The sequence below is a fragment of the Diadema antillarum genome, unplaced genomic scaffold (assembly GCF_040938485.1).
Source record: "Diadema antillarum isolate AM-2024a unplaced genomic scaffold, OU_Dant_1.0 scf00000014, whole genome shotgun sequence".
NCBI classification, from domain to species: domain Eukaryota; kingdom Metazoa; phylum Echinodermata; class Echinoidea; order Diadematoida; family Diadematidae; genus Diadema; species Diadema antillarum.
The window spans coordinates 1,476,284-1,764,641 of NW_027270903.1; the positions used below are offsets into that span (position 1 = coordinate 1,476,284).

General features: G+C 38.3%; 4 protein-coding genes across 4 annotated transcripts; 3 read left to right on the forward strand and 1 right to left on the reverse strand.

Annotated features, from left to right (window-relative positions):
• Positions 1–13,259: 13,259 nt before the first annotated feature.
• On the reverse strand, positions 13,260–41,041 carry LOC139721723 (membrane-associated transporter protein-like). Its single transcript, XM_071633049.1, has 14 exons — positions 41,027–41,041; positions 40,260–40,305; positions 34,856–34,998; positions 32,451–32,712; positions 31,791–31,966; positions 25,150–25,243; positions 24,144–24,863; positions 20,784–20,936; positions 19,338–19,825; positions 18,297–18,471; positions 17,648–17,758; positions 15,762–15,970; positions 15,088–15,294; positions 13,260–13,295 (listed from the first exon to the last, which is right to left on the reverse strand). Exons 1-14 carry the CDS (start codon positions 41,039–41,041, stop codon positions 13,260–13,262), a joined length of 2,835 nt encoding a protein of 944 aa, XP_071489150.1.
• A 10,060-nt stretch (positions 41,042–51,101) lies between these two features.
• On the forward strand, positions 51,102–60,665 carry LOC139722736 (pyruvate dehydrogenase E1 component subunit beta, mitochondrial-like). The gene is made up of 8 exons (XM_071634025.1): positions 51,102–51,165; positions 51,271–51,330; positions 52,251–52,457; positions 53,075–53,182; positions 54,163–54,340; positions 54,947–55,149; positions 56,616–56,757; positions 57,784–60,665. The coding sequence occupies exons 1-8, from the start codon at positions 51,130–51,132 to the stop codon at positions 57,954–57,956; spliced, it is 1,107 nt and encodes a 368-aa protein (XP_071490126.1). The 5' UTR covers positions 51,102–51,129; the 3' UTR covers positions 57,957–60,665.
• Positions 60,666–65,228: 4,563 nt separating this feature from the next.
• LOC139721734 (uncharacterized) lies at positions 65,229–117,246 on the forward strand. The gene is made up of 24 exons (XM_071633058.1): positions 65,229–65,395; positions 69,254–69,385; positions 77,099–77,300; positions 80,248–80,350; positions 85,719–85,894; positions 86,155–86,339; positions 87,815–88,071; positions 88,594–88,688; positions 89,919–90,203; positions 92,698–92,815; positions 93,911–94,020; positions 96,094–96,280; positions 97,127–97,669; positions 98,372–98,469; positions 100,135–100,393; positions 100,899–101,114; positions 102,249–102,366; positions 102,930–103,141; positions 104,544–104,618; positions 107,009–108,349; positions 109,159–109,724; positions 111,480–111,703; positions 112,479–112,594; positions 114,108–117,246. Exons 3-24 carry the CDS (start codon positions 77,227–77,229, stop codon positions 114,570–114,572), a joined length of 5,823 nt encoding a protein of 1,940 aa, XP_071489159.1. The 5' UTR covers positions 65,229–65,395; positions 69,254–69,385; positions 77,099–77,226; the 3' UTR covers positions 114,573–117,246.
• A 5,423-nt stretch (positions 117,247–122,669) lies between these two features.
• LOC139723298 (calcium-dependent secretion activator 1-like) lies at positions 122,670–220,564 on the forward strand. The gene is made up of 25 exons (XM_071634561.1): positions 122,670–123,615; positions 152,816–152,896; positions 153,461–153,615; positions 169,440–169,533; positions 170,203–170,324; positions 174,257–174,368; positions 181,659–181,795; positions 182,338–182,404; positions 183,166–183,274; positions 184,374–184,577; positions 185,320–185,456; positions 186,102–186,289; positions 186,847–186,948; positions 187,476–187,539; positions 188,096–188,219; positions 189,588–189,614; positions 193,782–193,891; positions 202,699–202,855; positions 204,462–204,603; positions 205,024–205,179; positions 205,978–206,128; positions 208,385–208,543; positions 212,705–212,812; positions 215,230–215,334; positions 218,456–220,564. Exons 1-25 carry the CDS (start codon positions 122,818–122,820, stop codon positions 218,630–218,632), a joined length of 3,786 nt encoding a protein of 1,261 aa, XP_071490662.1. The 5' UTR covers positions 122,670–122,817; the 3' UTR covers positions 218,633–220,564.
• Positions 220,565–288,358: the final 67,794 nt, after the last annotated feature.

Here is a 288,358-nt window from a genome sequence, read left to right on the forward strand (position 1 = left end):
TACGGTACTGCTGTCACTTCTTGAAAACCGCCCTCTACTGTCCGGAGATGTATTCAATTGAATCCCGGCTCAAAAAGAAATGCGATTTCTTGTACAAGTACCCTCTGACTGACTTTTTTTTTTTTGTAAACAAAAACAAACAAACAAACAAACATAACAAACAAGCAACAACGACAAAATCCTTGAATTAGAAACTTCCAAACTAAATTTACGGTAGTTCCCAAAAATGTAGTATGTCAGGAGAACGTGTGAAGTAGGCCCTACACCGTGTACCATGGGAATTTTCTTGGCAAATCTGGTTAATCTCGGGTTATTCATGTTTTGTTGCGATTTTTCGTTGCATCTAGCCGAATACGATTATCCCCCTCAGAACGATGGTTGGCTTCCATCGATGGTAAGAGAAACGATGGTAAGAAAAAAGTTTTATGCAACAGGGCCCTGGAAATTTCTGTGGGTGTCAAGCAATGATATTTTCTTCTTTCTGGTCATGGCAGAGATTAGGTTGTTCAACATGTTTGTTGCTTTTCTTTTCTTTTCAGTTTTTAGATATTTAAATGATATTTCAGACACGGAAGAAGGATGCTAAGTGTCCTAGCTTTTACAGGAGGCTCTAAGAACTTAACTATTTCTCCATATCAGAACGAAAGAACATAAAACCTGATATGATTTGGAAGGTCATAATCTTTCTATACTGGGATGCATGTAACACATAGGCCCAGTGGGCCATCTCTCCAATTGTTGTTTAAGATATTGTCATTGTTGTTGTTGTTGTTAATGATGATGATGATGATGTTGTTGATTATGTTGATTTTGATGTTGTTTAGTCTCCCTGATGTTGATGCATGTGTGAATGTTGGCACCTCTGTCTTAAGCTATGGGAACCATTACACACACACACACACATACATACGAATCACAACATAATTATACTATTCATGAAAGCAGCGAAACAAACGGTACAGAGCTACCAAGTCTCACACATTCTGAGTGAGACTCAAGCATCTAGGGGTTGTCTCACGATCTCGCACGCACGACACCTTTTTTTTTCTCACGCATCGGGCAAAGTCTGCAATTTGGGCCCGTAATTAGGAGCATAGCTCAAAGGATTAAAGTGATAGTTACAATTGAAGGTATATTTTCCTTTTGTCTTTCAAAATAAGTAAACAATAGTCACTTAAGTATGCACCTGATCGCACCATTAAAGCTAAAGATTGAAAAAAGTCCCTAACATGGGAGGCCACGGTAGTGTGTGTGTGTGTGGGGGGGGGGGGGGGGGGACCCCTCCCACACCCTCGCTTGCGCGCACATTCGCTCGCCGAGATGCCGAGTCATGAAAATCTCACTCATAGAAAATTTTTGAACTTTGCATCCCTGACGGTAATGTGTTTCACGATCGCACAAACATTGTAAAAAAAGTTGTGGAGGTAGTAAAATGTACATTTTGTATTTAAAATGTCATTTAAAATTCAATACATAATAAAGCTGTACATGGCATGTTACTGCTGATGATAAGTATAAAGCAGGGACACTTTAGACCGGCAGATCAGTCTGTATTTAAAGGAGACCTCCGGATGATTTTCAGATTGTTACATTTGAACAACTATAAATTAGTTACACTGAGGACAGAGTTTCAGAATTTATAATTGGGGTGAAGAATAAAAATATTTTCGAAATTTATAACAAATTGCAATGAACAAGGATGATGACATGGGCAGGGTCACCATAAGAATGCATGAGTTAAATTTGGGGCTTAAGGAAGCAGAACAAAAGAAGGCATGCATAGATTATACACAGGTGAATTCGCAAGCAAGCGGTATTGTAATGGAATTACACAGTGTCACTGCTACATTTCTGAATTTGTGAGCCTCCTATGTCATCATCCTTGTTCAATGTAATTTGTTTAAGGTTTTTCAAAGTATTGTGTCTCTGCTCAAGAACCACAATAAATTCCACAAATCTATACATGGAGCTGTTGATTTATGTACTATGATGTGGAATTATGAAAATCGTCTGGGAGATGTTCAACGGAGACTGCGTCTGGCTTCACGGAATTCCTCTCCCGTCTACGTCTCCAAGGGAGAACCGTAAAACTAAAAGTTCAAATAAAAATTTTATAAAAATCCTGAGGACAGACGGATTTTTCTATATAGGGGCCTATGACACTATACGTAACGACGCAGACTTCATTGATTATAAAGTAATCTTGAATCCTTCCCTATATTTCTGAAATGTTCAACAAAATCTAGGTGCAAAGCGCGCAGGGGGCAGTCATGGTCGCAACTAAGACCAGGAAGGTTTATCTTGAGGTCCCTTGTACGACGACGCCACCTTTCATACATTGTACGTTGTAATTACAATTCACTGTTCGATGTTGCTCGATCTGCCGCTAATCTTGCTCTTTGATTTCACCGACTGCATTCATCGTGACGTTCGCTTTGAAGAAACTTTCTCCTTTTAACACTGACCGGCAATTACCTCCATCCACCATACAGCTTTCTCGAAAGAAAGAAAACAACAGCAACAAAAGCGTCAAGGAGAAAGAGAGAGAAGGGGGGGCAGTGAAAGAAGAGAATCTTCTTTCTTTTCCAGTCTCGGAGTTTTTTGGCACAATGGCCGGACGAACAAACAGGAATAGAATGGCAAGAAGACGCTCCTCCGCGGGACTGGGAGTGCTTGTTCTGCCGAAACAATAGCATCAAAGTCCGCATGGTCCGAGACCGCCATCGATCCGCCGTCCTATTTTGATCGACGTGCATGCCTGCTCCGCCGGACGCGCAGACGACAATTCCCGCCTTTGTTATGCGGAGCCACTTCCATGTCGAGCTTACAGACCAGTAAAGGTATAGCCCAGTCCCACCCCCTTACCTGCACAAACTCACAATAAGCATCATTATTGGTACAGGCAACATGAAGGGATTACATAGGATATAATAGGTCCTACACTGTAACGCTGACCAAAAATGTTGGCCACTGCTTGGCAGCGTATCGGATAGACGCAGATGTCATACATTGGGTTACAGATTGTATTTTATCAATATTTATTCGGGTGGCCACGCGGCATCAAACACACAGCTGTGTACAAGAATACTTTGTAAACAATGCAGTGAACACACGACACAGTGATATACTACACCATAGTAGTATACCGTATAGTACTACGGAGAAGATGCATTACAACCACATGCTATTGTAGGAACAACCTTACAATGAATACATAAGAGTGTACAAGGCAACGTCACAGAAAGAAAAAAAAATGATTATCACAATGCTAACTCTAGAACCGTCAAAGTTCAATTCGGAGAAGCCCTAAATATAACATGTGAAATCAGTGAGTGCATCAAAAATAATTATGTGTAACACATTGAAAATCTGGGGACTGTTGGACAAGCTGTTAAAAAGTTATGAATTCGTCATTTTCGGCCAAATTTACGTGCAGTTGTCGCTGGAAGGGAATGGCTGCAATTCCTGTCACATTAGTTACATCAAGAAAAGAATATTCCACAAAATGTGCAATGTTTTTTGGAATTGTAAGTAAGTTTTACTGACATTATTCCTTCATGCCTTTGAAGGAGCTTAGTCAAGTGGTATAATGCTAGAAATGAAAATCTGGATGACGACGGTTATAATGATGATGATGGTGGTGGTGGTGGTGGTGATAATGATTATCATTACTATGACTATCACTATTGATTTTTACGATCAGTCATTACCAGATCCCAAGAGAGGCACAATCCTTCTTTTTTTTTTCAATTCAATTCAATAGTTAGTTTATTTCCATTAAAAAAAAATCTTGATGCAAAGCGGTGTATGTGTTAATTCGACTTTCATCCAGTTGGGAAGGACAGTGATGATTGAACACAATCTAAAATATATGCACGAATGGTATTATAGCAGGAAAAGGAACAATGTACACTTTGCCATTGAAACTAAAAGGAAGAAGTAATCATAACGATGGAAAAGAGTGTTCCACTAAAAAGCTCAGCTTGTAGGACGTGGAACACTCAAAAAGAAAACAAATAGCAACATCAATATACCAATATAATGTATTTATGTTAAGTTCATTTATGTACCATTGTGCATTTGGTCATAGATATGGATTATGATGCTGATTATACAAGCATACTATCAGCAGTACTTGTTTTAGAATGCGAATAAAATATATTGTAACATAGCAATGTTATGGCACAGGCACTATTCAATTTGGCGATGTGATGGTAACATTTTTAAGAGGCAATTTGTGCTTTGAATATCAGAGTTTGACCATGAATCAAACAGCACATCATAAAAACTTCTCTCACTGGTCCGTGTTCTTATGAAATAAAAATTGTTTCTACAAATGCAAAAGCCTTGCTGCCATGAACTCGCAACTCTGGATGTACTTTCCTTATATCCAGACTTTTTCTACGTTGAAATCATGCTTATCGTTAATGTATTTAATAGTTTATAATCGGAGAATACACCAAATTAGAACAGAGAGAGATAGAAGGAGGAAGATGGGAAGGTAAAGGCATGCCGGTTAGTCGAGTTTCACCTTTCCCAAATAATAAGAAACCTTGCTCATAACATTTTGTATGAATGCTGTTCATCGTACAAGACGATACATTTCCTTGGTATATAAGCAAGGAGTATACAAAATGTACCTCCTCGTGATAAGCATGGAGCTCCATGGTATCTGATGGGATGTAGCTCCATGGTAAAAGATGCATTTCTCAACACAACAAATCAAGATGCGTTTTCTTGCTTTCCAACGACGTCCATACCTCCACGCGACGCGCCACCGCCCCCCCCCCCCCCCCCCCCAACCTTCCCACTTTCTGACTTAGCTGTCAATCACAGGTAAACTGCTCGCTCGTTGCTGTCAGACTTGGTCGGGCGAGCCGCTTCTACTCGCTCGCTGATTGGCCGGTGCGTTCTCCCGGCGCGTCGTAATCGACGCGATTTGCGTGAATGGAGATTAGCAGGGATGTCGGATCCATCAGAGAGGCCGCTAATACACCTTTCATGTTGCCGACACGTAGGGACAGCAGAGCCTCGGTATAAAAATTGGCACGGTCCGTTGCAGAATTCATTGACTATTTGCTCTTTGCAGAGAAAGCACCACAGACAACCTCTCTTTCCAGCCTGCTTACTTGTTTATACTTGAGGAAACACTGTATTTCAACATGGCTTCGTGCATAACTTCGAAATATCTGCAGGTAAGGAATAGGCATCCGTCCTCTGTATATATTTAGTGCTATTACTATGAACGTTGTGGACAACTAGGGACTCCCGGAGGTACATGTATCTCTTCCCACCTCCCTGGAACAACCAATTACACCGCTCTTACAACTTGCAAATATGTATATTTCGTAGTCTCTTATATGACATGGCATTGACAGGCTGAAAAATAACTCGATCAGTGTTTGTCCAATTGTGAAAGTTGATATTCTGTTTATCTAAAACCATCACTACATTTATCAGTCCAATTCTGTTTGTTTATTTATCAATGAATGTATTGCTGAATTGTGGCTGCTGTCCTCGTACCTTCTAAACATGAATGTGCAATTCTCATGGCGTCTCTCACTGTTTTCTTTTTGCACAGCTCCCAGACTGCGACACAACCAACAAGCCAAGTCCGCTTGCCTTATTGGTGGCGACTTGTCAACGGATCGGCTCGACATCCAGGCCCTCATCACCGGCTGCTGCTCAACCTCGGCCACCCAGGGAGAGGTCCCCCGCCGTGGAACCTAATGCCTCTGGGAAAGTAGCTGCTGCTCGATCACCTAGGCCGACTCTCGCTCGATCCACGTCGCCAGCTACCACCACTGCGAGCACGATGCTGCCAGCGGCGTCCCCGTCGGATGTACCATCGCCTGCGCCGAGATCGCCGAGCTACCAGCTACCACTCACTCCACCCACCACACCACCTCAAACAGATACCTGTCAAGTGACACCATCGCCCCTGCGACAAACTCCCATCCAGGTCATCACACACCGCGAGAGTTCGCCTTCTGAACTTGGTCTCGCCGAGCACTCGCAGCATCATTTCCCGTACTACCCAGTCTTGCATGCTCCGGGACTCGGTCTTTCGCCATATCCGGTTGTGGTTCCCTCAACCAGTCCCCTCTCTCCGTATCAGGGTGCATGTCTACGCCAGTGCTGCCCCCACATCTCCTCCGTACCGCCTCCGCTCTACTACCCTCACCCCCTCCTCGCGTTGCCGCCAGCGCCTCTGCCTCCACCACTACTACCATTCGGCGTGTACCATCACCATCATGATGTCGTGGACCAGGCAGCGTGTGGAAAGATCCGCTACCACCACAGCCATCACCACCACCATCATCGTCTCCACAAGACGCCTTACTCTCGCAGCATAGCTCTGAAGGAACGAGAGGAGGACATCATCGACGTTGTCACGGTGTAAAGCTCATTGGCATAGCGCCCAGGAAAGGACTTTTGAGAAAGGACTTGAATTGCTCATAATCTTACCATACATAAATTATGCTCAGCTGGTCTGAGCTGGTCTAACTTGAAATGTTAATAAACATGAAATATGAAATGAAAGTATTCAATCTCCCTTTGCATTCCTTCATACTTTCCAGATGCTTCAATAAGAGGTAGTGAGAGGATAAAGCCATGAAGAAGTGAATAGTGTGTGAAATGTTTGATATGCGTACATGTATGTGCAGTTGCTCGGCTGCTCAGCAATATGTGTGTACATGTATATATATACAAGTATAAAATCATTTATACATATATTTCAGTACAACATACATGTATATATACATAATAATTGTATATGAACATACAAATATATCCCAGGTAACAGATTACACAGACATGCAAATATATATTTGTATGTGTACACATATTCCTCTGCTATATATATATTATGGCCCATATATATATTATGGCCCATATATAGATACATAATGTATGTATATACTGTACAGTATATATATATACATACACGTCATATATGTAAATATATATATACTGTATATATATATATATACACATATGTATACACAAAATATAATACAGACACGCATATATACATGAATAATGTGCAGGTGTATGTGTGTGTGTTCACCATACTTCAGTAAGAATGTTAATTAATACCGTTGTACATGTAGAGGGACAGTTGGTTCATTACAATAAATCATTAACGGTGCCATTCATCTAGATCGGGTTTATTCACACCACACATTTTTTTCCACTACCACAGTATTATCCTGAAACCATATGTGCACGTGTCGCTATCACTGAATTGAGTTACGAGATTTCGAAAGCGACAACCAAGAAATGCTTCATGCGGATATTTTCAGTGTAAATTTTAAGTAATGAACGTGACTTAGTACACGTAGGCCTACAAGTAACTTTTGGCATTCTAATGACAAGGAACATTGTGATACAGGCACTAAATTTATTTCTCGTTTCTTGCTTGTTTTCTTGTTCTTGCGTCACTCCCTTCTCAATTCGCGGCACGTCAAAATAATCGCCACGCACTAAAGACCGTCGTTTACGGCAGGGAGCCGAGCCTGGATGGGAAGGATGGCGACGACTTGCTTTCATTGTCTGCAAAATCCACAGTCATGCTCTCTGATCTCAGCCGCCCTAAATGGACGAGTAATTTTAGGGGATTAGCGCCGCTGCCCGGGCTGCCGGGGCCTGTGTCAATCATCGCTTATTGTTCAACTACCCACACGTCCGTCACTCCGAAGACGAGGTGCTAAACGGAGGTCGCTGATTGGCCGCCCAGCTGTCAGCGCGGTCATTATTGTTAGCTCTCGCGCTTAGCAATGTTTGGCTTGAGTCTGGCCAGGGCGCTTTGGTCGGCGAACATCTGAGAAATTAATTATTTCCAGTTCCCCAGTAATGACGAAGCGGCAGTTTGGAGTGCCATCGACGAGTCGGTTTGTGGCACGGTCTTCTTCTCCAAGCTCTAGCGACCGAAATTGTCAATAACACTCGAGAGCCATTTGATTGACAAGCGAAAAATACATTTGGATTCATATCACAGACCGCCGAAGAAATGCAGCGAGGAAATACGCATTCAGAGCTGTACGACCATGCAAGAATTTTTAACCGTAGCATTGTAAAAGTGAAATAGAGAAAGAAACATAATCCCGGGTTTACGGCTTGTTGTGGATGTATGTTTCAAGCACGAAGGAAGGTTTCTGGTCCTCGGTAATATCAGGGAGGTGGAATTCCCACCTCCCTGGTAATATAATGTATCGCAAGGATCCACTGGTACCATTCAGCATAGCATAGGCCTAGCCTACTTGTTTATATCCTTCTGTATTAAATGACGAAATAATGATTATTATTGTGATATTTGATACGGAAAAAACCCGTGACGACGAGTATTTCGACCATATTTGTTTTGCGTATTATGTGTGTTTTCCTTTATTCTTTGTGTGTTTGTTTCGTTTGGTTGTTCATGTATTTTCACTTCTAGTCATTGTAACGAAATCACCGTGCAACTATGCAACCTGTCAAAGAAGAAATTGATTTAAATGGGGGAGTTATTGTGAAACATAAATTGGTTTTATCTATATCTTCGCATAGCGGACATTCAAGACTAAGTAGAACTGAACAAATAATGTGAACCGTAAAAGCAGATACTCATTTAGCACACCACCATTTTGACATCTTCATTTCACTTGCGCTGGATAGATAAATGAATACATTGTTAATTTTAGTTAATGAACAGAAAATGACTGAATCAATGAAGAAATAATGGACCCTGCCAATCTCCAAAATGGTTAGTTTGTAGTTTGCAACGCTGTTATAATCAAGTGAATATAGTCTGCACAAAAATGGGTTCTTTTTTCATTTAAATGCATTAAAAAGTCATTGAATCGACTTCTTTCATAATTACGTGCCCATGGTACGTTGTTGCATGCTGAAGCATCCAAATAATAGACGATACACTTGCTAGTTACAGCATAGTCGATTTCACTGAACTAGTAATCTTTAGATGCTTTTTTTAAATATGTATGAGAGAGAGAGAGAGAGAAGGAGGGTGAGGGGGAGATTTGAAATGGGACAAAGTAAAAATTAAAGGCAACCGCGGACAGTAAAGAACGGTTCGTCGTTGTTTTTTCCGTCGTGGACATAACTATCTCTTTAGCGTCACTGACGGTCAGACTATAGCATAGAGTTCACTCGTTCTTGATTGCCCATGTCCTTCAAGAAAGCGATAGTAAGTACCCTTTAGAAATCGGTCTAGCCTTTCATCTATAGTTGTTCCAGGTTTGTGGTCTTGCTTCTCATCTCATTGCACCAAATAGCCCAAAAGACAGCTCGTCATGGGATCCCAAGACAAAAGCAAGGATTACGAGAAAATTTCACTGGCTTTTGGATAGCCTTTCTTCAAGACGGAATTTCCAAGACAAAATACAACTCAAATTCAATCATCATTGACGAAATGTAATTACATTATATTCTACAACTGTGTTATAGAATGACATAACTGTATTTATTTCAAATGTTTTAATCATTCGTGACTTAAATTATGAATTCAACACACACACAGACACATAAAGAAAAACCGTGTCACGATTCATTGTACTTAGTTGAAAACGGAATATTTTTTCTCAATATAAGTGTGGGGTGTAGACTAGCAGATTCCACAACCCAGGTTGGATGTGTGGTTAAGGTCAATGAGAGGATTTCAATTATCGGTTAGTCGAAGATATCCTCAGATCTCTTTCAAAATCTCCGCTTTATCGATAATTTCCTAACGAGCATGGCACCTCACATTGGCTGAAACGTTGCTTCAGTTATTGTCCTCGTACTAAATTCAAATGGCGAGGCCTGACGAAAAAAGAAACAAACAAAAAACCCGACAGTAAACAATACAAGTATACGTATAAGGCTTACATGCCTTCCAAGTGTAGCGTTGCAATTGATGATTGTGGAGCTGATCATGATAGGGCACGGAGAATACCATGTGCAAAACCCCACATGACGCTAAGAGGTTGTGTGTAAGTTACAAGTCACAACCTATGTGTGAATGAATATCGAAGATGGCTGTAGCTGTGTTTTTTAAGAACATTGACCCACGCTTATAAACGCGCGTAATAAATGAGAAAAAGTCAGTACTTTCCCAAATTTTGAAACATCGGACACAGCTTAGATAGAAAGAGAGAGAGAAGGGGGGGGGGATAATCCATCCACGCGTCATGAGCAACAAAAGCAAAAACAACAACAACAACAACAACAACAACGAGAAACTGTGATCAACATTATCCTACGTACTTGACGGAAAGTAAGACAGGCTTAAAATTAATTAATCTCCTATACTAGTATTTCTTTATAACTATATCTGATGTCTCCCCTCGCTCATTGAAAGCCCATCATTGCAAGAGAGAAAATCTAGTGACATTATATTCTATTGCGTTTTGCGTTGTTTTAATGTGATGTTTAAAAGGTCACTTGATAGGTTGCATGACTTATATTCATTTAGCAATGTATTGTACAAAACGTCATTATCGACTCAAGATATTGTTCTCGTCACTTTTTCGTTTGGAAGTGAAAATGGAAAAAGAAAGGACACACTTTCTTAGGTATTGTCCGATTTTGAAGAAATATAACGAAACTAAACGTTCTGTCAACATGTGTACAGAAGATCCCTTTGCCGAAATTCTGAAGTTTATAAAATAAAATGTAAGAAGATCACGATTATTCATTCCACAGAAAGCGAAGACGCTTAACAGGGTGGCGAAATAACAGGGGGTACAGTAAAAGTCCTTTCCTTTCACTCAATTTTGAAATGAGTTTTGTATATCACTTTCCAGCCACGGTAAGTAAACCGAGTTTAATCAATCAAGGAGACCTATGAAGAGATGGAGTTCCAACTGGATATGATTATTCAAACAGTCGTCAGTTTTCTATATATACTCAAAAGAATTATGCAGGTGCTTTTTGTGCCTTTGATGATCGGATTTTGATGCCGTCATCTTTCTGAACCATCTGGGAGTTAAGATTCACGTAATATCGGGTATATTTTTCTCGTTATGCGTGTACATATATGATATGAAATGAAACTTCACCTAATGATAAATCATAATACACAATCGATTGCTTCTCACAAATAATTACATGTACATTTAAACTATGTGCAAAAGTGTAAATCTGAGCTGTATGTTGTGATAGTGTTTGAAATCCTGGAAAACAGATTTATCCATTTTCTGACAAATAAGACTGATATGACATAATTTTCAAGTATGCATGTAGTTCTTTATACATCAAAACCGATAAGTCAGGTTCATGTCGAGATGTGTCACAATTGAGTGATTTTGTTTATTTCAGCAATTTATTTGCGCAATTTCTGTTGGCTCATCCAAGCGTCTTTACTGTTTCACTGTAATGTATACTGCTCACAACATCTTTCAAGTATAGGCATGGTGAAAAGTAAGTACCATCATAAAGGCATTTTCTTTGGTAAAGAGTGGCTGGTCATTATGCAATGAGATGTGAATCCATTGTCTTCCCTTCTGTCTGTCTATTGGGCAGACCCAGTTTCTTTTACTCTGAATATTGAGTACCGGCATCGAACATGGGATCAAAGGGAATAAGACTGTTATGACTCCATCTCTTGAACCCTCTTGGTCGGATAATTCATCGACGGTATTTATTTCATAAGAATGATTAAAATGAAAGACTTTCAGACTGGGCTTCGATGTACCAATTTCTTCGCAAGATTCCTTCCGAGGGATATCTTTGTTGTGCTTTACAATCAACGTTTCTCACTTTGTACTGAGACTTCCAGTCACTGAATAATCTGGCAGACCCTATCGTTTGGCCAACGTTGATGGCGCCAACAACCCACTCCCGGCTGTGAGGTCTGACTTTGTCAGCTGACATCAAAGTCACATGCACATTTCATCAAAATTCATAGCGCATTGCTAACTATCATAATAATGACACGTATAGCAACGACTTGCATGAAACCGAAAACATCTGTGATGCTATAATAGGACACTTTTATTTCACAAGGTGTATACAGCGAAGGTGCATGGAAATCCCGAATGGAAACTACCATTGATTGTTATACAAGAAATACAAAGTGATTGCAATTACACAGCTGTGTAGGCCCAGCTAGATTCTATTGAGTCAGATGGCACTCTCTATACATAGCTCGAAGGCAGTAAATAAGGTTTCATAAGCTCACAGAGTGAAATACACGAGCCCGTGAAGTACTTACTGATATACGGCAATCAAAGTAAACCATGCTTTATGCGGACTACATGCGAGGCGTTAATTCCAGTAATCATACATTATTCTGTATTCATATTATAATGATCTTATTTCTAATTTGACAAGTTGGGATAATCTTTTTGCCATGCTCCTTGATGACTGAAACATATCATTATACCGGGGAGAGATCAGGGTATAAATATGTCATCCTGCCAATATTATGGTCAATGATCATATTACATGTATTTGTTATTCGACCTCAAAATGTTTTAATGGCTGTCTAATCTCCTCTGTCCTGTACTAGTAATACACAATAAGGTTTCGTTCAAAACTCCCTGTACACGTTTGAAAGGGTTGTTTTCTGTTGTAATGTCATTTTAGGGCTGTGCCATTGTTGAAATTTCCCGATATCATTCGGCAAGGGCCGCTTAGAGCGGACGACTGAATTGCCGCATTGACCCAGAGCTTTCTACGCGGGCTCTGCATTGACGATGAGGAACACTCCCTCTCGCGACGAGACAAATCGCAGCCTACGCCGTGATCTCGGCTTGTTACATTGCTTAGGATTATCAACAGTACTTCAAGGTAAATAATGTTATGCAAACTAATTCAATAATGTTATACCCTCGACTGGTTTTCTGATTTCTAAAGGAGGCTCTCACGTCAATATTCAGCTGGTTTCGATTTTATAGCTGAGGGAGTTATTTCTGTCTTCTTCTTCTTCTTCTTCTTCTCTCCTTCCTTTTCTCTTCCTGTATTTCTCTATCACTCACTCCTCAATCTGTGCATATTCTCTCCAATAGCAGCATACTTTCTTTCACAAAAAATAATTAAGTGGATGTTGCACGTTCATTAACGAATGTCAAAAGGGCTCCAATGAATACGACGGAACAAAATACAACATTCTGCGTGCCTCAAATCAACAACAGTATTACAACTGTTATGAAACTAAACTGGTGTCGAGCTGATTTCGCAAGACACTAAACCGGAAGTTGCGATGACACGAGATATACTTGGCTTCAGTCGGAAAGGTATACACGTGTACTGGGCTTCTGTCGAAGTCTCTGCTCAAGTCACTGGATGGAATTGTTCTCAGTTTTCTGGGAAGGCTAGAAGAGGACAAAAGATAAAAAACAAAATAAAAAAAGAGCGAGAAATAAAGGAAGGTATGGGTATTTTAAGATTTAGAAAGTATCCTGGTTTGGTCTTGTTCATTATTTGTAATTCACATCTTTTTGGAGTGTTTACCCTTTTCCTCGTTCTTGAATATGCTGCAGTTGGCATGATTTTGTTTTAAATGATTCAAATTATAACATTCTCAACATTAGTTCCAGATGTTATCATTATTGTTAGTGTTAGCAATGCTACTGGTAATATCACACGTCTTCAGTCATTAAATATACTATCTAATAATATGTGCTGAAATTGTGACTACAGTGCATCATGCAGATACTCAATTCTGTATGCAGTGCTTTTTTAATGGGAACCTTAGGGAGCTTACAGGGTATTTACTGATTTATAGTACAATGTACTTGTACTTGTATTTCAAAAGGGCATGTGCAGGCTGCGTTTTTTAATCATGATTTGGCATATTATCTCCATGTTTTTACTCTTTTATTCATTCGTATCGACGTGCTTATTAACATATGAATAAACACATACACACACACGCACACGCACACACATAAACAAAGATGATGAATATGTATTCGTGTTAACGTGCTCAGCATGAAAGGGTTTACGATGCATACATAATAAAGTTCTCTTCTGCTTTATCTTTGAGAAAAATAATAGCGTATATTTACAATGTGCACCATAAATCATCATTTCAACTGCTGTTCTTTTCTTAAAGTTTTTTTTTTTCCGAGTCAAAGGTTTAAACAGAAACAAAGTCGCCATTTTGTCTCTTACAAAGTTAGCATATTCAGGTCGTGGTCGTATAATTTTTCACGGTACCTGATTATAAAGCTTAACAGCGGCCATTTTCGTTCGTTGCTTTTCAATGTCGGGGAGATTTTTAAAGAATGAATTTGCTAGTATAGAAAACAAGTTTAAGACCCATTGTCACGTAAATGGTTTCACGCATCTGGGAAATGCGGGCAGCCGTGTATGTAAGTTTTTCGTTCAAATATCTCTAGAATATTCAAAGAGATGTTTATGAGCATGTATAGGGTGATTATTGTCTGTATAAGATTGGTGGGCTTGTCCTGAAATGAAAAGAAATCATAGACAAAACACATCACATGTGATTTTAAGGCCAGTGTTTGTAAGCGAAAATCCATGCAGATGTCTTCGCCTTTGAATCACAAAAACTCTCATGATATGAGGTATGTATATAAAGTATGTACTTATGATTTATATACATCTATAATATATATACACATACATTGTATTACTCGCGTTGTGCAAGTTGTGGAAATAAATGAAATGAAATACATGTACACGTATAATCAATACATACATGTACATATTTCTTTCTGGTATATAAATAATCAAGGTTCATGTCAGTGGCACCATACAGAAATTGAGAGGTTTACTGCTTCTAAAGAAATGAATTCTGCGTATCACACACACCCAAATAGCTAAAAGATACAAAGTTCAGGTTCCCGACTACCATAAGCCTTGTCCAACATAGCATAAAGTATTTTCCCCAAGTACTTATTGTATTGACATGTATCTGATGAGAATAGATGAATTAAGTAGCTCTTCACTCAGTTCTTAGAGGGAGAACCCCTTTGGGTACCGTATCATATCCATAAATTTAAGACATTTATCAGCTGTTGGTGCGTTTGACATTTTTGCTTCCAAAAGGGGGCGACTGTCCCTTTGAGGGTGGAAGTGATCATGTTGATTTTGACGCCCCGTCTTTAAGATCGAAAATGTCGCCCTTGCACTTCATACCTTGTAGATGACGAGCACCGCCGACGAGAGGGCGGCGAGGAAACCCATGACGGAGGCGAATATGACAACGGTGATCTGTGATCCGATGGCGGAGACCAGGGGTCCCATGACGGAAGATACGGTGATTTGGGCCAGGAAGAGCTGGCAGCAGAGGCAGGCCACGTCTGTACCGAGACCCCGACGCACTCCACCTTTCGGGTTCTTGTACTGTGTCATGACAGTGAGATTGTCGGTGAAGCGTATTGAAGAGTGAAAGTTGGAAACATAAACACCGAGTTTATTCGTCATTCAGTCATAACAACAGCTAAACAGGGAACTTGTGAACAATGTCCTTCTTTTTCTTACATGCAGACGGGAAAATATTTTGTGTAATGAATGTAACGGTTATTACTTGTGAAGATACTACAGGACTCTTTTTTATCCGAAAATGTGGTATAGGTCTCTTTTTCATGTTCGAACACTGACATGAATAGATAAAATTCATATAGCTGATACGCCACTTTGAGGTCTCGATGACCCCAGCAAAATGGTGATCTATCTAAACTGCAAAGAAGTTGGTGTCCGATTTCGCTATAAAGTATTCACAGATTCAAGTTGCCTATAATCCACCTGATTCACATTAATTTCTAACTCTTTGATTTAGGGATTGCCTTCCTCAATCAAGAACGGCTTACCGAATCACAGTCGTGGAAGCTTGCAAGAATGTTAAAGGGGACGGTGAAAAGCGTGGTAAACTGGATGCCGAACGTGAAGCAGAGGATGAGCACGGCGTACGCGTGGTCGACGAAGACGGCCATGAGACCGTTGCCGACGGCGAAGCTGAGCTGACCGAATACGTAGAGCGTGCGGTGACTGAGGATCGTGTCAACCTTCATGTAGAAAACTGGTAGAGAAATTCAGTAAAGATTGAGGTCTTGCAACTTGTTTCACTTTTTATGCTACCACAAAGAGGACTGACACCAAAGCAGTGTCCGCTATTGATGATAAAGCAAACAACCACAACAGAACACAATGTGATTACAAGAGACCCGCGGGTCTAGCGCTCGCGTGAGTATCGCAAGTTCACCTTTCACGCAGTCACTAATCTAAATTACACACAACTCTACCAAAATTTGACCAGGGCCCCGTTTTATCAAAAGATAAAATCGATTTTAAATTTCCTTACCACACAGGCTGCCATAGACTTACAGTTGAAATCAACTATATAATCAATTTTAACCTTTCATAAAACAGGGCCCAGGCCTTCTTAAGTAGAAGATGAACATGTACAAATAGGGCCCAAATTTGGACCCCCCCCCCACTCATAGTATCAATTTTAGCTTATCACTTATGGTTCTAGAGAAGAACACTTTTCTTTTAAAGATTCCTTAATTTAGGGGGATGGGGGGGGGGGGCATGGTGCCCATTTTAACAAATTGAGATCCTAACCCCCTAGGGATGCTACCTGTTAAGTTTGGTGAACATCCATCATGAGGTTTTCAAGAAGAAGATGAAAATGTACAATTTAGGCCCCAATTTGGACCTCCCCAACCCTCCCCCTGCCTGCAAAGGGGGGGGGGGGCACCCCTGGATCTGCTATGAAACAAACTTGAAACTACAGTCATTAATGTAATATTAACTCATAGTATTAACTTAGATCTATCACTTCTGATTCTAGACAAGATTTTCAAAGATTCCTTAATTTTGGGAGGTTTGGGTTCCTTGGGGCCTTCCAGGTGGGACATGATGCCCATTTGAACAAATTTAGATCTTATGCCCCTAGGGATGCTACCTGCCAAGTTTGGTGAAACTGGGTCATGGGGTTCTCAAGGAGAAGATAAAAATGTACAATTTAGGCCCTATTAGGACGCCTCCCCACCCCCCCTCCCCTGGGTCCCAAAGGGGGCACCCCAGATTTCGCCATGAACAAACTTGAAACTACATAATGATATCATGGCCAAGTCAGGCCATATTTGTGATCTCGTTCAAAGAAATAAATTTCAAAGATCAAGGTAGGTTGTACTATCAACATTACTGAAATACCAAAAAAAAAAAAGTTGTTGCCTACAAGTTATAGTTCGCACTGTACTTTGCGCATTAGCAGAGAGAGATAATTTCCACTAATATAACAGACATGTTGTTTTTTTCATTGAGATTAACATGGCTATCCTGGTTATCCCTATAACTGGCACTTGTCAGCACATTCACCTGCCAGTAACAACGTGTTCATCGAAGTGTAGTATTTGGCAATAATAACAGAAACGTTTTATCGATGCATTCAAGTCAAAATGATGGATGCTTCCCGAGTGCTAATTGACAAACCATAATATATTGGTCACATGGTCTACGCAAGTATATTCTTCGCGTGAACATGAATTTCATAAAGTCTTGCCCGAGTAAAATACTCCAAGTAGGCATCTGTAATCACGAGTGAAGTGCCTACCCAAGTGAGAAAAAAAAAGTTAATTTCATGTACAAACTGATTCTAACTATCTGATTGATATCTGATCTGATCATTTCAACTGATGAACATTCAAAACTTAATGTGTATGAATGCAATATGAGTGCGTGTCAGACTTACTCGCTGAAAGTGATGACGAGAAGGCAAATACAGCCATTCCCCAGCATCCCATCTTCACCCCCGCGTGGTAGGCTTCATAAGCTGTACTTCCCTCTGGGGCAGTGGGATCGCCTGGAATCGAGTCAAAACGAAATAACGTTAGTACAAATTAATGCTAGTTCCTCGTTAAATGTTTCATTGTAATATGATATCAAAACATTGCATATTTGAACCCAAAATACAGATCTTTTGAAAGTTTGAAAGTCGAACAAAATAAAAGCGTCATATCTGATAGGAGATGTGATCGTAGTTTCTTTTTATCATTAAACGAAATCTTCTTCTCATTCGTCCCACACATGCTAATTGTAACTGGAAATCGCTGTACAATGATGAAGATTTGAGTGTCCGTGTCGTCGATATTGAGGATTTACAAACAATGAAATGGCGTTCCAGCGTTATAATAAATAGGATACTGGCTGGCCCTACTCTGAATATTTCATCAAAATAATGTTCCTTACTTTTAGCTTGAAATATTAGCCGAATGAAAAATCACGCACAAACAAACCAACAAACAGAACCATAACTGCTTTTACATATATAATATATTCCTTACTTTTAAATTTAAATAGCTAACTAACTTATTGGCACGATTCGAGTGGAATAAACTCACCATCATACACGGCCTGGCCTACGAAGTCGGTAAAGAAGAGGAGGACAGTAACCATGCCCGCCCAGCCGAAGTAGTGATTGACGCACAGACGTCGCAGCTCCTTGGGCATGTGCAGAATGGACTTCAGGAGGGCAAGGACCGACGTCGGCTCTTCGCCATCATCGTCCTCCTCGCTCTCTGAATCGACGAGGAAGAGACCGCCATTATGATAATTCAAAAAACTTGAAATCAATAATGTTTACATCACAGCTGAGACTCATCACCCAAGTAATGATAAAAACGTTACTACTGAGGCAGCTGGAAACATTTGCAGTTGTCGTTTTTTCTCGCAAATATAGTTCCAGTGTATCATGGATATCCTTCGAACGGCATATGACTACAATAGAAAACACTGATACATTCTATGGCCCGAATTCACGAAGGTGGTACGATTGAAACCATGGTTTAAACCATGGACAATTTGTATGGAGCGCCAAGTGTCGCATGGCCTATTTCGTTACAAAATCAGTCATTTCGTAACGAATTGACAACACTTCGTTGACAAAATGATGATTTCCTTAACGAAATGGTATACGAAATGATTGATTTCGTAACAAAATAGGCCATGCGACACTTGGCGCTCCATACAGATTGTCCATGGTTTAAACCATGGTTTCAATATGTACCACCCTCGTGAATTCGGGGCGTTAGGTCTAGATTCAAAATCCGGCTCATGACAATTGACAATGAGTGAACATTTACATAATGCCGACAGAGGAAATGGTGATGAAAACGGTTTGCGTGTATGTGTGTGAATGTGCCGAGCGTTTTAAGATACATCACGTCAGTCTGAAGAAATGGAATGAATATTTTCCCACTTAATGTCGGTTGTAATACGGACCCAACAGAAAGTTCTGCAGCAGACTCTGTAGACAATATAATCAGGTGAAAAGGCGATTCTGTGACTCCTTTTTCCTTTCGCATATCTGCTAAACAGTGGCACACTTCAGTTGATAATAGGCACTACAGGGATATCGTAGCTCTAAATCTCAAATCGTAAACATGCTCACCACTAATGAGAGGGAGATCCGATGTGAGGTTTAATTCGTTCAGAGACCCGTTTCCGACACTCCTCCGTGGTGACGTCATCCCCGGGGAACTCCCCAATTCACTGGGGATCGTTGAACGCGATTCGATGGAACTCGTCTGATAGTTCCTCGTGTCTCTCCTCGACTCCGACACTTTTCTCCGATCCCGTTTCGGGTGACTGTTTTTCACGATCAGCGGAGCATTCTCGTCGATCACGTCTTCGTCGTCGCGGTGGTTGTTTTGACGATCGGTGGACACGACCAATTTCTCCGCGTCGTCGTTTCTCTCGTTGCCTCCGAGAGGCGTTTCGGGAATACTGGTCAAGTTTAGGATGAGGCATATCGTGTAAATGACGACGTTGAAGAAGAAGACGACGCGAAGTTGGCTTCCGAACGCTTTGACGAGCACGGTCGATGTCCAGTCGATGCCGTTGGTGATGTACCCAAGGCCACCACCGATTCCTTGGAACGCAGAAACATCGATCTTGTTAACATTTACGCAGGCCAAAGTGCTACAGCTAGCATGCACGACATTTAATATTGAACATAAAACTCACTAGTGACGCGCTCCCAGGTCTCACGATGAACAGCAAATCACATTGTTTCAGTTCGATTCGCCTTCATAACTTTTCGACGTATGGCCTGCCAAAATCGTGAGAAAGAATGTCACCAATCTCACTGTTCAGATCTGTGCTATTTTTGTAAGACCAAAACTTCTCAAATTGAGCTGGAGATGTAAATAAAGATGTTTTTGGTCAGTAATACGGACAATGATCATAGTATTTCTAACTATAATCATGCAGGGCCGTAAGTTTGACAATCGACTAAACTTACAATTAATGGATGACTCTTTCAAACATTCTCAAATACCAAGCACATGTTCTGCCTGTGTAATCCAAAAATGCCAAAAACATTTGCCCAAGGGTTACCTGACTTTTGCCTGACACAGCAAGCAACCTATTTAAGCGTATTGCAGCGATTTAAAGAAGAGAAGAAGACTACTGTAGCTTGCCAGTAGTATACAGATATGATGATACATAATTACATCCCCCTTCCAAGTTTGTCTATTGACACGATAGCGATCGACAGTCAAAGCGGAATGAAAACGGAAGTCAACAATGTAGAAACAAATTTGAAAGGAGCTAGATAAGACAAAATCAGTTACCTCTCATCATACAAAGTCCACGAGGCTGACCGAAACACACAAACTAACAAACAAACAAGATCTAAGAAATAAAACAACAACTACTCATTAATATGAATTTGGCTAAAAAATTATCCGTAACTTAGAAAATACATTTGCTCATCTCGTGTGACATCTAAAGACTGGACCAGATATTGAGGCTTGGTAACATGCTTGAACTCCGAGAATAACTCAGACATTGAGGCCGAGCGATCAAAGTTTGATAACGACACTTACCTCCGAGGATGGCCCGGAGGTTGAGGCCCGTGTTGACGTCTTCCAGGCCGCAGACGTCGAGGAGGTAGGAGCGAGAGGGACCGTCGGATGAATCAGCGCTTATGTCCAAGATGACCACGCCTATCAGCGTAATGATGATGCCAATTAGGTTATCTATAGGGGACAAGACAAATACGATATTATTCTATAATTGGCGAGATGCATACTGGGGCAGAGTGTAGATAAAGGATGTAACTATAGTGCAGCGAAATCTCGTGCATTTCTCGCACTTACGCTGATCTCTAAAACGCTTGAGATGAAAACTATGTCCCATATGATAAAATTCCAACACCTGATCGAAACTTGATCTACCTAAGTATTCGAGGTAACAGTCCTAGAAGGCATACACCATATAGCTCTTTCGACAATCCTAAATCAAACTAAATCGAATAAATTGAATTCCATCAAAGACAAATGTGAGCCTTAATATGCCACGTAAAAAATAGAATATTGCAGGAGCTCCCTACATAATATAGCCATGTGTGGACCCCTACTCTCGATTCTTCCCGGTCACCTCGTTCCTCTTTTTGTTCCTATAATTCACAGCAGATTAAAACTTTTCCATTGCATGAATAACATAATATTCTGTAGGCATTTTCCAGTGCACAAAGGCGCTATATAATTTCAACCTTCAATCGACTAAATGTGATCTTGTTCAATTCAAAGTTCTTTCAACTTCACTTTCCGTTTTTTTTTTTGGACAAAACATAATCATATACCCTTTACTTTGATTTTTTTTTTGTAACAGGTTGCTGTTTCTACGTCGACGTGTATACGACTCGTAGTAGCGTACGTTCGAACCTGTATTGAGAATAATGGTTTTAAACTATATCGCGCAAGCCTCTTAAGACTGATAGTACCAACCTAACTTCCGATAACCATGAGTCGGTCGGATAAAGGTCAACAAACAAGGTCGCTAGGAAAAACAAATCTTCAGTAGACGATAGGCGGGTGAGGGGATGGAACTCTATGGTGAAAAATACGCAAGGAATCTATTGAACAAACTTTGCTCCCTACTATTTATACCAAATGCCGAGAGGTCATAACGAAGTACTTAATGAAGTACATAATGATGAGCTGTATACACGCACTGCTATATAATTGTCAGATTTGTCTGTTAGTGTTGGTGTTTTTCATTTAGAGCAGAACTGGTACACGCATGTATCTGTTGATATCGAGGGTATTTAAAATGACATGAGTGTGCAGAGGTTCAAGAAGGGGGAGGACACACAATCGCTCACATGCACTCTATCAAACACATACACACACATACACACACATACACGCACACACACTCACACACACACACATACACACACACACACATACACACACACACATACACACACACACACACACACACACACACACACACACACACACACACACACACACACACACAGAGATTCGTTGATACCAGTGGAAGCGATTTATGTTTTATCGTGATTCTTTCGTCCAAAAGCGTGTTCAGAAGTCCGTGTGTTGATTCAAATACATACACGATTTTGGTCAACGGTCAGAGATCGAGCTCAAGTGCGATAGTGCTGATAAAAAATTGTATATTGCTATACGAATCGGTCATCCGAGTTGCACTCGTCAATAGTCATTCTCTATAGTTCGTTGATGGCACCCAGCTGGTTGTGTGTTAATATTAGCCGAGTACTCCTTGGAATCCTTGCATTGAACTGACTTCAAATCAATGCTGCATGATCCAAACTAATTTGAAATAAAACGCCCTTACGCAGACATGACGTCCCAAAATGTTGACGCTGAAATGTGGTATAAGAGTTACCAAGCACTGATGACGCATCCATCATTTCGTCCGATCAGAAGCTATATAGCGATCATAGGCGCAACAGGTTAATGCACACTTTCGAAACACGTCATCGTACGGATTACAATGAAAACATCAACCAACAAGCCTATTCATGGCTTTTCCCTGCATGATATACAACTTCAAACAAATTAGCTGCCCGTGATTATGCGACTTCTAAATTAAGGCTACACGATGTTGGAGATTGGGAATTTGACACCCATTTTTCTCACGCATCGGGCGAAGTCTGCAACTTGGGCCTATAATAATGAGCATAGCTCAAAAGATTAAAGTGATAGTTGCAATTGAAGGTATATTTCCCTTTGTCTTTCAAAATAAGTAAAAGATAGTCACTTAAGTATGCACCTGATCGCACCATTAAGAGCTACATTGAAAATTCAAAAAGTTCCCTACCGTGGGAGGCCACAGGGGGGAAAAACCCCTCCCACACCCTCGCTCGCGCGCACATTCGCATGCCGAGATGCTGAATCATGAAAATCTCACTCATAAAAGTTTTTTGAACTTGGCATCCCTGAATATAGTCAGGTATACCGAGGGGTTCTGCGTTGCTTCGTCGCGCATGCTGCATTGATATCTGTGCGATATGCAAATCATAACAGAATATCATAGTGCATTTTTGACGTGTTTCAAATTTTTCGAGTTTGGATGGTTGACTGGTCGTGAACCGGCCTAGGAGGGCAGTTCCGGACAAAGACGTAGCTTCATGGTACGCTAACCACGGTCTGTCAATACCACAGTCAACCATTACAGTGCAAGATGTCAATAGCATTAAAATGTGTCTCGAAGGGGTCAAAATATTGAGTTCACAGGTGCAACATAGGGAACAGCTATGATAGGAAACCATTTTCTCCGTGGGGGGGGGGGGTTCACTTTGGTCATTTAAGGTTATTTGAATGCTCGAAATGAGAGAGCGACAAAGGCAAGAATATACATGATGCAATCTTTGCTGGTATTTTAGGTCATTTCACGTGCTGACAGCTGACGGAAATGTGTAGATGCACTTTGTCTTGGCACTCCATACAGTGAAAGAAAAAGTTAATTCAAAATTTGAAATGGGAAGCAGAGAGAAAAGAAATTATTAAAATATTGCCTTGAAGCAAATGTGATGATAATGACTGAGTTCATGGCGTCACATTGCAACAATCTTCCTACCCTCTTTCCTCTGATCTCGAAATAACAATATATATTGTTGATGCTGTTGTTTATTGCGTTTTCATTTTTGTTTTGAACTGCCAGCTACGGAAAGATAAAAATCTAAAACATGCCTTCGTAGAATGCAAGAAGACACCTCAGAAACATGTTTTGTTGTTCTTGCTGTGTTTTCGTTTTGACTGAGTTAAACATGAACAAGAAAGGGAGGATGCCCAACCTTGCATCTGACTACGACTAAATTATGATTTGGCGTATCATTTTCAGTCTGTTATAGTTGAATAAGTACGATAGAGTGACACCACAGCCCTAGAAGAGGGTGTGACGATTTTTCTCACCTTGGCTGTCTTTGTCGCCGATTGCAGCACCAATGTCTCCTCCGTTGAGGTACAGAGATACGCCCAACAACGTACCGATACCGAGCGCCAAGATAAAGGGCCTCCTCCTCCCCCACGAACATCGGCACCTGTCGCTGGTGGAGCCTATCAGGGGGTTCATGAGGAAGCCGAAGATTGGCGCCACGAAGAAGGCGATGCCGTAGAGCTTGGTGGGGAGGCCGAGCTGGAGAAGGATGGGCGTGACCATGGCTGTCTCCGTGGCGTAGCAGAACTCCAGGCCCAGCTGAATGGCATTGTTGCGAGCGAGCTGCCACAGGCTCCGCTTGGGCGGAGGCCCAGCCCTCCGCGCGTGGCGCGCCCTGGAGGGCTGCACGGTGAGGCTGCTGATGCTCCACGAAGACCGTCGTGATCGCACGACCAGTGAAGGACGTCGAACGGGGCTTCCTATCGACGACGTCGAATCATTTCGATGGCGAGGGGATGCCGAGTCACCGATGCTGATTGAGAGTGAACGGCGTTTGATTACCTGGTACGGTATGCCTGCGTTTTCTGTTTCCGTGGACGGGGGAGAGGTGCCGGAGTTGTCGGGTATGCGGACAGGGTAAGACTTGAGGCGCCCCGAGCTGGTCGGAACGCTGGCTGAGTAGAAAGTGCTGCCACTGTCTCCATGATTGGAATGCATCACCTGAGAGTGTATCCTGACAACTCGTGACGTCACGACTATCAGAGCGAAGGATACAGAAACAAGCAGAATAGACAAGGACTGCTGCTAACTGCGCTCTCTTCTACGACGCACTCTGGAATGGAGGTATAGACGTACAGCCTCACTGTCGACTGTCCAATATCAAACGCGCGAGCCAACTGCGGTGTTGAAATCGGTGCCGACTCTTTTGCGGAGTTGCAATGAGGGCAAATTTGGCCCCAAATTGCAAGGCAACCGGAAAAACAGGTTATCTTGGCAAAGCTTGAAGGAGCGCTGAATACAAAGGTCACATCCTCCACTTACCTGCGGAGCACATTGATAAGTCAATGACACACGCGCAATCACGCCGTCTCGCTCTCGACTCGGGCTGAACACGTGGTTCGCAGACGGAGAGATGCTTGGAACCAACGTGGAAGACACAACACACAAACGCAAGAGGTCACGTTCAATCGACCCACACAACCACACGGTCACGGTGTGTTAACCACCGCATTTACTTCTTGTATCGTTATATCACCTGTCGCAGAAGTACAATAGTAATAGTTTCAAAACCCGTGGGTAGGCATGTCTCGGGAGTAGGAGTTCAAACATGTGTGTTTTTCTATAAATGTCAATTCCTATGCATTTTTAATAGAGAGCGCGGAAACAAGCACATTTCTTATCATAAGTAAGTGGTTTTTTTTTGGGGGGGGGGGGTGGGGGTCACGTGTATAGCTACAGCCACGATGGATTTGATCGTTTGTTATTGTAAAATCTAGATAGGCCTATTTAGATCACAATAAATTCTTGGACCAAATATCGTGCATGCAGTTTCTATAAAGAATTATAGACTTTTCCTCTGACTAAACGTGTTCTCTGTTGGATTTGCTCTTTGTTGTAACGATCTTTGATTGCTACTTACTCTGCTTGCAAGCCTCATACGTATGAGACCACATGATTTCCTACAACTTCTCATTTCAGGGGTTTGATAATTATGACTGATTTCATTCTAGGCCCCCTATTTCCACTTTGTGTTCACAAAAACAAGAAACAAACGTTTGTGACAATTCATTCCTAAATTGTCTCTGAAAATTGAAGTAGCCTAGATAATTCATTTAAACTTGTGTCAAATGAATTCTAGAGTTTAGGTCCCGTGAATCTAAACATTTTGGTAGCAGATAACATTCTATTCAAAGGTAGATGCAGTGAGTTTGACTTTGTCGGGTAATTGTGAACAGAACTAGTTTAGATAAATATTTCCGTTGATATCTTTGCAATATCATTATGATTGAATTTATACATGAGATAGCTGTAATAAATGAAAATCATAAATCATAAATTTTGAGAATTTTTATGTTGGTGAAACAAAGGATTGGTTTGTGGATAAAAGTCGATGTCAAATAATACGGAGAACCTTCTCTTTTGTTAAATAAATTATCTCAATCAAAAGTTTTATTGGGTTACCCCATACAGGACAAAAGTCCATAATGTTAATGAGGAAGAATCAAAGAAGAATAACGTTTGAAAATAACAGAACGAGGAAAATACCTTTTAGTTTATTCATAACTCCAGAATGTCTAGATATAAATATACTAGAAATTATCGAAATGTTTTTCCCAAGGTTGCAATAGCGAACCTTGAAATTTAGTGGAGTTCACTTGATCAAATACAAAATGATAATTGTCAAAACAAATTGTTATTTTCTGAAGAGTGGTAATGATGTTACATGTCATGGATTTTTCATGGACTGTTCCAGCGTCTGTGAGATGTTGAACGTATTCATCATAACATTTCTAATTACAGCTATTCTCTCTCTGTATGCATTTTCACAGAGTAGGAATGCATACGCATTGTATTCACTGCTTTTTTACTCGAGATTGACGTTACACGTATTCCCCTTGGAGGGAAGAATGCATCATATTGTTCATGTGAATACACATAGAAACAAACACTATAATGATTTTTATTCATTTATTTTTAGCGTTATTCGGCAAAGTATGCATTGTTGGTTTTATACTAATGTACACTAATTCGTAAATACATTTTGTACTACACGCAACTTAATAGCTTGTACTTTTTTATTATTTGCTTGTATGTTTTGTATCAGGGTATCATTTTCTTTTCGATGGAGATAAAGCAATTGAATTGAGAATATTCAATGTGAATTATCTCCCAACGATATGAAGCCACTGTTACTTGTCCCTCGCTCCTACGCCATCGAGCGTATATGATGGAACAAACACATACGGATATGTTTGTCGTTCGTAAGTTGTATGACACACACAGGTATTATGCATATTAGCCATATATACGAAGATTATTTCGTTCAGTTTATGAGCAGTTTTTATAATGTACATCATGCCCGTATAGTAAACCATTATACTATATACTCATATTGTATATACAAGCACTTTCATACACGCATTATGTATACATTGTAATCATGTATTTTTTTTTCTTGCACATTAGTGCACTTACGTTATAATGATACGGTGATAACGAAATTCCCGTTACAGCGATATAAAAAAGTAATGTCCCAAACTAATCATCTATAATATCTATAAATACTATACTGTTTGACTCCAACAAAATTTCGATACAGCGACAGGAAACTGCAATTTCCATAAACTTTGTCACACCGGGATTCGCCCGTATCTATATGTCATATCTAATCACTCGTGCCTATGCAAACAAGTTCACACGCTCCTTTGGCCTATATGGTGAACTGATAATTAATGACGTGAAGTAAGTTTTATTTTCAATCGCTTCAGATGTCCACGCAGGAGCCAACAATGAACATAAGCAAAAAGATGCAATGTATATCAAGAACAATTACTAGTAGTGAATATATAGGGCATCGTTTCCAGTTTAGCGTGTGATAAGACCAGCATGGCAAATTGCTAGCAGGTCAGACTCCAATGGGTAATTTGGATTGGTCTCTGAAATACTATAGTATATCAATGAATAACCTATTCGCGTCGGGATTCTGGACAGGAGGCGCAATTTTTCGGAGATTTCTTTTTCTATGGAAATTCAACGGATGGAATGAAACCAACAGAATTACGATAGTTTAATCAAGAGCAAACAAACATAAGAAAGTTTTTTTTTTATTTCTTGTCTGTGACTAAATGATTACAAAAGTGCGCAAAAATACTGCGATGATAATTTTATGCTGTTCTATTTTTCTGATGCATGCATGAACTATTATGAAATGCATTTTTAAGGCATTATTGCTTGATGACTGCATACTTCCATGTTCGATGATATAATAATATATTGATTTTTACATAATTCAATATGCAATTAGGTGAGTGTGTATAATAGTACATCGTGACTGTGTACATAAAGAGAGAGAGAGAGAGAGAGAGAGAGATATCCAAAAACTCATCGATATAACAAATATGCCTGATGACATTGAGTTTGATCGGAACTGAGTTTGATCGGAACTGTTTACATTTTTTAGGTGACATGCAACATTGGTGACTACTTTACAAACTTTGAAACAGTGTATGCACATGGACCTACTTTTACTACACATAGACATTCATGGTTTGTTGATTAATAACTGCAGCAGCTGTTTCTGTCAAAAGCGCCACAAATCTCATTTCAAACATGCTTTCCTCCTTTGATTTCATCATCTCCGTCAACAGGCGGCTTGGATAAAAAACAAAAACAAAACAAGACGTCGCTTTGAGAAATCTTGGACCCCGTTTACAGTGAGTGAAAGAGCCAATTGCGGCAGGGAGGTGTTACAGAGAAGGAGAGACAACTACTGTTCTCCTTTGAAGTCATGCGCGGCACCGCCGAGAAGTTATGCGTTCAACTACAGGTGTTACCCATGTGCTTTGACAAAAGAGAGCATCAATAATCGGGACAAGCGCTCTCACATCTACATATACTTGCCCCTACCGGAATTCGCTCTCTCTTTCAATGTGATGACATCAATGAATTTGTGTACCTTGAATTGAAGCAGCGAATCAGAATGCAGTGTGAAATTGACAGTTCTTAACAGCAAATAGTTTAAAAGCACGCTGGAACACGCTTTAGCGGAGTACTTTATTTAAAAGATCTATGCCAGATTTGTAATGATAGAAAACTAACATGCGGAAATGTACGCATTATATAGAAAAATATTAGGTTTTTAAGAGGGCCTGATTTTCATTTCATTTCGATTTGCGCATTAAGAAGAAAGTAGAAATACATGTTTATTATATTGAACTCTTTCCTAAACTATTCTAAATCAATTCGAGTATTTCGTTTAAAATTTTAGGTTGAAATAAAACTTGTAATTCAACGAAAGGTGAAATGCGCTCTTCGTCTCCGAACTTCGTCTTGCAACTAGAGCGGTGGCGAGCATGACTTCAAAGCGTAGTGGAATGCTAGACATCCCATCGTAACGCCTTGAACCCAAACATGTGTTTGCATGAATTACGAAGAGTTGCCACTTCATCTCTGTAACACCTCCCTGATTGCGGTACCAAATTGCGACCGGCGCGCTCCCAATAATAGTCGTTTGTTTACAAGCAGAGCGCCATTACCAAAATATTGAAAGGTTTGACTGAACTAAAATCCCGGGCCGAGCCCGGCACTGGAAACGGACAAAATTGCAGGGCCGAGTACCGCAAAGATTGAGGCCGGGCTCGGCTCCGGCTCGGCCCGGCCCTGCATTGATAACCCTCTTAAATCAAGGAAAATGCATGTGCAGTTGTAATGTATATCGGGAAGTCAATGCTCAAGCAATTTGATTTGAGTAATGCACGTACTTTACACGAGAAAGCAAATTTTACGGCAATTTTATTGTGATTTGTAATCCAATTTTTCCCATTTTCGCACATTGTTTCATAGCAAACATGAACAGTAACTGTAGACAACATGTGTCTCACCATTAAGCAACGTTACATGCGTGTCCGCAAGTGTCCACTTCAGTAATTATCAATTTTGAGACCTAAAATTTGTCATGTTTTCAGGTTTGCTGCCTCCATCATTGGTGTTCAAAATGAATGCAGTAGAGTCTGAATAGGCACCTCAGCCAAATAAGACCTAAATGAGGGAAACAGTTCTTCATTGAAATGCACGATTACACAATCGCCATTGTCCCAAAATATGAATGCCCTCATAAAGATGCACATAATCAGGTGGCAGTGGTGATGATTGGATCATGGACCTACTACACATATATCATATTATGGACTACATGAACGAAGGTCTTTCTTTGATCCAACTTTCACCACCGCCACTTGATTATGTGCATCTTAATGAGTACATTCAGACCTTTGGACGATGACGATTGTGTAATCGTGCATAGATAGTCACTGTCAAAAAAAAAACGTTTCCCTCATTTTGGTCCTATTTGGATGAGGTGCCTTTTAAGATTCAACTGCCTTTGAATACACACCAATGATGGGGAGTAGCAAACCTCAAACAGTAGTCTTTTAGATTTCTCAAAGCGCCGTCTTGTTTTTATCCATAGCTGGCTGTCGGTGGACAAGACTGGGTCAAAGCAGGAAAGCACGTTAAAAAATGTTTTTGTGACGCTTTTGATAGAAACAGGTGCACGAATTAATCAACGAGCCATGAATGTCCATGTGTATAGTAGGTCCATGATCCATGTGTGTAGTAGGTCCATGATGTATAGTTATAATATACGACAAACTTAAGACTATGTACATGCTACGTGTTGCTTACCGGCAAAGTCGCATTAAAGTGCAATTAGCATGATTACATGTCACAGGTTTAATGTAACAATAGTCCCACTGCATTTCTAATGCTTCGCCTTAAACTCTTCACCAATAAAAGGTTATGAAAGGCAATCATCAATTTTCTGTTGTTTCACAACTCATATTCTTCACTTCACCAGGAATATAAAGATATCATAATAAAGTTCCTAGATAGTCTCATTACAAAATCACAACTCTCCTGGTCGAATTAAACAAGAAAGTTTCTCCATATTGTTTTCATGAGGAGTGACCTTCTTAGTTAATTGCCATAAATATGAGGAGGAACACAGACTATATATCACGAAGATACATCACGCCATGATCAGCCACTTCGTATGCAATTAGCAATATTATTGTAACTTGATCATGATACCAGCCGTGCATGCTCAACGCGATTTTTACAACGCGTCACTGTTTAGCCTTGTACAGAAGAGGATATGAAAACATCAGACCAGTAAACAACATTGATACTTACTTTAACCCCAAAAATCTAATACTGTGTCTATCATTATTTTTATCATCCTAGATATGTGTCGAGCTCCCACATCTTCATCGATCCCTAAAATGATCAAATAAATATTGCACAGTTCTACAACCGAACAACAGAGGGCAGTACTCAACTACTTGAGAGGACTAGCTCTAAATCCACTCAAGATCTTTTAATAACCGACTGTCAAGCAACAATAATATTCGTAATCATTGAGAAAAAATAAAAACACTTACGAGAAAAAAAAACAGTGTAAAAAAAAACACATCTTAGAATCTCAACCGACAAAATTCGTATTTTGTTTTGTACAGGTTATAAATGAATGCACTTATACGCATAACCTTCGGTAAAGTTTTTTTTTTCTCTTTCTCATGTGCATTTGTGCTGCTGTTTTCAGTTTCGACTCATCCGGATGTATATTGGACATATCGTTAGAGCATATTCGGAGAAAACTTCCTCGAATGTTGGCCTTTTTTTCGACATTTGCTTCCGTTGCAAATCATTAAAGTGCCCGATGAACAAGACCCTTCATCTTTTCAGGTTCCAATAAAGCCATTCCCAAACCGCGAAAAAACAAAGAGCAAAAGACTGCCTTTTAAAGACAACCTAATTCAAGACTTCTCATCAATATCATGTATGGCATCAAGGATTTTGAGACATTGGTCGGCGAAAGAGATATGATAACTACACTAAACACGAGGTCTGATCTTTATCTCCGAGCCCTTCAAAGAGTATAAGAGCTCGTGCCAGGCTCTCCACACGATCCCGTCCGAGGCAACGGTGACTCCTGCTCCGTACAAGCCATTGAGGTTGACCGACTGGCAGGCGTTATACCACCACGCCCCTTTATGTGCAATTGAACACACCCAGCCAGCGAGATCGTTGTCTTGGTCCGAAGTCGAGAACTGCATTCCATTGTGGTAATCCATGCTGTTTCCTGTACACCACATATTATAATATATTATATTTATTTGTCTATTTATTTATTTATTTATTTGTTTATTTATTTATTTATTTATTTATTCATCTATCTATCTATCTATTTATTTATTCATTCATTTATTCATTTACTTACTTATCTATTTATTGGATAGAAATATTATTACAGCCTTTGTACGCCATTTCTTCTCCAATCCGTCTGTGCATGTTCTCCATAAAGGCCCCCTCCCTCCACAAAAGCGCCTTTTCATGGGTATTAAGCTTCAATTAGCCTATATTGTATCCTACGTTTTCTCGTCTTTTGCATATAAGACCCAGCAGACGATTGCCTTTAGATAATGAATAACTGTAATAATGATAAAGATATTAAAATAATAACCATGATAGTAATTAGCAGCACTCATATTTTGCGTTATTTATGTACCAGCTGTCTTACAAACTGCAGTTGCTTACAGGTGTGTGACCTATATGGTGTAGCGTACCTGCGTCTCCATAGTAACCAGATATCGTCAGACGATACTTGTCGCTCTCGTCTGCTACATCGAAAGTGGTGTAAACAGCGTATCTCGTTTCCCCAACATGGTCCTCCAGATCGAAGCGGACCTCGTAGGATTTCTCGCTGACGATGGCGTGGATGTTGTCGTTACCGAGCCAGAACTCGCCCGTAGGGTCCCCGAATCCCGCTTTATAGCTTGCCCAGTCTAGGTTGAAGTCGACACTCCCATCTTTACGACGTTGAATCACCTTTAACGGTTTGAGAAAGAAAGAAACACACACACACACACACACACACACACACACACAAGAAATATGTTGGTCAATGGTCCATAAATATGGGCTTTGGTATATATTGATGTCATAATTCTGATTGTAACCGCAACGGATAATGATGTCACACATAATTTATATTTACTTTTGGATTGAACGTGGAAAATAATGCTACAGTCTTACACGGCCGGATTTCGAACCGGGTCTATAAGAAATTAAAACCGTATCGACCCGGTTCGAGCTGTAGAGACCGGCATTGGCCCGCATCGTAACCTGTGTCAATTCCTGATGGATTCCGGGGGCTACGATACGGCTGTGAAAAAATTTTGGTCATGTTCAAAATTTTCTCACGCACGGATTTCAATTCCGTATTGATATCCGAATTGACCCGGTTCGAACCGCATTGACTCGAATTGACCCGCTGCAACTCGCAGCGTAAAACCGTATGGACCCTTGCCGTATACCACATTGCCTTCATGCAACGGATGATGATAAGGTTAACATCCGGGACGGCACGGGTCGAAGCGGATTGAAACGGGTCAATAGGGGTCGAAAAGGATTCAGTTAGAGATTTAAAGCTGATTTTTCTATGGTTCGATACGGTTCCATACGGTTTTAATTCCTTACGGACCCGGTTCGAAATCCGAACGTGTTTGACTTTAGCATTAATTACATTCCATTCCGGGACTAATCCGGTTCATTTTCACCCGGATCAAATCCGTTTTGTGACCCGGCCGTGTGTGACTGTAGCATTAGGGTCACATGCACCGTATTGGCAAATCCCTGCACAAGAATTGTGCGGGGAGGAATGTAAACCAATGTGGCCATCATTTATGGAAAAAAACAAGTAGATAACGAATTATTTTCTGGCAGGGATGTAACTGAAGTGACAGAACTCATGACTTTTTCGGTGATAGATTACGTCGCTTTTCATCGACAGGTTTTGGCTTGGTATTCAGAGACGCTGCCACGGACGATCCCAAATTGATCATGTTGATATAATTTGTTAAACCCGAATGCAGTTAACTCATTGGGGTGTTTTTTTTTTCTCTCTCTCTCTCTCTTCCTTCTTTGGATATGATCCACTCGCTCCCCTTAATTACCTTCTTTTCTTTACGTGGAATAAAAAAGGTCTTCCGAAGCTTCACGTATTTTTCAATGACCCGAGCAGTCGTTCGCATTATTATGGAGCCTCCCAATGAATATATAAACACTAAAACCACTACACAACCTCAATACTAATCACGTAAACTGGGGAGGTGCCAGGGTGGAAAGCCCATTCATGTCCGTCTAAAGTGTTAAAAAGAATAAAATGAAACAACTGAACTGTAGAACTGGAAAGGAATAGCGTTGGCGCCATGTTTTCAAGGGAAAAAAGTGCTGCTGTTTCCTTTTCATATAACAATTATTTTGTGCACTTGCTTATACATCTCGTTCATTATTTTTTAAAGTTTCTATATTTTGTATTCAATTGATGTGTTGTAAACGTATTTGAAGTAATGTTTAATATTAGGAATAAAACTTAATTTGAATTGAATTGCTGTGAATGGAATATTAAATGACAAAGAGAGAATTGGGTGAAATATGGTAATTATTGAGTGGATTCACAGGTCTCGAGATCTCTTTCGATTTTGCACGATCTTCACTATATACCGTAATAATTCTTGTCAAAAATTCGTTAAGGTGAAATAATATCCTTCATATCAAATTATTGAGGGTTTATTGATACTTGACATATTTGAAAGAAATGTTGCATTTAGTGAAGTTACTGAAAAGGAATCTGAAGAGTTATAATATAAATGTTTAGATAAATGATATGTATGTATCATATACATTTTTTAAACCCAGGAGAAAGATGAAAGGCAGTGACGTGAGCGCCTCTTCTACTTTCGATAATTTTTATATGATTGCCATCGGTATGATTGTTTCGAGAAAACAGGTTTTACTTTAAAAGGCTTAGTATATAGTTCTTTCTCATTTTCCCCATTATGGTCGTAATGCTATTATGTTTCTTTGACTGTAAGTAAGTTCTCCTATTCAAGTCAAACTGTTCACGTCAGAGTCGAGTCATCCTCTGAAAGACATTACATTGTATAACTAAAGTCTCTGGGTGTCTCACCATCCAGCCGCCCCCACCGGACGTCATATCGCAGAAGACGTCCAGGGAAGAACAGTTCACCAGGTAGATGGGAAACATACCCGACGTCTCAACTCCCTGTCCGTGGTTCCGGATTTCGCCGCAGTCCGTAAAGTTGTGGATGGCTATAAAATGACATCAATTCAATCAATGATACAGAGGCAATTAAGATTTGCAGACGGTTGCTTTCCACCCATCAAAGGCTTAATCATGTGGACAGAGTCTTAGAATTGAAGCAAGAGGGAAATTCAACGGCCTTCTCACTTCCAACTACGCCCGATTCAGCTAACTTAACGTAAAGACTTAGAAGGAGTTCATGTACTAAAGAGCTGTAATGTTACCAATATATGTCCTACTGAAAATGACACCAATATCTATTAGAATTATTATCAATTCATCGTACTTCTTTTTGATAAGCTCAAGGCGTATATTTGACCCCCATGTCACCCCCACTTTTTTCTCTCCTTGATACTTTATTGATTTTATTCAAATCATTCATGAATTAACTCATTCTGGGTGTAACATGAACAAAAAAAAAAAGCTTACAAATGCAATTCAAAACACAGACAAATCAATTTGTCAACTTATAATGCAAATCATCTCTCTTCAACATAAATAACTCGATTATAAATCAACCCTACTGAAAATTTCTTCACGAGAAAGTATTGACATGTACCAAACTCATATCACTTGAATATATTGAATCATGTAACTCACTCTCACAAGGGCATATAAAAAAGAAAAAAACAAAACAAAACAAATACATTATACAAATCTAGAATGAAAGTATTCATAAAAAAGCCCAACTAACCCCTTCCCTACCAACCAAAAACAAATTTACAGTATGTTCCCCCCCCAAAAAAAAAAACAAACAAACAAACACACAAATACAATCAAATTTTCGCATTGATAAGACCCAACATGATTAAACTGTCTAAATGCTACTCTAGGGTCTTAAGACATAATATCTTAGCTCTATTTTGCAGAAAATCACATTCAGTTTGGTTAAGCGGACACTGAGAAATGTGAAAAGTTGTAAAGCATGTCATGAGTCTGATTCTTCAAAGTTTAGCACTTCGATGTTGTTGTTGTTTTTTTTTTGTGTGTGTGAATTCAATCCTGCCAATAGACAAAACTTGGAGGGAAGAGATTCCCGACATCCTCTACAAAATTCCTCATTTCTCTTTGACCACTGAAGCAAATCGAATGGGGTTTTCTGTAAGATGTAGGCAATGGGTTATAGTTTCATACCCTGAATTTGTATTTGGATTGATTCAGTATTTTTAAAGATACCATTGCGGAATGTCCCGTTTTTATTTTTATTTTTTTGGGACATATACGGTACATCTATCCTAAATATTAAATCCTATCATTATCTTTCATACAATTTACAATTATCCTTCTTCAAATCAAATCCCCATCCCCATCAACCCCCGATAAAACCTAAACCACACCCACACCCACAACCACCAACCCGCATACACACACACAATCGCACCAAACACCAAACACTTTTTTTTCAGTGATCTTTTTATTAATTCCATTTCCTTTGAAAATATAACAGTTTCAAAAAAACACATATCATGTATATAACATTTGTCATAAATGTTCATGCATGTATGAAACATATTCCATGAAAACAAGAATAAACACACCAACACACATACGCTCGCGCGCACACACACACACACACACACACACACACACACTCACGCACACTCACACGCAAAACGAAAAAGAATCGGCTCTCGCATCATGTCGATACTCAATACAATCTGATCGAAGGGATATTAATGAATTTGACAATGATTTAAAATTCGATGTATTATCTTACTCTCGCAAAGTTCTCCGGAGTACGGGTAGGGACAGAGGCAACGAAATCCCTCGACGGTTTCCACACATGTCCCGTTGTTTTGACACGTTGAGGGGGTGCAAACTGAATTGATTGCAAGAAATTTTGCACTCTCTTTATGAATGTCTAAAACAACCAAAATCAAACGAATGGCTCTTACTGTAAAATTTGATGTGAACTACCATATAACATCTAGTATAAATAATGCTTAGCTCGTCATCAATATCTAACACTGTCTATGAAATTGTCATTCTGATTATCATTATCTATCTTTTATGATTGTCATCGTCATCATCGATGTATACATTGTCCATGTATTTGCATTTCACTTTCATCTCATTTATTTGTTTTGTAACTTTTTTATGGACACAAATTTTACAAAAAAGCACATATTCAACATCTAAAACTATTAAGGGACATTTTGATATTATGAACTATAACATTACACAGGCTTTTCAAAAATCAGTGAGCAATATAGATTGTATATTAGGATGTTTTTCTTAGTGTTTGATGGGGTTGCAGGGGTTCAATAAAAAAAGCAGAGTTTGAAAGCGTGACAACTCTTTGTTAGTTATTTGTATTTATTTGTACTTTTCAATTCCCAAGCAAACAGGAAATTGGATTTGAACGGTATATCATTTTTTTTTTTTGCTTCATATTACACTTTCTTTTGTGACTTTATGAATTCAGTGATGTCGCTTTCCGGAAAGAAAGTGACAGGTTCGATTTTATCTAATTCTTTTTTCCCCCGACATGTTTGTTAAAGGGTGTGTACAGTTCTGGTTGAGTCGAGGATTGTAGCTGATAACATTTTGCGAGATATTCAGAAACCACTCTGTGAGATGTCAAAGAGCATGCAATTCTAAGGGGTATCAAAAGTTTATTTGACGAAAATCGGTTTTGAAATGGCTCAGATATTCAAAAACAAGGTGAAACAAAGAGATCTAAAAAAGACGTGGCCTGTAACCTTTTATTACTATTACTTTTTTTTTGATATCTCAGCCATTTGAAAACCAATTTTCATGAAATAAACGTTGAGTCCTCTTTAAAATTACATGCTCTTTCATATTTCATTAGAGGTTTCTCATTATCTCACGTAGGAATGTTCAAAACATGAATCCTCACCTCAAACAGCACTGTACAGTCCCTTTAAAACATTCAGATCAGCAGTTGAAATTTTGCAAATTCATTTGCATACAGAGGGAGACAAATTCAGTGATTAAAAAAAACCAAAAAATACTTTCATAACACATTCTGTATACTCGTACTGAAGAATATCATCCCATCTGCCCTAGCTGTTATTATTCATAGTAAAACGAGACGAAACGAAACGAAGTATACTGTCATGACTATGGTGAAAGGAACCGATGTACCTGGTGCGGTGCAATGTAGCCCACGGGTAGACTCGGCAGACAGGATACCACTAGGCAGAGTTTTCTTCACCAGCCGAAGGGTGCCATGTACCCCATGGGGTATAGATGGACAAGGTTGATTTAATAAGTCTTCGCAGATGCCGTTCCCTGTGACATTTTTTTTTTCAATTACGAAAATATAATGACCATGATTCGAGACAATTCTTTGTAAGTACAGATGTATATACGATGTACTGTCAAAGTTTAGCTCTCAATTTTTTTTTTGCTCATAAATTCGTTTCTTCGTGATCTGTTTTTTTTTTATGTCAATCTGTACAATTATGTCTTTTTTTTAATTTGATCACTATCATTGAATTACTTTCTCGATTCAATCCTATCGTATATATACGCTCACTCTATACGTTTGTGATCTATTCGCTTGATACTATAGATCAAAAATTTGAACTAACACCCATATAAAATGGCTTTCAAAGAGTTACATCACGTTTACGCCCTCACTTCTTTCTTGCATAAGAAAGTTCATAATCAAATGCATTCCTTTTGTTCTTGCGGTTGTTCAATTTCAAAATCGTTTTCATCCTTATCCACCATTATCGTTGTGTTTAACATATTGTTGCAAAGCACACAGTGCTTCGACAAAGACACACACACACACGCAAAAAAATATGAACTCAATAATTGAATATACTTGAAGACACGTTCCATTTGCACGTATACTTAGGACCTATACATCTGTATCCATCATAAGCATATCGTCAACACAACATTTGCTTCCCGAAATGCTTTGGCCTCATTTTCTCCAAGGACTTAGGGTTAAGGATTAGGGTTATGATAGGGTTTTCGGGTTAGTTTGATATGAGGATTAGGGTTAGGGTTATGTTGGAGGGTAGAATTGATGTTTGACTCAGCGTGCAGATATTCATGGGAGCAATATCCATAGTCGCATGAGCAAATGCCATAGAACCTATATTACATTGTATATCACATCGTATGTCCTTTCCAGAATAAACCAAATTGTGAATAGTAACAGACGGATTGATTGGGTGCATCATCAATAATTCATTATAGATAGCGAGCATACGACCCTACAGAATTTGAGAGAAAGCCATGCCATTGTGTCCGAGTCAGACTACATTGTAATTAGTTCGTACATGCTAATCTCGTCAATTCGACCTTGTCAGAGTGACATTGACGATACACACAAACATGTTGCAAGAAATAATGAGGGTTTAAAAAATATGAATGATATCACTGGGTACTATCATGATGATATGACAGTATTATACAGACAGATATTATATGGGCTGTGGTACGAGTCTCCAAATCTCTTGACGTTTTAGAAAAAGAGCACTTTCCAAACCAGCCGAACGGAGAGAAACTCGCCCCCCCCCCCAAAAAAAAAAAAAACAACAAACAAACAAAATAAAAAAAACCGGAATAATTTTAATACTGATAAAGATACCACGCATTGTATTCGTGCAAGTTCGTGATTTCACTATGAAAAGCAATTATGAATCATTCTATACAATGTCGAGTGTAATGTTTGGGTCTTCAGTGTATACAATATCAATTATTGATCAACGCATCAGAATGGCAGTATCACAGTGAGGCCTTACTTATAGTGAGTATCGTGCATGGAGCTTGTAGAATAAAAGGGTCCGGCATGGATTATTCCATTCTTCATTCAGATCATTATTCTTGATCCTGACTCAAATGTGTAAATATGTCAAGATGCTTCAACACGAACACTCCTCTTGGCCGAAGTGTATACACATAGAGAGATATCTATTATAAGCCTATATCTGACAATGCTCGGGCAATATCATGGCATGTTGGGAAGGTTTGTGTGGATGTTTGTGTGTATGTGTGTGTGTGTGTGTGTGTGCGTGTGTGCGTGTGTGTGTGTGTAAAACAACAATAACAAGGACAACAGCAGCAGTAATGATAATATAGTGATAATAATGTAATAATGAAAATGCTAATAATAATAGCAACGATAAGAGTAATATTAACAATGATGATAATGATAATAATGATGATACTATCAACAACTAAAATAAAAACAACAGCAGCAACAAATACTAGTACAGAACTGCCAACGCTGAAGAGCCAAACACCGTAACTATTGTAATACCAATGAAAGATTCGATTTATAACTTACCGTGAACGTTCACAAGGATGCAGGAGAGCAAAATAGTCGCCACTGTCTGTGTGAAAATACAAAAGGGAAAAATGCGCAAAAGTTATAATATGGAGGACACTGTATAATAATGTTCTGACAACCCCGTTTCATATGCTATGTACAGATGAGCTCAAAAGTGTTAAAACGGGGATGAAAATAATGAATTTGATTTTTTTTTTTCTCTCCATTATTGCGGCCGATCTTTATAACGCACATTGTTTATGGTATCCTATAAAATCGCTACATACCTTGTTGAATTTTTCGGCCAGGAAAGCGAATCAACCATATATTGTCCTCACTTTTTTTTCATTAACCAGAAACTTCTTTTATCATTCACATAGATAAAGCAACACCGATGGACCACGAAAGACCTGCATTACTAGAGTCTGATACTTCGTTTGATTACTATACAAAGTTTAACTGAAAAAAAAAACAAAAAAAAAACAACAACAATCAAACTAATTTCTATCGAGGCGAACATTTCGACGGAAGAGAACGAGCATTCAACAACAGTCAATCCAGGCATGACTGCTCACGAGATTGTTGAAAAATTTCTGAATGTTCGTCAGTTAATCATTTTTTCACCGTTTTGAATATCCGCCCTGCTATTAATCCGCATGGTACTGCACTTTGATATCAATGTGAATTAATTCACTAACAATATCACGTTTCCTCAGATTATAGAGATTTTGAGCCGCATCAGGATATAGAAATAAAGCAGCCTAATCGCACTAAGGATACTATACCTGTGTAGTTGCCATCGTGTAGAATAAAGGAACGCTGATCTCCTACGCAGAGTACGGCATGTGTGACAGAGTGAGAGGAGTGAACCGACTATTATGCACCGGATTACTTTTAAGAGGAGCAAAATGCACTCAATACAATATAGTAGTGTTTGGGGTAACTTCAGAGCGCGCATCGCTATGGTAGATGCCCATTAGTTTGATAATTATCTCGCGCTGAATGAACTTCAGATAAAATTGAAAAGAGTAAAGACAGGAATTAATCCTCTGCCCGTGGGCGACCATGCATTCTTATCATACGCATTGGGACGTGGCCACCTTTGTTGTAATCCCATCTGTAGATTAATTAGATTTTTTTTTTTCTAATCGACAAACGGATGTATAGGGGAGAGATAGCTTTTTGTTGTTGATTGATAAGGGCTGACGCGCATCAAATATTTTGAAAAATAGTTCTTGGCGCCATCAATGCACGCTTTTCTTTGGTCTCCATGCGGACAACGGCCTTCGAAACGTTTGATTAAGGCAATTTAACACGCATCAGAGAACACCGAATACACGTACACTTTGTTCACGTGTGTGCAAGGGGATAGGGTCAACTAATTCTCAAAATATATCTGAATCGATGCCTTTGAGTCCATGTACTTCGATAACACATTCGTTGACTTATCCTCAGCGAATTTAAAAATTAAAAAATTAAGAAAAAAATTAATAAATTTAATAAATTTAATTTAATTGGATTTTTTGTTTTGTTTGTTTTAATCGGTTTCCCCAGATATTTGGTCTTAAAAAACATCCGTACTTTAAACTTCTCCTAATCTGATTACTCACGGGACCTGCGGCTGTACAAGCTAATGCTTTTACGCAGGCCTCATCATATTTTTTCGCATTATGACCACAGTGTAATTCGCATGCATACAGACCTCGTGTTTATACCAAATCAAACTTCTGTACATTCTGATGAAGTCTCATCTGAATTATATGTTTTGTATAATTTTCGTATTTATATACTTTATTGTGATATATGTGAGAAATATGAAAATAAATTGAAATGAAATGAAAATGAAATAAATGATTACAAGGGGCCTTACTAAGTGTCAGAGCAACTTCACACACACACACACACACACACACACTCTCTCTCTCTCTCTCTCTCTCTCCCCCTCCTCTATATCTGCCGTCCTTGTGCGTGTGATTAAAATGATATGTATGAGGATGGTCTTTAAGTTTTGACGGCTTCAGAGACATCGAATTTATTTGATTGATATTTCTGATACCGATCATAAGAGTATCAATAATGAGAGCGTAACGGTGAAGACGTTATAATGTCAATGATGGTGATAAATCTTTGTATCAATGACGACATCAATAAGAATTTTTTTCCATTTAAACTCATCATACACAAACTAATACATTCCAGGCAAACCGCTCTTTAATATGTTATGTCGTTCAGTGATCAGTATTATTGGGATATAATGTATCCTTTTAAAAGTTAAACCATATGTATTCACTATGTTCCAATATTATACAAGCATGCAGTCATATATCTATATTTTTACAGTGAACTTTGTTTGTTGTGCATGCCGATGTAGTTTTGTTTTATCTTATCGATAGGAATTTGATGTCCATGACCGAATTATTGTATGTTCATGAGGATTCAAGTATTTAAGACTGAAATACCCTTGAATCATCATTTCCACATGGCACTTAGCGTGATCCTCTACGCATGGAGATTTGAAAAGGAAAAGCATTGTATGTAGTCAAAACATAAGATTCATATTTGAATAAATCCACACAGATTTAAAAATGATATATACATATAATGAAATAATAAAATTGTTTTATCACATTCTCCATCATGTTTTCGCATTATGACTTTAGCTCAACTTTGATTTATACAGGCCTTTGTGTTTATACTGAGACATCAACACATCCCGGTGAAGTTTCATCTTATTTTATATTTTGTATATATTTTTTATTGTATATACTTTTTCTATGTTCTTCTTCTTCGGGTTACTCCTCAACCAAACGAGGAGGAAATGGGGAGTGCGCGATATTGCTCTGTTAGTCCTTGTAGCTGTTATTATTTTGTGAGAACTATAAAACTGAACTGAAATTGAAATTGAGAAAAATGAGTGGCTCTTAGCACATCAAAGTTACATATACATGTATGGACATCCAGTTGCAATGTTAACATTGCTTTGGAACTTCACCTCGAGACTATAATGTAGACACAGTGGCGGAGGGGGGGGGGGCGAGCCCCCCTTTATTATTATTTTTTTGTTAAAACAACAGAAATAAAAAAAAAATGGAGGGGGCGCGTGTACCCCCACCCCACCCATTTACGGAATTCCTGGATCCGCCCCTGAGACACTTTGAAGTAGCACTTTCTCGAGGCCTTTTTAAAGTTCAGTGCAAAAAGCATGCAAACTAGTAAAGTAATGCACACAATACAATTAGATGCGTATGAGCAATCTTGCAGGCAAATGAAATGTGCTCATCAGTGACCTTTTCATGTAAATTAGCAAAATGGACGGTCCCATTGCCCGATCAATAAAACTATAACTTAATTCTATTAGCGTGGGTGGTATCAATGACAAAAGGTCAATATCGTTGATTAATATGAAGATAATTAATACCGAGGCTATGGTGTCTACGTACTGATGAAGTACAAACACTTAAAAAATAAAGGAAAACCCATCCTTGCATTGAAAAGTGGTGACAAAAACAACCAACGAGTTAGTGCACTATTATAATGGGACGAAGACTTTGCGCGCTAAGTGCTAATTAAGTTAAACAACTTGGCCGTTTTTGTCATCTGACAATTAAAATTAATGCACGTGTATAAGGGAACAAAGGAATAGACCTTACGTGTTCCTAACGGATTTTATGGAGATACAAAAGACACCCAACAACCAGGGAGAGAGGGGGAGCGCGTTCACTTAACCAACCTTGTTCCAGTCAAATTTGTATCTTCCTTTCTCATGTTATTCTCATACACAAAGTGTATGAGAGCTCATTGTATTACAGCAGTCAATTTACATATTAATGATGATTATATATATATGTATATATATTTGTATGTATATATATATATATATATATATATATATATACATATATATATATATATATATATATATATATATATATATATACGCAAACAGAAGAAAACTGACCAGAAATGAATACAAATTATTAGTGGAAAAATGAGCAAAGAAAATGGGATTCCATCGGGATTTGAACCCGAGACCTCCGGATTGCTAGCCCGGTGTTCTACCGACTGAGCTACAGAAAGCCCTAGTTCTGTGTCAAGAAACTTTTCGAGAACATTTGAATGTGCCAAATGCTCCATCGAAAAATGTTTTCGCGGGAGGGAGTAGGTTTGACTGTCACACGCTTGACACATTATGCATATCATAACAAATGCGATTGTCACTTTACCTATAATAGAAAGTCCTGCATCTTGTGGCATTGCACGTGAGAATGCACACTCTGTCCAGAATCTTATTTTCCGTGAGATAAAAATGTGTTTATATCTTACTAAGATATCGTAAAGTTATTACTCTATACTCCCTTTGAAAGAGTATTGACAAAAATTTGGGAGTTTCATGCATTCCTGTGAATATAATATTATCTAGTATGAACGTACTCTGAAATTTATTCAAAAGTTTCCTCTTTTCCTTCCTAAAAGCCTTAAATACTAGTTTTGGTGTTTTGGGCACGTGCGGATGAGTTTGCTTTGTTTCTGTTTTCATTTCTAAAGACTCCGTGCTCTTCAAGTGCACATTCGTCTGCTTGGCAAGTGCAACTCTTTGTCAAATGAAATTACACTGATAAAGAATGTCTTTTTCTAGAGTATTGCACACAAATACACACTCAAGCACACTCATGCACACACACACACACATACACACACACATGCACTCTCATGGAATTACATGACGTATACGACACCCTCCTGTCACATATCTTTAGAGAGAGATTTCGTCATGGAATTGTGGTACAGGGTCGTCACCATAAAAAAGGAACTTTTATAGGTCTTGAGTTCAATTAAGTCCATGCACCTGATTTATAGTGCATCCTGAGATTACACAATATGTTTTACTTATTCCCCCTTCTGCTAGGATTTTGAAATTGATAGAGTGACTGGCAGTGCTATATGGTAAAAGCAGTGCCATCACTGAACAGTGTGCTCAGCAACCTCATCGTCGCCACTAGCATCCGACTTAGCCAGAGTCCATAATTATCTTTTGTTCGGCAGCAATTTTCCATTTCGCGTTAAATATTACATCAGGTTATATCAGGAGGATGGGAGTTATCAACTTCGAGGGGCGCGGGTGGGTCTCCATGGCGACTGGAAATGAGGATGCAATGTATACTGTTTGAGCGGAGCCGTGGTCAACAATCCAGTATGGCTGGTCTCTAAGGAGAGTATCAAGGATGAATAAACATTAAACGCAAGGAGAGAAAAGGATTTAATGACTTCCACAAGCATCACAAGACAAAAGAGAAACTCCGGTTACCACAAAAAAAAAAAGAAAAAGAAAAAAAGAACTTGTGTAATGTTCAAAACAGTGTATACCCTGTTCAAAGCATACTGAGGTGTATATCCATTGGCAATCTCAGTCATGGTCATGAACGGTCATATCACATTTAACTTATTTATTGCACACAGGAAATGCGGGAAGGTTACCCCATAATTTATATGCTTTCAAGAAATGAAAAATTAAAAGAAAAGGGTGTTGATGGCTTTTATGCCGTCGGAACGATTATGTACAAACGTGCAGAACATGTGTCGGTTTGAATGACAAAGAATTAAAATTTAAAGGCGCGAATCGAATTGCCATAATGCATTTTCCTCGACGTCTCACGATCTGCATAATGCCAACTGGATCCATACACAGCAACATAAAAACAATGCCGGCAAAATAAATGGTGAATGTGTTCGTAATGATTTAATCATCTGCATTATACCATCCCTCTATCGGCTATTGTTAGAACTCAAGGTTAATGTTGGTAGATTTATCATCACGTGTTTTACCAGCCTCCTTTGAAGACTTTATTTCCCATCTGCCCTCGCAGGTCTTTCAAGAAACTAATCGACAATTCTTGATTCTACTCTTTACGGCACGAAGTGACATTGCTTTACAGAATCAGTATTGAACTGGTATATAAAACCAAGGGCAACATCATGGAAGAGATTATCAGAACACTATACAATGTAGCTTAAGCATAAAACAAACACATACTCATCCATTCCTAGAATGAAGTCATAGATCAACGCGCATTAGTTTCTGTATATATATATATATATATATATATATATATATATATACATATATGTAGCCTATATATATGTTATGTTTATATACTTTTTTTTTCAATATTCAGTTGGTTAACTGTACTAACAAGAGTGGCCTTGCTCACAATATGTACGGATAGAAATGACATACAATACAAATCAACCACAACTACTCCAATACAAAAAATAAAGTACTGCACTTCATTTACCCCCCCCCCTCCCCAACACACACACACACACACACACACACACACACACACACACACACACACACACACACACACACACACACACACACACATACACACACACAACATATCATTGTTAGTATACGATGCCTTCAGACTTCGGACTTCACTATCAGTCTTTCATTAAAAAAAAAGATAATGAATTCATATGGACTTAATGACATACACTACATGTACAAAACAAAATAATGTAAACACACAAATCAATTGAGTTTAACATATTTTCTATACGGATACCTCTACGCATGCCTCTTTAACCTATAGAGTATCAATCATGCTGAGTATCCTGCATGATTTCTTGAAAACAAACAATTTCACTGCGCATTTCGAAAAATATACATGTAATTATGTTATATCATAATATACAGAGTTACAATGGAAAACATACTATATAATCATTCATCTGTATCATTTTAAGATGTTTAAATCAAACCTGCCGAAAAAAAAAATAAGTAGCAAAAATATGATCATGTGAAAATTTTGATTTAAACATCTTCAAAACTATTTTTTGTTTTGTAAGGAGTGCAGCATCTTTGAAAAGATTTTATTTTTCTCTGTATATTTGATAATGCATGACCTCACTTACAAAAAGTTGAAAATGGTGTTTATCTGTCTTTACATTCAAACTCTTGATATATGAAATGAGACCATTTTCATTATAACATCAAAAGTTATCTTGCCGCGTATTTGTAATTATTTCCATATACAAAATGTCATACTCCAGTAGTTGTAAGTCAGTTATTCAACCAATATCAACTAAACAAATGTAATTTCAGCTCTTCTATATGGGAAAATTCATCTAAGGCAAACTATTAAGAGAAAGGTATAATGGCACGAATTAATAATTTTGAAACAAGGATAATATTCCCTGCAACCGGTAGCCCGCACCTTTTTATAACGAAAAGCTCGTGCGGCTAGTTGGCTACATGCATGTCTCCTCCATTTTCGCAACTTTAGTTTCAATTCCATTTCATTTGCTTTTGTGATGCGTAGTATTGTTAAGTTCACGTATTTTTCTTTGTTACTACATTGTATTGATGTTGTGTTATTTTGTGTATGAAAATATTGTTGGAAATGAAATAAATGAAATGAAATGAAAGAAGCATTATACAGATCTATATCTATATAAATAAATAGAAGCAAACAAAAGAAAAAGAAAAAAAAAACATATGTCGGGGGATCTGTGTGAAAGGTAATATTCTCATCGATGTGTATTACAGAGAACCAGTGGAACTCACGTTGATATTTTGAGTAGGAGACATTGTGTTGACGTGTGTGTGATCATGATTTTATGCGCTGGAAGTCTACAATGTTTGATTCACTCTTTTCCTCGAGCAAATCTGGCAGATGGAACGTGCGTCCCTCAGACGTTGAATTTTTTATACATCACCCCATGTTCTGTAATCTTTTTTTTTTTTCGAACTCACACTGCCTAGCTGGCAGACTATTGTGTGTTCATATTGAGTGCAATTCACGAGTGCGAGACGCAGTTCGTATAAAAGGGAAGGCATAGTTTCAGTTGCGATGGGGATTCAGTTTTTAGATTTTTATATAAGGAAACAACTTACTAAATATTTTTAAGAGCATACAATTTTAAGAAGAATTTACAATATATCTGATGAAAATCGGGTTTGAATTTTTTTTAATTCATGTTCCATATTCCACATTTCATACAGGCTTTATATTCCATTTGATTTGAAGCAGAAATGTTTTTCACACAATGGTCAGTTTGAACCAATAATGCACAAATGTATAAGGACATTAATAATTGACGTGTAATATGAAGAACCCGCTAAAAAGCAAAGCTTGTAGGATGTGGGCTCCAAAAATATAACGTAGGGTTTTAGTACAGTTAATCAATGTCAGAAGTGACGTAACATGCAAAATACAAGATATCGAGAATATTACAAAGTTTACGGGATGTACAAAGTATAGTATGATTAACTTATGGTATAAATGCTAAAAAAAATAGCAAGTTGATCAAACTAATGAAGTCATCCGACCGAGGCATCGTTTCAGTATACACATTTTTTTTTTCAAGTGATTACGGCAAAATAATTAAACATAGAATTTTAGAAAATTGGCTTTGAGATTTTTCTTAAAGGAGCTTAAAGAACTTGAGTGCAACCGAACCGAATCTAACTCATTCCAGAAAGAAGAATTGGCCGAGATAGCCCAAAGCAAAGAAGTCCGAATAAAATGTGGGACCCATGCCCCTTTTATCAGAGCCACTTTGTTTTGACTTTGTTTTTTGATATCTCAGTCACTTCAAAACCAATTTTTATCAAAAACTTTGAATCCTTGTAGAATTGTATATGCTCTTATGTATTTCATGAGTGGTTTCTAATTATCCCTCAAAATAAAAGCTAAAATCTGAATCCTGGCATCTTAGATCCAAAACTATTACCATCCCTTTGCATCTTCTGGTTTATTATGGTATATACCCCTTGTGTGCGTACTCTCTAAACAAATCGAGTGAAAATATTCACTCTTAAAAGAGTGAATACAAAAAAAGAGTGGATTTAGAGTGAAATTGGAGTGAATTTTGAGTGAAAATGTTCATTTTCACTCGTTTTAGAGTGACCTCAGGGATCACTCCAAAATCTTCGAGTGATCCTAGAGGTCACTTCAAAATGAGTGAAATTGAACATTTCACTCAAAATTCACTCCAATTTCACTCTAAATCCACTCTTTTTTGTATTCACTCTTTTAAGAGTGAATATTTTCACTCGATTTTTTTTAGAGAGATTATAGAGTTCAATGGACACATAAAATCCCGATAACGTTATTCAAATTGCACAAATTTCCTGGCACAGAAAGGGTTGACGATTGCCATCAATCAGACAGAACGAAACAAGGGCAAACGCAACACTAATAGTAATGTAGAATTTATAGACCTGTAAGCAATTTGAGATAGTTGATACCGCGTTTTTACTTGTCGGATGCTGATAACGACAAAGCAGATTATGCATGGTCGACAGAAATTTACTATCCGCGGGGAAAAGTGAGCGGGCTCTGAGTCGATTTACCATTTCAATCGCTTCATGAATTAAGGGAATGAAGGGCCCTTGGAGGGGGGGGGGGGGGAGAATTTTCGCTTCTAAATCCTCTCCATTCCTATGCGTTATGGCATGATTTTTATTTTCTTATTGTGATTAGCAAAGCCAATTGCTTCAGTTCTGCGTTTTCAAATTTACGGGCTGTTTTGTTACTGCTTTTATTATCTATTTACTACTTTTAATCTTCTTTTCGGTACAGGTTTATTTCAGTAAAGCGGACTGGAGTTGGCCAGCACTATCATGTACCCATCAACACGGTCACGAGACTCTTTCGGCACTTTCATCCTTAAAAAGAAAAGAAAAAAAATAGCAAAACAAAATCAACAATACGCAACAACATGTGGGGCCTATTTCACGATTTAATCGCATACTCGTGAAATAGGCCCCAAATAACAAACACTCAGATGGACAAATTCTCAGCCACAATCTAAAGGCCCGGTCCCACTGGCCGATGGACACAAAACGTATGCAGAAAGGACACAGCGGACGAGCAAAATTTCGGGGGTGGCTCCATCCGCTTTCATCCGCTCCAGAAATTGACAAAATTTGCGAAAATTGGCGAAAACAGAACGGAAAAAGAACGGACGTGGGTAGTATGTAACGGGGATGTTAAACGGATGTTCATCGGAAGCCTAGCGGATGAAAACGGATGGAAGTGGATGACAGCTCCGAGGGGGCTACCGGGAATAATTGCGAAACGGACGCATAGCGGAAAGAGTGGATGCAGAGCGGATGAAGCGGATGCATTACGTACGCCTAACGGAAACAAACGCTTTGTCCGTTCTGAATACTTTATATACGAGATGCATACGCTTACATCCTTTCTATTTCCGTGCTATTAACGATGTAGAGACGTTCCATCTTTCCTCCCTCTTTCCGTTTTCAGCTGCAGCGGATGTGAGTTGCGAGGATGCCCAGAGGATGCAGAGAGGATACAGCGGACGTTTAACGGATGAAAACGGACATACAACGTTTGTTGCTCGTATATGTCGCGGATTTACATCGTATATGGCGGAAAGTTCATCCGTTCTAAAAGTTTTAAGCAGCGTAAAACTTTTTGCGCGGATGAAATCATGATGGACGGATGCTCGATGGATAGAGCGTATGAAACACGTATGCGATGAGTACACAGCGGATGCGTAGCGTTTTCCAACGGATGGCAAGATCTTTTTTACGTTTTACATCATCTTTGCATCCGTAAGTGCAGTGGGACCGGGCCTTTATATTTGATGCATGTATTATTGTTCCATTGGTTATAGTAAGATGAAAAAGAACAGGTGCCAAACGATCACTAGGCCTATCTACTATTACTGCGGTGACTTGAAACCAAAGAGATTTTCCCCAGTGGTGGGGAGGAGAAAAATCTCTTTGCTTGAAACAAACTTGAAACGCAGAGGGCGCAGCGTATCACACATGATCCATGTACGATTGCCCAACTACTATTGGATGCGATGTACCGTACTCTACGGTACATGTACGTCCGTCAGAAAAATCAAGATGGCTCTCACTGGTAGTGCCCGACTGCTTCGGAAGGTGAGGAAAATGCCTTCGTTCATTTTACTATGACAGGTTATGAAATAACTATTGTTGAAGTGAATTGTTCCTCGATCTTTTTTTTTGTTTCTTTCACCTTTTCAGGTCGCAAGTGGCTCTTTCGCGAGGAAGTTTTTCGGCACCTCGTCTCGGGCTTCAGCTGAGGTAAATTTACGTATGTTGCAGCGAAGTTACGAGTAGCCTTGTAACAATGTACGGAATAACCCATATGAAACCTGCAAGACTTGTTATCCCGTACCGTAGTCCACAATCCACACGCATTACGTAACGTCTTTCTTTCTAAATTTTACTAGACATGTTCATATAATGGGCAAATGTATGGTAGCACCCCCCCCCCCCCCGTTTTATGTCCCAATGTCAGATAAGAAGCCCACTGCACTGTGAAGAGACAGATGCCATCGTTTGAGAATGCCATAATATTAAAAATAAAGGGAACAAAAAGTGTGTTCTAAACACTAACGTAAAAGATATGTCTGTCGCTGTATAAAATCCAGACAGGCTGCGCTTTGCACTTCGTCTGCGGGTCTGGTTGGGCTAATATTTAGTATATTCAATAAAAGTGTAACAGTTAGACCCTAATGTTAGTTACTGGTACTCGTACATAGTGGTATAGTGGTAGACAAATGAAACGATGTGATATCCTAGGGCTAGACTTTGTATTTTAGCCATTTGTATACTCAATGGTTTCTAGCTTATTTCGTCTAGTCTATGCTTGCTACTTTTGTAGAAGTATAATTTATATTTAATGTTTTGTCTGTGCATATTGTCCTAAACTGTATAGGCCTACAGATAACATATGCATCATATTTGTAGGATGGTGTTGGTATGTTGTACATAGCTACCTGCCACAAAAGTGGAAGGAAATTCATTGATAGGATAGATTGTGCAATCCATGCCAAAGTTCCAGGTCCCATTGCATAAAAGACATTCCCATTAATTAGAATTACAAGTTGGATTTTGTCTTTACCATGACATTTGTCACTCCAGCAAGAGTTGTTAATCATAGCAAAGCATGTTTTATGAAATGCAGCCCAGGATGTTAACCTCCCACCTACCCTGCACAGATAACAGTCCGAGATGCGCTCAATGCTGCCCTGGATGAGGAAATCGCCAGGGATGAGAGGGTGCTTCTGATGGGGGAGGAGGTGGCCCTCTACGATGGAGCTTACAAGGTCTCCAAGGGTCTCCATGCCAAGTGGGGGGACAAGAGAGTGATCGACACGCCCATCACAGAGATGGGCTTTGCTGGAATTGCTACAGGTGCCGCCATGGTAAGCTGCCCCCTTTTAAAGCTCCTCTGCCTCTCTTATTTCAGTACATCTGATTTTTTTTTCTTCATGAAGTGAATCCTGTGCATTCAACTTTAGGGACAGTGTAGCACTCTTGGTAGGAAAATTTTCTGACATGCTCTGTACTCCAATGTAAATCAGTCATGTTATGATATCATTAGATTATTGCAAGGACTTACAGTGTAGTATAGCCCTTTGCATTACTACCTGCAATTTGTATTCCTTCTAGAGGATTGCCCCAGCATGACCAAATTGATTGCATTGTTATTTGTACTTATGTGTACTGTTTGCTGGAAGCGAATGTCATTGAACTGAACTGAACTTAGTAAGGAATTTTTCTATTCTATTTTCAGTTTTCTCAGTTCAGCTTTATTCATACAAGAGTTGGTCTTTATTTTGTCAATAATGTAATTGCTGTAATCAACAAGACAATAAGCCTTTCATGGTGTATTCTAGATGGGTTTGAAACAACTAAATGTACTCTGAATCTGTCTGAATGATGATATTAATTGATCAAGAACTCAGCAGCTCAAAGAATGATTTCATTAAAGTTATAACTGTGATTAGATGTTTGCTAGCCATATTCCTTTCTTACATAGGCTGGCCTGAGACCTGTATGTGAGTTTATGACGTTCAACTTTGCAATGCAAGCCATCGATCAGGTTATAAACTCGGCTGGCAAGACCTTCTACATGTCGGCAGGAGCAGTGAGTATGCTTTTCAAATGCTCCTCAGTCTGTGTAGTTGCATTACACAGAGTTTCGATCCCATGCTTCCATTCGTATCACATTGAAAACATCATGCAGAAAGACACTTTACTTTCCTTCTTTTTCACACACCTTCCTGTCATATACATACTAGTACTTGTATATAATTTTCTGAAATGGTATATTGTGCTACAGAAAAGTATAGAAATGAATGAATGTGAGAGGTGAAGTATTATAAGAGTGTTTTTTTTTTTTCAAAGACAACAGAATGAGATAGCATCCTTGTAGTTTTGTGTGTTTCTGTTTGTTTGGTTGGTTCTTGCAATGATCATATTATGTATGTTACAATATGGACTAGTAAATCCTTCCCAATTGTCTTTGTTACATATATTGCAGAGCTACCAAGTCTCACGCATTGTGAGTGAGACTCAATCATTTAGGGTCTGTCTCTCGATCTCACGCATGACACCCATTTTTCTCACGCATTGGGAGCATAGTTTAAAGGATTAAAGTGAGAGTTGCAATTGAAGGCATATTTCCCTTTTGTCTTTCAAAATAAGTAAAAAATAGTCATTTAAGTATGCACCAGCTTGCACCATTAAGAGCTAAAAATTGAAAAAGCTCCCTACCGTGGGAGGGCGGACACCCCCTTCCCACACCTTCCCCTTGCTCAGTTGCTTCCGCTCCCTTGCTCACGCGAATGCGCGCGCCCCAAGATGCTGAGTCATGAAAATCTCACTCATAAACATTTTTTGAACTTGGCATCTATGATATTGACAAAAAGTGTAGGCCCCACACCAGACCACATGCAATGAGTAGAAAGAGGAGGAGGTTTTGGCTTTGGATTCTTCAGTTGGTGATAAAGAAAACATAGAGGCACAATTTTTGTTTGTACATGTACGTGTGGATGTGTTTTCTTGCTTGTTTCATCCTAATATTTGTCGAAATTGATGCACAATGTGCCTGCCATCGTCACACAGGTGCCAGTACCCATTGTATTCAGAGGGCCAAACGGTGCAGCAGCCGGTGTAGCAGCCCAGCACTCCCAGTGTTTTGCCGCCTGGTATGGCCATGTGCCAGGCCTCAAGGTCATCAGCCCTTTTTCGTCCGAAGACTGCAAGGGGCTCCTCAAGGCAGCCATTAGAGATGATAATCCAGGTATAATGAAATTCTTTAGTACTTTCTTTCTTTCTTTTTTTTTTGTGGAAACAACTGCATTTTCATGGCAATGTTTTCCTGGTAATAAGTTGATTTATTTGGTGCTACTATAGGGTTTCTGGTAATTGTAGCCTTGATGTGAATATTATTGTTCCTTTTGGTTATACATATCATTCCATTGTTCTCCTTCATCACAGGAAATTTTGAGTAAATCAATGACTGCTATGGTTTGACTTTATTCAGTGACTAAGACAGCTATATTCTGACAAGTGATGACTGTGACCAACAAAGGATAGAATGGGGTGTCTTCATCAATCATCATAGTGCTGCAAGAGAACATATTCATATATACCAAAAACACTTGTGTGTAAGGCACACCTTGATGTCAGATATCCAATGGAAAAAACAAAACAAAAACAAAACAAAGCAGAGACCCAGGTGCTTGCATTTGTGTATACAAAAAGGTAAGGTGCACCCCAACTCTCAATATTTTTCTGGACAAAAAGAGTGTTTATGGTATTTCCCACAGATAGGCTTGTAGAAAGGGAATGCAATCTAGTCCTGTTCTTATATATATAATATATATATTTATAATTCCCCTCTCAGTTGTATTCTTGGAGAATGAGCTGCTGTACGGCAGGCCGTTTGAGATGTCGGAGGAGGCCATGCGAGACGACTTTGTGCTCCCCATCGGGAAGGCCAAGATAGAGAGAGAAGGAACCCATGTGACACTAGTAGCCCACAGCATGGGAGTGCTGCGCTCCCTGGAGGCTGCCGATGTTTTGGCTGAAGAAGGAATCTTGTGTGAGGTGCGTATTTGCCTATAGTAAATAGTTGTATTTGGCTTGGTCTTGTATCGGGCCCTGTAGCTATTTTTTACCATCTTTGCAGTTCATTAAGTACTGGTACTACTGACTCCTCATGTGCAGGCAATGCAGACAGATGTACAATTATAAGAAAAGTAATTTCTACACGCCGTGTATCAGCTAGTGTGTCCAATATAAGTCACTCCTTTGTCTTTTTTTAGTTTGTTTTTGCAAATGTTTGTCTGGCATATCATCTACAATAGTGCAACATGCAATAGAGATAAAAAACAATTTCAAAGAGTGCAGAGCTTGTAATTCGTCACATTCAGATTATTTTCATCACAAGCATTAGTCATAATAGTCCCAAACACCCATTCTTACGTCTGTTCTTACTTATACAGGGCTTTACACTATTTTTTTTTTTTTTTTTTGCTGATGGCCCGTTAGGGCTACTGAAATCTATTAATCTGAAATGTTGGTGGCCCAAAAAGATATGTGGTGGTCCAAAACAGAAGCAAATATAGCAATCCATTTTGAATTTTAATTGCCCAATCATGCTACCAAAAGATAACCTATTTTATAATTTGATGGCCCAGCATAAACTTTTAGTGGCTCTGGGCTTAGTTTCAGCCCTGTTATAGTTTGTATAGTCAAGTTCTGTATTGTGTTATTGTTTCTTAATTGTATTGTAATTTACGGTAACCTGTCCATGTGATGAAGTTTCCATAGAAAGTTGCATAATAACAGCAACTCAGAACCCAATTTCCAGCTAATTTGTCTCAAATTAAACACAGATTATCTAACTCTATAGTGGGGCTTTAAGTTATTGCCCTGAATAGGGCCATCCTCTGTTTATCTATGTCTGGAAAATTAGACTTTGACCCCTGGCTAAATGTTGCTGAGTGATAATAGAGCTATCTGTGAAGAACCTTTGTGTGGTGTGTGCAGTGTTTGTCATGTTATGAATTATTTCTGTGGAATAGACGTGGTATCTTGTCTCCTTAGTTCAAAAATTCATCATAGATTAATTTTGCTGTCCTGAGAAGTAAAAATGGATACAGTTTGTGACATATGGCTGTACAATTTTGTATCGGTCTTCAGTGTCAAATCTCAAGATGAAATACACCAAGTAACAAATGAATATTTAAATTTCATCTTAATGCTCTTAGACTGATTAATGCATTAGCAAATAAAGTAGTTCTTTTTCTTCTCTCATACTGTTGGATTGTTTTTGAAAATTGCTGTACAGATGAAGCAAATACTGTTATGTGCATATCACGCTCCAAAGTACTAAGCACAAAACTAATAATGTATTAAGGATTGTTGTTGTAAAGAACAATTTAGAACCTTTTTTTTTTAATTTCATGTCACTTTTTGTGTGTCAGCACAGTGAATTTTGTTCGCAATGACATGGAAGTCTGTAATAATTTAAGTTTATGTGTCTTTGGCTGTGTTTCTCTGTTGTCCAGGTGATCAACATGAGGACCATTCGGCCAATGGATGAAGTGACCATCCTGAATTCAGTAAAGAAAACCAACCATCTTGTCACTGTTGAGGGCGGCTGGCCGCAGTTTGGTGTGGGTGCAGAAATCATTGCCAAGGTTATGGAGAGTGAGTATGACACTACACCAATTTCTGATTTACATAAGTTGACTACAGGTAGTATATAATTTGCATTTTCCACTTTCTTGCATATCAGACTAGAGTGAAGAAAAGAAATTGAGAAAGCACAGTCCTATAAAATGTAAATTTTGTAGTAATATCTAAATTTGAAAAGAATGCAGGAAAAGAAACTACCTTATATGATCTTCTTTGGGTAAATTGTTGGAAAAAACTGACCTTGTACTTCTTGTACTGTAAAAGCTGTTATTTTTGCATACAGATATTTTTGTGAATGAAGTCACCGACTCTTGCAATTTGACACTGAGTCTATTGTATTAAAGTGCACTATAATACCTGTCGGTTCAATGTGCTAGTGCATTAGGTGGCAATATTTTCGGATGTTGTTAAAGGGTCTGTACAGTACTGGTTGAGGTGGGGATTCATGTTTTGAACATGCCTAAGTGAGATAATGAGAAACCTCTTATTAAATATGAAAGAGCATGTAATTTTAAGAAGGATTAAACGTTTATTTGATGAAATTGGTTTCCAAATGGCTGAGACATCCAAAAAAAGTGATAATAATAAAAGGCGACAGGCCACGCCTTTTATTAGAATCTCTTTGTTTCACCTTGTTTTTGGATATCTCAGCCATTTCAAAACCGATTTTCATCAAATAAACTTTTGATACCCCTTAGGATTGCATGCTCTTTGACATCTCATAGAGTGGTTTCTGAATATCTCGCAAAACGCTAAAAGCTAAATCCTCACCTCAACCAGAACTGTACACACCCTTTAAATTCGTAGCTCAACAGTGATTTGCGAAATTTGTGTAAATACAAATGATACATGTACAAACAAAATAGCAGCTTTCACAGTAATGTACAATTTTTATATGAAATATAAATTGTACGCTGTGCTTCTCAAAGTCATCTGTAATCATCCTAACCAATAACTTTATTCATTAGAGCAGAAGCTCATCTGTATTGCAAATTCATGTGAAATTGATGTTGAACTTTATTTACGCTTTTCATGCAGGCGATGCTTTTGACTATCTGGATGCACCTGTTGTTCGAGTCACTGGCTCTGATGTGCCCATGCCCTATGCAGCATCACTGGAGCAGGCTAGTCTTCCTCAAGTCAACAATATTGTAAACTCTGTCAAGAGAATTCTAAACGTAGGAGCTGCACAGGGTCAGATGAAAAGTTAACACATTTTCTCTAGCACATGAATATCTTTTCTTAGAGCATTTAAACTAAACAACCAGAATAAAACTGATCCATTTCTGGGATTTTGTGAGTCGGTTGCGGTACAGTTACACCTTTTCTGTGCTTATTTTCACTTCTTTGCTATGGTACATATAGGCAATATTGGTATGTGAGAACATGGTATTTTATATGCCAGTATTCCTATTTCATCATGGTGGCAAATTGTACGGCATGCACAAAACAGCTGGTGGAATATCATTTTTATTTATTTCTGTGTTTGGCTACAATTGTACAATTAATTATACAAAATGTTATACATTGTAGTTGGTCATCTCAGCGTAACATTGTACCACAAATTACTTTGAGCATAATCTGTCGTGTGAAAGGGGTGATAGGAACAGTGTTAGCAACATTGTCATGCAGAAATGTGATGGTGTTGTTTTCTGATGGAGGCAAACACATTTACATGTACTGTATGGTTGTGGGAAACAGACATGCAATTTGCAAACTTATTAAAAACAAAATCTCCATCTGAAAAACGGGCCAAGAAATGGAAATAAGTGTTAATGAGGTCATGTAGAATGCAGAACGTAAATTTCTCTGTATGAGGTATCCCACATTATGTTTCATGATAGTTGTATAGATATCATGGGCCCATAATGGTGTGCTACGCCGACCTGTCATGACAATTCTTAAACTGCCTGTGTGTATTCATTGCAGTTAGAAAAGCATGAGTTGTCAGAGGTACTAAGATACCGGTAGTTTAATCTAAACTACATGTATTGTCATGACTACCCTCTTGTTAAAGTTTCCCTGGTACATTCTGCCAATGCCGAACCACTGACTCTAATCAAACCACATCCTCAAGTCTTAAAGGGATCGTATAGTTTTGGTTGAGACCTAATTCAGGTTTCTAACATTTTTTGGTGAGATAATGAGAAACCTCTTATGAAATATGAAAGAGCCTGTAATTCCATGAGGAATTCAACATTTGATGAAAATTGGTTTTGAACTGAATGGTTGAGATATCCAAAACAGAGCGATTCTAATAAAGTGTGGGACCCACCTTTTATTACGATCGCTTTGTTTTACTTTGTTTTTGGATGTTTCAGTCATTCCAAACCCGATTTTCATCAAATAAACTTTGAATTCCTCTTAAAATGGTATTTCATAAGTGTTTGCTTGGTATCGCACAAAAAGTTAAAAGCCAAATTTTCATCTCCACCAATACTGTACCATCCCTTTAAGCAAAAGGTAAATCCTATGTGAAGATACAGATATAAACTGCAGTAAATTTTATGCCTCTTTATTTTGATAAAGTGTGATAACAGGCTTTAATAACAGGGCATTTGTTACATGATGTCTCTCTATTTGCTTTCACATGAGTATTTTACCGGGTATTGTTTGATGAGTACTTTGAACTGCATTATATGTCTCACTTTGTTTTTAGGTAATGCATTGCTTTTGAAAATATTGTATTGCCAAACTTATACACTTGTATTTCTTCTTTTTTTTCATTGTTGTCGTTGTATATTTGTGGTACAAGATTACCCTTAAAGTGTGAAAAAAAATAGATATATTATAGATGCTACTACTAATTACCTGCTGATCCACTGAATGAAGCGAATTTTGCAATGGTGTCCAGTGTTTCTCCCAGGCATGCTGACAAGTAATATGCTGGAATATAAGAGTTTGAATAAAAATTTATGATGCAGTACAGTGGCACGTGAATTGTCGCCCTCAGTGCTGCCTCAATTTTATCTCTCTGTAGAGGAACTGAATCGGGATATTGCTGTTTTTCTTGTACACAATATTTGAGTACCGGTATACTTAGGTAAAGACTAAATGAAAGCTTCTAGGCTTATGATGTAGGGTTTATTCTTCATATCTTGATTAGGTACACACTGATGTAGTACAGTATTTACACTGCCTTTGTCACAAATAATTATATTTGTTGTAAAAAAGGCAATATTTACTGTATTCGCCATACTTTTAGCGAGTCTAAATTTTTGCAAATCTGGACTTCCCGACGATTTCACGTCTGATTAAATTTGCGATCGTGGAGTACAGTACTGAATGGAGAAATGTATGCGTACATGTCACATTCATGTCGGGATCAGAGTCAATATTTTTGTGTGTCTTTAAATTCACGAATAGCACCTGACTTACGAAATTCGCGAAAATAAAAACCTCGCAAAATATTCAATGTATACGGTATGTGAATACATTAGATTTTGTACGTACATGTATTTCAAGAGATTAAATATAGTTAAAATACATTTGTACGTATTTCAAGACAGATTTTTTATATTCCTTGTCCTTGTGACCACACTCATGATGAAACAAATTGGAGTACAGAGTGAGGTGGAAATCTCAGTCAGAGGAACAGTTCCAGCAGGATTGAGTTCAGTCATAGAAAATTGAGTACCCAAGTATTGTACTATACCATGGTCTTCAAGTCAGCAGTATGGACTCCACATGATGGATGCTGTTTATTTTGTTTGTTTGTTTGTTTGTTTGTTTGTTTGTTTGTTTTTGTGTTTCTGTTTTTTTTCTTTTAATCCAGCTCATACTGTGGAAAGTACAATGTATTTGTACAGAAAGATGCCAACATATGGGATTGGTGAATGAGGTTTTAGTAGTGCTGTACAACATCTATTGAGCTTAACAAGCTCAGTTGTAGGCTGGTGCTACAGACGAAAAGAACTTGATTGATGAACCATTTTCCTGTTGTGGCAAGAGTGATTATTTGTGTTGTCAAAGACCCCTATCTTCCTTTTTATTAATTTTCATGTTCTTCCCATCTTCTATCTCTTTCTCTGTGTGGCTCTCCTTTTGCATATCTGTTCATTAAACTGACGTCAGATGACCTTTGAATTGAGTGCATCGCTACATAAAAATTCGTCGGAAATTATCACTTGAAAGTCACACATTGATTCTTATCTCACGAGCTTTATAATATTGCAAGTAGGCCCTACATTATTATGTTCTTTACATTTTTGCTCATGAGAAAATACGGAAAAGCCATTATCACTCATTGTAGTAATTCCTCATAAGATTCAGCACAATATAGCAATAACGGGGTAGCAATATTGACGCTAATGACAGGTAGGCGTAATAACGATGATTTGTTTAAATCCAACATAAACAACGGCGACATTCTGCCGGCGCGGCCTAGGTTTCGAGCCACGAGAGAGAGCGCCAACGCCGTCTCGTTTCTGTGAGTGGTTGTACCGTAGATGGCGCTATCGAAACACACTGCACAGTGCCGTATATTAAGAGAGTCTGGCCAACTCGGTTTTTGGCTTACGTGTTTTGAAACCTGTGATTGGTCAAAAGCTGGTCCCGTGATCTACAGGCGCCATGTCGTTACTGAAGTGCGCTCATACGCAATGCCCATTGTTAACTGCCCCTTATTTGGCTTGGTTATTTTGTTACGTCTGAGCGTACACGCTAATCCTGTGACGCGTAATACGCGCGGTAACGACATGGCGTCCAAATTAGCAGTTGGCCAGACTCTCTTAAATACGGCACTGACACTGCACAGTGCCATCCGATGAACGGTCAAAACACAGAATGATCTTGATATACTCTCCACTGTAAAAGTGAATATTAAGTGATAGTAAGGGTGTTTCACTTGCTTTTATTCCGTGGAATATCGACATCAACTACTGGAACATAAGGCAAGCAAAAATATTTGCATGCTTTTTTCGCACTAGTTTCTGGTTGCGTGAATGCGCGAAAATTTCACACAGCGAAAATTTCCACTTTTGCAGTTACACTTGTAGTAGGTTAGGTTTCTTACATATTGAAAAAGACATTCGATATATATATATATATATATATATATATATATATATATATATATATATATATATACATATATACATACATACATACTTTATTTGTTTTTTGTTTTTTCAGGTAGAGATCAGTGGATGATACCAAACGGATTTGGAGACCAGGCCACTCAGGCCTGCACCAATCAGTGACTACCGTTCAAACGGGAGAAAGACTTCCCATTGAACCCACGTTCGATGCCGTTCGATATTTGAAGTATGAACCAAACTGGTTCTGTCTCAGATAGGAAGACAATCGAGTCGATTATCTCATTGCATAATGACCAGCCATCTCTGTATTATAGGAGAAAAGTAGGCACTAATTACTTTTAGACCATATACTTAATGATACAGAAAAAAGGGATACGCGTATAGGCCCGAAATATAGCGCAAACACTAAATTTCAAAGCAAAATCAAATTTACGACTGCGTGGGCATGATAATATGGGCACTTTATATCTGGCGTGATAATCCAGAACTCAAACGACATTATACCGTACTCAAATAGGCCTACGATCACAGGTTTATCGAAATCCGGAAAAGTGATAAAATCTGCTTTCCATGCAGAGGGCCAACCTACACAGTTCAGGCCTACGGGCTCTAGGCCTATATGATAAAACTCTATATGCATTGATTCTAGACGGGATCAATTGACTAGGCGTATTAAACGTTTTATCGTACCGGTAAGGGGATTTCCACTTTATTCAATGAATAAACAAGGCCATGATAGACCAATGTTACAATCGAGGGCATAGATGTCAAGTTAAAAAAAAAAAATTATGAGTGAGATTTTCATGACTCAGCATCTCGGCGCGCGCGCATGTGCGTGAGCGAGGGAGCGAAAGCGATTGAGCGAGGGGAGGGTGTGTCCGCCCTCCCACAGTAGGGAGCTTTTTCACAAGCTGGTGCATACTTAAAGTGACTTATTTTTACTTATTTTGAAAGACAAAAGGGAAATATGCCTTCAATTGCAACTCTCACTTTAATCCTTTAAACTATGCTCCCAATGCGTGAGAAAAATGGGTGTCATGCGTGAGATCGTGAGACAGACTCTAAATGCTTGAGTCTCACTCACAATGCGTGAGACTTGGCAGCTCTGCGAGGGCCTAGGCTTCCAATCTTCAGATTGATGACAACTGAAATCGAACATCAAAGGCACTCTGAATCAGTGCATCCATAGGAACGTGTAAGAAATGACTGCAAAGTGACATCAAAAACTGCTGATACACATAGGCCTATACCCTTATTTGAGTGTTTCGAATGCATGTTTTGGGCTTTGACGATTAATTTCTTGGAAAATAAAATGTCTTCTCTTATTAGTGTTAATTATAATGTAGGCCTATACCATTTTATAGAATGCTGTCCATCAATGTCACGAACCCTTTCCGTTTACTGAACATAATCGATCTCTCCATCTATAGGTTCAACTTCTATTAGCTACATTTGAGGTCTAGACCTATAATAAAAGTTGATCGACCCCATGGCTGTGACCGAAAATATGCCTACTTGAAATAGTGAAACCCGAGAAACACCGGGCGTTCACTATACAGACATCGGGGCCCTATACTTCGGCAAACAATTTTGACAAAGAAAAATGTGAAGGATGAGCTGAGATGAACAATACACGTAGTACAGGACCTACAGTCTAAATCTGACCAAGGCGGTATACCTCCTTGATCTGACCCTCTCGATCTGTCGATCCGGGGGCCGAGGATCTAGAAAATATGAATGAACAATTAAAACCTGCTAGCTAGTTGGGGTCTATACAAAGTCGGCCGCAGGGCGGATACAAGAATTCCGTAAATAAAGGGGAGGCGCCTTTACTTTACAAAAGTATAAAAAAAAAGGGGGGGGGGGAGCGCACGCGCTCCCCTCCCCCACTTTTTTTTTTACCTCCGCCAAGGGAGGAGGTTATGTTTTCGTTACCGTTGGTTCGTTGGTTTATTTGTTTGTCCGTGTGCAAAATAACTCAAAATTAAAGTATTTGGATGAAACTTACAGGAAAGGTTGAGAATGACACAAGTTATATATGATTACATTTTGGTAGTGATCCGAGAATTTTTGGGGACTGTATGAAGGATTTTTGATATTTTGACAGGTAGGGTCAATGAACTTGGGAGTTCAAGCAGCACATCAGTTTGAGGTTTTCAAACTGCCAGCCAAATAACTAGGCCTATCTTTGGTTTCTGCTGGGGCGAGGCGCGCCGCGCGCAGCTGAGGGTTTATGACGTAACAAAGGCTTCTATTATTGGGAAATCGGGCGATTTTTCAGCATCACTGATCTCTATCTATGGAAGAGCCCAATGAGCTTTTCCCCAGTGGTGAAGAGGAGAAAAATCTTTTTATTTGGAAAGAGCAAGATCATTCGATGGAGAGTATTGGGCTGCTTGGCGGAGGTCTGCGCTCTCAGAGTGCTTTTCTAGTTTCTTTATTTCTTTTGTTTTAACAAAAAAATCAAACAGGGGGCGCGCGCCAGGTGCGCCCCCCCCCCCCCTGGATCCGCCACTGCTAATTATTTAATACATACCGGCAATTGATATTTCTTACACTGGCAATTCGGTTCATTCCGCAGCATAATTTCACCAGTTTTAGATTAGATTCTCTCATTGGAATACTATATTAACTCAGTGTATGACGTTATCCAAACGTTGGCCCAGGTTACACAGACCGCTTTACCATACACCTGCGGTATGGCCAAGATGAAAATAACTCGGACTCGTCGGGCATGCGAGATAAAATTGCGAATATTCACAGTAAACACTGGACTACTTAATTTCTCAAACAGATCAAACGGTTTGACCTCACTCAGCTTAATACATTTATTAAACGTCTATCACCTATTTCCACTATAGTTATCAAACTGCAGATTTCCCTAATCACGCAAACCACTTCATAGCTACTCAGCACCGAACACCTTCCGAAATTGTGTGATCAGTAGACAGTAATGAACATGGAGGTCTATTAAAGTTAATTCGATTACACCAGGGGCGAGAACAATGAGACAAAATGTCACGCTAATACTGATCTCGTGTTGAGCAAGTTTATTCAAAACTCCATTCAATTTCTTCTCTGCAGGCATTTCCGCAATAGATAAACGTTTTCTCGACGAGCGTTTAATAGTAGAAGCAAAGGCAGATATATATACGCGATATACTTAGAGTACACACAACCAGTAGTATTGTTCAATGGCGCAAACTACCGAATTGCTGTTTAAATGCAATCCATTTTATGTACACGTACAACTATATGGCGTGGCGTATTGAGCTGTGCGTGTACTTGTTGTATGGATGGAGACTGTATTGTGCGCAGGCATCTGTACTGTGATGTAGCGCATACTACATGTACACCACCGACCGACGACGACGACGTATGTATCCGGCCTGTCCCTCTGCGACAGATACGGCGACCCGTCACTCATATCTCAATGGCCGCCATCATGAGCAAGAGAGCTATGGCTACACAGTTCGTGCGAACGGAATTTGCCGATTGTAAACACCGATACCGAAAACTTTGGCGTTGATAATTGAGCCGTATGCGACTTCTCTTATATTGTGATTACACGGAAATTTATCTGAAGACATCGTACTTGTTTTCTGTTTGAGGTAAATTGCTGGAATTTCATGTAGTTTTGATTAAATGAGCATTGTTTCAGTACGTATCGGAGACTCTTGTGAGCGTGTGTGGGTCTACGGGATTCGTGTGTGTCTGTAGTCCCGTAGAAGAGTGGGTGCTCCTGAATGCGGAATTATGAATGTGTATAATGAACGTATGGGTCTAAGGCGGCAACAGCATAGGGAGCGGTGCAGTGCATTTCATGATCACTTTGATGGATATCGCACAGCCCAGGTGTTTCTCGTTTTTACATTATTATACCAGAACGAGACCTGTGATTCCAATTTTTTTATTAGTGCCTCATTCTAAATGCTTTATATTTTGGATCAAGATACACAGAAGTGAGCACATAAATCTCTATTTTTGTTAGCTTTTCTCCTGCTGATGCTCCATTTTCATCAATCATGTTTAGGCAAACTGCACAGCCCCCTGTCGCTATACACAACTTCAAGTGTTGCTTCATGGCGTCTCGTCGGCTCCAGGCTGGTTTCTTCAAAGTGTGTTGGCTTGCTCTTCTTCCTTGAATGTCTCTGATTTAAAAAAAAAAAAAAGTTAAGATAAAGCCGGTTGAATTCTTTTCTCAAAGAATTTTAATGCATCGACATAGGTCTAGACCCACTCTATATGGACCATGGTATATCTCCAATCCAGGCAATTAGGTTGACCGAAAGATCGGTCTGTATCTGTCCGTCTAGAATGTTCCGCGGAGACTGCGTCTGGCTTCACGGATCCCCTCCGTACATTATTGTATACAGACCGAAGTCAATGATTCCGGCTCCTGTGTGGAGCAGTCGCGCACAGATCAAACGTTACGATTTAAAAAACCAAATTTCAGACAGCTTTTTTACATTCAAACAAGTTTGACATGACATGACACATTATGCAGCAATATTTGGGGTAAATTTCTCACATTGTGCAGTCGAAATACAGTAACGCGGTTATAACGCAGAAATTTTATCCATATCGCAACATCGCCGTTCGCTAGCTGTAAGTCGCCATTTTGAATCTGTAAGCCAATCACATGCGAGGTTTTTCAGAGTTTTAGTAGAAAAAACACGTAGAAACTACCTCGCATGTGATTGGCTAATAGATTCATACTGTATGTTTCTGCACTTTGAACGTGAAGACGCTGGTTGATGTGTGTTTTACGTTGAAAATTCTACCAAAATGTTAGACTATTCATTAATCTGGTGAGTGTAGTGTATTCTTGAAAAGTTGATTTCACTATACAAGCTTAAAGGGAATGTAATTCCAAAGAACAATGTGAATTGAGTGAAAGCAGCAACATTAGTAGAACACATTATCAGTGAAAGTTTGAGGAAAATCGGACATTCAATGCAAAAGTTATGAATTGTTAAAGTTTTGGTGTTGGAACCGCTGGATGAGGAGACTACTAGAGGTTATGACGTATGAGTGGACAACAATATAAAGGAAATATAAAGAAAATTCATCAAAAATTCATTTTTCATGAAGATTACAAATTCCATCAATTTGATACTAACATATGTTAACGGTGGAAATTATCCCCATTGCTTTCTGAAAGCGGTTTATCAAGTGCTCTTCCATAATGCTGGAAAAGTGAATTTTTGTTGAATTTTCTTTACATTTTCTTTGTATTGTTGTCCTCTCATACGTCATAACCTCTAGTCTCCTCATCCAGCGGTTCCAACACCAAAACTTTCATAACTTTTGCATCGATTGTCCTATTTTCCCCAAACTTTCACTGATGTGTTTTTCTAATGTTGTTGCTTTCACTCAATCCACATTGCTCTTTGGGTTTACGTTCCCTTTAAATTTGTCGACCTAGGGCCGTGAATTAGACGCAATCGAGAAGGGTGAGGTACCTCACCCAATTTTCCATAGAGACAGTGGTTAAGAACATCCGCACAGCTCAGCAATGGGTACTAATACCTTCCGTCTGTCTACGGAGGAGAGCGTTAATGGCAAAAAATAAAAGACTCCTCCGGACAGACGGATCTTTCTGTCTAGGCAATAGGGAGCCTATCTGTGTCGTTATGACATAGGAATAGGTATGGCAACAACCCTGTTTTTCTATCAATAGATAAGTATATTTAAAATATCTCACAATTTGCCTGAAATTTTACTCGAAATTCTACTCCGAGTCTGAATTCCCAGGCCCGCAATGCGATTTGCGGTACACACTCCGAGATAATTGCTTTGAACGTGTGGGTTGTTATTTTGATGCACTCGGTTGCGCCGTAATTTTGAAACCAACACCCCTACCCTCCATTGACAATACGTGTGAAATGAATGTAAAACCGCTTTTCCTATAGGGCCTACACTATTGACTCACGCTGTACCACGTATAATGCATTCATAATCTACGGTATCATTGTTTTGCTGTTGATCTTGTTTATTATCGGGTTTTTCAGTAATATTTTGACATCTTCAAATCCTTAGTGAAGAATGCAAAACCACTGCGCATAGTCTCATGCGTGAAAGTTCATTTTTTACGCGCAATGCTATATAGAGGGGTGGTGGTTCCAATACATGGACAGTGTCGATGTGTTGGACACCTACTATATAATGTTGAGTGTAAAGTTTGCTACTCATCAACCATTAGATTGACCACCGTCGCGCAATGGCTTTCTCGCATTAATGAAATGGAAAGTATGTGTGTGGAACGGGGCGCAATATGCTTGAGCACTGGAACATAAACACAAATCATGAGAAAATAGGAGGGTACAGGCAGATCTAAATAACCTGAGCTTGAGAAAACGGGAGGGAAAAGAATTGAAGAAAATCCTCATTAAGTTAGTAAAATACACTATACACTGTAGGCCCTACATGTACAACATGTACATTGTAGACCGTTTACAGCATGTAATTGATGTTAACACTTATTTGTCATTCACTACATGGTGTAGATTTACATGCTTTTTCAATGGAGAACAGGCAATCAATTCAGATGATGAGCTTACAGCGGCGCACAGTAAAAATGTCACTTGCGTTTGTCGCTGAGAATTCTGCGCATATTATGAAGAAGCCATGCACACACCCAAAAAAAAATAAAGTAAAGAAAGAAAGATGACAAAATCACAAGCAATCTCAGGATGAAAAAAGAATTTCAGATGTTCTGTTCATCAACAAACTGGATGGCAAAATTTGATGTAATTATGGCTTGTGCTTTTCTGAACAGAATGTCTCCACGAATATTTTTGACACTGAGAGTGCCTGGAAAAAAGGGTTGTGTGTTGGAAGTGGGTTAAAAAAAGTTTATTCTGTGTAAGCCCAAGTACTTGTAACCTTTATATTATGGTGCTTGTTTTTGTATTATTCATCATACATGTTACGGACCAGCAGAAATGAAATAGAATTAGCCAAAAGAATTGCCTAAGCCTGTACTCTACGTAGCATAGACTTTGGTGTGAGAAAATGTCATCAATATTTCAGGAGGGAGAAAGACTTCAGTAAATATCTACTGGTTGGACCTAATTTAGCAAAATGTGACTTGTACTCATACATTGTAAATTGCATGTACAATGTTCATATTCTACGACATCTTTGGTCATTTCGTAATAACAGAAAAGTGATGTTTCAGATTTTTGTTTTTCTTTGTGCATACATGTATTATATACAATGTATATAAGGTACATAGTTTGCCAAGCAGTATTCTTATAATCTGTTATCTCAATAAGAAGTGCAGATGTGATGTTTTTTGTGTGCATAAATTAAAGAGAAGTCATTATTTTGTAGATCTACATTCACTTCCATCTTGAACCACTCTGTGAATTGTAAATGTCAAATATGCATAATGTATTTTCCAGAAACGAGATATTCATGCTTTCACTTGTTTTCTTCAATTATTCTCTTTTTTTATTATGCAGGATTATTCCTCATCCTTATGCCATTGCCCATTACTGCTGACAACTCGATTCAAATGATTTGGCATAAGCTGTCTTGGGTGTCTCATTACAACAACACTTGAATTTAATGAAACTGCATTACATTCTGATTGGGTGAGTGCCTACAGTAGCAAAAACATGCTTATTGTGTCTTGCAAGACAGATGGATGTTGATGTCATGCAATGCTAGTTCAAGTCATTTACAATGTAGTCTGTCAGATTCTGCTGTGAAATACAAATTGTAGCTACTGTATATGCCATGCACCTACAGGTATGTTGCGAGGTTTTAATTTTCACGAATTTTGTGAGTTGGGTGCTATTCAAAGATTTAAAAACGATACATGCAAAAAAAATATATCGATTCATCTCTGATCTTGACATGAATGTGATGTACACGCATACATTTTACAGATTCCCAGTATGTGACACATTCAACTTAGTGATAGACATATTAAAGATAGTACAAAGTACACATAGACTAGTAAAACAATTTACAAATTACGTTTTCTCCCACTCTTCTTCCCTCAAGATTTATTCAGAAAGTACAGCATACATGTTCATGCATATCGTAGAGTGATCTTGTGCTGTAATGGTGTTTATTGAATTTCAATAGAGAGCTATTGTTAGCTGTGCATGTTTTCTCCTGACTATTTTCAGGTACATGCATGGTGATTTATATTTCAATGTAATATAAAATGTTTATGTAATTGCTACTTCTCAGAGATGGAATATATCTAGGATTATTGGACTTTTGGTGTTTGAGTTTACTACAAGTAATTCTGCATAAATTAGATCTGTTGAGACCACAAAAAAGAATAGTTTGAATTACAAAATTCGACTTAAGAGGTAGCAAATGTAGGTACTGTAGTACATGTTTGCACGATTTGGTCTTTAAAAAAATGATTCTACAGTGGGAAAGTTAGACTTACAAAAACTAGTACATTTCCACTTAAATGCAGATTTAACTGCATCATGAAATGCCATGGAGCTACACTGTACAGTGTACACAAATTGTTGAAGAAGTGTTCACAAATTTATTCGACAAGGTTTGTTTTCCCCAAGGTTTCATAAGTTTGTAAAGTCTCAAGTTGTGATATTCATAGTAAGAGACTGTTTGCTCAGCAACCATTTGAAAGGATTTGGTTGCAGTGATTCACTCCTAAGGGCCAAGAGGCAAATGGCTGGATAGCTGCCACAGTCTACATGTACATGTACATACAATTGTACAGTGTACTTTCCATTGATTTCCTCCTTTGCATGATCAATAGGTTGTGCATCTCTTTTATGTATTTGCCTGCTTTATACTTTTATTGTTATTATTTTTTTTTAACATTAAAAAATGATTGTCCTTTTTTTTTAATTCCACGTTAGACTTCTCTGCACATGCTTGCTGGCATGTACACAGTACAAACTATGTACATGTACGTTAAAGTGTATGCACCTGTACAAAGTACTTTTGTGTGCTGTCACAATATTATGTGTACAGTATACTGTACCTGCCAAATGGAAAAAGCTGCTCATCTGAGCAGAGCCATTCACAAGGCATGAATTTTCGAAAGCTAATGCATTAGTGCTTTTTTTGTATCCCTCACCAAGGTGACAGACACAGTAGGTACAATGTAGTTGCCACACACTGAAGAGTATTCAAAGATGAATGCTGTGCTTGCTTTCAACTGTGCGAAAGAAAGATCGAATCTGTATTGTATTGTGTACTCTCTTTGTAAGCCTCAATAGGTACATGTACAAGAGTTTATGAAATTGAAGGTGACACTATCGCAAATAAAGTTGTTTGAATGAAAGGAATTAAAGGTTGGAGATACGGGGTCAGTGAGAATGTGCATTTTGTGTCTGTCTGTGTGTGTGTGGGTGGGTGTGTTTACATTTAAATACTCCTGTATGTAAAATAAGTTTGTGTGAAGGTGAAGTGCTTGTACTGGTTTATTACTGGTATTATAATGAAACTCTTTCATAGCCTCCCTTGCCGTAGAGAGGTAGTTGTACATGTAGTGTATAGCCACACCCTATAACAGGCTTCTATCTTAAAGCTTAATTTTTCAAATATGTTATCTGATGTAATTTAGATCACATCAAATTTATTTATTTGTGTGTTTATTTTCACTTCGACAGGTCCGAGGGATTTTGATTTAATCATATGAACAAGTAACATCAAACATAGCTGTACAAACGTACATGTACACAGTAGTAGCTGAATGCCAATAGAAAACTCGCATGCCAGAATTGCCCAATAGTTATTATAGTTCCAGTTGCTACATACAAGATATCAGATTTTAGTGCACATTATCCAACACTTGCCTTTTTTTTATCATGTTGCACATGTTAAGATGATGGACAAATTGCTAATAGAAGCAACATTTGGATTCGGAATGTAAATAATGAACATTATATTTTGGATAAAAAATTTATCCTCTAGTGATTGGTTAAAAGAGCTTCACGTGATTATGGGTACACTGTATTTTCAGCAATGTCAGAATGTTGCCATGTTTGATACTACATGAAGTACTATTTGCAAAATTATGTCACAAAGCGATCCTGAAATTGTGCACAGCTTTGTACCATCACACTGTGAAATGTAACTTCTCTTTTTTTTCCACAAAACAATTGTGACATCGCACACTGCGTTGTACCGTCCGTCTGTGAAATGTAACAATTTCTAACAAAACAATTGTGATGTCACAAAGCAAGTTTGACATTGTACACTGCTTCATACTGTCACTCTGTAAAATGTAACAATTTGTAACAAAACATATGTGACATCACAAGGCAATTCTGACATTGCTCACTGCTTCGTATTGTCACTCTGTGAAATGCAACATTTTTAAAGAACGAAACAATTGTACCATCACAAGGCAGTTCGGACATCTTGTGTTACTTCTTCAGGTCACCGTAGAGCCCCTCACAACATCGTATCCACGACTTCTCGCCTCACATTTTTTTCCATTTCCCCCCTTCTTTTATTTAAATTTTTGATCCAGAATATTAAACAAATATACTTTGCCTAATTTTGAGTTCCTAGTTAGAACTACAAGCTGTATAGGCCTCGGTGCCCCCAAAAGAGCTACTGAGTAATCACTTCGGGGCTGTGCTCCTCAGTAAATAGTTTTTTTGGAGTCACCTCTGCCTCTAGTTTTAATCAGAAACTCTCATGGCAAAGTATATTATGTATTCTATGGGACAGTTAGGTGAGTACTATTTACTACTAACATGCTCAATGCACACTAGCACGAAGATATTCTGCAAATTGTACATGGAAAGTCTTTTTCAAATTACCTTCACTATTTGGCTTGAAGTAAACTGGCATTGCCATTGAGTAATCCAAGGTGTACATGTATACAGATGAGCCCCCAAAAGAATGAAGAGCACACATATTCATCCTCCCCATTATGAGTACCATTATTTTTTCTTTATTTTTTTTTAAATGTAATACCATGGCATTCCATGTTTAAGTTGGAGCTATTACAGTGAGAGCATAAAGAAATAAACAGAGAAGTTCTGTTTTAAGAATGAGAGTTATGGGATTTCCAGCTTCACGTTTTCACCAAACTGATATTGGTAGCCACCACATACCAAGTATTTGATGAGGCATTGGTGTCATCACCCTATCTCTCATTGATTTATTAATATTGTATTTACGGAAATCATGTTTATAAGCAATATGGTGATTTGTATGAACTATGATCTCCCCTCCCCCCTTGACAATCACCAGTCATTACTGCAAGACAATTGAAGCAGAGAATACAATTTGTCATTTTTAGTACATTTCAAAATTAGAATTTAGTGAAGATTTATGCAGGACAGGAGACTGGCAGCAAAACCATATTGTTATTATTATTATTATTATTATTATTATTATTATTATTATTATTATTATACAACGCCAAAAAAGGTCCAGATGAGAGTGATCTCGATATCAAATGCAATCCAATGGTACCATTTTTGGAATATGTTGATGAGTATAAACCCCTGTACAAGATGATAATCTTGAAGAGCCTGAGACACACGCCTGCCCCCATGAAGCATACATACATGTATTATTATTATTATTATCATTATTGTTGTTGTTATTGTTGTTATTATTATTATTATCATTATCATTATTATTGTTATATTATTAATGTATTATTATTATTGTTATCACCATCATCATCATCATTAAAGTTTCATAGAGACATACACATAAAATAAAACAAAAATTGCTAACTTTGTATTATACATGCAATTTTATGACCCTTTCACTGTTGTTTGCTTTATTCTGCTCTTTTTATTATAGCCAAGTAGACATTCAGTGAAAATGCATGTACACTAATACAACCAAAGTTAAAGATAATAAAAAGTTTTGGTACCTCAAAAGCTTCCCTGAATTTCCTTGTCTTGGTTTGTGTTTCAGGTTAAAGTACGTTGTCTGTGAGAATTACTTGCCCCAAAGTGCTCTCATGTCTTAGTAATCATGCAATAATGGTTTCGTACCAGAGCCGACGCTGTACAGTGTCGATAAATATTGTACGAAACCACTGACTGCGACCAGCAGCGTGCAGCCCATTGTACGCATACAAGTGTAGCTAACTGCGACCAGCAGCCCCATACGCATAGCGTAATGGGGCTTCGCATTGTAGCATTCAGGATCATGACAGAATTAGTATCGCGGGTAAATGTCAACTTAAAATCCAAAAATTTCTTTGATTTGAAGACTTACCAATTAAGTTGAAGTATTGAAAACAGGCTTCGAACAACGTTTGGTTCTGCCAATAGTCCCTTTCTGTTCGAATTGATGACTGAGTGTGACTCGGTCGAGAGGACCTTGGGAGAGCTACATACACTGGATACCATGGCCAGCGCATGCGCACATAAACATCTTATCCGTTCATGGATTTGAAATTTGTGTGCATGTGATGTGTTCGCATGCACTGGCTGTAGTATTCAGTGTACTGTATGTAGCTCTCCTCAGGTCCTGTCGACCGAGTCACGTTCAGTCATCAATTCGAACAGAAAGGGACTATAGGCAGAACCAAACGTTGCCCGAAGCCTGTTTTCAATACTTCAACTTAATTGGTAAGTCTTCAAATTGAAGAATTTATGGGATTTTAAGTTGACATTTACCCTGCGATACTAAATCTGTCATGATCCTGAATGCTACAATGCGAAGCCCGATTACGCTATGCGTATGGGACTGCTGGTCGCTATTTGTATGGGGCTGCTGATCGCAGTTAATTGCATGATTACTAAGACATGAGAGCACTTTGGGGCGAGTAAGTCTCACAGTGTTAGTTATATGAAAGGTACTTTAACCTGAAACACAAACTAAGACAAGGAAATTCAAGGACACTTTTGAGGTACCAAAACTTTTTATTATCTTTAATGTGTACATGTACATTTGTATGTGTACACGAACATGTACAGTATGCATTCTAGCCTAGAAGGTTTGTAGAGGTTGAATAACAACTGTTTGCTAAAGCTTGTTATCATGTACACTGTACCTTTGAGAAAAGGAATAAAATGTATAAAAACACTGTAGCAGAGAAGTACAGTATGGTTTTTATTTCTGATGAAGTTCAGAGTGCAATATTTTATAATGTATGTACAACGTTTGTATATGTTATAAAGATATATGACAGAGGAATTTTATGGTGTGGTAATGGTTGTATTATGTTTAAATTTGTTTGTGGTGAAAATGTAAACATGTACAGTACATACAGTATGATGTCTATAAAATCCACCATCGTACTACATTGTATTTCCACCCACCTGGACATTCAGAGAATTCTGAGAGCAGAGATTGGTTTGAGCTGATTTGTTGCATCATGTTCAGCAATCATAGAATAGTTTTAATTGTTTTTTTACATTGTATATTTTGCTGAAATAAATGTGATGAAGGATTTTTATAGGAGCCCAAGCTCTACTGCAAAAGGAATTGTACAATAGAATGTAAATCAAATTTGGCAGGTACTGTACAGTAATCATGCAGCCAGAGCAGATGATAAATACAGAAGCATTACATTTTTGAATAACCAGTCCATAAGAGAAATATGGGCACTGCAGCAGAGAGATACGGAGAGAGAATGAGAGAGAGAAGTGGAGAGGGAGGGAGGCACATGACATCAGTAGTCAGACAGATGGTGAAGGGGAGAGAGAGGAGGGTTTTTTATCAGGTTTTTTTTTTTTTTTTGGTTGCTTTTAAAGGGATTGTACAGTACTGGTTAAGGTAAGGGATTCATGTTTTGAACATTTGTAAGTGAGATAATGAGAAACCTTTTTATGAAATATGAAAGAACATGTAATTTTAAGAAGGATTCAACGTTTATTTGATGAAAGTTGGTTTTGAAATGGCTGAGATATCCAAAAAAGTGATAATAATAAAAGGCGACAGGCCACAACTTTATTAAGATCTCTTTGTTTCACCTTGTTTTTGGATATCTCAGCCATTTCAAAACCGATTTTCATCAAATAAACTTTTGATACCCCTTGGAATTGCATGCTCTTTGACATCTCATGGAGTGGTTTCTGAATATCTCGCAAGATGTTCAAAGCTAAATCCTCACCTCGACCAGAACTGTACACACCCTTTAAAGGATATTGGTCGCATGACAGGTATAGTTCTATCAAGGTATGACTGAACAAAGTATAGACTATATGTACAAAAGTATGTATGTTTATTTAGCTTGAAAAAGGAGCATGCATACCAATCTGTGTGTATTTATGCACTGCATAATGTGTTGCTGGTACATGTACATGTAGCACTTTTGCATGATAGATAATTCCATAAATAAATGTGACACAATTCATTCTAAATAACATAGTATCTCCGAGACTACATGTCCATACAGTGTATACTTATGATGCTGTACATGCAAAAGAAACTGAAAGTAAACACTGTCATGTTTCGAATACTAAACCCATAAACCCTGTGGTTATAATAGTGTATGTCTGATATTTGTCTGATTTTTGTTTCGAGTTTTACTGCCTAACTGGCATTTTCAATCAGGTTGACTTTCTTTTAGGTGTATTAATAATGTCTAACAGAATCAAAATAAATTTATGCAGTTTTGCAGTTGCAAAATATTCTTACTGTTCTGCAGACAATGTAATCTGCATGTTTATTTTGTAAGTGTTTCTGATGGTTCATGCCTATAATTCTATCGATGTCCTGTATCTCATAAATATCATCACAGTCTAAGCTTCAATGCTCATAAATGTGTACATTGTTCACTCGTAATGCGGTATTGTGATGGAAAAGAAACCAAAACCAAGTTAAATGTTTGTAATACTTAACCTGTAAACTTTGTGGTTATAATGTCTCAGATAATATTGTGATTTTTACCACACTGTTGCATTACTAGCTGCAATTTCATTCAAGGCAACTGTTAACTTTTACTGTGTGCTCACCCCAGACCAGGGTCAGATTCATTGTTTATGCAGCTTTGTAACTGTAGGCATTCTTAATGTGCCATGTATGCTGCTGTGCATGTTTGCACAATACACATAAAATGTCGCGCCCTCCTGTATGTGGCTCACTCTCTGCACAAGGGCACTGATTATGCCGCGACGATGTGAACAACATGTACATTAGTATGCTCCGCCGCCATCCTGTGTTCAGCTCCAGTGTGAGCATACAGTGCGAGTCATTCTCTGTCCTATGTCGTTGTGCATTGTAATTGGAATGTGTGATTCTGCTGCAGTGTATGGAGTGCCTCTGCTTGGAGTGCACTGTGCGTGTACCAGACATGCACAGTGTACAGTACATGCACTGTGTATGCCATTTCATTGCTCAACACAATGTCCCTAATATGTATTCTCCCTGTTCTTGTTATGCAGGAGCAAATCAAACCAGTGTTTGCCATGTGTGCCTTTTGCGGCACAAACCGCCAGACATTTTCAATATCACCCGGCACAACACTCTTACTGCTACTCAGATGTAGGATAGCCATTTTCCAGTCTTCGTTATGAGCCAGCCACTGTTTGACCCTTCACCTCTCATCACGGATCGTCACAATGTAGTCATGGCTGCAGGAACTGAGTGAGTGGTTTTCAGTAGCCTCTGTTTACTTAAGCTTCTTACGCTAAGTCTAAGACTGCCTTGAGATACAAATGTATGCAAGAAGTAAGAGCTAGATGCATCAGGACTGTGATGTACGGTGTACTTCACTTTTAGTCTTAGTGCATTATCCATCCAGTATATGTACTTTATAGTGTATTAGTTGGAGAATTTGTAAATAACTGGGTTCATAATTGTGAAACTTGTAGGGTGTAGTCTCTTATCAAAGGCCTTCAAAGCATTAAAAGTGTACCCTGCCTTGTGTGTGGAAAGACTGCTTTTACGGTGGCACCAGATTAATTAAGGCAAAGATTATTTTAATTTGAAGGAGGAAACAAGATGTAATGCTGTTGTTGATATTAATTTAAAGATAATATTATTGCTAGAGCAAGCTATCACAAAGGTAGTACAAAAATATTTAAGGTTCTAAATTGCTGTTTTAAAATACATGGCTGAAGTTGGCACAAAGTTTTCATGTAGACATATATCTGATTACGTGCAGAGGGACTTTGTGGTTTGTTGATTTTACATATATGTCGTTTTGGGGTTTTCTTTAGTTAAAAGAAATTACATAGAATCACATGCAGTTTTCTTTTGACAGGTGAGTCCATAGATATGGTAGAAAAGGGGGAAACTAAAAAGGATGCATATGTTTTTAATGAACACAAGTTGCTTTGATTCTAATGTGTCATGAAATGGAACTCTCCTCAGGCAGTATTGAAGCCATTATAGGTTGTCAGTAGATAATACTTTACTGAATATTTTGATATGTGAAACTCACCAATTTTTCCCAGTAACCCTATGTGTCACGACAATGTCAGATGGCACAAAGTGGTTAATGATGGCTACTTTATCAATGTCATTTTTTTTTTCTATGCAGCTATACTGGTACTTATGACAAGATGTATAATAGATTCTTTCTATTATTGCTCTTTCAATGTAATGCTTGCAAAATTTAGGCTAAGATTTGGGGGATTGGATGTATCACACTGATTATGTTCTTTAAATTCTGTTTGCTTTTAACACTATTTCAAAAAGTCATTATCCTTTTGTCTTTAGGGAAGATGAGTCCCATGGTAGATCACAGAGGAGCAATATTTTATGACCAGTGTTCATTCAGCAACCTCTTTGTGATTCACATTGAAATATTTGTGCCGAAAATTTATATTCTCTCCAAAACTGCCTGTAATCGAAACAAGCCAGTACTTGTATTGATGAAACTCATCTCATGTCATCTGTTCATGAATTACTTCTGCATAACGTTAATGACTTTAAAAGCCATACGATCTACTTCTTTTAAAGGATACTTGAGTAATCATAATGATAGTTCTGTTTGATTTCCAGTCTTTAGATATCTATTGTGGTTTAATTTCTCAATGAGAAATCATCTACCAAGGGTACTACAAGAGTGGCAACACCATGCAGAAAAATATCTGAGTTACGCTGTATATATTGACTTATCTGGTTTTGTGTAGCTCACAACGTTCTTTGGATAAAAAGCAGTACTGTATAAAAGCAATGGGGTATTGTCTGGATTTGAAGGTGAAAATGGCATTTCTCTGCTTGATTTAAGTAGTTGTACTTGAATTACTCTCTGTGCACAGAAGTGTCATATCCTCCTCCCCCAATCAATCAATCTGCTCAATCAAAACTTATTTCAAAAGGGAGGAAATAAAGTACGGTATCCCAAAACTTTCAAAAGTACAAATGTATGTGTACAGGTTACATTGGATACATACATTGTACACAATCTGTACACATACATGATATAATGTGTACATGATTTTTAGTTACAATGTATATACAAAGTAGCTAAATCAAACAAACAGTGTTATGTTGTACTACTGCTCATCATAGGGATTTTGAGTTGTAATGTATACATGCTGCTAAATCAAACATACAAATGAGCTAATTGATATACATGTACAAGTAGATGATTTTGTGCTCTGTAAGTTTGTGCCAGAAATACATGTATTGCAGTTGTGTTGTACTAACCAGAAACTGCTCATCATAGGGATTTTGATGTGCACTAAAGATACGATGTAGGAACCAAAAACAAATGCCCCCTAAAAGAATTAACAAAACAAAAACCAACCAGCACACAAAATGAAAACATTTCCATGTGCTCTGAATAAGCAAAAAATAAAGGTATCGTCACATTGATGTGATGACAACATTTGTTTCATTTGATGCTTTTTACCTCTTTATGGCAATCGTCACTGATTGTTGTTTTTTTATGTTTGTGTTTGCATTAGTGGAATGATTTTGAAGTTTATGCAGCAGATGATGAAATTCATCTGTGAAATTGATTGTGCCATGTGACAGACCTTCCAACCGTTCTGAATTTGGAGGAAAAAATCTGAATTTTGACCTTTCCTAGATTTTACTGTATTTCAGTAGGAATTTTATCTTGATAATTTTGCTCTACACTCCTATGGAAACTGTTCTTTCTTTCCTACTTTTGAGCCAAATCATCAATGTTTTTCAGTCAGAAAGGTTAGGAGGTCTGCATGAGATTGTTCTTCAGAAAAAAAAAAAAAAAAACCACTCATACAACTGTAGTGCATCTACTCTAAATTGCCCTTGTAATATCAATGCCCAGAAGCAAATTTTGGTGTCTTAAATCATTAAAGGAAAGGATAGCATGTGAGCAGCATGCCCACACCATGCACAGATGGAGTCATGCCTGAAATCAAGAGGATCATCTCTCTTTGTTTTTGATATTGCCTCCCCCCCCCAAAAAAAAAGCCCCCTCTGTTTATAGTGACATTAGAACAGTCCCGAGATCTCTCAAAGATTGCGATTCTGCACTAATGAGGAATCACTGCTTGCACATATCATGCAGTCTTTGTTATTGTACAGGCATAGCAGCTCTCGTTCTCCTTGAATTTCACTCAACTCTCATGCCTTTGCCTTTGAACCCCCCCAGCATCGTTGAAGCTGTGGATGACCCTGGAGATGCAAAGACACACAGCCTCCCAACCCAAAACACCCACACATCAGTGCCGGTGTATCGCGGACTACCTTATCAGGTGAGCTGGGTATGAACGCGGCAGTATGACTCAGTGCTCCTGTCGAGTGTGTAGCCACGTGATCTCTTTGGAGCACTCTGGTTTTACAACGGTACAACCGTCTATTTTCGTGCACGAACCATCTTAATTTTGAAGTCATTCACTTTCTGTATCGGGCATAAAATCTAACCACAGTAAGCTGGGCGAATAGTATAGAAGTGTAAACCAGTGACAGTGAGATAGAGGCATGTCATGGTAGTTTTGCTTTCTTTTTAATGGGGCTGTGCCTTTATGTAAATTCTGCCAAGTACAGATTATACATGTAACTCTGGATGTGTGAAAAAGATTTTTTTTTTTTGCCTCAAATGTCTTTTAGATGTTCCTATTTCAAGTTAGTTTTTTTTTTTTCTTTTCTTATGTATCCATGGGTAATAGTTTCATTAGTTCATGTAGTTACATTCAAAGGCAAGATACATTGGATGTTGCTTTGTTTTTGTATTTTGTTTCTTAGCCACAAGATGCTCTTTATCTATTTCATTGCCTACATGCTGATTGTGTTGACATGGTTCAAGTAGTGAAAGAAAAAACAAAACATGGATACAGAATGTTTAGATCGACCAAAGAATGCCAGGAATACAAAGGATCAAATAGTGAGATATTGTTTCATCAGCCATTCATGGTTATAGTCCAGTTGCATTCATAAATAATTTAAAATACATGTAACCGTAAAAGTAGTTATTTTTGTGCAAGTAATTCTTCAGCTGGGGGAGATGAATGTCGCGTGTTTATAATACTGCGGAATCAAGACATTTATTAGTGGAACGTATTGTGTGCAAAAATATTTGTTTTTACTTCTGCCCGGATTTCTAGTCGTGAAAAATGCACAAAAATTTCCACCCAGGGAGAATTTCCACTTTTCCAGAACTGTAAGGTAGACCCTGAGAAAATGTGCAGGAAAAACAAGAAAAAGAAAACTTTTCAAAAAAATAAATGTTCCAGCTACATTGTCTTGTACTGTACATCAGTTCTTATTAGCCAGCAGAGGTACACTAGGTGTACCCTCGGAGCCATTTAATCTGTGGTATACTGTATCTGTGTGCCTGTATGAGTATATGGTTGCTGGTTTTGTGTGTGTGTGTGTGTGTGTGTGTGTGTGTGTATGTATTGTAAGTATTTAAGATCATGCAGTTCTTTCACACTGCTGCAGAACACAATGATTTTGTTTTCTTTTCCTATGCCTACCTATGTATGTTAACAAATCACCAGCATGCAGGGAACTTGCTCTGCCCTCTGTAAATTCGTATTCATTAACGAAAATGAAGAAACCAGGATTTAAACAGGAAATGAACAAGACTTGAATTAGAATTAAATCAAGATCTAACGGGATTCTGCCGATAGTTTTGATTGATTGTCCATAGGAAACATTTTTGCTTCTGTGCCCAGTGATAGCTGCATGGATATGAAGGCTCCAAATAGAATGAATACAATGCACTTACTATTGAAAAGAAATTGAATGAGAAGTTGGTGTTGCTCAAATGCTGTCTTGGTGCTGTCAAGTGTGGGAAAGTTCAAATTGTCAACTATAACAAAACGTTCGTGATTTATAAGGCATAGTACTGAAATAAACCTGTTCTCTACAAATATATGTGTTTGCCACACCCTTTTTATGCCTCCGCCACGAAGTGGTGCCGGAGGCATTATGTTTTCGGGTTGTCCGTCCGTCCGTCCGTCCGTCCGTCCGTCCTTCCGTCCGTCCGTCCGTCCGTCCGTCCTTCCGTCCGTCCGTAATGAATTTTGTGGACAGGGTAACTACCAAATCCTTTTGAGGTATCCTAATGAAACTTGGCATGTATGTGTATTAGGGGGTGAAGTTGTGCCTATCAACTTTTGGGTGCACATGCTCAAGGTCAAAGGTCAAAAGGTCAAGGTCAAATGCTTAAAATTTTACTATTTCCCCCATATCTATGCAATGCCCGAAGATATTTTCTTGAAACTTAGTGTATACGTGTACTACCCAATTAAGATTTTCTGGTGAAAGTTTGGGGTCATGAGGTCAAAAGGTCAAAGGTCAAAAGGTCAAGTAAAATGTTAAAATTTCACTTTTTTCTCTGTATCTTGGAAATTGTTCAAGTTATCTTCATGGAACATAGTATATATGCATCTACTGACTGGCAGTGGTTATCTAGGGAAATTAGGGTTCATGGGGTCAAAGGTCAGGGGTCAGGTCAAGGGTAATACTTCAAAATTTTATTATTTTCCTTATATTTATGCAATGCCAGCAGGATTTTTTGTTTTAAAACTTGATGTCTGCATGTATAACCCAATAGAGATTCTCTGGGATTTTTTTTTTTGCCAAGAAGGTCAAAGGTCAAAAGGTCAAAGATCAAGTGAAAGTGCTGAACTTACTTCTTTCTCCATATCTCGGAAGTGGCTCAAGTTATCTTGAAACTTAGTACATGCTGAATTTATGTATGTTCTGCCTGACAGTGATTCTGTTATGAATCAAAGGCCAGATGAAAATGATAACAATTTACTGTTCAATACAGAAATTGCGCTTTTTCTCCATACCTTGAAAATTACTCAGTGCATAAACTTATGAAATGGTCAAAGTCAAGTTAAAGTTCTTAAATCCCCAAATACATGCTCTCTTATTCATCCAATTAAACATAGGTCAAGGAAGGTAAACATTCAATACATTTGTGACAAACATGTCATTTTAATATTTTGCCAATTTTGTGAAAATGTAATCACACATTGTCCACATGTACTATAGACCTATTAGGAGAACCATGCATTATGGCGGAGGCATACCAGTCGCCATAGCGACATTTCTAGTTTGGACATGAAAATGATATAATTTGATGCTTCACTTTGATGAAGGACATTTGTCACATTTGGCCTTTACAATGCAGAAAACAAACCCTCACAGGTGGGGCCAAGATGGGATAGTCATGTTGGAAATAATCTGTGATGTGATGATGGACAAGCTGTTGTCGCACAGATTTATTGAATACCCTAGCTGTTATTTGGAGAGAAGGATGTTTGTTGCCATGAAGCTTCATGATCATACAGAGATACCAGGAATTCAATATAAAGAAAAACTGAATGACTGTACTTTTGTTCCTTAAAATGGGATAATGCCAGAAATATATCAGTTTCCTGCAGACTGATAATGTGAGAAATTCTGAATCTTATTTATTTATTTATTTATTTATTTATTTATTTATTTATTTATTTATTTATTTATTTATTATCTTCTTCTTTTTTCAGAGTGATCTACAAAGTATTATGTGTGTGTTCTGCTTCAAATATTGGTGCCAACCATACAGTGACACATGGAATAGATCTGCAATCTTACAATGTACACATTTATTGCCTTTACCTCATCAGGAATCTCCTTTCCATCCCTATTACCCGCTAAGTTATATTTGACATTTACAGCTGTACCTGCTCAAAGAATGCTTTCCTTGATGTCCATTTCATGGGTTGAGCATGTGATATCATAAGGCAGGGCATCGCATATAGCAGAAAAATAAAATACTTTCATTTTTTATTAGAGGGGATGAGGGGATAGGGTAATATGCTTTCTGTGCTTATTATAATCTTGCAAGTAGTATAGAGGCATTGTTATACAAGTGATACAAATTCTATTGTCTGTCTTTTCATTTTTCATTTCACGTCAAGTACACTTGGATTCCGATGGCTTGGCAAAATGGTCCAAAACTGATTACATGCATTTGGTCGGGAGCATCCTGTGATTAATGGCTTCTATTATGAGATTATCCCGTTTGGTGTAGCAGCTGTATAACTTTCAGAATGTGTCCCAAGTCTGCTCCCTGTACAATGTATAATATATTGCATCATCATCCCTCAAGATTTCTCATGTTCTATAGAAGACTCTGCAGCAATGTAATCGTCTTGGCAGCAACATTTTAAACTACACTGTATAGTAAAGCAGTCTATGATTTGAAAAAAAAAATAGATTTTTAATGGAAGGAATTCAGATGGGTGTTGCAACTATAAAATATTAAATACAAACAATGATCAAGGATATTAGGAAAGGAGATCAGCAAAATTGTAAATCAGACAAGAGTCTTGTCACTTTGTAACAGTGAAACACACACAGTTGTTTCTGAGCTGTCCAAATCCATGTCTTGTCATTGTCATTGTATTAATGAGTAAAGTCTGCTAAGACTCAGAGTTAGGCTTGGTTCCAGACTTGAGCTCCATGTGCTTTTCCTCAAAGAGACTGCCCAATTTGAAGTCTATATTGTTAGTCACAGCCTCAGTGTGATTCCAGGTGGCTTCAATGAAAAAGAAAAAGAAAAAGAAAAAAAGAAAAGAAAAGAAAAGAAAAGTTATACAAAACCCCAGTACAGCAGTATGGAAATTTTGAAAGCCCAAATCACGACTTGGTAATTAAAAACAGAAGCAAATCTTATGTTTTTTATTGAGCAGTTACTGGAATTGCCAATGTCTGGTTGCTTTCCAACAACTCAGGAGTAGTATTCTAAAGCATTGCATTTGAAACAAGGAAGAGAAAGTCTACAAAGAGTGATCAAATAGGCAACAATACACAGGATTCAAGTGTTAGCTCAAATTACCTTGAAACCCATGGAGTTGTAGCTTGAAAGGCAACGAAGGTTGTGAGATTTATCATTGTTGTTTTAGTGTATGTATGTATGTACAGATGTACATGGGTGGCATATTGATGCACCGCAGTTTAACTGAAAGGATTTTTATGGTAATGTTCGACTGTGAGTGCAGTTATCCTTTTATTGATAATGAAAAGAATGAATGCAGTAACAGTAGTAAAACATGTCAGTGAAAGTATGATGAGAATGAGACAATCTAATAGAAAGTTATGAATTTTGAAAGTTTTGATGAAGTTATCACTTCAAACTTTTACCGATCAATGTCTTCTACTAATATTGCTGCATTCCCTCAATGCTTAAATGCACATTTTATTCATTTATATTTATTTATTTATTTTTTTTTTGTTATTATTATTATTATTTATTTTTTATTTTTTTATTTTTTTTATTATTATTATTTTTTTTTTTTTGGGGGGGGGGTCATTCCCCTTTATAATGTTTTATTGATAGTCAGCATGGTGGTGTGAGCATGGACCTACAACGGTCCATGGTGTGAGGCATGTTATTGGCTTGCCGTTATTTAAGATTTTCTATTTGATTTCTTTCTCATCACTGTTGTGTTATGGACACATCGTTTAAAGGAGATTTCTACATACCCACTATTCAACAGTGTATGCATACAACGTATATACATGTACTGCAGCTATATCAATTCTCTGTAGAATTTCCATGAAATCACCAAATAATTGATGTGACATGCGTTGATGCTTTACTGATGTCTTCTTTTCTTGTAGGATCACAACTATGGACAGCCCCCTCCCCCAACCCCGCCCCAGTCTCCTCCACCAACCCCAGGCAGCATCCCTGCCTTACCCCTGACCAACCTGTTTGATAACAGCAATGCCAATATCACTCCACCCGAAGACAATGCGGACAGCGTTAAGGATGAAGGAGTCACAAGATGTATATGGTAAGACTCAGGTTTTTCCCATTCAAGTTCACCAACAGGCTTTTCGAAGTGTTTGTGTTATTGTTTGTTTGCTGCATTGTATTGCGAATGAATATGCCCCACTCATTAAGATGTGATACCATTCTATGTTTTAAATCATTTATACTGACGTATGTGTGTATACACATTATATGTATTAGAAAGTTTGTAACCATGGATGTTGCTCCTGTATACATACTCCACTGATCACCTGTTTCATTTCAACACTCTCCCTACTGTAGTAAATTTGACCATGATGATGGCTACATGATCTGCTGTGATAAATGTTTGGTGTGGCAACATGTGGAATGCATGGGACTGGACAGGAATAACATTCCAGACGTTTACTTTTGTGAGCGATGTGAACCCCGGATGGTCAACCAGCAGCGAGCTGTGGACCTTCAGGCGGTCAAGAGGAAGCACATAAGTAAGTACCCACTTACCATCTTACAGATCTGCAAAACACAAGACCCACAACACTCTTGATGTACTTAAGGGAGGTTGCATTAAGTACCATATGTTGGGATCATGTCCTGTGAGACCCCATAACCCTGTGTACATTGTATATTTTATGTGTACATGATGACAATTGGAACTGTTGAAGTGTGCCCGTTATTGAACAAGACAAGAATGGTGAGGGGAATTGTTTGTGGCTTGCATTGCATGTATAACTCCCGGTACAACTTGTGCTACAACAAAATCCTCTCCAGTGAACCACCATGTGGTTTATAAATTCACTCATTAGTGTGTTGGGCAAGTAAAACATTTTTACTTGTAAAAGATCATATTTGTGTGTTAAATTGAGTACAAAGCTTCATTTCATTTTGCTTTATAATGTCTCCTTTTAAACAACAGCTGATTCTCCCAATGTTTTATAGGGTAGTTTGTCATAACTAAAGGTCAGAATATGTTTCTAAGTTTGTACTCTCCATTTTTCCATATGCGAGAGTTGTAAGAGTGCAACATATATCATTTGTCGTTCAATCTTGTACTGAAGATTTTATGATGTAATAGATATGATAAGGGTCATGATAAGTCTGTACATCAGGATGTCTTAAACTCAAGGCTGTGAGATTTTTATGTGGCTCAAGGCATGCATGCTGCCATAATAGAGCATTTAATAAGCATTTGTGTAGATGTTTTGATGTGTGAATAGTCTTTGAGATGCATTATGTATGAAGTTAAGGGTAGGATAGGCCTGGCAGCTTAAACTGTGAGTGCCTACCATTAGATGCTTGGAAAGACAGATGTATTGCTACATTTAAGCAGGTTGCTACATAACTTTTTTAATACTTGCCTGGTTTGGCAAGCAGATTTTCACAGTGTTGCAGAACACTTGCCCAAACATTAATTTTTACTTGCCCAAAAAGAAAGTCGAAAAATATAAGAAAATGATATAGAAAATCACTTGTAAGTCAAGGGCTTGATAAAACACAATCATTTGAATGAACAGCACATGTTGATTCACACCCTTTAAAAAACACATTGGAGTAACATGGTTGGTTTGATCGAGTGTTGGTGTTGCATTGCATTGGAACTTCTTCATGTACATTGTAGGTGTTGGAAAGTTACTGAAATGAAATTAAAGGGCGTTGCCTCATTAAGCAGACATAATCTTTTGGCTTCTTTATGGTTGGCTTCATGGGTTTGAAGGGGAAAAAGTGAAAAGTGGGGGAAAAAATGAATTCAAAACTTTTTTTGCTTGCCTGACTTGGGCAAGCAATTTTTTTTCATTGTTCCAAAACCCTTACCCAACTTTGATTTTTCACTTGCCCAAGGCAATTGGGCAAGTGCTTGTGTAGCACCGTGCTTTAAGCTAAAATCATCCCTCTCTTCTGGCTAGCATCATTTGAAAACACCTGGCTAATCCCTTTTCTATTTCCTCTGCTCCCTTGGCATCAGTGGAAAGACGAGACAGCAGTGATGATGAGACGAAACGGAAGAACAAGAAAACCAGGTACTCCTCCATCCCAACCACTCCGACTAGTCTCACCCTCACCTCGACCAAGACTAAGAACAAGCTCAAGAAGAAAAAGAAAAAGAAGGAGAAGGAGAAGAGAGAGCGGGAAAAGGAAAAGGAAAAGGAGAGACACAAAGATGGCGACAAGGAGAAATCAAAGCAGGAAGGCAAACATCACAAGAAGAAGAAGAAAAAGAAGGTTTGTTTTATTTTGTGCGGGGAGATTTGTTGCAGTTTATACTTGTTTTGTTTTGGTTTTTTTTTTCTTTGCTGATATTTCATTGTATTCATTGCAATTGGCATTCTCAGCTGTGTTTAATAGAATGTATTGATTTTGAACATGACTGACTGTCTCCAAAGTCCTGGAACACAAATTGCTGCTCTATAGGTTCTGTTCCCTCCCCCCCCCATTTTTTCTTTTTAAGGCTGTATTGTTTCATCATCTTCTGGAGGAATATTCCATAGCAAATTAATTGTGACTTGATTCATATTTTTAGAGGTTGCTTCTGTTTGGACTTCACAGAGTGATGTACATGTATTTAATCAGTTGTTTTGGAGGACTATATTTGCTTGAGGCGTGTAGAAGATGTATGTGTCTTACTGTGACTGGCTTAAATCTAATGGAAGGCGAACTATCTGGCACAGTCAGTCTCACCAGTCGTTCAATGCATGAGATCACTTTCCTAACAGTCCCTTCGTACGGTGAACTGCAAACCAGCAGTTTGATTTGATTTTGTCTCCACAGCGAAAGCACAAGAAGAACAGAGGACTGGCAGAACCAGGCATCGGAGACTTATTACTTCATGGAGAGCAAGTGTGAGTATTGTGTTTTGTTTTGTGTTTTGTTTTGTTTTGATAGGGGAGGGGTAGTGATATTTTTCATGTTATTTCACATATACTGCTCTTGATTGGATACATACGCTCCAGCAACAATGCTTGCTGGTCCTGAAGGTTCATTGTTGATTGTGTGGTGTGTTTTTTTTTGCTCTTTTGTATCTGTTTGCATTTGTGTAGCTGTGTCATTCCATAAGATTGCTGTTTAGTGTTACTTTGTGGATTCTTCTGATAGGTTTTTATGACCTATTTTACAGATCATGGAATGATAATGGTTCAGTGAATTTTGCAGTAATGCATTTCTAAAAACAAATCTCTTGAAATACTTGATACCACATTTGCCTGGATTTCATGCAACAATTTTCAATCATGTGTTGGGAGTTCTCAGTCTTGTGTATGCTGCCTGTTGCCTTCCTTTGATTGGCCGTAGGTTGCAGTGATGTCCTGATTTCACTAGAACTTCTTTATAGTCTGTAGATACAGCCTTCAGTATAACATACGATAGTAACGACCCATGAGGAAGTGTTTATGACACAAACATACTGCAACCCTACTCCTATTACTGCACATGTCCATCACGCGACATTGCTAATGACTTCCTCTCTCTAATCAGCGATTGTGCGTGATCTGCCTCTGTTGAAGCCTCATCGGGGCTGAGCTTTGTAGTCGAGGCAGAGCAGTTTGGCAGCTTCGGAGGAAACCCCTCGTGTGAAGCAGGATATTTGTCATCAGACAGTTGTAATGGCCATAACTTTTGAGGTGCACGGCAAATGCTGATCCGGGCTTTGCAGCTGTCTTGCACAGCGCTACAGCCACGTCTTGAATGTGTCGTGAATTGCTTCTGCTGGGATTCATATCAGGAAGTAGATTTCTCGCCCTCAGGTATTGTGAAAGAGTTGATGTGTCTCGTGACTTGCTGCTTGCTTGTCACACCAGCCATTTCACATCTCAGAAATAAGCCTGTAGAGTGTCTAAAAGAGTCCACCCAAACATTTTCCTTGAGTGAAAATGCTGACTAGAAAAAAAGGTAGTGCCAGTTTGTTTTTCATGTTTTAACTTAATTATTGCTCCTCTTCAGACTTGAACTGCAATGCTAACTTGCAGCTTGAAATTGTGTCCTACTATAGAAGGACAAGGACATCAGCTGTCTGTTTACCTGACACTTAATCCAGTGTTGTTTCCCATCATATGTTAACGGCTTTCACAATACAGACTGGAGAATACCGATCACTTTGTGGAGGCGGTGTCCAATCAGTACAGCAGTGAGCTCAACCAGCTGCTGTTCACGCACCGTCAGAACCCTGCGTCCTCCATGCCCAGCCCCGGCTGCGTCATGGACGACCTCTCGCCGCAGAAAATACTCCTTGGTCCGGTCGGGCGCACGGCCCGTGGGCTGGTGGCTACGGAGGAGCTGGCTCCCAACCAACCCATCGTGGAGTACCGTGGTATGCTCATGCTCAGGGATCAGTTTGTACCGACCAATGGATGGACCAAAAAGTGAGTATGCAATCTTGGCATACTTCTCTCATGATCAACCAATCCTCAGTTGCAGTCTAGAAAGAGTGTGCTAGTGATGTGCAGATGTGTTTAGGTAGTAATTGTTTGTTTGTTTGTTTGTTTTTTGTCTTTTAGATCTGGTGATGAAATTAATGTATATAGCAAGCCCATAGTTAAGACCTTTTCCCCAAAATTTTTGCAACTTGTTTACTTCTATGTTAATTACTTGTTAGTGTGAGTGACACATTGATAGATTAAGTACATTCAGCACCACTGTTCTAACTGACTTTTTTAGGTCATATTTTTCAAACAGATGATGTAAGTAGTATAGAGTGCTATTTTACTATTATTATTATTTTCATAACCTTGTAGACATGCTATTACATACTAAGTAGCTGTTTTTGAACTGTTGTTTCATAGTCCAGACTGATGTATAAAAACCTGCCCTTGCCAAGTATGTTACTATTATTACAGTCACATAAACATATCCTAGCTTTCCCTTTGTAAAGCTTGACATCAATTGTGTGCTTTCCTGCCTATGAATTTTAGAAAGATCAGGATAGGGCCTATAAAGTATCAAGTCATGTTTTACCAATGTGTATTATGATGTCATAATGGTTAGTTGAGTGCTGTTACTGAAGAGCTGCTGTGTGGGGGCGTGTTTGTGATATTATTGACATTCAAGTAAGGTTACAGGAAAGCTGAAAGTAAATATAGGAGATGGCTTCAATATGGAGGCTGGTTACAATGAGATGTGTCAATATGATGTGCCACAAGCATTGTAGTCAGACATACACATCCTGAACATACTGACAGCACTTACGGCAAAAACAAAACTGATACCAGCGAGCTGTCTCCTCACATATCACCTGGTAGATTTGGCTGCATGATCTAAACTTAGACTCGGGAGGAGAATGCTCCCAGTCATATGGTATGAAGCCTAATGAGTGGAGTATTTGGTAGCAGGCCAGGCTTTTAGCAAACAGGATATGTAGGAAATGTTAATTAAGGGGCAAGGAAATAATGGGGCCTGGGGGCAATGGGGGGATTCGGGGTTACTTCAAACTGATTTATGACAGACTCATCATCCCCAGGACTGCCCGCCATGAGGATGCTACGCTTGCATGATTCAGACACTTTCAGAAATACCACACACGGTGCCTAAAATGTGTAGCTTCCCCTTCTTCCCCCCCCCCCCCCCCCAACCCCACCCCAGAAGAAAAGCCTTCCCAGCACATGACATGACAAGGCAGGTTTCAGGACTGAGTGAGGGATATTATTGTTTGTCAGACAGGGTTGTGTTTACATCCAACTTATAACGGGATTATTGATGATACTTTGATTAATCTGTTTACATTCTTTAACAAAACCAAACTATGGGCACCTAAAGGAGATCAATCAAAGTACTCAGTTGACAAGTGTGTGAGCAGAGCAAAGATTATTCTAAACTATCTTGTCCATGAAGTGTTCTACTGCTGCTAAATGCAATACTGTTGTGTATTATTGAACACCTAAATAGATCCTTGTCATTAAATTGGTTCTTTGATATCGATCGTTTGTCCCATCTTATTATTACGACATCTTTCGTGCAGTTGTGGCTCCATTTACTGTGCAATCTTGGATCCATGTGATTCGCTCCATTTGTACACATATCGAGAGCCTGTCACACTACTACAAACGTAAAACATGTTTGCAGTGTGCAGGCGATCAAGCATATTGATGGACAGCACGCTAGCATAAAGCGCCCACCACTCTGTCGATCTCAGATCTCACACATTCTCTCTTGTTTCTAAATTCATAAATCGTCAAATGACAAGGATCTAATTTGAGGTGTTATGATAGATATTGTGTTAGTATAAACAAATAATAAATGATTTCTTCATTTGTGCAATGGACATAATATTTAATTCGCTGAAAGATGAAATTATTGATCCATGCAACCCGGCTGTTCCTCCTTGAATGGATCATTTCATCTTTCACCTCATGAAATATTTTGTCCATTGCACCATTGAATTTGGGCCTCAGAGTCTCATTAGGTGCAAGAATATACAAGTATCATCAGAATCATTGAAATTGGCCAGTCTATGACTATGTAGGTATTGCAGTTTAATACTAGTAACACTCAGCAATAAAAGAAAATGAGTGTTCATGTAACTTCATTTTCTTCTCACTTCAAAGGGCATGTCCCATGATATACATCTGACATAATTGTGATGAATCTCATAATGACTTTGTGTGTATTGTGCAAAAGATGAAGTGGCTGTGAGAATGTAAAAATCTGTGGGCATGGCAAAACGGATTTCCACATTGTTCAGTGTGTAGAAAAGATGATGTCCATTATACATCCGTATACATAGATATATGACATAATAGAGCTTCACCACATGATATTTTAGGAGAGGGAATCGTATTGAATAGAATTGTTGGCTGGAACAAAAGTGAAAGCAATTTATTCATCATGCTCCTTACACCTTTCAATCCTTTCCTTCCTCAGGCCATATCTTCATGTACTCGTCTACACCAAGTACAACAACATTGAATTGTGTGTAGATGCAAGGAAATATGGGAACATTGCCCGCTATGTCAGGAGGTCTTGCTCTCCAAATGCTGAGGTAATGTGATGAGATGATTTTTCCCTTTTCTTAATGTTTTGTGATGTGTTTAAGTGTATGTACACATTTATCATAGAAGGAAAAAAATCATTGTCAGTCCAGTACATCCGCTGAGGTGAAATAATGTATGAAGTTCTTGATAATTCTTTCTTTAATGTGGAAATGGTTGTGTAATGTAGCACAGTCACTGATGGATTTGGACACGGAATGAATTATGGGTTCATGCCCAGCAATATCATGAATTATAAGAAACTATGCACTATAGTTCAGTGAAAGTGAGTTTGAACTTTTCAAAATGAAATATTAAGAAAATTATTTTGTAAGTGCACTCATCAGAAATATACATACGGTGTTCAGGCTCAAGTGAATCTGGTAGAATGGGATGCATAATATGTAAACTGTGGAGTGGTTTAAAGGCATGAGGGAAACAACTGATACGGTTTTAGACCCTTGTTTTCATAGTTATTGAGTGCATCCAGTGGCAATGATTATACAAAATATATGACCCTGCATTATATGATTTACATACAAAAAAAAAAGAAAAAAGGTGGGGGGGGGGGATGGAAGTATGGAATTTAGGAACTTCATCCGTTTTTCCTACCATTTGTTCAGTAACATCGATTTATGCATCCAGGCAAATATTGCAAAAATAACAGACACATGTCTGAGCATAGTTTGACAGGACAAATTCTGTCTGTGTATGGTTCAGTTTTAGAGGACATATGATGGGATGAGTAATAATGTACAAATAAATGTGGACCCTTACTGTATACACCATATATTATGCAAGGTTTTTATTTTTATGAATTTGGCAAGTTGGGTACTATACGCAAATTTGATAACACACGAAATTATTAACTCCGATCTCAATATGAATGCAATACTTCATGATCAGGCATCAAACTACTTGCAAAATTGTTGGGAAGTCCAATTCACACACACACACACACACACACACACACACACAAATCGCACTTGCTAAATATATGGCATATACAGTAGTTATCAAGAATCCTGTTACTTGGCAATCAGCCAGTCAGACAGAGATTGAGTGAGGGTAACACCTAACCCAAGTGGTCGCTGCTTTTGTGATAGGTTCGGCATGTAGCCATCGATGGCCTGCTGAGGCTCTACCTGTTCTCCCTCGTTGAAATCACCAAGGGGACGGAAGTGACCGTCGGTTTTGACTTCAGCTACAAGGACTGGTGAGTGCTCTTCTTAAATTTTCACTTTGCTCTTTGATGTGGCTGTCAAGATGGAATTACGTGCTGCAGTGCTTTTGGTGCCAGAGAGTTGACCCTAAAGTCCTGATATACCTTGGCAGACTTATGGTCTTATAGACTTAGTATCAGAATGATTTCGTCTGTAGGACAGTACATACCCATACCTGGAGCACCTTTTTTTTTTACATAAGTGGCATATCCCGTACGTGTCATTGAAGAGATTCAGTATTCAGCACTGATGTCAAATTTCTGCTCTTGAGCAATGGTGTCAAGAGTACTTTAGGGTCACAAAAATTAGTACAGCACACATTGAAGAGATTCAGTATTCAGCACTGATGTCAAATTTCTGCTCTTGAGCAATGGTGTCAAGAGTACTTTAGGGTCACAAAAATTAGTACAGCACACATGGACCTTTGAGTAACATAATGCTAGGAGAGGAATCCGGAGGCTAATCGCATATAATATTGGTAGATTCTAAATCTTAAAGGACAAGTTCACCTTCATAAACATAAGGATTGAGAGAATGTAGCAAAATTAGTGGAACACATCATTGAAAGTTTGAGGAAAATTGGACAATCCGTTCAAAAGTTATGAATTTTTGAAGTTTTTGTGCAGTAACCGCTGGATGAGAAGACTACTGCAGTGTGTGAATAACTTAGATGTCACATGCGTACAACAATATAAAGAAAATATAAAGAGAATTTCACAAAATTTCATCTTTTGAAAAAAGTACACATTCCCCCGACTCGTTACCGACAAATGTTATGGGTAATATTATTCCCCCTGCCTTTAGAAAGAGGCAAGTCAAGTGCTCTATTATTATGCGAAAAAAGTGAAATTATGTTGAATTTTCTTTACATTTTCTTTATACTGTTGTACGCATATGACTCACAAGCTGTAGTAGTCTCCTCATCCAGTGGTTCCAACACAAAAATTTTAAAAATTCATAACTTTTGCATCGATTGTCCAATTTTCCTCAAACTTTCACTGATGTGTTCTACCAATATTGTTGCATTCTCTCAATCCTTATGTTTATGAAGGTGAACTTGTCCTTTAAAGACAGTGTGTACATGCTTCTCATTGGTATACTCTGACACTTGCACATGCTCCTCTGGTTGCAGCCTATCATGTGACTGGCAACTCTATTGGAGAGGGGAGGGGGGAGTTTGGGGTAATTGTATCTTCCACCTGCTATGCCTGCCATGATCCACACCACACTGAGCTGTTATCGTCACTCCCTACGAGAGCTGTCATGTGTAAAAGTGAAAGTGCCGAACGGGTTTGATCCGAGTCTTACCCTAAGTGCCAGGCTGTTTACCATTTCTCTATCCCACTGTTATACCTCCCTCACTTCCTGTCATTGTTTTACTGGTTTTCTTGTCATTTCGTTTTTGATAAAGAACAAGTGCGCCCTTGCATTGTGCATTTGCTATGCCGGAACTTCCTCGTATCTCACAGTACCCAATTATGAATAGGATCTTTGTGTCACATGTTCGTTTGTTTGTCCTTGTGCAACTCACCAAAATGCTGAGTTTGTGTTGGAGAGTATGAAATGAAAGCAGTAACAATCTATTGTGTTAGGGTCACTTCCCTGTTACTCTGGGAATGAAAACCAGAAGTATGGTGTTGTGTACAATTGAGTGCAGTGGACTTCAATAGCCTGAAACTGCATTAATTATTGTTCAACAAACATCACTTACAGCCCAGTATTTATCTTTTTCACAAAATCATTGAAACAAATTGGTACCTCCACACTCCCAACATCTAATTACTGTTCTAGAAATTCATCAGCATGATTGTTTGGGAAATCATCTGATTTTCAGCAGCGGCAATGCTCTTTATCATTGACTTAAGACCAGGTATAGGATGTCACATTTATGTATTCACCTCTTTTTTGTATTCAGATCAACCACTTTTGAGTTGTGGATAAGTATAAGTTAAAAGTTTTGAATCCTTCTTATGTAAGTTTCTATTGTGGGTTGATTGATGTACAGTCGTCAGGAAACATGACTGATATACTGACAGTTTGACTGCTACACCAATTTGTTCCTCCAGCTCCCACCCAGTACGATGTGCATGCGCAAAAAAGAACTGTCCTGTCAAAAGGTACTGGAGGAAGCGACGAGCCCTTGAGGCCAGGGGTCAGAAGGTCAAGTCCAGCCGCGATCATCATCACACGTCGTCGTCCAAGAGAATGGTTTCGCCGCTGCGCGTCTCACTCACATCTGGGAACAGTGCAGAGGTGAGAAGGCATTTCTTATAGGGAGGAACTTATTGAAATGCACATCGCTCACACCTACAGTAGCTAAAAGGGGGGATGGATGGTTTGCTCTCCTGTGTACATATGCATTGCAAGAAGGGAGCATACTGATGACTGCTTATTTATTTCTTCTGTGTTTAAATGCCTTATTTTGGCCGAGATAAAATCCCGCAAAAAATATATTTCAAAAATATCCAGCGACATTAAAGACAATGATTTTCAGTATTTTCAACAGTATCATGTATAAAAACTGCAACTGTAGAAATCATGTTTTTAAAGTAAGTCACCTACAGCTGAACAGCAATTGCACACTTCTACATTTTTGGTTAAGAGATGGCAACCAAAAGTTTATGTTGCTGATTATTATGTATCTCTAAAGGTACCTCTTACCCTGTGTCAAGTTGCCATTTGTATGAAACCTCTTTGTTTGGCATTTCTTAACTCTGAAGTCTGGGAAAGTTGGTGTTAGTTCTTAAATGTTTTTGTCAGTATCATGTTTTGACAAATTATGAAAGGGAAAAGATTTAAAGAAAGTAGACTATAGGAGGGGGTTAACCAGGCTTCATTTAAAAGTTGTGAGATGAAAGAGTCTGAAATTTGACAGTTTCGATGAGTAATCATGGCATTGTTGTATGTTGACCTCTTTTGGGCCTTAGATTATAGACAAGCCTGTAGCAACAAAACATTCAGATGACATGCACATTCAGTCATTGGCAGTAGCCTCCAAAGGAGCATATCTACAAGAGAAAACAGCCGCTTGAGAATAAAAGGTGATGAAATCTTTCACTGACTAAGACATTTACCGTTGATTATTTTGATCACTCACAGAATCGGGTGGCACCCGTTGTGCGGTGCAAGGACCCCCCTGACTTGACCGAGGAAACAATCTCCAAACCTTCTAAGGAATCAAAGACCCCTAATCAGCCGGAAAGTCCGCCGGCCGAGGAACCTGCCCAACCAGCCGCAGACACGTCTGACCCAGAGCACAAGGAGAAGGTGGATGTTGTTGCCGTGGATACTGCAGGCCAGCAGGAACCGCCTGCCGAGAACCAGGAACCCGCGGGCAAGGAGGTCAGCGAGCCGAAGGAGGAGGAAGCGCCCAAGCGGAAGCTGACCAGAGAGGAGCGAAAGATGGAGGCCATCATGAAGGCGTTTGCCAAGATGGAGAAACAGGCGGAGAGGAGGCAGCAGGCCCTGCAGCGGATAGCACAGAGCAAGCAGCAAGATGGTGGGACAGGCCAGGATGGCAAGGAGTCCAATGCCGGGCCTTCGCAGCAGCAGCAGCAGCAACAGCAGCAGGACTCGACCACCAGTGGTCAAGAAAGTACATCAGTGGGTCCCAGTGATTCCAACAAGGAGGATCAAACCAAGGTAGGCACCATGTATGGATAACTGGAATCCGGGTTAAGTCATATTACATACTGTATCACATTTCAATCATAATTCCAAAGGGATGTGGCAGAAACTGGTTGTTATGGGGGGACTCCCCAACCAAAGGGAAAAAAAATTGATTGACAAGCAAACACAATGGGAGGATTTTTTTTTTCTTCACAATATCACAAGAATAGACTCTGTTTTGGCACTATCAGGCCATCAGCAAATGCAACTGGCCTCAAAAAATACTTTAAATGAATGAAACCCAAAATGTGAAACACAGTTAAAATCCTATATTTTGGTTTTTTGACATTGCTATTGCAAAATCTGTATCCCACATTCACATTGAAATGATGAATAAGAAAAAGAATGAAATTTGTCTGTTCATTCATGTTTTATAGTGAATTCACCATAAAATATTCAGATGCATTTATGCCAATGTTTATGAAGATAGGAAGAATGTCCCAAGCACTTTCTCGTGTTGAAAACTACTTTGCACTTTCTGGCGGCTGTGACGTAACTCAAAATATGTCCTCGAATGAAGAATTTGTGACTTACGCAGATATTGAAGATTTTGCAGATACTTTTTCTCCCTATTATATAACGGAAGTCATAGAACGTAAATTCCAGTGTGTCCAATTACACAAGGTGTTCAGGCAGTAACAAAGAGAATTTTGTTTCGCTGTCATTTATCAGCAGATGATGGAAACCAAATCAAAAGATGATCTATCATGCAATACCCCAGCACCACAGACAACGAGAAAGCCATCCAGGAGACGGAGAAGAAGTACTCAGAGGTAAGCTGATTGAATAGGCATTCAATGTCAAATAAAGTCAGGATGCTATGCAGCAATTCTGAAAATGTAGAAACTTTTTGCACAATTTCCTGTGTTTATCATAGTTTCATCTTCTTCTTGAAAATGGGTGGTTAGACTTTAAAGGGATGGTACAGTATTGGTGGAGATGAAAATTGGACTTTAACTTTTTTGCGAGATACCAACAAAACACTTATGATGTAGTACAGAGCATACCATTTTAAGAGGAATTCAAAGTTTATTTGATGAAAATCGGGTTTGGAATGACTGAAACTTCCAAAAACAAAGTGAAACAAAGCAATTGTAATGAAGTATGGGTCCCACACTCTATTAGAATTACTCTTTTTTGGATATCTCAGCCATTTCAAAACCAATTTTCATCAAATAAATGTTGGATTTCTCATAGAATTACATGCTCTTTCATATTATATAAGGGGTTTCGCATTATCTCACCAAAAAAATGTTAGAAACCTGAAATCAGGTCTCAACCAAAACTATACGATCCCTTTAACCAAACGTGGCAGAAATCATCAATGGGAGAGAGGGTCATAGTTTGCTCAGTAGTGGTGGTGCCCTCAGAGGGACCCATAGGGCAGAGCCCAAGTATCCCAAATTATCAAATCTCTGTGATCTTTAACATTATTTTGTTCTTCTAGAAAACTGGTAGTAGATTTTGAAGAAAACAGACAACAATCACCTATGGGGGAGGATCATGGATTATAGCTTGTAGAAATGGTGGTGGTGCCCAGATGTCCTAAATTAGCACAGTTGAAGGGTTGTTGACATGTGGCATGGTGTTTTACTGTTTTTGTGCTCATGATGTTTATGTTGTTTTGATTTTACACTGACAACAGTTCTAGTCTAGTAAGCAAGATCTTTTATTCGTACAATTTCTGTAGATTAATATGAGAAAGCTGTTGTAGAATCATGCAAATAGTGATCTTGGGTCATATTAATAGATGGAGTGGGTGGTGTTTCCTAAAGATAGAGCCCGTCAATGTGACATTGAGTTTATTTTAAGGTCCAGACCAAAGGGACCTTAAGGTATTTTCAGCTTCAAGGTTGATGTAACCATGGGATGCTATTGCTATATGAATCTCCTCTCTTTTGCATTGCTGCTGGATAAGCCAGTTCGTAATTAGTTCATGTGCATGTTGCTACAAATGGCCTCTCTTTATTCTCTGTTGTTTAGACACTTCACTTGTTTTCAAAGTGACATAATGCATAAGACTACCCAACATAAAATTTATGAAATTCATGCTCAAACAAAGTACGAACTTGCGTAGACCAGGGGGGTGTTTCATAAAGCTGTTCGTAAAGTTACGAACAACTTACGAGCAACTGGTGATCAGTTCTGACGTGCTATACTTAGCAGAATTTCCATAATTTAGCACAAGAACTGATCACTAGTCGCTCGTAAGTTTGTAACTTTACGAACAGCTTTATGTCAACACTCCCCTGGTGACCAGAATGGCTATGTCAAGCAGTACCTTTTCAAAGAATCAAAAGGTATTTTTTATGAAGTTTTTGTGTCAACATTTTGTATACAATGTGCGATATTGGATGTTTGCTCCTTGAATGTGCACTTCTGAACATGTTTGCACTTGGAATAATGATGGCATTTCTTGCTCTTTCTGTCTTGACCAGCGCTAGAAGGCGAAGTAGAGCTAACAGCCTGGTGCCAACAAGTGTCGAGGTGTCGTCAGCCGACGACGATTCAAATCAAGCCCCTCCAAGTCTGACCGGTTCAGACAAGCTTTCCTCGCTGACCACCTCGCTGACCACCTCGCTGACCACCACACCAATCTCAGTCGTAACGAAGCCCTTCGGACAGGAGAAAACAGACACACCCCTGTCTTCCCCAAGCTCATCCACAAAGCGGTTTCGTTTCCCCAAGACGAAGAAGGTGCACAGAACATACTCTGTCCTTGACCTTAAAGGAAATTGTGGGTGTACTGTATACTTAGTGCTTTATTACATGGTGGCATGCACAATACTGTGTACTCATACACTTGTTAACTGAATAGTTGCATTCATAGTAGACAACTCTTGATAAGGGGAAGATTTTATGTGAATGAGCATTATGATGTGGCTTGTACAATTTTTTTTTTAATTATTGGTAACTGATTATTACTTTTTTTTTCAATCAAATGTTTAGCAGTAGAGCATATTTTTCTATGTTTGATGCAGAAATGTAATTTCCACTCAACAACAAAATGAAATTTAAACAAAGGGATAGGAGGAAAATGTAATTGTTACATGTGTTTTGTAAAGAACTGGTAACACAAAGATGTACCATCTTTTGTTGGCTTGTATCGTGAAATTTAGTTCTAATAATATGAGTTTGTGTAAGAGTCGGGCTGAAGAATTTTCACCACAAGCGGTAACCATGGACAATTATTGAATTTCAGATACTGATGAATGAGTGGTTGAACGAGAAGGCATTTGAGTCTCAAGCCACGAGGCCGCTGACCATCAAGACCGAGTCGTTGGACGCATCCTTTGGCAGCAGCATACCATCACCAACAACACCACAACTCCAGCGCTCAGGCTCCCTCTCCGCACTGGTCAAAGAGACCAGGAGCAACATCTTGGAGTCCAGCGGTGGTCTGGGATCGGCCAAGAAGGTATGGGGAATATTCCTTTGGAAAGTAGAATGGAGCATAATCTGTTACACCATTTCCTGTAAAGCTGTGTGATCTGAAATAATGTTCACAGCCTGTAGCTGGTGACATCTGTTTTCTACCTATAGATGGCTAGACAAAGTAAGGTGCCATTTACGTAGTGCCAGTGTGCACTCATTCTTACACAACTATTCAAAAGATGCGGCAATGCCTGCTCAGAATCATGATGCATATTTCATAAGGGAAGAGTAATGTTTATCTGACCAAGCAGTGTCAGTGATTCATTATTAGTTTGTCTAGAAGCATGAAAAAAATGGAAGCCTCTTTTTCAGAAATTAATGCACTGGAGGACAGTCTTGTAATGTAGTCTTACCACTCAGAGCAAGATCTGCTCTAGTTCTGAAGTCATCAAGAAATTTCACAATAGTTAATGTTTATCGGCTCTTCAACATTGTTGGCTCTACAATTGGAAGTGCCACAAAATTATGCGATGTCTTAATTCTTAAAGGACAAGTCCACCTTCATAAACATAAGGATTGAGAGAATGCAGCAATATTAGTAGAACACATCAGTGAAAGTTTGAGGAAAATTGGACAATCCATTCAAAAGTTACGAATATTTGAAGTATCTGCGCAGTCACTGCTGGAAGAGAAGACTACTACAGTGTATGATGTCACATGCGTACAACTATATAAGGAAAATATAAAGAGAATTTCACAAAACTTCAATTTTTGAATAAAGTGCACAGTTCTTCGACTTGCTACTGACGTATGTTAAGGGTAATATTATTCCCCCTGCCTTCTGAAAGAGAGAAGTCTAGTGTTCTTTTGTTATGCGAGAAAAATGGAAATATGTTGAATTTTCTTTATTCTTTCTTTATATCGTTGTACTCATGTGACATCACAAGCTATAGTAGTCTTTTTATCCAGCCGTGACTGAGCAGAAACTTCAAAAATGCATAACTTTTTAACGGATTGTCCGATTTTGCTCAAACTCTCACTGATGTGTTCTACTAATATTGCTGCATTCACTCAACCCACATGTCTATGAAGGTGAACTTGTCCTTTAAGTGTTGCCATATTTGTGAAAGGTAATATTCAAGTGCTGACCATGTGATGTACCATTGTACCATTGCAGCGCTGGTTACGTCAGGCCATGAGTGAAGGAAACAGCAACCAGGAATCACCAGTGTGTAATGGTACACTCAGCCCCATCGCGAGTCCCGCTCTCTCACCCAACACTAGTGCATCAAGTGGTAAGCATCACATTATGTAGGGGGGGGGGGGGGGTGTTTACGGCAACTTAGGCTGTGCATGAGGCATTGAGAACTACAATATTGTTACCTGTGCAAATTCACATCAGCATAGTAGCATGTAGACATTGCACCGTTGCAGTTCTTTAAAGACATTCTTCTCTTCTGGTGTAATGGCAAACATTGACAGTTCATGTTCAATCAAAATAGTCATGATAAGTAATGTGATTCGAATTTGTCTTTGCCATTGTAGTGTTTCATACAGATAATCTGACAAGCTGATGTTAATTTGTGTATCTGCAATATAATGTGATAGAGTATGATTAAATGATATGTAGAGCATGTACACTCATGATGATTTCCAGTGAAGTCTGTGTGTTGCCCCACCTCATGGCTAAACACATCTATAATTAAGAATTGCACCTCCTGGCTTGATTGAGCTTGCCTCTATTGGAGTGATATATAAAGGTTTGATGGTTTGGTGTGACAGCAAGAAAAAGCTCATGGCACTGGGATGGATGGAGTTTTCACTGATGATCCAACAACACTGTTTCTCTTCATATCAGATTTGATGACACCGCTCAAGAAACGAATGCTGCGCCACTCACTGGCTGACGAGACCAGTCAGCAGGGAAACTCGTCCCCCCGCTATGAAATGAGGACCGGCCAGGACCCACTGTCGGTCAGCAGTTCGTCGACCCTCCCTGATGGTCAGCTTTGTGATGAGGCACCTATTCTCATCCAGGCCAAGGCAGAGCTGCCAACAGTGCATGAAGAGGTGTGTTACCAAAATCCTACTTCTCCGTTTTCAACTAACAGTCTGCACATAAACTTTGAATGAAGTGTAATAGGCCAGTTCGGGGTTCCACTTAGCACATGAGCAGAGACGGGTCATATTTACCTACAGGGAATGTTGGTCTTTAAATTCATGGAGATCAGCATCTGTGATTCAAGTAATCCTTATAAATGATGCTTGCTAGCACATCCATCTAATGACAAAAGTGGCATTTGGCATTATCAATATAAAAAGATTGTGAAAATATTTACTGCAAAATAATGAAACGGATTCTTTACCAAATGGTGATTTATTAACCATTTTGGTCACCTGGTGTATGCAAGTTCATCCTTTGTGTGAACATGACTGATGAATTCCGTAGATTGTTACGTCAGGCAAGCATACGCATTTCGTCTCTTCTAAAACGAGTTAAGTGTCAAACCAACTGAGTAAAAAGGAAAGGTATTTGTATCCACGTGCACATGAGCTAAATCCAAACTGGCTTACTCCAAACTGGCATACTCTGTGTGTTAGAAACTTACTAACGTGTGCCTAAAGAGCAAATGCAAGCAAGATTTGCTAAATAACCCCCCTCCCCTCTCTCATAGCACTTGCTAAACCAGTTTATGAGTGCAAGAATATAAGATTATACTGTGAATCAAGCCGCGAACACAATCTACAGTTTTACCTGTTGAGGGTAGCGGTCTCTTTGTACACACACGAAAAGTGTTTGATGGACAGAGACATGCTGTATTTGCTGTATTTATAATATATAAATGTTTCCACTGTGGCCAGCTCATTTCAGCTCTTTCTTGAGGTTAAATTGCAGGGCTTTGTGAATTATACATATTTGAATACAAATATGGAAGTCAGAAAAGGCAACCGAATTCACAAATGAATCATGTTTTATCTCCATTCTTTCACAATGTTGAATCAAAAAGCGTATTCATAGTAACAGTGTCCCTACTTATGTTCATCCAGTATCTTAATCTTTCTCACATTTTTTGATGTTGTGGTAGAGACTCTTGCATTACTTCTGTAATGTGCAGTGCAGTGCAGTGCAGATCGTTGTGTTAGGGAATGAAACAAGGAAAAAAGACAAGGAATCATATCAGCATTTGCTATGCATATCATTCTAAAGCTGTCGGTAATGCTAAGGAAGTATCGGGTGCTCCGTTCTCCTAACATGGGCTGAAGCATTCTGACACTTGCTTTATAGCACTATGTGAAGGAAGTTGTGCCCTGAATTATTCAAGTTTGTGTTCCGCCATCTGGATGACGAGAGATGAGCGACTTCGACAATATTTCAATTTTGCTTGCTCTACATTTTTGATGAAATTTGTATGTGTGTGAATTGAATGAAAGAAAGGACTCTATCAACTGCATTTGTTGTGTCTCCTTGTAGGACTCATTGTTTGTGAACTCTTCTGAAGTGATGAAGAGTCAGTTCACTCTAAGCTTCCCTCTACCAGCTAGGAAGGTCAGCTGTGTTTGATATTGCCTTGTAGTAACCCACCAGTCCCATGCTTGCATTCTTATGTCATGCTGTAATCATTTGCTCACAACTGCCGCTGAAATGCTCAGAGTCCCTGTCTTTGGGCTAGCAAGTAAACTGTGTCTAATCCATGGCTTACCCAAGAGTTTTCATTCTTTGTCTAACAACAGATATCATTTGTTTCAGTTATACTTTCCACTCTGCGGTACTGTTGATTATTTAGGGACTGTTGAGATGATCCTTATAACCACAAGTGAAATAATCTCATGAATTATTACTAACACAATGGGAAGGAGCACTTGAGTTCTACCCCTGCCTCCTGTGTGCATATCAATTTATACGTGATTGGCTTTTGTATTGCATTGTGATCCTTTCCTTGCACTTAACACAAACTGAGACAGAAATCTTGCTTTTGAAATATTGTAATTGTGTTGTGGCTTGTGAGGCTGTAACAGAAATTTTTCTATTACAGTACAGTCTTGTATTTGGTAGCACACCTGTTGAAAGTAGAACCCAGCACTTCTTTGTTCTTGTGTAAATCAAATAAAACAAAGACTTTGAATATGGAAGACCTATAGATAAAGTTCAGTATGGAAAAATTCACAGATCTTTGTAACCCTCAATCTGTGCATACTCATATTTTCCTCTTGGTGTGAGCAAATCTAGCGAGGGAACTATTCCAACAATATTTCCTTCTTTGAACAGTCTGTGAACTGAGAATAAGTGGTAAAAATATCAATGTGTATTTTACACATCCCAAACAATGCTATCTACCCTTGCTGAAAGTTCCCTTTTTTGTTTTGTTTCACAGCATTATCCCTAAGCTAAAATCAAGATGTGGTGTGCATCATGCTGTCTAATTCAATAATCAATGATATCCATTTATTTTTGCATTTTCTTTAAGATGATTCATGTATCAATGTATGTGCATTATGTGTATCTTGCCATGACAATTGATATTGATATTTGTCTTCTTGTTTGTTTTTACGATACACAATGTGTAACGCTACATTTCATTAGTGAAATCAGCTTATGCCATGATGCAGTCATTTGTTTCTGGCATATTCCAGGAATTGTAATCGAGGCTTTCCATTGAATTATTACCCATGTCTAGACATTAGGATTAATCAGTCATCTCATATGATCAAAGGGTCAGTCATATCTCATTCATTTATTCAATTTTGATTTGATTTGATTTTCATCTATTATATCATACATGATCTCAAAGGGAATACTTGTTTCTGTAATGTCATGAGAGATACATGGGTGAATGGAAATGACTGATGTGTCTGAGTAACTGACATCTATCATGTAGTACACACCTGCCAATAATCATGCACTTCACAGTCATGTACTGAAATAATAGGTCAGTAGTCACGATTGTGAGTAACCTATCTACCTCTGGAGGACTAATCAACCACTTATAGATATGTAATCATGTAGTTTGGAAATGATCAAATCATGTACCTGTTTAGGACCTGGGAAATGTTGTTTCTTGTTCTCTGTCAGTGCTAGTGTAAGGCAAGTCAATGGTGTATGGGTTTAAAGAAAACATGTTTTTGTTTTTTGTTTATATACGGATCAGTCTAAAGTCAGCGTTTAGCTTGTTCAACATACAGCATTCTGTGCAATACAAGCACTCTTGATTTATTGTCACTAGTGGGATTTGAGATTTGCTGTCTTGAAGGGTAGGGTTGGCAATCATATGCCATTACTTAAAGGGGATGGCTAGTAACTGATCAGTGGGAATCAGTGGAAATGCTCGAGGTTGATTGTTCCAATCCTTGTGGGATTCATTTAAGAGTACATTATATATCTGTTGTTGTGTGAAAATTATTTGCTTCAGAATGGTCTCATATATTCAAGTAATGTGCAGTTTAATGTTTCCAGGTTAGCGTGCCTGGTCAGTGACGGGGCATTAATCTGCACATTACTTGAATATGAGACTGTTATGAAGCAAATAATTTTCACACAACAGTAGATACATAATGTACTCTTAAATGAATCCCACAAGGATTGGAACAATCATCTCTTAGCATTCCCACTGATTCCCACTGATCGGTTACTAGCCATCCCCTTTAAGTGAACATTAGTGAACCAGTTATCGATAAGGCATGTGGTACAATATTGTGATATACAATATTTTATGAAGTAAATTGCAAAGTGAAATAGTCATCCCATCCCAACTGAGATATGAAAGTAAAAGTGGTTGTCAAAGAGGATGTCATGCCCAAATATTGTATGGGTTTCAGGTTAACACACTTTGTAATTTGCTTTCAGGGTAACACACTTTGAAATTTGTATTTCATTATGATGATAGCCATACTCTATCCGAATGAAATTCTAATCACGATTTCCATATTTTTGCTTTTCAGGATGTGCGTAAGAACTCATCTATCGACAGTGGCCTGTCTGTCACCACACCGGCCGAGCTCGAGAAGTCTCCCATAGCCATCAAAGCGGGTCTGGAAGAGCGACTGCGGGATTTCAGTGGAGAGGAGCAGGCAGGCAGAGAGAGTGAGAAGGAGAAGTCAACAGACACTAATGTGGAGACAAAGGAGAGGCCACACACTCCTTATACAGACTCAAAGGCCACCACAGTGGCAGGAGACAATAACAATTTGATTAAGGAAGTTGTAGCGAAGGCACAAGAGAGCAAGTGTGCAGTTACAAATGAAGTGGATACGCACCGTGTCAGTGAGAAAACTGAGAAGACACGTGATGAAGCCGATGGCGCTGTATCTCCACGTATTGAGAGAAGGGCAGCGACCCCACCAAGCGAGAGAACTGTTGATGCCGGGAAGACTGACGCTGCTGCAGAAGGTGCCAAAGACATGGCGTCGCACAGCTGTCCTGTAGCTGCACCCACGCAATTGGAGAGTGCGCCTAGTGGTGGGTCAGATAGGCACAGTGAGGCTGCCCCTCTCAATAAACCGGAGGTTCCAAAGAGCCAATCCCAGGTGGACCTGTTGAGGAGTGAACGATTGAACACTCTGTGTGTAAATACTTTGCGAACAAGGCATGTTTCGGGCCCTGGAGCGATGCAGGGCTACCATGATCAGCCTCAACCTCTCACCTTGAATACTTCCTTCTCTGATGATAGTAACCTTACCAACAATAGTTCATGCACTCCTTTCTCTCCAAAGAAGCGACTACTGAGGCAGAACACGGACCCTAGTGACCACCGTGAGGCAGGGCCTTCCATGGCCAGCTCCTGGCCCCAGCAGTCTTTTGGCTTGTCCCAGAAGTACAGCCTGCGACCTGGGGAGGAGGTACATGGACCAAATCAACCAGGAAACTTCTACCAGAAGGATCCCAACTCGGTGGGCTTGTCAGGATCCACTGCTGGCCACCTCGCTTCCCGCCTGTCTCCCAGCAACCTGTCTGCCTCCTGGAGCCCAGGGTTCAGACCTGGTCTTAATGGGGCAGCAGCTCCGCAAAAGACTCTTGATCCTCAACTCTCCACACCATCGCCCAGCCCGTCACCTGGGCCACCCCTGAGCTCAGCACCTCCACCCCCTCATGGCATTCTCAAGACTGCAATAGCCCCTACTGCTGCTGTCAGAAACCTTGGGAGTTCCCTTTCAGCTGTAGCTGGAGCCCCCCAGAAGGATTCATCAGAGGTTGGGACAGCTCAACCTACAAGCAGCAGCAATTCAAGTTCACCTGTTTCGAGTGCACCAAATTCAGCCCAGTCTACGCCTGTCAAAAAGAAGGTAAACGCCTCTTTAAAATGCCTCCAGCGTACATCTCATTCACACAATTTTCTTTGAACATCTCAAGGGCATCAGAGATGTTTGGACATTCTGGTAAACCTTTTCATAAAGTTACTGTTGTGACTGTTCATGTATTGTGTGACACCAGTTTTGGCGTCACAAGGACAAATTGATTTAGATCAGATGATAGTACAGTAGTCAACCAATTACAAAACTCCTTAGAAACACTTTTATTTAATTATTTGTGCAGGTGATGCTACTCAAGTGAGAGTTTATAAGTGTACTGAATTCATTTTTTTCTGTGTTGAAGTCCACATCTATGGGAATGTTGGTATGGAACTCAAATTGAGGTTGAAAATAGATGCAATAATCTGGCATGTATGAATAGTTGAAGTAATTTAACTATTTGAAGGAGAGGCTTGTAAATTCATAGAACTGAGTTGATGGAAAGGTCATGTTCTACGATGAAAGTCTGAATAATGGGCTAAGGTGATGAAAAAGAGAAAACATTCCTTTCCTTTGTAATTACAAGCTATCCAAAGTCGTCAAATTCCTGGTTTGTCTTTACCACTGTCATTCCAGGGCCAAAGCTTTGGAAAATCAATGTTTGTGAAATGTGCCATGTATGCAAAGAAAGTGTGATGATTCTTTGTTTTTGGCAGGTATCAGACATAATCTTGTGTCTAGAAAGCAGCATTTCCTTGATGGAATGTGACTGTCAGTCCTCAAATCATAATTCCATCCCTTCACACTGTGTTGTATATCACATTCATGTTGTATGCTTTGATTTGTATTATATTCTCTTTCAGGTGTCTCTTCATGAGTACAGGCAGCGCAAGAATTCCTCAGCAAAACCAACATCTTCCTCTTCCTCCTCCTCCTCCTCCTCCTCCTCCTCCTCTGCGACATCTTCCTCACCCAGTACCATGACAACCGCATCAAGCACTTCAATCACGGCAAGCCTCGCCGGTACCACCAGTACCACGGGCACCACCCCTAAGCTCTCCCTCATCACCCTCCCAAACATCCCCCTACCAGATATCCCTCCGATCGACCCCCTGAAGGGTGGATCGGCAAAGAAATCCTCCAAGAGCATGCCTAGCCCACCGCCCCCAGCTGCAGCCTCTGCCCCGAAGGGTTCAGGAAAGCTGACAGGCTCCCCGCGGAAGGGCGAGAACGGAGGCAGCAGGAGTTCCGGGCAGCCCTCTAAGCCTTCTAACCCGGCCCAGTCTGGGTTTGCTATTTTCAGTACTAAGACCGGCGATGGTCAGAAGCCAACACTGACGCTGACTAATGAGGCCCAGCAGGTCATTAACTCCATAACTTCGCTGCTCATGGAGGACTCACACGCCAGTAATGGGGATATCAAAGACAGGTAGAGAGAGTCTTCGTCATTTTTTTATGCCTCCGCAACGAAGTGGCCGGAGGCATTATGTTTTCGGGTCGTCCGTCCGTCCGTCCGTCCGTCCGTACGTCCGTACGTCCGTCCGTACGTCCGTCCGTACGTCCGTCCGTCCCGTTTTGTTTTTGTCGATATCTCAAGAACCGTGTAATGGTTTTACATCAAACTTGTTATGAGGGTATATCCTTGGGGGATAATACTTTGTGTGGATTTTAGGGTCACAGGGTCAAAGGTCAAAGGTCACAGGTTATTTTGTGAAAAAAAGATTGAAATTTCATGTTTTTCACCATATCTCGCAAATGGTTCAAGGTATCTTCATGGAACTTAGTATATATGCTTGTACCGATGGGCAGTGATTATCTAGGGAAGTTGGGGGTCATGGGTCAAAGGTCGGGGGGTCAAAGGTCAAGGTCAACTTCTCAAAATATCACTACTTTCCTTAAAATGCAATATGCCTGAAGGGGTTTTTTTTTTTAAACTTGATGTATGGCATGTATTACCCAATATATATTTTTGGGGAAGTTTCTTGCCAAAAGGTCAAAGGTCAAAAGGTCAAAGGTCAAGTGAAAGTGCTAAATTGCACTTTTTCCTCCATATCTCGAAAGTAACTCAAGGTATCATCATGAACATATTTATGCATGTTCAACCTAACAGTGATTCTCTTTGGAACTGTGAGGTCAAAGGTCAAAGGCCAGGTTTAGATAATGCTATTTTCCCATTTGATACTGAAATTATACTTTTTCTCAATACCTTGAAAATTACTCAATGCATAAACTTATAAAAGGGTCAAAAGTCAAGTAAAAATCATCAGTTCCCCAAATACCTGCACTTTGACATTTTAATCATTCATCCAATTGAACCTAGTTCTAGGAAAGTGAACATTCAGCACATTTGTGTCAAACCTGTCATTTTAATATTTTGCCAATTGTGTGAAACTGTCATCACACATTGTCAAGACATTGTACTATAGACCTATTAGGAGAACCATGCATTATGGCGGAGGCATATCAGTAGCCGTAGCGATATATCTAGTTTTCTTTCAGAAAAGTACATCCTCTCCTTTACAGTTATTATCTGCTATGCTGTCATTCATATGATCAAAAAGAAATTGAAGCTATGAAAATTTCCCTCTAGAAGCCAAGCTGCTCTAGTAACTGGCGCTGCTCGTTTCTGTATTGGTAAATCAGATTAAACAGTTTACTTGATTTGATAAAATTTAAGAAGATGAAGTCGTTCATGCCCTCATGTGTTTTGCAGAGGTGGTAATTAGTGGTTATCAGCATTCATTTCTTTATCTGGGATATTTGTCTGGGAATTGTGAAGAAATGTGTGAATGTACTAGTACTTTTCTTGTATTTTTAAATTGAAAAAAGAAAAGACATTTCAACTGTTTAAGTTCCAGCTAATGTAGAAGATGTTATATGAAGATCTACATTGTAAGAGGCACCTATCTATATGGTGCTCTGCAAACAGAGTTAATGCAAAGGATAATAGACCCAGACATTTATATTTTTAGTGTGCTACCTCTCCTGTTTGTTGGAGACTCCTGATGCTGTGTTTCTCATGTCAAATTTGCTACATGATCTTGATAATGGTAGAAACAATAGTGTCCTTTCATTTTGATCGCTCTGCTTCTGCTATCTGTTGATGGTTTGTTGTAATTTGTCGCTCATTTGATTTTTTTTCTCCCCACCCCCCCCCCCCCCCCCCAACATCTGCTTGATGCAGAAGCATTCGTAGATCTGACAGTGTTCCTGGGGAGTCGAGGCATACAAGGAAGAACTACCAGGACAAGCCATGGGAGCAGGATGGACGAGGAGATGCCGCCAGCACCCTGAAGAGGCCCTTGTCCCCAGAGCCTCCCCCTCCCCCGCCGGGCAAAAAGCTTCGCACAGGCCCCATACCCCCTCCTCCCCCTCCCAAAGGAGCTAGCATAAGGGATGGTAGACCAGGTGAGCATTGTAGTTATCTCGTAAAAATATCACTGCTTTGTTTGCTTGTCTAATCAACTGAAGTTTGTGCAGGATGTTATATACCCAGAAAGCAGAACACCCATACTGCAAGCGTGCCACTTTTCCTTCCAAACTCTGTCCGGAGACCAAATGGATATCAATCAAGGGAACATTTTTGTCCATGCAGACCACGTTTTATTTCAGGAAGAAAAAGTAAACTTATTCTTTGGCTATTGAGTTCTTAGTTATGTATGCTTGTCACTGCTTCCCTGTCATATCAGAATGACATGATCAGTAATGATCATATGCGAAAATTAGTTTAGTCTTGTTTCATATGTACCTGGGATCACTTCCCTGGCATAACCCTTTTGATGATGTACAGAAGAGAATCATTAGCTTTCAAAAGCTAGGTTCATTCAGGATTTTAATACTTGCGTCCTAATCTAATAGCAGTCTTTTCACTGTAAAAGCTAAAAAATGAATTATATGTCTTGGTCCTTTTGTTGCATTCATTACTATTTTTTCTGTTTGCAAAAGGGAGTTTTTTTTTTCTTTTTCTCAAGACACTTCTATGCTTGTATTTTGTTGTGTGAAATTATTTTTTAGCTGGTTCAGCAGACTTTCATCATCCATCATATTGTAATTTTTGTTTTTTTAAAGCTTGTATGTGTGTTAAAGATTAAGGTTAACTGGCAACTGCGTAATAACAGTGAATTATTCAAATTGCCCATTTTGTGCAAATGCTGATGTTTTGGTGTTTATCTGTAATGCACAGGAGAGAATGGATCGGGAATGCCCCTCAGGCAGAACAGTGTGCACTCAGCAACATTGGCAACACCCATGGCAGCAAATTCACCAATAAAAAATGTTTCAGGAAATGCAATGGTTCCGGTGAGTTTTTTTCTTTAAATTTATTTGTTTGTTTATTTATATTTTCTGTTGATCATCTTCACCATGTTCCCTCGTTCAGATCTCTCATTAGTAAGTTCTAGGTATGGTCGAGCTGAATTAGTCTTTCAAACATTCATATTATTTTGATGACAAAATTTACATGAAGATGAATGTGTGCAATTTAGAAGGAAATTATAAAATCTGGAAGTTTCTTTTGTGATACAAAAGAACACGTTGGACATTACCCATCTGGAGTTTGCCTTCATAGATTTCTTGGGGAAGTCTTTGTCCGTGGCGATTTATGTTCCCCACATCAATAGTGCTTTCATGCCTTTGTAAAGAACATCTTACATGTATGTGTACATAAGGGATAGAAAGTTGTAAATTTTTATGGGGTTTTGTTTTCTTTTTAGTTTTTAATCCAGATTTGAGTTGTCACTGTGTGTGGAATTCAACCAGTGTACATAGTAATTTCTTTGTGCAACATTAGCATTATTTTACATAATGCCTATGTACATTTGCCTTCAGAAAATTCAAGTGGCCCTGCATTTTGCATAAAAAGGACACAATGCTCTCTCTCTCTCTCTCTCGCAGTTCCTACCTTAACCCTAAAAAGACTGGGCTATTTTGGTAGCTTGAAAGACTTGGGGGGGGGGGGGGGGGGGGGGGGGGGGCCTAAAGGGCCCCCCCTTAAGATCTCGGCCGTGGATCGCGCGATCGCCGCGGAAATTTGCGCAATGGTAGTGTGCGATGTAATCTGCAAGATCGTATATTTAAATTTTCCAAAATAGTCTTCTTTTATTTTATTTTGATTAATTATGCTAATTTATGCGAGAAATCAGACTCTTTGATCTAAATCAGTAAATAAAGCTCCAAAAGTGCTCATTTTTGGTCTAATTATTCTTTGTGGCATTCTTAGCAAATGTACTTGAAAAAAAATTCGGTATCAAAATTAATTTCTTATTTATTTTATTGTTTTATGAATTTCTTATGTATTTCCTTGTTTTTTCGACCTTTTGTTTTTGTTGTTTTTTTAACAAAATTTGTGGCAGACACTTTTTGAAGCATGATACTCCTAAAACAAATTAATTTTAGCCATTTAGAGTAAAAACAAGCATATTTATATGAACCATGTGAAAAAACTCAATTTGCATTGACTTTGTACACAAAATCACATTTTTGAGCCATTTTCGGCCTCATGTGCATGTACAAAAAGTTATGTAACTTCAGAACCGTACCCCCTGGCGTCACAAATTTGGTGTCAAAATGTGCGGGAAACTCGAAAGAAAAAAGTCATAGAGCATCGTGGCGAGAGCATTGCGTGTTGCAGAGTAATCGCGCGAAATGTCGAGGGGGGGGGCCTTTTAGGCCCCCCCCCCCCCCCCCCCCCCCAGTCTTTTTAGGGTTAAGTACCCAACAAAGGTAAAATGCTTTTATTTCTCAACCAATGCCCTGCATTTCAGAGGCTTGAAGGATGCAGTTAAAAATTGGTTTTTCCTGTATTGTTTCACAGGCACAGTATGGTATTGCTCACAGAAACCAGAATCAGCAGTTCCCAATGCAGTTTGCCCAGCAGCAGCCACCACCGCAGCAGCAGCAGTTTCCCCCAAACGCCTACCACCAACACCCAACGCAAGCGCAAGTTCCGCAGATAACGCAGCAGCAGGTACCCCAGCAGGCGGCAAGACCCATACTGCCACCGCAGAAACACGCAAACTTCACCTATCCGTACGGCAGCCAACCCGTTGAAAACGCCGCTTCTCAAGGCTTCTCCGCCCAGCAGCGCCCAGCGTACCCCCACATGCCTTACAGTCAGAACCAGAACCAGCATGCCAACCACTACGGGGTGCAGGCAAAGTTCCCCACCAATGGCAGGAAGTCCCCGTATGCCAGCCAGGAACAGCGGGGGCAGCTTGCATACTACGGACACAACAACGCCAACGCCTATTCACCCAGGAAGAACTTTCATTCGCAATAAGGTTATGTAATTACAGGCAAATAGTGTCTATCAAGGCATTAATTATATAAAGACCCTTTCTGCAGAATAGGTAAAAGCCATGATACTTCACCTGAAAAAGGATATGATTTGATAAAAAATCTCAGAAAAAGATTGTCATTTAAAGAAACATATAATAAGATACAATAAGCATGTGCCATGCTGGCCATATTGATAATGCACCTACAAGAGTGGTGGTACGGGGAACAGAAGACACCCCGCAGGTTTATGTAGCAGTCAAAGTGCTGTTGAGAAAAATTACACTGCATCTAGGGACATTAGGAACAGTGATGAATACTGTGAGTTTACCAGGTTTTACCCCAACTGGAAGGAGGCTTTTCCAAGGAGCTTTCTTGGTAAACTGGACCTTTGGGGTTGCTTTCGAAAAGAAACTGTTCGATAACAAAAGGACTGAATGTTTGGGTCAAATTCTAATAGTGGATAACTTTTCTAGGAATTGCTGCCACTTCATCGCACACATCGTTAGCTTCATGAAAGCAGTGAAGAACGTACGTTATTGTATCTAGCCCTCTTTGACTGTCCCGTTGTGGGTTCCACAACAGCGTTGCGATTAATCAGTCTTATCTCCACTGATGCTGGACTGTCTCTCAGCACCTGCTGTATTTCTGCAGTGCTTGCCAATACTCAGGTATTTTATCCCATGTAACACACATGATTGATGTGATGCTGTGTATATACACTGGTGGTACGTGCGAAATTCGTGAAGAACTGTTCCGTTAATATTCTATGCATCGAAATATGCAAGCTGTGAAGCCATGCGTGGAGATATAGTGTGTTCATCCCTTATGAGTGCCGGCGCGCCTATACTGTGTGCCGAGTCTTGTTTCTGGCGTAGCGGAGAAATTGTGTGAAGTAGATAGCCTGGCTGGGGCATGTGATTTTTGTGTCTCTCTTTCTTTCTCTTCCATTGCGATCATTCTGGCTTGTCTGCCCTGATGAGTAAACTACACAAAGCAAATACCAAACTGGGTTGAGATTGTCATTTCCAATGAGTGCTTGAATAGATATATTGTGAGTTTAATGCTCGTAATTCCTTCACGTCTGAAATTAAAAATGAGACAATATGTTGTATAGTTACAGCTGTATTCTGTAGTGAGTGTGATTATATGTAAATGAGATTTTTAATTGTAGATCGTTAAAGTTTCTTATGCTTTTATAATGATAAATGGTACTGCACAGCATAGTATTCCTTTCATCATCATTGTGTTAAATGTTAACCTAAGAGTTCATCTTTTTTTTTTTTGTAATTTGTTTGTATTCAGAGGAACATTTTCATTGTTATTGTTATAGAGTTTGACACAGCTTCAGATTTCCTGTTTGAATAAGATTAATAGTTGCATTATCGATTTACAACAAAGCACCTCATCCTACGTAAGATTTGTTGGTGAACTCAAATCCCAATAATATCGAAAGAACATTAGCTATCTTAACACATACTATGTATGTTAGTTTAGAAACAGTATTATGCAATCTGTGGTCATTATAGAATTCCATTTGATTCGATCTTTCTCTTGACTTGTTAATGGCAATTTATGGCATTGAAGTTCTTGTTTGACTTTGTAAGATTTTTAACTTTGTAGATTGAAGTTCAGTTACCAGGATTCAGATTTATTTCGATTCATCAATCCAACACGAGTTGAATCTCTCACAAGACAAACTTTGTAATTAGATAGTGTTTCATGAAACGTCCAGCAGAGCTCTGAATTGGGTTTTGAAATGTGATCAAGCTACAGTTCCAAGCCTTTCTCAGTCCCAAAGGAACCAATATGTGAGGTGGATTAAGTACATATTAAACCAACTTTAGATATATCAGTGATATTTTTGTGTGTTTGTTTGTTTGTTTTTGAGTCTCAGAGAGACAGATCAGTATCAAACTGTAGGTGAGGGAAATATTAATCAAAGTCCTTGAATAATTGCCCCTCTGATATAATCAGCATTTATGTAGTGCAAACTGCATGCCCAATACAATAGATTGTATTATAAACATCAGAAACAGAGTTTTTGTCTCAAAATCAAAATGGAATCGTAGCAGTTCGGTTGTGCTTGTTGATGGACGTAGCACCCTTGACACTTGAGAACTTGAACAAAGTATGCTGAAGATTAGATATTCAGTCAGCAAGCTTGAGTTCATTGTGTGATGGCATGACTCCAAACACATGCATTTGATGTGGAATTGTAACCCTGGAGCTTCAAATTCTCCATTTAAGGTGAAGACTATTGGAACAGGTCACATGATAATTTGTTTATAGATCATTATTCATTCTTGGTCCTGTGTGTAATTGATATATTGTGATGTAATAAGCCTGAATTTAAAAATGCACGTTTCCCACTATTATTAGTGTCTTGTGTTTTTCCTGTAGAGAAGGATATGCACCAAACTTCACTGTAATGCGACAGGTCATAGGAATCAGCAGCAACAGAGCAGCACAGAGTTGAATTCTGAAAAGAACTTAATCACAAGTGTGATGTTACAGAGTCATGTGGTACGACTTCCTTGTGGTACTTCAAGATTCACCATAAAGTTTGCTGGCACAACACAGGTTTTTTTTTTAATCAAATATGAGTGATTTTTATCATTTCTCTAATATCTCCAAAAAATGAATGAAATAGAAATATTCCCCCCCCCCAAAAAAAAAAAAATATGTATATATATATATATACATGTTTTTTGACTGCTCAGACAGTGTGAAGGTTCTCATCACATACTAAAGCACAAGGGAAGTTTTATTTCTCTGTACACACAAGAATAACTATATTTTTGTTTATTCTGTGCATCCAGTCTCAACAAAACAAAACACCCCCCCCCCCTAAAAAAAAAAAAAAAAAAAAAAAAAAAGGAGGAAAAGAAAAAATTGAAGGAATTGGTGTAAGAGATGTTTCAGAGTGTTTTTAAATTGAGACGGACATAATACGCCCTGTCTAGTGACCGGGCCGATGTTCAAAAGGTAGCAACTTTCTACATGACTCTCCGGCTGCATTATGCGTTCTTCTGATTTGTTGCTTCACTGTCTCTGTTTCACGGCTTGCATTAAAATGACTTTTTCTTTGTGGGGTGAATTCCCCTTGGTATGAGTGAGTGCTAGAATGCATTTGCCCAGTGTGCGTTATGAAGATTGGGGAAAGGAGGAAACAGGTTCCTTGCCACTACTCAACAGTTTTGTTTGTGTGTGTATATATGTATATGTATATAAATATATATATATCTGTATGTAGGTGTAATTAGTCGACTCCTGTACATATTGTAAATATGTAGGGATTGTAAATGACTTTCCTCCGAGTGTAAATAGTCTTAAATTTGCTTTGTGTTGGTTTATTTTGATAATGAATGTGACTGTACTGTGTTCCATGTTTTTCAATGTGTAATTCTGTATCTATTTTTGTACCTGCAATCATTTTTTTCTTATTTAGATAACTTATGTTCCAGATAGTTTGTGGCTGTATGAAAGTGATTCTTGACAAATGTTTATCACATTTCTCTTCAGATGACTATGTCAGTAACCTCAGTGGTAAATTCTGGAGACCTGGAACAAGAAACACCTTTGAAACTTGCATCAAACAATATTTTCACTTTTGTTATGTATTGATTAGATAATGTCAATAGAGAGTGCCACTTTATGCCACATAGCTCGAAAAGTCAGTTATCTTGGCACATCAGCAAGCTAATTCATATAGTGTTAGACAGCCTCGAGAGCAAAAACCAAGTGCATTTGGTTCCGACAGTTCCAACATGTTATGAAGCTTGTTCAGATTTGTCTCTTTTTCCAGGTCTGTTAGAGTTATTTAATTGATAAGTTATTTGGCTTTATTTATTCACTGTGATAATATGTTCTAACTCTCATAGCTGTGTAATGAAATGACGATAGTTGTATACTGTTCCATAGCAGCTCATTTTTAACATATTTCACTTTGATGGTTGTGTCCTTGTCAATGGATTTGTACAGACTGTACATGCTTATGTAATATAAGTCGCCTTTTTGTCCACTGAGCTCACATTTATTGATGAAAATACAAAAAAATTCTGGCTCTAATCTACGTATTTGCCGATGAGCCAGCCAACATAAATGAGAATAAATATATTGATAACATAAGAACCTTTCACTAAAAGAATGACTAGCAGCAGACTACTTTGTGTGTTGTGTAAGAAAAGTGTCAATTGCTTGTGAAGTGGCCTTGGAGTTGTGATGGAGTGAAGTTCTGGGCTCCATTTCATAAAAAGTTTATATGAAAGCAACTCTTGCTGGAATGGCAATTGTCATGGTAATGGCAAAAATCTAGCTTCCTGATTGGCTGTTGCTATCCTAACATATTTTATGGAATGAGGCCCAGATGTGTACTAGTGGGTTGAGTATATTGTTATATAGCTTAGAGTGTTTAGAGTGTTAGAACACGACTTTGAACTACTTGTATTCTGAAATCACAAGCTGTAAAATTAATGGAGGGAGAAAAGGGCTACAACCATATCTTTTCCTGTGCTTGACTGGGAAAATTTCTCGTGTAACGTGCGCATGCCCACTGGTTAACGGCAAAATTTAAAGTTGGCCTTATCAATATGAAAAACATAGTTACGGCTACAAATTTAAACTTTCACCAAAATAGGGTATTACAATATGAAAGTTAGGGAATGTGAAGTTTCTCTTAAAGAGAATGTGAAGCTGGAGAAGCTGTAAGCACAATCAATGCTCTTCAAAACATTGATTTTTGTTGCAACCACATAATATGCAGATAAGAGGAGGGATCATGTTATTACCTCTTAACTCCACCTCATTAGCAAAACAAAGACACACACACACACACACAAATATATATATACATGTACAGTGAATATACCATATACGTTGTATACTAAGCAAAAGAAGAAACTAAACACCTTTTAAAGTTCATATTTTTCAGAGAACACTGCAGTAGAATTGAATGCAACATATATCAAATTAAAAGAAATTTTGTTCTCGTTCATATTAACCCTAACTATTTTTTTTTTTTTGTGGGGGGGGGGGGGTCTATTGATTAAAATCAATTAATAACATACGTGTATTGTCATGCTTGCGACAATGTCGCGGACGAATTTCATATAAAAAACCAATGAAAAACAAAGAGTAAAAAACAAAGAAATACATAAGAAATTCTGAACAACAATGAAATAATTAAGATTTTTTTGATGGCGCAATTTTTTTCTAACATTTGCTTGAGAACACTTGAAAGAATATTTGCTCAAAAATGTGCCTGTTTGGAGCTTTATTTAGTGATTTATAGATCAAATAGTCTGATTTCATGCATAGATTAGCATAATTTAGCATTAAATATATATATATATATTTTTTTTTTGAGAAATCAACATTTTTTATGAGATAATGTCACAGGCAATATGTGTGTCAATTTTCGTCGTGATCGCGCCGTTGACAGCGAAGATCTGAAGGGGAGGGGGGGGGGGGGGATGAGGGGCTTGGACCCCTCCGGCTCTATCATCTACCTAAATAGTTATGGTTAATAGGGTAACATAAAGAGGAATTTACGCTCGAATGATAACACACATTTTTCTCTTTGAGGGTGCAAAATCTAAAATGAAAACGTGAGGTGATAAAGTTGTTATAGCTGGATCACTGTTAGTGAAACAATCTTAGTTATTAGAAAATATATTTGTAGAACCATATAACCCTCACTACCTGGTATTATAACAGAAGTAACAAAAAAAAAAAATCTAAGAAAAGAACCTGACAACGAATGTGATTGAAGAACTTATAAAGAGATGTTACATAGGCCTATTGTGTCAGTTGGTTTATTTTGCTAGGAGTGGAGAAATAAAAAGAGATGCATTGTACAACCCTGGATCCATGTGATATGTAAAGAGCGCCATCACATCGGGCGCGCAGTCGTTGTCCTCCGCCCCCCCCCCCCCCCCCTCTTTCTCAACATATACCCCCCCAAAATAATAACGATAAAGCGAGAGTGAGAGGATAGATGTCATCTTACGTTGTTGTATGTATAGACAGGGCTCGACACTAACGGTGGCCCGGTGGCCCGGGCCACCAAAAACGCACGTCGGGCCACCAAAATTTAAGAAATGAAGATTTTGGTGGCCCGAAATGTTTACTTATATACTTTTGGATGTTTGCTTATACTTTTGGCAGAATAACGGTAAAATTCAGCCCCATACGGTGCTAAAATTAATGTCAGATGTTTGATTTTGCGTTCGGAAATGAATAAGGATAACATTCGGCTCCGGAAGATGCTGAAATAAATGTCGAATGTTTGCTTTGACGTTCGGAAATGAATAATAATGATATTCAACTCCCTACGATGATAAAATAAATGCAGGATGTTTGCTTTTGCGTTCGAAAGTAAATAACAATAACATTCAGCTCCGGAAGATGCTGAAATGAATGTTTGCTTTGACGTTTGGACGTGAATAGCATGGACATTCCGCTCCATATGATGATAAAATAAATGCTGGATGTTCTCTTTTACGTTCGAAAGTGAATAGCAATAACATTCAGCTCCGGAAGATGCTAAAATAAATGTCGAATGATCCCTTTGACGTTCGGAAATGGATAACAGTAATATTCAACTCCGTACGATGATAAAATAAAATGTCGGATGTTTGCTTCTACTTTCGAAATAAATAGCAATAACATTCGACTCCGGAAGATGCCAAAAGAACTCTGCTTTTACGTTTGGACGTGAATAGCAGTAACATTCTGCTCCATATGATGCTAAAATAAATGTCGGATGCTTGCCATTACATTTCGAAATGAATAACAGTAACATTCAGCTGCGTTTGATGGTAAAGTAAATGTCTGATGTCTACCTTGACGGTCAAAAATGAAAAACAGTTACATTCGGCTCCGTGCGATGCTAAAATAATATATTGTCAGATGATTAATTTCACTTTCGGAAGTGGACAGCAGTAACATTCGGCTCCGTGGATACGATAATAAAATAAATGTCGGATGTTTGCTTTTAAATTTGGAAATGAAAAACGGTAATATTCTGCTACGTACGATGCTAAAATAAATAACAGATTCTTGCTTTTACATTTGGAAATGATTAACAGTATCAATCGGTTCAGTTAGGTGCTGAAATAAATAGCGGATGATTGCTTTCACGTTCGGAAATGAATAAGGATAACATTCAGCTCCGTAAGATGCTGAAATGAATGTCGGTTGTTTGCTTTTACATTTGAAAATGATTAACGGTAACATTCGGCTCCGTAAGGTGTTAAAATAGTAGTAAATGTTGGATGATTGCTTTTACAATCAAAGAATAACGGTAACTTTCAGCTCTTTGCAATGCTAAAACAAATGTCGGATGTATACAAATGTCTGCAAATGCTCCCACTTTCTCATTTCAAACATAAGTTTTGACCACCTAGAATAGGCATCAACTTTTATAATAATCTATAAGCCTATATTTGCTAAATCTTAGAACTCAGAATAACAGTAAGATGATTGAGGATGATTGAATTTTCTATTCATTTATTTTAGACATGGGTACCTGTATCACTTCAATAATACTTAATATTTATTTTTCTATGTTAGTAGAACCGATTTAGTTTTTCTTATGTTTTTCTTGATTTTTTTTTTTTTTTTTTTTTTTTTTTTTGGACCACCATGCAGATTTTTCTTTCGTTAAGTTTCGGGCCACCCAAAAATAAAAATCAATGAAAAATAAAAGTTAGTGTGGAGCCCTGGTATATTATGTTATGATAATGGTATGGTTCCAAAGTCGTACATATACAGTCATGTACAATGAACAAAACAAGCAAGTGTGATAAAATCGCATAGAGAATATACTAAGAACACAGTATGCATCTCTATGTACAATCTACAAAATGCACAATATGCAGGACCTTTTACCCTCTCCCCCACATAAAGCTACCCGTAGATCGCGCAAACGTCTCGTCTTCGGCGCACAAGATACTCGATCATAGCACGTCAAAAGCAGCACGGACTTTGCTCGTTGTCCGTGCGCCATATAGCCACTACATACACAGCGCACAAATATGCGCATCGGCATCGCTATCGGTGTGGATAGCCATGTCGGCATACCGAAAACAGAGAGAGACGAGTGCGCAGGTGGTCCGCTCCCAGCAGACGATAAACATCGTCGATGTGTAACATCAACGGATATCTATATCGGAAAATAATCTCCAAAGCAAACTCGGCGTCAGTGTTAACTCTTGTTAGATATAACTGTTTGATACCGACTCAAGATGTTAGATCCGTCGTCGAGCGACGAGGACTCGGAAAATGACTACGAAGATGAAACCGATTCCCTCTCCGCACCCAGTCAGACTGGGTTGCGTATGTGTGCGTCCAGCAGTGACAGCTTGCAAGCTAATAACGCGGCTCAAGCCACTACTGGGCATCGGCAATCGGTTGTGCGACCTGCCAGCCCCAGCCCATCGCTCATCAGCGAACGTGAGAGGAAGGAGGCAGAGCGTTTGGAAAAAGAAGAGGAGGATCACAAGAAACGATTGCAGCTGTACGTTTTTGTGATGAGGTGCATCGCGTATCCATTCAACGCCAAGCAGCCGACAGATATGATGAGAAGGCAGACAAAAGTCACAAAAACACAACTGCAGACAATCAAAGAGCGATTTCAGGCTTTCATAAACGGGGAAACCCAAATTGTAGCGGATGAAGCCTTCTGCAATGCAGTGCAAAGTTACTATGAAGTATTTCTGAAGAGCGACCGTGTGCTTAAAATGGTGCTCAGTGGTGGATGCTCCTCGCACGATTTCAGAGAGGTCTTCAAAAACAATGTTGAGAAGAGAGTGCGTAGCCTGCCAGAAATAGATGGTTTGAGCAAAGAAACTGTCCTCAGTTCTTGGATGGCCAAGTTCGATGCCATTTACCGAGGCGAGGAAGACCCTCGAAAACAGCCACAGAGGTTGTCAACATCGGCTGCATCTGAGCTCATTCTGAGTAAGGAGCAGCTCTACGAGATGTTCCAGAATATTTTGGGTGTCAAGAAGTTTGAACATCAGCTGCTGTTTAATGCATGCCAGGTACGTTGCATAGGGATTTAATTTTGAAAGTTCATATCAATATCTAGATTTCTATAATCAAATCATTCCATGTTTATCCTGCCATCACATTCACAATGAAATATGTAACGTTAGTAATGTACAATGGTCTAACTGTTATAGTATGAGAATAAAGATTATGGTATGTTTTCTTTCCACAGTTTACATTTAACAAGAAAAAGCTGCCACAAAGGCCTGCTAGGAATATCTACATCAAAGAATACATTTAAAGGTGCAGAGGGCTGGGGGGGGGGGGGGGGGGGTGGAGAGAGAGAAAGAAAATACCTAGCATGTGCAGTGATATAGAGGTCTAGGTAGCTCATACTTGTTCTAAGATAAAGCAGATCATCCTAACTTCATCCGCCTGCTCCATGTAGAATCCTACACTTTTTTTTTTTTTTTTAAAATCTTGAGATGGGGTAATTGCTGAAAGGTTGTAATGCACAAAAAACCCCAACAACAACTGTAAGCTATGGTAAGCCAAAATGAAGTGTAAAAGCAAGAATGATTGCAGTATATTTTTGTGTACATGTTAAAGTGATAATACAGGGCTCGACACTAACGGTGGCCCGGTGGTGAGGGGCCACCAAAAACGCACATCGGGCCACCAAAATTTCAGAAATGAAGACTTTGGTGGCCTGATCAGGCCACCAAAAAAGGACGGATGTTTGCTTTTGGGCCACCAAAAATAAAAGTTAGTGTGGAGCCCTGTAATAGTTCTCATGTTTCTGCAGGACTGTCAATTTTTCTCTAATAATATGTACATTCATTGAGAGAACACCATGATAACATGATTACAGATTATGGGTAATGACAAAAACATGAAATATTAACCAGAAAGGTTCGCTGGAAGTACTCCGTCTCAGAGCTTGCCCAATCATGGTTACTATGTGATGTTTACTAAATACAATATGATTACTAGTACATCATTTCAATATATGGGGTCATCTAGCGATTTCCATCACATGCAGGAGTGAATTGTAATTGCATGCAGCTTGTTCTGCATGCAATGTAGTACTCCTGTGTACTGCTTTAACATGATTTAATCATTACCATACCACACTAATGTACATGTACCAGCATTCTATACACCCACTACTGAACAGGGAGGACACTTCGGAAATAAAAGTTCGTATACCAACTTTTATAAATAAACTCAGAATACTGCAAAAGATAACTCATTATCCCTGAAAATTATATTAGCCAGACAAGTTTCTTGGAAGAGCTTTCCAATATATTGCAAGCAAATTTGAATTGGTGAAAGATAAATTTTGAACCATTATGAGAACTGTGTTTTAGCTTTAATCTCTCTGACATACAGTTATACTACTGTATAATGTCCATTGTATACTGCATGTACTAAAACCACGTTCCAATCAAATGCAGCTGGTTGGTTGAGAAAGACTTCATTGCATTCATCTAAATGATCATTTTACTGGCAGTTAACGAGATCAGGTTCTTGCCACATATAAACTTGTTTAGTATGCCAATCAGGATGAAATCCTAATTATGCACACTGCATTTTTTGTATCTGTACCCCTTTTTTAGTTTAGATAGTGTTAGACAAGTGCTGCCTTACTTTCAGTTGAGGCAGATCATGCAACACACAGCCAGCAGCTGTACTACCATCCATGATTTAGCCATCACATATCACAGAGCAAAGCGTCAAGCAACGTTATCCAGTATAATTCTTGACTTTTTTAGGCATTTAAAGGGTGTGTACAGTTCTGGTTGAGGTGAGGATTTAGCTTTTAACATTTTGCAAGATATTCAGAACCACTCTATGAGATGTCAAAGAGCATGCAATTCCATGGGGTATCAAAAGTTTATTTGATGAAAATCGGTTTTGAAATGACCGAGATATCAAAAAACAAGGTGAAACAAAGAGATCCTAATAAAGTTGTGGCATGTCGCCTTTTATTATTATCACTTTTTTGGATATCTCAGCCATTTGAAAACCAATTTTCATCATATAAACGTTGAACCCTTCTGGAATGCTCTTTCATATTTCATAAGAGGTTTCTCATTATCTCACTTAGGAATGTGCAAAACATGAATCCCCACCTCAACCAGTACTGTACAGTCCCTCTAATATACATAGTTCCACAGGAAAACCAGAAGCTTCACATTTAGGCATCTGGTTTAAAATACAAACAAACAGTGGATAATTTATACAATCCTTCCTAGCATACTGCCAATAAATATAAACCCTGAGTATGGTAAAACATCCAGTATTATGACTTACTTGATTCGTTCTATTAAATAAAAAAAAAAAAAAAAAAATCACACTGGCAGACCACAGCACAACAAGATTATTTACAGATAACTGTGTACTCTACTGTTCATGATTTCTAAACCGTCAGATGAGAATCACTGAAAAGTAACTACATTTTATATGACAACCGTGCAACTTTGACAAATACTTGAGGCATGAAATTCAACTCATCAGAGTGCTTAATAATGAGGATCTCAAGAAAACAAGAGCCCAGGACAAAGTACAAATTATTTCCTAGTGAACAGCTCCCAAAAGTTACTACCATCCAGTAAAGGCATAACAATACTCTCAATACATTAGAAACCCAAATACTGTTATAAACAATAGCAAAGCACTCTTCCAATTTCTAGAGGGATGAGGGCCTTTGTATTGAAATAAAGCTTCAACAACTGCTTTAAAAACTATCAAGGAATGTCTCCATCAAACTAAGCACTAGACCTTTGCATACCTAAAGTACACCTGAGTATGTGTAGCATAGCACCCCTGCCACACACACACACACACACACACACACACAAAAGCCAAAGTACTAGAAAAGTGATATAGCTAGAAGAACAGCTCTACTTCACAAAAGACTACTTTAAGGAGTCCTGTGTTTCCAAAGTGATGTCATACTTTTGCTGTATCTCCCTTGTTGACCAAAGGACCTCACCAGCAGTGTGTGTAGACTGAAATTGTGACTTACAGAGTTTGTAAAGGTCTACATGAATATATTTCCCAGTACATGCTTTGAGAAATTGAAGCTGATTTTGCCTCTCTCATCAACAATACGCATTGCAACATTACAAACTTGGAATCCATCTTTGCCACTGTTGGCATGCCCTTATCTCGTCATAAAGCTGGTCTGATAATGTTACATGTGTGTGGTACAATGTAGCTGAAATGTTACCAGGTTAAATACTTGGTACTGCTGAAAGGAGCATTTTTGTATCTTGTATTGTTATCAGTGCTTCTTTGGTGTTTATTAAGTCATGTGAAACATTTTTATTATAAATTATAAATGAATTGTAGATTTTTGAGAGAAGCCTTACAAATTGCTTCAGAGCATGAGTACAGTGTAGATAAGTTCTATCAATAGGCTGTTATGTTTACACGTTGATACAGTCGAACCTCTCGTATCTGGACAAGTCGGGACCGGGGCTCATCCGGATAAGGGATTTGGCCGGATACGGGAGACTCAATGCTTTATACATGTACATAATACACGTATACATACACATGTACTGATGTAGCCCATTGTAGTACCACATGTAGTAATGTGTATACTGCAACCTTTTCATTGTTACACTCAGTAACAGACCCCAAAATAGAGGTTCGTGTTTGCAAGAATGAAATCATTTTCTTTTATAAATTCTTGGGATGATTTACCTAAATAATTATTAAGAAATGTATCAAGTAGATCTTGAAAATAAACAGTACGAGTCGACGAAACTACGCTTCAAAAATTCGATCATCACGGCTCGGCAAAGTCGACTGTTAGGTCGCCATTGTTAGATTGAGTTGGGAACCCCCCTTTCCTCCTGTAATTATTTTTTTTTAAAAAATCACGGCGAGATTGCGTCCGTACAATAGAGAGATCCAGATAAAGGGAGGCCCGATAAGAGAGGTTCAACTGTATTTCTTAATGTAAGGATGTAGGCTCCTGGGCTAAAACCCGTAGACCTTCAGTTTCTCCCTAATGACAATATACAGTATTTCTAGATGGTTGCAGTCTTGCACAATTTGTTATAGATTAGATTGAATAGAACTAATTTTTCTGAGCATTTTGCTGACTGCTTTTAGTTTCTAACAAATGATAAAAGTCATTAAGTAATAATGGGTTTGGTTTTAAAGCACACATGTGTCAATGAAAAAAGAAAGGATATCACTGAGAAAAGAAATCATCAAAAGCAGCAGATTTTTTTGTAATTCAAGCAAAATAATTAAGCTGTAGCTGCTTTGTCTGTAAGTAGTGTTACTAACTATTTGCATAAAGATCAGATGGACATTGTCAGCATTCGATATTTAGAGAGTGGAACAGTGATAACTTAAATCTTAATGTGCAACCTGAAAAGAACAATTTTCTACAGCAACAACCAGCAACAACAACAAATAACTTATTTGCACTGTTTTTACCAAGCAGCTACTCATTAACACAAGTTGGATCAGAATAGTTTAAAGTTCAGATTGAATACAAAATTTCCTCGTGGATTCCACATTTACATTGGTATTCATTGTTCACATATAATTTTCTTAATTTTTGTACGGTAGTTGTCAGATTGTCACAAGCTCTCTGCTTAAATTTGATGTCTCCCTCCAATTTTCATACAGTCATGTTTTCTGTAGGATTGATTTCCATTTAACATTTAGCAATATAAATCTTGGGGAAACTATATTTAATGTGTAGAAAAGAGATCTTGCAGTGTACATAGCAACACTACATACAGACATAATTACTGCAATTTGCTAGATATCTTGTAGCAAGCTGTTTAAGGACTTAATTTTTTCATTGATTACATGCATAACTTTCCTGTTTACTCTCTTAAGTATGGAAATTATAGACAGGAAATACATGTTTACTTGGCAGTTAAGGGCTCAAAAGGGACTTTCCCTGATTCTTTCCCTTTTTTATTTTGTTTCTGTCATTTTTGTTATTGTCTTCACAGATGTGTTATAGAAAAGCAAGTCCTATTTGCGCATCCAGTTGACATTCATCATTGCTGCTTGAAACATCAGCACACAGTAGAAAAGATAGCGGTGTTTTGATTGAAAATGTAGAGGCCATCTATATGACTCCGGATATCTACCTATTAGATGTATTTGCCTGACGCAAGATATTTCGGTCTAATCCATCATTTAGTACTTTTCAGAGTTTGGCAGACAAGGACAAGCATATTGCAAAGCTTGGAGATTTTAATTCTTCAGACATTCAGGGAACATGCATTTTCCTTTTCTTTGTGAAAGGAGTAAAAAAGATTCTACTACAGATATCCAAATGTGCATTAGCGTCCTTGCTTTGTCTTTGTTTATTGCCTGAAAAATGTATAATTTGCATTGCTTTGAAATACTTGAGAAGAACCATAAAGATAAGATTTGTGAAAGAGTGCAGGCACTCTCTTCCATGGGCTTGTTTGTCAGTTTTGTAGGTTCACAGGGCTGCCAACATTGACTGACAGGTGGGAGTGAGATATTGCGAGGGAGCCAGTGGTGGATTGGGGGGGGGGGGGCCACTGGGTGCGCGCCCCCTTAATTTTTTGGAAAATAAAAGAAATAAAAAAAATGAAAGAGTGCGCGTGCACAACATTCACTGGTTGGGACGATGTCGGATTTGGAGCGCGAGTGCACGTTTCTCAGGCACGACCATATTATGACCGCCATTCAAATTGTTTGGTCTTTGATTGTGTGGTAAACCAGCCTAAAACTAAATACGATATCGATACAGGGGAAAATGAACTGGACTACATTGAAGAGCGATGCGAAGTTGGGGTTTTTGCACGCACAAGTGTATCAAAACGCCGTCCGTGATTTTTTTTTTTGGGGGTGGGGTGGGGGGGGGGGTTTGTCTGTGCTCGAGAGCTTGAGATTTGGTCAAAATGCTTGAGGCTCACGGCCAATATGTGAGAGTTGGCAGCCCTGGATTCAGTAGATATCCCAGCTGGGTTTAGATGCCAAATGTAGAAAGATTTACATACATGTACTACTGTAAGAATATTTTCAACATTTTCAACTGGTTACTGTCTCAGTTGTGAACAAACACATAATATGTTATTAAATGCCATTTTGCAAGGCATTCATTTTCTTTAAGTGAGGTGCTATTTGAAAATTGAAAAACATATAATGGAAATAATAATCATGATCCCGACATGACTGTGGCGTGCAAGCATACATTTCTCCATTCAGTGCTTTACCCTAAGATTGTGAATTTAACCACTCATGAAATTTTCGGGAAGTCCCGAAAAATTAGACTTGCTAAATAATGGCGTACCATGTATACTACATACAGTACCACGTATTACAAGCCTTGCTTTTCAATGAAGTGAGTTTTATATTTTGTAGTGTATAGTTTTTTTTTATATCATATGTTGTTATCTGATTGTACCTATGCTGGAAAATGTAACATTTTGACATTGACATGTTACTTTCACTAACAGAATATGTTTGTTACTTGGTATTAAATCACAGGCCTCGAAATAGGATTTTGGAGGGGCAAGGCCATTTAGAAAAGGGCACTTTTTCCAAGAGGCCCGCCATTAAAGGGCACTTAGGTCAGTCAGAGGGGCACCAAGGCCACATTGGAAATGGCATGTTGGGTGTTTATATGTGATGTAAATGCCCCATAGAGCTGTATGCTATCGACCGTGCTGCTACACTCCAGCAGCGCACGCACGCACAAGATCTCTCCGCAGCAGACGACGTTAGGCAGTAGGCCATACGCAATACGATGTAGGTTCTGTAATACAGTACGTTCTCAACGCATACGCCGCGCTCGCTTTGGAGCACTTCCGGCGCCATTTTGCTTGAGCATGCGGGCATGCAATGCAGAGCGAGAGAGATGGCAATGCTCACAGCCGTCCGACAGGCCTGGCATTTTTTAGCATGGCTTGCGACCACTTGCTCCGGCCCGCCGCTGCCTAGCTTGTAACTCTATGGCCGCTGTGCTGCGGAGGCAGTCAGGACGGTAAAAGCCGGTCTGGCGTACATGTACGTACAAGTCGTCTCGTATCTCGGAAAGATACTTTGAGTTTGAATCAGATATATTGGGACGCAAGTGAACTGAAGGTATGATATTTGAGATCAGGAAAGTTGTTCAAGCTTATTAAAATGTAGACTTTGAGGAAGGGCATTTTGTATTATACGTCATAAATAATAACTTTCATTTTAAAAGGGCACCACGGCCACAAGAAAAAGGGCACCACGGCCACAAGAAAAAGGGCACATTTTTTTTTGGCTGTAACTTTGATCAAGGAAAAAAAGGCATTGCGGCCAACGAGAGGGGCACCGACGGCCATGGCCGTCGGTGGCCGTTGGTTAATTCGAGGCCTGAAATCAATCATTCACTTTCAAACTGACAATAGTTTGTCAATGAAAATGTGTTTTATTGTATGCTTTATGCATTAAGTAATCACTAACAGTACCAAAGATATGTAGATAGTCAGGCTTTGTGTGTTTAATAGTGTGAGCATCATAGTTCTATGAGAAAATCATAATTTTAGGCAAAGAAGTGTATATATATATATATATATACCAAAATATTTTGTTTGCTATGTACTGTACATAATTCCAAGATACACATAACCAATGTGGAGTCATGAAATTACACTGTATAATATTGGATGTGTCACATGTAATTTAAGAAATTCATCCTATAAATGGAATGGATTTCAGCTTTTGCTATAAAAATTATATACAGTAGATCTACATTACAATTTCTGCATCAAGGCTAGCGAACAGCAATATTTCAAAATGTCATTGTATGTACATGTATGTACGATGTAGCAAGTATTTCTTGAGAGTTGAGGGCTCACTTTGGCATTTATTATATTCTGATAGGTTGCTGTGTATCATTATGTTTATTTGTGTATTTGAATGAAAAGGATTTTAACGATATACACATTAAGAGTATTAAGTCACCTTTTTTTTATGGAGGTGTTCAGGGGATTAACCTGGATTTCATACCCCACACCTATACAGTTTAGTTTGTACAATGTGTGCATCCATAAATCCATTACTGTAATTCACCTCATACACAAGCAGACTCCTACGGTGGGCAGATCCATGCGCTCATGCACACCTACACCTACCGTTCTGATATGCATGCACCCACAGATAGACCCAATGTACAAACACACACACACACACACACACTCCTTTCTACATTGTACAAGTATAGTATTTCAAACGGCACACTCGCATCGAAGGGTACACGTACACATGGAGTAGCAGGGACGGTATAGTATGTACACTTTGCTCGGGCTGTGCTCTTCATGTTTACCAAGCCACCATACAATATGAGCACTTCAGGCATAGTCTTTGTCCAGACATCACTCAAAGAACAGTGCTCTGTCTTTGGAAAAAAAAGCACACAACAAACCAACAAACCAACAAACCAACAACATCAAAAAAACACTGGAAACATACCGGTATAGATAGAATTTAAAAAAAAAAAAATGTGTGTGTAGCTGTTATTTTGTACATTTGATTTTAATATGCATCTATGTAATTCATCAGCTTGTTCTCTGCTGTTAATGCCTGCAATTCTTCTATGAAGGGGTTAGAAAGAGACTGCAATGATTTCACAGATTTTTCTGGACAAACCAATAATAAATTTTGAGAAAAACCCCAAAACCAGCATACTACATTGTAAGCAAAATAAATGTGGAGCAGTCTGGCACATTTTCTGACGACAGTTTAGTCTGAACTAAACTACTGTTTAGTCAGAAATAGATTTGGGTATATACCGATATGTGTGTGTGTGTGGGGGGGGGGGCGGTGGGATGTGCCGCAGTAATATGTAGGCCATACTACATTGTAGCTGTGACAGGGTAAAATTGAATATGTAGAAGACTTTGCAAAAAGCTCCTAGTAGGTGTAGAGTATCTATAGATACCTCATTTTGTAGTACTAGTACTTGAGGAAAGGGGGCAGAGTTGTGAGTTCAAGCCCAAATTCTTGCCACAGATTTCCCTTGGAGTAGAGCTGTGTGATACAGGCGTGTACAAGTGCCTATGTCTCTATGTGTCTGCATGTGTATCATGTGTAATATCTATAGGTGCGGTCAGACTGGCAAAAGATCGAGAAGTTTAAGATCGCGAAGTTTGGGCCATTGGTACGCGCGCAAGAAAGAGTGTGCCATCCGATGGTTAGTGATTGTGACGTTACAAAGCACATCTGTACATGACAATGGCCTCACGCTATGGAGACACCGCCCGCAAACAGAACGAGAAGTTTCGCGGGAAGTTTCGTGGGAAGTTGGCGGTCACACTGGCAAAACTTCGAGATCTTAAAGATCGCGATCTTAAACTTCGCGATCTTTTGCCAGTCTGACCGCACCTTCTGTGACATTTATGCTGATGGTCAATATTTTGTCTGTTCTTGTCTAATACTAGTATTTTTTTTTTGGAATAATTGTCCTTGGGTTATAGTATTCAATTCCAGATTAAAACAGTGCATTTTTTTCATTGCTTAATAAGAGATGAATTGGGCAATTTATATGTTTCCTGAGAGTCTACTCAACTGTTCAAAAGTGACATATCAGAAGTGCTCAGGCATAAATGCTATTTAATATGTGTTTAAAAAATGCAAACTTTGTGTTTGTGAAATATTGTCCATTTCATATCATTGCCAGTCAATCAATTTAACTTAACCTCCTGTGTGCTTTGAGTGCTGATTGGCACAGAAAACCCCATAGCATTGTACACACTGTCCAAAGTCTATGGCACAGAAAGGGATAGGGAACATAATACAAATGCTCACTTCTGATTTTAGTTGATGTCTATAGGAAATCCAGAGGACAGTGAAACTGTTAATTTACTTTTTTAAGAAAACAAAATCAAATTTGAATGAAGCATTATATTTTCTGATTCAATATCAGAGAATAAAGTAAAATGTTCCTGAGAATCATCTTTTATGAAGTTTATGTGTCAAGTACATGGTACAGTAGGAGCCATGCACATAATATTAAGTGAAGAGGAAGGAGTCTTTAGGTATTGGAAAGAGTAGGCCTGTGACAGTCAGAGCTGTGCATTATGTGTAGTAAGTTTGTTTACAATATAAATTGTGTGTTGTAGAGCCTCATGTATTAACATGCTTTCAGCATGTTACACCTGCCATTACCAGCAGCAACCCGTTTGCATACAAAGGCAGTATTTTTTGGGGTCTCAAGACGGTTAACTTGAAAGCATGCCATAGCCCTCGTACATACTTGGGTCTGGGTGATGGAGACAAGCGTAGAGCCATGAAGAGTGCACTGATAATAATTCTGATATCTAATGCCGCCTGCCAGAACTCCGCATTCATGATTAGACTGTGTGTTATCAAGCCGTGGGCTCGGTGGAAAAGTATGCCGAGGCAGGCAGGCAGGCAGGCAGGCAGACCGGTTTGTTAGAGCAGCTACAACTTACAAGTCTGCGTAGCCTGCACAGGATGTAGTGTACAGTGTGCATGCACACGCACACTCACACACCCACACATACATACACACACACACACATCATGCACACACAGACAGACGCACACACAAGTCTCATTACTAATGCCCATGCTTGTCGTGTAGTGTACAAGCTCTGTTAGTCATGCGTGCCCTACTAACCATACAGCTCTATTCATAAAAGCCAGACATTTCTTCATGCACTAGAGTTTTTGATCATTCCAGTATATTCTATTGCAGTCTATTTCTGTCAGAGATATTCAGTGTTCTACATGTCAAGCGATCTCTTGTAGTAAACTGTACAATAATGCACAATATATTGCTGTACAGCTGAGTTAGTTCATATCTTAGGTAGATATCACAAGATATGGGTGTCTCTGCTCTCAGTAGACTTTTAGTGGTTTGGACATTTTGTACAGAATGCAGCTATTCCTCCCCCCCCCCCCCACTTGTCTTCATGAGCAGGACATATGAAGCATTGAATTTTCGTTGTTTACTCAATTATGGTAATTAGAATGCATTCTAAATATTTCCCACAAAAGAAATTACTTTTGTATGAAACACTTATTTCTTAATTTCGATATGATATAGAATTACAACAATCTCTCCTTGTTAAATTAGAATAGATAAAGGACACTGTGATTAGTTTTCCTTACATTTGTACACAAGGATAGATATACTTGAACAACAATATGAAAGGGAAGACAGTTCAAGCAAAGTTTATAATTTCTGTATAACACCATATTTAGTGGAGGCAAATCTACAATTTTCCCTTTGTAAATTGTAATTATAGCCACGTACATTTTTTGCCTTACTTTTTCTCAACAGAAAAAAAAGTACCATAATTCATTTCATATTCTGAGTTTACAAATTATCATTTTTATTCTAACAACATACAATGGATCTTAGAATAAGCATCCATCTGAAGAAAAAAATGCTGAATTATATTTTATATCTGAATTCAAATTGAGACTCAGATTGAAACTTAGATTGAAATAATGAGTAATCATAATACTAATAATTGCATTTATATGGCACTTTATTGGGGGTGTTTTTAAGTGCATTAGGAAACTTATTAGTTGTGCATCCCCCAAGTAAAAAAAATGTATGTGAGTATTAAACTGCATAACGTATGTGTTAGTCTCCATCATGTAGCATTCCCAAGTATCCATTCTGTGTCAGAGGCTATAAAGGAGTTTGCCCAATTATAGAAGATGCTACAAGCCCACTAGCCCACATTGCTGGGGCAACTATTAGTTCCCGCTTCGTCAGACAGGTGGTGTATTTTAAAGGGCACTTGTGGAGTTGAGTTGAGGGAATATCTCATAGGACAAGTATTCTCGCTATCGCCAATGACGTAAAAAGTACCCGGATGTTGATTTAAGCGTCATTTACGGTGCATTATGGGATAGTCCGGTAGCAAAGTCACTTCCGTTCGTACGCGCGTGATACGTGACTAATGCTATTTACACACACAACCGACTGTATTCTACGTGTACTTCCGGTTTTCTCGACTTGAATTACAGCTTTAATATGGTTTGAAATTTCTCCATTCTGAAGAAATTGCTGTTAATACGACTATTGGTTGTTGCTGCGAAGCTGCCATGTGTTGTTCGCACGACAATAAATGAAAAAAATCTGCAGAAATAGGACCCTTACTGGCATGCGAGACGTGACGTGGCCGCGTGGGTGAAGTTTGCGGGTGACTCCACAGCGCAATACGTGCACGCGCGACTTACTAGTACATTGTGTAGTGGTAGTAGCACTAGGTAGTAGGCCTAGTGCCTACCGTACATTGTACGTACTTACTTGGAAGAAGTTGCTTCGGAGACAGGATAAATTCGAGATCACTGTTCGTTCCCGATTGTGTTCGCGACATTTCGACAGAGAACAAATTAAAAAAAGATGGGCATTCTATGACGATATACTGTACATCCAGGTGGGTGAATATTTTCCAGGATATTTTCAGCGTATGCAGAGATGACTGATCTGTGATGTGCACATCGATCGCATGATCAAGCAGTACGCTGTACCGGCCGATGTGTTAGCTTATGCGCTGCGTGCAGTAATGGTGCATGCTAATGCAAGGCCGCCCGGCCGCCGGCAGGGACTACAGTGTACAAGACATTAGTATGACAGGCCTGGCCACTCGCTGGCTCGGGCGGTACAGCGGCCTACTGTACTAGTACCCGTGGTCGGCGCTGCGCTATAGGTAAGGTACACGTACGCGCACGCTAGCGTTGTGCAAATTATGCCCCGCGCCGGAAGTGCCCTTGCTACCAAGTGCACTAAATCTTGACGAAAAAGCCACATCCGGGTACTTTTTACGTCATTGGCGATAGCGAGAATTGTTGGTATTGTCTCTAGCACATACCCTTTGAGGAGCTCTAATGTCTATCAAGGTTCCATTTCACAGAAAGCTGTTATGATAGCAATTCTTGCTGCAATGGCAAGTGCCATGATGATGACAGGAATCATTCTCTCTGATTGGCTTTTGCCATGGGAAGTTGCTAAAATGTACCTCCTTTTCAGACACAAAACATTTATGCTGAAACTTGATTTAAGAAGCTTCATATAAAATTTACGTCATATAGCATACGGAACATTCAGACGCATATCTCAACCATTTACAAAAAGAAAAGTTGTATAGATGCGCAGCTTTCCACTTCACATGTTGTTATGGTCGTTGCTAGTAGGCTTCAACCATGGATCGTGCGCAATTTGACTTTCAACGAGCAAGTCAGGTCACTTTTCATGCAAGCTCACATTAAAGCCCCACCCAGTCAAATACTGTTCTATGATCGCCATACGCCCAGACACATGGTAAGGTGATTTGTGATCGAGTTCTAGAACCCTAAACGATGTTCTGACCCTTGTTCTGTTACATGAAATTTCATTAGTCAGCATTCAGACACATTAATCCATCGTATAGCTATACCATTTTGGTATAAATTTTTTTGTGTTTGAACACCTTGAGATTCTTGCAAGAACTGTTCTCCTAACACCTGTTTTTAAGAACTGAGACCATAGACTTTTTTTTTTTGACAAGACCAAACAAATATGAAAGTGACAGAAGTTTCCTTGTGAATTACGCGTTTCCTTTCCATTGATATTTATAAAAGTGTCAATGTGGTAGACATACAGATCATTGGAGCTCCTCTTTTCAAAACCCTTTGAATTCCTCCTAGTAGAATTCATTGTCAATAGGATTTTGTATGAGTTGACGTGTGTGTGGTAATAGGCCCTGTTATGGAATATTGAATACCTATTCAATTTAATGGCAAGATGATGAGAGTACATTCCTATTGTTTTTGTTTTTGTTTTTGTTGGTATTGTTGACTAGGGGTGTAGGCCCTACAAAATGATGTTTGCCCGCATCAAACAAAACCTTGTTTACTTTAGTCCCACAGATGAATTTCTGTGCACAAACTGGTATGCATTGGAGACATTTGTATGTTTGCCAAGTTAAAGTGGCAGTAAGTGGCATGATGAAGAACATTAGTGTCCAGTTTTCCTCAATGCTCTCTATGAGATAGATGCTCAAGTCTCAAAACTATCTGGTATGTAAGGCACTGTACAGTTAATCTACACATTGCTTGTACAATATTGCATGAGCAGTGGTGCAGCATCAGGCGCTGACGGTGGACAGGGGGAACAATGCTCTTACTGCTAGCTGCTGGTTCATGGACAATTAGTGGCAACAATGATACCACAACTTTGCAAACTCTGATGCTGAGAGAGTTACACTTACATACATGTAAGAGTGTATTTTTTGTATAGCACCCATGGTACACCTGTTCCAAGCCAGTACCTCAAGGATGGAGTTATGTAGAAAGCCCCAAAGTACCTGAGCACAAAATGGAAGTGACCCTCTGTATTATGTCTGCCTGTGTCTCTGTTTTGTCAGGCAGTGTGTATCTGAGGGATCAAGCCTTGTGGTACAGGCTATTTTAAAGTCATGACACCAGTTACAATGTACCATGGGAATGGTCACATGTAGATGTTGGCGCAGCGCCAGAATGACTAGGTCTGTTGTCACAACTTGGTGACTCATATCGGTATTTTACTTTTGAAAGACAATAACAGTGATGAACAAAAATGTGTGATAGTATGATGAATGTGGTACAATGCAATTCAAAAGACATAACAAAAGCTAAGATCTACATTTCATATTGGAGTGAGTATGTAAAAACAATGCTCTAACAAAAGGTCCTTTTGTTATTGTTTTTGTTTTTCACAGATGAAGTGACATACTTAATTGTGGGGTCTGCTGAAGCAGGGTCCTTGTATCTTTACAATTTTCATGTCGGTACAGAAAAAAAATAACAAACACAAAGTGGATAACCAAGAGTCTTGCAGGACTGTTTTATGAAAAGCTTGCCAGAGGCCATGTTTAATGGGTTTTGCATGGAGCGCGATACTGAAGACAAGATAATGACCCAGTTCATCATGCTGGCAGAGCTATTGTGCCTCCACAGCACTCTAATGTGATAGTTCATCAATGTCAATGCTGACAATCATGATGACTAATAAGGCAAGTGAAATACCAAGCCCATAATTGCGTCCTGCATCTGACGCCTGTGGGTTGTTTGTGTTTACGTTTCCCAGGCTCTTTATGAGACAAATTTTCTCACGAGCTACAAGTATCCCCCACCTTAAATGTCAGCTGTATGAATTCTCTTATAGAAATATGTGAAGCATTTCTATCATGTGGTATCTCCATCTCCAGCATTGTGTAGAATTGTTTAAATAAAACAACTGAAAAGAATGTAGCTGTATGCAATCGGTCGATTGCCTGTCACGTGACATTCAGTTAAAAATACCATCGCACACTGTGGCTGTACCGTGCAATTTTGTTTGAGCAAAAATGGATAGCGCATGGCTGACGCCACCAATTTCCATCGATTCTTGTGTTAAACTCACGACTGACTCAGAGTTTTTATTCCATTGTATGGCTCTGATGTCACAATAAACAAACATTTGCTGCGCGCACTCAGCAATTATAAGCATGCTTACAAGTGCGCACTTTTGTCACTCATTTTTTAAACAACTTCAACCAGTCGTTGTACACTGCTGACTGTGATTGTGCAGCTACTCATTCACCTTTTACAGAAAATGGTTGTCACTTCTGTTCTAAATTCAAGAATCTGTGTGGACTACATAGACTGTTTACATCCGAGGTGTTGTATAAAACAAATAGTGTATGGTCTTTACACATGTGCAATGGAACAAGATTTCGCATGAGGTGAAAGATGAGGTGCACTATTCAACTCAGCTTTGCCTCTTTAAATAGAGCACTATCTTTCACCTCCTGCAAAATCCTGCACCATCGCACTCGTTACCATTCACTATTTGTGAAATAATCCATGCCAAAGAAGTCAGTATGTTTTTGCTATCATAATTTATGTGATGTCAAGGAGAAGTGTATAGATGGAAGCCTAAATCTTGATGAGCTGCTTGCAGAAGCGTTTATATAAAGTGGAGAAAGAATAGAAGAAAGTGGAAGCATGTACAACTGTATGGGGAGGAATGAAAGATCAACATAGGAAATAATTACATTATGCATCATCATAGAAGATTAAACTATAACATAATAGACACAACATCATACTACACTTTTGTATGTTCCTCAGTGGGTATATACTGGTAGATAATATGCTGGAAAGCAGTTAATATTAGCAGCAGAAAAAGCCACTTTTGTGATTGGTTTATTTACAGTTCCATGTACTACCAGTTGTAATGTCGCATTGAAGACAAAACTGAGCAAAATGAGGACAATATGTCTGCTATTACAGCTGTGTGCAAAATAATTCAAGCAAACGGAATTTAATCACCACTAAGGTAAATATTTAGTCAAAGGCTACAATCATTCCATACAGTATATTGTTTGTATCTGGAGCCTCTTGCATGATATTGAGTTATGCACATTGTACCATGTTTTCCACTTCCAGTACAGAACATAAACTGAAGTAGTTGTAGTTTCATACCATATTCAAGATAGTTCCACTCACTGTATCGACTTCCTGAATTAAATTTATGAATATTTCATTCCTTGCATAGTAAGTAAGTCCTGCTGTTTATAAATTCAGTTTTCCTATTCACATGCCATTTGTAGAGTTCAGGTTGTAATACAGAGCCTATGTGTATCCCCATTTCTGTTCATTTTTCTTATGAGTTGCAATTTTTGCACATGAATCATTTGGTGCCGTATGTGAGTAAAGTCTTACATGATATATGATTGCATTAATTTTGCATTTTAAATCGTGGCATGACAGCTTTTTGAGAAATCAAAAGTACGTGTGAAAAGCTAGCATAGATGCAACGTTCACTGCCATAGTGGATGTGGTAACCGCCATAATGTCCCTCAAATGGCCTTGCCTACAAATGGCTTTACATCCGTTGACTTCCTGGAGTGTGCGTGCGAGTTCTCTCAGAAAATTCTCCAGACCCAAGACTTCCGCACCGTGCTGTGCACCTGCTAGCCTCATCACTTACCGAGTCTTCGCCTCACAAATGCACAAATTGGATTAATTTCAGTCAGCACATAATGTAATTGGGACTCCTTTGGTCTGGGGAGGCATTGGAGCTATCCTTTATGCACCAACCCCACCCCACCCCCCTCCGCCCTCGATTCTTTAACTCGCCCTTCCCTATCATTGCCCTAATGGAATTGTCTGCCGTTCTATCAAGCCCTCTTGTGTTGCATAGTGTCACAGATGCAGCTGGACTATACACATATTAGGACACCTGACCCACCAATTGAGTAGCCAAGCAGCATGTAGATGAAGTCATATTGCACCAGAGAATTTAAGCTTTTTCTTTCTTGTTTTTTTTCAGTCACAATAGCAAGAAAATGGAAAGTGTTTAGGAAGCAATCATAATTACCTCTTGTGAATTTAGTGGGTATTTAAAGATTATCGTTATTGTATTTAGTATGTAATTGTGTATAGTGGGTATTTAAAGGTATTACTGGCATTGTATTCATTATGTGTTTTTATGTTTAGCTGGTATTTAAAGATGTATTGTTGATTTGATTTTTGTATTAACGGAAAGCAGAAAGAAGTGTTCTTCCCTTCGTTTGTTCTAAGGATCATGAATGAAGGGTAGACTAGATACATCAATGCATTCTGACTGTGAGCCAGCAGGATATGAAGCACAGGGGGGCATTTCATGAAGCATTTTGTCTGACAAACTTGTCAGACAAAATTGCTCTCAGCCAATCAGATGCAAGGATTTCAGTAGCTTATAACAGTTTGTCAGAAAAATATCCGACCTAAACGCTTCATGAAATGCCCCCCTGGTTAGCTCCCGAGGTAATGTTAAAGCTTGGCATTTACTGCTGTCAGAGTTTCACAAAGTCTAATCTTGATATCATCAGGGAATAATTTTCCAATTCGAATTTGATTAGCAATTTCAGCTGATGAATGATATTTCAAATGGTATCCTGTACACATCTATGGAAGAAAACTGCTACACAGAAGATAGTTTGTGTAGCAGTAGTACTGGTTGAGGTGGGAATTCATGTTTTGAACATTCCCAAGTGAGATAATGAGAAACCTCTCATGAAATAAGAAAGAGCATGTAATTTTAAGAAAGATTCGACGTTTAATTGATGAAAGTGGTTTTCAAATGGCTGAGATATCCAAAAAAGTTATAATAATAAAAGGCGACAGGCCACGCCTTTTACTCTTTGTTTCCCTCTTGTTTTTGGATATCTCAGCCATTTCAAAACTGATTTTCATCAAATAAACTTTTGATACCTCTTAGAATTGCATGCTCTTTGACATATTATAGAGTGGTTTCTGAATATCTCGCAAAACGTTAAACGCTAAATCCTCACCTCGACCAGAACTGTACACAGCCTTTAAGACATGCATAGCAAATTGCAATGTGATATCAGGAAAATTATGCCCTGCTCATGGACACAGCCACTTCACTCTCAGCCACTGCACACGTCATTGCTACATTGTATGTCAGCCCTTAATGGCAGTGTACTGTTACTTTAATATAACACAACACAGTAGATCCCCTGTGCAATTATTGTGAAGCCTTTAGCAACATAGCGTGCATCATGATGCAATTCCTGTTTTTCTGCTTAGATGTGAGGCTACAGCTATTGTATATTTTCAAGGCTGTGCTCTGTTACTCGACGAGTAGGTTTGTGCTATTTCCTTTGATTTGGGGCAGTAGAATTTGACATGGTTTGTGCTGTCTGGAATGAAGAGAAATTATGAAAAATTGGTTAACATTTCCTCATAAATGTCTTTTCATGTCACCGCTGTGTACACATACCTCGACACGTATGAACATGGCCAAGTACATTTGCACACACGTATCCTGTGCTTTCCACAAGTATGTTATATGCAAACACACAAACATGTACAGTGTTGAGTTTGAAAGCAGGTTGTCTTGCAGAGCAGCGTCGCCATAATTTAGTGCAGTATTGATTTTTGTAGCTTGTTAGCCTAATGTAAATGGAGTGTAACCTTTGGATGTGGTCGGCTCTGCCAGCGCCTGTGCGAGCCTGCCTGCCCCCCGTGCCAGATCAATAACTGTGGCCATTATTACAACTCATAAGCCTGCTAGCCCAGCTCTGGGCCCGATTGCAGCCGCATCCAGCGTCGTATGCGACGATCACGCTGTGCTGTGGCTATATAGTGGCTTCTGTCCCTGTTCAAATTGTCATGCTCATTCTGGTGCAGACTGAAAAGGTCAGAGGTCGCCCGTACGTTGTCGTGCTCACGTAGGAACAAGGGCACATGCTGGCTTGAGTCAGCGTGCAGATGGAATGAAAGCTTTAAGATGTGCATTTGATGTCAAGCGCTGTGTGACGTCTCAAAAATGCAATTTAGAAACAATGACATGTCTTCCAAATGTATATGTTTCTCCTAGTAGTATGCAAGTCTTGCTTTACATCCATTTTTCTGAATGTGATTGAAGCCTAAATTTGTGTGCAGTGGTAATATCTTGCCATATATAGCATTCAGCCACAGTAATTTTTTTTTACAAATATGTGGAAGAAATATTGCATGATTAATGATGTACAAAGGAGATGAAGTAAGATTATCAAACCAACAGTTAGTCGAAGGTGTCTATTTGTAATTAGTGTGATACATTTTCAAATATTCTTTATGAAACATGTTTCATATGTTTAAAATTGTCAACCTACATATTCTCACTGTATCAGTAATAGCTGTGTACTGTTATATTTCATGTCATGCATGTCCTAAAAATTCAGATTTTATATCTACATGTTATGAGCAAGTGTAGAAATATCTTATGCTATCATGAATGTAGCTTTCATTACATCTTTTGGTGTGATATGAGCATTAGCACTCAGTAGTTCTGAAATTAATGTCAAAAATGAAATAAAAAAGCTCTAGATATTCTGTAAATGGAATGAGATGTAACATAAATGTGGAATATTTCACAAAATTAAAATTTTCCTGTGCATTGTGCAATGTGATAGAGGCATGGAAATTGAAAACAAATTAAATGATTTGTTTGCTAGAATCTCTGGATGTGATTTCACACAATTACAGATCAGCAAAAGTATTCAAAAAATGTGTGAAATTCATCTCACATGACTGAGTGTGAATTACTGGCATCAAAACCTTCATGTTTTACTAGGCTGTCCATTGTTAATCCCCTCATATTATGTATTGTGTGATTTTTCCCCGATGTCTTTTGTGAGAAATGCAAAATTAACTGTGAGGTTAGTAAATTCCATGTTGCAAATGGTACATGATTTGACAACATTTCCCCTCTCAGTTGAAAAGGATGTCCATATTACATGCTAAATTTTAAAATAAATACTCTTAGCTCTTTCTAGACAAGGTTCTGTACTGTAAAGAGCTTAAAATCAATTGTTGAGTATAACAAAAACTGTAAGGACGAGCTATCAAATTTCTTTTAATAGGAAGCTTCTTTGGTGAATAGGATCATACACTTTGCAATTAATGTTAAAATTGTTTGTGTAGATGTGATCAATACTTTTTTTTTAAAGTGAAGCATGCTGAGTTGACGTAACGACCAAGAAGCCGTTGTTGCTCACATTCTTGCTTCACATGCTTGTGAATTCAACAAACAAACTCACAGCAGGTGTCATGATTGATACACATTGATCAACATGGTAGTGGCATGCACTCAGTGTCAGAGATACAGAGAGAGAGAGAGAAAAAAAAAAGGTCTAACTACCCCATGCATACGTGTACGAGGGGAGGAAGTGAGCCAGCGCTGGGCTATAATAAGCTAGCTGTCATACATCAACAGCGATATGACGTCAGCTTGCTCTGCGGATGCCACCCCACCGGTGTTTGTGTTCTCCCCGACGAGTCACAGGAGGGCTCTTGTTTATTCATCACTGAAACATGACCAATAGTCATCGGCCTGCCTGAAACGACCACCACACCGTGGCCTCAACTGCGTCACTTCAGGGTGGGGGGTAGCTGCAGAGCCCCTTCTCACCATTCCTCCTCCTCCTCCTCCTCCTCCCCCCCCCCCCCCCCATCATCATCATCATCATCCCCATTACAACTTATCACCCACATCAAATTTTGAGGTGACAAACAAACAGAAAAAGCATACACATCTAAAAACCCGGGTTGTTTTTACCATCAGTGACGCAGTTTTGACGACAACAAAATGCATTTTCAGCTTCAATACGTGGTATTTCAAGCATTACTGAACATGCTTTGGATATATGGAATGTTTAAGCATGAGTGAATTTGCAAAATATCACATCTTGCTCACAGTGGTTGACAGTACAGAGATGTGAATGCTTTACCATTACATGTAGTTTAAGAAGGGCTAGAGCCACCTTCCTGTATTTGTCTTTACACAGGCTTTCTCATGAAAGTTTCATGAGATTAAACACTCATCGTATCTTTGTGATTAACAGCCTATTTGGGGGCATGCCATGAGAATAGGGTGGGGGGGGGGGGGATCATGCTCTGAGCTTCACTGCAGTCAAATTTGCATATCAATGACATGAATTATGCAGTAGGTGGTATACGATGCCGACATTTAACAGGCAACCCAGCACTTGCAAAATTGACTTTCTTTTAGTCATTTACCACTGGTGTGCATAAAAGCCTGTTTAAGCCAGAGACAATATAGATGATAAGGGTCAGTAGTGGGTGTACAACAAGATTTGTCAGTACTTATATTGGTATGACATGACATAAATGATTTGAATTTGAATTTGAATTCTGATTTAATTGAATTGAGTTTTCATATTTTTTTAACCAAAATACAATACATATCAATACTAGACAAAAGAGTGCTAAAATAATAAAAATCCAATATTGCAAGTCTGCTCTTCACGAATTTAACAACATGCAGAAATATCAATTCTGATCTTGACTCAAATGTGACGTGTACACATACATTTCTCTGTTCATAACCTGCATTCCACAATAAAAATTTTATCAAATTCAACCATTCTGTTGTGAAATCCCGATTGGCAAAAAAATAGATAAGTAAATTCGCTAAATATACGGCACACATAGTAAATAATTGTCGTATCTATTTAACCTTTATGGGTTACAGCAAGACTGACAGTAAACGGCTTGTCTTGCTTAGATATGAACTTAGAATCAGCTTCACTCAGGATACTTAATAGAATTATGGCATGTGAGTCAAACTGTTGAACATGTTCAATTTTATTTGTCATATTGTTTGTGAACGATAAGTTATTTTTTCTTTGTTAGGCCTCTTTCTCATTAGCAATCTAGCTTATTATTTTATTTATTTTTCACCTTGGAAAATTGTCATTTGTGGTTTATTATCATACGTGCATGATATGTTAACTTGCAATTTTGCATTACAAGCAATGACCATTTTAATAGTTTTGATACAAGACACACACACTCAAAAAAAAAACTGAAGAAAAAAGCAGTTATTGGTACTGTAAATGTATACATACAAAGCAGCAGTAAGCATCAGAACAAGTTAATTCCTGCATATTGGCCATGACGTGACTTCTATATCCTACAATACTGTATGTGGTCATGATATTCTATGATACACTTACACGTATAGTTTGGTTTCTTTCTTTTTTCTTACGGTGTGTTTGTCCAAATTTATTTCAAGTACATTTGCCTGTATCATGTAAAGGGTATTCCAATACACCTCAATGATAAAAAATCATGCAGCTTTTGTTTTTAAACAGAAGAAGGAAAGTGTGGCAGTGTGTTCATTCACTGTTTCTGTGCTAAGTTGCCTTTTTTTAACCCCCGCATTGGATGTATTATGTGATCTCTAGATGTTGCTCACATAGGTGATAATATGCCTGTTGTGGGCTATCAGACTCCATAAACGGTTAATACCGTAACCACAAGTAGATGCCTTGATGCATTGAAGGCTCATCGTCAGAACAGCTGTGGCAGACACGGCTGTCACGCTTTGCTAACGCCAGATGGTTTACAACACCACATTAATGTCAAACATGCAGTTGCCACATGTCGTTGCGGTTGCATAGTTCAAGAATTGCCCCTGGTCGCATCATTTGTGACTTTGCTCAACAAAACCACCAATACATGCGTTGCCACACTAGTTATCCCCATAAACAGATGCACAATACAATTTGCCATGGGTAGGTCAGTTTCAGTTTGAAATTTTTCTTGATTAGTTAGGTATTTATCCTTTATCTGTGTTAAAATGGTGGTCAGAAGAGAACCACAATTTGCCTTTTTTAAAAAGAAATTAGATAAGAGTTTCCAAGACTTGTTTACTGAGGAGGAAGGATACTGGTTTTTCTTACTTTCATGGTATGTTGTAGAAAGCCTTGTATAACTTTGTCTGACTGATTAGATAAATAATCAGATTTTGCATGATTAAAGGACAAAATTTTTTACAGAAAAGGTAGTAAATTTCAAGTTAGTCTATTATAACAGATCCTTCATAATGGTTACTATAGAATTTCCACTCCTCGTTTTGAGTCATTCACAGTGTAGCACATTATATTGCTTCTCTTGGCTAAATGTGAGACTGGTCACAGCTTTTAGAGACTAAATTTCTCCCCATTTTCTGGTGTAACAGCTTCTGTCAGAATTTGAACTTCAGAAAGCTATTCAAATTGTGTATACTTTTTGCGTCCATCAAGTCAGTTATACATCATTTGAAAGCTAACATTAGAGTCTAACCTGTAAGACCATATTCAGTATAGGCGTAGAAAATCGAGTTTGATCGACTTTTGGATTTTTTTGCTTTTGTTTGTTTTTAACCATGAATATTTGTTCAGCAGTTCAAATTGAAAGCTGAAACGTGCCACATGGATACCATTTGGATTTGCACAGATGAACTTCACAGATTTTGACAGGCTTATGTACAGGGAGTATTTGCCCCATGTGACATCAAGTCTGCTATATGGAAAGGGGATACGACCTTTGATGAAGCATAGTAAAGTGGAAAGTACTATTCCCTTTCAATTCTTGCTTGTCATGTGGAAAAGAGCTACTACCTCTTACACCATGCTTGCCTTGGAAGTCCTATTACCTTTCATATTAAGGCTGCACTAGTGGAATGGGCAACTGCTTTTTTCATCTGGCTTGCTTTTAAAGGGAAAAAGTGCTACAACCTTTGATAGACATCAAGCTTGTTATAGGGCAAGGACTACCTTTCATGACAGCAATGCAGAAATTGGGGATGCTATGTAATCTGTAGGAAAAATTCTGATATTCTTTGAAGACATCTGTTAAAAGATGAGAATTAGCCAATGCTCAGAGAGCAATAGAAGATGACAGTAGATTTACATTGGAGATGACAGTCAGTGTGTAAATATAGAACCGCATGATTACAAGAGATACATGTATGTTGCGAGCTTTGATTTGAAGTAGAATGTGTCTGCCAGAGAGTGATTATTGCAGATTATGGATCTTCTGGAATCAAGGCGAATTGTGGCCAGACATGCAAAGGTCATAGACAGCTTATGACGCACAGCGATTTTAAAATGTTCTAGTGAATGAAGCACTTTGGCCAGACATCTTCAGTTTTACAGGATGCCCAACTCCCAAGCGGATAGTCAGACCAATTCTTGCGGTGCATTGTGGGAGAGAATTATCTTCGCAGAACCTTTACTGTAATGGGCTGAAAGTGCCAGATAATCCTGAAACTTGTAACCATGCAGAAAGTGCCATGCAGAAAGTAAATTAAATTTCTGGAGAAAACTCCACTCTTTGGAATGATGTAGTCATCATTCCATTGTACAGTTCAAGCAGTGTCTTTTTTTTCCATACTCCAAATCTTCAGATTCAATACAAAACAACAGAGGGGGCAACTTATTTCTTAGTGATTGTGGGCCAAGCAGTGTCCCTTACCTTGAAAGGCTCATTGTACACAAAACTATCTATTGACAGGGAATAATTTTCCGACTCATGTTTAATTAGCAGTTTCAGCTGATAAACAATATTTTGAATGGTATCCTGTACACGTCTTTGGAATAAAATTGCTACACGAAAGTTAGTTTGTGTAGCAGTGTTGTTAAAATGCATAGCAAATTCCGATGCGATACCAGAAAAATTATTCCCTGGTTGAGCAAGTGGCAGTTTAGTGGGCATCAGTGGTCAAGACTGCTCGATAATCTCTATTGCTATTCATAACTGAATAGTTCTACTAAAGGCCCCGTCACACTATAGCGTAAAAATTAGCGAATGCCTAGCGGATACCATTTTTAGGGGCAAAATTTGGCAAATTCTTGAGCAAAATGTGGTTTTCGAACGTTTGCCTAACGAATGATGAGCATATACTATTACAACCGTGTTACGAGTGGATAAAGTAACGAATGAAAGCGAATGCGTACAGGCCATCGAACGGATGCTGAGCGGACATACCAAATGACCAGCAAATGCCTAACATATGCAAAGCGATACTTTGGCAATCACGTGACGGATCTCGAATGACGCACACGTCACCAAATCCTTTTGAGCAGAACTTAAACTCGAACACATTTTTTTTTTCTTTTTTTTGTGTGACAGTCATCTTTCTTTTGTTGTCTGTTGACTTGCTAAGCTAACAAAATTCATGAGTGAACAATCAAGTTCTTGTCTGCTCTCTCGTGCTCTGTCTGTTTAAGCATTTTGATGGGTATGTCGTGTAATGATGTGTTATAATTTTAGCTTGATGATGATATTTAGCTCGATTGGGCATATTCTTCAAAATTTGATGTTGGTTTTGGCTCATTATCTTGGATTTCTGGATGTTCATGAAGAGTGATTGGGCAAATCATCAAAGATCATCAAAATAAATACTGTACTAAAGAAAAAATAAGAGTCTCCTCACGACAGTCCTCTCTTCATCTCATCTCTTCCAGCATGCTTGTTCACATTCTCTATCATAAATAAAAGGTGGGTCCTACTAATCAATTACAGGAAATAATATTCACCAGCAGCACCAATAACAATGGAAAAATCACAGTAACATTGTCGATAGGTGTTAATATGTTGTATTGCACAAAATTTGCGTTTGAGATTCAATGTTTTAGGGGTTAGAGTCAATCTATCAATATTTACCTTTGAGATACAATGCATAGTTTTATCAATAACATCAATACAGAATGTATACAAGGTGAAGTCCTTTAACCACGGTTAAGTCCTTTAACCATGGTTAAGCATTAAATTCACCAGATAACATTATTCATCTTATGATAACGGGAGTCGAACTTCACAATTCCCAATTTCCATGCAGAGATACCCATATACTACAGGTTAACTTATATAGCAGCGGTTTAGAATAATGTTATCGATGGCAAGCACTACAAATGCAGTTATTATTCATACAATATTACTTAAGCCAGACTATGCATAGTGAAATGTCATGTGTGCTGTGAATATCTGTTATTTTCTTTTCTACTACGTTTAATTAACGTATGTTGCTGTCCAGATTTGCTGGGCGAATTTGGTCGAACGGCGGACGAATAAGAAAAGGATGCAGAGCGAGCAAAACTTTCGAACAGCGGATGTTAAACGAACACAAAGTGGATTGTCATCCGCTCAAGATTTTGGACATGTCCAAAATCAAAATTTGGCTCCGGCGGATCTCTGTGAATCTGTATGAACAGCTAGCGGATACAGCGAACGTCAAACGGGTCACGAGCGATGAGCAACGGATGTGAGCGTTATCACCAAATTTTCGAATCCGTTGGGCATTCGTTGGCTCGATCCGCTCTAGTGTGATGGGGGCTTAGATCTACGAATGGCAATTTACAGATAGGCCTTTAAATTGTTTCTTTTGCAAAACAAATCAGAAAACCAAGGTGGTATATAAAAAGCCTACGTAGCAGGAGCTGACTGCAGTATGGTTTCTTAGGAAGTGTAAAATGAACACTTTGGTGGTGCTGGTTTTTTTTGTGTGTGTGTGTGTTGTGTGTGTGTGTGTGTGCCTATGGGGAGGAATGTTAATTTGCACTGTGGCGAATGTGTAGGAACATTTAGCAAATTTAGATTTTTTATCCCGTCATTCAAAACATGCATGATTGAACAGCGCCCAAATATGCAAGGGCAAGAGTGATCATTTTGATAGATTTCGAGCATGCACAGTTTAACAATAAGTTGTTGCAATGGGTGTCTTAGTGGGATATGTCTGTTAGTCCATACGAGCACACACACACACACACACACACACACAAAAAAAAAAAACCACCAACCGTGGTATATATTCAGACTGCAGTCGTTATCCCACTATTTTGCCTGTGTGAATGCGAATAATAAATGTCCCCAATTGTCAGTTAGGGGGGCATGTCACTCAGAATGGCGGTGTGGGCGGTTTTTATGAAAGAGAAAACCCACTCCCTTTCTTGGGCAAGAAGTGGGAATTAGACTGTCTGTAGACAGTCTAATCCACTCCCTTTCTTGGGCAAGAAGTGGGAATTAGACTGTCTGTAGACAGTCACAACCTGAGTCAACCTAACACTGGAAACCTCACTCTCCTACTATGCTTTGTGTGTGTTTGCACTAAGTTGCAAATTAATAATTTTGTGTTGGTGTTGTCACATCACGCATCCATGTTTTTTTCGGCTGTCACCATGAGTTAATGAGTAAGTACCGTGGCTGAGAGGTTACGAACACATGGATAAGACCAAAGGCTTCCGTGCAAGTGTGAGGTTTGAGTCCCAATGCGGCAGGAGTGCCCTCTTCGGCAAGGCACTTTATCATCATTACCAAGTCTCTTGTAGGAGACTTGTTCCTGTTGGTCCCATGTGTAGTGAGTTCATACACTATATGCACTCAAAAGAACCCACTTCACTTCTCTTTTAATTAAAGAACAGGGGAAATCCCCGTGAAGTGGTCAAACAAATACACACACACATGCACGGAAATTGGTAATATCTGCAGCAATATTCATGATTGAAAGAGGCAGATTGCCCTTACAGAAATTTGAGTGTGCGGCAAGCTTGTGACAAGCTTGCGGTCACCTTATTAAGCTCGCGATAAAAAGTTTCAGATCACGCTACTTGCCCGCGAGTTAATTGTACACTTATGACAAGCTTGCAGGAACTCTGCGAGCTCGCAGCAAGCTTGCAGGCTACTGTAAAGGTGGAAATTTTCAAGGTGTTGAAATTTTTGCACATTTCACGCAACCAAAAACTAGCGCGAAAATAAAAACGGGCTAATATTTTTGCTTGCTATATGTTCCAGTGGTTGATGTCTTGATTCTGCGGAATTAAAACACACGGAGCTCATTTTACCTGGCTGAGCGTGAAAAATTAGTTGCGCGAAAATATCCACTTTTACAGTACAAGAGCAAATACTCTGCAAGCTTGCCGCACGCTCGCATTTCTGTAAGGGTGTATTCTAAAGCAGAAGAAGAAGAAGAAGAAGAAGACTGATAATGATATACATACATGTGTTTGTATATCTTCTTGCAGCAAAACAGGAGTACGAATCAGGCAGTGTGTTTCAGCAATTAGAGCATTCAGTCTTTGCTAGTGATTCCCTTTTGGCCTTCCATTGGTAGGGAAGTCCTGGTGAATATTGTGTCAACCGTGGTTAAGCTCGGAGAAGCTAAAGAGCATATTTACCATAGAGATAATGGGTATTAAAATCATGTTGTGGTGCCATCATAAACAATATACTCTTATGATGTCAGATCTCATTCAAATTCATGTTGGGTATATTTACCCAATAGTGGAATATTGTTTACCAGGATTTAATGATGAATTTACATTCACACAGTTAAAAAGTTTAAAGAGAATATAGAAAAGGGTGTGTTAAATAATTTGTGGTACAAATTACATTGATTTAAAAACAAAAACCACTTGTATGAAATGTGAAATAGAATGGTTAGAAAGTAGGCAACAAATCCTGTGTATAAGAGTTTGCTGATCTTTATCATGATATAACCCACAATGTAGAGACTTCTTTCTTAAGACATGCATCTAATTTCACACATCCAAATGCAAAGCTGTCTGATTCAGACAAAGTGCAAACAACATTTCATAGATTCTCCCAGTTCCCAGTAAGTTTTATAATATTTCTTCTCAGAATTATTCATTGTTATTCAGCCTTCATTTCGTTTTCCATTATGAATCCAAATTTGATATTCTGAATTGTACTCATGTTTCATATAGTACTCATTTTGTCATGTATATTTTCATTCTAATTTCATATATGTTATTTCTTTATCACAAATCAATTTTTATGTATTTTTCTTTACACTGTTAACATACCAATTTCAGCCCTCAGTTGGCTAGTCATGTGTTACTTTTAATATGAAATGAACCATCTTTTGACTCTTAAAGGTCCTGCACAGTCAGATCAGCCTCATCATTTCCTCTTTCTCTATAGCTGGACAATGCAGACGAACAGGCGGCTCAGATCAGGAGGGAACTGGATGGGAGGTTGCAGCTTGCCGAACAAATAGCAAAGGTAAGAACACATTGATGAAAATAATCCAATCCTAGTCTCAAATGTCGCAATTTGAAGTTAAAGGTCACAGTGATATATATATATACAGATATGCTGAATACCAGTAACCTTTGACAGTAAAGCTGCATTCAATTTCAATATATGTATTCAAATTGATTTTTGGCTGAAAAGACAATGGTTTCCAGTTTCTGTATTTCCTGTTGAAACTTTCCCCATGACCATTTTTGTCAGAGCTCTATAAAACTTTGATATTTGCAGAGGTCAACGTCCACCTAAACCCTTCATGTTTTCTGTTAAAGATTCACAGACTGTCTAGCCATTGCATACATGCATGTATGGTGTGGGAGTTTGTCTGGCTTTAATGTATTTTGTCTGTTGTTGTGCGTTGTCTCTATTAGTGAGTGGGGAAGTACAGAGTGGAGGTGGATGCAAAGATCATTGTCAAGACAACAGATGGTGTATACTTGGATATTGAAAAATGACGGAAAGGAAGATATATACGGGATTAATGTTTATCTCTGCTTGATATTGTGGGTTTTTGTTTGTTTTGTTGTTGTGATGCAGACCAAGAAAGGACCAAAGTTCATCGTCAAGGAGATGGAGAGTATGTATGTGGACGAGCTGCACTCAGCTGTCAACCTCCTCATGGCAAACCTGGAGAGCTTACCCGTTTCCAAGGGCAACACAGACTCCAAATACTCCCTGCAGAAACTGAAAAGGTAGATGACTTGCGCTGGAGTGATATATGCGAGAATAAGTAATATTTGTGTGTGTGTGTGTGTGTGTGTGTGTGTGTGTGTGTGTATGTATTATGTTATAAAGGATGTATAAATAATGAGATATATGGTTTTGATAAGGAGAGGATTTGGGAATAGTGGTGATATATTATTAATGATATGTAAGTAGGTGTGTATATGTGGGAATGTATGTGGGATTAGTGGGATGAGGTAGGGGTAAGATTTTGGGTGTAGGGTAGGGAGAGTTTTTGTTGGTTTGCTTTTTAGCTCACCTGAGCCAAAGGCTCAAGTGAGCTATTGCGATCGCCCTTCGTCCGGCGTCCGTCGTGCGTCGTGCGTCGTCCGTCGTCCGTCGTCCGTCGTCCGTCGTCCGTCGTGCGTCGTCCGTCGTGCGTCGTGCGTAAACTTTTTACATTTTCATCTTCTTCTTGAAAACCCTAAGACCGATTTTCATCAAACTTGGCAGGTAGCATCCCTAGGGGGTTAGGAACTCAATTTGTTAAAATGGGCACCATGCCCCACCCAGGGGGCCCCCAGGGGGCCCAAACCCCCCAAAATTAAGGAATCTGTAAAAATCTTCTTCTCTAGAACCAGAAGTGATAGAGCTAAGTTAATACTATGAGTTAGTACATTGATGACTGTAGTTTCAAGTTTGTTCATGGCAGAATCAGGGGTGCCCCCCTTGGGACCCACGGGAGGGGGTGGGGAGGGGTTCTAATGGGGCCTAAATTGTACATTTTCATCTTCTTCTTAAGAACCCCATGACCCATTTTCACCAAACTTGGCAGGTAGCATCCCTAGGGGGTTAGGAACTCAATTTGTTAAAATGGGCACCATGCCCCACCCAGGGGGCCCCCAGGGGGCCCAAACCCCCCAAAATTAAGGAATCTGTAAAAATCTTCTTCTCTAGAACCAGAAGTGATAGAGCTAAGTTAATACTATGAGTTAGTACATTAATGACTGTAGTTTCAAGTTTGTTCATGGCAGAATCAGGGGTGCCCCCCTTGGGACCCAGGGGAGGGGAGTGAGGAGGGTCCTAATGGGGCCTAAATTGTACATTTTTATCTTCTTCTTGAGAACCCCATGACCCATTTTCACCAAACTTGGCAGGTAGCATCCCTGAGGGGTTAGGATCTCAATTTGTTAAAATGGGCACCATGCCCCACCCAGGGGGCCCCCAGGGGGTCCCACACCCCCAAAATGAAGGAATCTTTAAAGATCTTCTCTAGAGTCAGAAGTTATAGAGCTAAGATAATACTATTAGTGAGTACATTAATGACTGTAGTTTCAAGTTTGTTCATAGGAGATCCAGGGGTGCCCCTCTTGGGGGCAGGGGTGGGGGGGGGGGTGGTTGGGAAGGTCCAAATGGGGGCCTGAATTGTACATTTTCATCTTCTTCCATAAAACCTCATGATGGATTTTCGTCAAACTTGGCAAGTAGCATCCCTAGGGGGTCAGGATCTCAATTTATCAAAATGGGCACCATGCCCCACCCAGAGGGCCCCAGGGGGCCCCAATCCCCCCAAATTAAGGAGTCTTTAAAAATTTGCCCTTATTGTACATTTTCATCTTCTACCTTAGAATGCCTGGTCGAATTTTGGTAGAGCTGTGAATAATTTAGATTAGTGACTGCGTGAAAGGTGAACTTGCGATACTCAGGTGAGCGCTAGACCCGCGGGTCTCTTGTTTACTGTATACGTTGAATATTTTGCAAGGTTTTTATTTACGCGAATTTCACGAGTCAGGTGCTATTCGCGAAATATTAAAGACACACAAAAATAAAGACTCCCGATATGAATGTGACGCACACGTATGTATTTCTCCATTCATACAGTACTCGACGATTGCGAATTCAACCGCTCGCGAAATCGTCGGGAAGTCTCGATTTGCAAAAATTTAGACTCGCTATTAAAATATATGGGGTATACAGTATATAATGGATTCTGACAAGTTATTCGTCCACTTTGCTTGATTATATGTTGTCATATGATTGTGATGGTTTAGTGTTAAAGTTATGTGAATATAATTTTCTTCCTTCTTATTGTAATGAGCTGATTTGTATTTATATAGGTAAAAAAATCCATAATTGTTGGTTCAATTTGTTAACACATTCTAAGTTATTGTGAAAATTTCCATTTGTGTTTCATGGAATCAGAAATGAAAATTATTAGGGGAAAAAATACATGTTTGGAGGGGTCAGTGGGATTCTGTGTGCCAGAGAAAAAAAAAGTGTGAGAAAGAGAAAGAGCCTATAGGCAGAGACAGTTAGACATGAACAAGGAGAAGAGCACAAGAAGAAATTCTTGAAGAGGAAGGAGAAAAAAAAAGGAGGAATTATATTGAGAAAGACAAAGAGAGAGAGACGAACATGGAAAAAGTAGGGAGGGAATCATACAGTAAAAGTGGAAATTTTCGCGTTGTTGAAATTTTCGCGCATTTCGCGCAACCAGAAACTAGCGCGAAAATAAAAGCACGCGAATATTTTTACTTGCCACATGTTCCTGTGCGTGATGCCTTGATTCCGTGGAATTGAAAACACGTGAAATTCTTCTTACCCGGCCAAGCGCGAAAAATTAGTCGCTCGAAAATATCCACTTTTGCAGTATAGGGACTTGAAATCAGTGAGAAAGGGAGGGAGAAATGATGAGAGACAGAGTGAGCATGCAAGTAAAATTTTGGGAAACTGATAAAAAAAAAAATTCATTGGTGTTGTATCTTTTGTTCCATACCTGTCTGCATGAATTAAATAGGATGTGTAACACAAAATGTAAATTGGAAGACTTTTGATGACCAAAATGTTAATGTTCTGTATGGACATGATTTGATGAACCATAAAGCCTGGGAATAAAGGATAGCGTTGAACATCATGGAGTTGTTGACGCACAGATTGTATAATGCATGTTTTACCAAAAGCAAAAACATTGCTGGTAGTTTAATAATAAATAGAAAATCCTTTTAATTGAGTCCAAGCAGGCATTTGCAAATCTTCAAAGTTCTTACTTCACTGGTGCCATGAAATCAATTACAATATGGTAACCAAAATAGTTGCACATCACTGGGCACTCTCAATACAAATGTACCACACAGAACATGCCAACTCATGAAAAGGCAGGAGGCTATATGAAAAAAAAAAAGAAGTTGGGGAGCATACCAAGATTTTATCATTTTAAAGGAACATTTAAAATGTATGGATAGAGTCGCCTCTTTCTTGTGCTTGAGGCTTAATGAAATCCAGAGTTTGTAACATCATTAAAGGGAAAAAGACGGGGAAAATATTGATTGCATTTTTGATATGATTGATAAGTTATTTCAAGTACTCTACTCTGAATCTTTGCTGCATGGTTCGTGAGCATGAACATCTACATTTATTTTTGAGCTGAATGAGACCATAAATATGCAGTGCCATAAAAACTGAATCCTCCCACATTGAACAGTTCTTATTAATGTATTGGATGAATAATGACAGATCTATTACAGCCTCAAGCATCAGTTGAGAGCTATAAGGGTGTGAGCCTCATGTGCCTTTGGCATGATTCATAGTATGATGCATTCTTAACATGACATGTGACTAGTTGAATCGGCACCACATTGTCTTTAATTTATGGCACATGATTGTGCAATGTTGTAAAATACACTTGATTTACTGAGCAAATGCTGCATGTTCTGTCTTGCGACATTCAAGACTATGTTACCTTGTATGCATGATTAACACCTGTGCAATTATATTTCTTTCAAAAATGCAAGAAAGCTTATTACACATTTTGTTTCTCATAGATTCTGGTTTGGTGCATTGATCGAGATCATGCATTGTATACTAAAATATGTGACTTGTTACATGTACCCTGTACATGTATTCAAAGACCCTAAAGCTGAAAACACTGCAAGGGAATGTTATTGAGCTTTTTTCTTGCTTTTGAACCAAATTCTGTTCATGCTGATATATAAAACTATCAAAAGTTCTGTTTCAACAATTGTTTTATTTTAAAGCTCAACTGTGGACACTTTCACATACCACCTCAGTGGAAAGCAGAGTAAAATAACTTTAAACAAAAATATGAGATTCTAAAATGGTTAAAACACCACTCAGACTTTAAAATCTTTTGCCTTATGAAATCGCAAACTGAGAGAGAGAAGGGTTGTAAACACTTTCTGAAAACAAAACATCTAAATCAGCCTTGTTGACCCAAGATGCACAATTTTTAGGCCTACTATAGTAAAAAAAAATTTAAAAACATTAAAATGATAAAATAAAACAGGATATTAAAGATATTTAAAAACTATTTACAACATTGCATGGTTGTGATGTGCAGTCTCATATTACATGATGTTCTATCATAGCTTGTAATATAAATGCCTGCCATGGCCAGAGACAACATATTTTGTTCGACAAAAAATGTAGAGATGTGGACTTTGGAGGAGTGCCTGAAAGCTGTTATCATATTACAACACGAGATGCATGCTCTCATCTGCCTGAAGGACACCCATTTCAAGTTGGAGACCCAAGGCAAAGTGTGCAATAATTTCTTGCTGAGCCTCCAGAACACAGAGAATGCTTCCAATGCAAGAAGTTGGGGGGGGGGGGGGGGGTCATGTTTGATCTCCAATCTCTGATCAGATCTGGGATGGCTCTGGTTTTGGTGTCAAAATAGGACATGGACATACAGCCCTCAGGATGTTTGTGCATCTGACCACTGCCCTGATGCAAATAGAAGGAAAACTGTGAAGTTTTGTGAATCACAGCAGAACATGACATGGAAAGTTTGGTTGTCATTCGCTTTCACATCTGTATCAAAGTTTGTGTGTGTCTTTTGTAAACCTGAAAATTAGATTCCTATCATAAGCTGGTTTATTGTAAAGGTAGGTAATTTAGACCTTTCCTCAGAATAACAAAAAACTGGAAACTTCTCTACGATGAAGGGGGAAACATTATTGTAGACTGCAAGTGAATTCATTTGGACCCTGAAAAATGTCAAACTATTATTCTTGGTGCAAAATGAGAACATATCCTTCATTGATGTGGGTTAGTTTTTCATTTCTGTTTTCAAAACTCATTGTTGTATTTCATTTAGATTTCATACCTGATATTGAGAGACATTGCTCTCCAACTATGCAAAATTTTATGATGCTTGCAAAAGAGATACTATAACCTTTATTGCTAACTCGTATAGTAATGCACTTGTGTTTCTATAGCTGAAGTTTCCTTAAAAAACTGACAAATGTACTGCATTAGAAAGAAAGGAAAAGGAAAGAAAGCAAGACATTCCCATACTTCACTCCAGTTTGTGCAGATGTTTCAAAAATAATGTTTGCAATAAGTCCACATGGTTCTGCTTTAACACTACATTAATGAGATTATATGCAAGAAAAGTGAAAATATGTTGAATTTTCTTTATATTTTCATTACACCATTGTACACATATGACATCACTAGCTGTAGTAGTCTTCACATCCAGCGATTGTGGAACCGTCCAAAAATTCATAACTTTTGAACAGATTGTCCAATTTTTCTCAAACTTTCACCTATGTGTTCTACTATTATTGCTGCATTCTCTCAATCCACATGTATATGAAGGTGGACTTGTCCTTTCAAATGTGTGTAGAAAGAGGAAAAGCTCTCATGTGAAATCTGGCATTCTTATCTCTAGATGGCTGAAGTGGAGAATCCATATCATTCTTGTTGTTTGCAGTCAAGAGAGATGTTTATTGAAAGATAAGAAAGCTGCTCATTCACCAGTTGGCAAGATTTAGGGATGTAATCATAGCAGCAACAAGATAAACTGATCCCACCAGAGTGTGCCGTTTCTAGGCAGTCGTTTATCCATTGCCCAGCACTACAGGCATTTATGTTACCTAGCAATGTTTGCTCTTTGATTTGTGTTATCAATCACTGGGATTATAAACCCAGCCCTGGCAGACTGCTTTGATACACTGAGAAAAGCAGACATGAGGACTGTCACGGTCCTGATTGTTAGGCTTAGACTTGAACTAGATCATCGTAATTGAAAGCAAGCAGTGACACATGAATATGGTTACAAGTTGATATCAGGCCATTCTGTCTAGTTATGAATAAATGTTGTCCTAATGCATGTAGATTAGATCTGTTGATTAGGGCTAACTGAGGGGATTTAAACTGATCACGGCCTTAAATATGTCAATGTTTAGACAGTGGGGGAGCCATTTTACGTTATTCTCCAATCCATGGTGCCAATATTACACTTTAAGCAGACAAAATCATTAAATAGAATTTGTGATCATTTTCAAGGATGAAAAAAAAAATAATGCGTCGCAAGTTTATAGTCAACATCAACAAATGATATCAATATCCAGAAAAGGTAAAATTTGATGTGGAATACTCATCAGCATATTAATTACACCAGTTGGGTTCTAAACTACAAACTTCTATAAATTTGACATGAGTATCACAAATATGACAAGAGAATATAGATTTAAATAGTCTTAATGGACAACTTTGTAGTGACTTTTATGGTTGCTTTGTCAACTCTATGGCTGCTCCATCAAGGGATACATCGAACTTTTTATGGTTTTCTTTTAAAATCCCTTGCAATAATTGTTAGTTTCATAGTAGGTGTAATTTGAGGGAGATTTCTAAATAAAAATACCCATGTATTGACGCATGTTTATGTCTTTCCCCTTTTTATACCCCCGCCAAACGAAGTTTGAAGGGGGTATATAGGAATCAGCGGACGGTCGGTCGGGCGGTCGGGCGGTCGGGCGGTCGGGCGGTCGGTCGGGCGGTCGGTCGGGCGGTCGGGCGGTCGGTCCGTTGCAAATCTTGCGTCGCGAACTACTTCCTCAGTTTTCAACCGATTCCCATAAAACTTGGCACAGATGTGTGCCTTGGGTTGTAGATGTGCAAGACGTATTTTTTGACAGTACCCAAAAGTACGTTGCCATGGTAACGGCATATTATGGGCAAAAATGGGTACAAATCTTGCGTCGCGAACTCCTCCCTTAGTTTTTGATCAATTTTTATGAAATTAGGTACAGATGTTCATCTGAATATGTTAATGTGCAAGACACATATTTCCGCAGTGGCAAAAAGTGCGTTGCCATGGTAACAGCATGTTATTGGTAAAATATAGGGCAAAATGCTTCATGGCAAAACTGCTTCATCAGTGTTCTTCCAATTCTCATGGAATTCATATTGAATGTTTGTCTTAGGATATAGGTCAGCATGACACATTTCTTGACAGTGACAAAAAGTATGTTGCCATGGTAACAGCTCACATATTATGAGCCAAAATGATGGAAAATTTTGTGTTGCAAACTACTTCCTCAGTTTTTGCCCAATTTCCATGAAACTTGGTACAGATGTGTGCCTTTGGTTGTAGATGTGCAAGACGTATTTTTCGACAGTACCCGAAAGTACGTTGCCATGGTAACGGCATATTAATGGCAGAAGATCAAGGAAAGATCTTGCGGATTTAACTACTTCCTCAGTTTTTTGACCAAAGCTTATGAAATGTTGTTTTGACCAAAGCTTATGAAATGTTGTTTGGTGGGGGTATAACCAGTCGCTGTAGCGACATTTCTAGTTAGATTTTGAATCCATACAATCTCTCTTTAAAACAGCTATTTGTGCAAATATATACATTTTCAGGAAAACATGTACTGTGCTCTGTTGAGTGCCAGTGAATACATAGTGTATCTTTAGGAAAATATGGGAAGAAAATAAAATGCTTTAAATTTCAACATTCAGAGCAGAGGAGTCATTTCTTCCATCTCTCATTAGAAATAAGACAAGATAAAATAGTGAACCATATCATGTAAAAAAACAGATATTTTACGGTACTTGAAACTTGTACAAATTTTGAGAGGAGCCAAGATTTGTGAAAGTAAAATGCATGTGAAAGGTTTTTTTTTGTTTTTCTACATCGTGCATTGAATGCCAGTGGCAATTTGCAAGAGTTTAATGCATCAAAAAAGAAGATCAGCTTTATTTTGCAAAAGTTTCATACTGTGAATGTTTCTCGTTTTACAGTACTAAATGGAAACACAGAGAGACTTTAACGCAATTTCATATTTGTAGGTCATCAAGGCATCAAGGTCTCTAGGCATAAAGTGTGATGTTTGCACTGACATATCTTGATAGTAACAGGTCAAAAGTTGTGCTTCTTCATTAGCGGTAAATATTTGTGGAATAGTTTTTGCATTTCTGAATATACCTCTGCTGCTGTGACTTTACAAGTTGTTGAAGAGTTCCAATTTGGACTGGTTGGTGCATGAAATTGGCCAAGACATTCGACACGTATAACTTCTAGACAGATTGTCAGACTTCTGTGATATTTTCTCAGAGTAATTCAGCGGTCTGTCTGCATTACCCAGATGTTTTGTTTTTTTTAACTTCCCCTTTAAATTTCCCCAAAATTGTTCGAAATAGGTGCATTTATATATAAATTACGAGAAAAGAAAGTAGAAAGGTTCTGAAGGGGAGTTGACCTGATGCCAGTTGATCAGAAAAGTTGTACATCACTTAAAAAAAGCCCACAAATAAAACCCACTGAAGTATACCTTGTACATATATTTTGATATTTAATAGACTATTCTTTTGTCATGTTGTGGTATAAAAAGCATATCTTTATATAAGTTATGAGGAAACCTGACTTCCTTTGCCATGCCTCAACTTCAAACTTTACAATTTGCTATTTTGTACTGCAAAAGACTTTTTTTTATTATCATTTGCATGTGTGTGTGTGTGTGTGTGTGTGTGTGTGTAATATATCCTTCCTTTGGTGAAACAGTTGCAGAGTTTTTCTCCTTTCTCTCACGCTGATAAATCTGCAGTGGGCGGCTAATATTCCTCGCCTCTGCATCGTCAAGCCATTGCGAGATAAGTGTCACTTAGAATTACAGAGCAGCCAGTTTCGCGATTGTGCCGCGAGGAAAATGATGATAACAGAGAAAGAAAAGGCCAGTGCCATGTTCCCCGCACACAGAAATATGACACTTGTTTACAGTAGCCATGCCTTTACCCCGGGCAACGATCGCCACAAACACAAGTCATCACGCAATGCGTTCTGCATTTAAGCTCAAGTTGAATCATAAATTCACAATCTCAAATCTGTATCGTAGAAAATATTAACAGATAAGACACACACTTTTTCTCTTTTTTTAATGCAAACAAACTTCACTGTTTGCCTTTTGAAGTCTCATAATAATGGAATTAAGCAAAGTTCCTGGAGACTTTGTTTGCATTGGAAGCACATGTGCAAGTGCTTTGTACTGTAGTATGATGTCATTGTTATTAGCAAGTATGTTAGCATTACACTTCATGTGCTCCTAAATATCTGTGCATCACTCTGCAGCTCAATTTCTAAGGTAAAGGGCATGGACTCATGCTATCCTTGTTGTCCAGTATTTAGCTCCAAATGACGGATTCTTGTGGCCATAACTACCAACAGAACGTAACATGCATGATAGTTTGATACCTTGTAAAACAAGCAGTAGTTCATTTAGTTGCTAATGGTAATTGCCATGGTAGGTTGTGTACAGTCTCGAGAGGGCTGACTGAATATATAATACCGGTATACAATTTACCTACCATGGTATGTTACGAGAGTACCATATCAAGTAGTAGCCTTCATGCTGTGACAGAACAGCCATTGTTGATGCTATATGATATGGCAAGGTTCAGACCAGCTTGAGTTGTACTAATAACCATTTCATGCCAGTGGGCTTCATGATCACATGGTAACACTTTGTGGGGAATACACTTTGGTAGTTTGATTGCCCCTGCATGGACTTTATGCTATCTTCGTAAGGAAACACAGGCTTGTTAAAAAAAAAATGCACTAACCGGCAGAGATATTTTTCCACTTATTGTCTCCAGAGCATACACAACCACTTCACAAGAAAAATACTTTCAAAGGAAAGGTGTCATAACAAGCTTGGCAATCTATAGTTGAGCTACGTTTGGGTTAAAAATGTGACTTTGCTATTAAACTTTTGATATGAAAAAAGAAAGAACTTGGTCACAATTGTGTGATAATCTATTTCAGCAAGTAAAATTGTCTTTCATATTCACGAAAAACAGAAGACACTGTTATGTGAATGTAAATAAATGTTCATGCTTTAAACTAGGAGCTGAAATACTCGGCAAGGCCAAGAATGTAAAAGGTCACCCCCAGCTGCCGAAATGTTGTGCTGATATGGCAACAGACAAGAAAACGTGACTGCAGGCAGAGTGAAAACAAGCGAGGCGTGGAAAGCATATTAACCTCTGAAAGCTATCAACTCGTCTCACTGCTGAGGTGTATTTGCAAGCACAGCAGGACATCAATTGGCACCAATGGGCGGACAAATTATGCATGCAAACATTACAACGACTTGCAAATAGCGTGCCGGAGAAAGGCCGAAATGGGAGGAAAGATAATCGGCGGCAAAAATTGGCATGCCGCATAATATGCAGTGCCGAGATGTGGTGTATCGGCAGGGCCCTTCGTCTTTACCTCTAGGGCCAGTCATATCAGACCAGAAGATGACTGCTGTATAATGCATGAGCGGGCTGTTATATGAATAGAGTGTCTCACAAGACATGGCTAACACTAGTGTCTCTGCGTGCTAGGTTAGTTGACGGGGAGTGTCGGTTATGTCACGACTGTTACCCTACCGTCAATCAGCAATGGGTGGACACTGTGGTAATACAAGCCCATATTAAAGGTTCATGACATTGTCGGTGTCAAATGCTATCTGAGTTTTAATAGGCAGAAGTAACACACCAGTTCTTTGAATTTCACTGCATGCCATTATGTTTGGCAATAATTTTTGTCGAATGGCTCTTTAAACTTACCTGTTGCTTACTGTTGATGTAACTTATGTCACAGTGATGCTCTGGGCTCTTTGTAAATAGCAAGCAAAAAACAAACCAGCAGGGTAAACAACAGAGCCAAGGGAGCAGTCAAATGATGAGATACGTGGGTTGAAAAGCGGGGGTGTGAATGAAGGCTGAGTTCAGGTATTGAATTCATTCTGAGGTTGACAGTCTTTTTTTTTGTTTTTGTTTTTGTTTTGCTCAGACATGTTTTCTCTTGTGTCATGAAAGTGATTGTGAGGTCACGGAATGCATGATATTTGAGTGGCTACTATCAATTGTAGCCAAACTTTGTTTCCATGTCTGACTTGAAATATTGTGCTGTATGATGTCTATCAAGACTGCATTTTGATATATGGCAGAGAGCAAATGTTGGAAACAAGGGGGAAATCAATAAAATCTCTGAAGCTGGGAATTTAGCATTTGTAAAACAAAACAGAGAAAGCTGATGAAGAGGTTTTTATGGTTGCTTGACTCTTTTTGTTTGACATTGTTATATTCTTCACAAATGAATTAATTTCATTGTTTTTGTATAAACAGTGTTAGTTTTTATGCATACATTTGTGGTTCATGTGTGTGTAAGTTTGTTAAGACTGATCCACAATATTTCTTAAGGTACAATACAGGTACCGTACTGTACTGTGTATCAAGGAAGGAGTGGGCAGGGACATATTAGACTGAGCTTGGGAATGAGTAGAAGAAAAGAGAGTTTCACTAAGATGACAATGTTTCCGAAGTTGCTGGATTTGTCAGGATATTAGCAGATTGAGGATTAACTACCAGTGGATTTATTTTCTTCTATTTTTTTTTGGGGGGGGGATGGGGGAGGGTTTATAGGGATCTTTTAAGCAGAAGATGATACGGAAAAGGAATAATTTCTGCAAGCGATTTCTGTAACCTTGCAGATGTCGGTCGTGAGTGATTCTTTATGAGGTGAAACATTTTGGAGTCAGACAACTGCATTGTGCCACTATGTCCAAGAGGAGGCTTCAACTCTGTGGGATTTGCTTTCCATCATATGAGGTCATGTGATGTTCCTATGTGGAAAGCAAAAGCCAAGTAAGCGAAGGGAGTAATAACTGAAAACTGAAAGTTAAAACTGAAGTTAAGCTGGTTACCTCATGACTGCATCCATTGCTGTGATGCAGATGAATGTTTTGTTCACATATATTGCTCTTTCTGAATAGTGCCAATGGGCATGATCTTTATTTTGAAGAAATATTCCCTGTTTTTGGGCAAGGAATGACTTTCAGATATCTTGTTGGGTCTTACTTTTTTATGTGAAAATTCTTATTTTTTTGTTGGACTAAAGAAAGTTTTCTTTCATTTGTGGGAAAGAACATGATTCTTTTATTTTAAGACCACATTCGCCCATATATCATATACGTATGAAACTGTTGGCTGCAATGTTTCAATATCTGTTCAAAGGAAAAAAATATGAACGAGGAGTATATCAGAATGAGAATGAAATCCTGTCTACATAAGATATGAAGACAATGATGAATTCTCTGGTATAATGCATTTGTGGATTTTTTTTTTGTCTCTCTGAGAATCTGTTTAAAGGGAAAGTATACCATCGGTTGAGATGATGATTGAGCTTCAGCTTTTTGCGAGATACTTAGAAACAACTTGATGAAAAGTTAAAGAGCTTGCCATTCTAATAGGAATTCAAATTTTGTTTGAGGAAAATCAGTTTTGAAATGGCTGAGATATCCAAAAACAAAGTCAAACAAAGTTATCCTAATAAAAGGTGGGTCCCACCTTGTATTGTCATTGCTTGGATATCTCAGCCATTTCAAAACCAATTTTCATCAAATAAACTTTTGATTCCTCTTAGGATCATATGCTCTTTCATATTTCATAAGATGTTTCTCATTATCCCACTGGAAAATTGAAAACCTGAAGCCCCCATTTCAACCAAAACTATACCATCCCTTTAAGAACTAAATGAACCTGTCATCTATGAAAGTTGTCAACATAAATAAGAGAATGATTTGGAAAATCAGGTAAATCCTATTCTTCTCCTTCTCGCCATCCCTCTCAGTATGTCCCCCTTGTGCTGCTGAAATACAACGATTGCCATCTTACATTTAAACAAAGCCATCCTGGTGTACTGGCATAACTTATCAAAATTTGTTGTAGCTCCATATAAATCCACATTTTAGGGAGTATATATTACAATCACAGATGTCACCAGGCATGGGAGCTTTGATGCGTTTCCCTCTGTAGTTCCCACATGGCCAATTGGAGAAGCAGGCTTATATGGAAGGAGAGCAGAAGAGTGGCATTATGCTGGATAGAGTTCATGCACTCCTGCCCCTGTGGTTTGTGGTTGTAGAAGTGTGTGTGGTGAATGGGGTAGGGGGGGGGGGTGGAGGGAAGGGGGATGCAGGGGTGGGCGTGGCCATAATAGGGAGACAAGGTGTCCATGTTGCTCTAATGCTGAGATGTTCCTGATGGGATGATAATGTTAGATTGCTGGTGACATGGGCTCATACTGAGTCCAAAGTGATACTGGGGTTCAAATCATAGTAGATCAAATTACAAGGCTTCAGGAAAACAGTACAGAGGGTTTTGAAGAATAAGTACAGGGCTGTATTAGTGCATATAATTTTATGTTCTGTTAGAGAGCAGATCAGTTGAAAGACAAGTCAGTTTAATGTGATTATTTGCAATTAAATCTTATTCAATTCATTTCATTTCATTTCAAATCAGATCAATTCACATTTGTTATATGATTTCACAGGTGAATCTACATTGTAATTTGTGTGATGATTTTGATACAACTCAAAAGTGTACTGATAAACTATAGGTATTTTGATACAGAAAAAGTAGATATTTTGATACAGTGCAAGATGCATTGGAAGTATGTGTAATAACAAAAGATGAAACAAATCACATGATTAAACTACCCATCTCCACATGATTATTTGGCATACTTGTATAGCAATACAGACTTATCGAATACAAGTTCACATGTAGTCTGTAGAAGCATTTGTCATTTCCAATATCTATTATGTGCTGCATAGTCAGGCTGTATTTGCTCTGAACAAATATGTAATGAATTAAAGACTGGAATTGTCTTTGCTCAGTGCTTTTGATATCAATGCAAATATTCGTCACATTCCATATAGAAGACAACATATTACAAGAGAGAGAGAGAGAAAGAGAGAGAGTAACCTGGAGAAGAGAGAGAGGGGGGCGAAGAAGAATTGTACGATGAGTGGAAAGACTGGAAGACAGTGAGGAGAAAATATTATACCATATGTCCCCCCCCCCCCCACCCCCCCAAAAAATACAAACTTCTGGATCCCCCATAATGATATCTTTAAAAATAGTGAATAAATTCAAATACAATTTCAGGGTAAAAAACTATGACTTACACCCCGTTTACAGTGCGAGGCTCGGCCGCGGCCAAGCCCGCCGAGCCCGCCGAGCCCGCCGAGCCCGCCTTCATTTCAATGTAAACGCACAAAAGGCCAAATGTGGGGCCAAAATTGGCCGCGCATTTGGCCACGCTCTGGAGGTGGTCTCGGCCGCGGCTCAGCCGTGGCCGAGCCCGGCGTTTTCTCAGTGTAAACGCAAACTGGGCCAAATGCGCGGCTAATTTTAGTCTGGCTTCCAAACCCTCTGCCCGTACTATTTTGTTATTCAGGATATTAACCCCCTCAACGTCGAAAACTAGTACAGTGTAAGGTGGTTTTGTCCTGCAAAGGATTTTTCCTTCAGCAAAGGCCTTTGCCCAACCAGCGACTTCGTCGCCACGGAATCCAGTTGGCAAAGGGTCTGAAAACCAGACTATACCAGATTGCGTTTGTTACAAGCAGAGCGCCACTACGACAAAATATTGAAAGGTTTGAATTCAAAGCGCGGCCGAGCCCGGCAGTGTAAACGGACAAAATTGTGGGGCTCAGCCTCGCAATTGAGGCTGGGCTCGGCCGCGGCTCGGCCCAGCCCCGCACTGTAAACGGGTCTAATTACCCACATCTTACAGTACACCCCATCCGATTTGCTTCAGTGGTCAAAGAGAAATGAGGAATTTTGTAGAGTGTCAGGAATCCCTTCCCTGCCAGTTCTGTCCATTGTGTTCACACATTAAAATATGCAGTCCCAATAGCATTCAAGTGCTAAACTTGGAAGAATCAGACCCATGACATGCTTTACAACAATCCACATTTCTTTGTGACCACTAAACTAAACCGGGTAAACCGGAATGGGGTTTTCTCCAAAATATAGCTAAGATGTTATATTTCAAGGCCGTGAAATAGCATTCAGACAGTTTAATCATATTGGGAGTTATCAATGCAAAAATCTGATTGTAATTTTTTTTTTTTTTTTTTTTGGGGGGGGGGACATACCGCATAGAAAGTTGGAAAGGCTTTAATGATTTTGTGTCACTGATTAAATATCAGGAAAGGAAGATAGTGCGTAAATTTTTTTTCAGAACAAACAATGAGCTGTAAACATTAAGTCCGATTGTAGGTGGATTGGAATGCATGGTACGGAATTACTTACTGTATCCAGACTATAGAAGGAGGAGGAGCAAGAACAATACATTCAATGATGATATAGAGGCATTTTATACACTGTGTGTCTGATTAAATATATTTCTCCTCCCTGTACTTCTTTCTCTCCCTCTCTCCCTCTCTTTCTCTCTTTCTTTCTATCCCTCTCCATCTTTCACCCTCTCTTTGTATCCTTTTTTTTCTATCTATACCTCCTTCTTTCTATATATTTCTATTTATTTTCCTCTCTATATCTTTTTATCTATATCTGTCTCTTTTTCTCCTTTCTCTTTCTGTCTTTTTCCTTTTCCATTTCCCTCTATCTCTCTCTCTCTTTATCTCTGTCTTTCTCCCTCTTTCTCTTCTTATATCTCTTTCACTTTCTATATATCTCTCTCCCACTTTCTATCTATACCTCTTTTTCTTCTCTCTTTTTTCTGTTACCTCTTTTGCAATGGTTTTGAATGCAGAGCACAGAACACAGCAGTTTCTATGATGGAAGTAACAGAGGACTCAGAGCCAACTCTCTCCAAGTCAGATGTAGTGCTCTCATTCACGTTAGAGGTAAAGTACTTCAGAGACAAAATGGCGTGCATAAACATCCAGGCACCCCGTAAATTGGTATCCGATAAAAAAAGAAAAGAAAATACAACAAGCAGGAAGTGGAAATATGAAAGACTGGGGAGTTACGATCACATTGTCCTGAAGATTTTTTGTTTGTTTGTTTGTTTGTTGTTGTTTCTTTTCATTTGACAATCACAAATTGATGACCGTCTGATGGTTAGGAAATGTAAGTTTCTTTTTATAGTTTTGCTATAGTTACAATGATGGTACTTGCTTCATATTTTTCTTCACTAGGTGCCAATGAAGCAAAGTAATAATAGCAGCAAAAAATAAGAAGCTTGATCCTTGATTATTTTCTGTGCAATTTCTTCCATATGGAAAGTGGTGTGAGAAAGTAATTAGCATACCCAGTGTACATAAAGTAGACTTTAGAGCAATGCAGTCACTCTTGTCAGTCAAAATCTGTTCAGTCATTACATGATATTTCATCAAATTCAAATATGCGTTGAAACTTGAATTGCTCAGGATATAAAACATGCTTGAATGGTGCAATGGCAGTCTATAATCAGTTATATTTTGCAGTCTAAAGGCATGTTGATAAAGAACTGTTTATTGATATGCTGATGTTGTTTGTTTTTTGTGTCTGTCTGTCCGTTTGTTTGTTAACAGGTGGTAGTGATGGAGGTCCAAGGCCTAAAGTTCCTAGCACCAAACAGAATTGTCTACTGCACTATGGAAGTGGAAGGAGGGGAGAAGCTACAGACGGACCAGGCTGAAGCCAGTAAACCAACGTAAGTGTTTGACAGAGAAGATTCTCAAAAACCTCAGATGTATCCTCATTATCCAGACTGGAAAATGTACGTGTAATAGTCTCTCTTATTTAAGAATTATTTTCACCTACGGAAATGCATGATGTAACACACGAGTTTCTCCCTGACTGCTCGTTGGAATCTCTATGGAATTTGATTCATAAATCTTAGCAGTTTTACGGTGTGTTTTTTTTTAATATCAGAAGCACAGCCAATTAATTTCTCTTTTCACCCATTGTAAGGAAGGGAAAAAAAGGAGGTTTCAGACAGAAGCCACTACTGTGGTGTATATTTTATTGTCACTTCTTCAGTTTTAAGATAATTTTCACATTTTGTAAATATGATAACTGGGTTTAGCTCTTCATTGTGGAGACCTTCAACAGCATTATCTGCAACATGTTGTGAAGTATGGGCTGATATGTAATTTCTCCTAGAAGCATGAAAACAAATATCATCATTTCAGCAATACACATTAGGGCACTATCATCCATATAATTTCCTGTCAAATGCAACTTTGCTATTTCCAATGCTGCAATTTTCTAACATCCAGTGTTAAGATTTGTCACCTCCATTCTGCTGGACTGCTCCAGTGGATGGCCAAGCAAATAACAGTCGATGGACGAGATGTAAATACTCATGAACATTAGTTGATGAATGACTTGATCTTTAACCTCAAGTCAGCCATGGAGTGTAGATCCGGCTTGACCACCCCCCTTCCCCCCCCCCCCCCCCCCACTTTCCCCGGCAGTGTTTACCTGCGTCAAGTGCGGGGTTGATGGAAAATGCAAACATTGCGCGACTTCTGGCCAGAGCCTGGGTGATACATCACCGTCAGCTGAACTTCCTAATTGGTTTCATCATTCCAGAGGGAAGAGGATTGGGGATGGGGTGGGGGGGGGGGGGGGAGGGGGAGGCATGAGGAGGGTGGGGCATCCTGGCACTCGCGTGCTCTCCTTTCCCATTACTTCTGTCCATCCACTGACTGTGCTTTCACTGGCACTTTCCTACAGATGATGTGATGCCGACATGTATCTTGGTGAAAAAAAAATAGCTCTGCAGAGAATTTTTGATTTCCATATCACCTTGAGCAATGATATTACAAACTTTGAGAGGGCAGCGTCTCAGCATGCAATTAACAACAGAGCAGAACCTGCCGGGAATGTGTGAGCACAGTAGAGGCAGACAAGAATTACTCATTTTGAGGTGCAGAAATGCTCAGATGATATGAGCCCTTAGGTGTACAGAGTGCTGCCACTGGAGGCATAACCTATCAATCTTGATTGGGGTAAAGAAAAAATAAATTCCTTCTTGTTTTCAACCTGAATTGTTGCCTCATACTACCCTAGATAGCACCTTCTTGTATTGGCTGCTGCTGACGGCTAATTTCAGTTGTCATCAGCATTGATGTTTAGCTTTAAATTTGTTTATAAGGTTTCGTTTCATAGTTGTCACCTACTTTCAATATGTCTTGGTGATTTAGTAGAGCAAACACTGTACAAACAAACAAAAATCCTGACAAACACCCCAATGTGGGCTAATCACATGTTCTTTATGAATATTCATGAAGAATAAGCAACAAGGTTCATGATAAAGAGGTAAAAAGGACATGAAACATCACCATTTTAATGCTGAGAGTTGTAGCTCGTGCTCATTTGTACATGCACATTCATCAACTAAGACCTTTCATAATTTTTTGAGCTTCCATGATAGACCTGTAAGTGCCTTCATCTTCTAAATGCAGTGGGATGTTCATCCATAAAGGTTTGAAATCAGTGGTCATGATCGGTTGATACTGTACTATTAGAATACCCTGATGTCTTCTGCATATCCATCTTTTGCAGTGAGCACTTTTCATTTCAGAATTTGATATTAATTGATTTCTTTTCTCTTCAATCAAAAATAGCCTTCAGCATTCCCTGTAAATTCTTAACCGTGCAAGTTTCTGCACCCCAAACGGTGATCGTATAGGAGCTCAGGGTGTATGATTTGCTTAAAAGAGCAAAAATCGAGCCATAAGATTGCTCATGTGTGATGTAGAAATGCATAGAACTGAAATTCTGTTCTCAGAAGGAAGGACAAGGTCTCATACGTAGATGACATACAAATGCATCCATGTATGTCTTCCACCAGTTTCTTTTTCTGGCGTGTAATCCACATCATCAGCAGTATGCCAGAATGAAAGACAACAACGTTGTTTTCAAACATAAGAATAGCTTTCTTGTGTCTTTCTGAGAGATCACACAATACTTTATTACATCATCTTCACGTCTTTGAGAGTGTTTTTGCCTGTGTCTGCCAGCACTGATCTGCATATCACTGGAATACTGTAAAACCAGAAATATTCGCATGCATAAAACTTTCACAAATTGCACGAGGAGCCAAGATTTGCAAAAGTAAAATGCACGCAAAACTGTTTGTCTACACAATGTATTGAAATGCCAGTGGAGATTTGCAAAAGTTTCATGCTGTGAATATATTTGTGGTTTTATAGGAGTACTGTTCCAGATTTATATCTCTTTTACACTTGAAGCAATTCATGCTGTCTGATTGCTTCACAACACATATTTCTGACATTGTGTTGTTTATTTGAATATTTATTCTTATTGTGTTGTCAAGACTTTGGTCTACCATGGAAAGTCTGCATCACAGATCTTCCATTTTCAACAACAAATGTTTGAGATATGGTACTGCAACATTGACACTGGGACTGGTCTGACGGTCCAGGACCAGTAAAAATCACTGTCAGACCAGTAACTTTTCAGGAATGGACCAGGACAAAAATTGAATAACTTGGTACCTAGTGGTCCTACTGGGATAGGTTAGACCAGTAGAAAAAGTGGGTTAGTGTGCAGCCCTGGGTACTGTACTGTTATTGAAAAAAAAAAAAATACTGCAAATGGATGTATTTCTACCTTGAATATGACAAATTGATGTAAAATGTAGCAGATCAGTGAAAATACATGCTGCAATGTTGGGTCAGATTTTAGGAAAGTAATGATAATTCGGATATCACCAGGCCATCACCAGTGGCTTCTGTAAGGTGCCCTGAAGCTTCCTTTCAAACAAAAACAAAGAATCCCATGTTGATATACCTCTATCACGTGTGATGTTAGAGCTCTTTGTGTGTTTGTTTGTAAATATACCTCATGTCACATCTCTTGTTAAAAAAAAAAAAAAAGAGAGAGAGAAACAATTTAATACATATTATATATTGTATTCTTCATTCTGTCAACTTTCCTGAAGTCAAATGATGTCAATCATTCATTACAATTACATGAGAAATTTATGCAAAGATTTGGTTTCTTGTATCTTTGCAAATGAGGATCAGTTGAAAAGTGGACATTCAATGTAATATGGTATTTAAGTATTTGATGTGCGATGGTCACTTTCCAGCGATAATACACTTCTTTACATGATGTATTATTTGCTCTAAAGGACAACCTAGTTGTCGCTGTACTACATTGTATTGTAGTCATTACTGCTTCATCATGTTCCATATATACTTTTTTTCAAGATTTGCCAAGGAATATTGCTCCAGTTACACTGTTTTTATTAAAACTTTCCCCTTGAGGTGATTCTTGAGTAATTGTTATCTGATATGAATGGTAGGTGGCAATATCATCATCCTTTTTCTAGGAGAATAAAAGGTGTTGATATTTATGGCCACGCAGACCTTGAGTTTAATTGAGTAAAATTTCATTATTTCAAGACAGATTTGTGTGCTCTATTGATATGCCTTGCTGCATTGAGGTCACACAACTCAATCCACTAACAGAATGTAGGTTAGTACATAATGATGATATCTGATTTACTGAGCTGTTACTAATTATCTTTCCTACATGATTTTGAAACTGTCGCTATATGTTTTTGTTTTTGTGTACCCAATGTTTCATTTATTTTTTTTTTTTCACTAGGTGGGACACCCAGGGGGATTTCACCACAATTCATCCACTACCTGTCGTCAAAATCAAGCTTTACACAGAGAACACCGGAGTACTCAGTATTGATGATACCATGCTTGGCAAGGTTAGTCCCATGTGTGCTATTTTGTGTCAGATCAGCTCCCCCCCCCCCCCCCCCCATGCACACACAACACACCTGCAGACACAGCACACACAACACACACAAATGCAATGCATGCACACACATACACTACACACATACCTTTCCCCACCAACAAATAATTTAATGTTCCATCGGTTGTCAATTTTTTTTTTTAATCATTTCCATCTGAGAAGATGGCTAGAGAGCCCATACTAGTATTCAGCTGCAATAGCTGGCCTTCCATGGGGTCCAGTTGGATGTAAGGTGGGACCACTTCACCGCGTTAAACACCCTGCTCTTTGTGATAAATAAATGAAGCTGGATCTTTTTATGTGCATGAGTTTTGACTCTCTCACACACGGGACCTCCATTTTATGTCCTATCTGAGGGACAGAGTGTTTTTGCCTCTTACTAGAGGGGACAGTATGATTACACACAACATTGCTCAGTGGGACCCGTGAATCGAACCAGGGTGTTTTGGATCGTGAGGCAGACATGCTGCCGACTGAGCTAACTCACCGACCTTCTTCTGTATGACTATTACCACATATATTTTTAGAGATTTTTATATTCATGAATTTCGCTAGTCGGGTGCCATTCATGAATATAATAACATGCAAAGATTATTGGCATGAATGCGATGTTCACGCATACAATTCTTCGTTCATTACTACACTCCATGATTGTGAATCTAACCACTTGCAAAATTTTCAGGAAGTCTCAATTTGCAAAAAATTAGACTTGCCATATATGGCATGTACAGTACCTGAGAGATTACGCCTACGTGTATTTATTCTGGATGATTTTTCCCATTTCTGACCTCAGTGGAGAGTAACATTTGACATTCAACAAGGAAGAAATAGTTGTAAATGTCAGGGATTGATTAAAAGTAATTATAGATGTGCATGTACTACAATGCTATTTGTACTAATCCAATAGCTACTAATGGAAGTAACTCTGTTATTGCTTCCTCAAAGGGCTTTCAAACTCCCTCTCCCCCATCGATAGCACTTACTAATGTATGCCTTTAAGCTTTCCATGTGGCAGGAGTGCAGTGATAATGGCTTCCAAGAGTTGGGAAATTATGGTGTCTTTAAAGAGCAAATTACCATATTAAGTTCGGCTTAAGGCATAACTAGTTCTCTGTGGAATGTGAACTTTGTATCAAGCGGGCTGATGAATTGCTGAAGCCTGCATTAGTGTTAATGAATGTTCTTTTATATGCTTATGCAATGCTGTGGCTGTTAGGCCTGTCTTGGATTGGAGTCGCTTATGAGTCCATTTAGGTTTTAGTGTTGGCATTTCACTCAAGTAATTGGTGCCCTAATTAGCGAGGCATTTAGCATGAGCTCATCAAACACGCTGCCAATTGTTAGCTGATGCATCCAAGCTAATTAGTCCGGTGCTCTGAGCCTTGTTTTGCCAAAAATGGCCGCACACAACCCGTGAATTAATTACTGAGTGTAAATATTGAAAGAGTGTAGTTAAGACCATAGCCTGAAATATGAAATTGACCTTACTCTGCATTATACTCGCTATATACTCCCAAATAAAAGCATGAGAAAAAATATCTGTGTAATGCAACGTGCAGAATTGACCAGCATTTGAGGGAAAAATTGGTGAGCACAAAGTGTTGCATATTAGTCATTACACTGTTATATAGATTCAGGACTGTTTAGCATACCGTGGAGGGAAACTACATGGCCCGAATTCACGGAAGTACTACAATCTTGTCCATGGTTAAAACCATGGACAAAGACCGTAGTTTTGGATGGGGCGGCAAGTGTCGCATGGCCTATTTTGTCAACGAAAAATGGTTATTTCGTCGACGAAATGACTGATATCATAACGAAATAGGCCATGCGACACTTTCGTCTCATAAAAAACTTCGGTCTTTGTCCATGGTTTAAACCATGGACAAGATTGTACCACCTTCGTGAATTCAGGCCCATATGTATGCACGAAGAATTACATAGCACCGTGCATCCTGATAGTTTGAATTTTGTGATTGTTATAGCAACCACCAACAGTTGATCACTCTTGGTTTCCTGGAATATTTATTGCCATACTTTAGTTGGATACATTACTTTATAACACATGAGCTACACCCAATTCATATCAATATTCATGTTCAATGAATGCACTATTGCTCCACAGTGTAGGCAACATCTCCTGTAATGAAATTACAGTTTTATTCCAAATCAAATGGTTTGCATGAAGTCAGCATGACTTACGTCAGTGAACATACTTTCTAAAGGGACTTCAGGGGCATAGAGAATAACCTTTTTATCTCAGAATGTCAGTAAATGTTCATGAACTGTGGCATAGTCTTGGGATACCACTCATAAACATTCTTCTTCTTTTTCTGTATAAATTTTGCAGTTAAAATATGACCAGGGGCCCTGTTGCATAAACTGTGAGATCAAGCATAGGTCAGAATGTCAATGCTAAGTCTCAGAATATTCAATTCTGATTGGCTAACACCTGACTTTCGTTTGATTTATTTGTCTTATGTTTGATTGAATCTTTTTATGCAACTTGACCCAGAACAGAACAGCAAGGTCATTGAGACTGCAGAAGGTTGGTCAGTGTACAAGAGCTACCTATTGGTGAACTGCATACCAATATATAGTATCAGGTGGTACTTATCCCTCCCCCTCCCCCTTACCAGGTGATTTAAATACCATCCCCATGAAAGATATGAAATACAATATTATGAATACTGAAGAGTGCGTGACTGATGGTAGAACTGTGGTTCATCAAGTCAAATTTCTCCTGCTTCTTGTAGCCTGTATACAAATATCTTAATACTCCTTTCTTTTTTCCTTCAAGAGAAACTACTGGAAAACCAGACATTTTCATGTGCATTTTAATTTCACAAATTTTGCGAGAGCCAAGATCTGCAAAATTAAAATTTTGAAAGTTCCTATCTGCACTACATGCAATGAATGCCAGAGGCATTTCACAAAAATTTCACGCTACGAAAAAGGCCATTAGCTCCAATTCGCGAAAATTTCTTGTTTTACAGTGTTATGAAAAGACCACAAATCAAAGGAGAGGAACAGATGCTGCCAGGAGTGGTCATCTGTTATTTACATAAAACCTTTATCTATGTGATGATCCCATCTGTTGCTTTTTAATAGAGTGATACTGTCCTTCATCTGCAGGAAATAATGGAGTTGGAAAAAAAAAAGCTGACAACTACCGACTCGCAAGAGTTCAATTAGGTGCAGAGTAAGAGTCATCACCTCCAAATGTATGCAATTCATGAAGTTTTGATACACTTCCAGATTTTTGTCAATGATGATGCTGAGCGAGAGAGAGAAAGAGAGAGAGAGAGAGAGAGAGAGAGAGAGAGAGAGAGAGAGAGAAATAGATGGAGATCTGTGAATATGGATGAATAGAGGGAGGCGGAGGGACGGAGTGAGAAAGAATGAGGAGGAACTAGATGAAATCTGTCAAAGCCATAAGGTTGAATGTCAAGAGCCAGACTGGTGACTGCACACTCTTTGGCACTTGTTCAATTATAGATTGATCCAATGTTGGATATTATATTTCTCCCACCTGGCATTTTGTAATTAGCCAGTGTCCAGACCCCCTTTGCCCCTTGTTTTTCTTTTGTTTTGTTTTTTGTTACATTGCTCTTGCTTGTGTGGTTTTTCAGCTCAGGAATATTTCACGATATAGAAGGACGGCATCAGAGTCCACAAACGATGAGGAGATACCGAGATGGTGGGGATGGAGATGGAGAGAGAGAGAGAAAGGAAGAGATGGGGGAGAGAGCACACGGTTAATTGACTTTTATTGATTTCAGTTCCTTGCTGGCAGCCACCAGGCCGGATGACACGGGTGGTATATATCGCATTGATCTCTCACCAGTCTCGGCTACGGAGGAAATGCCGCGGAGAGGGTCGACGAAAATAGATTTGATGCAGATGGGAGGGGGTCAGTGTGCATAATAAACATTGTGTCATGGTCCCACTGCATAGTATTACTGTGTTACCGTACTGATTGAATTAAGACAGTATTTCCTTGGATTTAAAGACAGTATGTGGAAACATTTACACTTATAGATCAGGTGCTGATGAAATTCGGCCTAGGATTGACAGAAATAGATTTCATGCGGAAGGGAGGGGTATATAATCTGCACAGTAAGTGGTGATGAAATTCCCTGCATGGTGTTACTGTGGTACCATGCTGATTGAATTCGGATACCGCTTCCTGGGAATCACACCCGTATATAGAAACATCTGTACATTTACCGAGTAGATCCGGCAACAAATGGAAATTCTGCGACTAAAAGGTTGACAAAAATAGATTCATTACAGCTTTATTAAAGGTGTTTGATTTGCATAATATCCGGTGCCATTACCTGCTTCGTGGCATTACCAATTGTGTCATGTTGATCTAAATACAAAGATTATTCTCAGGGGATAAACTTTGTGCGTGAGCAGACTTATTCAATAAATTATTCCACATCCCTGGGAACCATTGGCAAACACATTGTGTGCACATTAACGTAATGTCTACGACGTGACTGAGAAGGTGAAATAGGGGTATTTTTATAGATATGAAGATCTATAAAAAAGTAGCCAGTTCTAGATCAAATTCAATTACAGGTAGTTGTATGCCAAAATACGATATCATTACAATGGCTTTTTCAATCCTGCCTTGAAAGTTATAGCTGTTGCCTTGAGTCTTTTCAGTTCACTGTAATTTGCATGTCAAATTCAAGAAGGAATATGTACTGTCAAATCAAATAATATCATGCAGGATGAATATTTACTGTGTGCCTCTGGGATATATATTCAGAAAATGGTGTAGACATTATGGCCATTTCCACCGACAGTGACAGTGACAGTCAGTATTTGTTGCTAGGCCACTGTGTCCCCCATCTACCCCAAAATACGGCCAATGAAATTTGCAGACCAGATTGCCACATTTCTAACTTTATGTGACATTTGCTGAGAGGATGTTTAATTAGGAAGCTCGCCGCAGAAAAAAAAACAAACAAACATTACGATTTCATCAGGTGACTTCAACTGACACAGGAATCTTTCTCGCCAAGCTGGCCATGCAGACGCACATTCCAGTAGCAAAGACTACAGACTTTTCCAAAGTACTGCATTTTTCATTGCAGTGCAAAGGGAAAATTCGAACATTGCGAGTCTCTTTAACAACAATATTCTTATAAGAGAGCAGGCCTATTCATACATTATGTGAAAACAGACTAGAGCAAAATGTGATTGCCTTGATTACTGTGCATGCCATATATTTAGCACATCAATTTTTCTGTGAATCAGGACTTTGCAACAATTTTGTGAGTGGTTAAATTCATGACCTTAAGGTATAGCAATGGACGGACAAAATAATGTATGCGTGCACGTCACATTTGTGTCGGGATCGGAGTTGATATTTTCTTTAGCTGTTAACCCTATGAGGATAGACTGATTTTGCTACAACATGTATTTCCCATAGACATCCGCCCGAGTATACACAGGATTCATCTTAAAAGGGTTAATTTCACGAAGAGGACCCAACTCGCGTGATTTGCAAAGTATATGGGGTATACAGTATGTTCCTTCTGTGGAAAGATGGTCTTGGTTGTAGTGTTTCCCAATTTGCATTTGACCTTTTTTCTTCAGGATCATCTTGAGTACCTTAGAATTTGAAGATTAAAGAGATAAATAGTATTACTTGCATCATCTACAAAAAAAAAGAGAGGATAAGTTGACAATAAATGTGCCACTACTTTCTAATTCTTAGAATTCTTAGAACCTGACCAACAATTAACTATCTGCAAACAGTGGTATTTCCTGGTTTGTTACAAAAATGATACTATTCATGTAATTGGAATAGAATATGTGCTGATCACCTTGTACGGTGAATGTACAATTGTACAATTGGTGTGTGGCACAGTTAATGCAACATTATTCATACCTCTTACAGAGACTGCAAATTATCTATCTAAAATTTAAAGACTCATTAATCTACAGCTTAGTTAGAGTAGAGATGCACATATCACAAGCTAATTTATCATATTCTTGATTCCAGACCCCAGTGATTATGCCATAAAGTGCACCTACTGTTTATTAGAATCCATGTATGGTTCTGAAGAGGAGGCTAGACTTCAAGAGTGTTTTGTCCATTAATTTCATCAGTCATTGAACAACAGATGTGCTCTACATGTAATATGGAAAGGTGAAAATGTGCATGTATGTTGATATGTTAATGCCCTGCATTTGGATGTTTGTTTCGGGGGGGGGGGGGGGGGGGGGGGGGGGGGGATGACTGCAGTTGACTACCAATTACAGCATGCATTACGTCTACACGAAATGTGATAGCAAATTAACGACCAGACCATAATATGGGTCTTGAATAGTGCAGCAGGAGCCAGCTAATTGCCAAGAGCTATTAGGGTGTATGACATAACCTCTGCTCAACATGTAAACAACTTCACCCTGGCAGTAGGGGAGGGCATTCGTTGTGAGGCAAATGCCGTCAAAATGTCAATCATTTCATTATGAATGCATTCTGTGATTATAAATCATGCCTGATGTAGGTGAGGTGGGGGGGGGGAGGGGGGATAGACATCCAAACCTTTTACATGTGCTATAGGGCATTGACCTGAAGTGGAAGTTGGCTGGGCGTCTCCATACAATATTGAGTCAAACTGGTCTATCAATAAAACAATCTAATAGCTTATAGGCAGAATGGTTGGTACTATCTTATCACCTCATCAGAAAACAGTGTCACAAAATGTGAAATACACCCTGCCAATCATGCCTGTATGTGATGTTCGTGAAATCCCCTGCTGATTGGATGCTTGCATATTGACAATTTCCACATTTACAGTCTGTCAGTATAATTTCTCCCTGAAGGTGTATCAAATAAGTTGTATCTGATGCAGTTCTATAAGAATATTTGTATCAGATACGTTGCACTAGCGATTCAGCATCAATTGCAGACTTTTATGGTAGGTGCACCCTCTTTACTACGAGCTTTTAAAGGTGTGGTCACACCTGTTAAGCTCTCTATCTAGCTCCCTGAAGGCCACTACCAAAAAGTACCAATTGGTAAAAATCTAAACACAGTATAGATTTACCCTCAGGAAACAGATTTAATTCAGCCCATGCAAGCTAATAACACTGTCAAGCAAACTTAGATGTATTTTGATGCATCCTCGTGTTTGTAAAAAAAGAAAAATGGTTAACACTCACAGTACTCAAACTGTTGTTGTCACTTTCTCCCTTCCTCGTCTTTCCATCAAAGGTAATTATCAAACCGACGCCAAACAGCCCAAAGACACCAGAATGGCATACCATGTCGCCAGCGAAACAAGTGCCTAACCCCATCAAAATCAGACTTGCCATTCGGATGGACAAACCGCAAAACATGAAGCATTGTGGGTAAGACTGCTCCCTCGTTTTATATTGGAAGTATTTCTACCTTGGCCTACTTTCTGTATCATATTACTTTGTGGTTGATTACTGGTTATTATTACTGATGCTGGAGTGTCTACAAACCTACAGTAGGAGATTTTCTCATTCTTTACACATGCTATAAGTGAGTCGCTGACTTAGATTAGATGTCACAATTGTGAATTTTGTGTGAGTTGTGGACCTGAAGTTGTATAGGGTAGCATGTCAACAATGGCATTTTGTAGTGATTTCCAATCATCTTTTATCATGATTAATTTGCTTACTGGTAATATTTTGCAATGCATCAAAAAACAAAAACAAACATTGTAGTTATCTTCAGAGTGCTTTTGATTCAATATGACATAAAGAAAAGATTTGTCATTTTAGCTAAAATTGCAGAGAGTTATAGAGAATCAAAATTTCTATGCTTGAAATGTTCCTTCTAAAGCAGATCAGGATGTGCTGAAGGGTTTACTTTAACTCCAACTTTGGCATACACAGCTGTGTTTACATCTCTTCTCCTTTTGCAGATGGATGTATTGTCTCGGGAAAACAGTGTGGAAAAAATGGAAGAAGAGGTTCTTTGTACTTGTGCAAGTAAGTTGTATATAATAGTATTAATCACAGTGTTTGAACAAAATGCACTGAATAAAAGACAAGAAATGAAGATATGGGGGTCATGTCAGTTTAAGCCATTTTCTTGTCTGGTAAGTGATGATTAAAGAAAGGAAATATGAGAACACGTGCACTCTTGAAGAGTGTGTGTATTGTTGAGACTGTGCTTTGGAAAATGTGTACATGTGTGGATGTAAACAATCCCAAGAAATAATCAGTTTCCCTGTGTGTGCTGGCAGTGAATGGCATCATGGTCTAACGTCAAATGAGAGTCACTGCACGATATTATGTAGGCAAGGCACGACTGATGATACCAGATAATCATATCAATTTTCTCTAGGGTGAGTGTGAGACAATGCCCCATAAAGAAATATTGGTAATATATTTTTCTATGATTCTCGTTACAAATGTACATTGATGGATGCAGCCTAAACAACAAAACAATATGTCAATGTAGGGCAATTTGTCAATCAGTCGCAATGAAAACAAAAACAGCCTACTAATAAGCAAACCAATAGCTCATTCCTATCATTAGATCTTTGGTCTGTGAGAATGTGCGTATAAAGCCAAGATATTCAGAAGGTTAGTGGACAATTCAATTCAATTCAGTGTGCTCCAAAAAAAAAAAAGAAGAAACCTTGACAGGATTTAAGGCACACTGCAGGATACTTTCCCCCACCCATGGCCCACTACAAAGTAACCCTGACCTTTCACCTTTAACCCACCCACACACACTCACACAGGTCAGCCAATACACGTTCGCCATGTGCAGCTACAGGGAGAAAAAAGCAGATCCCCACGAGATGATGCAGCTGGACGGCTACACGGTGGACTACACGGACGCGCTACCCGGTACGTTCCGTTCCTGGCAGTGATGTGCACGAAAAAGGATGAGTACCTTAACCACATAAAATCGCTATTGAAAACTCTATGCACACTTATCCGGTTTGCTTCACAATGATATCCTTAACTTGTTGAAGTCCTATAACATGCATTTCCGATTCATCCCAGCCCAAAAATACTTGGGACTAGTCTTCAACAGGTTAAAGGGCATGTTTAATAAAGTCCATACAACCCCATGCACAAGCATGTCATGGTACATACATAGGACACACACATATATAGGGTTTGATGGATTTCATATTGCCACATACTTGTATTCTGTAAATATTGAACCCATTCCTGTTTCTTTCACTGTGATTCAAAATTCAGTTTTCAGTTGTCATATATCCTGTTTTTTTTAGCTTATTCAACATCCAATATACATTTGTTGATCAAAGGGATTCACTTGAGTCTTTCTGCAAGAATATTTGTCATCGTTGAGCTTAATTCACTATTTTCATATCTTCTGTAGATGACATGCAAACTTTGATTGATTGAGGCCAGTTGAGGACATTTATTTGGCTAAATAAAACACAAAAGTATATTGGCATTTACAGTAACAGCCAGGCAGCCATGAAAGAATCCTGTGCTTGTAGTAGGTTGCCCCTTCATGGAAATACTGTACTTCACAATTGTAACATAATCTACAAATAATTTTTTTTTGTTGTTGTAAAGTCTCTTTATGGCAGAAAATGGTGGATACTAATTCCAAGCATTCTGATGCTGTCTAGAATCGTAATGAACATCTGAAAAATCAATTGAAATAAAATCTCAGCATTTGCCATACTTCATCTTGGCCAGGCCCAGTGCCTAACTTCCATTAATGCTTTGGTCTTGATGTGATTTTGATTATGATGCCTTCTAAAAAATGCATGCTCAGCATATCAAATGTATGCTTACATGCTCACACTGCCCCACCCAACCTTCCAAAGAGGAGTTACCATAGCAACAAAGCACCACAGTAGAGGATTACCCAATGGGTCATGCATGGTCTGCCTCTTTCTCCCCTCCCCCTCCCTTTCTTGTTCCTTCTCTTGTCTCTTCAATGTGGCCTCTGTCTCTTTTCAAGAATTAGAATGCCAGGGAGGCCGGTTCTTCTTCAGTGCAGTGAAAGAGGGCGACAGCATTGTGTTTGCGTGCGACGAGGAGGTGGACCGCCAGTTCTGGGTGCAGGCCATCTACCGAGCGACGGGGCAGTCGCACAAGCCCGTCCCTCCTACCCAGCTGGCGGGAGGCAAGGGTTCAAATGCCATCATCTCTAGGCAGCAAGGCGGTAAGCTTTTCATTCTCTCACCCTCCTCCCCTCTCTATTTTGATCTTGTTTTCTTCTCTTTATATCCTTTTTGTTCCTTCTGCATTGCTTTTTTTTATCTGTTTTGTTTCCTGTCTGTTTCTCTGTCCTATTTTTTCCCATCTATTTCTCTTCCCTTTATCCCTCATTCACCTTCATTCCTATAATTTTTCCCTTCTTCATCTATTTCTTTCTCCTTCCTTTCCTGTCTTTACTGCTTTTCCCTCTATTCTTCTATTTCTCCTCTCTTTTTATATACTTTGTCTTTCCTTCTGTCAATTCTACTTTTGTATTTGGCATCCCTAGATGCCACTGTACTAAAACACACCTGTATGAAATCCCTTTTGCTTGTTTTTTTAATCTTTGTTCAGTGAATTTGTTTTTTTCTGAATTACAGTGTCATTGCTTTGATTATTCATACTATTTATACCTCAGAAACAATAATCACCTACTGTGAGAAGGTATTCTGTCTGAACATAGACAAGATTTGATTTTTTGTGATACACATGCTTTTATTCTTTGTAATTCTTACAAGTATACTAGCATAAGGCTTCCTCTAATGGCATTACCCACGTTTTTCCTCAGCAGAGCTCTTTGTAATTTATGCCAAATTGTGATTCATAGTCTGTTCATTCATTCACTCTACATTCATTCATTCATTCATTCATTCATTCATTCATTCATTCATTCATTCATTCATTCATTCATTCATTCATTCACACAGATGCTGACCGAGCCAGAAAGCACGGGATGGATGAGTTCATACACAGCGACCCGTGCAAGTTTGAACATGCCTCTCTCTTTGAGACTCTCCAGGAGCTCACTCTGGACCACAGGCTCAACGATTCTTACTCCTGTCTTGTGAGTCTAATTTCTTCCATACTTTATTTTTCTTCTTTGGCAGATTCCCTTTTTTGATTAATTTGTTTGTTTTACCAGGCATACATTTTTATGCGCTGTTTCTAAGAACCCTTCAAACATATGCTAAAATAATTAGTATAAGTATTATATGCACTCTAATCCATTATTCTATTCTTGTCAGTGTATGATAGTAAGGTGATTTCCTAGGGCTTTTTAGAAAGAAAAAAAAATGCGTGACTAATATTTGAGAATGTTGCACTGATACTCCACTGTCTCTCAACCTTTCACACAATTTGTTATCACAATCAGAACAGCCTAAGAACATATAACCAACCTGGTAGTAGTTTGCTTCCTTTGCCAGCTTAAAAAAAGGTAACAGATCGAGAATTTGCCCCAAATCATGTTTGCTTGTGGTCAATTCATCCATGATCTATTAGGAAGCCGTTTTCGCTTCAATTATCCTCTCAATACAATTTATTCTATGCTGACCTTGCCATAAGCGTTGAACCCATAATGGTGCTGTTGCTTTTATTTTTCTTTTCTTTTTTTTCGCTTGTAAAGAGATATGAGACTTATACCTATACTGTAAATCTGGTCATAATCATATTGACTCACGACCTGGGTCTGATGTTCTTTCCTCTTCAGGGCTGGTTTAGTCCGGGCCAGATCTTCGTGCTGGACGAGTATTGTGCCAGGTACGGCGTCAGGGGCTGCCACAGACACCTCTGCTACCTGAACAACCTGCTGGACCGGGCCGAGAAGAACACCAAGATTGACCCGACGCTCATCCACTATAGCTTTGCCTTTTGCGCATCGCATGTGCACGGCAACAGGTGAGGAGTGACGTGAAGCATTCTGGGAGTTTTCGCACCCTTAAAACAGACTTCAAAATAGAGAGGAAAAAAAAAGGAAGAAAGTTTCTCTCAGAGATATTTTCACTCTCTACCGCAGTTCTTCCAACATCTTTTTAGTAGAAGACTTACATTAGTTAAGGATGTACATGGAACTAAAGGTTAAATAAAAGGGATTTCCGTTTTCTTTTCTTTTTTTTTCCTTTTAAAATGAAATATTATGCCTTAATGCTTTATTCTCTTGATTTCAGAACTAGCTTGCAAGTACTGCATTCCCACTTTAAACATGAGTATTCGAACAATGTGTAACTTGTGTTTTAAATCTTTCTATTTCAAATACACGTTGTACTCTGCTCATTAGTATTTTTTGCATGTAGGCACTGATGTTACTTTCTTTCTGATTTCCAAGTCTTCGCCTAGTAACAGCGCCAATGAGTGCACAAGCGTTTGAACTATTCATTCTCCATTTTTAAGAAATGTGGAAGGTCAAAATTTCCAGTCCTCCGAGTACCGATCGGTGTTTTTGTTTCCACCCCTAGGCCGGACGGGATAGGAACGGTGACCATCGAAGAGAGGGACAAGTTTGAAGAGATCAAAGAGCGACTCAGGATCCTGCTGGAGCACCAAATCACAGAGTTCAGGTAAAACGGCAAATTGGTTCAGTCAAACCTGCATACAGTGACCACTCCAAGCCAGACAGGGTGGCCTTTGTGGACAGTTGGACTTTTCAGACAAGTCAGTGGTAATTTGAATTTATCACTTAGTTGTCACTTATCACTTGATTGAGGTGTATGTGGGTGAAATTGTAAGTGCAGCAGGAAAGCCAAAAACCCTCTGCTTCATGATATTCCATCATACTGGAACCTGCAAGAGGAGGCTGTTTCCTAATTCTGATGGGGCAGCCTCTGTGTAGGTGTACAATGTACCCTCTAGAATTTCAATTACTGTTACCTGGTAGAGGATACCCCATCGTAGGGGCTTGTGGAATCTACATGCAAACGTGTCTCTGGAGTTCCAGTTGCTACATTAATGACGTGATAATACTATTTACCTGGTGAGGACGGACTGATTTTGCTATATCACGCATTTCCCATAGACACCTGCTTGAGTATTCTGGGGACACGTCTTCAACAGGTTAACTAAACTTGTTTTCCCTTTCAATCCACAGGTACTGCTTCCCCTTTGGTCGTCCTGAAGGGGCACTCAAGGCAACACTTTCACTTCTTGAAAGAGTAAGTTTTAACAACAATCATCATTAACCCTAAAATGATTGGGGGGGGGGGGGGGTTGAATCAACACCTCTTGACATTTTTCATTATCTTTCAGTACCTATTCTGTTACTTTTTGAGTATCATGCTTTTCTAGACAGGCTTGCATGAAATTGCTGGAGAAGTTGAGAAATCTTATGACATGAGTAACACTAGCATGTGTGTACACCACCTTGTATACTTTGGTTATTTTGTAACCTCAAACAGCTCAAAAGTAAGATTGAGTTTTCAACCACAGTTTTTTGTTCTTTCTTCAACTTTTACACAATACCCAAGAGACCCATGACTTACAAGTCCATGCCCCTGCGATTTAATTAGACATGAACCAATCCTATGAATTACAGGAAATTTGGAAAAGCTTGAGTGCTGGACATCTCTCCCAGCGCCTAGATGGCCATTTGGAGACAACAAAATCAATTATGCAATCATCACACACAGTGCGTTTTGGGGATGCAGTAGGTTTGCGATTGGGATTTGAATTTTGTAAGTGATGCCGTGACGTTATGCGCTTTTCTCGCAGGTGCTAATGAAGGACATAGTGACACCCGTACCGCAGGAGGAAGTGCGTGCCACCATCAAGAACTGCCTCGAAGCCGCCGCCCTCGTCAATTATGAAAGAGTGTCCGCCAACACCAAGATAGAAGGTAAAGATGGCTGTGAGATCAACAGAAGATTAGAGTAACAAAATAAAGAAGAGGTAAACCGTAAAATCATTATAATTTTTTAACACCCTCTATGATTCTATCTTGTTCATGAATCTTCCTTTATGTGTAAATACTGGTTGTACACTTTCAAGGTAGTTGTCACAGATGTTAATCAGATAGCATTCCAATCAATGGCAGTCTTTCCCCCTCCTCTAATTCAATTGTTTTCAAAATACTCATCCCATAGGAGAAAAAAAGCAAACATATGAATTCAAATCTGCTACTAACTGGTTCTATTCAACTTGAGTTTTTGTTCCAAATTCCTGAGGCAAAAAGCAGTCATGTGTGCTTTCACTGGCAAAGTACAGTGGCGGATCCAGAGGGGGGCGCACCAGGCGCACGCCCCCTCTTTATTTTTTGTTAAAACAAAAGAAATAAAAAGAAAAAGTGGGGGGGATGCGCTCCCTTTTAATTTTTTAAAGGCGCCTCCCCTTTACAGAATTCCTGGATCCGCCCCTGAAGTATGAAGAGGATTGCATCATTATGGGCTGGATATACGCTGTACATGTATGTACAATCAACATCACTCAGCTGTCTGTACCACTGTCATGGATGACTACTACGCATGGTAGTGAACTTTTAGAATGTGGCATGCGCAAGACTTCTGATGAAGGATGTATACGGTATCGCCTGTTTATCTTCTGTCACTGACAACAAGTTGACTGCTGACATCGTCATGACATCACAGTCAATGGTAGAAAATCAAGCGAGTAACATCAAAGATTATTCGCGTTGAGTTCTAGCCACGTCATGAATTAGTCTATTAGATCAATTCAAATCTAATCAAATCAAATCAGATGAAACAAAGGGGTTGAGAAGCAATGGAGTGTTTAATTTCTCATCACTGATAGCTCACGGGGTTCAAATGTATCGCTGGAGATATATGTGATTAAAAATATCCCTGCTCCCTATCTCGATCTCCTACCACTAAAAAAAAAAAAAATTAAGAGTAGATACACAGATCTGTCCCTACTTTTGCTGATCATGTTTTTTCACTCTATTCCCTTCATTTTGCTCTCCTTTAGCCTGAAAAAAAAAAAGACAGAAGAGAAAAAAATATCTTCAAAGTTCAAATTTTATTTCTAAAGTACCAGTCCATCATCTTGTTTACTCGCACTCGTTCTTTCCTGCAATGTACGTTGACAGCTCGAGGGGTGTGTGTGTGTTGTCATGATGCTCTGAGGGGCCTCTTGGTAATGATTAGTGGGCGTGTGGCATGGGATGACTGCAACGGTTTTGTTGCCATGGTAATGCATCATTCTCAAACCAATTTGTTCCTCCTCACTCTCTCTCTTTCTCTCTCTCTAGTGGATGGCAAGGAGAGACCTGTAAAAGGTGAATGTCAGCTGTGGATGTGACCTTCTGACCCCTTCCCCTGCCCCCCCCTTTACTGTGTCCCAGTTTGTTGTCTCGTAGGAAGCCATGCACTGTTGAAAGTTGGAGTAATGACGTATTTCACTAAAACTTCAAGGTTTTTATGGGTACATCTTTACATCATTGCAATGTGGCCAAGTCAGAGATTTTGGCATGGAGAACTCAACTTTTCCGCAGTTCAAATTTCCACAGACTTTCCTTTCAATCAGAGACATTAATGTTTATTTAAAAAAAAATACAATATTTTCCTTTGGGAGACTTGTTCTTTAAACAAAGAAAATTCTGCTACTCACCTGTATTTACTCATTCATATCAATTTTGGATATGGCACACACATCTGTGAGGTTTATATTTGAAAATGGAAATTTAATGTGAAATATTCTCTGAGATATATCCATATTTTACATACACACAGACAATCTTAATTTTGATTTTTTTCAATTCAAGAGCAACTTCTCTGAATATTTTGATATATTTTTCTAAAGGATGGTGCAAATTACCTTCCTGTGCAAACGCTCGTTTCAAATATTCTGATATTTACATGGAATCGACACCCCTGTTCACGCTGTTTTCTAATAGCTTCACCTCTCCCAAGTGAAATATGTGCTGCATTATTTGTTACATATATGAGTGTGTGTGTGCACAGTGATGTCATCTTGGTTGCATTTGTGATTTGATGGGCAGTTTAACTATAGCCTTGTTTTAAAATTGCATCCTCGCTGCTATGCATGCTTATCAGAGTGAATAATGCTAATTGTTTTGTCAATTTTTCTCGTGTAGTGTTGCTGTGCATTTTGACTTTTTTTTGTGTGTGTGACTTTTCATTTACTGTATTTATTTGCAGCATGCCAGTTGTCACAAGATATTGACCATTTGCAGATATTACTAACTTAGTAGCCTTTGTAAGACTGTTTTTCTTTTTGATAATCTTACATTTTGAGTGACTGGACATCTCACACGTGTAGGAAAATGGACCTCGAAAGACGTGTACATCTGTATCATTCGAAGCAACATATCAGAGTACAGAATGAATGATGTCCTACCTGTTCACCCTTCTGATGTAACAATTTCCTAATCAGTGACCGATTCTGCATAATTAGGAACCACCTACGGAAACCATGTGAATTCACATCCTATCAGCTTTATTTTTGGGTCATGCTATGCCGAATTCTGCTCAAAGAATAAAGAAGCCAACAACAAATGTTTTGAGTGGACGTCATCTCCCTCCAATATGGCAGAATGGATGACGTACAATTTACCTCCCTGCGATTTGACTTCAAATTGCTGAATCAACATGTTGGGCCATGCAAAAAGCAAATATAAATTCTGTTCAGGATTGACGATGGATTCCTGAATCCCAAGTTGAGCCATTGAAATGTAAAGGAAGACAAGATCTCTGGTTGTGAAGTTTGCATGGGGTATGAGTCACATATTAGCATTTGCAATACAAATTTATTAGGTATTTCACATTCTGTAGCAAGGGGAGGATGACGTTGGAAGTATAAGAGGACCTGTGTCCGTTTGCATTAAAAAAAAAGGAAAAAAAAGGAAATAAAGAAGAAAAGACCCCCTTACTAGCAACTTACAGAAATTGCATCTTATTACAACTGCTTTAAAGATATCCAGAAATCTTGAAAACTGGTACCATTTATCAGTTATTCTTACAGCAGTGTACTGACTGAGCTAAAGAAAGCCCTAGTACAGTTTTTGTCCCAGAAACCCTAATTAAAAGTTCCTAATCAGTGACCAGTTCTACATAATTAAGAAGCACCCACGGAAGCCATGTGAATTCACATCCTATCACTGGGTCATGCCATGCTGAATTCTGCTCAAAAGAAAAAAACAACAACTAATGTTTGAGTGGACGTCATTTCACTCCAATACTATCGTATGGCAGCATGGATAACATACAATTGCCTCTCTGCGCTTTGACTTTCAATTGGTGAATCAACAAATTGGGCCATGCTAAAGCAGATATTAAATTTGCTTGAATTTGACAATTGATTCTTGAATCCCATGTTGAGCCAATGAAACGAAAAGGAAGACCAGATTCTCTGGTTGTGAAGTTTGTATGAGGTATGAGTCACATATTTGCATTTGAAATACAAATTTATTAGGCATTTTACATTCTGTAGCAAGGGGAGGATAATGTTGAAGTGTAAGAAGACCTGTGTCCATTTGCATTGAATAAAAAGAAAAAAGAAGAAGAAAAGACCTTATTAGCAACTAACAGAAATTGCATGTTATTACGACTGCTATAAGAAGTATTGAGAAATCTTGAAAGCCGGTGAGCTGTTGTGAGGATATTAATACCATATATCAGTTATTCTTTCAGCAATGTTGTGTTGAAGGGTCATGCTAATATTCTAACTCATTATATAACATGCAACTGCTACGTGCATACTAATACTGGATGCAAATGATTGTTTGACTAAACCCAAGGTCAGGGGAGCGGATGTAGAAACAGGTTTGTTTGTGTGTTTTTCATGGTAGACGTAGCTGTTTACTTGTTGACTTGAAGCACAATGTTTTACAATACTTTGCTTAGTGTTTGCATACCCTTGTACCAATGCTTCTAAATTCTTATCTTGTTGCGCCTGTCATGGATTTGCTTTTGTGTGGAAGTAGCCCAAGGTCTTTAAAAAAAATATTCAACTGTTGAGTGAAGCACAGGTTGTGTCTTTTGAAGAGGCGTGTTGAGCTATTTGAGGATACTAGTGAAAAAATGCAGCACTTTTAATGATCTCTAGCATATGTGCTATCTGTTGCAAATTGAAAATGCCTAGTTTCACAAGCCTAGTTTCTCAAGATTTCGCAAGCTTAGAATGTAGTATTTGCCATATTTCCGTCTTGTCGCACTCACTGAAAATTAATATCAAGCCCTCTAGCTTGCTAGTTTACAAGTTACTGTAAAACGAAGAATGTTCACGTGCATTTTAATTTCGCGAATTTCGCAAAATTAAAATGCATGCTAAATATCTTGTCTACACTATATGCATTGAATGTTAGAGGTAACTCGTGAAAATTTCATTCTGCAAATAAGGCCATCGGTTCCCATTCGGGAAAATTTAATGCTGCGAAAATATTGTGTTTTACAGTCTTACTTTTAGATCTCCATGGTTTAGATGAGACCTGCTGCTGGAAGAATACTGACCATTAATGACTGGTGTTCTGTCTCTCAGTCCCAGAGAAACTAATCTCAAATTTTGACACCATATAAGATTGAATGTGCGATATCTCTTGTTCTTTGCTCTTGCGTACTTTGCATAGAAACCCGCTGCCACTCTACTGCAAGGTTGCAATGCCATGTAGCTGTGTATGAGCTTTTACAGCAAGCCAGTATGCTTATCTGGTCCTTGTTATCATTCAAAAACAATAGCCCGAGTTGTTCACCAAGTACTGTACGAGCTGAAATTTTCGCTATGGTTTTATTTTTGCGAATTTTGCGAATTGCCTTTGAACTGCGAAAATAACAACACGCGAAAATAACAACGCGCGAATAGCTAAGTTCAGTTAGACCCTCGCAACCGCAAAATTAACAACACGTGAAAATGTCTTCCATGTAGCAATTCGCGAAAATATCTGTACGCGAAAATTTCAGCTCGTACAGTATATGCTGTCTATGTCTCTGTCTGTTATCTTTAAAACAGCCTCACACAATGGAATATCATGTCATGTATTTGAGTCAAATGAGACTTTGTAAAATATGTGTCATGTGCAGTTTGTCTTCCCTGTGCAGATTCTTGCAATAGTTTTTTTCTCTCTCTCTCACTTGAATTCCAATATAATGTGTACTGAAACATGATCTTTGTGTCCACATCAAGAAACTTACAACAATCATTGCCCCTTCTGGCCAGAGAGAGGCCAGTACTCAAGGATGACCACAGCAGGTGATGTAGTTGTGGTCTGGAACAAATACAAGATGCCATTTCCTTTTGTTCACACAGTCAGAATTAATTGTTAATGTCTAATTAACAATTAATTAAATAGAATAGTGCAGAAATCTTCTTGAAAGGTAATGGAACTGACCATAAATTAATTTGCTCTTCTTATTCCTTATCGTCTCCTTCTCCCCCATCTTGACAATTTTGCATTTCCTCAACCCCACCTGCTCCTGCTATCCAACAGAAATATTGAGCAGCGAGGATTTGTCCCCGGAGAGAAGACTGGAAGAAGTCATTCATCTGGCCGAACTCTCCATCGATGTTCTACAGCAGAATGAGGAACACCATGCTGAGGTATGATCACCAGTCTCGTGGCGCCTACATCAGGCATTGAATATTGCCACGGTCAAAAATATGTAGCAGGCCCTTTAGATGTTCATGGGGACTGCCAACCCTGGGGATAAGAGAAAGATGAGGGGTTGTTTGAGACCGGTTTAGAAGAAAATTGGTTTAGGTGCAGCTCCTCACAGTGAATGTGTACTATCGGAATTGCTTGCCTTTAGGTTATGCCAATAGTGGTCAGTGAATCGCACATTGCATTTACGCTCTGTGTTCATACACTTTCAAATTATGCACTCTAATTTGATTCAGTGATGCGTTGTTCTTGCATTTCTGCATAACAAATTCAAATACTTGGCATTATAATTTTTTTATGTAAGTTTTAATTTTGTATTCACTGTAATTCCCCACATTTTGAACTTATCACAAAATCCTATGATATTATGATTACTTTCAGAGTATGCATCTTACATGAATTTTAGATCTATTGCACAGTCTTTTGCTTGGAACATTTCTGTACCACACTAATGTTAAATGTGAACTTTATATTGGATTCATTATGTTCTATCTGGATTTCATTATCACTTTTAATCTCTGTATTTGCAGAATACTGGGCTGATATTGCAGTTTATAAATAATGTTTTGACTTGTCATTCAACTTAAAAAAAAAATCACAAATGACCTAGATTTAAAAATAATTTTCTATTTCAGCCAATAAATATAATAAGGATCTGATATAAAATGCAATCACTGAAATTTCAGCAGTCAATAACCCAAGCACTGATATTGGATAATGTAGGGGACTTGCCCATTGCTTGACGTGTTTAAGTTAAGAGTGTAGTCAGAGTCACATTTTTTTTTTTTTTTGGTCAACTTTTTGCACGAAATTATGTGGCCTGACCCATTCCTGTGGGCTGCAATGGCAGTGTGAGAGGCTGGCGATCCAAATCCCATGTTACCACGGCAACACCCCCATCATGGCTCACCATGGCATCACTACACCCACCACACCCTATGCTTATCCCCGCCCCCACAAAGTACCGGAGACGGTCACTTCACTCCCACCATCCCCCTACCCCCCTTCCCCTTTTAAATCCGTAGAGGCGCAAATCCACTTCACCAGATGTAGTTTGTACAGTTTGTAGCTCTGAGATATAAATGACATTTTGCTTGGAAGAATCATTGAACTTTTTACTTTGCCATATGTGTTTTGCTAGATGTGCATTCTCTTTTGGTTGCTTTTATGTAGATATAGGCTAGATATGAGTAGAACGTGTGTCACCCCCCTTTAGTCTTATTTTTGGTGACAAATAGAGAAGAATCTCAAAAGAACAACAATAAAAAACAGATGCTTTTCTGTTGCTATAATCACAATAGATATGGTAATGTCGTGTTTACCATACTGATTAATCAGTGATATATTACGCACCTGTTTATGAATGACATATGGCCTAATTTGGTATGTCATATATACAGTGTTTTGTATCGATAGAACATGAAATATTTCCCAGCATATTCATTTGTAAAAGATGCTTGAATGAAAATGATTCATCTAAGATTTCACACTGTTTTTATGTCTACATCACAGTACTGGAGACGTTATGTCCTTTGGTTGTTTGTCTGTCGAACCATTATCCATCTGTCAGTTATGTGTGTGTGTGTGTGTGTGTGCGCATGTGAATATATATATATATATATATATATACACAATTTGTTTTTGCTGCAATAACCTAGGAGTTACTTGAAGTAGCAGTATGAGTGTGTGTGTTTATGTGTCATTATACAAAGCAAAATTTAATGGATGGAAGGGGGGGGGGGATGTTGTAGGGTCAATGGTCAAAGTTTTTAAGAGTTAATGTTTTTGCACACTGCAACATAAAAAGAAAAAAAATTATTGAAATTAATGAGACACACATTGCTCTAATACAGAGTCATTCTGTCTTTTATTTTTGTATCTAGATTTTGTTGGAGGGAAAAGTCATATTCTGAGGCAGAACTTTTACCAGGATTGTTGTAATTCAAGACTTTCATTTATGACTGAATACACTTGGGCAAGGCAGGAATGTTAATTCTGCTTTTGTCAAACAGAGTCAGGGTAAGCAGCATCTGACGCCAGGATTAAGAATTCTCAGAATGGAGTTTACATGATGACATACCAATAATGTCACAAGAATTAAGTGTAGAGTGAACTATGATAGGTTAGATACTGCAGGTCAAGGTTAGGGACTCCGCGTGTGTCAACTGGCAGGGGTCAAAGTTCATGATGAATGACATAATAGACTTTGAAACCTTGAGCCATTAGCCTTTATGATAACAGGGGACAAAATCATGTCATCCTAATTTTAGAATTTCAGAACTCGTGTAATGATTAAAAACTTTCTCATAAAGACAACAGTGAAAATGTTATAACTTTGGTAGTAATTATAACGGTAGAAGTAGTAGTGACGATGATGCTAAAAATGACAATGATACTGAAAGTGGTGATTAGATGATGAATGTAGTACTAGTATCATCCGTTGTAGTAGAAATAATGATAAATCAAGATATTAATAATTGTAATAGTGATATTACAGAAGAGAAGATATAGCCAAAGCAAAATTTGGCAAAAGGATGAAACTGTACTCTGATTATATTATTCCTAGTCTGCAAGGAGCTGTGACAAGAAATTATCACTTCAATTGTTATTTGGTGGAGTGTGACTTGTGAATGCAGTGTTTTCCAAATCCATTACCCATGTACTGCTAAGTATTAACAGCAGAATGTCCTTTGTAGTTTGGGTTTGTTTTTATTATTCGTTGTGTTAAAGGTGCTTCCCCTCCCCCCTTTTTTTTTTGGTGGTGGTGGTGAATCCTTAATGACAGATGCAGATCGATTCCTCATCAGGTCAATAACTCTAATGAATGAGAGATTATTTGCAGCGATGTTGAGAGCAGCTATGTGTCTTTTGGTCGTAGAGATCAATATGATAATAAACAACACATTCAGTAGACTTTACAAAGAGATTTTATGGTGTTTCACATCCCCCACGAAAAAGAGATTCCGCCAGTTCGATATCTATGTTATTAAAACAAGTCCCGTGGAACAGAACAAAAGGCTGATGAGGTTCTGAGGAATATAGTTGTGTGCAATGTTGATCCATTCTTCACACCCCACCTAACCTACTCCAGTGTACGTATGTGTGTTGTACTGATATGTTAATGAGTGTGAATATCAAGTAATTCCTTCTCCCACCAAGTTTGTACTTCTTATTAATAATGAGATGATCCTTACCTTTGCTGACAGCCCAGTATCCGACCCAGACTCCATCCATGTACTTGTAACATGTGCCCCCTCCCCCCCCCCCCCATCCTGCTCATCAATCAGATGTCCAGTGCTGTTTTTCTTCGTAATCATGACTGATGTTCAGCCAAGTCAAGTACTGCTCACCCCACCCAACCCAACACCCGTCCTATTCCCCCTGGTCTGTTTTCCCTTGCCTTACTCAAGTTTGGTAGTACCCTTCTGATAGACCCCCTAAACCCACCTACCTTTGTGCAGGAACACCATCCACTTACCCCTCACTCTCACCCCGACCCCTCACACAGGGCGATCCCAGATGATGAGAGGTTCCAGTACATCAGCCATCAGTGCTTACCCAGTGTTATTGTCTTGCCACACCCCTTCCCCTCCCCCTCCCCCACCCTTCTTGTACCTTGCTTTACATTCTTGTGCCCCACCCATGCAATGAATGTGGCCATTGGCCAGTCATTTCATATCCAGCTTTTTTTCACCCATGTATTGCATTATGACATTCCATTTGCATCTCTCATTTTTCCACTTTTTCCCACATCTGCTATCCAACAAAAAAATAAATTACACAATCATTTCATGAAAAATTTGCAGCGTGACAAACCCAAAGAATCTAAGGTACATTTTTATTCCATTTTCTTTTTTTTTCTATACTATTCCAGTTATAATCATTTATGTGCATTTGTTCCACTTACCTACCATATAGCCAAATTGTATTTACTCCAAACTAGAAGAGTACTAGCTGTACCTTTTTAGAACTCCTGATTTATAGTTGATTTGAAATTGTTCTGAAACCTTGTGAGATGATATCCAGTTTTCCCCTATAGCCGCTTGCTTAGTCTCCCGCCAAGTCGCATTGATTTATTGGTCCAGCAGCTTCAACATTTGAGTTCTGTTTATAGCATGCATCCACACGTTAATCATTCCCTGACTTGTGTGTGCTTTCTCTCTCTCAATCTCTCTATCTGTCTGCCTATCTATTATCTATTTATCTGTTTATTTATTTATCTATCTGTCTGTCTGTTTGCCTCTCTATATATCTATCTATATATCTATCTGTCTATCTATCTATCTATCTATCTATCTATCTACATGTCTATCTGTCTGTCTATCTATTTATCTATCTATCTATCTATCTATCTACATGTCTATCTGTCTGTCTATCTATCTATTTATCTATCTATCTATCTATCTATCTACCTGTCTCTCTGTCTATCCATTTATCTACCTATCTATCTATCTGTCTGCCTATCTATCTATCTGTCTGTCTATCTAGCAATCTATCTGTCTACCTATATATGTATCTATCTATATACTGTAAGTCTGTCTGTCAATCTGTCTCTGTTTATTGGTCTATCTGTCTGTCTTTCCCATTTTCCTTTCTTTCTCCCTTTCACACTTTCCTGATGTGTCATGGAAGCTATAGCCATCATCTTTATCAAAGATTCAACTTCTGTCATTTTACCCCAGTCTTCTAGTGGGACCTTTTGTTATTCTCATTTTGTATGCGTGGGATATGTTCATCATGTTACCCCTCGTTTTTCTTATGAATAATCACATTTGAGAAGCTTGCATGAATCATTATGAAAGAAAAAAACGTGTTAGCATCTATTCGTGTGATTTGGTTAACTAACAGCTAAACGGAGTATATTTTAGTGCCAGAGATGTAACAGAAACATTACTAATATCAAATCATAAACCTATATTCTTGCCTGATTTGAGAGATATTGGGGGTACTTACAGATGGTTTGACTCTCCACGGAAATTGCAAAATGCATTTATGACTTCAATATAATATCTTTTCATCTGTCTCCCAGTTATCTTGTTGTGTGTTATCACATGTGTCCAGTATGCATTCTGTGGCTGTCAAAGTAAATTGCTACAAACATGACTTTTATCGTGGCAAGGTGAAGTACACTGCAGGATAATACAGCCAAAGTTCATCTTTGCCAAATTTGAATTTCTCGTTCATAACACAAACAGTGGAGCATTATTTTGTATGCTTAAGATTTGCTTTTGTTCTAGAGCACGAGATCGGCCATTGATTGGTTTAGGTCAATCCTTTTCAATTTTAACTTCAATTTCAATATGTTGTTTCTCACACTTGTAGAAATGTTTAACAGAATTAACAGTTTAATTAGCGTAGAATTACATTACAGTAGACAGCAAAGAAATATGTATCCATGATTATACAATCGCAATGTGCCATTATCATGTTTTAACAGGCACAAGATTATTGTATGACTGTTGAACATAACAGCAAGGGTGGGCAAAAAGCTTTTATACACACAAAAAGTTCTTTTGAAGCTATATTTCGATATAGCCATAGAGCACAGAGACGCAGAAGGAATGAATTTTATTTCAGTTTTCAATATGAGACAGATTCTCTGAAATCTTATCCAATAATCAGGATTTTACAGTACAGTGCTGCCAAGTGTGCCTGTTTCTGTGAGCTGCTCCCTGACAAAAGTTAACTGTCACTCTATTTGCTAATAAAAGAATATATAAGCCTTCCTAATTTTAGCAATTGCTATTGCCTGTAGATGTGTATGTAACACAGGCATCTCTGCATTTTCTCGAACCTCGCTGATTTTAATGAATGAATGTTGGCAGCTCTGGAAATGCTCTCTCAATTTCTGCAATTTCCTCCATGACTCAAAGTCTGCACATATGAAATGTGTAGAGAATAGTTGCCATGGTAACACCCAATGCTGAATCGAAAGGATGAGAATGAGAAGAGACTCCTTAAACTTTTGTGTAGATTTATTTTGTGTGTGTGTGATGTGCGTGTTTGAAAATGATACTTTTGGCTGCTTTGCATGGACATCCATTGTAACTGCTCTTCTTGTGGTGGTGAAAAGATATGCATGAGATCAGAGTGAACTGAAATAAGTTTTAGATGGGCAGGCATGGTTAAAGTGATCTTTATTTCTTTATTTATTTGTCTCTTCTTTTTTTTTTCGAATGTGAAACATTTCCCACTTTCATACAATCCTTGCACGGTATTTCTTCTTTTATTATTAAACAATCTTAAATGATACATCCCTAGTGAAAATATGACTTAGAAAATTTTGTTGATTACCTTCCTGCATGAAATGAAGAGCTCGTTTGTCAGCTTGCTTCGGGTTTTTGTTCATTTTTTTTTAAACTCCTTTCATTTCTTTGCTTAAACATTTTTTTTTTCTCTCAGCTGACCCCCAAACATGCACTCCTTAGCTGCCTTCAAGATAATGACCTTTGAGCCTGATGAACATATGCAGATGAATGTATACATATACAAAATTAACATTGCCAAAACAACATTTATTTATTGGGATACTGAAAGGGATATTACCAGTTTCCTTTTTTATGAAGCATTTCAATTTACCTTTAATTATTGGAGTATATCACAATAAACCTGCTATTTCAAAGAAAAGCCAACAGTGGTATGATTGGCATTCAGATGTATTTTCCAGTGTTGCACAGAGGAAAAGGTGCAAGTCTCCCCATGTAGCCAAAGCACCCACATAATCACTTTCTTTCATGCAAACTGAAGAAAAATACACACCTCTTGCACAATGTTAAAAAGAGTAGGTATTTGATGTCAGTAATTTTGCATCAATTGAGGTAGTTTTGGATAACAATAACGGCGTGTATTTTGGCAAACCATCATCTTTTCTGATGCACTCAATGTTATTCAAAGAATGATTTCCGTTATGCTTCCTTTCTCAGATCATTGAATATGAGTTGCAGCTAACAAAACATATTTCTCTTCAAAATTACTTACTGTACTTTCCAAAGCATGCAAAGATATTTTAGCTCACTCGGTGTGAATTTTCCCCATTATTCTAAAGTGACAAAGTACATGTACCTTTATATTACTAATTCTCTTGCTTGCCGTAATAAGTGCCATTTCATAACTCCCTTGCACAGCAAGTTCTTCGACTCCCTTTCTACAATGCTGCACTGAATGTCGACATTGAATGATGAAAAATATTCCTTTTCATCTTACAAGCATGTTGTTAAAAGCGCACTACACTAGCACACCATTGAATTGCTCGTGTCATGGGCAACTGTTCTGCAAATTCTTTGGATCCGCCTCTCTCTGTGTATTCCATCAGGCTTTCACAGGAATCTTGTCATTCTCAACAGTATCTCCATTAAGTACATCCTTTTTTTCTTTTGCTATTATCAGTATTTTTATATCAGTCTTATCTTATCAGCTCATTGAAAAACATACACCCAGAATTATCTCAGCATTCATTTTTTTTTTATCCTCCCATCCTTGTAACCAGCAAAACCAACAAAGATTTAACAGGCAACTTCATTCCTTCCATATGAAATGGCCAAACAATATTTACATCCAATTCATATGATAAATTGTCATCACTACACAGACATTTTTGTGACAAAATAGACTTATTCATACCCAATGCATTGCTCTGAATAATTCATGCGGCGATAAAACATGTTTTGATATTCTAGGCAATTATAGCATAATGCATTGATTTACCCCTGGAAGAAAAAGTATGGTTAACTTTGTATGAATCTTGATGTCGTGGCTTTTCTGAAATCTACATTTCTGACTTGAAATCTGTATTTTGAGTTGGTTGCAATTCTTTTGAGAGACATTCTTTGCACCCTCCTAGACTCTGTGTAACTTAATCCTATTTGTTTGACAATAACTTTGAGTTGATGTTGTATGCCCTGCAATATACTCTGCACTAAGCTTGTATTTATATTGGATAAAATTGTTTTCGTCTCATTCAAGTTTGTAATGTATTACCCTGTCTGTGATATATTGGGACTAATACAGCTATGTTAACTTCTTTTTGTCTAAATGAATGATATGCAAATTTAGCCAGGGACATATAATACAAAGAGTTAAGGTTAATACTCCATGTTTTCAATGTTGCTGGGTTTACACACTTTCATTATGATATGCAATTTATTGTCAAATAATCTAACCAATGCACTATTATACGTGAAAAGTAGTATCATACGATGACTGCAGTTGCCAAGTATGTAGTCATAATTTATGTAAGTTTCATATTCTATCGGGTTGTGTTTGCTGCTGTAGAATTGTAAGACTGATAAGTTTATTTTTGATGAGTGTACTGAAAGAAAGAAAAACAGAATTGGATTTCAATACTAGCACTCAGTTTTTTGCATTTTTCCATGTGCCATGGTAAAAATTCATTTTGAGACAGACATAGTACTTCTACATCGTATGAAACAAGTGGAAAGAGTCCTTGTAGTGCAGACAGCAAAGGGATGATGCTGATGAAGAATCCTTCTAAGCATAATCTACATTGCAAGTATACCATGTTGTAGACAATATGAAGCAAAGCGTTTGTTTGTTTGTTTGTTTGTTTGTTTTTTGCACATATGACGTACATGGTACAGATATTCAAGGGTCATTACATAACCAGTGCACTCTTTTCCTCAACTTCTCTTCATAGTATGTCCAGATAATCATATCGTAGAGAGAAAAACTGTCAAAAACAAGAACAAACGCCAAAGATTATAACCAGCCTGTCCCCTTCTCTGTGCAGGCATTTGCATGGTTCAGTGACCTGCTCATAGAGCACGCAGAGATCTTCTGGTCCTTGTTTGGCGTTGACATGGACGCCTCCCTGGACGTCCAGCCACCGGACACTTGGGACAGCTTCCCGCTCTTCCAGCTGCTCAATGACTTCCTCCGATCAGAGCGTGAGTTTTTAAAAAAAAAGAAAAAGACAAAGATGGCCCCAAACTCCCAGCCCACACTTGTCCATCCATGTGAAGAAATGAGAAGGGAATGTAAGAAAGTAAGAACAAACTGCAGACTTTCTGTTTTATTTGGTAGCTTTGTACAAGGTAGGGAATAATTTATTTCCCTTTTAGACATTTTGTGCCCTTAAGGCTCCTGTAAAAGCATTGGGGGTCAGTGGATCATATTTGCCAGACTTTATGAAAATGCTAATCACAGTAATTTTTGGCAATTCCCAAATGTTATATTCTTATTAGTTGACATGGAGTAGTGATTCAGCTCTCGGTTTTAAGGGACTGTCCAGTACTGGTTAAGGTGAGGATTCAGGTTTGTAATCATTTTTTGGTGAGATAATTAGAAACCTCATTATTATGAAATATGAAAGAGCATGTAAATTTCAAGAAGGATTCAACATGTATTTGATGAAAATTGGCCTTGAAATGGCTGAGATATCCAAAGAAGCAATCCTAATAAAATTGACAGGCCACTACTTTTATTAGGATCTCTTTGTTTTACGTTGTTTTTAGATATCTCAGTCATTTCAAAACCGATTTTCATCAAATAAACTTTTGATTTCCCTTAGAATTATATGCTCTTTTACATTTCATAGAGTGGTTTCTAAATATCTCACAAAATGTTACAAGCTGAATCCTCACCTCGACTAGTACTGTACAGTCCCTTTAATTGCACAATCCTATTTTGTCAGGGCTCAGATATTTCATGTGCCCCCCCTTTTTTTTGGGGGGGGGGGGGGTCATATTTGAGGAAATGTGAGAATTATGTGCACTGAAAGAGCAAAACTGGCATAGATGTGGAATCTCCAAAGCAGAGTCAGGTTTGAAGTGACTAGCGTTCTTGAAATGCTAGTATGTTTTTGCAGTGACCACAGAAGTGTATTCATACAGGGCTGCCAGTGAAGATTAAAGGTCCTATATCCCTTTTGCCAAACAGCACAAAATTTTGCATGGTTGAAGGATAATATGTCTACCAACATCGTGTATGAAATCTCACATAATACACCTCAGGATTTTCAAGAAAAGACATGAAAAACTCATCGCTGTCACTCAAGAATACACTCCCCTTTTGTACTAAGAATAGTGGTTGGAATTTGAATTAATTCACTGGAAATCTATATAATCAATTTTCTCTCTAACATTAAGAAGTTTCCAGTTTTATTATTCTGAGGAAAGGTCTGAATTACCTACCTCTACAATATACCAGCTTATGAAAGGAATCTAATTTCCAGGATTGCAAAAGGGACTTGTGTACTTTGAATGCTTCCGTTAGCCTGGATATAGAGAAAGCATCATATAAATTCACAACTGACTACCCTCCATCTGAATAATATTTTGTAACATTAAGTCACTCATTCATTCTTCACCTCTTTGTCTTGTTCGCAATGATGTTCTGTTTTCATCCACTTTGTCACTCCGTGACCTGCTTTTTCTTTCAAGAGAGAGAGAGAGTCCTTTCCCCTCATCACAGTCTAATTCATCCTCTTTTTTTTCTCATCCTCTTCCTCCCCCTCCTCCCCTCCCCTCCCCTCATCCTCTTGGGATGATGTAGCGACACTCAAGGGTGGACGATTCCACGTCAAGCTCCAAGACACTTTTGCTCCTCAAGTCATCCGCTACGTGGACTTGATGGAATCATCCATCGCTCAGTCCATTCATCGGGGATTCGAAAAGGAAAAGTGGGAGCCCAAGGGGTGAGTAGAGGTGGCCTCTGTGACCAAAACTTGACCAAATAATTAATTCTCCTGTATGGGCAGTGGATCTTGAGCAGAGTCGATCAGTCTTGTACAGTATAGGCAGACTGAAAAGGAACAAGCACCTCCCCCATCACCATGGCTACTCAGCTTTGTAAGACTCATATTTATGCCAAACCAAACACACACCCACACAGATATACACATATCAAAGAGTCACATAATCTTTCAACAATTTGAAATGTCTAGTGAACACAAAACGTATTATAAGCACATTGAGTGTTTAAAGAGGACTGGTGTTGATATCAGGGTTACTTTATCTGCAGGTTGATGCTTGCTTAATTTAAGTGAAGTAAAGAACTTTATCCCAAGCAAATTCATCATTGCGTTCTGTTTTGTTGCATCCCATGTCGGATGCAGAAACGGCACTGAGACATCGGAAGATCTGTTCTGGAAGCTGGACGCACTCCAGACGTTTGTGAGAGACCTGCACTGGCCCCAGCAGGAGTTTGCTCTCCACCTCGACCACAGACTCAAACTGATGGCAGCAGATATGATTGAGTCCTGTGTTGTCAGGTAGATGATTGTTTTTCATAATTGCATTCTTCATTATCCATTCTCTTCCTCTCCCTACTCCTCTTCCTTCCCCTCCTTCCCTCCTCTTCCTCCTCCTCGTTTCTTGCTCTTTCTCTCTTCCTTCTGCCTGTTTCCTCCTTCTACTTCTTCTTCCTTTTTCCCTCCTCCTTGTCTTCCTCCTTCTCCTCCTCCTTCTGTCATCCTCTCCCTTCTTTTCTTTCCCTCTTCTCCCTCTTCATCCTCTCTTCATCCTCTCTTCCTCCCAATTTTCTTCTTCCTCCTCCACTATTTCTTTCTCCTTCCCTCCTCTTCCTTTTCTTCTTCTTTCCCCTTCCACTTCTTCCTCCTCTTTCACCACCATCCCTCTTCTTCCTCTTCTTACTTGTTCCCTTTTTCTTATCAATTCTCCCCTTCTCCCTCCTTTTGACCTCCCTCTTTTTTTATTTGTTTTTGTCATGATCAATAACAAACGATGAGAAATGCTTTTTGAAGCTAAAATCCAAATACCATAGTCAGTACCGTAGGTCTGGGAGAGTTTATCATGAAATGCATGCCTACTAAATTTGAGACAGTATATTAATAGTAGTTTCTCAAACATCGTCATTCCAGGTATTCAAATATCTCTTTAATAACACACTTTACCCAGAACCCAGTTTGATATATTTGAGCTATGTATGCTCATGAATTTTGTAAGTAGCTTTGATCCACGTACCTGCTGGTACAGTGATTGCAACCTGTTCCATGATCGAAAGACTTTGTTTTAAACCATTGAAAATGCTGTCCACATGATTCTGACAGAACTATGCAAGCATTTGAGGTTTGGATCAAGAAAGGCCGCCAGAACAGTGACTACCGACTGAGCACGGAGCTCTGTGTGATGATGAACGTACTGACCGATGCCAAGGATAAATCTATGAAGCTGTGTCCACCCACCAAGGACTCAGAGGCAGTGAGTGGACCCATCTCAATTATAAAATCCTCTGACGTATGTCACATATTTCTTGTCTCTGGTCAGGCCATTGCACTTGAATCATGTCTCAGTGTAGTTAAAATATCAGACAAGAGTATAGGAAGCCACACACAGTACTGATTAAATGTTTGGGTGCCAATGCATTTAGCTGTGACTTGCCGAACTGCTGTGTCAGCAGCTGTTTTGAATTGTTTGTTGTTTTTCCCTGCTCTCCCCACCTGGTAAACCTGGCCACAATGTATAGACTACAATTGGTATTCAGTGGTACACATTGAGACTTGAACTGGTGTCAACTGGTAAGCAGTGCAACTTCAACTGGTGTAGACTGGTACCAGTATGACTTCAACCAGTATCAACTGGTTTTCATAAGAATTGCTTATTTTGTTACTGGAAAATTGGGGTTGCCTTCTGGTTTCAACTGGTACCAGTTGAAGCCAGTTAAGACCAGTTAAAACCAGTAAAGACCCGTTAAAAAAGTTATCTGGTTTCTACTGGTTTGTACTGGTTTTTCGACCTGGGAAAATAGATGACCTACTTGGGTGTAACGTCATATGTCACCTTGCTCGCTGGCTATTGTGATGTAGTGGGGACTACAAGAGGATTACACAGTTCCTACATTACATATATTCGTTTGGGACATCTGTCTCATAGGCACATTCACACGCACTGCATGGAAAAGAGAGATTTTCATTGCGATTCAAATAGCTCTTTTGCTCCCTTGTTCACACGTACATGGACAAAAAAATAGTGTGATGTCTGCACATGCAGATATTCTAATGAATGGTAGTTATTTAGACATTTTTGCAAAATTGTTAATTCCACCCTTTTTGGGTCTTCTCCTTATTGTGGTAATTGCAAATAAGCACATGACACAAATATTTAGGAGGAAGTGTGACTTTTAAAACAACCGACATTGTTAAAACATTGCTTTAAATGAGCTAGTCAGTACTGCTAGCATTTAAAACAAGCGAGTGACCACCATTCATAATGTCTATGGCATTAGGGCTGCTAGTAGTCGCTTGATATTGCAGCACTAGTGTTCTGTCCTGAGACAGTGCATGTGGGGTAAATTTTTGTTTTCATTTTTGTTAATATTTTTGTGTGTTGGAATTTTTGCAGTCATGAACCTTTTCACAAAATTCATGAAACTTAAAAAAAAAAAAAAAGAAAGTAGAGAAGGAAGACTGCGCAAACTTTGCCCTACCAAGACAGAGAATATGTAGGTTTTCTTAAAAAGTCTTGATTAACAGTATTCTGTTATATATGTATTCAAGAAAAGTGATTACTCCATTGATGTTCTCACTCTGTCCTCTGTGTAGCTATATTCCTTGCATTATAAGTAATCTTTTGTGTATATGAGCAGGGGCGGATCCAGGAATTCCATAAAGAGGGGGCGCGTTTACAAAATTAAAGGGGGGCGCACGCACCCCTCCCCATTTTTTTCTTTTTATTTCTTTTGTTTCAACAAAAAATAAAGGGGGGGTGTGCGCCGGTTGCGGTCCTCCCTGGATCCGCCACTGTATGAGTAGTATTGATATGATGATAGGGTTGAGTAATTTTCATATGTTATCACCCTTAACCCATTTAAGACTAGTCCCCAGTATACTCGGGTAAGTATCTACATGTATAGGAAATGCGTGTTTTAGCAAAATTAGTTCGTCCTCAACGGGTTAAGACCGATGTCTACTTTCTTGTACATTACATGGCAATGTAAGGTTTTGTGTGATAAACTATAGAAAGACCAGTCGGTGTGATAGTCATTAAAGCAGTATATTCATTCGTGATATATGTATTCTGTAGGGTTATTTTAGTGAAATTTGACCAGAGAGCAAAATAAGAGCAAACACAAGCAAAAAAAGGAATAATCACCGAATCTGGAAAGTTGAGTTATCTTGTTAAAATCTTGTATTCTTATTCATTGCTTCCCCTACTCAATCATATCGGAGTCAACTAATCTGAAGATCTGTATTCTAATTCCCAATAGGAATTGATACATTGCTCAACCAGTTCCCACACTCCCCACACTCCCCAGAAGTAACAAGCTTTATTTTTTTTTTTTCATCGCACAGTAAAAAAGCAAACTGCTCATTGAACACTCTTTTATAATTTTCTTGCCAATTTGCTGAAGGGGTGTTTTCCATTTGGCACTTGACCGATCTTACCGTTCTCTTTTTGTGTTTGTGTGTGTGTGTGTGTGTACATGTGTCTGTACATCCGTCCTCTTGCTTTTGGCAGCATCAGTATCACACCAGGATAGACGAGGAGATCAACAAGACTTCCTACAGCGTCATTCAGCTGTCCGTGCAGAAACTCCGGGGGGTCCTGGAGAATGTACTGTCGAAGCTGGCACGCTATGACGAGGGAACTTTCTTTGCGTCAATCCTCTCATTCACGGTAACCACGTCAAAAGCTTCTCTTAGTGTTTTTTTTTTTCCATTTTCTTATATTTTATTGTAAGGTCATAGGTACGTTTGCAATTGTTTTGTAGTTGTTAGCGATATTTTATCATAAGTTTTATTACTGGAGGTCATGTACACTGTTGGAAGTGTAATCTTATGCAATTGAGAGAGAGTCTTTTCAGAGAATAGTCTTTGCCAAGGAAATCTCAAAGAAAACATTTCCTATTGGTAAAACTCTGACCAGTCAAGGAATTTGGAATAAAATGTGCATCAATTAATTCTTCCAAGGGAAGTGTAGCCTAAGATTTTTTTGTGTGCAATCACGTTTACTTTTTTTTAATATATATAGATACGCTATTTGATGTACAGTACATGTATTTACCCTTTATTTCCTACTTTGGTCTGACCTTTGTCATCATACTTTTTTTCTTAATGCTTATCAGAGAAAGAAAATTCGCACAGACTTGGTAGGTCATTCAAATTCATCCCACTTACTCCCTCTAAAAATGCTATGAAACAGTTTCTTTGCAGTCCAGAACACTGTATTCTTCAGTTATGCCTTTAAGTCCAAAGTTCACCTGCTTGACAGACTGAAATTGAAAAACAAATTACTGTCATCAGGAGAGAATCAGAGGTTTCTTTGTCGAGTTGGCATGCAGTTTTGGAAGCCTTAGGACAATGCACCTCATCAGCTTGTCATATTGCAAAGAACAAGGCAAGGCTGTTGCTTGAAGCCAGATGAAGCTCGCACTACGAAATACCTTGAGATCTATCCCCAGCACGTCTTCACTGGTACTGAAGCCAGGTTCTCCGCTGTGGAAACCACAGTCTGATCAATCAAGGACCAAGTTTCACGCGACGTCTCAGATCTACAGTTTTCTGGATTGCAAAGAATGCTGTTTGATGTATTGTGACGGACTTAGTAAACTTTTTTTTTTTGTTTTTTCCTGAGTGTGTTTCCATGGATCTGTATCGTGTATCCAATTATCGCAGTCAGACCCTTTGTCAGTTTATCTCGAAATGAGACCCTGTGGCTGCCACCCACCAACTACCAGAACCACACCCACAAACTCACGCCAAAGTAGAGTTAATGAAGAGGTTATGTTATGACAACCCCAGTCCTGAAATGTGTGCTTTCAGACCTTCCAACTTCTGTAATGTTGTAATAGAAAGAGAGTTCACCCCTTTCACAAGTACCCGGTGCTGACAGCCAAATCTATCTTTACGCCCCTCTTTTGTTCACCCCTATCTCCCCTCCTAAAACTTTTCCTCTTCTAGTGTCTGGAGTATCTCTGTCAATCTGTTTTAAGCTTCTGGGCTACTCTAGAAGTGACAGTTCTTTTGCTTTAGGCTGCAATGCTAGGCAGGAGAAGCAGTAAAGTTTACTGTATGCATGAGGGTAGCAAATATCCTGTTGCAACACAGCCAAGATCCATTGTAAGGAATGCTTTGACTTTGATAGATTTGTGGTAATCTAGTGTTTATTCAATTTTGAGGAGTAATATCACCCCATCTCTCTTATCAACAGTGCAGTTCCAGAGGGCGTTGACTAATATATTGACGATGAATATTGATGAGGCTTAGTGTGTGTATGTTTTACACCTGTGATACAAGAGGGGGTAGATTAAAAGCTGAGTGAAACATATATATATAATGAGAAACGAATATCTTACATTCTGGATTCATTTATCCTGATGTTGGAATTTAAATTTGATAATGGGCATGGGGCAGTATAAATCTAACTGACGCCTCTTTCCTATCTTGGTGATAAATGAATCTGAAAGAACTTTTATTTTTTTCTGTCCAGTTTGTCATGACTAGCAAAAGGGGCTGACTGACATGAGCACTAGTCTTTTAAAATAAAGTTGATTAACATATCATTGAATGAATCAAGTATGTATCGATTTAAATGAAAAAGGAAGGAATTGAAAGGGATGCTAGTCATTTTGAAGCTGTTTTATTTCTGCTCAGAGTGCTGTTTCATTTGGTTAGGGTATAGTGATAGTAACCCTCACAGAATACCATGATATGATGTGAGAGATATTACAGACATGACAGACTTTATCAAGACTAGCTGTAGTCCAGAGTTCGGTGTGGCATGTAAACGTTGCCCGATCCCAGACATTACATGATTGGCATGTGTCTGTGTGACGATTCAGTCTTTTCCACAGTTTTCATGGCAACAGTCCAACAAACCCAAGCGACGTGTAAGTCTGTGAAACTCCTCTGGACCCTGTTTCAGAAAGCACTCTCTGATTTCCCCTCTCCAGTCGCAGCCTGCGGTAATCGCTCTTCACCCTATGTGAGGCAGCTAGGCAGCAACCAATCAGACGCAAGCATTGTAGTCGTTGCTATAGAAACTGCAGTCAAATGACTCTGCTGTCACAGTTTTGTTGAACTAACAAATACATGTTGCAAGATGACTGGTTTGTCACCATGCTGCTGGGACGGTGCCATCAATTGCTGCAAGCTATGATTGCTGCAAAGTGCTTTCTCGAAACGGGGCTCCATGACGCGAGTTTCGAAGCTTCTGGAAGTCATTATCATGGTTGGATAAGCACGATATCTTTGCTCTATCCCGGGACTGCATGAGAGTAATGTATATTATGTGTATGACCCGAATACTCTATTTAACAAATATATTTACATATTTATGTGCATATTCCTGTGCAGCAGATACCTGCCAGTGGTATGTTGCAATATATGAGGGACATCGAGTGATGCTCATCTACATGCTAAAATGCTGCTATTAATATGTGCCACTGTGTCACTTTCATATAAGAGCTACTCTAGGTATAAAGTTCTATCTTTTATCTACTGAAATCACTCTAATATGTCCTCTTTTGTTCTTGATGGCTGTCTTCTCACTTGTATTTACTTTGCATTACAATTTATGTTATTGGACTTTTTTTTTCTCCTGTCTGTATAATTAATTGACTCTTTCAACATTTTACTCAGTTCCCTAACAATCTTAATCTAGCCAAGGTTGATTATCTATCTCAATTATAAGTGGCATTTGTATTTTACTGTGCATATCTTACTAACCCAGTTTTTCTTCTGTGGTAGATATACAGTGTATTTTCCTGTAAGTGAAACTTTTGTAGCACACGTATTGTACATGTAGATGAATGCACAATGTAGATATCTACTCTGTTCTAACACTTTTCACCAGACAGGTAATTAATCTCACAGTCTTTACGATACTCAAACACTGCAAAAGATTTATCTGTGCTAACTTATCAAATATCTGTTTAATCAAAACTTGTTCTAACATTTTCCATTATCCAGGCTACTAACCTTGCATTGCGTGTGCATTAATACAGACCGTCATTTTACCGATATACTGGAATGGTCTTTCCTGAAGACATTCTCTTTGTACAGCTGTTAGATTTTTTATCAAAAGTATTATCTAGTTGACAACACTGTCAAAAGGAAGTCATCTTGCATCGGGGGAGACCATTTGTTTCTGATAGCAGCCATGCAACTCACTTCAAAAAGGGAGCATCTCCATGAAAATTTATACAGGAATCCTGTATGGTAGATTTCTATAACTCTGGAATAGGATGGAAATGTATTTTCTATACCCACAAACTCATACATTCATTCTCACATGCTATTTGTATACCTACCTACGTTTGCTTATTACTAATGATAAATCATTTGTTGAGCGCAGAAACGATATCTATATATTTTACTACGCCACAAGAGCTCCTTAACGTTATTTTGCTGCACAGCTGTCCTGAATAATCTAAATAGATAAATATGGAATGAATACTATGTGTTTAATCTCAAATGTGTCACTGCCATCTTGCAAAAATTCAGAAATGTTTATAAATCTACAGCTACAAATTAATTTGCAAGGCCAGCTTTGAACATCTAGACAAGTACAACAAATGTGTCTCAAAGAGGAATATATATATATATATATATTTTTTTTTTTTTTAATTTTTAAAAAAAAAATCAAGCAGTTGATACTGTTTTGGCCAGAAATGTGTATCATCCAGTGGTAAAGAATCAGTTGCATTTTACCATGCTATATTACCTAGTATTTCCAAGGACTGACATGGTTCCCAAGACAGTGATTAGTGTCATTTTTTGTCATTGATGATGAGTTGTTCATGAAGCCACTACTGCTGATTACCCCCCACTCCCCCAGAATCCAGGGATGGAGTTGGCCGACGACTACGTGGAATTCATCCGAGATAACCTGGATGAAATCAGGGAGCGTGTCCATGACGACGAGTTCCTGGCCAATCTGTTTGAGGTGAGTCGGAAAGATTTCTTGGCATTTTACCGAACTTTTATTTGCCATTGTCTGTTTAAAAACATGTGATGGCAGTGAATTATGCTGGATTGGAAGATGCTCCCTTTTCACTGACTTCGAGTGATACCACACTGACCGATTGGCTTGTTTAATGGTAGTATACCAGATTGATTAATTACGATTTGATGGTAGCACACCAGACCAATCGTTAAGATAGTTTAATGATGATATACCAGACGGACCAGTCAGATGGTGGTATGGTAGCATACCAGACTGACCAATTGGATGGTGAAAAATGGTAGCAAACCAAACTGACCTATCAGGTGGTGATGTGCTAGTGTATCAGACTGACCATTCAGATGTGTAATGGTAGCATACCAGACTGACCAATTGGAGGGTGAAAAATGGTAGCAAACCAGACTGACCTATCTGGTGGTGATGTGCTAGTGTATCAGACTGACCAATCAGATGGTTTAATGGTAGCTACTAGACTGACCAGTAAGATTGTGTAATATGGCAATCAAATGTTGAAATCCTCATCTCATAACCATTGCTGGTTGAATATCCGCTAATCAAACTCCATTCTTTCTCTTTAAAAGACATGGAGTTGCATTTATTCAGTTTTTGGTTTGCATAATATGGAGGTGTGAAGCCACATGGCAATCTTGTCTGAGCTGTACCCATCAAACTCGAGATTCACTCATAGCACTGTACTGCTTCGTAGAGTTGTTAAATAATCATGGACTAGGCCACTTTGCTCAAGATTCAGTGAAGTCCTTATTTTTTTTCTTGTTTTTGTTTTATTTGTTCTTTTGCATATAAGCACCACACAGCCAGTCGATGATAACTTGTAGCATGCACTTATGAGCTATTTTTCCTCGTGATGCTTACATTAGAAGCAATATGATTGCAGTGCAGTAGCTAATTAATGAACTTAGGTAGTTCGAGATCAATCAGGGACCAGCTGTGACCATGACCCACCAAATAAGATGTAGTCTGTCACAAGAGGGAGACATTCACCACATTTCACTACTTCACATACTAGTGAAATTTGCTGCTGTATATACTGGCATGAAATTCTGCGGCCCCCCTGTTTTCTGTTGATGTACATTTCTAGCCTGCTCCTTCATGTTCTTATGCTTCCATTGTAAGAGCTCCAGTTTGAACAGCTGGATTATTTAGATATGAAATGATAGACTGGAAATTTAAAAGGACTAAGCAATGCAAATGCATACTGACCCAATATGGCCAAAACAGTGTCTGAATATATGCCATGTATATTTTTTGATAATGATATTTGTACTATTTTTCACCAGACTACTCTGACAACTTCAGACTAAACAACAATATTTACATTTGTAATCCCACTTAGGATCTATTTAGTTTCTTCACAGCGCTTTATACCACATCATCTATAGCACAACTGCTGTATGTGCATACACTGTGCATATATCTGTTTTATACATATCTATATGCCCTATCTATTTAATTTCTCTTTAATTGCTTAGCCAGGGCTCCACACTAACTTATCTTTTTGGTGGCCCGATGGGGCCACCAAAATCATCAATTTCAAATTTTTGGTGGCCCGAGAGAAAAATTTGGTGGCCCGAAAAAAACCCCAATAAAAAACATTAACTCACTGCATGCATTTATGCATTTCAGGCACAAAAAGTTACAAATTTATTGACATACTTTAAAAAAAATTTTGGTGGCCCGAGGCGGGCCACCAAATCTGCCCTTTTGTGAAATTTGGTGGCTCCGGGCCACCGGGCCACCGTTAGTGTCGAGCCCTGGCTTAGCAATATATTGAAATGCTACTTCCCTTACACTGAGCATAACTTCAATGTTTCACTGCAATGTCTTTTTGTGAATCATGTTAGTAAAATGGCAACAGGCAAGTTATGCTCAGTTTGGGAAAGGTGAGAATTTGATGCTGACAAGATGACCATTTCTGTAGCAAAATTCCCATTGGACCTCACAAGCATTTGACTTAGTAATGTCACACTGTTGTCTACCCTCTAATTTTTGTGCCTTTCAGAGATGAACCCTGTAATGGGCGTGTGAGAACGAGAAAACGCCATTTGAAAAAAAAAAAATTATGATAATAACTATAGCGCCCCCAGATACAGCTTTATGATTAATTACAATCCCCCTAGTTACCTGACGTGGTACAATCCTTTATGTTCTCATCCACACAGTGTTGTATTCATTATATGAATGTCATATCTCTCATGCTGCACATGCAATTCTTCACTGTTCATATTGTACATCAGGAATGCACTTGCTGCGTAAAAGCAGAATGCACATACTGGTATACGGGGACTGCACCAGCAATGTTTTGTATCATGTGATGTATACCTGGGGCGTAATCTTTGTTGTTGTTTTTTTGTTGATTTTCTCTGATTTTCCCTCTGTAGGAGTGGTACACCAGCAACATGAACCTACTGTGCGACTGGCTCTCGGACCGGATGGAGCTCCAACTTCACATCTACCAGCTCAACACGCTGCTCAGAATCACAGGCGTAAGTTGCCGTGGCAACGGACTGCATCAGCATGGCGCAGTGATGGGAGGGACTGGAAATGGCTCGTCCGTGTACAAGTCATCTCCAGTGCCTATTGGGATCTAGATTTTCAGGGTCATCTTGTTACATGTTCATTTTCTGTAGACCAACAATAGCTGCTTTTGATTCCTAGGTCGCTTTGTTTTCTGTTTCTTCTGTGACCTTGCTAAATATTTGTATTTTGCACTCATCAGTATTGGGCACAACATCTTTTCTTTTCTTTCTTTTTTTTGTAAGTAAGTTGATTTAATTCACTTGATATTAAACCTTGTGTGATAGTTTTTTTCTGCTTCAGTTTCCTTATGGAAATAACAGATAAGCACAGCCTTTGGTTATTATTCAGTTCAGTATTCCCTGCAATTTTGTCTGTAATGGGTGTAATGTGTGGCTTCAAGAAGGTGAGACTGTTTGATGGTATGCAAAGTAGAGTTGATGGAAACAATTTCATCTTCCTTGAGTCCTCTCTTCCACAATGATCAATTTTTGTATCACATGAGTGTGCTGCCTGTTCAATTTGAATTTACCAGTTGAATGTAAAAAGTGAATAGTTTATGAGACTGTGTGACCAGAACAAAAACTTAGGGTGCAAAATCATGCAGTGCTTGATATATTTTGCCCGAACCTTTTGCATTAGCTGACAGAAATAATTTATGGTGGCCTTTTTGAAGCTTGTGGGGATCTGACTCTGTCATGTTTACTGGTAATTGGCATTGAAAAAATGAACGACTATTGTTGCAAAACATCAGGAATGTCTACGGATAGCTGTAGTCTGTGTACCTCAAGGGTAAATGTAACTGCTATATGATGCATGGCCGGCACCGTGTTTTCAAAAGTGGGGGGGGGGGGGGGAGGGCCCAGTTTATATCTTCTGGTGCCACTACCGGGTTTCATCAGCTAACAGGCAAAAAATGAATAAATAAACAAAAAGGCCTTTAGAGCAACTTCTACTGCCACTTCTGGGTTTCATCAGCTAACAAGCGAAAAAAAAAAGGCCTTCAGCGCAACTTTCTGATTCCACTTCCGGGTTTCTTCAGCCGACAAGCAAAGAAAAAAAATAAAGGCCTTTTCAAGGTTTCATCAAAGAAAGGGTGCCACTTCCAGGGTAAAAAAAAATGGGGCAGCCCAAAGTGGTTACACCCTAAGTATTCCTATGTATTGTGCAAAAAAAAAAAAAAAAAAAAAAAAATTGGTTGGGGGTGGGGCCCGAGCAACAAGAAATCATGAGGTCTTGCATTGTGAAGTTTAACCCCCCATGAGTACAAATTGTCATTTAAAGCTAGTAGTTCTATTTGCTAACTCCTCTTTAATCATTATCATTATAACTTTTTACATGAATTTATTTATCATTATGATTATTATTCTTGTTTTTACCATTATTATGCCTCCGCCACGTAGTGGTGCCGGAGGCATTATGTTTTCGGGTTGTCCGTCCGTCCGTCCGTACGTCCGTACGTCCGTACGTCCGTACGTCCGTACGTATGTCCGTACGTCCGTACGTACGTCCGTACGTACGTCCGTCCGCTTTCGTTTACGCGATAACTTGAGTAATATTTACTGGAATTTTACCAAACTTGGTCCAAGTATGAAGTATGATGGGGCAATGATTTGATTAGATTTTAGGTTAAATCGGCAAAAGGTCAAAGGTCAAAGGTCAAGGTCAAATCATGAAATTTATCCGTTTACGCGATAACTCAAGACTGTATGGAGCAAATTTCACCAAACTTTCTTGGAGGATGATGTATGATGGGACAATTACTTGATTAGTTTTTCAGTGAAATCGGAGAGAGGTCAAAGGTCAAAGATCAAGGTCAAATCCTAAAATTTATCTGTTTACGTGATAACTCAAAACTGGATGAAGCAGCTTTCACCAAACTTGGTCCAAGGATGATGTATGATGGGACAATTAGTTGAGTAGATTTTAGTGACATTGACAAGAGGTCAAAGGTCAAAAGGTCAAGGTCAAATGCTAAAAATGTTGCTATTTCCCCCATATCTATGCAATGCCCGCAGTTATTTTCTTGAAACTTAGTGTAGACATGTACTACTGCATAAAGATTCTCCAGAGAGAGTTTCATGTCATAAAGTCAAAGGTCAAAAGGTCAAAGGTTAGGTGAAAATGTTGCAATATCACATTTCTCACAAATGGTTCAATGTATCTTCATGGAACTTGGTACATATGCATGTACTGACTGGCAGGGATTATCTAGGGAATTTAGGGGTCATGGGTCAATAGTCAGGGGTCAAAGGTCAAGGTCAACTCCTCAAAATGTTACTATTTCCCTCATATATGCAATAATTGCATTATTAGTTTTAAAATTTAATATATGTACATGTATTACTTAGTGGAGATTCTCTTGGAAGTTTCCAGCCAGAAGGTCAAAGGTCAAAGGTTAAGGGTCACAGGTTAGGTTTAAATGAAAAAAAAGATATATTTTGTACTGTAATTACACTCTTTCTTCATACCTTGAAAATTATACTCAATGCATAAACTTATAATAAGGTCGGTCAGAAGTCAAGTAAAAATTTTCAATTCCCCAAATATGTGTACCTGTACTCTTAAATAGACAATTATAGCAAACCCAGTTCGGGGAAAGTGAACATTCAAGATATTTCTGATAAACCTGTTATTTCGATATTTTGCCAGTTATGTGAAACTGTCATCACACATTGTGAAGACATTGTACTATACACCTATTGGGAGAATCATGCATTATGGCGGAGGCATCAGTCGCCGTAGCGACATTTCTAGTTATTATTATTATTATTATTGTTATTATTATCACTGTTATTATTATTATTATTATTATTACTAATACTCTTATTTATTATTATTATCACTGTTATTATTATTATTATTATTGTTATTATTATTATTATTATTATCATTATTCAAAGGGTTCAGTCTTAAAATTCCTTCTGAACATTTCTTCTGAAACACATAGGCGGAGTTGTCTTGGTAAAGTATTCCAGACGACAGATCCAGCATATGAAAATGTGCATTCAAAATAATTATAATTGCTGTTATCATTTTTCATTTTAGATATACGCGTTTTTCTTGCCTCCTTTTTGTTTGGTCCCTCAGAAAATGTACAAGGACTTTGAGCTGCACGGAGTGTCCCACCGGACCCTGAACAGCAAGACCTACGAGAACGTCAAGCACCGGCTGCAGGTGGAGGAGACCACCGCGTCGGTCAACAACCAGCTGGTGATCCACAACGGCTCCATGAGCCAGGAGGAGGAGGACGACGATGACAACTAAACAAGAGGCGATCCAGGGAGGAGGGGGTCTCCATGGCAACCGCTTATTATATACAAGTACTTCACTCCATTGCCCCGCCCCCTCCACCCACCCCGTCCCATACAGACATCGACTTGACATTCACAGACACAAGGAGAGGACACTAGGACACATGCGGGGGCATGAGTGACGACTGCGGGTGGTATCTATAAATCTAAGACTCTACTGTGATGATGCTAGCTAGCTAGGTATGACGATGATTCCTAAAATTGAATATGTGTTACGGGGATAGTAGGTATCGATCCCAAATGTGTTCACTGCATATTGTAGATGAATATAATTTGTGGACTTGTGAATACACTGTATATGACCTCGACTCATCTCCCTGCAAATGTTGGGATACCAAAGAGAGCAGCTTGCTATCCAAGAAAAAAAAAAGTGAAAATTCTTCTTCACTGAAATGCAGGGATATAAGTACAAAGGGGTAAGTGATGTTTTTGCTAGAGAAGGATAGGAAACCAGGTTTATTCCCCCATAAAAACAAAAATTGTAAATGATAGTTCCAAAAGTTGGTAGACATTCCTTGGAAGATCCTTGGGCGTGCTTTCAAACCAGTGTGTAGATGTGATCAGCTTTTGTGGAGTCGCTGTAGTAGCTGGGGGTCCATTGGGTTGTTGTAGTCCAAGAGTGAATTGGATCACAGAGCATTTAGTTGTCACAATCGGTCTACTTTTCCCCTCTTTCTACATTCCATGCTACTGTAAATATCGCTTTAATATCTTTGTTGTATTTTTTTTCGTAGAACGAACTTGAATGGTGTATTACAAAATTCGTGTAGGCTAGAGCAAACTGTGCAAGCTTCCGACAGTCTGTCATTCTATCATTTTGGCTGGAATGGAGTGACGCTAGATTTGTCATTGTGTTTCAATCTGTGTTCTACGATGTCAGAGTACGAGAGACATCATTTATATGCTGTGTGTTCGCCATGAGATAGCAGTCCCTTCTATGGCCTACCGTTTGCATTGAATATCCTCTATAAATTATAGAAAATAACACATCTCAGAACTGTTTGGTTATTGCAGTGTTTTCAACTCAAGTTTTGATAAGGCCGCAGTTAAAGATATTATGCTGCATTAGCTGATAACCGTCTTTATATATTTCTTTCGGTGTTTGTTTCTTCAATGATACACTTGGCGAATATGTCAGATGGGTTACCTATCTTTTTTTTACTACTATATCTTTGACCAGGTATGAGAAGTGATCCAGCGCTTATAGCAACAGAGAGCAGAAAGTTGCATGAAGCTGTAGGCACCCCAAAATACCGGGATTTCAATGTGTAGGATAATGCAATGAATTTTTTCCTCTTCTTTTTGTATTACCATGTGCATATCTGTCATGTCCTATCTAATGAATACAGCTTGGCAATGTAAAGTCTTAAGTGGTGCATCAAGCCATGTGGTGAAAGTTCATGATGACATCCACTCTCAATATTCAGTGTAGTTCAGTTTATAAACTCTAATTCATCAGCAATATATGTTACAATGTGAGAATATGATGTAGGTACCTTGGCAATCTGTCAACAAATTTGCATAATGAATTTGCACTGATTTTTTTTTCAAGATGTTTTCCCCATCTTTTTCAACCAGTAGAAGTCTATTCGAATTAATTATTTCTGGGGTTGAGTTGTTTGTATGGCAACTGATTGACGTAAGTAATCACTGTTTGATTGTAGTAGTCATGTCCACAATTCTTTTTAATGAATACTGCTAAAACACTGAATAATCAGTGCTATTTATGTCAATGTAGGGCAATCTGTCAATCAGTTGCAATAGAATTCTGTTGTCCATCACAAATAAAGCTTAAAACAAGAGAGTAGTGTGACAAAAGTGATGGGAACCTATTGAAAAAAGAGTACTCTGTCAATATATGAAGAGTGTCAATGCACGAAACCAATAAATGCCATTAAAAAATTTTTTAAAGTATGGTCATCATGAAATATTACCAAAAAAAAAATCTTTTTAGTGATACTGCACTTGTAACGGTACAAGAAAGATTTTTTAAGATATTAGAATTATCACGTGTATCAAGTATTTTCTTTGTTTTTCAGCAGCTTCAATCTCAACTTCAATCTCAAATATCATTAAAGTTGATGAAGATTAACATAAACAGGTTTTTGCATTTGAACTCTTCAGTAAAGGTATCCTCGTCCCCGTTAAAATCTTGTTTTGAAATGTATGCCATTATGGAATATGGATGGTGCTTTATGAATTACTAGTATAAGCTACTGGTTCATAACCTCTCTCTGCGGTGTCAGCTCTGTACCAGTGTGTAAATTATATTGTTTTACTGCGTCTTGGTATGGTATAACCAGAGTAACGGTGATCTACTCATATTGAGGCTGAATCAATCCAATCCCATTGTGCAGTTGCATTCCATATAGCTTTTTTTTTTTTAAGGCTTATTCCACAGGTGACATTTCATTGTAAGATTCTAAATGAATGGTATAATCATCAGATATTACTGCTCAGCGTATTCCGTGTTGGCTGTGCTGAGGCACTGTTACCGTATTCGTTGTAATATTTTAGTGATATCCCCCTGTACTGGGAAGAGTTTTTCTCATCACTGTTGCATATTACAATAAGATACTTAGCTTTTTATAACTTAAAAAAGAAAAGAAAAGATAATTAATATGTATAGGAAGTTTGAAGAATTGACAGATTTGACAAGATTGGGGTTGAATGTAGGATGCATAACATGGGTATCCTTTCACATCTCTCTTGATTAAGAATAACATGTCCAAAAGAGTAACCCTTTATTTTCAACGCATAGCCTTCATAACATGGCACACATTGTACTGCACCTGATTTGGCGCAACTACTTACTTTTAAAACCTAAGTCAAAGAAGATGAATGTTGAAGGCATTTTAATAGATTGTCACTATTTGGTCACAAATCATTTTGTCCTCCTAAATACATAACATGCTTACAGATTTTATTATTTTTCATTAAAAGGCTGTTGAATGGAGAGACCAGTTGTACAAGGATTTAAAGGGAAGTGATTTGCACAGGATTTGTAATTCAGAAGAAAATTGTGAGTTTGAAGTTGTGTTAGTGGTGAAAATCCATTTGGTTTGATCAGCCTTATGGAGAAAAAAAAGAGAGAATAACATGGAATTCACTGATAAGCTGCATCTAGCTTGACAGTGAGAGTACAGTTACCAGTATGCAATTATTCAAAGTCAACTCTGAAATGATGGACGAGTTTCTTGTAAAGGGAGTTTTCATTTTGTCATATTTTTCTATGTTAAGTAGTTCTAGGAAGAACAAAAAAAAAATATTGGCAGTGGTATTTCAAGTTATTGTACTGTCCTCTAAAGCAAGTGCACAATTGTATTCACTGCTACGTGCTGCTTTGGTTGTGGTGTGTGCTGCTACCTATCTGACTTGTATCATTTGCATATATGCTTCATATTGAAATTTGATTATTGGTCGTCATAATTTCATATGGTAGAGTAAAGTGGTTATGTTTGAGTGAATGCGTGATACTGTCTATGCGTGTGTGTGTGTATGTACGCTTGTGTGTATTTGTGAGTAGGTCACGTCAGTTGTATTCCAAGATTTGCCGAGCTGAATGCATGTGACCATATACTTGTCAGTGCAATGTAATATGCATGTGCAAACTTTCAGAGCTTATCTATCAGATTTTCAATATTTATATATGTATTATGTAGAGATCAGAATATACAGTAAATAGAGATAGAGTTTATGGGAAAAAATCATATATTTGCAATGACAAAGTATAGACTTCCGGATTTTTTTTTCCTTTCTGGTTGAAATCTGTTTAGCATAGCATTTGTTATCTCAAATGCTTAGCCATGAACCAGCTGTAACTGCCTTCATATGAATGTAAAGCAAGGAAACAGATAATGGAGTGTGTCTGAAGTATGATGAAATATGTTTGATGCAAAAGTGCAGAGAAAGGAGATGATATTGCTCAATGTTTTTGTCAGAATGAAAGGATTTTGAATGTTTGCTATCTGTACAAGTGACATTTGACAAGCTGATAATTGAGATTACTTCCAGTGGATGTTTGTCATGAAGTGGTCCTGTGCTACACTGTGGAACCTCGTTATATAGAGGTCAGATATAACAAAACCATCTTTATTACAAGGTGATTTTGCAGGCCCCGACTCTGTATATTTTTTTTTTTTGGTACTCTGATACAGTGTGAAACCTGATACATGTATAACAAGATTTTTGAAAGTTTTAGATCCTCATTGTAGCGAGGTTCCCCTGTATGCAATAAGACGTCGCTATAATAGGAATGAACGGGAGGTAGAAGTGGCGGTGTGTCACTCGAGCAAAGTGTCAGATGCAAGCCTCAAGTTAGCTTTCTTCCAGATGGTATCGCAATCCTTTTGATCGATGAAGTGGGTTTCTTTTTCCCCAGCTTGCTCAGTATGTGTGTTAACCAAAGGGAGTGACAAACATGCAAACATCTGGTATGGAGATTGTCAAGAATTCAGGGTTTCTGGGACGAACACTGAACTAGGGCTTTCTATAGCTCAGTCGGTAGAGCACCGGGCTAGCAATCTGGAGGTCTCGGGTTCGAATCCCGATGGAATCCCATTTTCTTTGCTCAATTTTCCACTAGTAAGTTATAGGTTTATCAGTAAAATGAGTTCTTTCATTGCTGTCTTGCCATTGTCGTGCATACTAACACACAAGAAGCACACGTCTGGACAACTAAGGAGTTTAGTTTAATAACAAGCTTTATTCGATAGGGAAAGTAGAGGTGAACATATAACAGTTCCATGCAAGAGATATTTTAGAGTGGTAACAACAAAATGGCAACCCAAAAATGGTCTTGGAAGCAGCTTTGTTGTAGAGTGGTAGCCCTCATGTGCAAACCCTCTCAATTTCTTTGAAAAAAAAGAAAGAGATTCTTTCCTTTTTTTTCAATATTTGTTCATGAAATGAAGTCACTTTCTTTCCAATTAAACATAGAACATTACATCAGACTTCAGATTTTATTTCATTATTAGCTGACTGCAGGAGGCATATCCTGTTTGCCTGTCTTTACACCAAAAATAGAAAATTTTAGTGTGAATATCACGTGTTGGCCATGAAGAGAATGTTGCGACATGTTAAAATGATGAGCATGACTTCAAGTGACAATGAACCCGTCAATTTTATTTTTCAGAATTCATTCAGAATTCCCCCCCCCCCACACACACACACAAACACACACCCTGCATGTTGCACATGGGGGCTGCTTCCATTCAAGTGGGTGTCGTGCTTTGTAGAATACATAGACTCTGTTCCACTCAGAAAAGTCAGAAGTTTAGATGGTTTGCTAACTATTCCTGTAATATAATTCTATAAACTTCTATGTAATTCATAAGATTCCACTATGTAAACACATTTGTGTGTACGCATGCATGTATCTAATTCCTCTGCCTAAATGGTAAACATATGCGTTTAAGCTGTGCTGAATTGCTCTTACTTGATCTTTTTTTTTCTTTGTTTTGTCCTGGGGTGGGTTTTTTTTTTTGTGTCTGTGAGTGAGTGCCTGTTAGTGATCAGGTATTATCTTCTTATATCATGTCAGAGAAAAGTTTGTTACATAAAAGACAGAGTCAGTATAAATTCACATCGTATGTGTTCAAGTAGTATGCTCTTGAACAGACTTGATTTCTTTTATATTCCCATTTTGAAAAAAGTTGGAGTCCAATCACTCTGTAAGTAGCCAAGTGTTCATGACCAACTGAAAGTGTTGTTTATATATGTCATTACGCAAAGAGAATAATGCTTGTAGTTATGCTAACATGTTTGTTGATTATATACCTCTGTTGTAATGTATTTGTCATATTTTGTTACACGGATATTGAAGAGCAAGAAGCTCAGAAAAGCAGGTTTCATATAAAGTATCGTTTAAAGGCGCTAGCCCTCACTGGCTCGAAAGACATCAGGCACAGTCTTGAATAGATCAGACACGGGTTCATTGGTCGTTTCTTGAATGGTTACTCATCAGGAAGATATGTCGCAACATTATTACGTAAATGGCCATCACGTGGCATTCTTGTCAATCAAAAAAAAAAAAAGACATGCACACCGTGATATAGTACGTCCTATCCTCGTCATTCAGAATTCAATAGTTGGCTAAACTTGCCTGGATTGTCATAATGCTTTCTAAATAAATGCGATTCTTAATCCTCCGGTATTAGTCATACCTTCAGAACACTTTACCTTATTTTGTTTTGCTAGTTTTTGTTTTCTTGTTATTTCCAAAAGAAATTGAGAGGGTTGTCAAAGGGTACATGAGAGCCAACGCCTTTATTGAATTTCTCTGATGAAAGACTGTCATTCGTCATGTTCTGTCTTGATATCGCTTTAAGCATCTGTTGTGAGGGATATAACCAATTCCTTTCAGTTATGCCCAGTATTCCTAAGTATCGTGTATATGAAATTATGCAATTATTCCTGGGTCTGCTCTGTATCGTACATTATGTCTGACAACCATTGGCTGTGAAAAAGAATTATGTAAAACAAAAGTATTACGTGTCATGTAAAACTTTGATTATCCTAAACGCTTTGCCTGTACACATTTATGTGAGCATGTCATCATGTCTCCTATAGATTCAAAGCTTTTATAATCTTTCTCAGTTATGAAAGTGTGGAGCATGATCCTAATTATCAATATCCTAGCATGTTGGAACCACCCAGAGTTTTTCATGGTAGCTGCACAGGGCATCGAGTAACAATACATAACTTGCCCATGTAAGCTGGATCAAGTGGAGGTCTTAAAGTTAAAATTGAAAATGAACCACATGTATCTGTGTAATTTGCCAATGCTAGATGTAAAAACGGGAGTTTCAAAAGGTAGAAATGACTTTTTAACCTTTAAAAAAAGTCTCAAATCATTTTTGTTAGTTTTACAGTCCGTCAAAACGAGAAAGTGTTCATATGTACACATAGCTGTAGGGACTATTTTGTACACTGCTCATTTCCCAAGCAAATTCTTGTTTGCCCTCCCCTAACTCTATATTTGAAATGCCATGCTTGTATATTGCTCTCATCCATGCATAACGTAGATGGCGCCCTCTATGTGTTATGATGTGCAAGCAAATTTTCCATCCTGTAGTTGTGCCAGGACTGGATGGAAATATTGGTCAGTTCAGTATTAATTCATGGCATTGAGCTGATAACTCAAAGAGGCAAACTTTTGATGTAGTAAGAAAGAATTTTTGATGTAAAATGACCATTATTCCTCGTCAAATTTATCTCGGCAAGCTCCGTGTACCATACATTCCTGTACAACAGATTTTTATCTGACATTTTTGTTTCCATTATCACTAGACCATTCACGTGTGACTTGTCCATATTCTACCAACTCGCCTTTCTTAAATGTACGTACGTATTGTAAACATTCTTGTCTATATGCCTAGATGAAGACTATAAGTATATTCTATAATAATATATCGAAATAGATTATGACAAGTTGACGAAGTACTGTGTGTTCAGTAGGCCTCGCATGACGCAACCTGTGACATCATCAATTGTAAAAGATACACTGTGTCATGCAGTCTGAAGGACCACCCGTTGTACTTGTTGAGGGCGCAATTGAGATATGACTATAGTATTAATACGTGCAAGATTGAACTATTGGATGGACAGGACAAGATGATGTTGCATTGCAAGTTCCAATAGTCATGATTGTAGTCTTATTCCAGTCTTTGTCTGTTATAAACTGATGAAACTTGGACCCAGTCAGTATAATAAAACACTGTCTCGACAAAACCGAACATGATGGAATGTATTCTCAGTTGTTTCTTTGGATACGTCAGAGTTTACTACTTTTTATTCCTATTCATGTATTTCCTTACATATATCTGAGGCCATTCAGGATATCATCCTTATACTGGTTTGACAAATTCAATATAGATTATTGGTTTATATACCCTGGGTTTAACAACCAAAATCGCTTAAAAAAAGGGGGAGATATACTAGTAGTGAGAGATATTTCTTAGAAATATTTCATTTCACTTCATTTCATTTCATTTCATTTCATTTCATTTCATTTCATTTCATTTCATTTATTTCCACATCTGATGAAAAGCTTTTATAAAGAATACAAGAACTATACATAGAACATTGGAACAATAGAGGTAAAATTTACTTCTTGTATAACATTTTGATAAGAGACAAAATGCAAAATGCAACATGAAAACTTATTTCAGTATATGGGAGTATCAACATAGACTGTTGGACTTTCTAGTGTCGATCCCGAGATTTACAGCTGAAATTGTTACATTAATGCAATACAAAACACTAGAGAACTCTACTACAGAAAGATTAAAATACATAGTAGAAGGAGAGAGTCATTTAAGCGAGGTAAATATACACTGATTGAAGCTGAAAATTTATCGCATATCTAAAAAAGAAAGTATTTATATCTTCTTTTAGATATTGAAAGTCTTTAAGATGACTTTATCACATTTGGCATATTCGATGATATAGGTCCTGTATATTCAAATGTGTATCTTGAAATGCAGAATATGAACTGGGGATATACAATTTGTTTATCTGTCTAGTATTATAATTGTTCTTATTTTGTACGAAGGAAATATCAAGAAACTTCGGCAAAATATTGTTTATATAATTATGTGTAGGGCCTACATGAAAATAGCAATAAAGAATTTGTTCTTATCAAAAATAGTCAATATGTTCTTTGAATAATGGACCTGTGTGACTAAAAATGGTCTTTTACTAATCATTCAAATTGCACGCTTTTAAAGATAAAATTCACACTGAGAGATACGTACTTTGCACAAATTGCACGCTTTTAAAGATAAAATTCACACTGAGAGATACGTACTTTGCACAATATCCCCATACAATGTTACAGTAAGATAAATGAGGCATAATCAAAGTATATCAGTATATCTTAACAAGAATTCTAGAAGGTATGATTGCACATTATAAAACTATCGATTGCACTTATTGCTCTAGAGATTTTACAGCATATTTCAGTGACATGATATTTCCATGTTAAATGATCACCGATGATAATTCTAAGAAATTTTGTAGGACTAACAACTGGAATTCTGAAATCAGCAATTATGACAATAAAATAATCATTACATACCACTGTACGTCTTGATCTAGATATACGTGATGTTTTATCTGCACTCAATTTCAATTTATTGGCTATGAACCACTGATTAACTTTCTCTAGTTCACAATTAAAAATTGCACTGATACTCTGTATATCTTTACATGGAATCAAAAAAAAAATCTAGTATCATCTGCACATGAAATCAACTCCAAATATTTGCTAGCATGTTGTAAATTAGTTGAAGTAGGTGAAAAGAAAGCTGACAGAAATTTAGGGGGAAAGGGAGAGATGGATCACAGGATTAAATTTAATGTACATTTGAAGAGTTTTATTGCAAAATGGGCTAAGCGCCATTTTAAACATTTCAAAGTGCATCCATCCCATCATCAGATCATCAGATCACATCATGATCACATCATCAGATAGAGCGAAATTAAACCTTTCCAGTAATACCTCACTTGTGACATAACAAGGAATGGTCTAGAAGTTATGATTGAAAATGTATTGTATTTTCTTATTATTCTCTTTGTTTTTAGCAGCTTTAATCACAAATATCTACAAATTTAGCTCGTTTTACGATAAAGCTCTTCATTTTTCAATCATGATGGATTCTTGAGGAAACAGTCAACTCTTATCCATGTTGTCCAACACAGTCGGGAGACAAGATGTGTGTTGGCTGCAGTGCAGGTGACGAGGGCATGCCAGACTGTCCCAACGATTACCCCGCCATCATTACCGGATTTCCATCAATATCATCCGCTGAAAAAAAAGAAAAAGATGATAATGGTGATGATAATAATAATAATAATAATAATAATAACAATCACAATCATAATAATCATCATAATAATCATAATAATAATAATAATAATAATAATAACAATTATTATTATCATTATTATCATTATTATTATTATTATTATTATCGTTATTATGATTATTATCATCATCATCATCATCAGAATCATTATTACACTGTATTATTATTATCCCGACTTGGGGTAAGAGGATTTACTGTCGAAAGCAAAAAAGTTCATTCTTATTTTCAGAATCAATACGAAAATATCAGATGATGATTATAATCGGCATCCTTACCTAGGCCAAAGTGATGCACTAAGTCTCCCTGAGCTCCCGGAGACGAAGGGGGCGCGCCAGACTGTCCCAACGACGACCCCGTTGTCATTACTGGCTTTCCATAACTCCCTGATTCGCTAACATCCGCTGGAAAAAAAAAATAATAACTTATCCCAGCTTGTGGTAAAAGGATTTATTAACCAAAGCATAAAGAAAAAGTTGATTCATATTTTCTACAATGTGATACGAAAATGTGAGATAAGTCATCCTTACCTGAGCCAAAATGGCCTACTTGTAAGTCTCCCTGTGGTCCAACATCCGCTTTAAAAAAAATAATAATAGAAACTCATCTTGGCTTCTCTTTAAAGTACTTACTAACGAAAGCATAAAGTTCATTCATATTTTCTGAATTAATACGAAAATATCAGAAAATAAAATTGGCAACCTTACCAGAGCCAAAGTGATGTACTGAATCTTCCTGAGCTCCCGTAGAAGAATACTGTTCCAACGACGAACCCGTCGTCATTACCGGCTTTCCATAACTCCCTAATTCGCGGACATCCGCTGAAAAAAAAAAGAAGAAGAGAAAATCACTCCTGTTTGTTTTTAGAGTACAGTACGTATTACTAACCGAAGCAATAAAGCTCATTCATATTGTTCGAATCAATACGAAAATGTCAGATTTATTATGGCAGCCTTACCCGAGCCAAGATGACCAACATCTAAGCCTCCATGCACTCCAAAAGACGAAGGGGTCGGGCTAGGCTGTCCCAACGACGATCCAGTTGTCATTACCGGCTTTCCATCACTCCATGATTCGCTAATATACGCTGAAAAAAAAAGATCCACTTTGGCTTGTCTTTAAAGTGTTACTGACAAAAACATGCCATTGCATTGAACGAAGTCAGGGCAATTCAATGACAGACCTCTGAAGTGTTGGCAGACTGCATAAAAAAGATATAGAAATTATGTTTGCTTACTTCTTTTTAATTTGACCACCAGTTGAGTAAAGACATGCAGTTGGACGATTATCTATGCCTTATTACCTTGCGCTAATAATACTGTATCTGAGCTTGTATTTACCTAACCCCAAGGGGCTGAATCGTTGCTGGCTGAGACAAGTGTAGCCGAGACGATGCTCCACACAAACTTCATCCTTTAAACATGGATTTTTGTAGCATTCTGTCCAGAAAGAACATCGACATTTTGAATATCGTTTTTAGTGAAAGAAATCAACTTTATAGCAATATCAACCATTTTTCTTCTTTCCTGACAGTCTTCATGATAAACAAAGAATGTCATAAAATGAATTAATTACTTTCAAGGAGGATTCGTTGGGCTGCCTAGAATACATCGGAGTATAGTTTACAACTTAATTCGCGTTGAGATATTTCCCACAATTAAATTGTTCCCAATTACAGAAAACATCGTCATACGATTAAGATATCTCGTAATGACATCACTCTTGAGCGGATTAAGAACATTATCATCTCTATAATATTTTTCTTACCTGGGAACACACAAATGATTTGTCGCTGCCCCGCTTCGGGTGCCAGGCCTACCATCAACTCGGTCTGGGGAAGGCGTTCGTAAGGAATACGTTTTGGCTGAAGCTGGATCCCCGTTGCTCCTGTCAGGTTTCTACAAGATATTTCTGAGCTGCGTACCAGTGCTAAAAAATGCAGAAATCGATGCAAATAATATCATATAAAAAAGGGAAGCAAATGCCATCTGCACAAAGGCAAGATAAGTTGTTTGATGCAAAAGGAAAGGATTATATATGATTTTGTTTATGTGTCTATCCGTGTGCCCTTCCGATCTTACTTTACGTCAAAGATTTTACGACTTTTTTTTGCTTTGGTCTGCTTCTTTCTTTTTCTTCTCCTCTTCCTCCTCCTCCTCCTCCTTCTTCTTCTTCTTCTTCTTCTTCATCTTCTTCTTCATCTTCTTCTACTACTCATTCTTAGCTCCTCCTTATTTTTCATCTACGTTTTCTTCTTTTTTCTCCTCTTCTTCGTCATCATCATCTTCTTCTACTTTTTCTTCTTCTCCTTCGTCTTCATCATCATTATCATCATCTTTTGCTTTTTCTGAGTCTTTCTCTTCCTCTTCTCTTTCTCCTCCTCCTCCTCCGTGTTCTTCATCATCTTCTTGTCAAGCTCTCTTTCAATCTTATACATGCATGTTGAAAATTTTGTTATTCACCAAAACAATCCACGTTTTATGGGTAATGATATTCTATCTCAGTTCTCTTGGTGAGACCGCACTGGTTAAACAAGGGGCGTCACCGGCTTTTTCAAGGGGAGGGGTGCGTTTTAAATTTGTATGGTTCCACTTCCGGGTTTCATCAACGAATGGAGATCTAAATTGTGCGTGCGTACAGGACAGCTGTTTTTTTTTTCAAAGGGTCTAAACTTAAGGGGGTGCGTTCGCACCAACGCACCCCACCCCCGACGCCCATTAAAACATGAATACAAATAACATAACCCTGACTGGTGACATCAGGGCAAACCTCGAAAACACAAGTCATTAAAATAATATGAAAAGAATAGAAACATAAAGAGGAAAATACATATAATGGGGAAGGGAAATGGAGACAAACCCACACAAGGAAGGAAATATAAATTGTGTCAAGGACAAGAAAATATAGTCAGTGCGTCACGTCTAAGTGTTTAGTCAAAGATGACTCAAAGTATCATTGTACAGCAATACTTTGCGTCATCTTGACGTCATTACAAAGTAAAATATACCCTCCCCGGGAAATACGCAGTATCTGCTGTGTAATCATAATACAGAAACTGCCTATATCCGGAGGGGGGGGGGTAGGGGAGGGGGAGAGAGATGTGGTTTCTTAGCCTTTACTGAGCCTGCTTTTGTGTTTCAGCTCAAAATATATTTGCTGAAAAGGTCTACTATCAATGAATTGTACCCGTCATCACAATCAATAAACACAAACCATTTTACCAACCAAAATCCAATATCATACCTGGACAGTTAATGACCTGCAGTAGTAACCATGCCAACGGGACGAACGCCTGTAAGAATCGTGATATAACAAGGCGAGAACACAGTTAGATGAGCGGGCAATGTTTGAATATTTTATTTCACGCGCAGACGCCACTCAGAGTCGCCTGTATAATGCATTGACCAATCTGGGCAAGTCGTCCACCATCTTCATATAGACAAAAATATCGAAGAAAATAATTCATGGTATCACTGATTAATTTGCACACGGTCGTGATCATCTAAAAACATTGTTTCTCTCATCGCTCAATGTCTTATTAACATCCCTCATTTATTAATTTGTTTGCTTGCCTGCTTTTCCGATGAGAATTTTGAGTCTTGTCCATTTTACTATTGCCGTAGGCAGGGAATCCTAACATCAACAACAAAGACTGTCCTCGCTAGGGGAGAAGTAAGAGTACAGGTTACTTGCAGGGGTAAAGTAAATTCAACCTGATAGATGGTTTGATAAACCGAACTTCACGTATTTTATTTAACCCCATTTCTATGTCATATCTCGGACCGCAGAAGACGAGGAAGTGAGTTTTTACATCTCGCCTTCCTTCTCGCCTTCCGGCGAATTATTAGACCCGAGAAGTCGAGAAGACGTGATTTTTTCCCACCTTCTCGGACACAAAGAGTTCGAAATGGCGGGAAATTACCTCGTCTCTGTGTGATGTTACAATGTAATATTTCAATGTTTGTGCCACTCGGCAGAACTACTTGAATGCGCGTACGCATTCTATGCCATAAAACAGCGTTGTTATTTGGTTGCGCAATGAAGATCTCACCAAGATGTAGACTCACTCTTCGTAATGTCTGTCCATCAAATTTATCCTTTCTGCTTAGGCCTATATGAGTATAGTATATGAAATTACTGCACAATATACTTCAAAAGCAATCCTCTGCAACAGTATGTACCCATACTGAGTGGCACTCATTATACGCTTTGACCGAGAATAGGGACCAAACCTGTAAATGAATTTATACAGAATGGAAGTAGGCATAGATACAGCCAAGATAAATTTACCATTCTATAGATACAGAAAGCACAGCAGTCTACGTATATGTACATGTATAAGCTAGAATCCATCACACGTTTATACTAAAGCGGGTTTTATTGTGCCTGTGTGACTGTTACAGCAATTTTTGTCTACGATTAAAGACCTCTAAACACTTCTGCAAGGAGACGTTTAAAGTAAATTAACGCAAATGTATGTATAGATTTGATTTGTCTGAAACAATCATTTCTTTCTTTGAGACACAGTAATATATAAGTGGACACGCATTTCAAGGGGCAGTTAGTGTGTCATCACTTAATATTGCCGACTAAAGTACCAGGGTGTCATTTCCGTGGAAGAAATATCACAGTAGACATTATGCTTTCTTACTGTAGATATGCTCTTTAGCCAAGCACAAGTTTGATGAACACGTGAGTCAAGTCGAACCTGGGCCCCATTTCATTAAAAAAAAATTGATATGATAGCAACTCCTGCTAGAGTGGCAATTGTCATGGTAACAACAAAAATCCAGCTTTCTGATTGGCTGTTGCTATTTGAAGTTGCCATTCCAGCAAAAGTTGCTATCGTAACATCTTTTATAAAATGGGGCCCTGATGTCAGAAAATAGTAGGCGTATATATAGGTATTATACTGCCTTTGCGTTTGAGAGTGCATAATTCTATATAGCGCAATTGATTTTTAATCAATGGTAAATGATTTACGTGTCTATGGATATGGATCTTTTGTCAGCAAGCTTAAAGAAACCATCATGCTCTTGTAGGTGAAGCCTTGTATAGTAAGAATTCGACAAATCAAATATCATATGGACATGAGATAATGTAGCAATGAAAGCTTCCCTGAAGTCGCAGGCTTGTTCGAGTCCAGTGTCAAACATTATCATTGCATTCTGCTAAAAGCGATTCTTCGTTACAGGAGAGCTTGATGACGCAATCTTTTGGCAGGGAATTACTCACCATGATTTCCGGACCTCCTCGGCGAACAAGTTGAAGACACCAGACCAGCTAAACAGAGACAGCTTTCAAGATGATTTCGTTCCGATATGCAAAGGGCACACAAATCAATTCCGGCAGTGCTTCGCTTGATGAGTTTCGGGTAGCATGGCGAGCTACAACCCGCTCTCATCAACATGCTACAACTGTCGTATCAACGCATGCGCGCAACTGATCGAAGTACTTTGTCGGAACAATCATCTGGATTTGTGTGTTGTGTGTTGTGTGTGTGTGTGTGTGTGTGTGTGTGTGTGTGTGTATCAGGGCTCGACATTAGTGGCGTGCCAGGGGCCGGTGTCGTGCCATATCTATTTTCCAGTGGCCCTATATATATATATATATATATATATATATATATATATATATAAAATTATATATATATACATATTTATATTTAGATACAAGAAATATTATGCCAACTTCAAAACTTCCATTTAGCGGAGATATTATATGTTTTATAGGCGTAAGACAGTAGAGTATTCCACTGTCCAGACGTAGCTTCTTCTTTCTCTTTCCTTTATTTTGTTCTCACATTTTGTTCTCTGAGAACAAAATAAAGGAAAGAGAAAGAAGAAGCTACGTCTGGACCAGTGGAATACTATCTTGTCTTACGCCTATATATGTATGTATGCATATATATATATATATATATATATATGATCATATCATCGGGCAATAATTTATCGTATGCATAACAACATATGACGGCGTACTATTTTATTACTGTTCATAGTTTAACGTACCATTGAAATTCATACCTAACAACTTGTGCCTGCGAATCAAAACACAGCGTTTGATAATGACAATGAGTGCGATTACTGTTTTGTCAAGAATTGTTAAAAATACACTTGCCAAGCAAGCCACTTTACTTAAAAAGGATATGCTTTTCTCCTTTGTGAACGATTCTTCACTGGCAACTTAACTTACTAGCTCGAAAACTGTACATGGACATAACGTGAGTTGAAAATGCGATAAACCCAAGCTTGACTCATGTGTGGGAAGCGAATTCTGTTTAAACAGACAACTCATAACGATCCTCACAAAGTAATTCAACCACATCTCTTGAAGCAAAAATTTATTGCATTGTTCTTAGCTCGTGCGCAGTGAGAATGAAACAGGACTATACTCAGTAAAACATGTATATAATTCTGCCAGAACTCTAGCCTAAGCTACACTATGAAGCAAGTTAAAACCCATGCTGTATGTGAATTAAGGCATTATTAATACCATCATTTTCAAAACGACATCGCATAATTATGTGCTATAATAGAACAGATCCTTGAGCAATATGGTGTAGTTGATTTTTTTTTTTGCCTCTCTTTCCATGGATATAATTCCTATTCTAAAATAATATGTAGACCTACTATATACAAACTAACTTCGACATGAGATAAAACAGCAGACCGCAAGTTGAATATACAAAGATACACCGTGTTCGTATGCGAACCCGACAGGCTGTTGTCACAACAAATAATAAACAAGCAAACAAAACAAACAGCAGTTGTCGATATTACCCAAGCAGTACGTAATAATAAACTGAACTTGAAAGCAGATCTTAAAAAAAAAATCCAACGGCAATAGTAGCTCATTATGATATCAACTGTTTTTCTCAACGCTAAACTGCTGAAGGAACGTTTGAAGGCTCAATGGGCCTGGTTTGTTTTCATTGCCTTTGATCCCACATTTGGAATTACGGTAAGCAACACCTGCAAAGAAATCAGCTTTATATACAAAGTGGGCATTATACAATCCAATAGGCCTAACTCGGCAATGCGGAAGGTAGCACTGCTCTACGGATTAGCGTTTAATCTGATGCTTAATATTGGTTTTTCTCAACACTGTACAGGCGTGAAAATGAAAATCATAATGCTATGAAGATTTCTCTTGATTATTCAATCTATCATTCTTTCTCGATTACATGGCTAGCAGTTGGTTTCCGCTCTCAAGCATACACCAAGTCTGCAGGTTTTAGACACGCCTCGTGTCCGAAGATCCCGAGCTCTCTCCTTGTACAGCGTCCAGGGCTTTGGGATCTACACAAGAGTAACAAAGAAGAAATTATTATTACCATTTTACGACGATGAAAGAAAAATAACAGATAGAAAAATAATGTTCGTGTTTGGCTTGTCTTTTTAGTGTTTAGTTTTCAATTTTTTCAATTCAATTTAATTTGTCTCCATCAAACAAAAGTTGAAACAAAATACAAAGCATACATTATACCATTTTTATTTTATTATTTTGTAAGAAATACATATTGTAAGAATCATAATAAGATATCCTAAATATATGCAACTACATGAAATAACCAAGAATAGCAATGTACACTTTGCAAGGTTAATGAAACAGTAAGTACATAACAATGGAAAAAGTGGTCCACTAAAAAGTTGGTGATGCGGTGATTGTGGAAACTAAATTAACTTAGCATCCCTAGCTGATCGTCTGCCATTTCAAAGCTCTGTCCGAATTAGTTGTAGGTTTGTGTGAGCATGTTATACAATATTTGCTTGCAAGTCTACATACTTTTACGCAGAACTTATCCGACAACGTCAGACATTAGGCTTACATTTTAGGGGAAATATGGATTGCATTAAGAAATTGAAAGCTTATAAAGTGCACAAAACTACTTGTACATATTTTTCATGCAAAACCGAGCAATCATTGTTAACAAAGGTCACGAGAAAAAAGGCAATTTTCATATCAAGAGGGATGGATGTGAATTAATCTATCCGCGAAAGAGGAAAAGGTATGATTTTGTGGTTTCAATCATGAAAATTTGAAGGAAATACGAATTGAAAACTGGAAGCACTTGGTTTGTCGAGTTGTTTCTTTTGCCTATAACTGGGTTGATTGGTTGGTTACCCAGCTGATTTGTATCAATAAGAACACATATTAGGAATTTATATGGTCTTGATTGCCAAAGTGTTTGTGCTTGTTAGCTCGATTACGTTTTATTTCCTAATGTATACCCCTGTCACAGGGTAGTAATATAGTAAACAGGGTTTCCTATATATACCTTTTTATGGATGAAGAAGACTAATGGTCACTTGTGAATGTGGCACGTCGGTCTGAGGTGTCCGTCGCAGTCCTGCCTGGGTGTTTGATGCTTTATAGTAAGATAAATTGAAAAAAAATATGAATGGTTCACCTTTGCGATTTCTATTGATCAGTTGTCATATTCATTATGGATTTCACAAAGAAAATTAAACGTTTCTGTTACAAGCTAGCGCACCCCCTCCCCTCCTGAGCGTTACCCTTAGTCTTATGTTTTGGATTATTGCCTTTCATTACTGCTTATATATACACATGGATGGAATGGAAACTCATAGATCATAGATACTGTGGGTAAATTATTTTGAAAATGTTTCGATCACAACAGCAGGAAAGATAGGATTGTTATCTAAGTTGCAAAATAAAACAAACGATGTTCCTTTATACTTTTGCATGATTTTTCTCATTTAGCCATCATTTATTTGAAAATCTAATATTGATGCACAGCGACGGGGGGGGGGGATGTGGAAGTGGGATATCCACCTCCCGAACGAACGAGCTTTAAAACCTTTTTAAAGAACGTTTTAGAATTGAAATTCGACAATCTGGTGCACAGTGCGGGGAGATTATCATGCGGAAATTGTCAATAAAAACACATAGAAGAAAAAAAACAAGCGAACAAAATCAATTGTTTCATGACTTTTGTCATTAATTCTACAGATCAAATTCATTTAGGCCTAAAATCGAATATCCGCGTCTGTACACAAAAATAAAATACCAATGCATTTGTTCTAAAAATTATTACTGATTCCAAAACAAAAGAAAACTAGGCAGGAGCCAGAAAATAGTGAATTTCAACTTATCGTGCAATTATCATTAATACCAAGACTTTAAAAAACAACTGTGTTTAGATGTTTGATGTCAAGAAAAGGAAAGTTTTCTGTTTCTTCCTATTACATTCAACAGAAAGATATCAGACCCCCACTCCGGGGTCAAAGAAACCGCGTGCTTGTTCCCTATCTCCAGGAAAAGGAAACCCTTTTAGCGACGAAATTCAGCAAAGATCAAAATCAGATTCCTGAAATTCTTACTAGTTTTGAATGTTTTGAAAGTGGAAACCTTGTCTCCCAGAATGAAATGACAGGTACAGCTTACCTGACACCTGAGATAGGAGGTGCTTTGAGCAGTGTTCCGGATTAAGTGGGCAGGAAAAGTCTGTGAAAAACCTCGAAAAGGGGATTCAGAATTTGGACAGTCCTGAGATAGGGGGAGGGTGCTTACAAAGGGAGAGAATGAGCATGATGTGTACTCTAAATAATATTGAGTGAAATGGCAGGGATATCTGATCGCAAATTGATTTAAATACAACTAATTCCCCACTGAATACTTTGAGGTGACAATACGAACTAAATTTCTACACACCTGTAGGACAAAATCTGAGCACCGAAGATGTCAATCCATATCCGTTGTTTCCAGTGCATTTAATGTTGATGCACCTGTCGGGCACTGGACGAAGAGTTGTCGAAGGGGAGTTGGTAGCTGACAGGATCACGCTGTCTGCTTGGATCGTGTAAGTGTGGAAGACTGGATTGGGCTGATCTGAGACTTTGCACGTGATGATCAGACCAGATGTCACCTGGTTTTCGATTTGATCCTGCACGTCAATTGATATGACGCCATCTGTAGGAGGTCCTATGTTTGGAAGTTAAGTGACACATTCAAAATGCATTTAATGTTAGACGCATGTGGAATATGCATAGTCGCAATGCCTTCATACCTGGTCGTAGGAAACGACTGCAGTTACTTGAAACTTACCGACGTTCACAATCCTATCAAACAGAAAAATAAACACGTACACGTAATTACACACTCGTATCACTTTGTTCTTATATCTCTTGTACTTTTGACTGATGCCCATCTGTCTCTCTCAACTCTTCTGATGAATGAATAGGAGAATTTTAATAGGCCTACGTGGATGCAAATCAATTTTTGATGTGTACAATTGCACGCTACCATGTTATACATTTGCGTTTGTGTGTGGGCTTACACACATGTATACACATACATGTGATATGTGTGTAATAATATTACGTCTCTGTTACGTGAGTACCTCACACCCCAACTTCCATAACAATACCGAAGGCCACGCGTATCAGGACCGTGATGTGCAGCAGCAACATACCTTGCGGGCAGAAGGTGGCCATAGAGGAGGTGGAGCCCAGCTCACTGGTGCCGGTACACCTGACACAGATGCACCTGTCAGGGTAGTAGTCAAGACTCGCCGAAGTGGAGTTTGTCATCGGCAGTCGACTGTAGGCGTTGGAGCAGGAGGAACATCCACGAAGGTTCTCCACTTCTATGGTAAACGTGTGGATGTAGGGACTGGGGAGGTCTTCTGGGTTCACGTGACACGTGACGATGACATTGTCAGGTGAGCGTCTGTTCCAGACCTCGTGGAACCTAACCGATATTATACCATCACCAGGAGGGTCTACGGATGTTTGGGGGAGGGGGGGGGGGGGAAAGAGGGAGGGAAGAAATGGGAGAAAGATGATGATATTTATGGGAAAATCTGAGACTAATAGTTAAAGTACAGTTTTCTGTTCAGCAACACACACACATACGGCCACGGCACATCAGTGTACACAAGAAAAATGAAATATGCCTACCTTAACCAACCAAGAATTAAAAAAAAAAAACAACTTGAAAATGTACGTAGGAGACAAAATCGAAGCAAAATCACATAGACACCAAGCACTTAATGCAACTCGGTATTTGTGTGGACATTTTGAGTGACTTACGTCTTACATCGAGTACAGCTTCTTGGATCTGATTGAAACTAGAAAATTTGTGTCCGGAAACTCGGCACTGGAGAATCTTTCCGTTGTGGGCCGCCGTCGGGGTGAAGGTTAATACGCTCTCAGTGTTGTGACTGCAGTATGCCGAGTATCTGCCAGTATCAACACACCCAGTGAGAGCCAGCCACTCAGGGAAGTACCGATGCTTAGAGGTGCTAGTGATGGACTCACTATTTTCTGCCTGGTCTGAGATGGATTCAAAAATGATTGGTCAGTCTTGTTTCCTGTTCTTATCCTTCGTAAAAATGACACAGGCGTACCTTCCTAAAAAGATGATTCCTCTACCATTAATTCCACTTCGTTTGTTGCCTGTGCAGCATTCAGAGATGTGTCTTTTTAACAACTTTTTCATTTTAGAGGAAGCGCCAAATATGTACAGTGTTTGCGACACCATATTTAGCAATTTTATAGTGATCATACGATTTATCTTGCAATGCTAAGTTTTCTAAGATTCAGGAATAATTGCCCACAGTAAAACACATTTGCTAATGTTAGCTTGACGTGATTTCAGCTTCCAAATATGTTTTGAAGCCACTTATGTAACTCAAAATACAAATAAAAATTTATGTGACATAAGGAAGAAAAGCTGCCTCAAATCAGGTCATATCTTGAAAGATTTTATGTCTTGAAAACTTAGATTTTGCTTAAAATCTGGTCTAAAGGTGTTTTTCATTTATGATTGAATCATTGTATATAGTTTGTTTACATTTGGTTTAACGGAATTTTCAATGTCGGATACTCTATTTCCATAATTTAGAGTAGCCGCAAGCTGACTTTATACTTCGCGAAGTGTCTTTACCTAATTACGTCTCACGAATAAAGTATTTAGATGCTTATAAGTGTGCCTATAAATCAGAAGGATACGTACACTAGACTGCAAGATGATCTTGATAAAGCAATCGAGGCTTGGGACGTCTTATTTGTCACTATGTCTCCTTGTAGAAGTAAAGACGCATAAATTTAATTCGTCAGTTTCGATTCTGTTAAATCAGGTCACATCCGTCCTGCGTTTTTGTTTGCCCAACCAAAACGTAGTCCCAGTCAGTCCCCGTCTTACATCAGTTATCCAAGATAAAACAAATGACCACTAGCATTGATCTCTAAGAGAAATCCAGTGTCAAGAGGAAACAAAATATTTCTAAAGATGAAATCTTTTTTCGGCAAACTTTGGTAGAAAAGATACAGAGTTTCTTACCTCTGTAACGCTCTTGTGTCCATCACAACTGCTGCCAAGTCACATATTTGTGCACGTATGAGAAGTTCAGGTGCCTATCGAGGCATTCCACCACAGGAGAGACTCTGGACATTTTTAAAAGAAAATATTGCAAACTACCTATATACTGTTGTCCCATAGGCAGTCTGGTGAGTAGAGGTTTTACTCGTCTTCCGTACAGGGAGCTGCTTTATACTGCAAGTTTGTCTCAAAATAGTGCTACAGAGATGTCTTTCTTCCATCATGACATAGTATTTTGAGCATTTAGGCTCGACTCTTTTCTCGTGATGATCGGATCGCTTCTGAATCTGAATAGATCTGCAGAAATTATAATTCTTCAGTGATTTACCTATATGTTACTGAGAAGTGACTTCCGTCAAACGTGGACGATCTGGCTGTATCATTCCGCCCATTAAACGTGAATTGCAATTCACTGGCAAGGAAAGTCAAGGAGAAACGTACTATGTACGTTGTGAGGTAAGTAATTCTTGCGATCGAAAAGATAGTCCAATTTAATTTGAAAGCATATGAGGTAATTCGCTCTTCAATGACTCCAATTTTGAGCTTACAACCTCAAAATTGATATATGTGATCAAAACTAATCATTCGACCATTCTAGTCCACAAATTCTACATTTAATTCATGAAGGCATCTGCTTCAGTGACTGGAACTGTTTTAATTTGCAAAGTTTTTGTCGTCGCAAGGGCTCCTAACTTAGGACTTTGTTCTTGATGGGGAAGAAATGAACACAAGAATCGAATATGTTCGATACTCGACAATTCTATTGCCAGCATAACTTTCTTTGACTAAATTGTGGGATTGGTAGGTGCTCGAAAGCAAAAACTCATTGCGAGTAATCGTAAATGAGCTCGTAGCATTTTCATGAATTTTCCGGTCACCATAATCTGCACACACTGCTGGTAGAGTACCCGTTGAACGTCTGGCAGTTTGTGCAACGTCATGTGAGTATCTCAATTTCAGTGAGTAATCTAAAGATCTTCAAATTGTCGTAGGATCTCTCTTCTAAAGAATGAAAACCTTTTTTCAAAAACTAGTGTTTACTATACGTTTTATACCGACTTGTCGTTTACATGAAATCCTTTACTACACAATGAAAAAATGTCTTCTACATTGTTTGGTACCAAAGTTTCACAAGTATGCCTTTAGGTGACTTCCGTCTTGTTATTGTGCATTTCCCCTCAAAACAATACATTCTCCTGGACATTTCTGGTAGCATTTGTCACACACGAAACTAAAAGGAGACGCAGTATAAGCAGATAGGTACAATTGCATTCATTTTCCAACTTGTACTTCGCAACAGGTGACTTTGCATTAGCTCGTTTTGGGCAGAAATGTATAGATGCTTATTAGTTTTTCAAAACACTCCAATCTCGTTTAACCAGTAGTTTTCTGTATTTTTGACATTCTTAGGCAAATGTAGAAGCACTAAAGGTGAACAGTTACTAAAATCTGATATCCCAAAGATTTCATCCAAAGTATTGCAACCTTTCTAGTTTTGCTGTCCATAGGGAGTCCGCTATGTGATAACCAAATTCTTCCTTCTATACGTTAACGCCCTGCATCGACCAAGAGCTATCTTAGATTTCTTTTTAACACAATACTAAACGTCATTAGGAAAGTTTAGCTAAATGTATACCTCACAAAAATATTTATCTCTAATTACTCTCTGTAAACTTCTTCGAAGGTTTCGGCGATTTATCTCTACAGTCGTCTTTTCAAATTCTCTCAAAATGTGGGTGAAAGGTCATTTCCTGCACACTGGAAAACATAAAAATCTTGTATCAGTCCGCGCTTGTTACAGATATCAAGATTAATATTGTCCGGAATTGAGTGATCTGTAAAAGGGGAGTTCCTCACGTTTCATACTTTCTTTAGTTGATTTAATCTATCCCTTCTTTTGCATGTTATATTTGGGACGGAACAATGCCATCGAGAGAAATGATAGACAATTCTATATAAAAATAAAGAATCATGCAGGTAAAGTGTGTTTTAAATTGCATGAGTTTCTTAGTTAATCTCAATCAGAATCATACATTGTAAGTGATATCTCGAATGTCATCTCGCAAAGGAAGAATTCTTGATTGGAGAGTCTGTTTTCGTTACAGCCTACAAAAAATAGATACTCTCATTATTATTCCTTATAGACAAAGGTAAATTTATGCTTTACCTATCAATTTCGTGTAAGAAGGGATGCTTCCGGCTCTGTATCAGAGGTATTTAGAACAGCCTATGGGTACAAACATTATGAAATACAATTTTAGTATGTCAGTTGACGTCACCGTGTTTGCAGCTGCCACATGGACTGGAACTATTTTAATTCGTGTTTTTTGTCACTGCAATATATCCTCATACAGAATCGTCGTGTAGCTGGAAGAAAATGTGTATGTTTCTCGAGTGGATTTTCTTTCTAAACTCAGTTTTAACGAAGTAAAAACTTGTAAAGAGCATGTATAGGTGAAACCTGTCAGAAAGCCGAATATTTTACTGCTGCTACTCACCATAATTTATATATTCCTGTAAATCAAGCATTCAGCGTAATTCCATAATACAGTAGACGGATTGTTGAGAGACGAGATAAATCTTCCAAATAGTTGCTGATCAGAAACCAGTATGAGGTGCTTGATGAACTTGTCAATTATTAAAGCCGAGGAGATTGAAAATGCATCGAACTCGCTGTGATGAATGATATGAATGTAGACTTTGTTATGGTGTTGTTGAAATCAGATTTGTCATCCAGTGGTGCCGCCAAAATAAACCTTTTCATCGATACATCCACGATGTAGGGCAAAGGTCACGCATGTCCTAGAAATTATGGCTCCATACTTTCTTTCTCTCTTTGTAGGACGTTTTGTGCATAGTCGAATCAATGAAGTCTCAACAATCAGTACTGATATCACACGATCAAAAATCTTCAATGCTTAGAACGATTTAGCAATCGAATTAGTATTTGATTTGATGAGTAATTCATATTTTATCAGGAGTAAGAGATGAATCAATCACCTCTTTCCTTTATCAGAAAGAAAAGGGAAAACTGATGATATTAGGTGTACTGATTTTTTATTAAGATGAATTAATTGATATCGCGTTCCTGATATATCTATGATTGTAGATTGCATACGGGGCAAGATCCAACTTATTGTGGGTGGGAAGCAGACCTTTATTCGCTTCGTAACGTTCGAATTCTTGAGTTGTACAATTCTCTCCGGGGCAGAATTATCGTGGAAAATATCTATGAAGAAACCGCTTTCGTGTCCTTTAAATAATGTCTAATGATCCTGACCCTGTATATTTAGCATATTCCACTTGCTAGCTACCAATGAAGAATAATTCCAGTCCATTCAGAGAATCTTCCAGAATATTTCCGGTCATCCTATTTCAAATGAAATCTCTTCTGTGTAGTCATTGGGGTATGACGTCGAAATGACGCCCTCGTTCAATGGTACGCCGTCTAGATACCAAGATAGTGCTTCCGCCGGAAGTCCAGCCACGGCTGAACACACTGCTGTGGCAGGCTCGTTGGCAGACAGCCGACTTGGCACGTTCAGCGACATGTTTGCCTCTCCTATATTATACAAGAGTGAATTGTCATGGAAATAATCAAACCAATTATACTTTAATCTACTCAGATTGATTCATAAATTGCTGCTGTTATATTTTTGTGTGATTTGCTTTCGTCTCGGGTTCGAAACAATGTATCCCCTCAACCAGTTAACAGTAATGTGTGCCCTCATTTAAAACAAGGATCATTCAAATATACCCACGTCTCCAAGATTTTTGCTCCAGAATCAAGTTGATTTATTGTGGGTAACAGTTGTAGTTTAAGTTCCCATGTTGACTGGGCATGGAATAAATGCAGGTTTGCTGATGTAGATTTATTCTATATAATAAGATTCGACATGTTTTCTTTTCTTTCTAGTAAAATGAAAAAAATATATATATCGTAAAGAAAAGTTTCATCTAAGCAAAATGAATGTCTTTGAAGGTAATTGTCGCAGTTAACTCTTGCAGTCATCATCATATTCAAATGCGTTTTCATTGTAACACCATTTCCTCTACCAACTATTGCATGGTTTGTTTGTTTTTTATTAGTTTGGATCATCAAATCAGACAGGGAAGGGGTAAATGCACCAAACTGTCAGTACACCAACTTCAATTGAGTACACGGGTTCTGTCTTTTTTTTCTGCATACATTGAAAAGACAAAAGAAAATAATGAATTATTATCAACTGGATTCTATAATTATTCTCTTACTTTCAACGTTCAGCGTGGATCGGGACTCATTGGAACCAACTCTGCAGGTGTAGACGCCGGCGTGGTAGACGCGAATGTCGGTTATGATCAACAAGGATATTCCCGCACTAATATTCTCTTTCACCTCGAAATTAGGCCAGAAGATAGAGCAGTTACAATGTCTGACGCCGTTCTGAAACAGATAGCTATCCGGCCGATCATAGTTGTAGTAATCCCAGGAGAAAGACGGGTTTGATATACCTTCAGCACGACATCTCACAAAGGCCGTCTGACCCTCCGCATGGGTGATGGAAATTGGACTGGTAACCACTTGACTCGCAAGAGCTGAGGCAGTGTGAGATTAAAAAAAGACGATTAAACCATTTACTGGAATTAATTCTACTGCATTTGTGCGCACATCTCGTTATTAGAGTTTTATCATCCTAAAGCACAAGCTTCTTGAACTATGACAAAGATATGGTGACTACATCCCAATATGATATAACACGCAAAAGTCAAAATTAGTCAATAATTATCAAACTGCATGAACAGGTGCATACATTTTTTTTTTGAAGGGGGCGTGCGCATCCCTTGCACAGTCCACTTTGAGAGTTAAAAGTTTTGCACGTTCTATACTCTTTACGGACTAACATATTCGTATCATTTCACGTCATTATCTTTTTTGGACCTCTCCCTCAAGTCATTGCTTATATTGCGAAATTCGAGCTGCAAGGTTCGTCAGGGGTTTTGTTCGGTTTTGCTTAATTTTACAAGAATCATACCTCGGTACTGTAGAGTGAAGAAACCCGACACAAGGGCCAGAAGCAGATGACTTGTTGAGACAACAACTCTAGGAAAAATGTTCCCCGACATCTCTGGCGATACTCTTCGGCGATCTGCAAGAATGAAGAAAAGACGAATGTTTAGAGGTCAGTTGTCAAGAAAAGTCTTGGCCAAGTCATATCCAGTAGTAGCTACAATAACGTACCATCTGAAAGAGTTATGAAATCATTCAATTAAATATCATATTGGAATTGATGGTAGTTTTCTTTTCTCATTGCTCAAATGCTTCATATGATATGAAATGATAATGTGCACAAAATTGTTGGTATGGAGATTCTCAAAGTGACAAAGGAAGTACTTTATATTCACGTCAGGATTAAATCCAGATACGTTCAGAGATGTCCCGAGTAAAGTCGCTCTGTACTCTAATTTTGCTTGCTTCCGTTGTCGATTAAGTATTACAGTGAACTGATTATTGTTTGCATTCTTTCGCACTGACAACTGACGTCACATATCAATAATAAAAAAGCAACAATCTTGAGGAAGATGAAATCTGTGTTGACTGAGAAAACAATAAAGGGAAGTACATCATGTCATCATGTAATCCGATTGGCTTATTCGAGTGAGTAATCACTCGTTCCGGTTGATTTGCGTCCATATTACAGAGAATTTTTCGAAGTGTTGAAGGGAAATTATGTAATTGTCGAAATATTATTGGAACATGTCGGTGAAATTTGAGGAAAATCAGACAATTTGTTCAAAAGTAATAAAAAAAGCTATAATTTTTTTTGAAGTGTTTGTTAGAGAAAAGCAATGTGCCGAAATCGCTGAATAAAAAAAACAACAACAACCTACGTCAATGTCTACGTAGGCGAATAACTTAAGAAGATATATAGAGAATTCAAAATATTTGCATTTTCTTGTTTTCTTGCATAATAAAAAAGCACACTGACATCATTCAGTAGGCAGGGATGATAATATTACTGTTAACATATATGTAGTTAATGTAAGTGACAAGTCGAGGGAATATGTAGCTCTTCATTATTAAAAAAAAAAAAATTGTAGAATTCTCTTCATATATTCTTTGTTCCACTACTGTATACTGATGTACGTGTTTATGGTTAGTACGTATTTTAACAACTCGCCATTCCTTGTATGTTGATACCATATAATTTGGAAAATACAAAGACACACACTATTGCTTCCCTTGAAGAACACCACCGCCATTCCTGAGGCTACTTCCACATTCTGTTACAATTCTGATTTTTATTCACTCCTAAGAACTCTCAATACTAAATTACCGAAATTATCTACATGGTTTAGGAGTAATAGATTATCACTCAGTTTGAAAAAGACACATTTTGTATATTTTCATGATAAGAAGCATAAACATGAAATGCAACATTTAAATATTATGGTGAATGTTATATTATCGGAACAAAAAGAAAGTATCAAATTTCTCGGAATGTACATGTATATAAATGAAAATATGAAATGGAACACTCATTTGCAATATATCTCTGATAAAGTGTCTCGTAATGTTGGTATACTTCATAAGTTAAGGTATTATGTCCCCAGAATTTTCATTCATGCTATATAATTAGTTAATATTATGGTATATTTCATATTGCAACATTGTATGTGTAACTTCAAAAAGTCACACTGATATTATTTTACGTTATCACTCATATCCTTTATTCGCAGAATTAAAAACACTCAAGGTAAATGACATTGATTTCTTGCAAATTCACTCTTTATGTTTCGTTTGCATAATAGTCAGTTGCCATCTTCTTTCTTCTCACTATTTCAGTTAAACAAGGACATACATTCTTATCCCACAAGACAATCTGATAAATTTCATTTGTATAATCCTAAAACAGTGATGGCTCTGAAATCTGTCAGACACACCGGACCCGATGTTTGGAATTCTCTTCCTTCTGAAATTCGAAGTTTAAAGTCCATGTACTCTTTTAGGAAAGCTGTAAAAACAATGTTGCTTTTTTGGATATTAGTAATTTCAATGTCATTGTCAGTGTATTATACACGAAATTCTTTCTCAGAAATATCGACGCATTTAATCTATTACGTAATCATGTAACCGGCCTTAAACTGTATCAACTGTTCATCTGTACCTCGGTAAGAAAATATTTTGTCATGCCTTGCTGATCAGTGATACAGGTGAACTTACTTTGTGTAAACCTTTAGTGAAAGCAGACAAACCTCTCTTTTCCCTTTCTCCTTTCTACTATCCTATCTCTATGCAAGTCATCCTTCCCTCCTATTCTCTTTCCGATGTCTATTATGTACGGGGGCTGCACGCAAATCAAGCCACGCTTATGCTGTAGCTCCACTGTATTATTCATTGTTGTATTACGTATACGTTTTGCTGTACATTGTGTAAAGGCAATGAAGAAAAAAAGATATTCTGTGAACAACTTATATTTATGTTTGTACGTGAATGTGCATGTACAATGATGATACAGAAACCAATAAATCAAATCAAATCAAATCAGATCAAATCAAATAATATCGAAACTATGTACATGAGAGTCATACGCATTTTATGTGGGTGTGGATTATGTAAGTGCATTGTATTAATGACGAATGGTTATGTTTATTCTTTTACATTATTTAGCATCCAAGGGATATCTTGATAAAGGCCAAACTGGTCGAAAACTTTAGGAAATAAAGCAACGTCTTGTGACCACTCATTTCTTTCATGCGCATACACAAACAGGCATATATGTATCTCTTTCTTTCTTTCTCTCTCTCTCTCTCTGTCTCGCTCTTTCTCTCTCTCTATATATATATGTGCATATACATAAATATGCAATATCAATATAATATATATAATTATATATATATATATATATGTATATATATATATACATATGTTGTAAATGCTGACAGGTAGAAATCGGTAAAGCATTATGTCTTTTAATGCTTGCATACACCATAGTGTTGACGCGTTACGAGGTTTATTGATGATTACCAACTGGTAACATTGGATGTTATTAATGCATTGCGTATTTCTTCCTGTCATCTTTTATGTATCGAAAAAACCCATGATATATAAGGCCTACATATATACATATATGCTTATGTATGGATACATATACAGCCATACACACACACACTCATACGCATGCATATATATATATATATATATATACAAATCTAAAGCTCATATGATTCCGATTTACGACAAATATACAACTATCAACTATCACTTTAGTCAAGATGATTTATTCAAAGAAAATGTCCACGACAAATACATTTCGCATCAATTAACAAATATATACATAAGGAATAAAATTAGCACTCTGCACAGTGTGAAAAGCAGATAATTACAAATATCCAAACGAGAGGCTTTAAAACCCTTACACTGGTTTGTCGTGCTACCTTCCCTCCCATCCCCATCACTGCCCATGTATACTCTTTTCTTTTAACATATATATATATATATATATATATATATATATGTATATATTGGATTGCAGTTATGTCGATAAGGTTCATCCGTGCCTAAATTATGAATACAAAAATCGGCAAATAGAACAGCTGGGAAATGCAGATGGCCGCAATAATAGCATACTTTGAAGAAATGGCGGGCCTTATTTAGAAGTGACGTACAAGAGGGCTGTATGAATCATAGATGATGCTCTAGGTTGGGAAGTGTAGTCTAGTGCGTGTGATGGTTTAATTGATTTGTCAGTTTGATCAAGATATTGAAACAATAATCATCTGTGGGCAAAGTGAACAAATAACATATGTTCTATGTATTATGTAATCTATCATGAATTCTTTATGTGACTGCTAAGGGAGAATGAATGCTTCCAAGTACGCAACCACATGGAACCGACATAATCACTAGACAAAATAACGATATTAAATGCCATGCCAAGGGAGCAAGACCGCCCCAGCCAGGGGACTCGAATTACCAAGTTATGACCTCTATTTGACAGTTTATTGTGATATTCACTGAGCCTCAATAGCTCCTATTCTATAAATATGTCTCCTGTTATTTTTACATATATTGTCAGCAATTCCTGTTGAATTCCTACAGGAATTAAATAGTCATGCACCTACATAAAGTTTACTCTATTGCATAAGCGCACTAAAATATTCTACGCAGTCACTTTCTTCGTCGAAAGACTGCATTTCTAATCTATTGAGCAATCTGAGTAGAAAATCTCGAAATTGATCATAGCATTTAAGAGAAGTTAAGATTTCACATTTTGTGTTCATTTCATAATATCAACTGAAGCATATACACTGTCCTCTGCGTAAGCATCCAGCTACTATAGTTTTAAAAAGTAAATTGATGACTGGTTGATTTCAACTCAATATTCATCAGTGTTGAGAACGAAATTGAAATACCAGCAGAATATCTCTTGATTATTCAACTCGGCATGCTTTCTCGATTAGATGTTAAACTATTGGTTCCGTTCTCAGTTGTATCACATACACACACACACACACACACACACACACACTCAGACAAAGCTTGTCGGGTGTGAAAGTACCCCATACCCCATGATTACGTGTTCGTTTCCCATCCAGTGTCGAGGGCTTCAATCTACACAAGAGAGAAGAAGATCAGACACGTTAGAGATTCCGACAACTGTCAGTCATTTAGAATCTAGTCATTTACGACGAGTTCGAAAATGGAAAATTAACATTTGAATCTGTCTTTTATATCCGGTCAGACTTTGAACACTAGCTGCTTCACCCTGTGGATAATGATGAAATCGTGAAACATCCGTCGATTTGAATTAGAAATATAATTACGTGGATTTCTCTGTGTATGATGGAAATTTTCAATTACAATGGTTGCCAAAGAACAATATTCATTCATCATTCATATTTTATTTTCATTTCCGAACAATATACATGGGTAATACAAACGCCAAAATGATGGCATATTCTTGTAACATATCCGTAATTTATATAATCATAATAATGATTAGTAATGTAATTAATAATAATCAATATCCATAATTAACTATGCGCATTGAGTAATGACGTCATGTCGTAAATTTGTTTCTCCCTTTATAAGGAGCATTATAAAGTTTTCTGGACACTGATGGCTAAAGAGAAGTTCTTTACTCTCTGTTGAAATAATAATGACAATTGGTGTAAAATATGAAACAGTGACGTACATGTAAAATGTAATACATTGGTGTCAACACAAACGCGCAGTGTTGACGTCGAATTCATTGCCAATATCTATGGGAAAGCAAGAAGATGAATTCACCAGGTAAGATGGAGAGGTCTATTCTAAAGTTTTAAATCTAAAATGAAATTTCAGAAAAAGTATATATCATATTGAAGAAGCGTTTTGTTGGTTCAGGGCCGATAAGATAATCATTTTTCTCGAACCAAGTTATAGAATAACGCTTGACCCTATAGGAATGAAATAAGACTTTTTACGTTTATTAGCAGCTGCTAATCATTGATGTCTTTCTTTCATTTGCTACTCCCCAACTATCCTCCCCCTTCCCTTCCTAATATATCCCTGTCAATGGACTGTCAGGTTACTTACCTTTATGGATGAGGAAAACTAATGGTCACCTGACCTGGTACGTCATTCTGAGGTGGTCGTGCACGCAGTCCTGTCGGGGCGCCAGGCGCTTTAAACAGAAGAAAAACAATATCACAAAAATCAATTTGCAATTCTTAATCTAATCACTGTGTTCATCAATGATCTCACTTTAATTAGGCCTACACATATCACCGGAATTATTACGATTTTCGGTAATCAAGTGCATTCCCCGATTGTCAGTTTTCTGTCATTGGCCTCCTACATACCTCTCATCATAAACCACAAGAGCCTCCCCCCCCCCAAAAAAAAAAAAACCAACAACAACAACAAACAAACAAACAAACAAACACACACACACACACACACACACACACAACATTGTCTCCGGTCTAACAGACACCACCCATACATTAAAAAAGAATATATATATATATATATATATATATATATATATACATATATATATATATATATATATATATGTATATATATATATATACATATATGTATAAATTATATATATATATATATATATATATATATATATTATTCACCAACGGTTAATTTCTGCACACAAATTTTCGAGCGTCCCGCCGCCCTTTCTCAAGTGTTGATACTGAGAGAATAACGAAATATCATTATATAAATTATATATATATATATATATATATATATATGCATATGCATATATACATACATACACGTACCAATGATCATACAGTGAAGAGTGGAAGGAGCGAATTTTTCGCACCCTAAATACAAATGACTTTTAACTTTAAGACGGTAAAACATTAAACTTCGTATAGATGATTCACGTCGAAGAAAAAGAGGTTTTTTTTTTTTTTTTTTTTTTTGGGGGGGGGGGTTCTCCCTCTTTTATTCGGCAGAAAGATACCGGACAGCAAGTTGGTCAATTTATTAAAGACATCAGTAATCACTTTCAGTTGACATTACGAACTTAATCCTACATGCCCACCTGTAGGACAATATCTGAGCACAGAAGATGTCAATCCATATCCGTTGTTTCCAGTGCATTTAATGTTGATACACCTGTCGGGTACTGAACGAAGAGTAGTCGAAGGGGAGTTGGTAGCTGACAGGATCACGCTGTCTGCTTGGATCGTATAAGTGTGGAAGACCGGATTGGGCTGATCTGAGACTTTGCACGTGATGATCAGACCAGATGTCACCTGGTTTTCGATTTGATCCTGCACGTCAATTGATATGACGCCATCTGTCGGTGGTCCTATGTATAATTCAACATTTAATATCACATTATACAAAAATGGAAAAAAAATACAATGAGCTTCAAGAGGGGTTCCTGAGATTAAAAGGAAACCACAAACTATTTGCACAATATACTTCATTTGCTTTGGTAAATTATAATATGTTTTCTTGCTATTTAAATCTTCCTCTATTCTTCCTCTTATTCTTCCTCTATTTCTCTTCCAAACAAAAATGTTGCAAATTAGTTTCACGACGTTCTTTTCCGCTTTTATTTCTTAACAGTATACATTTATAAATACACCAAAAGGCAATTGTCAAAAGCAAATCTAATTCAGTCTCTTTATGGGCTTTTTACAGATGCATTCCTGTTATCTTAAAATCAACATTATATATAATTTTAATTACAACTGTTAGATACGAAAAGAAAATCTTATTCAATTTACACTCAATAAATGCATGTAGATTATCTTCATTTACACCGCAATGCTCACATTTTCCATCTCTTTTGATTTGCCATCTGTACAAATTCTTTTTAACTGGTAGTAGATTATACACTTTCATGTATGATTGTAAGAAACGACGGCAGTTACTTGAAACATATAGACATTCACAATCCTATCAAACAGAAACATAAACACGTGCACGTTATCATACACTCGTATCACTTTGTTCTTATATCTCTTATACTTTGGACTGAGCCATATCTGTCTTTCTCATCTCTTCTGGTTAATGTACATGTATATGCTACCACATGCTATGCGAACACACGTACTATATACACACAAATAGCTAGTGTAGCTAGTGCAGCTACACATCCAACATTCATCACCATACCTAAGTCAACACAGTATCAGGACCGTGATGTGCAGCAGCAACATACCTTGTGGACAGAACGTTGCCAGAGAGGAGGTCGAGCCAAGCTCACTGGTGCCGGTGCACCTGACACAGATGCACCTGTCAGGATAGTAGTCCAGACTCGCCGAAGTGGAATTTGTCATCGGCAGTCGACTGTAGGCGTTGGAGCAGGAGGAACATCCACGAAGGTTCTCCACTTCTATGGTAAACGTGTGGATGTAGGGACTGGGGAGGTCTTCTGGGTTCACGTGACACGTGACGATGACATTGTCAGGTGTGCGTCTGTTCCAGACCTCGTGGAACCTAACCGATATTATACCATCACCAGGAGGGTCTACGGATGTTTGGGAGGGGGGGGGGGACGAGGGAGGGAAGAAATGGGAGAAAGATGATGATATTTCTGGCAAAATCTGAGACTAATAGTCGAAGTAGAGTTTTCTGTTCAGCAACACAAACACAAAGAAATAGGCCTACCTAAACCAACCAACAATTTAAAAAGATTGTATGTAAGGAGGCAAAGTCATAGCAAAATCACTATAAGATATAAAGCACTTAATGCAACTCAGTATTTGTGTGGAGTACATTAATTATTTTTGACGATGCTGGTGCATTTCCATAGTTATTCAGCATTTTCTACACTAAGAACATCGCAGTTTCGTTTTCAGTGACTTACGTCTTACATCGAGTATAGCTTCTTCGATCTGATTGAAACTGGAAAATTTGTGTCCGGAAATTCGGCACTGGAGAATCTTTCCGTTGTGGGCCGCCGTCGGGGTGAAGGTTAATACGCTCTCGGTGTTGTGACTGCAGTCTGCCGAGTATCTGCCAGTATCAACACAACCAGTAAGAGCCAGCCAATCAGGGAAGTACTGATACCTAGAGATGCTGATGATGGACTCACCATTTTCTGCTTGGTCTGAGATGGATTTTAAAAATGTTGGTCAGTCTTGTTTCCTGTTCTTATTCTTCGTAAAAATTACACAGGCGTATCTTGCTAAAAATAAAAGATACCCGAGCATTGATTCCACTTCGTTTATTGCCAGTGCAGCATTCAAACTGTGTCTCTTTAATAGCTTTTTCATTTTAGAGGAAGCGTCAAATATGTACAGTGTTTGCTACAATATAATTAATCATTTTACAGTGATCATACAATTTATCTAGCAGTGCTAAGTTTTCTAAGATTCAGGAATAATTGCCCACAGTAAAACACATTTGCTAGTGTTAGCTTGACGTGATTTCAGCTTCCAAATATGTTTTGTAGCCACTTATGTAGCTAAAAATACAAATGAAATTGTATGTGACATTAGGAAGAAAAGCTGCCACAAATCAGGTCATATCTTGAAAGATTCCATGCCTTGAAAACTTAGATTTTGATTTAAAATTAGGTCTAAAGGTGTTTTCCATTTATGATTGAATCATTGTATACAGTTTCTTAACATTTGGTTTAACGGAATTTTCAACGTCGGATACCCTATAAATTCCATTTAGAGTAGCCGCAACCTTGCTTTATACTTCGCCAAGTGTCCTAAAGTAATTACGTACCCCGAATAAAGCATTTAGTTGCTTATAAATGTGCCTATAAATCAGAATAATACGTACACTAGACTGCAAGATAATCTTGATAAAGCAATCGAGGCTTAGGACGTCTTATTTGTAACTATTTCTTCATTTAGAGGTAAAGATACATGAGTTTAATTCGTCAGTTTCGATCGTGATAAATCAGGTGACATCCGTCCTGCGTTATTGTTTGCCCAACCAAAACTTGGTCCTCGGCAGTCCTCGTCTTGCATCAGCTATCCAAGATAAAACTAATGACTGACAACGTTGACTGCCCAGAGAAATCCCGTGTTTAGAGGAAACAAAATATTTCAAAAGATAAAATCTTTTTTCGGCAAACTTTGGTAGAAAAGATACAGAGTTTCTTACCTCTGTAACGCTCTTGTGTCCATCACAACTGCTGCCTAGTCACATATTTGTGCACGTATGAGGAGTTCAGGTGCCTATCGAGACATTACACCACAGGAGAGACTCTGGGTATTTTGAAAAGAAAATATTACAAACGTCCTATATACTGTGTTCCCATAGGCAGTCTGACGAGTGGAGGTTTTATTCGTCTTCCGTACAGGGAGCTGCTATATTCTGCAAGTTTGCCTCATAATAGTGAAATAACGATGTTTTTTCCCAGCGTGGCATAGAATTTTGAGCATATAGATTGGACTCTTTTCTCGCGATGATTGGATCGCTCCTAAATCTTAATAGTTCTTCAGAATTCATGATTCTTCAGTGATTTACCTATATATTACTGAGAGGTGACTTCCGTCAAACGTGTACGATCTGGCTGTATCATTCCGCCCATCGAATGTGCATTGCAATTCATTTGCAAGAAAAATCAAGGAGGAACGTACAATGTACGTCGTGTACGTAGTGAGGTAAGTATTCTTGCAATTGAAAAGATAGTTCAGTTTAGTTTTAATGCATAAATGAGGTAATTCGCTCTCCAGTGGCTCCAGTGTTGATATTAAAACCTCCAAATACATAGATAATGTGATCAAAAGTAATCATTCGACCATTCTTGTCGACAAATACTATATTTAACCTAAGAAGGCAGCTGCTTCAGTGACTGGAACTATTTTTATTTGCTAAGTTTCTGTCGTCGCACGGGCTCCTAACTTAGGCCTTTGTTCTTGATGGGGAAGAAATATACACAAGAATCGGATACATTTTATACTCAACAATTAAGATGGCAGCATAACTGTCTTTAGTATACTTGTGGAATGGGTACGTGTCTAAAAGCAAAAACAATTGCAAGAAATCTAACATGAGCTCTTGTCATTTCAACGAATTTTCCGGTCACTCTAATCTGCACACACTGCTCGTAGAGTACCCGTTGAACGTCTGGCATTTTGTGCACCATCATGTGAGTATCTCAGTTTGAGTAAGTAATCTAAAGATCTTCAAAAATGTCGTAGGATCTCTCTTCTAAAGAATGGAAACCATTTTCAAAAGCTACTGTATACTATACGTTTTAGACCGACTTGTCGTTTACATGAAATCCATCACTACACAATGAAAAAATGTCTTCTATATTGTTTGGTACCAAAGTTTCAAAAGTATGGCTTTAGGTGACATCCGTCCTGTTATTTTGTATTTCCCCTCAAAACGATACATTCTCCAGGACATTTCTTGTAGCATTTGTCACACACGAAACTATAAGGAGACACAATATTTGCAGATATGTAAAACTGCATACATTTTTCAACTTGTACTTTGCAACAGGTGACTTTGCATTACCGCGTCTTGGGCAGAAATGTATAGATGCTTCTTAGCTCTTCAAAGTACTCCAATCTTGTTAAACCAGCAGTGTACTGCATTTTTACCTTCTTAGGCAAATGTAGAAGCACTAAAGGTGAAGTCTTACTAACATTTGATATCCCAGAGATTTCACCCAAAAGTATTGCAACCTTTCTAGTTTCGCTGTCCATAGGGAGTCCGCTATGTGGTAACCAAATTCTTCTTTTCATACGTTCACGCCCTGCATGGACCGAGAGCTATCTTAGATTTCGTTTTAACACAATACTAGACGTCATTATCAAAGTTTAACTCAATGTATATCTCACAAAAATATTTATCTCTTATTATTCTCTTTAAACTTCTTCGAAGGTTTCGGCGATTTATCTCCACGGTCGACTTTTCAAACTCTCCCAGAAATGTGGGTAAAAGGTCATTTCCTGCACACTGGAAAACAGAAAAATCTGGTATCATTCCGCGCTTGTTACAGATGTCAAGATTAAGTCTGGAATTGAGTGATCTGTAAAAGGGAAGTTCCTCACGTTTCATACTTTCTTTAAGTGACTTTTCTTCATTTGACAACTGATGTACAAAGGCCTATTCCTTCTTATACATGTTGTATTTGGGACGAAACAATACCACCAAGAGAAATGATAGACAATTATATTATACAAACAGAATCATGCAGGTATACATTGTGTTTTTATTTGCATATGATTATTTCTTATTCAATTTTTAAAAAAATAAAACATGGTAAGTGAAATGTCGAATATCATCACGCAAAGGAAGAATTCGTGATGGGAGAGTTTGTTTTCGTTACAGCTCACAAAGAACTAGAAACTCACATAATTATTCCTCATAGATAAAGATGAATTTATGCTTTCCCTATCAATTTCGTGTAAAAAGAGATGGTTCTAGTTCTGAATCAGAGGAATGTAGAACAGCCTATGGGTACAAACACATGAAATACAATTTTAGTATGTCAGTTGACGTCAGCATGTTGGCAGCTGCCACATGGACTGGAACTATTTTAATTCGTGTTTTTTGTCACTGCAATATATCCTCATACAGAATCGTCGTGTAGCTGGAAGAAAATGTGTATGTTTCTCGAGTGGATTTTCTTTCAAAAATCAGTTTTAACGAAGTAAAAACTTGTAAAGAGCATGTATAGGTGAAACCTGTCAGAAAGTCAGATAGTTTACTGCTGCTATACACCATGATTTAAGCATTCCTGTAAATTAAGCATTCAACGTATCTCCATATACGTTAGACGGTTTGTTGAGAGACGAGATAAATCTTCCAAATAGGTGTTGATCAGAAATCAGTGTGAGGTGCTTGATTAACTTGTCAATTACTAAAGCCGAGGTGACCCAAAATGCATCAAACTCGTTATGATGAATGATATGAATATGGACTTCGTTATAGTGTTGTTGAAATCAGATTTATCATCCAGTGATGTTGCCAGAATAAACCTTTTCATCGATACATCCACGATGTAGGGCAAAGGTCACGCATGTCCTAGAAGTTATAGCTCTTTGTTTTCTTTCTCTCTCTCTGTGACGTTTTGTGCATAGTTGAACCAATGAGATCTCAACAGTCAGTTAGTACTCATATCACACGATCAAAAGTCCTCAATGCTGAGAACGATTTGTCAATCGGATTAGTATTTACTTTGATGAGTAATTCATATTTTATCAGGAGTAAGAGATGGCTCATTCACCTTTTCCCTAACCAGAAAAAAAACCACAGAAAACTGATATCTTCGACGCATATAGGTGTACTGATTTTTTATTAAGATGAATTAATTGACATTGCGTTCATAATATATCGATGATTGTAGATGCCATAAGGGGCAACACTCAACTTACTGTGGCTGAGAAGTAGCAATTTATTCGCACCATAACGTGCGAGTTCTTGAGTTGTACGATTCTCTCCGGAGCAGAATTATCGTGGAAAATATCTATGAAGAAACCGCTTTCATGTCCTTTAAATAATGTCTAATGACCCTGACCCTGTATATTTAGCATATTCCACTTGCTAGCTACCAATTAAGAATAATTCCAGTCCATTCAGCGAATCTTCCAGAATATTTCCGGTCATCCTATTTCAAATGAAATCTCTTCTGTGTATTCATTGTGGTATGACGTCGAAATGACGCCCTCGTTCAATGGTACGCCGTCTAGATACCAAGATAGTGCTTCCGCCGGAAGTCCATCCACGGCTGAACACACTGCTGTGGCGGGCTCGTTGGCAGACAGCCGACTTGGCACGTTCAGGGACATGTTCGCCTTTCCTATATCATACAAGAGTGAATGGTCATGGAAATGATCAAACCAATTTCAATCTACTCAAATTGATTTATGAATTGCTACTGTTATATTTTTATGCGATTTGTTTTCTTCTTGGGTTCGAAACAATGCATCCTATTAACAGTAATGTGTGTGCCCTCATTTAAAACAAGGATCATTTTAACTACCAGATTTTTGTACCAGTATCAAATTGATTTATTGTGCCTAACAGTTGTAGTTTGAATTCCTGTATTGACTGGGCATGGAATAAATGCAGGTTTGCTGATGTAGATTTATTCTAAGGTTCGACACGTCTTCTTTTCTGTCTAGTAAAAAGAACAATTATCGTACAGAGAAGTTTCATCTAAGCAAAATGAATCGCATTGAAAGTTATTGTCGCAGCTAACTCTTGCAGTCATCATAATGTTCAAATGCATTTTTCATTATAAAACCATTTCTTCTACCATCCATTGAATTCTTTGTTTTTTGTTTGGATCATCAAACCAGATAGGCAATGGATGAATGAACAGAACCGCGAGCATACAAACATCAGCTGAGTACACTGGTTCTGATGGGTTTTTTTTTTCTGCATACATTGAAAGGACAAAAGAAAATAATGAATTATTATCATCTGGATTCTATAATTATTCTCTTACTTTCAACGTTCAGCGTAGATCGGGACTCATTGGAACCAACTCGGCAGGTATAGACACCGGCGTGGTAGACGCGGATGTCGGTTATGATCAACAAGGATATTCCCGCGCTAATATTCTCTTTCACCTCGAAATTAGGCCAGAAGATGGAGAAGTTACAATGTCTGACGCCGTTCTGAAACAGATAGTTATCTGGGTGGTCAAAGTTGTAGTAATCCCAGGAGAAAGACGGGTTTGATATACCTTCAGCGCGACATCTCACGAAGGCCGTCTGACCCTCCGCATGGGTGATGGAAATTGGATTGGTCACCACTTGACTTGCAAGAGCTATAGTAGTGTGAGATACAAAAAAAAGGTGCATTAAAAATTTACTCGACGGAATTAATTCTGCTGTATTTAGGTGTACATCTCTACATTACAGTTTCATCATCCTAAAGCACAAGTCCCTGAAATACGACAAAAATTTGATGACTACACCCGAATGTGATATAACACGCATAAGTCACGTAATTATTCATAACTGCATCAACATGCCCATATTCTTCTTTTTTTTTGGGGGGGGGATGCTCATTCCTTGCACAGTCCACTTTGAGAATTGAAAGTTTTGTACTTTTTATGGAATACCATGTTGGTATCATTCCACATCATTATCCTTTTTTACCTCTCCTAGATTTATTGTTTACAATGCGGAATTCGAGTTGCAAGGTTCGTTGGGGTTTCGTTTGGTTTTGCTTAATTTCATAATAATCATACCTCGGTACTGTAGAGTGAAGAAACCCGACACAAGGGCCAGAAGCAGTTGATTAGTTGAGACAACAACTCCAGGAAAAATGTTTCCCGACATATCTGCCGATAATCTTTCGAGATCTGCATGAATGAAGAAAAGGCGAATGCTTCAAGTTCAGTTGCCAAGAAAAGACTTTTCCAAATCATATCAAGTATTCATTAGGAGCTACTCGAGCAGACGACGAGAAAGAGTTATCAAATCATTCAACTAGATATCATGGTCCGAATCGAAATATGTTATTTTTCTTGCTCAAATACTTCATTTAGTATATTCTATAAATTGCACAAGACAATAGTGCTCAGAGACTATTAGCATGACAAATCAAATAACTTATATTCACCTCACTATCAAATCCTGAAACGCTCAGAGAAGACCTAGGAGGTGAAAAGGTCCCGCGCGAAGTCCCTCAGTACTTGTCTCCGTAGGCGATGAAGTACTACTGATTGTTGTCTGCATTTATTGTTTTACACACACACAGAGTTGACGTCAAATATCAATATTAAAAAAGAAAAGATCTTGAGGAAGATGAAATCAGTGTTGACTGAGAAAACAATGAAGGGAAGTTCGTCACGTGCGTCGATTTGGTTTATTCGAGTGAGTAATCGGTCGTTCCGGTTGATTTGCGTCCATATTTAATTTGAATTTTTCGAAGTGTTGAAGGAAAATTGAGTGATTGTCGAAATATCATTGGAACAGTGAAATTAGAGGATAATCAGACAATATTTTCAAAAGTTATATTTTTTGAAGTGTTTGGTCGAGAAAAGCAATGTGCCGTAATCGCTGAATAAAAAAAAAACTACAACAATGTCTAAGCAGGAGAATAACATAAGAAGATATATAGAGAATACAACATATTTGCATTTTCTTGTTTTCTTGCATAATGAAAAAGCACACTGGCATCATTCAGTAGGCAGGAATAATAATAAAACTCACATCATATATGTAGTTAATGTAAGTTACAAGTCGAGCGAGTATGTAGCTCTTCATAATAAATAATGTGTAGAATTCTCTTGATGTATTCCTTATGTCTTTCAATTACTATATACTAATGTATGTGTTTAGGGTTAATACTTATATTTTAACAACTCGCCGTTCGTGGTACGTTGCTACCATATAATTTGGAAAATACGAAGACATAAACTATTGCTTCCCTTCAAGAACACCACCGCTTTTCCTGAGACTACCTCCACATGTAGATAATATCGAAACTATGTACATGAGAGTCATGCGCATGCTATGTGGGCGTGGATTATGTATGTGCAATGTATTTATGACGAATGGTTATGTTTATACTTTTACATTATTTAGCATCCAAGGGATATCTTGATAAAGGCCAAACTAGTCGAAAACTTTAGGAAATAAAGCAACGTCTTGTGACCACTCATTTCTTTCATGCGCATACACAAACAGGCATATATGTATCTCTTTCTTTCTTTCTCTCTCTCTCTCTCTCTCTCTCTCTCTATATATATATATATATATGCATATACATAAATATGCAATATCAATATAATATATATAATTATACATATATATATATACATATATACATATGTTGTAAATGCTGACAGGAAAAAATCGGTAAAGCATTATGTCTTTTAATGCTTGCATACACCATAGTGTTGACGCGTTACGAGGTTTATTGATGATTACTAACTGGTAACATTGGATCTTATTAATGCATTTCACATTTCTTCCTGTCATCTTTTACGTATTGGAAGCAACATTTAAAAACACCATGATAATTATATAGGGCCTACATATATACATATACGCTTATATATGGATACATATACAAGCATTTAAGATTTGTAAGATTTTAAGATTTGTAAGATTTTATTGACTCTATCGACCCCCTCTCGGGGTATGAGAGTACAAACATATTTACAATATATGAATACAAAAATATAAGTGATAATGTACATGTACATGTGAAAATAACAGATATGAATAAATATGTTTACAAAACAAGGCGTAAAGGACGTTTAACTACTCTACCACTACGTGTACAAACACATCTACTTTACTTTCTACAAAAATACTGTCTTTCTTCTTTAGTATTGAAGAGAACTGAAACATAATAATTCTGACAAATTTGGCTAGTTTTTCAAATGGCAAGCATTAGTTGAATTGAATAATTTGGCCATATGTAATGCACTTGGTCTACTGGCCGTCAAGCTACTTGGTAAATACAATAATCTCTCTTTGTTGAAAGAGGGACAAACAAAAATATAATGAAATTCATCCCCTATATCGTCGGATGAACAGATAGTACAATGCAATTCATCTGTCAAGCTTGCATCAAACCTGCCCTTATTAACGGGTAATCCATTAGATCTACATCTGAATTTACTTAACGTAATATAATCTTTCTTACACAAGACCTGTAAATACTTCTCTAACATCAAGCTATCCTTAAACATTCTATAATTTGTACAGATTTACCATGTTGCTGCTCTCCACTCTTGAATAAACATATCAAAAAGTCTAACTTTTGAGGTGTGTGAAATCCATGCAGCACTAAATCCATCCCCTTGTGCTAACCACACATTCCCTAGCCCTGCATAATAAAAAATATTTGCGATAAATAATAACCATTGTGATTTTGACGGGGAGTGCATGTCTCCTTGTAAATGCAGCAGAAATTTGAAAATTGTACATGAGTGTTTGGTTTCTTTTCCCTTGACTAATCTCAACCAGAATCCAATCATTCGACATTTAATATGGTTCAAAATTACTCCACGTTCAGTTTCACCATAAACCATACAATCAGGAGTACATTTGTTCACAAGCAAAATTTTTCTTAAGAATTTCCTATGGAAAATGTCAATTTGGTCTATGCACTCATAACCCCAGACTTCACAACCATAGAGTAAAACAGGTAAAACAAGATGATCAAATAGGTGGCACTGTGTGTCCACAGAGAGCTGTAACTTTTTAGCCTACCACACGCACGCACACACACACACACACACACACACATATATATACATATATGTATATATACATATATATATACAAATATAAAGCTCATATGATTCCGATTTACGACAAATATACCACTATCAACTATCTCTTCAGTCAAGAGGATTTATTTAAAGAAAATTTCCACGACAAATACAATTAATATCAATTAACAAATATATACATAAGGAATAAAATTAGCACTCTGCACAGTGTGAAAAGCATATAATTACAAATATCGAAACGAGAGGCTTTAAAACCCTTACACCGGTTTGTCGTGCTACCTCCCCTCCCATCCCCATCACTGCCCATGTATACTCTTTTCTTTTAATATATATATTTAATGGATTGCAGTTATGTTGATAAGGTTCATATGTGGCTAAATTATGAAGTAACATAAATATCGGTATGTAGAACAGCTAGGAAATGCGGATGGCCGCCATAATAGCATACTTTGAAGAAATGGCGGCCCTATTTAGAAGTGACGTACAAGAGGGCTGTATGAATCATAGATGATGCTCTAGGTTGGAAAGTGTAGTCGAATGCATGTGATGGTGTGGTGATTGTGTGTGCACGTGATAGTGAGGATGCATTCGGTCATAATACGCAGTACAATCATGATTACAGTACATGCATTGATCATTTAACACATACAAAAAATTTATTATACAATGTATACATGGCAACCGTTAGCCATAATGAAATTAAGTGACGAAATCAAATAGTCAGGTAGAACTTAAAGTATGAGAACGATTGTTGAGCAGGAACCATTGCGAGAGGTATTCAATTGATTTGAATATCAGTTTGATCAAGATATTGAAACAATGATCATCTGAGTACGAAGCGAACAAATAACATATGTTTTATGTATTATGTAATCTATCATGAATTCTATATGTGACTGCTAAGGGGGAATGAATGCTTTCAAGTACGCAACCATGGAACAGACAAATCACAGGACAAAATAATGAGGATATTAAATGGCTTGCGGAGGGAGCGCGACCGCCCCAGCCAGGGGACTCGAGTTACCAAAGTAAGATCTCGGGTTATCAGTCCGTTGTGATATCCACTGAGCCTCAACAGATCCTATTCTATAACAGACACTTTGACTAAACATCTGAATTATGTCTTCTGTTATTTTAACATTTGTGAGCAATTCCTACTGAACTCCTTATGGAAATAGTAGTGCACTTCCATAAAGTTCTCTCTATTGCATAGGCGCACTAAATATTCTACGCAGTCACTTTCTTCGTCGAAAGACTGCATTTCTAATCTATTGAGCTAGCAATCTGAGTACGAAATCTCGATATTGACTATAACATCTACAATTAACCTTTCACACTTTGTATTTATTTCTCAATGTCGATTGAAACTGAAGCATATACACTGTACTCTGCGTAAAAATCAAGCTACCGTAGTTTAAAAAAAGTAATTTAGTGACTGGTTGGTTTAATGAAATTCATCTACTAGCATTTCTCTTGATTATTCAACTCGTCATGCTTTCTCGATTAGATGTAAAACTATTGGGTCCGTTCTCAGTTATATCACATACATACACACACATACACACACAGACAGACAGACACACACACACACACACACTCACACACACATGCACCCATACACACATACACACACACACACATACACAAACACACACTCAGACAAAGCTTGTCGGGTGTGAAAATACCTATACCCTCATGATTACGTGTTCTCTTCCTATCCGGTGTCCAGGGCTTCAATCTACACAAGAGAGAAGAAGATCAGACACGTCGTTAGAGATTACGACAACAATCAGTCATTCAGTCATTTACGACAAGTTGGGAAAGTCGAGAATGGAAAATTTTCGATTTTTTTTAAAACATTCAAATCTGCCCTTTACATCCAGTTAAATTCTGAACAAAAGATGCATTGTAACTGCTTTACCTATCTCGATGTAAAACTCTATCTAATAATAGATTAGATTATAGGTATTTAATATGATTATATTACATCTAATTATAGATTATTTAATTATAAATTAGATGAATAACTCTATCTAATATCGTGGATATTGATGAAATCGTCCAATATGTCAATTTAATATTTCACTTTGAGTTTACAAATATTACCGGGATACATGTGAAATACTGGTATTCAAGTAAAATAGTTGACAAATAACTACATCCATAATCTATTAACCATGCTAAGCATTGCACATTGAGTAACGACGCCATGTCGTAAATTTGTTTCCCCTTTTGAAGAGCATTATAAAATTGATCTTGATACTGACAGCTAAAGAGATGTTCTTTACTCTCATCTGAAGTAGTCATGACAGTTGGAGTAAAATATGATACACTGACGTAAAATGTAATACATTGGTGTCAACATGAACATGCAGTGTTGACGTCCAACATCATGCCAGTATCGATAAAAACGGAAGAAAGTGAATTCACCAGGTTAGATGGAGAGGTCTACTTTCAAGTTTCGAATCTAAGATGATATACGGGGAAAAGTGTATATATCATATCGTAGAAGCAATCGGTTGGTTCAGGGCCGACAAGATTATCAATTATTTTTCTCGAACCAAGTTGAAAGAATGGAGGAAGAGTATTTACGCTTATCAGCAGCTGCTCATCATCGAGGTCTTTCTTTCATATGCTACTCCCCAACCATCCTCCCCCTCCCTTTATATCCCTGATGTCACTGGGTTGTAAACAGTAAAGGTTACCCACCTTCATGGATGAGGAAAACTAATGGTCACCTGACGTGGTACGTCATTCTGAGGTGGTCGTGCAGGCAGTCCTGTCGTGGCGCCAGGCGCTTCAAAAGAGAGAAAGTAGTACAATATATCCTGAAAATCAATTTGCAATTCTTAATTCAATAATTGTGTTCATCATTGGTCTTACTTTAAGAAATGCCAAACCTACATAAATCACTAGAAATGTTACAATTTCGGTAATCAAGCGCATATTTCCCTATTGTGAGTTTCCTGTCATTGGCCTCCTATATCTCTCTTCAAAAACTACAAGAATGCGCGCACACACACACACACACACACACACAACATTGTCTTCCGTTTAAGAGACACCAACGTACATTAAAAAAGAATGTAAAGTCATATAAATATATATATATATATATATATATATATATATATATATATATATATACTGGAAGGAGCGAGAAAAGAGTGAATTTTTCGCACCCTTAAGGCCCCCTCACACCTGAGCGAATTGCCTGAAATATGACTTGCGATGGCTGGCGAAAGGCATTTTGGGAAAAATCGTTTTCAATGGTAATTGATAGTAAATCATATTTACCCTTCGTGTTTGGGTTCGTACACCTTCTGAACTAACAGTTGCGATTATTCAAATTCGCACGGGATTTTTGAACATGTTTAAAATTTCCCGACGAATTGAAAAATCGTCTGTCATTTGCATCTCTTATTTAGTCTGCTGTAATCGTTCGTTTATCGTTCGGGTGCTATTGTCACGCATAGTCCCTCAACGCGCTTTTGCCAAGGTGGACCGATCTCGAAAGGACCCTAAACGAAGCAACACGATGACTAAATATGACTTGCGGATAGAAACGAAGATACTATGACAAACGTATTTTCGCTTGTCATCTTCTATGCGAAGGGAAACCAAGATTGACTTTTACTAACTTTGAATAGCGATGCATACATGAAGGAAAATCTAAGAGATACTATGACAAACTATGGATTGCGAAGTGATACGAATACGAGCGAATGACCTGACGAAAAAATTGGCGAATGCTGAGCTGCTCTCTGCATGTGATCAGCCACTCACCACGCTATTCATATATAAACATTCCACCCGAAAGTTTCAAACCCCCACGATTAACTTGAAGGGTACTTTTAGTAAAATTGTACATTTAAACTTGCTTAACAATTATATACCATACATTTTAGTCATTTATAATGTTATCGAACAAATTAGAATAATACTTAGTTGCTTTTTTTATTTATGAAAAATGAACCCACATGGACTTGGGTCGTTCTTTTATTCATATACTCAATAATAAACAGTTAAACACAACACAAATTCAAATACAAACACAGCTTTATTTGTAACATTCCCCCCCCCCCTTAGTCTCTGGCATTTGACTTGGTTTGACATCTAGGGGACCATTATGTCCTGCCATGGAACACTTCCTACTTCAGAGTTGCACCAGTGTTTCAGTAGGTTCACTTCTTCCTTTCATGTTGCGTTGATGATTTCTCTGGCCGCACTGAAATCTGGACGGACCTGGTCGCTTTTATACTCCCCGAGAAGCGCACACACACGTACGAGAACGCCTGATCTATATTCTTTCGTCTTCGTTTCCAATCGCACGTCATATCAAACCATTGCTCATTGTTCGTTCGTCTTATCGGGTCATATCAGCCCTTCGCTCGCCTTCGGCCGCAATTTACTCAAAGAAGTGAACCGAAAAATCGTTTTCCTTCGCATGTCATATTTATCCTTCGCTTACCGTCCGTTAATCATATTTGACTTTAGTTTATGATAGAATGATTTGAAGGCAATTTTATTTGAAATCTTTGAATTCGCGCGCATTTCGTGCGTTTTTCCCATTCGTCCCCCTTCGTCCCCCTACATTCGCGCAGGTGCGAGGGGGCTTTTAATACAAACGACTTTTAACTTTAAGACGGTAGCATTAAACTTCGTATAGATGCTTCACGTCTAAGAAAGAGGGGTTTTGGGGGAGTTTTCTCCCTCTTTTATTCGGCAAGAAGATAGCGGACAGCAAGGTGGTCAATTTATCAAAGACATCAATAATCACTTAACATCAGTTAACATTGCGAACTGAATCCTAAATGCTCACCTGCAGGACAATATCGGAGCGCTGAAGATGTCATTCCATATCCGTTGTTTCCAGTGCATTTAATGTTGATGCACCTGTCGGGTACTGGACGAAGAGTAGTCGAAGGGGAGTTGGTAGCTGACAGGATCACGCTGTCTGCTTGGATCGTGTAAGTGTGGAAGACTGGATTGGGCTGATCTGAGACTTTGCACGTGATGATCAGACCAGATGTCACCTGGTTTTCGATTTGATCATCCACGTCAATTGATATGACGCCATCTGTAGGCGGTCCTATGTTTGGAAGTTGAGCAACACGATTAAAACGCATTTAATGTCAGACACAACACTTTAATAGATGATCGTCGAAACGACTGCAGTAACTGAAAACTTACTCGACTTGTGATCGAATGTGATTAAGTGTGATCGAATGTGATTGAATGTGATCGAAGCAAACAAACATATACATGCAATCATACACTAGTATCACTTTGTTTTTATATCTCTCAGACTTTTGATTTATCCCTATATGCTTGTCTCTCCAAACTGTCTTTGGTAGATGAACACTAGGACACACTGTAGGAGATAGCAATACGTAGATGCATAATAATTACATATAATATGTATTTATATACGTTACTATATAATAATAAACATGTGTATATACATATATATATATATTTATATATATATATATATGCACAATGTGAGTGCATATACTTGCACAAACACACACGCAATCACATGGTTCTGACATGTATGCAATTAACACCGAGTGCTTATTACGTGCGTACCTCACAACCCAACACTTATGATAATGACTAAAGTCTGCACATAAACATACCTTGCGGACAGAACGTGGCCATAGAGGAGGTGAAGCCCAGCTCACTGGTGCCGGTACACCTGACACAGATGCACCTGTCAGGATAGTAGTCCAGACTCGCCGAAGTGGAGTTTGTCATCGGCAGTCGACTGTAGGCGTTGGAGCAGGAGGAACATCCACGAAGGTTCTCCACTTCTATGGTAAACGTGTGGATGCAGGGACTGGGGAGGTCTTCTGGGTTCACGTGACACGTGACGATGACATTGTCAGGTGTGCGTCTGTTCCAGACCTCGTGGAACCTAACCGATATTATACTATCACCAGGAGGGTCTACGGATGTTTGGGGAGGGGATGTGGGAAGGAAGAAAAAGGAAGAAAGATGATAATATTCATGGAAAATCTGAGACTATATAGTCAAAGTACAGTTTTGTGTTCAGCAACACACACACACACACACACACACACACATACACCGACAACACACGGACACAAAGAAACAGGCCTACTTAAACTAACCAAGAATTAAAAAATTGTACGTAAAGAGGCAAAGGCGAAGCAAAATCACTATCAGACATAAAGCACTTCATGCAACTCTGTATTTGTGTGGAATATAAGAATGATTTTTGACGGTTCTTGTATATACATTTCCGTCGTTATTCAGTATTTTCTACATTACGTCGCAGCTTCATTTTCAATGACTTACGTCTTACATCGAGTATAGCTTCTTGGATCTGATTGAAACTGGAAAATTTGTGTCCGGAAACTCGGCACTGAAGAATCTTTCCGTTGTGGGCCGCCGTCGGGGTGAAGGTTAATACGCTCTCGGTGTTGTGACTGCAGTGTGCCGAGTGTCTGCCAGTATCAACACAACCAGTGAGAGTCAGCCAATCAGGGAAGTACCTATCCTTAGAGATTCTGGTAACGGACTTGTCATTTTCTGCCTGGTCTGAAACACACTCAAGAAATGATCGGTCAGTTTTGTTTTTCTAATAATGCTTCCAAATAATGATGCAGTTGCCTTTTAGCTGAATTGAAAATTCGTCTACCTTTGATCCCCGTTTGTTTCGTGCCTGTGCAATATTCAAAGCTATGTCTCTTTATCAGCTTTGTCATTTAAAAAAGGCTTAGAATCTGTGAAACATTTAAACTTATCTCTTTATCCTTTAAAGAGGATTATTATGTTTTATCGAGCGATGCCTGAATTTCTGAAACTCAGTCATGATTACCCAGGATAATGTACGTTAATTAATGTTAAGGTAACGCAAGTTCAGGTTCCAAATATGTTTGTAGCCACCAATGTAAACTCAAAATGCATATACAAGTGTACGTGACAGTAGGAAGAAAAACTGTTTGAAATCAAGCCATATTTTGAAATATTCCACGTCTTTAGAACTTAAAGATTGACTGAAAGTTGGTCGAAGAGTATTTTCCATGAGTAATTGAATCATTGCATACAGTTTGTTTACTTTTGGTTTCAAGGAATTTTCAACGTCGGATATCCTATTCCAATAATAGAGTAGCCGCAATCTGGTTTTAAACTTCGCTAAGTGTCTTCAGAAAATTTGATCTCCTGAATTAAGCGTTTGATTCATTCATAATGTACTTATATATCAGAATAATGAGTACAATGGGCATCAAGACGATCTTGATATAGTACCAGAAGCTTGGGACGTCTTAGTCTTCACTACTTTTCCCTCTACAAGCAAAGGTACGTGCATTTAATTCATCAGTTTCGATTCTGTTAAATCAGGTCACATCCGTCCTGCGTTATTGTTTGCCCAACCAAAACGCAGTTCTTGGCAGTCCTAGTTTTACATCAGTTATCCAAGATAAAACTTATGACTGATAACATTAACATCACAGAAAAATCCAGCGTTAAGAAGAAACAAAATATTTCAAACGATGAAATGTTTTTCGGCAAACCACAGGCAGAAAAGATGCGGTCATTCCAACCACTGTAACGCACCTGTGTCCGTAACGGTAGCTGTTAACTTACACAAATTTTGTAGGTATGAAGAGTTGAGGTGCCTATGGAGTCATTCCACCACAGGCGAGACTGAGACATTTTGAAGAGAAAATATTGCAAACTACCTATACACTGTTCCGCTTCCATAGGCAGTCTGATGAGCGAAGGTTCTTTTCGTTTTCCGTACACGGAGTCGCGACGTACTGTCATATCCTCTCAGAACATACTAAAACGATGTCTTTCTTCCAGCGTCGCACATTATTTCGAGTATATAGATTGAACTCTCTTGCCATGATATGTGGCTTGCTCACACATCTCAATAGTTCCTCAGAATTTATGATTCTACAGTGATTTACCTATATTTTACTGAGAGGTGACTTCCGTCAAATGTGCACGATCTGGCTGTATCATTCCGCCCCTTTAATGTGCATTGCAATTCATTGGCAACACAGCCTGCGGATATTTTAAAGGAGGAATATACAACAAACATAAAGAGGTAAGTCATTCTCTTCCTCGCAAATACCTGTGACAATTTTGACATAAATCCTACGATATGAAACCAAGGAATGGTAATACATGGCTAATAAGTCTTACCAGTATTCTAATAAAAAACGATTTTGACAGTTAAGAGGAAGGTAATCTACTTTTCAATTACCAACTTCCACACATTTCGAATCCACGATTCTTGCGACTGAAAAGAAAGTCTTGTTTATTTTGAAAGCATACGAGGTGAGTCCCTCTGGAGAGTGACTCCGAAATCAAACTAATAAAACCTCTAAATGGATAGATAATCATAATCAAAAGTAATCAATCTAGCAGACAAATACTACATCAAACCCTTAAGGCAGCTGCTTCAGCTGCTGGAACTATTTTAATTCGCTTTTTTTTTTTCGTCTCACGGTTTCCTAAGTTAGGCTTTATTCTTGTATGGAAGAAATATACACTGAAATCGAGTATGTTTTATACTCAATAAATAAATTGACCGTATTGCTTGTGGAAGCAAACTTGTGGAATAGGTTCATGCTCGAAAGTAAAAACATTGCAAGAAATATAAAATTATCTGGTATAATTTTAACATATATTCCGGTCACTCTAACTCTGCACACAGTTGTAGAGCACCCGTTGAATGTCTGGCTCTTTGTGCACCGTTGTGGGAGTATACAAGTTTGAGTATGTAATCGAAAAATGTGCTAAAATGTTGTAGAATCCCTAATTTAGAAAGTGAAAACCATTTTCAAAAGCCCCTGTTTACTTTACATTTCAGACAGACTTGTCGTTTACAAGAAGTTTTTCACTAGACAATGAAAGATGTCTTCTATATTTTTCGGTACCAAAGTTTCAAAAGTATGAATTTGGGTGACTTCCGTCTTGTTATTTTGTATTTCCCCTCAAAACGATACATTTTCCTTGACATTTCCGATAGAAGTTGTCACACACAAAACTACAAGGACACACAAAATTAGCAGATATATAAAATTGCATACATTTGCCAACTTATACTTCGCAACAGGTGACTTTGCATTGCCGCGTTTTTGGCAGAAATGTATAGATACATCTTAACTTTTCAAAACACTCCAATCTTGTAAAACCAGCAGTTTTCTCCATTTCTTATATTCGTAGACAACAGTAGAATCATTTCGGAAGAAGTTAAACTGAAATTTGATATCCACGAGATTTTACCCAAAAATATTGCGATCATTCTAGGTCATCTGTACTTAGGGAGTCCGCTATGTGAAAATGAATGTCTTCCTTCATACGTTCATGCTCTGCATAAACCAAGGGCTATCTTAGATTTCGTTTTAATACCACACAAAACCGCAATATCAAAGTTTATGGTCACTAATGTCTCACAGAAATATTGCTCTGTTGTTACCCTTGCTGAACTTCTGTAATGGTATCGGCAATTAATGTTCAGAGTAGCCTTTTCTATCTCTCTCTGAAATGTAGGTGAAAGTTCCTTTCCGTTCAAGCGCACACTGTCATATAAAATATCATTCCGCGCTGGTGACAGTATCTGAAATTCAAGTAAGTGATTTGAAACCCCCCCCCCTCCCAAAAGTTAGGTTTTATTCCTTTTGTTATTAACTTTCCTTCATTTGGCAACCGACGTGCATATATGTATTATAGATACCCGATCTCCAAACCGGTGTCTCGTTGTAAAGTGTGTGTATGCGTGGAGGAGATTTAATTTGAAAACAACGTCCGTCTTAATTTTTTCCACATAGTCTATGATATATTATAACGTATATATATATATATATATATATATATGTATATGTATATTAATATATATGTATAGCACATCATATGCATAACTATACATTTAACTATATATATATATATATATATATATATATATATAAGATTGTAGTCATCTTAACGACAGCCAATGTCTTCTGATGTCGAATATCAAGCCGGTCTGGAAGAATTTGTGATGACGAGTATTGTTTCTGTTCTCTTTGTTAGTTACAAAGAATGAGATACTCTTATGACTATCCCTAGATAAATATAAAGCTATGTTTAACATTTTGTTTAACAAGGTGTATTCTGTTTCAGATGTATAATGTATAGAACCGCCGCCGGGTTCAAGCCCATGAAGCACAATGTCAGTACGCATTTAACGTCGGCATATGGGCAGCTGTCAAATGAACTGGAACTGTTTTAATCAGCCAATTTTTGACACGACATTCTATCCTTATACAGGACCTTCGACTAGTAGGCAGAAACTGTGTATGTTTCTGAATTTGATTTCCCTTCAAAATAAGATTAACCAAAGTATAAAGCTGCACCGAACGTGTACATGTGAAACCTGTCGGAAAGGAAAATAGTTTATTGGCGCTATTTACCATGTTTTATACATACCTGTAAACTAAGCGGTCAACTTAATTCGTACAAAATTAGAGGGTTTGTTGAGAGACGAATTATGTCTGCCAAATCGATGCTGATCAGAAATCAGTAAGAAATGCCCGATTATCTGGTTGATAAATAAATCCGTGAAGATTGAAACTGCACCGAACTCGTCTTGTTGTACGATCTGAACGTCGGCTTCGTTATGGCGTCGTTGAAATCAGATTTCTCGTCCACTGATGCCACGAAAATGACGCTTTTCATCTGCACATCCAGAATGTAGGGCAAAGGTCACACATGTCCTATGGCGAGCAGTCAAGATTTGCACGTTGATGATTGTTTCAAAGTTGAACTCCATGTGATTTCGACGATTACAAAATACGCATATAGATTCCATCGAAGATGCTTTGCTCACTACAATTTGTCAGTTTAGATGGCAATTACTGTGGTGGTCAAATCTTATTTTGACGGGATTAACATTTCAGTCATCCCCTCTGTGCTAACCCAAGGGTAAAAGAGAAAGTTTATAAGTTGGTGTACTAATTCTAATTAAGATTATATTAACATTTGTAGCTCTTGAAGAGAAATCACATGTCACTTTGAATGGACTTGGCATGGTACTCACCGCAGTGATTAAAACCGTTGTTGGTCAGTCATTTTATATAATCCACATAATTATATCATATAATATATACATATATATCGCTATTTAAACATTTACATTCAATTAAACATGCGTATATATATATATATAATATATAATATATATAATATATATAGCTAGATAGAGAGCTAGAAAGACACGTGAATTAACAGTCAGATAACATCAAATCAGATATAAGAAAAGACGTAAGATTATATTTGTCGATTTGTCTCATGCATAAATTCATAGGGGTTTTTCCAGTTGTAATTGTGTTTATCGGCTAAAACTCCTGTATATCTACTCCATTTTTTTTCCACGATAGATCCAGTCAGACTGACACCGTGCCCAGTATATTGATGACTCCAGACGACATACAACCAAAGACCAAATTTGCCGCATAAATGAGACGAAATGGATTGTCATCATAACTTGCGAATACTGAAGTTGCAAGATTTTTTCCGGGCAGAAATTCTCATGGAAAATTTTGTGAAGAAGCCGCCTGTATGTCCACTAAACAATGTCTCATCAGTGCGATATTCTGTATATAGTATATTCTATCAGGCATCTACCCATCAGGAATAATTCCAATGCATTCCATGAAGCTTCTAGAATATTTCCGGTCATCCTAATTCATAGATATTCTCTTGTGTGTATTCACTGGCGTACGTTGTCGAGATGACGCCCTCGTTCAATGGTACGCCGTCTAGATACCAAGATAGTGCTTCCGCCGGAAGTCCAGCCACGGCTGAACACACTGCTGTAGCTGGCTCGTTGGCAGACAGCCGACTTGGCACGTTCAGCGACATGTTCGCCTTTCCTGGATGAGAGAATTAAGGGCCAGAGAAGTCATCACACTAATGTTTTTGTGTTATTTTTTTTTCAAAACACTTCATCACCTAAACTGTAATATGCTCTCATTTGAAAGGCTATCTGCAATTCAAATAACCACGTATATCAGATTTCTTTGCTGATATAATTTTACAACGATGCAACGTAGTTTGAATCCTGATGGTTGCTAGGGGTATAGATTAAAATAATAATTATGCGATTTTTCCCAATCTATGCTGATCTATAGATGCCGTACCATCAAGATCATAATGTATGATTTAAAATATAGAGTTTCAACTGCAAGCACAGGTCGATGCAAAGATATCCCAACATTTACTTATGTGAATTTTCTTGTCTTCATTCAAAAAACTTTGCTGGTTTGAAGCCCGTCCTTTTACTTCCTGGAATGCGCAGCGCACTGAGAGGTGAAATCTTGAAAATAAATATTTTTTTAAAAAGTTACATATCGCATCATACGGACTCCTGACTCAGTGTAATGCAGTCATCAATAATGGTCAAGTTATTGACTAAGTATAACATCTTTCTTTTGATGCAATTTACTCTTCCGTTCACTTTAGTAAGTGGATTATGGAAGCAGACATTATGTACACAATGAAATTTCTCAAAAACGAAAGTAATTTCTACGCAATCTTGAATTATCATAATAGTCCATTTGCTTGCATTCGAAACATATAAGCAAGAACTATCAACTTGATTTTATAATCTCTTACTTTCAACGCTTAGCGTGGATCGGGACTGATTGGAACCAACTCGGCAGGTGTAGACGCCGGCGTGGTAGACGCGGAGGTCGGTTATGATCAACAGGGAGGAACCCGCGCTAATATTCTCCTTCACCTCGAAATTAGACCAGAAGATGGAGTCGTTGCAATGCCTGACACCATTTTGAAACAGATAGTTATTTGGGCAGTCATAGTTGTAGTAATCCCAGGAGAAAGATGGGCTCATTACACCCTCAACATGACATCTCAGAAAGGCTGTCTGACCTTCCGCGTGGGTGATGGAAGTTGGACTGGTCACCACCTCACTCGCAAGAGCTATTAAAGGCAATTGAAATAAGAAATAAGATAATTAGGTTTTTCTTGCATAACATTTCCGAAAGAAAGAATTCTGTGGGTCTCATTTTCCTGTAAGACTGTTCATTTCGTTTCTTTACGACTGCAGGCCCCCATGAAATACGACAAACATGGTGTGACTCTATCGAAATTTGGGCTATTCTAATGTCATGAAAGTTGATACCATCGTGAAAATGGATAGGTAGTGTCGCATGAATAGGTATAAAATGGGAAGGCGGTATGTACGGTTTTACTTTGAGAGTTAAAAGATTTAAAAGATATGTACATATTACTCTTAACCAAATAAAAGAGAGGTCTCATATAAAATCATTTGTTTTTCTCTTAGTGGTACTGTGGAATTCGAGTTACTAGTCACACGCATCGATGAATTTCGTTTCGTTTTCCTTCATTTTATATATCATACCTCCATGCTGTAGAGTAAAGAAACCCAATACAAGGGCCAGAACCAGGTGATTTGTTGAGGCAACGACTCCAGGCAAAATGTTCCCCGACATCTCTGACGATAACCATTCGAGATCTGTATGGATGGAAGAAAGGAGAATGTTTACAGATTCAATATCAAGATATCTCTCGGCCAATTCGTAGCTTTGCATCCATTAGAGCTATATCTGAAGTTATGATGAGATGAAATTATCAAATCATTCAAGATATTACTGGTATAATACTATTTTTTATGTGCTCAAATACTTCCCACTATTTCACTCATAGGATCATTTGCAAAAGACAATTTACTTTCAGACACTGTCAAAACTGACAAAATTCGAATATTCACCTCAAAATTTAATCCCAAGAAATTCGGAGAGGATCTCGATGAAAATGTTCTTTGCGAAGTCACTCTGTCCTCTAATCTTGATTGCATCCGAAGTCGTTTAAGTATTAGCGATTGTTGTCTGCACATTTCTTTTTTGGCGATTTTATTTGGTAAAAAGGCAAGGATCCCTGAGAAAGACAAAATTGTGTTGACTGAGAAAACAATGAACGGATACTCATCACGTGCGCCGACTAGTTTTCTCTCGAGGGAGGAGTATTAACTCGTCTAGGTTCCGACAACAATCATTATTTTGATCTACGTCCAAATCTGACTTTAAGATTATTCGTTAACTCGCTTTCACTGCTATATTTATATCAGATAATGTTAATAAATACACTTTGGGAAGTGCCCCCCCCCCAAAAAAAAAAAAATGTTTTCTTTTAACACCGTTTTTCTTAAGACTATTTCCACACACAAATAATATATCAAGATTAGGCGCCTATTTTGGCAGTCATGTACATTTGTATGTGCAATGAGATTTTGTTTGTGCATTGTATTTATGACTAAGATTCATGTTTGTACGTGAGATCTCTTGATGAGGGCTAAGATTTGAATAAAATATTTTTAAAAAGAGCAGCGTCTTTCTGCCACACATTTCTTTCGTATTTTCCTGTATATATATTCAAATTCATATACTAATATTGTACATAAAACCATATATAGTATGTACAATATTAGTTTATGAACATATTATATATGGCTATATATATTAGTATATGTATGTTCATATATATATATATATATATATATATATATAAACATATATACAATATATGTGTATTCATTTAGTGATATTCATCTTACTTTCATATTTATTTCTTGTTTCTCAGGGAGAGTATGTGATTCACAGTTACAGGCAGGATATCTATACATGACCGCATGTACGTCAAGTTCAGTTCAGTTAATTTATTTCACGATATTTCCATGAGAAATACATTTTGTATCAGGCATTTGACGAATATCTTACAAGGTGCAAAATTGACACAAAGCAAACAATTATACGATGAAACAAATTGTAGAAAAAGGAGACGTTATACACCTCATATTCCTTTCTCGCGTATAATGATATGGATTACACAAGGTCGTTTTCACAAAATATTACTGATGTAAGTTTCTTTCGATTCCCTTATGACTCGCTATTGAATCAGATTCTTTTCGAGAAATATGTTTTATAAGCTTTCAATGTTTTATATCTGAAAATAGGTGACATGTAGCTTCTCATTATCCATCATAAATGAAACTAACGTTTGTTTCTGGTATTAAACTCGTGGAGTAAACTATTGGGAGTGAGTATTCTGGACGAGGGTTTAACAGGGAGCATTCCTAGGCGTTACTTATTCAGTTGATTCGAATATTAAATATCTATATCAATATATTGAAACAATGAGCATATGGTGGCATAGCAAGTTGACAACTACCATAAATTATTCCAACAAGCTTTTTGGCATACTTAGTAGTTTATTTCAGTTTTCATTCATTCAGCGCAACATTACTTCCTTGGACATGTTAGAAAGTTCGGATCCCGCCAAGAGCTCTTGTTTTTGCACAAGATGGTTTCTCACAATGCCGCTTTCGGGTCCAGGTGTATTAATGGTTACCTGGCAGTGCCGAAGTAATGATGATAATGATAATGATGATGATAATGATAATAATAATAATAATAACAATAATATTAACAATCATAATCACAATCATAATCATAATCATAATCATAAGAAGGTTCTTCTGACACAGTAGTCCTAGGCAACATTGAGGAGGCTACCCGGATAATGCCCTATGCATGTTATTGTAAAGAGGCTATACGATGTATTAACAAATTAGTGATAAAAAACCCCATCACATCACGTCAGTAAATTCGTTACTCGTTTTCAAAATCCAGCTTACAACTTACATAATTTTTATAAAGTAATCTTAGTGACTGGTTGGTGTAACTCAACATTCGACATTCGTGTGAATGACATTGAAATATTAGCATTTCACTAGATTATCAAATTATTCATGCTTTCTCGATTAGATGATTAGATATTGGTTGACGCCCAGTAATGTCACACGAGCGCGCGCGCACACACGTACACACACACACACACACATACGCATTCCAGGGATCCTTGCCGAGTATGAGTACGCATATTCTATGAATCGTCCTTTTCCCATTCGGTGGTCACAGGGCTTTAATCTACAGAAGAGAGGAATAGATAAGATTAGTCATTAAGAAGTATGACAGGTATCAGTCATTAAGTCAGTAACGACAAGCTGATATTGGAAAAACAGGACACAGAGAAATGATATTCGAATATGGCTTCTCCTGTCAGACTGAACAAAAGGTGCATTGCAGCTGCTTTACATTGTGAATAGTGATGAACCTTCAAACATTTGTCATTTGAATAATTCGATTTATGTGCATATATATATATATATATACATACATACATACATAATTATATATGTATTCAAGTTTCTAGGAATTGTATGAAATACTGTTTTAGATTGAAAGTGTCTAATAATATGTGCATGATCAACTACATTGATTAATCACTCGGGTCAGAAATTTCCCCCAACGTTTGAAGAGGAGTATGAAGTTTTTCTGGAAATTTTTGATAACTATGCAGAAATGCTTTTATACTACTCTATCTTAAAATACAATAAATTGGTGTAAAACATACACATTGGTATCAACAGCAGCAGAAAGTGGTGATATCCAAATACATATATGCCCAAAGAGAGCAGCCAAATAACAGGAGAGATCAAGCTTCAAGGCACATATTCTAAATAATAATGAAAAGCGAATAGAATAGCTACAGTGTTTGGTTGGTACTGGGTCGATTGCATTTTTTTTTTGTCACACAAAGTTTGAGGAATAAGGCAAGATCTTAAGGCGTATCCCTGTCACTGGGTTGTAAACAGTAAAGGTTACCTACCTTTATGGATGAGGAAAACTAATGGTCACCTGACCTGGTACGTCATTCTGAGGTGGTCGTGCACGCAGTCCTGTCGGGGAGCTTGATGCTTAAAAAAAAAGAAAACATGACAAAAATCAATGGGTCAATCATTATACTCATCCAGGATTTGAGTCGAAATTTATTATTTATTATATACATTAGGGACTGTCTTACAGTGGCGTATCTAGGGAAAAATGCGCCCGGGGCAAGCGCGAAAATTGCGCCCCTAATTTTTGAAAAAGTGTTCAACCCCATCCCCATCTCGGTAGGGACTTTTAAAAAGTCCACATGATATGCTTTTTCAAGCACTTAAATGGGGTCATTTGAGGGTGATTTTTATGTAATAAATTTGGATAAATTTTGGCGAGCGAGCGCAGCAAGCGAGCCGAAATTTTTTGTATTTCAGCTCACAAAACATGGAATTCTTGTCATTTTTTGTTTATTAAAATAATCTTACAATTCCAATCAAGATATAGTGACGGCCTTACAGATAACGATTTATACCAACGAACTGAGGACTTTAAAAAAAAAACTACTCTAAATCAGTACGCGCGAGTGAGCCGAAATTTGTATATTTCCGCGTCATCATCACGTTTTGTTCTTTTTTTTTTGATAAATTTTGACGAGCGAGCGCAGCAAGCGAGCCGAAAATTTTTGTATTTCAGCTTACAAAATATGGAATTCTTGTCACTTTTTGCTTATTAAATCTTACAATTCTAATCAAGATGTAGTAACGGACTTATAGATAACGATTTATACCAACAAACTGAGGACTTGAAAAAATACTTAATAAATTAGTACGCGCGAGTGAGTCCAAAATTTGTATATTTCCGCGTTATCATCACGTTTTGTTCTTATCTCTTTTTTTCTTTTTTTTTTTGATGATGAGGAATTTTGGCGAGCGAGCGCAGCGAGCGAGCCGAAAATTTGTGTATTTCAGCTTACAAAACATGGAATTCTTGTCATTTTTTGCTTATTGAATCTTACAATTCTATTCAAGATATAGTGACGGCTTTATAGATAACGATTTATACCAACAAACTGAGGACTTGAAAAAATTCTCTAAATTAGTACGCGCAAGTGAGCCGAAATTTGTGTATTTCCGCGTCATCATCACGTTTTGTTCTTACCTCTTTTTTTTTTTTTTTGATGAATTTTGGCAAGCGAGCGCATCAAGCGAGCCGAAATTTTTTGTATTTCAGCTTACAAAACATGGAATTCTTGTCATTTTTTGCTTATTTAATCTTACAATTCTAATCAAGATATAGATAACGATTTATACCAACAAACTGAGGATTTGAAAAAATACTCTAAATTAGTACGCGCGAGTGAGCCGAAATTTATATATTTCCGCGTCATCATTACGTTCTTATCTTTTTTGATTTGGTAATTTGCGCCCCCACCCCCGTATGTTCGAAACCGTTGGCGAACTCTTTTGATGCAATCGGCGGTCGCTTCAGAACGAAAGAAATTGCGGCCGCTGCTCCGTGTAACCTTTTGCCTTCTAACGATGGCATGTGTGAACACAATATACATTGTCATTTTGTCCGCTTCATCATCACGTTCTTATCTTTTTTTTTTCATATGAATTTTGGCGAGCGAGCCCTGCGAGCGAGCCGAAAATTGTTGTATTTCAGCTTAGAAAACATGGAATTCTTGCGTGAACACAATAAACATTGTCATTTTGTCCACGTCATCACGTTTTGTTTTTATCTTGTTTGATTTGGTTTTGTGCCCCTCCCCCATTCCCCCCCCCCCCTTGTCCGGGCGAGTTTTTTTTTTTTTCCCCTCTTTTTTTTTTCGTTTTTTCTTCTTCTTCGTTTTTTTTTAATCGTATATCATAACATTAAGTGGATTGAAGTTGACATGGATATTTCGGTCAATGAGCAACGCAGCTGATGACTAGTGACTTTCAGTTGGAGTAAATATTAACTTTCACACCTGTAGGACAAAATCTGAGCACCGAAGATGTCAATCCATATCCGTTGTTTCCAGTGCATTTAATGTTGATGCACCTGTCGGGCATTGGACGAAGAGTAGTTGAAGGGGAGTTGGTAGCTGACAGGATCACGCTGTCTGCTTGGATCGTGTAAGTGTGGAAGACTGGATTGGGCTGATCTGAGACTTTGCACGTGATGATTAGACCAGATGTCAACTGGTTTTCGATTTGATCCTGCACGTCAATTGATATGACGCCATCTGTAGGCGGTCCTATGTTTGGAAGTTGAGCGACACAATTAAAATGCATTTAATGTCAGACACAACACTCTCATAGATGATCGTCGAAACGACTGCAGTAACTGAAAACTCACTCGACTTGTGATCGAATGTGATTGAGTGTGATCGGAAGTAATTGAATGTGATCGAAGCGAACAAACATATACACGCAATATCTCACTAGTATCACTTTGTTCTTATATCTCTGACTTTTGATTTATCCCTATATACTTGTCTCTCCAAACTCTGTCTTTGGTAGGTGGGAGAAAGCAATAGGTAAATGCATAACAATTACACATATGTGTTTATATACGTTACTATATATATATATATATATACGCATATACATACATATATACACATGTATTATACATAAAAGATATATACATGTAATATATGCATAATGTGAGTACATATACTTGCACAAACACACACGCACTCACATGGTTCTGACATGTATGCAATTAACATTGAGTGCTTATTACGTGTATACCTCACACCTTAACATTTATGATAATGACTGACGTCAGCTCATTAGTTTACAGTGATGTACAGCAACATACCTTCCGGACAGAACGTGGCCATAGAGGAGGTGGAGCCCAGCTCACTGGTGCCGGTACACCTGACACAGATACACCTGTCAGGATAGTAGTCCAGACTCGCTGAAGTGGAGTTTGTCATCGGCAGTCGACTGTAGGCGTTGGAGCAGGAGGAACATCCACGAAGGTTCTCCACTTCTATGGTAAACGTGTGGATGTAGGGACTGGGGAGGTCTTCTGGGTTCACGTGACACGTGACGATGACATTGTCAGGTGTACGTCTGTTCCAGACCTCGTGGAACCTAACCGATATTATACCATCACCAGGAGGATCTGTGGATGTTTGGGAGTAGGGGATGAGGGAGGGAAGAAAAAGGGAGAAAGATGATGATAAATGTGGGGGATGTCCGAGACTAAATAATCAAAGTAGTGTTATCTGTTCAGTAGCACACACACATTCACATACGCCGATAACACACAAACAAAAAGTAATAGGCTTACCTTAACCCACCAAGAATCTAATAACTTGAAATTGTATGCAAGGAGACAAAATCGAAGTAAAATCACTGTTAGGCACTAAACACTTAATGCAACTTATATATTTGTGTGGAATATAAGAATGATTTTTTACGATTCTTGTACATTACCATCGTTATGTAGTATTTTCTACATAACATCGCAGTTTCATTTTCAGTCACTTACGTCTTACATCGAGTACAGCTTCTTGGATCTGATTGAAACTGGAAAATTTGTGTCCGGAAACTCGGCACTGGAGAATCTTTCCGTTGTGGGCCGCCGTCGGGGTGAAGGTTAATACGCTCTCAGTGTTATAACTGCAGTGTGCCGAGTGTCTGCCAGTATCAACACAACCAGTAAGAGCCAGCCACTCAGGGAAGTACCTATCCTTAGAGATGCTGGTAACGGACTTGTCATTTTCTGCCTGGTCTGAAACACACTCAAGAAATGATCGGTCAGTTTTGTTTTTCTAATTACGCTTCCAAAAAATGATGCAGTTGCCTTTTAGCTGAATTGAAAATTCCCCTACCTTCGATCCCCGTTCGTTTCGCGCCTGTGCAATATTCAAAGCTGTGTCTCTTTATCAGTTTTGTCATTTAAAAAGGCTTAGAATCCGAGCAACATTTAAACTTATCTCTTTATTCTTTAAAGGGGATTATATGTTTTATCGAGCGATGCCTGAATTTCTTAAACTCAGTCATGATAATGTACGTTTATTAGTGTTAAGGTAACGCAAGTTCAGGTTCCAAATATGTTTTGTAGCCACCAATGTAAACTCAAAATGCATATACAAGTGTACGTGACAGTAGGAAGAAAAACTGTTTGAAATCAAGCCATATTTTGAAATATTCTACGTCTTTAGAACTTAAAGATTGACTGAAAGTTGGTCGAAGAGTATTTTCCAGGAGTAATTGAATCATTGCATACAGTTTTGTTTACTTTTGGTTTAAAGAAATTTTCAACGTCGGATATCCTATTCCAATGATAGAGTAGCCGCAATCTGGTTCTAAACTTCGCGAAGTGTCTTCAGATAATTTAATCTCCACAATAAAGCGTTTGATTCATTAATAATGTACTTATGTATATCAGAATAATGAGTACAATGGGCATCAAGATGATCTTGATATAGCAAGAGAAGCTTGGGACGTCTTAGTCTTCACTACTTTTCCCTCTACAAGCAAAGGTACGTGCTTTTAATTCATCAGTTTCGATTCTGTTAAATCAGGTCACATCCGTCCTGCGTTATTGTTTGCCCAACCAAAACGCAGTTCCTGGCAGTCCTAGTTTTACATCAGTTATCCAAGATAAAACTTATGACTGATAACATTAATATCACAGAAAAATCCAGCGTTAAGAAGAAACAAAATATTTCAAAAGATGAAATCTTTTTCGGAAAACCACAGGCAGAAAAGACGCGGTCATTCCAACCACTATAACGCACGTGTGTCCGTAACGACAGCTGTTAGCTTACAATATTTTGCAGGTACGAAGATTTGAGGTGCCTACAGAGACATTTCACCAATGGAAAGACTCTTGACATTTGAAGAGAAAATATTGCAAACTACCTACATATTGCACTCCGCTTCCATAGACAGTCTGATGAGCAAAGGTTCTTTTCGTTTTCCGGACACGGAGTCGCGACGTACTGTAAAATCGTCTCAGAACATACTTACAACGAGGTCTTTCCTCCAGCGTTGCACTTTATTTCGAGTATATCGATTGAACTCTTTTGCGATGATAACTGGATTGCTTACGAATCTGGATAGTCACTCAGAATTTATGACTTTTCGGTGATTTACCTATATTTTACTGGGAGGTGACTTCCGTCAAATGTGGATGATCTGACTGTATCATTCCGCCCATCAATGTGCATTGCAATTCATTGGCAAGACAGCCTGTGGATATTTTAAAGGAGGAACATATAACATACGTAAAGAGGTAAGTCATTCTCTTCCTCTCAAATACCTGTGACAATTTTGACATAAATCCTACAATATGAAACCGTGGACTGGTAAATATTCACGTGGCTAATGAGTCTAACCATTATTCAAATAAAAACCGATTTTGACAGATAAGAGAAAGGTAAACTACGTTTCAATTACCAACTTCCACACATTTCGAATCTACGATTCTTGCAACTGAAAAGAAAGTCTAATTTGATGTGAAAGCATACGAGGCAATTCACTCTGGAGAGTGACTCCGAAATCAAACTAACAAAACCTCTAAATGGATAGATAATTGTAATTAAAAGTAATCATTCGACCATTCTAGCAGACATTACTGCATTCAATCCTTAAGGCCGCTGCTCCAGCTGCTGGAACTGTTTTAATTTGCTGAAATTTTTCGTCGCACAGGCTCCTAACTTAGTCCTTTGCTCTTGGTTGGGAAGAAATGTACGCAAGAATCGAGTATGGTTTATACTCAACAATTAAATTGCCAACATATTTTTCTTTAGCAAACCTATGGAACAGGTACGTGCTTTAGAGCAAAAACAATTGCAAGAAATCTAAAATGAGCTCGTATCATTTTAACAAATATTCCGGTCACTCTAATGCTGCACACATTCCTATAGCACCCGTTGAATGTCTGGCTCTTTGTGCACCGTCATGGGAGTATCCAAGTTTGAGTATATAATCTAAAGATGTCCTAAAATATCATATGATCTTTCATCAAGAGGGGAAAAACCATTTATCAAAAGCCCCTGTTAACTCTACATTTCACACAGACTTGTCGTTTACATGAAATATTTCACTACACAATGAAAAATGTCCTCTATATTGTTTGGAATACCAAAGTTTCAAAAGTATAGATTTGGGTGACTTCCGTCTTGTTATTTTGTATTTCCCCTCAAAACGATACATTCTCCTGTACATTTCCGATAGCAGTTGTCACACACAAAACTAAAAGGAGACACAAAATTAGCAGATATGTAAAATTGCATACATTTGCCAACCTATACTTTATAAAGGTGACTTTGCATTGGCGCGTTTTTGGCAGAAATGTATAGATTCGTCTTAACTTTTCAAAACACTCCAGTCTTGCTAATCTAGCAGTTTTCTGCATTTCTTACATTCGTAGACAAAAGTAGAATCACCTCTGATGAAGTGTAACTAAAATTTGATATTCAAGAAATTTTCCCCTAAATTATTGCGATCATTCTACATTATCTGTACTTAGGGAGTCCGCTATGTGAAAATGAATGTCTTCCTTCACATGTTCATAATCTGCATGGGCCAAGGTTATCTTAGATTTCGTTTTAATACCACACAAAACGTCAATATCAAAGTTTATGGTCATTAATGTCTCACAAAAATATTGATCTGTTGTTACCCTTGCTGAACTTCTGTAATGGTATCGGCAATTTATTTTCAGAGTAACCTTTTCTATCTCTCTCTGAAATGTAGGTGAAAGTTCGTTTCCGTTCAAGCGCACACTATCATATAAAATATCATTCCGCGCGGGAAACAGTAACTCAAATTCAAGTGAGTGATTTGAACCCCCCCCCCCTCCCCAAAGTTAGGTTTCATTCCTTCTGTTATTAACTTTCCTTCTGTTGACAACTGACATGCATATGTATTATAGATACAATAATCATGTAATGCGAAAAATTGTAATTGTAAAATGTATGTGTGCATGTGTGGAAGAAATTAATTTTGAAAGCAACGTCCGTCTTAATTTCTTCCTCATAGTCTATAATACATTATAACGTAAATATAAATCTTATATATATATATATATATACACATACATATATTTATATATAAGATATGTATAATTACACATTTGACCATATGTCGAATATCAACCCGGGGCTGGAAGAATTTGTGATGATGAGTATTGTTTCTGTTCTCTTTATGGGTTACAAAGAATGAAATACTCTTATGATTATCCCTGGATGAATATAAAGCTATGCTTTACATTATTAATTTCGTTTAAGAAGGTATGCATATTCTTTTTCAGATGTAGAATGTGGAATGTTCAAGCCCATGAAGCACAATTTCAATACGCATTTAACATCAGCATATTGGCAGCTGCCAAATGAACTGGAACTATTTTAATTAGCCAATTTTTGTCACGACATTCTATCCTTACAGGACATGCGCATAGCAGGCAGAAAATGTGTATGTTTCTCAGTTAGGTTTCCCTTCAAAAAATAGGTTAACGGAAGTAAAAAGCTGTAGCAAACATGTACATGTGAAACCTGTCGCAAAGAAAAATAGTCCACTGGAGCTATTTACCATATTTTATACATACCTGTAAATTAAACGGTCAACTTAATTCGTACCAAATTTAGAGGGTTTGTTGAGAGACGAATTATGTCTGCCAAATTGATGCTGATCAGATATTAGTACGAGATGCCTGATTATCTGGTTAATAAATAAATCCGTGAAGATTGAAAATGCACCGAACTCGCCTTGTTGTACGATCTGAACATCGGCTTCGTTATGGCGTTGTTGAAATCAGATTTCTCGTCCATTGATACCACGAAAATGACGCTTTTCATCTACACATCCAGAATGTAGGGCAAAGGTCACACATGTCCTATGGCGAGCAGTCAAGATTTGCACGTTGATGATTGTTTCAAAGTTGAACTCCGTGTGATCTCGACAATTAGACAATAAGCATATAGATTCCATCGAAGATGCTTTGCTCACTACGATTTGTCAGTTTAGATGGCAATTACTCTGGTGGTCAAATCTTATTTTGACGGGATTAACGTTTTAGTTACCACCCTCTGTGCAGGTGTAAATGAGAAAGTTGATAAGTTCGACGCACATTGGTGTACTAATTCTAATTAAGATTAAAATCTGTAGCC

What these genes read in the sequence shown, in the direction of transcription:
- LOC139721734 (XM_071633058.1), top strand. Translation starts at nt 77,227, where the DNA reads ATGAGCCAGCCACTGTTTGACCCTTCACCTCTCATCACGGATCGTCAC. An exon ending in GACTTCAGCTACAAGGACTG is followed by an intron (nt 94,021 to 96,093) that starts GTGAGTGCTCTT and finishes TTGTTCCTCCAG; the next exon opens with CTCCCACCCAGTACGATGTG. An exon ending in CATAAGGGATGGTAGACCAG is followed by an intron (nt 111,704 to 112,478) that starts GTGAGCATTGTA and finishes TGTAATGCACAG; the next exon opens with GAGAGAATGGATCGGGAATG.
- LOC139723298 (XM_071634561.1), top strand. Translation starts at nt 122,818, where the DNA reads ATGTTAGATCCGTCGTCGAGCGACGAGGACTCGGAAAATGACTACGAA. An exon ending in ATGATACCATGCTTGGCAAG is followed by an intron (nt 174,369 to 181,658) that starts GTTAGTCCCATG and finishes TTTCCATCAAAG; the next exon opens with GTAATTATCAAACCGACGCC. An exon ending in CAAGGAGAGACCTGTAAAAG is followed by an intron (nt 189,615 to 193,781) that starts GTGAATGTCAGC and finishes GCTATCCAACAG; the next exon opens with AAATATTGAGCAGCGAGGAT.
- LOC139722736 (XM_071634025.1), top strand. Translation starts at nt 51,130, where the DNA reads ATGGCTCTCACTGGTAGTGCCCGACTGCTTCGGAAG. An exon ending in CGTCTCGGGCTTCAGCTGAG is followed by an intron (nt 51,331 to 52,250) that starts GTAAATTTACGT and finishes TACCCTGCACAG; the next exon opens with ATAACAGTCCGAGATGCGCT. An exon ending in TCTACATGTCGGCAGGAGCA is followed by an intron (nt 53,183 to 54,162) that starts GTGAGTATGCTT and finishes ATCGTCACACAG; the next exon opens with GTGCCAGTACCCATTGTATT.
- LOC139721723 (XM_071633049.1), bottom strand. An exon ending in CCGTTGCCTCGGACGGGATC is followed by an intron (nt 25,244 to 31,790) that starts GTGTGGAGAGCC and finishes GTTGGTTCCAAG; the next exon opens with CATCTCTCCGTCTGCGAACC. An exon ending in CTTATCAATGTGCTCCGCAG is followed by an intron (nt 24,864 to 25,149) that starts GTAAGTGGAGGA and finishes TCGCTCTGATAG; the next exon opens with TCGTGACGTCACGAGTTGTC.